Consider the following 254,589-nt stretch of genomic DNA (forward strand, 5'->3'; position numbering starts at 1 on the left):
AAGTAAGGACTCACTCGTACCACATGATGAGGTTTTATATCACAAGAATAGCTTTAATTTGACTTGGGTCACACCTTGATGCCTGCAAAAAGAATTATTTTTGTTTAGGGATCAAATTGGGGGAGGGTTTCTCGTTCGAGCCCTCCATCCGTTCATAATTGCTATTGGTGGCTGAGAATGCACCAGGATGTTTGTCACTAGCCCTGTGCAATGAAAGGTCCCAATGGACATGTCCCATTTGAATGATGCCCCTGTGAAATATTGAAGATTGATTTTGCACTTTCCTGACTTTCACTAAAGTGGACATGGACACTGTAAGGAACAGAGGTTTTTATTTTCTGTTGGACTGTTGTAAATAACATATCATTTATTTTCTTGGATTGTGGCTTTAAAACAACCAGGGCTGCAGGATGTAAAATATACAATGTTGCGATTCCCAGGAACAGAGTGCCAGGCTGGACGGCATGTGGTTGGAAAGAGGAACTGCCGAGCAACAATGTTTTAATTGGCTTCTGATCAGGTGATCAAAGTTTTGTGTGAAAACACAGTGAGCAGACAGAACAGCTCCTATCCTGCAAAGAGGACACACCTGAAACCTCTCCTGTATTTGAAAGATTTCAGTAATTCTGCCATAACAGAGAACTGGCTTTTCTTCATGTCTCTGTGACCCGATTTTTTTGAAAACCCCGAGCCAGAGGGAAAGGAGGAAAATCAGCAGTAGAGACATCGAAAAGCAAGTTTTCAACCACTGAACGAAACAGAAAGTGATGGAAGACCATCTCATGTCATTAACAATGAACTGCAAAAAACTGCAAAATCAACCCATCTAATCCCATAGTCCAGATTGGTGCCATTGAACTGTTTTTACCTCACCCTTAAAACTCATATCTTGTATGTGTATGTGCATGTTGTGTGTGCGTGTGTGTGTGTATAGGGGTTAAGAAGGGGTCGAGTTTAAATTATAGAGTTAAAAGTTAGCAGTTCATTTTTCTTCTGATTGCCATTGGTTACAGATAATTTGTTTAATAAACAGTTATTTACTTGTTAACTTTACAAACTTGGTGCTCGTATTCTGTTAATCTAAATTAAATTACAGTTAGGTAAAATTGGGGAAATTTGGTGGTCTAATCAAACTTCTCACATTTGTCTCAGCTCAGGGACCAGTGGGCCTTACTATTACAGTGTACTATCCCCAGTGAGTCATGACAATACCAGGTTGATCTTTTCTATTGAACCATACTCAGAGTGAGTCATTCCAATTCCCATTTGGTGTTGTGTTTTTTCTCTTTTATTCTAAGTGCAGCATCCCATTAATTACCGTTCTATCTCATATCTCCCGTTCTCAAACACTTTGTCTTGAGAAATACAAACGGAAATAAGGCAAAGTCTTTAGTTCAAATTGTCACAATGCTGTCAGTGGAAAGGGGTAACTTCTCTGATTGTTTGCAAACGGGTGGAGAAAACAGTCACAAATACACACAATTGTGTCAACTTTACGTAACTTCATTTTCAGATCAAAGACAAATCAAACACATTTTGAACTTTGCTTTTCCAATTAATTTGCTTTTCTATTCAGCTTTGTTTTTATTTTGCTCTTTCTTCAGGCACCTTTTCAAATGGTAATGAAACTAAAGAAAAATAAAACTAAAATGTTAGCTTTCACAGAAAAGGAGAAGCTTCAACCTTCTTAGATCTGTTATGATCCTACACACCAGATCCCCAAGTGGTTGGCAAGATCCAGTTAGGGGGAAATAATGTTTTGTTTAAAGTGGACAAGGTTTGACATTCAAGACAGTTGTCAGAGAATAAATCCATAAGATTCCATGGATTTTGAAAACACAAAAATACACTTTCAGAACAATATAACTTTAATATAACAATATAGCTTTAACATTCAGAGTTAATATGAGGTACATGTGAATTCACAGGCAAATGGTGGTCGAACACACCACCCTACATAATAAATGGAAAATGTGACCAAAACAGAGTCCACCAATTTCTCAATATGCATCCAGATGTCACTCTAAGTCAACCAATATCATTGAAATTCTGTCTCTCTCACTGTTGTCTTTGTCTTCAAAGGTCGAATCATGGAAATCTCTCTACAAGTCACTCCAACTCGGACAGCATCAATGGCAACCTCTCATGGTTTCAATCTCATCTCCCAAGATTCTGTTCCTTTGGATTCCAGAGTCCTCACTCAAGCACCAACTCACAAGCACTTCAGCTCTTTGGCTGTGACGAGAGAACACTACTGCTCCAAGGCCAGCAGCAAAGAGTCACCAACCTTCTACTGTCTTCTTGGATATTCAGGGCTTCTCCTGATCACACTTCATTAAAGTCTCCTAACTTCAGCCATTTTCCAAATTGGGGCCTCTTTCTCTGCTCTTCTCTTGGGTTGACATAGGTTTTCGCACCTTTTTCCTTTATGCACAGGTGCACTGGGCCGGTCCTCGGCCCAAAGAGCTCAAAATGCCAAACTGCGCATGTGCAGCGCACTCCCAGTCTGCACATGTGCGGACACTCTGAGGCCTGTTGGGACTTGGAGTTCCTGACCCCAGCTCCCAACTCCAAGGTAAGTCTGACTTTCATAACAGACCCAAAAGAGATAAAGAGGGTGGAGCTTCTCACAGCTTCTGAGATAGGATCATAAGCTCAAGACTGAAGCTGTTCTTCAGGGAATCAAACCTTCCAGTACTGTTTACAATTGTACAAATACCTTGTAATTCATAGTTAAAAGATTTATTTTCACTCAGTAGTTAAAATGTTTCACTTTTCACAGCACAGAAGCTGGCAGCATTTTAGATTAAATACTAATCATACGCTTCTCTTGAAGCTGACGAATGGAAAAAATCATAAAAATATAAAAACAAAAAACTGCGGACGCTGGAAATCCAAAATAAAAAATACCTGGAAAAACTCAGCAGGTCTGGCAGCATCGACGGAGAAGAGTACAGTTGACGTTTCGAGTCCTCATGACCCTTCAGCAGTGTCCACTGTAGATCTGCCAGCACAGAAACTGCACTGTGCTTCTGGACAAACTCAGTCTGCAAGTTTGTGAAGTCTTTTAAGCATGACCCTAGTGAAGGCCTTCGCAGTGACACTGGGAAGTGAGATGTCCCTGAATCCTTTGTCACCTTTGTTTGTGTTTATTTTGATGATTGTTGTGTCACGCATCTCCTGTGGAACAGATCCCACTTCCCAACAGAGAAGGGCATGAGGTTGTGGCAGTACATGGGACTTTCCATGTTTGAGCAGCACAGCTGGAATTCCATCCTTGCTGGGTGCCTTTCTGCTTGCTAAACAATCAATGGACTTTGAGCTGAAGTGATGAGGGTTTCTCATCAAACTCAGCGAAGCTGCAGGAGAGCATGAAACAAGACTGGGAGATTTCTGTCCCATGGGAGTACAGCAGTGGGACATCTGTTTACTTCTGTCGGAGAGTACTTTACTATCTGCAAACCTCAGGGGGGCAACATTGGTGATGGTCGGACCAAGCACCCTCTTAATCCCATCATACATAGCATGGAGACTTCTGTTATCATCGACAGTTTTGATTGCCTGAATTTGGCGGATCTAGTATTTATTTGCTCATCATCTCCCTGTCTTCTTCAGAATGTTAAACTCTAGCCAGTTTCGGGATCGTTAACAATAGCAGAAATAACCCAAATATTGTCAGATTATCAATCCTGGATTGATTAACAGCAGCAATAACATCAGAATCCAACCCCTGAAGTCACTTATAAATTTCCTGCTGTCTCAGCAGATATCATAACTGAGTGAATCCCTTCCCACACACTGAGTAGGTGATTGGTCTCTTCCAGTGTGAACTTGTTGGTGTGCACTGAAGATAGATAACTTCCTGCACCTCTTTCTGCTGGAAATGCAGCTGAATGGCTTCTCCTCAGTGCAACCTCGCTGGTGTCTCAGCAGGTTGGATGACTGGTTGAATCCCTTCCCACAGTCAGAGCAGGTGAATGGTCTCTCCTCAGTGTGAACCCACTGGTGTTCCTTGAGATTAGATGGAGACTCGAGCCTCTTTCCACAGGAATTGCAACTGAATGGTCTCTCCTCAGAGTGGATTCTCTGGTGTAACTTGAGGTTGGCTGACTGAGCGAATCCCTTCCCACACACATGTTTATCCAATTTTGTTACCTCTAATTTGTTTCTTCCTCCCAGCCCCTGAACTTCCCCTGAAAGCGGAGTCTTGGTGAACGATTGTCCTTGGAACCAACAGGAAATGGAGTTCAGAGGCTGGTGGATCAATGGGGAAGCAGCTTCTGTGTAAAATTACAGGGCTTTACAACTGGAACCTACGTTGACGACTTATTTGGTCTGTGTGAACACTGATAAACAAATTATCTTTTAAGAATTTACTCCAGGTTTCTTTCATTGAAAAAACAACTTAACTGTTATTGGAATTTTGTTTTTCTGGTGTCAGACTCTTCATCACCAGTTGGTTCAGGTGTTTAAAGGTAATTCCTTTAAAGGTGATCCCTCTTTCCATATTGCTGTTAATTAAAGATACGGGGATTCATTTGTCCCTCAATATGCATCCATATGTAATATTTAGAGGGATCATTTCTTATGTTTAGTCATTAAATAAACATCCTTTCCATAATTCATGATCCACATTCTGTACTGGGGGGAGATGCATGGTGTCTTCAGCTTTTAAAATTCTTGACCATTTGTTTAATTCTCTCCATGACCTATCTCACTCCTCCCTATCTCTGTGACCTCCTGGAGACTCCAACTCTATTAATAAGGAACATCTAGTTCCAGTGTCACAAGGATTGGTGAGGTTTACGTTAACGCTCAAAAGAGCATGACTGGATATGAGGCATTATTCTAGACATGATGTGGAATCCATTGCCTGAAATGGTGGCGAAAATAAATTCAATAGTAACGTTCATAAAGTGATAAATTCTTGAATTGGAACAAATTGCACATCAGCAGACAAAAGGCAGAAAAGTGGAGCCAGAATGGGCATGATGAGCTGAATGATCTCTGCCTGAATCGTATCATTCTCTGATTTTATGAACTCATTGTTCCTCCAGTTCTGGTTTCTTACTCATCAAAAACATGCTCATTGATTCTCAGTTTTAGTTGCACCAGGGCCACACAGCTCCAGATCTCATTACAGCCCTTGGTCCAAACATGGACAAAAGAGCTGAATTCCAGAGGTGAGGTGAGGGTGACTGCCCCTAACATTATAGCAGCATTTGACCGAGTGAGGCATCAAGAACCCCAGTAAAATTGAACTCAGTTGGAATCAGTGTGGAAAACTCTGCTTGAAAACATATCTAGTGCAAAGAAAGATTATTATGGTTGTTGGAGGCCAATCATCTCAGTCCCAGGACAATTATGCAGGAGTTCCTCAGGGTGGTGTCCTAGGTCCAACCATCTTCAGCTGCTACATCATAATCTTTCTCCTGCCAGAGGTCATTCATTTCCTGTCACTGCATGTACACCACATTGACTGCAGCAGTTCCAGAACCGGGTCACAATTACCTTCCAATGATAATTAGAGATGGGCAACAAATATTGTCCTTGCCAGTGATGCCCACATCCCGTGAATAAATTATAAAAACGAAATAAACTAGAATTGCCTGTTCTAAATTTCTACCCTGTTTTTGTAAGCACCTTTTAGAGGATATTTGAAAACCTGGATTTCCCCATCAAGGTTGGAAATTCATCAACACAGTTAAAGAGGGGTGAGGCCGTACACATGCTCCGTGTGTGGGAAGGGATTCCCTAATTCATCATCCCTGCTGATGCACCAACGCATTCACACAAGGGAGAGTCCATTTGTCTGTTCCTCATATGGGGAGTGATTTAATTGACTTATCAGGCTTTTGAAACACCTACACATTCACTTTGGGGAAAGTCTGTTCACCTTTGTATGTGGGAAGAGATTTAATTGGCCATCCAAACTACTGACACACCAGCGAGTTCACACTGGGTAGAGGCCGTTCACCTGCTCCATGCGAAGGGAAGGGATTCAGTAATTCATATGACCTGCTGACACACCAGCGAATTCATACTGGGGAAAGGCCATTCACCTGCACTGTGTGTGGAACGGGATTCATTTGGTCATCCCACCTTCTGACACTTCAGCTTGTTAACACTGATAAAAGACCTTTCAAATATACTGACTGCGAGGAGACCTTTAAAAGTAAAAAGGATCTCTTCACACAACAGCGCATTCACACTGTGGAGAGGCCGTTCACCTGCTCTGTGTGTGGGAAGGGATTCACTCAGTCAGGCTCCTGGTTGATACACCAGCGAGTTCACAAGTGACTGTAGGGGTTGGATTCTGCATGCTTTGCTGCTAATCATGTTCAGGGTTGAATTATTTTATTTTGACAGTTGGGTTTGTTTCTGCTGATGTTAATGAACCATATAATCTTACACATTGTTGTATATTTTTGTCTTTCCCACCTGAGTGTTTAGCCTCATCTGCCTGGAGATCAGAAAGGACAATCTGGGGGAGGATCATATGGCAGGAATAGAACTTCAGCCTGGACACAGTCCTTCAGAGTCGCACTGAGAGGGTCAAACGGCACTTTGATCTTTCTCATCTCGCTTTATGACAGCAAAACCCAGAGGTGGGTGAATACTGAGGTGTGTAATAAATGTGTCCCAGCCACTTCTGTGCAGTATGTACAGTCTAAAGATGACGAAGGATTCCAAGGCCACATAGAAAAATGGATGGAAAAATACAAACTCCCTGTAAATCTAACCCTCTTTTTTATATAAACATCATGTTTCAAAGCTCCAAGGCACCGAGTAGAAGCATCTTTTACAACTGTGGTTGTACAACCTGAATCAGGCAGTCTGGAAACATGTTGTTAAATCAGAGATTGATGTAAAACTGTGCCCTGTTCCTGTCTGAAACTGAAATGACAGGATAAAATCACCAGTTTAAAAATGACTGTGGTGATTATTCTGTGAAGCTTTTAAGGTGCTGTCCTGAGTCCACTACTTTAAGCCAATATTAACAACAATTTGTATTGCCATAGCAACTTTAAGTTAAATGCAATTAAAAATAAATAGTTTAAAGTCTGTATCAAAACAACACATGGAGGAATTCACGGGTTCCGTTTGACTGTTGGGACAATTACGTAACACTCATTTACCTCCAAATAGAGAAGGACTTGCAGCAGTTTCAAGAAATGTCTTATTTTAATGATGTTTCCTGGGAACTCTTATCTGTGATTTACTATAATTCTGCTCTCAAATTTTAAAATTGGAGTTCCGACCAGATCCAACCGTTTATTAGCCTCAGTAGCTCCTCTTAACATCTTTCGTCTGTTTTATGTTTTGTAACCAACTTGCTATCCATAACATTAAGTACAATTTACAAGGTGACCAAAATCAGCCTGTGTGGAGTGAAAGGCCAGGCAGCAGAATGAATGGAAAGATGGCAAATCAGAGGGATAGATTGACAGGGAGTTTGTAGCCATCTTTCCATCCGTTCTGCTCTGTTGTTCTACCTTCAACCAGACCATCAATATAAGGGGAATTAGCAACATCTCTAATACCAGGAGGAAAGTAGAATCTGTAATTATCCCGGAATGTTAACTGTGTTTTTCACTATCTCCCAGGGGGGGAGGGGGACGGGGATGGGGAGGGTGCTGATCATCCAGGGTGACAGCTCATTGTTAACGTTTTGTTATTGATTCAGTCCCAGATGTTGTTCACTACAGATTTAAAGTTCAGAGAAAGACGTGGAACTGGATGGTCAAAACTGCTTGCAGTCCCTGCAGGGTAATGCTTAGTTAAATTCGGGAACGTTGTGGCCCATACCCCAACATACTTTGGGTTGGTTGGTGTCAGGCAAAATGTTGTCCACCTGATCAGACAGGTAGTGTCCCATTGTAAGTTGCAATGAAGAAATAAGAAATTTACAAATGGATATGGACAGGTTAGGTGAATGGGCCAAAATTTGGCAGATGGAGTTTAACATGGATAAGTGTGAGGATATCCAATTTGGTCGGAAGAATAAAAAGGCAACTTATTAGTTAAATGGAGAGAAACTTCAGAATGCTTCAGTGCAGAGGGATCTGGGTGAACTCGTGCATAAATCGCTGAAAGCTAGTATGCAGGTACGGCAGGTAATAAGGAAGGCAAATGGAATTTTGGCATTTATTGCTAAAGGAATAGAGTATAAAAATAAGGAAGTGTTGTTGCAACTGTACAAGGCATTGGTGAGACCGCACCTGGAGTACTGTGCACAGTCCCCTTACTTGAGGAAGGATGTAGTTCCACTGGAGGCAGGTCAGAAGAGGTCCACTAGATTGATTCCAGAGATGCGGAGCTTGCCTTATGAGGAGAGATTGAGCAGTTTAGGCCTATACTCACGAGTTTAGAAGGGTGAGAGGAGATCTAATTGAGGTATATAAGATGCTAAAGGGGATAGATAAAGTAGACGCGGAGTGGATGTTTCCCCTTCTGGGGCATTCTGGAATGAGAGGCCATAGTTTTAGGCTAAGGGGTAGTAGATTTAAATCAGAGATGAGGAGGAATTACTTTTTTCAAAGGGTTGTGAATCTGTGGAATTCACTACCTCAGAGTGCAGTGGATGCAGGGACACTGAATAAATTTAAGGAGGAGATAGACAGATTTTTAATTAGTAATGGGTTGGAAGGTTATGGGGAGAGGGCGGGAAATTGGAGTTGAGGCCGAAATGAGATCAGCCATGATCGTAATGAGTGGCGAGGCAGGCTCAAGGGGCTGAATTGCCTACTCATGCTCCTAGTTCTGATGTTCTTATTATGTTTATTGCACCTACTGAGATACGAGTGAGTTCACATGTGACTACATGGTTTGATTATTTCTACTGTTTTGGTGACTCTTGATTCCTGACCAATTCCGATTCTCCTTCTCTGGAATTGGATAGTGGTCCGTAAATTTGGTTTTTATATAATCTGTTTCCTAAATTTTTTAATAGTCCTGTATTCCAAGTCTGCACCCGGTAACGGTAAAGAAGTCAGAAAAAAATTCTTATCTTCAATGGCGGAGCATTTACCCAGCACCACCCGCGGCGCAGAGTGTCCCCTATCCAGACGACAAGAGATTACTATGCAGGCACAGTACAGCCCAACTGTTTGGATCATGCGCAGTGAAGTGATGGCGAAAGGGAACTGCTTGTTTGTCGTCTCTGCAGCAATTCAGGTAGTGGCAGGTCGGAGGGACCGATGAGCGCAGTGGGTGAGCAGAAAGGCTTCATGAACACCCAGCGAAAACCCTACCAGCCTCCACGTTCAAAAGATCATCCTCTGCCAGTTCCACCAACTCCAGCATGATGCCACCACCTTCCCTTCACCACCACCCCCGGCGGCATTCCGCAGGGATCATTCCCTCTGGGACACCCTGGTCCACTCCTCCATCACCCCCTACACCTCAACCCCCTCCCACAGCACCTTCCCATGCAACCACAGAAGGTGCAACACCTGCCCCTTTACTTCCTCCCTCCTCACCATCCAAGGACCCAAACACTCCTTTCAAGTGAAGCAGCATTTCACTTGTACTTCCCTCAATTTAGTCTACTGCATTCGCTGCTCCCAATACGGTTTCCTCTACATTGGAGAGACCAAACGCAGACTGGGTGACCGCTTTGCGGAACACCTTCGGTCTGTCCACAAGCATGACCCAGATCTCCCTGTTGCTTGCTATTTCAACACACCACCCTGCTCTCATGCCTACATGTCCGTCCTTGGCCTGCTGCAATGTTCCAGTGAAGCTCAACGCAAACTGGAGAAACAGCGCCTCATCTTCTGACTAGGCACTTTACAGCCTTTCGGACTGAATATTGAGTTCAACAACTTTAGATCATGAACTCTCTCCTCCATCCCCACCCCCTTTCCAATCACCCTTTTTTCCAATAATTTATATATATTTTTCTTTTCCCACCTATTCCCATTATTTTTAAATGTATTTCCATCCATTGTTTTATCTCTACCTTTTAGCCTATTTCGATCCCTTCCCCCCACCCCACCCCCACTAGGGCTATCTGTACCTTGCTCGTCCTGCTTTCTACCCTTAATGTCACCTATTAGCACATTTCTTAGCTAATATCACCACCATCAACACCTCTTTGTCCTTTTGTCTATGACATCTTTTGGTAATCTCCACCTATCACTGGCCCTCTATTCAGCTTGACCTACCCCATCCCCCTTTAAACCAGCTTGTATTTCACCTCACTTCTATTTTTCCTTAGTTCTGTTGAAGAGTCATACGGACTCAAAACGTTAACTGCATTCCTCTCCGCAGATGCTGTCAGACCTGCTGAGTTTTTCCAGGTATATTTATTTTTGTTTTTGTGCTGAATTTTTAGAGCACTTTCTGTTTTTATTTCAGATATCCAGCAGCTGAAGTTCTTTGAAGAAGTAACATGCTGTGGATAAAGGGGAATGGTGGATGTGCTATACTTAGATTTCCAGAAGGCATTTGATAAAGGTTAGTGCAGAAAATAAAAACTCATGGTGTAGGGGGTAACACATTGGCACAGATAGAAGATTGGTTAGCTAACAGGAAGAAGAGTGTTGGCATAAATGGGTCTTTTTTTGGTCAGCAAGATGTGAAGAGTGGTGTGCCACAGGGATCAGTGCTGGGGCCTCAACTCTTTACAATTTGTATAAATGACTTGGATGAAGGGACTGAAGGAATGGTGGCTAAATTTGCATTTGACACAAAGATAGGTAGGAAAGTAAATTGTGAAGAGGGTGTAAGGAAGCTACGAAGTGACATAGATAGTTTAAGCGAGTGGGCAAAGATCTGGCAAATGGAGTATAGTGTGGGCAAAGATGAAATCGTTCATTTTGGCAGGAAGAATAGAATGGAACCTTATCATCTAAATGGTGAGAGATTTCAGAGCTCTGAGATTCAGAGGGATCTGGGTGTCATAGTGCAAGAATCACAAAAGGCTAGTATGCATGTTCAGCAAGTAATTAGGAAAGCTAATAGAATGTTATAATTTATTGTGAGGGAATTGATTGCAGAAGTAGGGAGGTTATGCTTCAGTTATACAGGGCACTGGTGAGACCACATTTAGAGTACTGTGTACAGTACTGGTCTCCTTATTTAAAGAAAGATGTAAATGCATTAGAACCAGTTCAGAGAAGGTTTATTAGACTAATACCAGTAATGGGCAGGTTGTCTTATGAGGAAAGGCTGGGCAGGTTAGGCTTGTATCCACTGGAGTTTCGAAGAGTAAGGGGTGACATAATTGAAACCTTTAAGATGCTGACGGATCTTGACAGGGTGGATGTGGAGAGGATGTTTCTTCTTTTGGGAGAATCTAGAACTGTTTAAAAATAAGGGGTTACTTATTTAAGACAGAGATGAGGATAGATGTTTTTCTTTCAGAGGGTTGAGTCTTTGGAACTCACCTCCTCAAAAGATGGTGGAAGCAGAGTCTTTGAATATTTTTAAGGCAGAGTTGGATAGATTCTTGATAAACCAAGGGGGTGAAAGGTTCCTGGGAGTAGGTGGGAATGTGGGGTTGAGGTTACATTTGGATCAGCCATAATCTTATTGAATGGCAGAGCAGGCTCGAGAGGTGAAGTGGCATACTCCTGCTCCTAATTTGTATGTTTGTACGGAAGTTCTCAGTATTTTGCTTTTATTTCACAGATTCATTAGGAGCTGGATATTATCGACCCATGAATTTAAGCATTGAATTCCAGGTAATTACCACTCACTGTGTAAAAAAAAATTCTTCCTCACATTCCTCCTGTCTCTCTTTCCAAAATCATAAATCTTGTGTCCAGTACTCCTTTTATGAGCAGCTAATGGGAACAGCCTTTCTTTATCTACCTTATCTAAATCTATCATAAACTTGTACATCTCTATCAAATCTTCCTTCAATCTACTTCACTCCAAGGAGATCAACCCATTTCTCCAACCTAACATTGCAACTAAAACCCTCATCCCTGGAACCATTCTGGTAAATCTCCTCTGCACCCTCTCAAGGACCCTCACATCCTTCATAATGTGTGGTGATCACTAGTTTGCACAGACCCAGATGTTCTGTGTTCATGTCTGTGATGTCATCACACACCGACAATTGCACGGTGACATCACCCCGATCCCCGGGTATTTCTTCAACTGGGAGATTTTTCTCTGCCTCCAGTGTTTCTCTGACTCCCCCTGCCCTTCCATTATCAAGACCAGCAGCACATCTTGCCAATTCGCGGTCACCCGTGGAGAAGATGATGTTTGACGTTCCTGAACTATTGCAGTCCCCGTGTGGTGCTCCCACAATGCTGTTAGATAAGGTGTTATAGATTATTCACCAGTGATGATGAAGGAACAGCAAAATACATCCAATCAACAACAGCAATTTGTATTTATATAACACCTTTCATGTAATGGAACATTCAAATGTGTGTTTTCAGGAGTGTTAGAAAGCAAAGATTTGATATTGAGCCCACATAAGGAGATGTTGGAGCAGGTGACCAAAAGTTTGATCAAGGAGGGAGGTTTTAAGGCATACCTTGAAGTAGGAATGCGAGGTAGAGAGGTGCAGAGATTTAGGGAGAAAATTCCACAACATATGGCCTTGACAACTGAAGGCATGACCACCCAAGGTTAAAATGAGGAATGGTCCGGAGGCAGGAATTAGAGGAGTGCAGATATCTCAGAGGGTTGTGAGGCTGGAGTAGATTAAAGAGGAAAGAGTGAGAGCATGGAGGAATTGGAAAATAGGGACACATTAAAATTTTGGTTCTTCTTAACCCAGAGTCTTTATAGGTCAGTGAGCACAGGGGTGATGGGTGATCAAGACTTGGTCTGAGTAAACACACGGACAGCAGAGTTTTGAATGACCGCAAGATTACAGGGAGGATGAATGTGGGAAGCTGTCCAGGAGTGCATTGATTGTTAAGCCTAGAGGTAACAATAGAATAGATGACGGTTTCAGCAGCGGATAAGCTGAGACTAAGGTGGAGTCAGGTGATGTTACTGAGATGGAAATAGGTGGCCTTGGTGATGATGTGGATTTGTGGTTGGAAGCTCATCTTGGGGTGAAATATTTCACCATGGTTGTGAACAGCCTGGTTCAGTCTCAGACAGTTGGCAGGGAGAGGGATGGAGTCAGTGGTTAGGGAATGGAGTTTCTGGTTGGGACCGAAGACAATGGCTTTGGTCTTCCCAATATTTAAATGAAGAGAATTTATGTTCATCCAGTAATGGATGTCAGTCATGTCAGGACAGTGTGTGACTTGGAGGGGAACTTGAAGGTGATGGTGTTCACATACTCCTGCTACCCTGGTCCTTCTAGGCGACTGAGGTTGAGGGTTTGGGAGATTCTGTCAAAGTTGTAAATATATAAAATCCTTCTCTATAACCTCCCTGCCAATTCCATTTCCTTCCTCTCTCTCTCTGTCACTCCTCCCTTAGAGGCCAGAATTCTGCATAGGCCTGGACAGGGTAACAGATTCCCTTCCCTGGAGGACATGAGTGAACCAGCTGGGTTCTTATAACAATCCAGCAGTTTTCATGGTCACTTTTTCCTAGTGTCGGCCCCACAAATTACCAGATTCATTCAGCTCCATTTCACAACCTGCCTTAGTGTTTTTGTGGGTTCTCTCTCACTCCGTTTTTCTGTTTCAAATCAATTTACAGGGTATTCAAAGGGGAGGATTTGCAGTTGGGAAACTCAAACTAAACATCAGGTCATAATTTGACTGGGTCACCCAGTTTATCATAACCAGAGTATCATCAGATTTTGAACATGGAAGGAAAAAGCACCGTTCACAGTAGGGAGAAACCGTACACGTGTTCTGTGTGTGGACGAGGCTTCAGCCGATCATCTTACCTGTCAGAACATAAATGCAGTCACAGCAAAGAGAAACTGTGGAAATGTGGGGACTGTGGGAAGGGATTCAGATCCCCATCAGACCTGGAAAAGCATCAGCGCAGTCACACTGGGGAGAGACCATTCACCTGCTCCCAGTATGGGAAAGGATTCACTCAGTCATCCAACCTGCTGAGACACCAGCGAGTTCACACTGGGGAGAGGCCATTCACCTGCTCTGAGTGTAGGACAGCATTCCTTCACTCATCCAACCTGCTGAGACACCAGCGAATTCATACTGGGAAGAGGCCGTTCACCTGCTCTGAGTGCGGGAAGGGATTCACTCAGCTATCCAATCTGCTGACACACCAGCGAGTTCACGCTGATGAGAGATCTTTTAAATGCTCAGACTGCAGGAACTGCTATAAAAGTTCTGGGAAATTAGTGTACCATCAACATGTTCATACTGATGAGACACTGTTCAGGTGCTCTCATTGTGGGACTGGATTCAAAACATCATCTGCCCTCACTAAACATCAGCGCACTCACACTGACGAGAGACCATTCAGGTGCTCTCACTGTGGGGCTAGGTTCAGGCAATCATGTGACCTCACTGTGCACCAGTGCACTCACACTGGGGAGAGACCACTTACCTGCTCACAATGTGGGAAGGGATTCACTTACTCATCTAGCCTGCTGAGACACCAGCAAGTTCACACTAACAAGAGACCTTTCATCTGCTCCAATTGTGGGAAGGGATTCAGTCAGTCATCCAGCCTGCTAAGATACCAGCGAGTTCACACTGATGAGAGATCATGTAAATGCCCAGACTGCGGGAAGTACTACAAAAGTTCTGGGGAACTGATGTTCCATCAGCGTATTCACACTGATGAGTGACTGTTCAGGTGCTGTCACTGTGGGAGTGGGTTCAAGACATTGTCTGCCCTCACTGCACACCAGCGCACTCACATTGACGAAAGACCTTTTAAATGCCCAAACTGCGGGAAGTCCTATAAAAGGTTCAGTGAACTGATGTGTCATCAACATGCTCACACTGACAAGAGACCTTTCAAATGTCCAGAGTGCGGGAAGTGCTGTAAAAGTTCCAGCAATCTGATGCGCCATCAATGAGTTCATAGTACGAGAGACCTTTTAAATGCCCAGACTGTGGGAAGTGTTATAAAAGTTCCCTTGACCTAATGCACCATGAACATGTTCACACTGATGAAAGACTGTGGGACTGGGTTTAGGCAATCATCTCAATTCACTGTACACCAGAGGATTCACACTGGGGAGAGACTGTTCACCTGCACTGAGTGTGGAAAGGGATTCACTCGATCATCCAACCTGCTGACAAACCAGCGAGTTCACAAATGACTACATTGATTGAATTTTGCCGTTAATTGTATTCGGGGCTGAATCATATTCATTGGGCTCTGTTTCTGCTGATGTTAATGAACTCCAGCCCAGTTAATATTCTGGATGAAAGTTAAATAAATCAGCTTTGTGTTAAATACAGTGTGTTGTCATTTTAATATCCTTAACACGTTAGTTCCTTTTGAAGGGCTTTCCCTCTCCCTCGTCTCCTCCATCCTCACCTTCAACAATAAGTGTGAGGAGTTCATGGAGCTTCTTTGTCACTAAGATTGAGACAATTTGATCAACTGCCTCTGCTGCTTCCCTCCCTTCCGCTGGCCTACAGGGCCATAATGCCTCTAATGTTCCTCCTTGTCCAAGCCCTGAATTCCAATGTTTCTCCATCCATCCTCCACACACACCCATTAGTTCATACTGGAGACAGAAGGTGTAAATGCTTGGACTGTGACAAAAGCTTTAAAAACCCACATTCACTGATGCAGCACCAGTGCATTCACTCCGGTTCCACTCCATTCATCTGCTCTCAGTACAAGAAGAGGTTCAGGCGCTTGTCCATCCTGCAGCAACACCAGTGAGTTCACACCAGGGAGAGGTCATTCACCTGCTCCATGTGTGGGGAGGGATTCACCAACTCATACAACCTGCTGACCCACCAGTGTGTTCAGAGGGACAGAAGATCTTTTAAATGCCTGGACAGCAGGAAATGTTATAAAAGTTCCAGGGAATTAGTGTACCATCAACATGTTCACACTGTTCAGGTGCTCTCACTGTGGAACTGGAATCATTCTTGTGAATCTCTCCTGTATTCTCTCCAATGCCTTCACATCCTTCCTCAAGAAGGCACCCAGAACTGGACGCTGACTCCAGATGAGCCCTAAATAGTGTCTTATACAAGTTCAACATGATCTCCTTACTCTTGTACTCAATGCCTCTATTAATAAATCCTAAGACGCTGTATGCTTTATTAACTGCTCTCTCAACATACCCTACCTTCTTCAATGACTTATGTACATATACACCAAGGTCCCTCTGTTCCTGCACCTCCTTTAGAGTTTCTCCCTTTGTTTTGTACTGTCTTGCCATATTCTTCCTGTCAAAATGAATGACTCACATTTCTCTGCATTGAACTTCATCTGCCACTTGTCTGCAAAATGTCTATGTCTCTCTGAAGCTCAAGACTATTCCCATCACAGTTGACAACGTTTCCAATCATTTTATCATCTGCAAATTTTGAAATCATCCCCTGAACAGCACAGTCTAGGTTATTAATACATATCAGGAACAGCAAGAGTCCCAACATTGACACCTGGGAGGCGGTTGCAGAGTGGTATTGTCACTGGACTAGTATTCCAGTGTAATGGGGACCTGGGTTCAAAACCCCCCATGGCAGATAGTGAAATTTGAATTCAACAAAAATCGGAATTAAAAGTCTGATGGTAGTGACCGTGAGACCATTGCTGATTGTTGTTAAAAATCCATCTGGTTCACTAATGCACTTTAGGGAAGGAAATCTGTTCTTCTTACCTGGTCTGGCCTACATGTGACTCCAGGCCCACAGCAATGTGGCTGACCCTTAAATACCCTCTTAACAAAGGTAATTAGGGATAGGCAATAAATGTTAGCCTAGCCAGTGATGTCCATGTCCCATGAACGAATAAATAAATAAAAAGCTCCACTACAAATCTTCCTCCAATCTGAAAAACAACCATTCATTAAACTCTGTTCCCTGTCAATCAGCCAATTTCTTATCCAATTGCCTATTTTTTTTTTAATTCCATGAGCTAGAAGTTTTCTCATGAGTCTGTTGTGCGGCATTGTATCAAATGCCTTTTGAAAATCCATATACACCACATTAACAACATTGCCCTTATCAACATTCTTTGTTACCTCCTCAAAAAACTCCAGCAAGTTAGTTAAACATGATTTCCCCTTAATGAATTCATGGTGGCTTTCCTTAATCATCCTGCACTTGTTTAAGTGGCTATTGATTTTGTCCTGAACTATAGTTTCCAGAAGTTTCCCTACCACTGATGATCTGTAGTTGCTGGCTATATCATTGCACTGCTTTTTGAACAAGGGCGTAACATTTGCAATTCTTCACTCCTCTGGCAACACCCCTGTGCCTGAGAAAGAATGAAAGACCATCACTAGTGCCTCTGCAATTTCCATTCTCACTTCCCTCAGTACTTTTGGATGCATCTCATCCAGTCCAGGTACCTTTTCAATTTTAAGTAAAGATAGCCTTTCTAATACAACCTCAATTATAAATTCTTCTGGTGTACCAGTTACCCTCTCTCTCACCTCGGCCTGGGTAGCATCTTCCTCCTTTCTAAAGAAAAATGCAAAGTATTAATTTAATACCACCACAATTTCTCCACCCTCCATGTACAAGTCCACTTTTTTATCCCTAATCGGCCCAAATCTTTCTTTTACCATCCTTTCATTATTTACATGCTTGTAGAAGACCTTGGGATTCCCTTTTATGTTCACTGCCAGCCTCCTTCATGCTCTGTCCCTGCCTTTTTTATTAGTTTTTTTCACTTCCCCTCTGGTCCTTCTATATTCAGCCTGATTCACCGTTGTATTCCTTACCTGGCATGTGTCGTCTGAGCACTTCTTCCTTTTTATCTTTACTTCTATCTGTCTCGTCATCCAGGGTGCTCTGGATTTATTTGTTCTACCTTTCCCCTTCAAAGGAATATACCTTAACATTGCCTGCAATGCTTTTTCTTTGAAGGTGGCCCATTGTTCAGCCACCATCCTTTCTGCCAACATTTGATTCCAACTCACTTGACTCAGGTGCATTCTCAACCCATCCAAGTTGGTTTTCCCCCAATTATCCACGCTCTGTATTGTTCCTTGTCCTATTCCATGGCCAACCTAAACCTTATGATGCAATGATCACTGTCCCCTAAATGCTCTCCCACTGAGATCATATCCACTTGGGTCAACGCATTCCCCAGAACCAGGTAAAACAGTGCCTGACATATTGTAGGAACAGGAACATACTGCTGCAGAAAGTCAACTTGAACACATTCCAGGAACTCATGTTCCTCTTGAACTTTTGCACTATCCCTATTCCAATCTATAGTTGCATAATTGAAGTGCCCCATTATAATTACTCTATAATTCTTGCACCTTGCTGTAATTTCTTTACAAACTTGCTTCTCTACATCCCTTCCACTAGCTGGCACTCTGTATACTACACCAATCAATGTTATTGCACCTTTTTCATTCCTTACCTCTAGCCAGAGAGATTTCTTCCTTGGCCCCTCAGGATCATGCTCCTTCTCCAGTACTGTAATGTCATCTTTAATCAACACTGCCACTCCACACGCTCACCACCCCACCACCCACCCCACTCACTTTCTTCCTTTCCTATCTCTCCTAAACACCTTGTACCCATGAATATTTAATGTCTTGCCTTTCTTTGAGCCAGGTCTCTGTTATAGCAATTGTTATCATAATTCCATTTAGTGACGTGCTTGTAGTTCACTAATCTTATTAACCATACTCTGTGCATTCACCTGTATTAGAGTTGTTTTACTTTGCCCCTCCTTTGATCCCATCTAATGACATACTATTGCCTACTCTAATTCTATCAAACTCTCTATTTACCTTGATGCTACTCTCCAATATACCCCCCTTATCAGTTAATGCTTCTCTACTTCCCACTGCTAGTTTTTCTGCTCTCCACTCTGATTTTCCCCTCAGGTTCCCATCCCCCTGTCAATCCAGTTTAAACCCTCCCGTACAGCACTCACAAACCTCCCGACAAAAACATTAATCCCAGTCCTGTTAAGGTGTAACCTGTCTTTCATGTCCAGGTCCCACCTGCCCCAAAACTGGTCCCAATGCCTCAGAAATCTAAAGCCCTCCCTCCTACTCCATTTCTCCAGCCGTATGTTGAACTGCTTAATCTTCCGATTCTTAAGCTCACAAGCACATGGCACTGGGAGTAATCCTGGGATTTCTACACTTGATTACTGGTCTTTAATTCCCTCCCTAGCTCCCTAAAATCTGCTTTCAGGACCTCAACCCTTTTCCTACCTATGTGATTGGTCCCAATGTGGACCACGACCTCTGGCTGTTCACCCTCCCCCAAAAGAATGTCCTGTAGCTGCTCTGTGAAATCCTTGACCCTGGCACCAGGGAGGCAACATACCATCCTGGAGTCACATCTAAAGCTGCAGAAATGCCTGTCTGCTCCCCTATGGAATCCCCTGCAACTATACCTCTTTCACACTTCCCCCTCCCCTCTTGTGTAACTGAGTCACGCATGGTGCCACAAACTTGGCTCTTGCTACTGTCCTCTGAGGATCCATCTCGCTCATCAGTATCCAAAATGGAAAAGCTGTTAGTGGGTGAAATAGCCTCAGGGGATTCCTGCATGACCTGTCTGTATCTTGTAGACACTCTGGTGGTCATCCATTCCCTCTCTGCCTATGTACTTCTTAGCTGTAGTGTGACCTCCTCTCTAAATGTGCTATCAACATAATCCTCAGCCTTCTGGGTGCACACAACAACTTTAGCTAGCCCTTGATTTCTGCAACCCAGAGCTCAGGTTTCTGCAGTTGATGACACTTCCTGCAAATGTAGTCATTGAGGGCACTTTGTGCCTGCACGATGTCCCACGCCCTGCAGAATGCACATTCCACATGGCCGAGCTGCACTGTCATACCTTAAACTTTATATAAAGTGTTTCCACAGTATGGTACAATATAATAATCCACCTGTCATTTACCTCTCCTGTGTGCCAAGTCTGGAAAGGCCTATGCTTACCAACCAATCAACTTATGGGACTCCTGTGACGTCACTTTTAGATTTTCTCTGTAAACTCCTGTCTCTCTCTCTCACTGCTTTTTTGGCTCCCTCTTCCTGAACCCCTGCTGCTTTATGGGCTTCCACATTGGCAAATTAAGATATTGCAGGCTGAGGAAAGGTAACAAATAAAAGGATCATCACCTTCCCTCTTTCTGAACTCCCTCACTCACCAAACTCCAACTTAAGCACTTTAATGCAGCCCAAAGCAGCACTCCAGTGCAACTGATGGCACCTCTTGAGAGACACTGTAACTGGAGTAATTTCATCAGCTTTGCTGGCCATCAGTGTAACTATTGTGACTTGGCTGTCTATTGTAACAGCTGTGATTGGACTTATGGAGTTAACAGACTACTCTCAAAAGAAGGTGAAAGGCTGAGAGTGAGTGCAATTCCAGGAGTTATGGAGGTTAAGATGCAGCAGGATAATGAGAGGAGAGAGAAAGGAATTGAGGAACTTGGAAATGACAAAATCCATTGTTTGCAAACTGTTGTCAATGCAAGTCAAGACCCCTGGATAAGAACTATTTCCACCATCTTTGTGTTCATATAACTGATAACCGCAGTTGTTGTTATTTTCATCGTTCGATACTTGAGGTCCTCACCAGGAGATTGCAAATTCGTACTTCTGATCTGAGCTGGAGATCAATTCTGATGCCAAATAGAAATTAGTGAGAAAAAGTGAATAGTGAGGGATCAATTTTCTGACAATATATTTCAACCCGTGGACTATTGGTAGTTTTAAAATCGATAATTTTAGTGTGGCTTGACTATTTTGTCGTCTGAATGAATACATTATTTAATATAGTAAGCTGACATGGTCAATCAGCCATTTTGAACTAATCCAGGAGACATTTTATAACTAACCAGTTACTGCATGATTGGAAACCAGCCAGGAATGATTGAACAAATTAGTGAGCCTCAGTTGTGGGACGGTTGGAGGATAAATAATTAATCAATAGATGTACTGATGCAGGCTGGACATATAACCTCTAACAGAAAATCTGTAATGTTTACACATAATTTTAAATATACCAATTGTACATCATGAGGCCGTGTATTGCAAAATTATGTTTCTCAAGCCAGTCTAGAAAGGTAAGGTGTGCTCAGTCGAAGCCTTCATGACCCTGCAGAGCCACATAAAGATGGGTAATGAATAAGGCATTATTCAAGAATTATATAAAAATCAGATACTGAAACATACTGAATAGCCCCATTGTATTACTGTATGGGAAAATGTTCACATACGTGAGAAACCAATTATAAATAAGCAGATAGTTAACCAATTCTTTTTTCATTCATTCACAGCATTTGAGCATCACTGGCTAAGCCAGCATTAACTGTCCATCCCTAATTGCCCTTGAGAAGGTGGTGGTGAGCTGCCTTCTTGAACTGTTGCAGTCCATGTGGTGCAGGTACATCCACAGTGCTGTTAGGAAGGGAGTTCCAGGATATTGACCCTGCAACAGTAAAGAAACGGCGACATATTTCCAGGTCAGGATGGTGAGTGGCTTGCAGGGAAACCTCCAGGCGGTGGTGTTCCAATGTGTCTGCTGCCCTTGTCCGTTTAGATGGTAGAAGTCGTGGGTTTGAAACATGCTGTCTCAGGAACCTTGGTGAGTTCATGCAGTGCATCTTGCAGATAGTACACACTGCTGCCACTGTGCATCGGCAGTGGAGGGAGTGAATGTTTGTGGACGGGGTGCCAATCAAGCGGGCTGCTTTGTCCTTGACGGTGTCAAGCTTCTTGAGTGTATGTGAGCTGCATTCATCCAGGCAAGTGGAGAATATTCCATCACAATCCTGGCTTGTGCCTTGCAGATGGTGGACAGGCTTTGGGGAGTCAGGATGTAAATTACACGCTGCAGGATTCCTAGCCTCTGGCCTGCCTGTGCAGTCACAGTATTTCCATGGCTAGCCCAGTTTATTGTTTGACAGTTAGACTAATTTGAGGTAAGGAAGTATGAGTTAAGGGGATAAAATGAAGGTCTGGAGAAGCCATTTTGCTGGCATGTTCTCCACGTACTGAGTGTCTGAGACGGGATTCTGAAAGACTGAGCAGAGGGTTTTCATCACTTCACACCTTCGGCTGAATCACCTGAGGAAGCTGTGAGAAGGCTGTTTAGTTGTTAAGCATTTTCCTTTTACTTTTAATTGAAACTTGGTTTTCTATCTTCTTAACTTGTTACCTTTCTACTTTTTCAATGTTAACAAATCTTCTAAATTTACCATCTCAAGTGTTCAGTCTTGCCCAATAATTGAGTCTAGTGCAAACCAAATGATTTATTAGATAATACACAATTGGGGACATCTGGTCATAAATTATCTGTAATGTCCCTTACACCATGAGCTCTGATTTTGTGCAGTAACCTTTGATGTGGCACTCGGTCAAATGCCTTCTGGAAATCTAAGTACAGCACATCCACAGGTCCCCCTTACCTTGTTGCTCATTACTTCCCCAAAGAACACTAATAAATCAGTCAAACATGATTTCTGTTTCACAAAACCATGTTGACTCTGCCTGATTACATTGAGATTTCCTAAGTGCCCTGCTAAACCTCCTGAATAATAGATTCTAGGATTTTCCCAATGACAGATGTTAAACTAACTGCCTTCTGTCTCCCTCCTTGAATCGAGGAGTCACATTCACTATTTTCCAATCTGATTAGATCTTTCCAGAATCTCGGGAATTTTGGAAAATTAAAACCAATGCATCTACTATTTCAGCAGCTATTTCTTTTATGCCCTTAGGATGAAGTCCATCAGGACCAGGGGACTTGTCAGTTTTTAGTTCTAATAATTTTCTCGGTACACTTTTCCTGGTGCCTGTTATCAGTTCCCTGTGATTGTTTTAAATTCCTCTCTCCCTTTCACCTCCTGATTCCCAATCATTTCTGGCAAGTTATTTATATTCTTTGTAGTGAAGACAGGCACAAAAATCTGTTATGTTTGTCCACCATTTCCTTATTTTCCATTATTAATTCCCCAGTCTCACTCTCTAGAGGACCATTGCTCACTTTACTGATTCTTTTCCTTTTTAAATACTTGTCGAAACTCCACCTGTTTTTATGTTTCTAGCTAGCTTTCTCTTGCAGTCTAATTTCTCCCTCTTTATTAATCTTTTAGTCATTCTTTGCTGTTCCTTATATTCTTTATATGGTATTATAAAAACTGCAGCATTCCAGTTGTTGTTGACGGTTCCTGTGTGTTCAGCTCTCAGCTGCAGGCAGCGCATGGTTCAGTTTTACCCAGCACATCTCTGTCTGTGATGTCACATTCATCTCACATTTATAAAGCTCCTTTCACGCAGTAAGAAACATCCCAAGGGACTTCACAGGAGCGATGACACTGAGCCACATAAGGAGATATGAGGATGTTAAACTGAGGGTCCTATCTGCTCTCTCAGGTGGATGTGAAAGATCCCATCCATGGCTGCTATTTTTAAGGAGAGCAGGGGCGCACTCCATGGTGAGGGCAATATTTCACCCTCAACCAATCTGACTAAAAACAGGTCATCCCTAGTCATGATCACATTGCTGTTGTGGAGGTTTACTGTGCACAGAGATGTCCTGAGATTGTGAAAGGCACTTTGCAATTCTGTCAACTCCAGCCCGGATACTGTGGTTAGCAACAACACTTACCCAATATAATAATTAACAAGGTTCACTCCTGAATCTGATTAACAGCAGCAGAATTTGAACAGTGCAGTCACGTGTGAATTCGCTGGTGCATCAGCAGGTTAGATGATCGATTAAATCTCTTCCCACACACGGAGCAGGTGAAGGGCCTCTCCCCAGTGTGAACTCGCTGGTGAGTTAGCAGGTTGGATGAATGAGTAAATCCCTTCCCACACACGGGACAGGTGAAGGGTCTCTCCCCAGTGTGAACTCGCTGGTGTCTCAGCAGGTTGGATGATCGATTAAATCCCTTCCCACACACGGAACAGGTGAATGGCCTCTCCCCGGTGTGAACTCGCTGGTGTGTGAGCAAGTGGGATGGTCGTGTGAATCCCTTTCCACATTCAGAGCAGGTGAAGGGCCTCTCCCCAGTGTGAACTAGCTGGTGTGTCAGCAGGTTGGATGACTGGGTGAATCCCTTCCCACATTTGGAGCAGGTGAATGGCCTTTCCCCAGTGTGAACTCGTTCATGTACAGTAAGTTCAGATGATCGTCTGAACCCAGTCGCACAGTGAGAGCACCTGAACGGTCTCTCATCAGTGTGAATACGTTGATGATATTGCAGATCCCCAGAACCTTTGAAGCACTTTCCACAGTCGGGACATTTAAAAGGTCTCTCATCAGTGTGAACCCGTTGATGTGTCAGAAGGTGGGGCGATGTCCTGAACCTCTTCCCACACTGTGAGCAGCTGAACGGTGCATACCCGGTGTGAATGCGCTGGTGCTCCCTCAGTCCATGTGGGTTTTTAAAGCTCTTTTCACAGTCAGGGCATTTAAACTCTCTCTTTTCAGCGTGGACTTGCTGGTGTTTCAGCAGGTGGGATGAAAGAGTGAATCCTTTTCCACACACGGAGCAGGTGAATGGCCTCTCCCCAGTGTGAAGTCGCTGGTGTCTCTGAAGGCAGACTAACTGAATGAATCCCTTCCCACAAACAGAGCAGATAAATGGCCTCTCCCCGGTGTGATTGCGTCGATGAGTTTCCAGATCAGACGGGGACCTGAATCCCTTCCCACAGTCCCCACATTTCCAGGGTTTCTCCCTGGTGTGAACGGTGCTTTTTGCTTCCATGTTCAAAGGATGCTAATATTCAGGTCCTGATGAATCAAGTGACTCTGGCTGATTTTGATGTGATATTGGTTTGACTTTCCAAACTGCAAATCCTTCTAATACTCTATAAAATGAATTTAAAACATAAACAAGGAACTGTGAAACAGAACCAGCAAAAACACAAGGACAGGCTGTGACACTGAGGTGAATGAATCTGGTAATTTGTGGGACCAGCACTAGGAAAATGTGACCATGGAAGCTACCAGATTGTCATAAAAACCCAACTGGTTCACTAATGTCCTTAAGGGAAGGGAACCTGCCTCCCAGTCTGGACCTACACAAGATTCTAGCCTCTATGGGAGAAGAGAGAGTGAGAGGTGGAGGAGGGGAAAAGGAGATGGATTTCATAGATCTGCAATTCAACCAAAATTTGGAAATTCCAAACCCTTGGCCCCCACCACCTGGAAAGACAAGAGCATGGAGAAAACCATCAGCTTCAAGACACACAGCATAGACTTCACACTGGGGAGAGGCCGGACACCTGCTCTACTTGTAATCCATCATCCAACCGGCTGACACACCAGCGAGTTCAGCATTGACTCCAGGGGTTGGATTCTGCTGTTCATCACATCCAGGACTGAACCATGTTCATTCTGATAGTGTGGGTTTGTCTCTGCTGATGTTAATAATCTCTGTAACTGGACTGGTGATTTAATATTCTGGAAATCACCTTGTTTTACTTTGTAACCCTTACTCTTCAAATGAAGCATCTTTCTTCGGCCTACAACAAACAGTGATTTACTTGTAATTTTTTCCATTTAGTTTCTTTATTCAGTGCTCACCATGTGGTCTGCTCTACATTGTGAAGATCAAACACAGATCACTTTGTGGAACAACCTCTGTTCAGTCTGTGAGCTTGACCCTGAGCTTCTGGTCACTTGTCATTTTAATTCTCTGCTCCACTCCCACTCTGACCTCTCTGTCCTTGGCCCCCTGAACTGTTCCAATGAAGCTCAATGGGAGCTTGAGGAACAGCAGCTCGTCTTTAGATTTGACACTTTACAACCTTCCACAACTCAACATCGAGTTCAGCAGTGTCTGCACCAACAGGGAGTTGTCAGGATCGGGAACTCTTGACCTCTGGAACCTGATTTTACAGGGAATTTTAAAAGGAAGTTGACAGGGATTTGAGAATGAGGAACTCACTGATCACAAACAGAATGCGGGTATGTGGGTCTAAACATGACTGCTCTTTCAAAGAGACAGCAGAAGCACAAAGGGTTGAATGGCCTCTTTCTGTGCTGTAAGTTTCTATGATTCTAGGGGATGGCTATTTAGTCCCTCGTGTCTGTTCCACCATGAAATGAGATCATGGCTGATCTGTGATCTAACTCTATACACTTGCCTTTGCTCCACATCCATTAATACCTTTGGTTAACAAAGATTGTTCAATGTCAGATTTAACATTAACATTGATCTTGCATCAACTGCTGTTTGTGGAACAGAGTTCCTCACTTCTACCTCCCTTTATGTGTAGAGGTGATTGCTAACTTCACTTCTGAAAGGTCTAGCTTTCATGTTTACATTATGCCCACTAGTGCATTGATATCCTCTTTAACCAGCAATGCAACTCCACCGCCTTTTCCTTTTTGTCTGTCCTTCCTAAATACTGAATACCCCTGGATGTTCAGTTCTCATCCCTGGTTGATGCAAGATCAATGTTAATATTAAATCTGACATCGAACAATCTTTGTTAACCAAAGGTATTAATGACATTGAACAGTCCCAGATTCCCCAACTGGTGGAAAATGTTTCTCTCCATCTATCCGCTCATTTCCAATTAATATTTTGACAACTTTAATCAAATCACCCCTTAATCTTCTAAATTCCAGGGAATACAACCCAACTTTGTGTCATCTCTCCTCATAATTTAACTCTTGGAGTCCAGGTATCATTCAGGTAAATCTGTGCTGCACTCCCTCCAAGGAAAATGTATATTTCCTGCCCAGAACTGAACACCGTTCTCCAGATGTGGTCTGACCAGGGCTTTGTGTATCCAGGTGCTTTTCCAGTCACAATGACATCTGAAATTAAATTATCAGGAGAGATGACTGAAACTTGGATTCCAGGAATTTATCCAAGATAGAGAGAAATTATTTCTGTTAATTGGGGAGTTGTGGACTAGGGACAGTCTAAAAATTGTAGCCAGGTCTTTCAAAGTGAAATGAGGTAGCAATTGTTGACACAAAAACAAAAGTTTGGAATTCTCTCCCACAAATGACAATTCCATCACCAATATGGCCACCCATTCACTCTCCACCCCCCACACATTCCCCTCCCAAGATGGTGACAGGCAGTTGCCTGCATAAGCCAGGCCTCTTACCAGGGTTTCCAGTCCCACAGCCACCATGTTTTTTTTAATTCTATGATGGGATGTGGGCATTGCCCATCCGGAATAGCCCTGGAACTGAGTGGCTTGCTGGACGGTTTCAGAGTGAACCACTTCACTGTGGGTCTGGAGTCACATGTCGGTTGGCAGATTTCCTTCCCTGAAGGGGCGCAGGTGAACCAGATAAGGATTTAAAACAACCCATGATAGTTTTATGGTCACTATTTCCGAGACGAGGTTTATGTTCCAGATTTATTCACTGAATTGAATCCATATCCTCAGAACAAGGTCTCTGGGTTTCTAGCCCAGTGACATTACCACTAGGCCACCGTCTCCCCGCCCCCCGAGCTCGCGCGCGGTTTCCAGGCTCCCCCCCGGTTCATAATCTCCACCCGCCCTCTGAGCTCGCGCGCCGTTTCCAGGCTCCCCCCCCCACCCCCGGTTCACAATCTCCAACTGTCGGCTTTATTTCTCACCCTTTGTGATCTTAACCGGTCCGCCTTCTTCCATCTCCGATTTCAGTACTGCGCATGCTTCAGTCGCAGTCTAGCCTCGCCCCTCAATCATTCCGATTGGCTCGAGAACCAGGCGCTGCCGCGGACACGCCCCCTGCTGCTATTGGTCCGTTGCTGCTGTCAATCAGCCGGGTATTGTGAGGTGTCAGGTGAGAGGTCACTGTCGGGAGCGGGTTAATAAACCCTGGGCGGGGTTTACCAAGCCCGAGGGCGGCCCCACAGCCGAATATTAAACAATGAACATTCTCTACTCTCACTATCCGCTGCTTCCGGCTTCTCTCTGAATCCTCCCAATACACTGAATACCAATGTGTTCAAAATAATAAAAACAAAAAACTGCGGATGCTGGAAATCCAAAACAAAAACAGAATTACCTGGAAAAACTCAGCAGGTCTGGCAGCATCGGCGGAGAAGAGTTGACGTTTCGAGTCCTCATGACCCTTCGACAGAACTAAGTAGAAATTGGAAAGGGGTGAAATATAAGCTGATTTAAGGTGTGGGGGGAGAGAAGTAGAGGGGGGTGGTGTGGTTGTAGGGACAAACAAGCAGTGATAGGAGCAGATCATCTAAAGATGTCACAGACAACAGAACAAAAGAACACAGGTGTCGAAGTTGGTGATATTATCTAAACGAATGTGCTAATTAAGAATGGATGGTAGGGCACTCAAGCTATAGCTGTAGTGGGGGGTGGGGGAAGCATAAAAGATTTAAAAATATTTTAAAATAATGGAAATAGGTGGGAAAAAGAAAAATCTATATAATTTATTGGAAAAAAAACAAAAGGAAGGGGGAAGAAACATAAAGGGGGTGGAGATGGAGGAGGGAGTTCAGAACCTAAAGTTGTTGAATTCAATATTCAGTCCGGAAGGCTGTAAGGTGCCTAGTCGGAAGATGAGGTGTTGTTCCTCCAGTTTACATTGGGCTTCACTGGAACAATGCAGCAAGCCAAGGACAGACATGTGGGCAAGAGAGCAGAGTGGAGTGTTGAAATGGAAAGCGACAGGGAGGTTTGGGTCATTCTTGCGGACAGACCGCAGGTGTTCTGCAAAGCGGTCGCCCAGTTTACGTTTGGTCTCTCCAATGTACAGGAGACCGCATTAGGAGCAACGAATGCAGTAGACTAAGTTGGGGGAAATGCAAGTGAAATGTTGCTTCACTTGAAAGGAGTGTTTGGGCCCTTGGACGGTGAGGAGAGAGGTAGTGAAGGGTCAAGTGTTACATCTTTTGCGTGGGCATGGGGTGGTGCCATAGGTGGGGGTTGAGGAGTAGGGGGTGATGGAGGAGTGGACCAGGGTGTCCCGGAGGGAACGATCCTTACGGAATGCCACCGGGGGGGGGTGGTGAAGGGAAGGTGTGTTTGGTAGTGGCATCATGCTGGAGTTGTCGGAAATGTCGGAGGATGATCCTTTGAATGCGGAGGCTGGTGGGGTGATAAGTGAGGACAAGGGACCCTATCATGTTTCTGGGAGGGAGGAGAAGGCGTGAGGGGCCATTTCCGCCAACTCCAGCATGATGCCACTACCAAACGCATCTTCCCTTCACCACCCCTGTCAGCATTCCGTAGGGATCGTTTCCTCCGGGACACCCTGGTCCACTCCTCCATCACCCCCTACTCCTCAACCCCCACCTATGGCACCACCCCATGCCCACGCAAAAGATGTAATACTTGCCCCTTCACTTCCTCTCTCCTCACGGTCCAAGGGCCCAAACACTCCTTTCAAGTGAAGCAACATTTCACTTGCATTTCCCCCAACTTAGTCTACTGCATTCGTTGCTCCTAATGTGGTCTCCTGTACATTGGAGAGACCAAACGTAAACTGGGCGACCGCTTTGCAGAACACCTGCGGTCTGTCCGCAAGAATGACCCAAACCTCCCTGTTGCTTTCCATTTCAACACTCCACCCTGCTCTCTTGCCCACATGTCTGTCCTTGGCTTGCTGCATTGTTCCAGTGAAGCCCAAAGCAAACTGGAGGAACAACACCTCATCTTCCATCTAGGCACTTTACAGCCTTCCGGACTGAATATTGAACTCAACAACTTTAGGTCCTGAACTCCCTCCTCCATCCCCACCCCCTTTCTGTTTCTTCCCCCTTCCTTTTGTTTTTTTTCCAATAAATTATATAGATATTTCTTTTACCCACCTATATCCATTATTTTAAAATATTTTTAAATCTTTTATGCTCCCCCCACCCCCACTAGAGCTATACCTTGAGTGCCCTACCATCCATTCTTAATTAGCACATTCGTTTAGATAGATATCACCAACTTCAACACCTATGTGTTCTTTTGTTCTGTTGTCTGTGACATCTTTTGATGATCTGCTTCTATCACTGCTTGCTTGTCCCTACAACAACACCCCCCTCCACTTCTCTCCCCTCCACCCAACCCCCCCCCCCCACACACACACACACACACACACACACACCTTAAACCAGCTTATATTTCACCCCTTTCCTATTTCTACTTAGTTCTGTCAAAGGGTCATGAGGACTTCAACTCTTTTCTTCTCCACTGATGCTGCCAGACCTGCTGAGTTTTTCCAGGTAATTCTACCAATGTGTTCACTCTGTTTCAATATTCTGAATGTGAGAATAACTTTACAAGAAGCAATGACCTGGTGAGACACCAGCGTATTCACACTGTACTCTCTCTAAGACCCACAGTGATGGAAAACTGTCTCACCCCTGTACAAAAACTGCCTTTGGACTGTGGCTGGGAACTCCTGTATTTTGGGTGTCAGATAGAAACTCGGCTTAAACTGTCACCCAACTGTCTCCAGGAGCAGCTGAGAAAACAAACTGTCGAATCCAATCAGACAGACAGACCCATCAGAGAATCAATGTACAGGTTAAACCTTCCTTCCTGCCTCTGATCAAATACTTCTCCCTTTAAAATCAGGGTTCAATGTTCAGTTACGCACCGAGACAGAGATTGCTGACACTCAAGAACACTTCCCAGTGTCAAATAATCAGTCTGTTGTGAGTCCTTCACACATGGGGCTGCTCCCTGTCTCCGTCTCCATGTGTGTCAGCTCACACGGGCGTGACTCAGCACCGTGTCAGCATCTGACCGCCCTTATGTCATGCTTCAGCAGCTGGGGCACAGGCATCCAGAGTGGGGGGAGTTCTGTATGAGAGTTTTACTGTTTCTGTCACTGTGAGCCTCAGGGAGCAGTAGTACTCTGCAGCGTCGGTCAGCTGCAGCCCCCATATAGTTAATGTGGTTAATTTAGTCCCGATTTCGAGCTCTGCAATTTGGCAAATTGGATCCAAAATTGGCTTAGTGGCAGAAGGCAGAGGGTGATGGTCCAAAGTTGCTTTTGTGATTGGAAGCCTGTGATGAGTGGTATACCTCAGGGATACTTGCCCTTATTAGTCGAGGTATAGAATATAAGAGCAGGGGGGTTATGTTGGAGCTGTATAAAACCCTAGTTGGGCCACATCTGAAGTAATCTGTGCAATTCTGGGCACCTCACTATAGGAAGGATGTGATTGCACTGGCAACGGTGCAGAGGAGATTCACCAGGATGTTGCCTGGGCTGGAGCGTTTCAGCTATAAAGGGAGACTGGATTGGCTAGGGTTGTTTTCCTTAGAGCAGAGAAGGCTGAGGGGGGATCCTGATAGACGTGTACAAAATTATGAGGGGCATAGATAGGGTAGATAAGAAGAAACTTTTTCCCCTCAGCGGAAGCGTCAATAACCAAGGGGTGGAGATTTAAGGTAAGGGGCAGGAGCTTAAGAGGGGATTTGAGGAAAAATATTTTCACACAGGGTATGGTTGGAATCTGGAACACACTGCCTGAGGGGGTGGTAGAGGCAGGAACCCTGACAACATTTAAGAAATATTTAGGTGAGCATTTGAAATGCCATTACATACAGGGCTGTGGGCCAAGTGCTGGGAAATGGGATTAGAATAGATAGGTGCTTGATGGCCAGCATGGACGCAATGGGCCAAAGGGCCTTTTTCTGTGCTGTATAACTCTATGACTCTCTGACCCCGAGCTAGGCTATAGTCAGCCTGTTCACAGGAGGGATGGTTCCACTGTTACAGACCGAGTGGGAATGACATTCTATTGTGACATTGTGGAGGTTTACTGACATTCTGACAATGCTGGTGCACATGAGGTCTACGATTTTAAGGTGCAAGATGGTATGGCATTACTTTCCTCATCAGCTGTCATAAGAGGATCCCCTCCACTATCCACTTTGTCTTGGTTCTATTGACATGAAATAATAGTAATGATCGTCATCATTGAAACCTCTGATGAGTCTCTGGAAAGGCAGCGAGCTCTCTGCAACAGAGAAGATTCCCCATATGTCAAACTTCAAAGTGGATGTTTGAATCTTGAAGCAAAATGTGATAAACAACATTAAATTCACAACCATCATGTTACCGGATATCTGTAATCACAGACAAGTGAAGGTACATTATAAACAGTCTGCGTCCATCATGTATTATTCTGTCTTTCTATCTGCTTTCATACACTCCACTCATTTCAGTTTCCCTCCCTTCTCTCTTCTTGTCTATGTAATATTGATACATATGTAGATACACAGATTCTCTTCACAGTCTCTTCCCCGCATCGTAAATATGTCAGGAGCACGTGTATCACCGAGCCCTCAGTGAACCACTGGGTGCATGGGCTGAAATCAAGTTCAAATAATCCCAAAGCATCTCTCTTACCATGTTCAGTTAATGCTGAGCAGATAGACACATTCTCAGTTATAATACCGAGAGGAACTTTTCAGTCATTTCAAATTGGAGACTGATGGAAATAGAATGAAGGAACAGTTGAGAAAAAGAAACTCATCATGACCATTGGAATGTGTCCTGTCTCGTTCACTGAAAGGCCCAATGAGTGGTCAGCAAAAGGTTCTAAAGCAGCAGGTTGGTCGAGTGATTATGGTGTTGGACTTTGGTTTAATCAATGAATGCTCAAGTGGAATTGAGCCCCCCACACCCAACCTCCTCTTGGGAATTTGTTTGCCAGGGTTGTTCCTGCTTTTGTTGAGCGAGGAAGATGGAAGTAAGGGAACGATGCTGATAGGCAGATCAGCAATTCTCTTAGTGAATTCAGAGTAGCGTCAAGGGGCTGAATGACACCCTCCTATTTCTATTGAAGGACAATATATTTTCCAAAAACTGTAAAGGGTGGTATTGATGGCGAATGATGCAGAGTGAGAAAGACAGATACATAGAAAGAGAGAAAGTTAGGCTGACAGAGAGAAGTAATGATCAATTTATTCCCTAAAAAAGGCAGGTTCGGCACAGAGAGAGTGACCATCACAGATGAGTTGAAGAGTTTAAAATAAGATCTTGGAAAGTTGAGTACTGATGACAAATAGGATTAAAAAGACTAAATCTTGGAGCGTTTAACAAAATAATGATGTAAAATGGGAGGGGGGGATGGAGTTGTAAGAACTCTAATTTCTGTGTTACACTTTCCTATTTTCTTACAATTAAATAAAAACAACCAATCAGACATAGAATGCCTGAGACTGCTTGCTGTCAACAATAGCACATTTTCCCCTCTCTAATTTCAGTGTTTGAGAGAAGTGCACCTGTTAACCATTTTCTGCTCAGTTTCTCATTTCCACACAGAATAGTTAAACAAATGGTTTCTGCAGTGCAGTCACTGAGAGCTCAATGTCTATTTATCAGTAAAAACATATTCAGTCACAGTGAAATCACTCAATGGGGCAAGATTAAAACACAAACAGCTGGGAATCAGAAATCGAATCAGTTTTACAAGTTAAAAGCATTTTCTGGATGTAAGTGCATAGTAAAAAGCAGCAGAATAGACCATAGGGCCCCTCGAGCCTGCTCCATCTTTGGAAGCGATCATAGCTGATCTTCAGCTTCAACTCCACTTTCCCACCTGTTCCCCATATCCATCAATTCGCTGAGAGACCAAAGATTTTTCTGTCTCAGCCTTAAATGAATCCAACAATAGGCCATGCACAATCCTCTGGCATAGAGAATTCCAAATATTCACAACAACATGAGTGAATACATTTTTCCTCATCTCAGTCCTAAATGATCGGCTCCTTATCCTGAGACTGTGCCCCAACTTTTTGATTCTTCAGCTGGAAAGATAACTTCTCTATGTCTGCCCTGTCAAGCTCCTTAGAATCTGAAATGTTTCAATGAGATCACCTCTTACCTTTTAAACTCCTGAGATTATAGACCCAATTTACTCAGCCACTGATCATAGGACAACCATTTCACCCCAGGGACCAGTGTTGTGAATCTTCACTGTACTACCTCCAATGCAAGTATATCCTTCTTTAAATGTGCAAACCAAAACTGCATGCAGGGTTGCAGTTGTGGTCTCAGAAAATCCCTATATAATTGTAACAAGACAACTTCATTCTTCAAGTCCAATCCGCTTACATTAAAGGCCAATTACGGATGATAAAAAGCAATAAAGGACAATGGACACATTCTTCCTGGAGAGAGAATGAATAAGAGTATAATACTGGAGAGAGTAAGAGGCTGTCAGATCTGCTGAGTTTTTGTTTCAGATTTCAAGCATCTGCAGTATTTTGCTTTTATAAGAATATTTTGTATCTGTCTTTACCAAGGGAGAAGATGCTATATGGCCACGGTGAAAGAGGAGGTAATTAAAACACTAGAAGTATTTAAAATTGATAAGAAGGAGATATTAGATAGACAGTCTATACTTAAAGTTAATAAAGCACCAGGACTGGATGAGTTGCATCCAAGGATAATGAGGGAAGTGAGAATGGAAATTGCTGAGGCACTGGCCATAATTTTCCAATTTCACTTAGGCTCAGAGGTGGTTCCAGAGGACTGGAGGATTGTAAGCTTTACAACTTCATTGAAAAAAAAATAAAGATAAGCCCAGTAATTACAGGCCAGTCAGTTTAACTTCCATGGTGGGGAAAATTCTAGAAGCAATGATTCGGGATAAAATTAATAAACACATTGATAAATGTGGGTTAATTAAGGAAAACCAGCATGAATTTAATCTTATTTATTGGCCATCCAACCCCAGTGTGAAAGCAAAAAAAAACCTGTTCATAATTGGGGTTCTCTATGGCAGCATTCCTACCCAGCATCCCCTGCGGTGGAGAATGTCCCCTGTCCATCACCACAGGGGAGCAGTGCACAGGCATAGTGCTGCCCAGTGTTGGGAGCATGCGCAGTGTCAGATGACCAGGGACAGACGTTTCTCTCCCAGATTCACAATGGGAAAAGGGGGGGATGGCGGGGCGGAGGGAGCGATGGATCCGGCGGGTGGACGGAGAGGCTCCGGAAACGTGCTGTGAAAACTGCAAACCCCAAATGAGAAGCTACTGGTTTTTCATTTGTACAGAGCCGAGTCGAGAGGAAATGTTCCGGTGACAAACCCAGAGCAGGAGGGGAGAATGTTGTGAATTTCTATCCTGGACTGACAGGGGTGGATTTTGGAAACTCCTTTTACAGGAGGTTAGAAGAGGAGGATTTACACACAGCAAACTCAAACCAAGAGAAATGTGTGTCTCTTCTCAATTTCTATCCTGGGCCAACTGATGAATTTTGTAAACCAAAAAAAAAATTACAGGTGTTGGGAAAGTTTGGGTTGGGGCATTTTTTCTTTAGATCGAGGTCTTTACAATGATCAATGGGTTGGACTGGGTAGATATGGAGAGAATGTTTCCACTTAAATGTCTTCACTCAGGGAGTGGTGAGAATATGGAACTCACAGGAAACCATTGAGGGAGAAAAATTGTGATAGTTTCAACAGGAGACGAGCTAAGTACATGGGAGAAAAGGGATTAGAAAGATAAGCTGAAAGGCTGAGATGATTTGCATGAAATGGGAGGAGAAGCATAAAACTAGCAGAACAGTTGGACAGAATGGCCTGTTTGTCTGTTGCATATTTTGAGTATTTCAATTTAAACTTCATTTACAGGGTATTCGGAGGGTTGGATTTGCAGATGGGAAATTCAAACCAAACATCACATCAAGATCTGACAGAGTCACTTGATTCATCAGGATCCGAATATCATTGGCCTTTGAATGTGCAAGGAGAAATGTTTGGTTGTTCTATCTGTGGGAAAATGTTTCAAACATCAGTATGACTGGAAAAGCATGAAGACAGACACACACACCCCGAGTGAGAGTTTTCCAGTGAACTGACTGTGGAAAGAGCTTTAACCAGTTACACAGCCTGAAAAAACTTCAACTGTTCACAGCAGGAAGGGACTGTACACATGTTGTGTGTGGGTGTGGGGCTGGGCTTCAACTGATCGTCCAACCTGGAGAGACACAAGGACACCCGCACTATGAGGAAACCATGGAAATGTGGGGATTGTGGGAAGGGATTCAATGCCCCATCTGAGGTGGAAACTCATCGACGCAGTCACACTAGGGAGAGACCGTTCACTTGCTCCGTGTGTGGGAAGGGATTCACTCAGTAATTCAATCTCTACACACACCAGTATGTTCGTACTGGCGAATGGCCATTCACCTGTCTTGAATTTGGGAAGGGATTTAATGCTTTGTCAAACCTCCGGACTCACCATCGTGTTTACTCTGATGAGAGACCATTTAAATGTTCTGACTGTGAGAAGAGCTTTAAAAGCAGAAAGGATCTACTGACACAACAACGCACTCACACTGGGGAGAGGCCATTCACCTGCACAGTATGTGGGAAGAGATTCACTCAGTCATCCCACCTCCTGACACACCAACTTGTTCACAATGATAAGAGGCCTTTTAAATGTTCTGACTGTGAGAAGAGCTTTAAAAGTAAAAAGGATTTACTGAACCATGAATGCACTCACCCTGGGGAGAGGCCATTCACCTGCCCTGTGTGTGGGAAGAGATTCACTTATTCATCCCACCTTCTGACACACCAATTTGTTCACACCGAGCAGAGACTTTTTAATTGTTCTGACTGTGAGAAAAAATTTAAAAGCAAAAAGGATCTTCTGAAACACCAACACACTCACACTGGGGAAAAGTCATTCACCTGCTCTATCTGTGGGAAGGGATTCACTCGGTTAGCCCATCTGGTGAGACACAATCGAGTTCACACTGGGGAGAGGCCATTCACCTGCAGTCAATGTGGGCAGGAATTCATTGATTCATCTGACCTTCTGATACACCAGCGAGTTCACACTGGGGAGAGACCGTATACTTGCCTTGTGTGTGGCAAAAGATTCACTCAGTCGTCTCAACTCACTACACATCAACTTGTTCACACTGATCAGAGAGCTTTTAAATATTCTGATTGTGAGAAGAGATTGGAAAGTAAACAGAATCTGCTGACATACCAGCGAGCTCGTACTGGGGAGAGGCCGTTCACCTGCTCCGTGTGTGGGAAGAGATTCGCTCAGTCAAACAACCTGCTGAGACACCAGCAAGTTCATATGTGACAGCGGGGGTTGGATTCTGATGTAATTGCTACTTTTATTCACATGCAGGACCGAATCATGTCTGGACGCTTGTTTTCAGTGGGGTTCCACAATTTGTAGTTTATATCAATGATTTAGACTTAAATGTAAGGGCAATGAGCAAGAAAATTGCAGATGATGTCAACATTGCTGGTGTGGTTGACAATGAGGAAGAAAGCTGTGGACTGCAGGAAAACATAAATGGACTGGTCAGATGAGCAGAAAATTGGTAAAGTAAATCAATCAGGAGCAGTGTGTGATAATGAAATTGGGGAGGGCAAACAAGAGAAGGGAATGAAAATAAAAGGGATGATGCTGAGAAGTATAGAGCAACAGGGAGACCTTGGAGTGCACATCCACAGATCCCTGAATATGGCTGGACAGGGGGATTAGGTGGTCAAGAAGGCATCTGGGGCACTTTCTTGTCTGAGGCCTAGAATATAAGAGCAGGAAGATTATGTTAGAATTGTGTAAAACACTAGTTAGAGCACAGCTGGAGTACTGAGTATGGCCCTGGTCACTGCATTAATTAACTATAAAGTAACCAATTAGCCTAAAACTAAAGACGAATTGATAATTTATCAAAGAAGTGCAGTCAGTATTCAATTAATCAAATCTAGGGGACAATGATAAAGCTAACTAACAATGGGTTGAAACAGTGAAGAAGTCTGACTTTTTCAGTAAATTAAACTCTGAGGTGTTTAGATAATAAGAGTTAAGAAAAACATTTTTGTTAATTCCCTGTAAAAAAAATAAGGTGACTTCAGCACAATGGAAGAAACTGATTGGTGGGTAGCTGATGAATCTTTATTTATTTTAATGATTAGCTTATTTTGTTTAAATGAGTTAATAATCAGCTAAATAAAGGCATGGCAAGGCATCTAATTCCTGTAGAGTGCACATCCAGTTCCATGTGGGAAAACCAGGATGCTTCTCTGTGCTGGACAATCACAAGTGCAGGAAGTGTCATCAGCTGGAGCAGCAGGAGGCAAAGGGGAATGGCCAAGAGGTGGTTTTGGGACCACAAGGCTGTTTCCAGTGGAGTTCTGGATGGCTCAGCACAGGATTCCATACTTCTGTGGTATATATCACTGATTTAGACTTTAACATGGGGACATGATTAAGACATTTTCAACCTTGTCATTAACAGTGAGGAAGAAAGCTGTAGACTGTAGGAAGGTGTCAATAGAATGGTCAGGTGGGCAGAAAAGTAGCAAATGGAGATCAGCCTGGAGAATACATTTGGGGAGGGCAAACATGGCAAAGGGAAAGAATATTACTGGTATGATGGTGATAAGTGTAGGAGAACAGAGGGACATTGGGATGCATGTCCACAGATCGCTGAAGGAACAGGTGAGGTAGATAAGGTGATTAAGAAGGCAGACAGGATACTTTCTGTTATTAACTGAGACATAGAATACAAGAACAGGGAATATTTCTAGCATTTTCGGTTGATGAAAGATCACAGACCAGAAACTCCTCTCTCTCCATAGATGCTGCCAGAGCCGCTGAGTATTTCCAGCATTTCCTATTTTTATTATATGATCAGGGAGGTTATAGTAGAGCTGAATAAACTACTAGTTAGACCACAGCTGGACTACTGAGTACAGTTCTGGTCAGTGCATTACAGGAAGGATGTGTTCACACCAGAGAGGGTACAGAGGAGATTTACGAGGATATTGACAGGAATGGCGAATTTTAACTAGAAGGAAAAATTGGACAGGCTGGGGTTGTTTTCTTTGGAACAGAGGAGGCTGAGGGGAGATTTAACTGAGGTGTATAAAATTAGGAGGGGCCCAGATAGAGTGCATAGGAAGGAGTTATTTCCATTAACAGGGATGTCAATGACCAGAGGGCTTAGATTTAAACTAATTAGCAGATGGTAACCCCCAGGATGTTGATAGTGGGGGATACACTGATGGGTGATGGTTGGATTCTCTATTTTTTGAGATGGTCATTGCCTGACACTTGTGTGGTGTGAATGTTACTTGCTACTTGTCAGCCAAAACCTGGATATTGTCCAGATCTTGCTGCATTTGGACGTGGACTGTTTCAGTATCTGAGGAGTCACGAATGGTGCTGAACATTGTGAATTGTCCTGATGAGTGCAAGACAAAAAGCTTAGTCATGTCTCTTTTTTCAGCAATCTCCGGTAATGTGGCTGGTGTTTACTATTTTAATACATCAAATAAATCAGCGTTGTTTCAAATATACAGCTGGTCGTGTGTTTGGTCTCTCTGAGATATCATGAGCATGTTCCCTTAAATCCACTCAGGAAATGTCTTTAACAGGAAACCAGCAATTAAACACATCACATCAAATAATTGGCAAAAATCCATGAGGAAGATGAGGAACCATTTTTTACTCAATAAGTTATGACCTGAGACGTTCTGCCTGAAAGGGGATAGGAGCAGATTCAATAACAACTTTCCAAAGTGAGTTGGATCTCCAGTTAAAAGGTAAAGTTTGCAGGGCTCTGGGGAAAGGGCAAGGGAGTGTGGGCTAATTGGCAGCTCTTTCAAAGGTGATCACAACCCTATAAGGCCGCTCTATGTCGACAGGAGAAAGGCTGGTGTTCAACTCCCCGAGAATAACAAGGAAGTTATGAGAAATCAGAATAAAACACTGGTTCAACCTCAACTGGAGTATTGTGTCCAATTCTGGATACCACACTTTAGGAAGGATGTGAAGGTATTGAAGAGGATGCATAACAGATTATTGAGAATGGTTCCAGGGATGAGAAACTGCGTTATGAGGATAGATTGGTAAAGATGGGGCTGATCTGTTTAGAGAAAAGAAGATTAAGAGGAGATTTGATAGAAATGCTCAAAATCATGAGGGATCTAGACAGAGTAGACAGGGAGAAACTATTCCTAGTGGCGGAAGAACAGAGGACCAGAGTTAAAGGTGAATTGAAAAAGAAGCAATGGTGACATGAGGAAAACCCTGTTTATGCAGTAAGTGGTTAGAATCTGGAGTGCACTGACTGAGAGTGTGGTGGAGGAAGGTTCAATCAAGACTTTCAAAACAGAATTGGATAATTATCTGAACAGAAAAAATGTGCAGGGCTACGATGAAATGGCTGGGGAGTGGGACTGGCTGAGTAGCTCTTTCAGAAAGCTGGTGTGGGTATGGACATGATGGGCCAATTGACCTCCTATGCTGTAACCATTCTATGATTCTAATGAAGGCTCTAGGGAAAGGGTAGGGGAGTGGGACTCATTGGCAGCTCCTTCAAAGATGGTCCCAGCCCTACAATGGAACTCCATATTGAAAGGAGGCAGTCTGATGTCCAACTCTCCAAGAACAAAGAAAGATCTCAACTCTTATAAAAACATAAGAACTAGGAGCAGGAATAGGCAATTCAGCCCCTGGAACCTGCCCCGTCATTCAACATGATCATGGCTGATCTCATTTCGGCCTCAGCTCCAATTTCCTGCCCGCCTCCCATAACCTTTCAACCCATTACTAATTAAAAATCTGTCTATCTCCTCCTTAAATGTATTCAGCGTCCCGGCATCCAATGCACTCCGAGGCAGTGAATTCCACAGATTCACGACCCTTTGAGAAAAGAAATTCCTCCTCATCTCTGATTTAGATCTACCACCCCTTAGCCTAAAACAATGGCCTCTCATTCTAGAATGCCTCACAAGGGGAAACATCTGCTCATGTCTACTTTGTAGATCCCCTTTAGCATCTAATATACCTCAATTAGATCTCCTCTCATCCTTCTACACTCTAGTGAGTATAGGCCTAAACTGCTCAATCTCTCCTCAAAAGACAAGCCCCACATCTCTGGAATCAATCTAGTGAACCTCCTCTGACCTGCCTCCAATGCAACAACATCCTTCCTCAAGTAAGGGGAACAAAACTATGCACAGTACACCAGGTGCGGTCTCACCAATGCCTTGTACAGTTGCAACAGCACTTCCCTATTTTTATACTCTATTCCTTTAGCAATAAATGCCAAAATTCCATTTGCCTTCCGAATTACCTGCTGTACCTGCATACTATCTTTCAGCGATTCATGCACGAGGTCAGCCAGATCCCTCTGCACTGAAGCATTCTGAAGTTTCTCTCCATTTAAATAATAAGTATCCTTTTTATTCTTCCACCTCACACTTATCCACATTAAACTCCATCTGCCAAATTTTGGTCCATAGCCATTTGTAAATTTCTTATTTCTTCATGGCAACTTACTTTCCCACCTCTTTTGGTGTCATCTGCAAAGTTAGCTATCGTACCTTCTATCCCTGAATCCAAGTCATTAATATAGATTGTAAATAGTTGGGGCCGAAGGACTGAACTCTGTGGCACCCTACTAGTTACAGTTTGCCATCCAAGGAGCCCTTCAATTCTCTATGAATATCTTTCAAATGCTGACATATTCCTTCCTTCTTTTGAAATTCCATTTCCTTGTGCCAGGGATGCAGATAGTGCTGGACACAGAGGGAGCAGCGAACCTGGTTCAGAGTGGACACGCTGGGTATATCCCTCCTTAAGTAAGGAGACCAAAACTGTACACAGTACTCTAGGTGTGGTTTCACCAAGGCTCTGTACAAATGTTGCAAAACTTTCCTACTTTTATACTCCAACCCTCTTGCAATAAAGGCCAAGATTCCAGTTACCTTCCTAATTTCTTGCTGTACCTGCATGCTAACTTTTTGAGATTTATGTGCCAGGACCCTGAGGTCCCTCTGTACTACAGCATTCTGCAGTCTCTCTCTACTTAAATCATTTCTGCTTTTCTATTCTTCTTGTCAAAGTGGAAACCCTCACATTTTCCCAAATCATGCACCATCTGCAAGTGTTTTCCCATTCACTCTTTGTCTCCTCACAACTTGATTTCCCACCCATCTTTGTATTGTCAGCAAATTTGGCTGCAATGCACTTGGCACATTCATCTAAGTCATTAACATAAGTTGTAAATGGTTGAGGTCCCAGCTTTGATCCTATAAGACCATAGGAGCAGAAATTAGGCCATTCGGCCCATCAAGTCTGCTCCGCCATTCAACCATGGCTGATAAGTTTCTCAACCCCATTCTCCCGCCTTCTCCCTGTAACCTTTGATCCTCTTACCAATCAAGAACCTATCTCAGTCTTAAATACAATCAATGACCTGGCCTCCACAGCCTTCTGTGGCAATCAATTCCATAGATTCACCACTCTCTGGCTAAAGAAGTTTCTCCTCATCTCTGTTCTAAAAGGTCTTCCCTTTACTCTGAGGCTGTGCCCTCGGGTCCTAGTTTCTCCTACTAATGGAAACATCTTCCCACGTCCATTCTATCCAGGCCTTTCAGTATTCTGTAAGTTTCAATCTGATCCCCCCTCATCCTTCTAAACTCCATCAAGTATAGACCCAGCGTCCTCAAACGTTGCTCACATGTTAAGCCATTCATTCCTGGGATCATTCTCATGAACCTCCTCTGGACCCTCTCCAGGGACAGCACATCTTTCCTGAGATACGGGGCCCAAAATTGCTCACAATATTCTAAATGTGGTCTGACCAGAGCCTTATAAAGCCTCAGCAGCACACCCCTGCTTTTATATTCTAGTCCTCTCGAAATAAATGCCAAAATTGCATTTGCCTTCCTAACTACCGACTCAACCTGCAATTTAATCTTAAGAGAATCCTGGACTAGGACTCCCAAGTTCCTTTGCACTCCAGATTTCTGCATTTAAAAAATAGTCTATGCCTCTATTCTTCCTACCAAAGTGCATGACCTCACACTTCCCCACCTTGTATTCCATCTGCCACTTCTTTTCCCATTCTCCTAACCTGTCTAAATCCTTCTGCAGTCTCCCCACCTCTTCAATACTACTTGTCCCTCCACCTATCTTTGTATCATCTGCAAACTTAGCCAGAATGCCCTCAGTTCCTTCATCTAGATCATTAATGTATAAAGTGAAAAGTTGTGGTCTCAATACTGACCCTTGCGGAACTCCACTAGTCACCAGTCACCATCCTGAGAAGGACCCCCTTATCCCCACTCTCTGCCTCCTGCCAGACAACCAATCTTCTATCCATGCTAGTACCTTGCCTCTAACACCATGGGCTCTTATCTTACTGAGCAGCCTCCTGTGTGGCGCCTTGTCAAAGGCCTTCTGGAAGTCCAAGTAGATAACATCCATTGGCTCTCCTTTGTCTAACCTACTCATTACCTCCTCAAAGAATTCTAACAGATTTGTCAGGCATGACCTCCCCTTGATGAAACCATGCTGACTTTGCCTGATTTTACCATGAACTTCCAAGTATTCTGAAATCTCATCCTTAATAATGGACTCTAAAATCTTACCAACGATCGAGGTCAGGCTAATCGGCCTGTAATTTCCCATCTTTTGCCTCACTCCCTTCTTAAACAGGGGGGTTACATTAGCGATTTTCCAGTCCTTTGGGACCCTCCCTGACTCCAGTGATCCCTGAAAGATCGCCACTAATGCCTTCCCTATCTCTTCAGCTATCTCCTTCAGAAATCTGAGGTGTAATCCATCTGGTCCAGGTGATTTATCCACCTTCAGACCTTTCAGTTTTCCTAGCACCTTCTCCTTGGTAATGGCCACCATTCTCACCTCTGCCCCCCCGACTCTCTTGAACTTTGGGGATGTCACTCGTGTCTTCCTCCGTGAAGACTGACACAAAGTACCTATTCAGTTCCTCCGCCATTTCTTTGTTCCCCATTATTACTTCTCCATCGTCATTTTCCAGCGGCCCAATGTCCACTTTTGCCTCTCTCTTACCCTTTATATATCTAAAAATACTCTCGCAATCTTCTTTTATATTACTGGCTAGTTTACCCTCATATTTAACCTTCTCCCTCATTATTTCTGTTTTAGTTGTCCTCTGTTGGTCTTTGTAGGCTTCCCAATCCCCTGGCTTCCCACTACTCTCCAACGCATTGTATGCTTTCTCTTTAGCTTTTATGCTGTCCTTGACTTGCCTTGTTAGCCATGGTTGCCTCGTCCTCCCTTTAGTATACTTCTTCTTCCCAGGGATGAATTTTTGCTGTGTCTCCCAAATTATTCCCAGAAACTCCTGCCATTGCTGTTCCACTGTCTTTCCTGCTAGGCTCATCTCCCAGTCAATTCTGGCCAGCTCCTCCCTCATGCCTCTGTAGTTGCCTTTATTCAACTGTAATACCGTTACATCTGATTCCAGCTTTCTCCTCTCAAATTGCAGGGTAAATTCTATCATATTATGGTCACTTCCTCCTAAGGTTTCCTTCACCTTAAGCTCCCTTATCAAATCTGCCTCATTACACATCACGAAATCTAGAATTGCCTGTTCCCTACTGGGCTCCACCACAAGCTGCTCCAAAAAGCCATTTCGTAGATATTCCACAAATTCCTTTTCTTGGGATCCACTACCAACCTGATTTCCCCAATCTACCTGCATATTGAAATCCCCCCATGATAAATGTAACCTTGCCTTTCTTACACATCTTTTCTATCTCCTGGTGTATCTTATGCCCCACATCCTGACTACTGTTCAGAGGCCTGTACATAACTCCCATTATGGTTTTTTTACCTTTGCGGTTCCTCAACTCTATCCACACAGATTCTACATCATCTGACCCTATGTCACTTCTTGCTATCAATTTAATTTCATTTCTTACTAACAAATCAACCCCACCCCCTCTGCCAACCTGCCTATCTTTCCGATAGGATGTATATCCTTGGATATTTAGCTCCTGTTCCTGATCCCCTTGCAGCCATATCTCCGTGATGGCCACCACATCATACCTGCCAATTTCAATCTGCGCCACAAGCTCATTTACCTTATTTCATATACTGCATGCAATCAGATACAATACCTTCAGTCCTGTATTTCCTGTCCCCTTTCCCATTGACATTCCTTTATCTGATGTGCTTGAAGTTAGATTCCTAGCCCTTTCCAAACACTCTGTCCTATTTTGTGTTCTGGAGAATTTAATAGCCTCTCCTGGGCTCTCGTTCCTTTTCAGTTTTTTCATAATTTTCCATGAAGTTGAATCCACCCCCCACATGCTAACCTGCTGCTTTGTTTCCCATTAGTCATACTTCTTGGAGTTTTGCCCTTCCCTTCCCCCCGACTTTCTAGTTTAAAGTCCTGTTGACCACGTTATTTACCCTTTTTGCTAGAACATTGGTCCCAGATCTGTTCAGGTGGAGACCGTCCCAATGGTACAGATCCCTTCTGTTCCAATACCGATGCCAGTGCCCCACAAAATAGAACCCCTCTTTCCCACACCACTCCTTTAGCCACGTGTTTACTTCCCTTATTCTCGCGCCCCTATGTCAATTTTCACATGGCTCGGGAAGTAATCCAGAGATTATAACCCTTGAGGACCTGTTCTTTAATTTAGTTCCTAGTTCCTGATAATCCCCAAACAGGTCCTCTTTCCTATCCTTACCTATGTTATGTGGACCACAACAACGGGATCCTCCTCCTCCCTCTCCAAAATCCTTTCAAACCGGTCAGAGATTTCCCTTACTCTGCACCAGGCAGGCAACAAACCATGCGGGACTCTCGATCCTGCTTACAAAGGATGCTATCAATTCCCCTAATTATAGAAACCCCTACGACTATCACTTGTCTTTTTGCTCCCCCCTCTTGAATGGCCTCCTGTGCCACGGTGCCATGGTCAGCTGGCTCACCCTCCCTACAGCCCTGTTCCTTATCCACACAGGGAGCAAGTACCTTGTACCTGTTGGACAAGGTCAAGAGCTGAGACTCCTCAGTTCCTGAACACAGGATCCCTCAACCTGCCTCACTTGCAGTCACACGCTGCTGACCCTGACAACTGACCAAATTTTAGGTACTTAATCTACCGGTTGTGACTGCCTCCTGAAACAAAGTGTCCAGGTAACTCTCCCCCTCCCGGATGTGCCGCAGTGTCCAGAGCTCGGACTCCAGCTCATCAATTCTGAGCCGGAGTTCCTCCAGCAATCAACACTTGCTACAGACATGGTCACTGCAGCTCACAATGGGATCTGCCAGCTCCCATATCATACAGCTACAGCACATCACCTGCCCAGCTATCTCGACTTAGCTTTACAGTGCTTTTTTTGAAATTTGGTGCAGATTTCCTACCAACCAATCAGGTCATAGCTTTCCTGTGACATCACTTTTTCAGTTTAATCCCACGTCTCCGCCTCTCTCCTCGTGCTCTTTTATCCTGCGTCTCCGCCGCTCTCCTCGCGCTCTTTTATCCTGTGTCTCCGCTCTCCTCGCGCTCTTTTATCCTGCGTCTCCACTCTCCTCGTGCTCTTTTATCCCGCGTCTCTGCTCTCCTTGCGCTCTTTTATCCTGAGTCTCCGCCGCTCTCCTTGCGCTCTTTTATCCTGTGTCTCCACTCTCCTCACGTTCTTTTATCCTGTGTCGCTGCACTCCTCACGTTCTTTTATCCTGTGTCTCCGCTCTTCTTGCGCTCTTTTATCCCGTGTCTCCTCCGCTCTCCTCGCGCATTTATCTCGCGTCTCCGCCGCTCTCCTCGCGCTCTTTTATCCTGTGTCTCTGCTCTCCTCGCGCTCTTTTATCCTGTGTCTCTGCTCTCCTCGCACTCTTTTATCCTGTGTCTCTGCTCTCCTCGCACTCTTTTATCCTGTGTCGCCGCACTCCTCGTGCTCTTTATTCCCGTGTCTCTGCTCTCCTTGCGCTCTATTATCCCACGTCTCTGCGGTTCTCCTCGCGCTCTTTTATCTCATGTCTCCGCCGCTCTCCTCGCGCTCTTTATTCCCATGTCTCTGCTTTCCTCGCGCTCTTTTATCCTGCGTCTCTGCTCTCCTCGCGTTCTTTTATCTCATGTCTCCGCCGCTCTCCTCGTGCTCTTTATTCCCATGTCTCTGCTTTCCTCGTGCTCTTTTATCCTGCGTCTCTGCTCTCCTCACGCTCTTTTATCCTGAGTTTCCGCCGCTCTCCTCGCGCTCTTTTATCTCGCGTCTCCGCTGCTCTCCTCGCGCTCTTTTATCCTGTGTCTACACTCTCCTCGCGTTCTTTTATCCCGCGGCTCCGCTCTCCTCACGCTCTTTTATCCCGCGTCGCCACTCTCCTCGTGCTCTTTTATCCTGTGTCTCTGCTCTCCTCGTGCTCTTTTATCCCACGTCTCTGCTCTCCTTGCGCTCTTTTATCCCACATCTCCGCCGCTCTCCTCACGCTATTTTATCCTGTGTCTCCACTCTCCTCGTGCTCTTTTATTCTGTGTCTCCGCTCTCCTCGCGCTCTTTTATCCTGTGTCTCTGCTCTTCTCGCGCTCTTTTATTCTGCATCTCTGCTCTCCTCACACTCTTTTATCCTGTTTCTCCACCGCTCTCCTCACGCTCTTTTATCCCGCATCTCCGCCACTCTCCTCGCGCTCTTTTATCCTCAGTCTCTGTCGCTCTCCTCGCGCTCTTTTATCCTGTGTCTCCGCTCTCCTTGCGCTCTTTTATCTCGCGTCTCCACCGCTCTCCTCGTGCTTTTATCCCGCGGCTCCACTCTCCTCATGCTCTTTTATCCTGTGTTGCCGCTCTCCTCGTGCTCTTTTATCCTGTGTCTCCGCCACTCTCCTCATGCTCGTTTATCCTGCGTCTCCACCGCTCTCCTCGCGCTCTTTTATCCTGCGTCTCCGCCGCTCTCCTCGCGCTCTTTTATCCCGCGTCTCCGCCGCTCTCCTCATGCTCTTTTATCCTGTATCTCCATTCTCCTCGCGCTCCTTTATCCTGTGTCTCCACTCTCCTCGCGCTCTTTTATCCCGCGTCGCCGCTCTCCTCGTGCTCTTTTATCCTGTGTCTCCACTCTCCTCGTGCTCTTTTATCCCGTGTCTCCGCTCTCCTCGCACTCTTTTATCCTGTGTCTCTGCTCTCCTCGCGCTCTTTTATTCTGCATCTCCGCTCTCCTCACACTCTTTTATCCTGTGTCTCCGCCGCTCTCCTCACGCTTTTTTATCCTGTGTCGCCGCTCTCCTCGCGCTCGTTTATCACGCGTCTCGGCCACTCTCCTTGCGCTCTTTTATCCTGTGTCTCTGCTCTCCTCGCACTCTTTTATCCCACGTCTCGGCCGCTCTCCTCGCGCTCTTTTATCCCGCATCTCCGCCGCTCTCCTTGCGCTCTTTATTCCCGCATCTCTGCTCTCCTCGCACTCTTTTATCCTGTGTCGCCGCTCTCCTCGCGCTCTTTTATCCCGCGCCTCCGCCACTCTCCTCGCGCTCTTTTATCCTGCATCGGGAGGGACCCCTCCCTTCCATTTCTTGATTTATAGCTGTTTCTTATAGGATGTTGCTTGTGTCCTTGACTGTGAGGACTAATGCAGGGTGCCTGTTCGATTCATCTGCTGTTTCATTGTTTCCCATTGTTGATTCTCTGGACTCACCTTCTGAAGGACCAATGCTCACTTTGTTGACTTATTTCTTTTTTAAACATTTATAGAGACACTTGCTATCTGTTTTTATGCTTCTGGCTGACTTTCTTTCGTGCTCTATTTTTTCCCTCCTTTTTGATCTTTTGGTCATCCTTTGCTGTTCCTTGTATTCTGTCCAGTCTTTTGGCCTTCCACCTGTCTTTGCACAGTTGTGTATCTTTTCTTTGGGTTTGATGCTGCCTTTGACCTTTCTGGTTGGCCACTGATGGTGTGTCCATCCCTTGGACATTTTCTTACTTGTTGGAATGTGTCTACTCTGTGTATTTTGAGGTGTCCCCTTGAATGTTTGCTGCTGTGGCTCTATTGACCTATCCCTTGGCTTTACTTTGGCCAGCTCTGCTTTGACACCCTCATTGTTGCCCTTATTTAGGTTTGAAAACAAAGTCTTGGACCCAGTCCACTGTCCCTTGGACTGGATGTAGGGTTCAGGCATATTGTGGTCGCTGCTGCTTAAGGGTGCCTTCACTGTGAGATTGTTGGTTGGTCCCATCTCGTTGCACAATGCCAGGTCTGGTATGGCCTGCTCTCTGTTGGATCCAGAATAACCTATTCTAGGAGACTGTCCTGGAAGCATTCTGTGAACCCCTCATCTGGGCTATCTTTGCCCATCTGACTTTTCCGGTCTATGTGTGGATTGGAATCTCCCGTGATTGTCGCCATGTCTTTCTGACAGGCTCCCCAAATAATTTTCATCATTTATGCTGCATCCTATCATGTGGTTACTATTCGTAGGCTTGTACACAACAAAAGCCAGGAAATCATTGTTAACCCAATACAAGGCTCTAGTTCAATCCTAGCTGGAATATTAGCTGGAATCTTTTGTTCTGGATTCTAGGTTTGGTGGCGGGTATGGAAATGGGAGTGATTTCTGCTATGGGGGGAGCAGGGTGGGTGCAGACAGATGGCTGACCACGCACAATCTTGCACCGTTCAGCTCATTAAATCTGCACTTGTGAGGTGCTCAGCAATTCTTGTGCCGGGTGCAGTCTGGAAGTCTCTGTTCCCACCATTACCTCATGGGGTCGAAGGTCCAGGCACCATATTTAAAGGGAAATGGGATTAGAATAGTTGGGTACTTGTTAGACCGGTGCAGACTCAATGGGCCGAAGGGCCTTTTTCTATGCTGTAGACCTCTATGACTCTACGACTCTATAAATGTGGGTGAATGAAGGAAATGCAGCAATGGATTTGTTAATGAGAAATCATCTTTAATTAACTTTACTGATCCTGGAGCAGGAAACAGGAGAGAATAGTGTGAATTTCTATTCTGGACTGACAGGGATGGATTTTGGAAACTCCTTTTACAGGGGGTTAGAAGAGGAGGATTTACAGATGGAAAAGCCAAACAGACCTGGAGCCTGAAACAAAAACAAAAGTAGCTGGAAAAACGCAGCAGATCTGACAGCATCTGCGGAGAGGAACACAGTTAATGTTTCGAGTCCGTATGACTCTTCATCAGAAGTAAGACCTGGAGCCTGATTCCCTTCCCTGAAGGATATTAGTGATGCAGTTGGGTTCACAAATTACCAGATTCATTCAGTTCAATGTCACAACCTCTGTTTGTCTTTTTGTGGCTTCTCTTTTACTCCCTCTTTTCTGTTTTAAATCGGTTTCTTAGGATATTGGAAGGAGAGGAATTGCAGTCAGGAAATTTAAATTAAACATCACATTAGGATCTGACAGAGTCTCTCAATTCATCAGGATCTGAATATCATCAGCCTTTGTACGTGGAAGTAAAAAGCACCATTCACACTGAGGAGAAACCAGGGAAATGTGGGGACTATGGGAAGGGACTCAATTAGCTAGAAATTCACTGAGCTAGAAATTCATCAGCGCTGTCACACTGGGGAGAGGACATTTCCTCACTCTGACTGTGGGAAAGAATTAATTGATTCAACCAACCTGCTGACACACCAGCGAGTTTACACTGAGGAGAGGCCATTCACCTGCTCTGAATGTGGGAAGGGATTCACAAAGTCAAACCACCTGCTGAAACATCAGCAAGATCACACTGGGGAGAGATCGTTCACCTGCTCCAAGTGTGGGAAGGGATTCATTCATTCATCCGACCTGCTGACACACCGAAGAGTTCATACTGGGGAGAGGCCGTTCGTCTGCACCAAGTGTGGTAAAGGATTCGCTCAGTCATCCACCCTGCTGATACACCAGCGAGGTCACACTGGGGAGAGACCATTCACCTGCATCGAGTGTGGGAATGGATTCACTTGTTCATCCAGCTTGATGAGACACCAGCGACTTCACACTGATAAGAGACCTTTTAAATGCCTGGACTGTGAGAAGTGCTATAAAACCTCAGGTCAACTTATATCCTATCAACATATTCACACTGACGAGAGATCGTTCAGGTGGTCTCACTGCGGGAGTGGGTTCAGGCGATCATCTGACCTCACTGTACACCAACGAATTTACACTGGGGAGAAATCATTCCTCTGCTCCGAGTGTGGGATGGGATTCACTCAGTCAGCCAATCTGCTGTCATACCAGCGAGTTCACACTGATGACAGACCTTTTAAATGCATAGACTGTGGGAAGTGCTTTAAAAGTTCTGGTGAACTGATGTCCCATCAACGTGTTCACACTGATGAGAGACCATTCAGTTGCTTGCACTGTGAGATTGGGTTCAGGCAATTGTCTCAGCTCACTGAACACCAGCGAATTCACACTGGGGAGAGGCCATTCACCTGCTCTGAGTGTGGGAAGGGATTTACTCAGTCATCCCATCTGCAGACACACCATTGGGTTCACAGTGTGGAGAGACCATTCACCTGTTTCGTATGTGGGAAGAGATTCACTCGGTCATCCACGCTGATGAGTCACCAGCGAGTTCACAAATAATTACAGTGATTGGATTTTGCTGTTAATCATGTCTCGGACTGAACCATGTTCATTGGGGTCTGTTTCTGCTGATGTTAATAAACTCCAGCCCAGTTATAATGGTTAATATTTCGGATAAAAGTCAAATCAGTCAATTTGGTTCTAAACTTACAGTGTGGTGAAATTTCTAATATCTCTAACAGGAGTTAGTTCCTTCTGAAGTGCTCTCCCTTTCCCCGTATCCTCCTCCTCACCTCGAACAACAAGTGTGAGGAGCTCATGGAACTTCTTTGTCACAAAGATTGAGACAATCTGATCAGCTGCCTCTGCTGCTTCCCTCCCTTCCACTAATCTGCCTGGAAAAGTTGTATCTCAAGCACCTTCTTGTCCAAGCTCTGCACTTGCATCTTTCTCCAGTTTCTCTCTTATTTTCTATCTCCCTCAGCTCACCTTGTCTCTGAGACCTGCCTTCGGCTTCCTTGACACTATTCTCACTAAACTGCTGACTATCCAACTTCACATTTTAGACAATAGTTAATAGTTCCTTAATAGTTCGTTCTCTTTTCATACTGTCCCTCTCACCTTTAAATCCACTGTTGTCTTTCATCATAAGAAAATCCTTTGACCCCCACCGTCCTCCCCCACTCTCTTTTCTCTGACTTTGTACTTACTGGTAAACTGTTCGATCTCTAATTTTTTTTCAGTTTGGATCAAAGGTTCCTGACCTGAAACATTCACTCTGTTTCCCTCTCTGCAGATGCTGTTTAACCTGCTCAGAGTTTCCAATATTTTCTGTTTTGAGGTCAAACAAATATACGAATTAGGAGGAGGAGTAGGCCACTCGGCTCCTTGAACCTGATCTAATTGAGCTGATCTAATTGTAACCTTAACTCCACATTCCTGCCCATCCCTGATAACCTTTCACCTCCTTGCTTATCAAGAATCTATCGAGCTCTGCCTTAAAAATATTCAAAGACTCTGTTTCCACCACCTTTTGAGGAAGACAATTGCAAGGACTCATGATCCTCTGAGAGAAAAAACTTCTCTTCATCTCTGTCTTAAATGGGCCACCTGGAGTATTACAGTATTTTGTTTTTGGGTCAGAGTGGATCAGTTTTCTCTGGAATGAGACAACAGTAGCTGTCACCCTGTTCAACGTGAAACTAAACTCACTGTTAATTCCTCATCAGTAACAATTTTAAACACAAAGTTTCCAGCCGGGATTGAACCGGGGACTTTCTCATGTAAACGTAATAATCACTGCATTGGGGAAATGAGTGTGAATCCCCCCCACCCCCCGGACAGAGAGGAACTGACCATCCATCTCTAGCTCTAATTCCCAACCAGAAAATGCTGCCAAGAATCAGCAAGTCAGGCTGAGTCTGTGGCCGCTCTCAGCATTTGAAACCATCACAATGCCCGGGTGATTGACGGCAGCTCCGGACCATTAGGAAGAGGGGTCACGGCTGAAGGTCCCAGCAGCTGGATCTGGTCCTCCAACCAATTGGAGTGAATGAGGGGGTGGGGCTGAGCTGTGACTGAAGCATGCGCAGTGCAGGTAATGACGATGGAGAAACGGGACCACAATGGGTAAAGGAGGGGGAGGACGCGGTGGAGGGAGCAATGGATCCGACGGGTGGATGGTGAAGCTCCAGAAATATGTTGTGTAAACCGCAAACCCCGGAAATAAACTGACCGGTCCCCCTCCCCCATTTGCACTGAGCAGGGCTGCAGCTCCCAGATCAATGAAGAGCCGGTTTGTATCAGGCTGGGCATTGGTTCCAGAGGCTGGTCCCTGGTCTCCGGTGTCAGTTCTTTATCATTGAATCATTGAACGGTTACAATACAGATGGAGGACATTCAGCCCGTCCTGTCCATGTTGTCTCTGCAAGAGCAAATCAGCTTGTCCCACTCCCCTGCCCTTTCACTAACAAGATCAGCAGCAGATATTACCCATCCCCAGTTACCTGTGGAGAAGATGATGTTTGACCTTCTTGAACTGCTGCAGTCCGTGTGGTGAAGGTGCTCCCACAACGATGAACAATACAGATGGGTGGCAGATTCCCTTCCCAAAAGGACATTAGTGAACCAGTTGGGTTTTTACAAAAAATGCAGCAGCTTTAATGGTCATTTCTTCCTAGTGCCAACCATACAAATTACCAGGTTCATTCAGCTTAATTTCACAACCTGTCTTTATGTTTTTGTGGGTTCTCTCACACTCGTTTATTTTCTGTTTTAAATCAACTTCACAGAGTATTAGAAGGGCAGGATTTGCAGTCGTGAAATTCAAACCAAACATCACATTGGGACCTGACAAGAGTTGCCAATTTACCATAAACTGAAAATCATCACATTTTGAACATGGAAGGAAAAAACACCATTCAGAGTGGGGAGAAATCGTGGAAATATGGAGACTGTGAGGAGGGATTCAGATCCCCATCTGAACTGGAAGCTCATCAGCGCAGTCACACTGGGGAGAGGCTGTTCACCTGCCCTGAGTGTGGGAAGGGATTCAGTCGGTCATCCAACCTGTTGCAACACCAGAGAGCTCACACTGGGGAAAGGCCATTCACCTGCTCCCAGTGTGGGAAGGGATTCACTCAGTCATCCCACTTAGTGAGACACCAGCGAGTTCATAGTGGGGAGAGGCTGTTTACCTGCCCCGAGTGTGGGAAGGGATTCACTCGATCATCAGGGCTGCTGACGCACCAGCGAGTTCACACTGGGGAGAGGCCGTTCACCTGCTCCCAGTGTGGAAAGGGATTTGCTCAGTCATCCAACCTGCTGACACACCAGCGAGCTCACACTGATGAGAGACCTTTTAAATGCCCAGACTGTGGAAAGTGCTATAAAAGTTCCCTGGATCTGATATGCCATCAACTTGTTCACACTGATGAGAGACCATTCAGGTGCTCTCACTGCGGGACTGGGTTCAGGCGATCAGAACTCACTGTAAATCAGCGAGTTCACACTGGGGAGAGGCCGTTCACCTGCTCCGAGTGTGGAAAGGGATTCACTCAGTCATCCGCACTGCTGACACACCAGCGAGTTCACACTGGGGAAAGACCGTTCACCTGCTCCAAGTGTGGGAAGGGATTCACAGATCCATCCACCCTGCTGAAGCACCAGAGTGTTCACACTGATGAGAGACCTTTTAAATGCCCAGACTGCGGGAAGTGCTTTAAAAGTTCCCGGGAACTGATGTCCCATCAACGTGTTCACACTGATGAGAAACCTTTTAAATGCCCAGACTGCGGGAAGTGCTATAAAAGTTCTGGGGACCTGATGCGCCATCAACATGTTCACACTGATGAGAGACCATTCAGGTGCTCTCACTATGGGACTGGGTTCAGGGGATTAGAACAACTCACTGCACTCCAGCGAATTCACATCGGGGAGAGACTGCTCACCTGCATTATGTGTGGGAAGGGATTCACTCAGTCATCCACCCTACGGACACACCAGCGCATTCACACTGGGGAGAGACCATTCACCCGCCCTGACTGTGGGAAGGGATTCACTACCTCATCCACCCTGCTGAAACACTAGCGAGTTCACAGGTAACTATGGTGATGGTATTTTGCTGTTAATCACATCCTGGACTGAACCATGTTCATTGGCGTCTGTCACTACTGATATTCATAAACTCCAGCCCAGTCATATGGATTAATTGTCTGGATAAAAGTCAAGTAAATCAGCTTTGTGTTAAACATAGCGTGTTGAATCTTTTTAATATCTCTAACATAAGTTAGTTCCTTTTGAAGGGCTCTCCCTCTCCCCTGTCTCCTCCATCCTCACCTCCAACAACAAGTGTGAGGAGCTCATGGAGTATCTTTGTCCCTATGATTGAGACAATCTGATCAGCTGCCTCTGCTACTTCCCTCCCTTCCACTAGCGCACTGGGCAAAACTGGTTCTGAAGTCCCCCCTTGTCCGAGCCCTGATCTCACATCTTTGTCCAGTTTTGCTCCTATCTTCTATTTCCCTCAGAGCTCACCTTATCCATGAGACCTGCCTTCTGCTCCCTTAATCCTATTCTCACTAAACTGCTGACCATCCAGCTTCCACATTTTAGCTGATCGTGTTGGGAGTTCTCTGTTTCTTCTGGTTCTGTCCTTCACCTTTAAATCCACTGTCATCACCCATCATTACAAAAACAACCTTTGAACTCAACAGCTTTGCAAACTAACGTCCTATCTCCAATTCTCCTTTCCTCTCCTTAGGAGTCTCCCCAAGGATCAATCCTTGGCCCTTCCTATTTCTCATCTACATGTTGCCACTAGGTGACATCATCCAAAAGCACCATGTTAGTTTTCACATGTACAGTGACAACGCCCAGCTCTACCTCACCACCGTCCCTCTTCATTCCTCCGCTGTTACTAAAATATCAAACTGCTTATCCCACATGCAGGACTGGATGAGCAAAAATTTCCTCCAATTAAAAATTGGGAAGACCAAAGCCATTGTCTCAGTCATCACTACAAATTCAGTTCCCTAACTACCAAGCCCATCCATCTCCCTGGGAACTCTCTGAGGCTGAACCACACTCTTTACAATCTTGGTGTCAGATTTAACTCCAAGATGAGTCTCTGACCACATATCTACACCATCACTAATACCAGATATTTCAACCTCCATAACGTCACCCATCTCCACGCCACCACACCTCATTTGCTGAAACCCTCATCAATGCCTGTGTTATCTTTAAACTTGATGATTCCAAAACATTCCTGACCAGACTCCCACTTTAATCCCACCCCCACACAGAAATGTGAGATCATCCAAACTCTGCTGCCCGTGTTGTTTCTCACACTGTTCACTCATCACCCCCTGTGCTTGCTGATCTACATCGGCTGCTGGTCAAGTAATGCCTCGATTTCAAAATTCACATCCTCATTTTCAAATCCCAACATGGCCTTGACCCTCCCTATCTCTGTGATCTCCAGTTTCACATCCTCTATTATATCTGTGCTTCTCATTCTGGCCTCTTCAACATCCCTGATTTTAATTACTCCACCAGTGGTGGCAGGGCCTAGGCATGAAACTCTGAAATTCCCTCCCTAAATTCTCCCTCTCTCTCCTGATTGAAGATTCTTGTTCAAATCTGTCTCTCCAATCAATGTTTTAGCCATGTACCTTAATGTTGCCCTATGTGTCAATATTTTCTTTTTGAAACTCCTCTGAAGTACTTGGGATGTTTTATTACATTAATTGTATTATATAAATACAAGTTGTTACTGTTTCAGAGCAACCAGTTTGCGCACAGTAAAATTCCATAAGCAGCAATCAGACGAGTACCAATTAATCCAGCTTTTTTGGTGGTGTTAGTTAAAACACGAATGTTGTTCTCACTGCACCAGGAGAAATTCCCAGTGGATGGCATGTGCAGCTGAAAGCTCTTGTATTCATTTAGAACCTTTCACATCCTCAGAACAGTGTCGGATGGGGGGAGGCAGTGTGTAGTGTCACTACATTGTCACTGGACTAGTAATCCAGGAACCCAGGGTAATGCTCGGGGGATCTGGGTTCAAATCCCACCAAGGCAGATAATGGAATTTGAATTCAATAAAAATCTAGAATTAAAAGTCCAATGACAACCATGAAACCATTTTCATTGTCGTAAAAACCTGTCTGGTTCATTGATGCCCATAAGGGAAGGAAATCTGCCGTCCTTCCCTGGTCTGGCCTATGTGTGACTCCAGACCCACAGCAAGGTGGTTGGCTTTTAAACACCCTCTAAAACGGCCCAGCAAACCACTTGGTTGTATAAAAAGCGCTAAAAACAAGTCAGCACTGTGGGTGTATCTATACTACATGGACTGCAGCAGTTCAAGAAAGCAGCTCACCACCACCTTCTCAAGGGCAATCAGGGATCACCAGTAAATGTGATGCCCACATCCCATGAATGAATAAAAACATGTATCAATAATCAGGGTACTGTTACATTAATCATCAGAATCCTATTGCATCAATAATGATGATCCTATTACAATAATGTTCAGGTTCCTATTACAATAATGATCAGAATCCAATTACTTTAATATTTAGGATCCCAACACATTAACAATCAGGATATTATTACATTAATAGTCTGGTACATTTTGCATCAACAAACAGGATGTTATTGTGTAAATAATCAGTGTCCTATTACATTAATAATCAGGATTCTATTACATTAATAATCAGGATCTAATTACATTACAGTTCCCACTGCATTAATAATCAGTTGCTTATTGCTGCAATAATCAGGAAATTATTGCAATTATCAGAATGCTAATACATTAATAATCAAAATTATTTCAATGATGATAGAAAGGTAGGTAGGAGAGTAAGTTGTGAAGAGGACATAAGGAGGCTACAAAGGGACACAGATAGGTTAAGTGAACGGGCAAAAATCTGGCAAATGGGGTGTAATCTGGACAGATGTGGCATTGCCCATTTTGGCAGAAAGAATAAAAAAGAAGCATATTGTCTAAATGGTGAGAGATTGCAGAGCTCTGAGATTTTATTTATTCATTCACAGGATGTGGGCTTCGCTGGCTGGGCCAGCATTTACTACCTATGCCTAGTTGCCCTTGAGAAGGTGGTGGTGAGCTGCCTTCTTGAACCGCTGCAGTCCATGTGGTGTAGGTACACCCACAGTGCTGTTAGGGAGGGAATTCCAGGATTTTGATTCAGCGACAGTGAAGGAAAAGCGATATATTTCCAAGTCAGGATGGTGAATGACTTGGAGGAGAACTTCCAGGTGGTGGTCTTCCCATCTATCTGCTGCCCTTGTCCTTCTAGATGATAGTGGTCGTGGATTTGGAAGGTGCTGTTGACGGAGCCTTGGTGAATTCCTGCAGTGCACCTTGTAGATGGTACACATTGCTGCTACTCTGTGTCAGCGGTGGAGGGAGTGAATGTTTGTGGATGTGGTGCCAGTCAAGCGGGCTGCTTTGTCCTGGATGGTGTCAAGCTTCTTGAGTGTTGTGGGAGCTGCACTCATCCAGGCAAGTGGGGAGTATTCCATCACACTCCTGAGCTGTGCCTTTTAAGTGATGGACAGACTTTGAGGAGTCAGGAGTTGGGTTACTCATCATGGAATTGCTAGCCTCCGACCTAATTTTGTAGCCACAGTATTTATATGGCTAGTCCAGTTCAGTTTCTTGTCAATGGTAACCCCCAGGATGTTGATAGTGGGGAATTCAGTGAAGTTAATGCCTTGGAACCTCAAGGGGCGATGGTGTGATTCTCTTTTGTTGGTGATGGTCATTGCCTGACACTTGTGTGGTGCAAATATTATTTTCCAATTGTCAACACAAACCTGGATATTGTCCAGGCCCTGCTGCATTTGGACATGGACTGATTCAGTATCTGAGGAGTCACAAATAGTGCTGAACATTGTGCGAACATCCCCACTTCTGACCTAATGATGGAAGGAAGTTCATTGATGAAGCAGCTGAAGATGGTAGGGCCGAGGACACTACCCTGGGGAACTCCTGCGGTGATGTCCTGGAGTTGAGATGACTGACCTTTAACACCGCAACCATCTTCCTTTCTGCCAGGTATGACTCTAACCAGTGCAGAGTTTTCCCCCTGATTCCCACTGACTCCAGTTCTACTACAGTTCTGCTTTTGCAGACCATTTCAGTGGAAATTTGCACTCCTAAACTCAAAGAGCATCAACCCACTGAAAGCAAAGTCAATCCAACAGAGCATGAGCCCACTGGAAGAAAAATCAGTCTAGCAGAAAGAAACCCTTCGACCCTCCCACTTCAGCAAGTGTCAGAATGAACATGGCTCAGTTCAGATGAGATTAACAGCAGCAATAATAGCAGAATCCAACCCCTACAATCAACCATGAACTTGCTGGTGTGTCTGCAAGTTTGATAACTGAGCAAATCTCTACCCGCACTCAGAGCTGGTGAAAGGCCTCTCCCCAATGTGAACTCGCTGGTGATTCTGCAGATTGGAGGACAGACTGAATCCCTTCCCACATTCAGAGCAGATGAATGGCCTTTCCCCAGTGTGAACACGCTGGTGTGTCAGCAAGTTGGATGATTGAGTGAATCCTTTCCCACATTCAGAACAGTTAAATGGCCTCTCCCCGGTGTGAACACGCTGGTGTGTCAGCAGATTGGATGACTGAGTGAATCCCTTCCCACACGCAGAGCAGGTGAAGGGCCTCTCCCCGGTGTGAACTCGCTGGTGTGTCCGCAGGCTGGATGATTGCGTGAATCCCTTCCCACAGTCAAAGCAGGTGAATGGCCTCTCCTTGGTGTGAACTCCCTGGTGTGCCACTAGGTGGGATGACTGAGTAAATCCCTTCCCACATTCAGAGCAGGTGAACGGCCTCTCCCCGGTGTGAATTCGTTGGTGATTCCACAGGTCAGATGACTGGAGAAAACGCTTCCCACACTCACAGCAGGTGAACGGCCTCTCCCCGGTATGACCACGTTGATGAATCTTCAGTGCAGACGGGGTGCAGAATCCTTTTCCACACACAGAACATGTGAATGGCCTCTCCCCGGTGTGAACACGTCGATGGGTTTCCAGTGCAGATGGGGTCCGGCATCCCTTTCCACAATCCCTACATTTCCACGGTTTCTCCATGGTGCAGGTTTCCTTCTTTCTTTCCAAGTCTGACAATCAGTTGAAGCCTCATCCACACACACAACACGTGTACTGTCTCTCCCTGTTATGAATGGTGTGATGCACTGGAATACACTCACTCAGGTCTCTCTGTCTCTGGGATTTTCCAGTCAAACTGTTGTTTAAGATCTTTTGGAGCAGACAAAACAGGCAAACATTTCTTCTTCTAGATTCAAAGGCCGATAATATTCAGGTCCCAATGAATCAGGTGCCTGTCAGATTCTTACATGACATTTGGTTTGATAATCTGTCCGCAAATCTGCCCATTCCAATATCCTGAAAAAGAGTTTACAAAGGTCACCATTGTCAGTACAGTATAGAAATTTGGACCAGGCAATTCTAGTTCCGATGGATGATTCTTTCCTCTCTTGGTCCTCAAAAGCTGTAAATCTTCATCCCACATACTTTCCCTCCATTCTCACTCTACTATACCTAATATACATCCTTCCGATTCTCCTGAAGGTGCAAATCCATGCTGATCTACTGATCCATGCTTACCAGTTCAAAATATCTATTGGACAAAAATTCATGTAACATAGTTACTGCATTACATGATACATGGAGGATGTAAGGAAGTACTTTATTTGGGAAGTGAGTGGTCATGACATGGAACTCTCCACTTAAGAGGGTGATGGAAGCAGAGACGAACAATATTTTTAAAATAAAATGGGATGGCATTTGAAGGAAATAAATTTGCAGGGGAATGGGGATATAGAGGGGGAATGGGACTGACTGACTGAATTGCCAAATGGATTTCTTCTGTGCTGTTACAACTATGACTGGAAATATACAAAGTAGCTACAGTACTATTGCAAGACTAGAAATAATGATAAATGTACTTTATTACAGAAACATTAAAAATATCTAATACACAGTATATGACAACACAACATATCTCTGTTTCATATTCATTTACTGTCCCCTTAAATGCCAGCCTTCTCCTGGGGAAACCGCCTTTTTAATTAGAAACATTAGGAAAGAGGCCATCCTTTTAGCCAGACAAATAAATATGTCGAGCTGAGGGAGGATGATGTCAATGTCTTTAAGAGTGACAGAGACCTGGGCCAGCCTTTCCAGAATCTGCACCCTTCCTGGATTCACTTCCTTTCCCTTCAGTTCCTGCAAGTCAACAATTTAAACCATAATTAGAAAAGAAATGGAAAGGGGGAGAAAATAAAGTGTTTTACTCACAGAAGTGGGACAGAGGAAGAAGTTTTGGTGCGTGTGAAGCTGAATCTTCATTCAGAGCTTGTTAATCTGCTCATTATAGCTTTGCTGGGCAGTAATGAACATGTCCAACACCCGCATTCAGACAATGGGGGAAACTCTGTGCAGCCATTGGCACAAAGCCCAATTTAGGTGCACCAGCTCTTCCCATTGGTCAACCCCGGATCGACCACAAAGAGGGAGCGTGATCCCTGCCCACGTGGGGGCGGGAGAGACTTTGACCTCTAGTCGCACTGAGCTATTGTCCAATCCGCAATATTTTGCTTCTGTAACCAGTGCTATTGCTCCCAATGGGACACTGTACTGAGTCATTGTGACGTCTCCGATAGAACACTACCTGAATCAGCCAACAGGAATCACTCTGCTCTGCGGTGACGTCCTCTGGTTCCAGTCTGCAGGCCGCGCGGACACGGGAGCCTCACCCCAACATCTCCTCGAGACAAGGTCTCCAGGCAACCGACTGACGGCTCGGGCCAATAGCGAGCGACGGAGGACCGGAAGGACTTTGGTCCTCCAGCCAATCAGAGGAAGGGTTCACACAGACCAAAACTTCCTCCTGTGTTCAGGAGTTTGTGTTGAAAAGAAAAAGAGGAACAGGAGGGGTTGAGAGGTTGAGGTTTTCAGGAGAAAAAGGAATAATTCAGTAACAGAACAGTTAAGCTGTGAGTTGGAGAAGGAGGAAGTCTAAAACAAAAACAGAATTACCTGGAAAAACTCAGCAGGTCTGGCAGCATCGGCGGAGAAGAAAAGAGTTGACGTTTCGAGTCCTCATGACCCTTCGACTGTTCTGTCGAAGGGTCATGAGGACTCGAAACGTCAACTCTTTTCTTCTCCGCCGATGCTGCCAGACCTGCTGAGTTTTTCCAGGTAATTCTGTTTTTGTTTTGGATTTCCAGCATTCGCAGTTTTTTTGTTTTTATCTAAGGAGGAAGTCTAAGCAGCTGGGAAAAGAAGCATGCATTAAAAAAGAGAAACTTTTTTAATAAGAGCTAAATTTCACTTTAAATAGCTCGTACAATAAAAGCATCTTCCACAAAATCACATAAGGACATCAGTGTATATGTACATAACTCATTCAAGGTGGCAGTGCAATTTGAGAGCAGTTAATAAAGCATATGGTATCCTAGGCATTATTAATAGGGGCATTGAGTACAAGAGTAAGGAGGTCATGTTAAACTTGTGTAAGATACTAGTTAGGCCTTATCTGGAGTACTGCATCCAGTTCTGGGCGCCATACTTGAGGAAGAGTGTGAAGGCATTGGAGAGACTACAGAGGAAATTCACAAGAATGATGCCAGGGATAAATAACTGTAGCTATGAGGTAAGATTGGAGAGGCTGGGACTGTTTTCCTTGGAGAAAAGAAGGCTGACAGGAGACTTGATAGAAATAATCAAGATCCTGAGGGGTATGGACAGGGTAATTAATGAGAAACTGTTCCAACTCAAGAGATCATCAAGGCCACGGATTCAAATTAATGGGCAAAAGGAGAAGTGACATGAGGAAAACATATTCACCCAGAGGGTGATTGGAGCCTGGAACGAACTTTCTGAAAGGGTGGCGGAGGCAGGTTCGATCGAGGTATTCAAAAGGGAATTGGATTGCTACCTGAAAAGAGAGAATGTGCAAGGTTACGGGGATAAGGCAGTGGAGTGGGATTAGATAGAATGCACTTTCAGCGAGCCAGTGCAGACTCGATGGGCCGAATGGCCTTCTTCTGCATTGTGAAGATTCTGTGACTAGACCTAGGGCACCAGCTAAATTTCTGACTGATAATTGAGGGGAATTTGCGAATGATGAGTTTAGAGACATATGTGAAAACATGAATATTATGGTCATGAACACCGCAGCTGAAAGTCCTTTCAGCAATGGACTCTGTGAAAGGAATCACTCAGTGATCCATGAAATGCTGCACAAAGTTTTAGCTGATCAGCCAAACTGCAAGTTGATAACTGCACTGGCATGGATGATTCATGTAAAGAATTCACTTCAGATGGTTGGAGGTATAGTCCCTATCAATTGGTCTGTGGGAGAAATCCCAAATCACCCTCTGTGCTGGATGACAGCCCTCCTGTTTTAGAAGGGGTGACCATTAGTCATCAATTATCAATTTATTTCACAAAAAGAAGTGCTCGAACTAAGAAACTATTGGGGATTCTGGTTGAGGGGTGTCTTATAATTTAATGCTCTGTACAAAATAAGGAAAATCATATTTTTTCCCTTTGATTTGTTTTGAAATATTGTTTGTATGCATTGTTACGATCCCGATCAGAACCATTAACGATTAAAGAGAAATCTGAACACCCAAGTGATAAACTGGAAGAATTACACCACAAGATTCCACATTTTCTAACAAAAACAAACTTTACTGTATACATCAAAGAAAATTAAAAATCAGCTCTCCAGAATACACTTTAATTCTCCTCAGTATTCCAGCTGTTCTCCAGGTTCCAAGATTTTATGGGGATCCTTCCATTAGCTTTTGGCTAAACAACCCTCCAACTTTCCTTTAAGATCTCAAAACTGTGGACTCCTCAGTCCAAGTGTGAGCTTCACTGCCTTTTTGCTGAGGGATTTAAACATTAGGAACACCCCAAGTTCCTAATGGTTCTCTAGGCCTCTAGTCCCAAAGCTGGTTCACGGCTCCTGGGCCCACAGCTGACTGTTTCCAAGTGAACTGCAGACTGCCTGCTTTGTGTGTGAAACACCCAGAATTCTAACCAAGGCTCCACCCTGAATCACTTATCTCCATGGTAACAGAGACCAGTTGGGATGTCCAATTGATATTTAAATTAATTAACTTTTAGCTTTAAAACCAAACCTCTTTCCCTGAGGTCTGCATGAAGAATTCACCTCTCTAACAAAGACAGGACAATAATTGTCAGACCCAATGTCTCCAGGTCTCCAGCTAAAAGAGCCCAACTGCCGTTTTGCAGTTCTTACCCTTAATCAACATGGGCCACATCTTGTGATTGTGAACTCCCTTCGGATGTTTCTGTCAGATTCTCATTCCAGGTTTTCCATTTCTCGTACATTTCATAAACGAATACAATTCCCAAACTAAAAGCAATATTTCTAAAATGTATGAATGATGGATCTAAATCTTCGCAACACCTTCCCCAGGAAGAAATGAAAATATCTCATCCTCGTAATATCTCATTTAGAATATTACAACTTACAACCTGCTGTCATCTTAACAAGAGCCATGATCCTATCGAATGGTGGAGCAGGCTTGAGGGGCCAAATGGCCAACTCCTGCTCCCAAGTCGTACGTTTTCCTTTGTTCAACTATCTTATAACCTGCAATACACGTAATAATCCCTGAAGGGTGACCTGATGGAAACATGAAAGATTCTGAAGGGTTTCAATAATCCAATAGGGATTTCATGAGATTCCCCAGTGAGTGGTGAGAATGATGAACTCACTACCACAATGAGTAGTTGAGGTGAATAGCATGAATACATTTAAGGTGAAGTTAGATACAAATGTGAGGGAGAAAGGAATAGAAGATCATTCTAGGATGGCGGGACTGACATATGAGGAGAGACTGAGTCAGGATTATATTCACTGGGGTTCAGAAGAATGAGGGGGGATCTCATAGAAACCCATAAAATTCTAACTGGACTAGACAGGGTACTTGCAGGAAGGATGTTCCCGATGGGGGAGTCCAAAACCAAGGCTCACAGTCTGAGGATACGGGTAGACTATTTAGGACTGAGATGAGGAGAAATTGCTTCACCTAGAGAGTGTTGAGCCTGTGGAATTCACTACCAAAGAAAGTAGTTGAGGCCAAAGCATTGTGTTTTCAAGGAGTTGGATATAGCTTCACTTCACATCCGTCTTCACTCAAGAGAATGAGGATGAAGGTATCAAACTCGGAGAGAGAGACTGCGAGGTTCTTGAGCAAATCGATATAGGGAATGACAAGTTATTGGAGGTGTTGGCAGGCTTAAAAGTGGACAAATCTCCAGGTCTAGATGATTTGTGTCCAGACTGCTGAGGGAGGCAAGGGAGGAGATCGCAGGGGCTCTGACCCAAATTTTTAATTCCTCTCTGGTCACGGGGGAAGTGCCAGAGGACTGGAGAAGAGCTAATGTCGTTCTGCTTTTTAAGAAGGGTTGTAGAGATAAGTAAGGGAACTACAGACCAGTGAGTCTCACATCAGTGGTAGGGAAACTATTGGAGAAAATTCTGAAGGAGAGAATTTATCTCCACTTGGAGAGGCAATGTTTGATCAGGGATAGTCAGCAAAGCTTCGTCAGAGGGAGGTCATGCCTAACAAATTTGATTGAATTTTTTGAGGAGGTGACCAGGTATGTAGATGAGGGTAGTGCAGTTGATGTAGTTTATATGAATTTCAGCAAAGCCTTTGACAAGGTCCCACGTGGGAGACTTATAAAAAAGTCAAATGCACATGGATACAGGGTAATTTGATAAGGTGATTCAAAATTGGCTTAGTTGTAGGAGACAGAGGGTGATGACAGAAGGATGCTTTAGTGACTGGAAGCCAGTGTCCAAAGGCATACCACAGAGATCTGTGCTCAGTCCCCTATTATTTGTCATTTATATAAACGACATAGATGACTATGTGGGGGGTAGGATTAGTAAGTTTGCGGATGATACAAAGATTGGCCGGGTGGTTAACAGTGAGGTTGAGTGTCTTGGGCTACAAGAAGATATAGACGGGATGGTCAAACAGGCAGATAAGTGGCAGATGGAATTTAACCCTGAAAAGTGTGGGGTGATACACTTTGGAAGGACTCATTTTAAAAAGAAATATTCAATGAACGGCATGACACTAGGAAGTTCTGAGGAACAAAGGGACCTTGGCGTGTGTGCCCATAGATCTCTGAAGGTGGAGGGGCATGTTAGTGGGATGGTGAAAAAGGCATATGGAACACTTGCCTTTATGAATCGAGGCATGGATTACAAAAGTAGGGAGACCATGTTGGACTTGTATTGAACCTTGGTGAGGCCACAGCTGGAGTACTGTGTGCAGTTCTGTTCGCCACATTGTAGGAAGGATGTGGTTGCACTGGAGGGGGTGCAGAGGAGATTCACCAGGATGTTGCCTGGGATGAAATATTTGGAACCATAGAACCATAGAAATGTTACAGCACAGGAGGAGGCCACTCAGCCCATTTTGTCCACGCCAGCCCGAGGATACCCAGGTACCCTTTCTAATCCTACCTTCCTGCACCTGGCCCATAACACTTAAGGTGCTGATCTCGGTACTTTTTAAAAGAGTTTAAAGTTTCTGCCTCTACCACCAACTTGGGCAGTGAATTCCAGACACCCACTACCCTCTGCATAAAAAAGTTCTTCCTCAAATCCCCCCCTGCACCTTCTGCCACTTATCTTGAATCTATGTCCCCTGGTTCTAGAATTCTCCATCAAGGGAAACAATTTTATTCTGTAAGTTTATGAAGAGAGGTTGGATAGACTTGGGTTGTTTTCATTGGAGCAGAGAAGACCGAGGGATGACCTGATCACTGTGTACAAGATTATGAGGGGCATGGACAGGGTGGATAGGGAGCAGCTGTTCCCCTTAGTTGAAGGGTCAGTCATGAGGGGACAAAAGTTCAAAGTGAGGGGCAGGACATTTAGGGGGGATGTGAGGAAAAGCTTTTTTACCCAGAGGGCGGTGACGGTCTGGAAAGCGCTGGCTGGGAGGGTGGTGGAGACAGGTTGCCTCACATCCTTTAAAAAGTACCTGGTTTAGCACTTGGCACATCATAACATTCAAGGCTATGGGCCAAGTGCTGGTAAATGGGATTAGATAGGTAGATCAAGTCAAAAACAGAATTACCTGGAAAAACTCAGCAGGTCTGGCAGCATCGGCGGAGAAGAAAAGAGTTCACGTTTCGAGTCCTCATGACCTTTCGACAGAACTGAGTGAATTTTAGGAAAGGGGTGAAATATAAGCTGGTTTAAGGTGGGGGTGGGGGAGAGAAGTGGGGCGGGGTGGTGTGAGTAGATCAAGTGTTTCTCACGTGCCGGTTCAGACTCGATGGGTTGAAGGGCCTCTTCTGCACAGTGTGATTCTGTGATAGCTCTTGGGGCGAAAGGGATCAAAGGATATGGGGAGAAACTGGGAACAGGCTATTGAGTTGGATGATCAGCCATGATCATGATGAATGGTGGAGCAGGCTCAAAGGGCCAAATGGCCTACTCCTGCTCCTATTTTCTATGTTTCCATGATATGCTGATGGGGGGAGATGAAGAGGGTAGGGTGGAGGCTCATGTGGAACATGAATACTAACATAGACCAATTGAGGCAACTGGTCTAGCTCTGTGCTGTAGACTCACTGGAACAGAGACAAATGTATTTATTTTAGATCTACCTGTCATGGTTAGAAAAACACCATTTACTATCCAGGATAAAATAAATGGCCTTCATCAGATTTTGCACATTATTTCAGTGCAAATGGGCACTCCCAGGCTCAAAGAGCATCAGTCCACTGGAAGCAAAGTCGTGAGGCTGTGCAGCTCATCAGAAAGAGACCCTCCCACTTCACCAACTGTCAGAATGAACATGGTTCAGTCCTGGATGTGATTAACAGCGGCAATAACAGCAGAATCCAACCCCTGCAGTCACTTGTGAACTCGCTGGTGTGCCTGCAGGTTGGATAATGTTCTAAATCTTTTCGCATAGCAAAAGCAGCTGAACGGTCTCTCCTCAGTGTGAATGCACTGGTGAACCATCAGGTCCCGAGAGCTTTTGAAACAACCCCCACAGTCAGAGCATTTAAAAGGTCTCTCATTGGTGTGGGTGACATGGTGTCTCAGCAGGCTGGACGATGTACTGAATCCCTTCCCACACACACAGCAAGTAAACGGCCTCTCCCCTGTATGAACTCGCTGGTGTGTCAGCAGGGTGAATGAGTCAGTGAATCCCTTTCCACACGTGGAGCAGCTGAATGGCCTTTCCTCGGTGTGAACTCACTGGTGCCTCAGCAAGGTGGGTGAATCTCTGAATCCATTCCCACACTTGGAGCAGGTGAACAGCCTCTCCTCAGTGTGAATTCGTCGATGTGTCAGCAGGGTGATGAGTCAGTGAATCCCTTTCCACACACAGAACAGATGAATGGCCTCTCACGAACTCGCTGGTGCCTCTGCAGGGCAGATGAATCTCTGAATCCCTTCCCACACTCAGAGCAGGTGAACGGCCTCTCCCTGGTATGAGCACGTCGGTGCATCTGCAGGCTGGATAACTGAGTAAAGCCCTTCCCACACTCAGAGCAGGTAAATGGTCTCTCCCCAGGGTGAACTCACTGGTGTCTCAGGAGGGCAGATGACTGACTGAATCCCTTACCACACATGGAGCAGGTGAATGGTGTCTCCCCAGTGCGAACTCGCTCGGCTTGCAGAGGGTGGATGAATCATTGAATCCTTTCCCACACTCAGAGCAGGTGAACCGCCTCTCCCTGCTGTGAATGGGTGAATGAGTTTCCAGCTGACATGGGAATCTGCATCCCTTCCCACAGTCCCCACATTTCCACACTTTCTCCATGGTGCCAATGGCCTTCTTTCTTTGCAGGTTCGGTGATCAGTTGAAGCCTTGTCCACACACACAAGTGTACAGTCTCTCCCCACTGTGAATGGTGTGATTTTTTTTCTGGCTGTGTAACTGGTTAAAGCTCTTTCCACAGTCAGTGCACTGGAACTCAGGTGAGTGTATCTTTCCAGTCAAAGTTATGTTTAAAACCTTTTGAAGCAGACGGAGCAGACAAACATTTCTTCTTCTAGATTGAAATGCTATTGGTATTCAGGTCCTGAAGAACCAAGTGACTCTGTCAGATCTTGATGTGAAGTTTGTTTTGAGATTTGTGTCTTCAAATCCTCACCTTCTAATATCCTGTAAAAGGAGTTTGTAAAAGTCATCACTTTCAGTCGGGAACAGAAATTCAGACCAGACAATTCTAGTTTCTATGGAACATTCTTTCTTCTCTCATTCCCCAAGTCTGTAAATTTCTGTTCTCCACAGCAACCACCCCCCGACCCTGCCCCCACCCCCACCCCCACCCGCCGGCTCTCCCTCCATTCTGACTCTGCTGTACCTCATATTAACCCTCCTATTTCTCCTGAAGGTATCAATTTATTCTCACTGCTTCCTTGGCTGGACAATGAGACCTGAAAATCTTCATGCAGGCTGCTCGTCATATACATATATATATATCTATATTACTGGACAAAAAATGTGTGTGATATACAGTACTATATCACTTGGTTAGAGATATAGTGGGGATGCGAGGAAGAGCTTAGGCAGCGAGTTGCCATGATTTGGAACTCGCAGCTTAAGAAGGTGATGGAAGCAGAGAATAATTTCACAATGAAATTGAATGGACACTTCAAGGAAATAAACTTGCAGGGAATGTGGATCTAGAAGGGGGAATGGGACTGACTGGATTGCTCTACAGAGAGTTGGCATGGACTCGAGCTGCCGAACGGACACATTCTGTACAGTAATGACTCCACAACTGTAAATATATAAGGTAGCTTATCGTGAAGATATTAATGTATATCATGTTATTGCAAATTATTTTTAAAATTGGACTTGTAGTAGGTCTGAGTCTGTGAGTGTGTATGTGTGGCTTAATTAGATTAAAGGTAGATAGTCTGGGTGCTTTGATCTACAGTAGTTTTGAGGTGGTAATTGGATGAACAGTAAATTAAAAGGCAAAGAGTTTATTTGCATTTATTGAATAAACCATTCAAAAGAAGGGAGTAAAATCTTTCACCTAGCTAGAAGACCAAGGAATGTGTTCATATTACTAATAAAATTGGCACTATGAAAGGGGTTTAATTGTTAGAAGAGGTGGAGTTCAAAGACGTAGTGATACAATGAGAATTTACGTTCAAAGGGAAAGTTAGGTGTAACCCAAGAGGAGTGTGTGTGTGCAGGTCAGAGGCATGTAACATCTAAAAGCCTTACAACTGTCTGCAAAGGAAACAAATTGAGAGGAACCTCATTTTGAATTCGTAAGATGATATGTGCTTTGCCTTGTGTCTGTTTAAAGTCTATGGGTTGTTCTTGCCTTGGTGAAAATTTACCTGGGAGTGATTAATTTGGGGATTTGTTTAAAAATTATGGTAGTAATTTGTAGATGTATATGTGTTTAATTTGTTGTTAAATTAATAAACATTTAAGTTAGTTTAGATTAAAAAAAACTTTTAAGACTGTGGTTTTATTTCTGAATTCAGAGCTGCATCTCAAAACATACCAATTGAAAATATAGGTTTTGACAGTTGTTCAAGTTTCCATCTGGGATTTAAACAACTCAGCCTTTACCAACTGCTGTGTCATAACATCGCTGCAGTACTATATTACAAGACTAGAAATAATAATAAATGTACTTTATTACAGAAGCATAAATAATATATCTAATTTGCACAATATTACACCACTAGACATATCTATGTTGTTACGATCCCCTTAAAATAAACAAATTCCCAGACAACCCTCAACGGAATAAATCAAAGGACAAGGTTAACTTTTAAAACTTATACTGTAACAATCAAACTAAAATCAACAAAAATGAAGCATGCGTTAAAAGTCAAATATTATTTGAATAGACAAGATAAATTTGATAAAAACAAAAAATAGCAGATGCTGGAAATCCAAAACAAAAACAGAATTACCTGGAAAAACTCAGCAGGTCTGGCAGCATCGGCGGAGAAGAAAAGAGTTGACGTTTCCAGTCCTCATGACCCTTCAACAGAATTGAGTGAATATTAGAAGAGGGGTGAAATATAAGCTGGTTTAAGGTGGGGGGAGGGTTGGGGCGAGAAGTGGGGGGGTGGTTGGTGTGGTTGTAGGGACAAGCAAGCAGTGATAGGAGCAGATAATCAAAAGATGTCACAGACAAAGGAACAAAGAAGTGTTGAAGGTGGTGATATTATCTAAATGAATGTGCTAATTAAGAATGGATGGCAGGGCACTCAAAGTACAGCTCTAGTGGGGGTGGGGTGGAAAGACTAGCAGGGCTTACAAGATTTAAAAATAATGGAAACAGGTAGGAAAAGAAAAATCTATATAAATTATTGGAAAAAACAAAAGAAAGGGGGAAGAAACGGAAAGGGGGTGGGGATGGAGGAGGGAGTTCAAGATCTAAAGTTGTTGAATTCAATATTCAGTCCGGAAGACTGTAAAGTGCCTAGTCGGAAGATGAGGTGTTGTTCCTCCAGTTTGCATTGGGCTTCACTGGAACAATGCAGCAAGCCAAGGACAGACATGTGGGCAAGAGAGCAGGGTGGAGTGTTAAAATGGCAAGCAATAGGGAGGTTTGGGTCATTCTTGCGGACAGACCACAGGTGTTCTGCAAAGTGGTCACCCAGTTTACGTTTGGTCTCTCCAATGTAGAGGAGACCGCATTGGGGGCACGTTGACTTTAAACAGTTTATACAATAAAAAACAGGTTCCACAAAATCACAAACATTTCCCCCCTCAGCATATTTGGCACTAATTCCAGTTACAGAGTTCCACAACTCTCTGTATTTCCCAGGGGGAGGGAAAGAAAGTGTTTAACTCACAGATGTTAGACAAAGGAGAAAGTTTTAGTGTCTGTGTGAAGTTAATAACAAATGCTGTGCTGTTTAAAATCAAACACTGGACAAAATGAGGGGAAGATAGAAAGTAAACTCCCCTCCCCCTACTCCTTCAGCTGGCAGCCCAGCGCGCAGGCGCAGAAAGCGCTGCTGACCGTGTTGTCCGGAGCAGGCGCAGTGCTCTCGATCTCCTTTTGGGCCGCCGTAGACAGCATCCATGGCCGTGAGGGTTCGCTCCGCGGCTTCTCGCTTTGGCCGGAGCCGCCAGCCGGTTACCTGGAAACCTTGGCTCGAGAAGGTGCAGGAGGAGGGGGAACATTGGGTGGGGCGTGGCTCTCGTGTCCGCGCGCCTGGCCTGCAGCTTGGAACCTGAGCACGTCACCGCGGAGCAGAGTGATTCCTATTGGCGGATTGGCTGTTCCATCGTGGACATCACAACGCGGAAGTTGGACAATGAGCTTCAGACTGAAACTTCCTTCTCCGGGCAACATCTGTGAGGAAATCAGTGTTTCCCCCTTTCTATTTCTTTTCTAATTCTGAGCTTAAATTGTCGACTTGCAGGAACTGAAAGAAATGAAACGAATCCAGGGAGGGTGCAGACTCTGGAAAGGTTGCCCCAGGCCTCAATGAAAGGTTGAAGAGTCTTACGGACTCGAAACGTTAACTATGTTCCTCTCCACAGAGGCTGTCAGACCTGCTGAGTTTTTCCAGGTATTTTTATTTTTGTTTTAGATTTCCAGCATCCGCAGTTTTTTGCTTCTCTCAATGAAAGGGGTGGTTTGTCCAGGAGTTGGCCGGTATTTAATGAGACACTACAGTAATATAGACATTGAGTATTGCTGTAAAAAGAGAGATTCTGTTGAAGCTTTTCATTTGCACGCATCAGAATAGATGCGAGAATGTCAAATTTCAAAGGGAACAATAATTCATATTGTAAAACATCTGATTGTTTTGCAAGTGTACTCAGGTCAAGTTGTTGCTTTGGGGTATGCACCAGGGAACAATCATGGCTAGCGTTTATTTAAATTCAGAAAATCCAAGTCAAATCTGGTTGGTTGAGAGATGCCACTGTGGGAAATGACAAGGAATAGTTGCCCATGTAGCTTCTGTTTAATTGAAAAGGCACAATGCCTAGACAAATTCATTTTCCCAGCTGAGGACCAGGCCCAATAAAAGATTATCAGTTGGGCTCACAATGAGGCTCATTTACACTTGCTAGAAGCTCCTTTTATCCCTATTCCAGGTCTGGTCCACTGCACACAAAGGAATTTTTTAGGAAGTCTTACTATAGCTGCACAGGGCATTGTTGAGGCCGCACGTTGAGTATTCTGTACAATTTTGGACTCCTTCCTTAAGGAGGGATATAATGGCTTGGAAGCCATTTGTAGAAGGTTAACTAGGCTGATTCCTGGGACGAAGGATTGTCATCTGAGAAATGCTGAGCAGGTTGAGCCTTAACTCATTGGAGTTTAGAAGAACGAGAGGTGATCTTATTGAAACAAATGGCATTCTGAGGGGGCTGGACAGAGTAGATACTGGGAGAATGTTCCCTCTCATGGGGAAATCTAGAACAAGGGAACACAGTTTTAAAAAAGGGGTCTCCTATTTAAGATGGAGATGAGGAGGAATTTATTCTCTCAGAGGAGCATTAGCCTTTGGAATTCTCTTCCACAGAGAGCAGTGGAGGCGGGTCATTCAAGGCCGAGTTAGACAGATTTTTGATCAACAATGGAGTCAATGGTTATGGTGGATAGGCAGGAAAGTACAGTTAAGGCCACATCAGATCAAACATGATCTTATTGAATGGCAGAACAGGCTTGATGGTATGAATGGCCTACCGTTGTTCCCATTTCTTATAACCTCCATGTCCAGGACAGGAAGCAGTGAACATGAATCTGTCGATCAGCTTGAATTGGCACCTTTAGGAAAATTGGGAGGGTGTATATTTGGTACAGCAGAATGAGGATGTAGGGAAAGTGTGCGGGATGGAGATTTAGAGATTTTGGGGAATGAAAGAGGAAAGAATGTTCCATCAAAATTACAATAGCCTGTTCTGAATTTCTCCCCTGTACTGACAGCAATGACTTTTGTAAACTCCTTTTACAGGACATTTGCAAACAGAAATCTCAAACCAAACGTCACATCAACAGTCACTCGGTTCATCACAATGTGAGTATCATCGGCCTTGGAATCTAGAAGGAGGACTGTTTGTCTGTTCTGTCTGCTTCGAAAGGTTATAAACATCAGTGTGACTGGAAAAGCATCGAGACACATAGACCCGATTGAGAGAGTTCCAGTGCACTGACTGTGGAGAAAGCTAAACATTTTGACAAAAACATGAGACCATTAACAGTGGGGAGAGACTGTACACGTGTTCTGTTTGTAGAAGTGTTTTCAACTGATTGTTGAAACTGGAAAGACACAAGGACGCCCGCACAATGGAGAAACCGTGGAAGTGTGGGGACTGTGGGAAGGGATTCCGGTCACCGTCTGCACTGGAAAATCATCGACGCAGTCACACTGGGGAGAGACCATTCACCTGCTCTGTTTGTGGGAAGGGATTTACTCTCTCAGCCAACCTGCTGACACATAAGCGAATTCACACTGGGGAGAGACCATTCATCTGCTCTGTTTGTGGGAAAGGATTCAGTGATTCATCCGCGCTGCAGGCACACCAGCGAATTCACACTGGGGAGAGGCCATTCACCTGCTCTGACTGTGGGAAAGGATTCACTCAGTTATCCAGCCTGCTGATACACCAGCGACTTCATAGCGGGGAGAGACCTTTCACTTGCTCTGAGTGTGGGAAGGGATTCAATCAGTCAGCTAACTTGCTGACACACCAACGGGTTCACACAGGGGAGAGGCCGTTCACCTGCTCCGAGTGTGGGAAAGGATTCACTCATTCATCCGCCTTGCGGAGACACCAGCGAATTCACACCGGGGAGAGACCGTTCACCTGCTCTGATTGTGGGAAGGCATTTACTCAGTTATCCAGCCTGCTGACCCACCAGCGAATTCACACCGGGGAGAGACCGTTCACTTGCCCTGACTGTGGGAAGGGATTCATTCATTCATCTGCCTTGCAGACACATCAGCGAGTTCACACCGGGGAGAGACCATTCACCTGCTCTGAGTGTGGGATGGGATTCACTCAGTTATCCAGCCTGCTGAGACACCAGCGAGTTCACACCGGGGAGAGGCCGTTCACTTGCTCTGACTGTGGGAAGCGATTCAGTGATTCATCCACCCTGCTGATGCACCAGCGAATTCACACTGGGGAGAGGCCATTCATCTGCTGTAACTGTGGAAAGAGATTCAGACATTCATCCACCCTGCTGAAGCACCAGCAAGTTCATGCTGAGGAGAGGCCATTCACCTGCTCCGCTTGTGGGAAGGGATTCACTCAGTTATCCAGCCTGATGAGACACCAGCGAGTTCACAGATGATTGCAGAGATTCTGCTGTTATTGCTGCTGTTAATCACATCCAGGACTGAACCATGATCATTCTGACTGTTGGTGAAGTGGGAGGGTCAGAGGGTTTCTTTCTGCTGGGCTGGCTGGTCTCACGGCTTTGCTTCCAGTGAGCTGATGCTTTTTGAGCCTGGGCGTGCACATTCCCACTGAAATGATCCACAAAGCTGATTAAGTACATTTATTGTATCCTAAATAGTAAATAGTGTTTTTCCTACCGCTACAGATAGATCACAAATAAATACATTTGTCTCTGTTCCATTGAGTCTACAGCATGGGGCCAGGCCAATTGGTCTATGTCAGTATTTATGCTCCACATGAGCCTCCGCTTCATCTCCCCCCATCAGCATATCTTCCTATTTCTATCTCCCTCGTGTATGTATCTAACCTCTGCTTAAATGCCTTCATGTTTTTCACCTGAACCACTCGCTGTGGTAGCAAGTTCCACATTCTCACCACTCGCTGGGTAAGGTTTGTCATGAAATCCCTATTGGATTATTGAATCCCTTCATAATCTTAAAGACGTCCATCAGGTCATCCTTCAGTCTTCTCTCTTTTTTCTGAAAAGTGTCAGTGAAGAAAATGCTTTCGGTTCTGGTATTGTTCTTTTTCTAAATGGTAATCACTAATGTTGACAGTACTCCCAGTTAATCTAACCATGGTTCGAAACAAGTTGAACATAAACTCCCTGCTTTTCAATTCTATCCCTCTATAATGGAACCCTATATATGGACCACACATTAAAGGAAAGATGTGAATTCTTTGAGAGGCTGGAGACAGGATTTATGAGAACAGCACCAGGGATGAGGGCCTTCAGTTAGTTGGAGAAACTGGAGTAGATTAAATTCCTCTCTTTAGATCATAGAGTTATGCATTCGGCCTATCAATTGCATGCCAGCTCTCCAGAGTGAACCAGTTAGTTCCATTGCTCCGTTCCATCCTCACATCCCATAGGTTTATTTGTCCACCCAATTATCTCCGCTTCTCTCACCCACATTGGAAGCAGATTCCTGACCACTCACTTTAATTGCCCACGAGGCTCACAGAGCAAAGAGGGAGGCCATTATGCCCATCACGTTCATGCTGGATCTTTGAAAAACAACTCAACTAATCCAGTTGCCCTGCAGTTTTCCTTTCAAGAATCTGTCCAGATCCCTTTTTAAAGATAGAAGTGAATCTGCTTCTTGCACCGTTTTCAGGCAGTGCATTCCAAATCACAACAACTTGCTGTGTTTTAAAACAAATAATTCAGGATATTGTATGTTTGAAGTTTCACATAGTATTCAAAATGGTGTCAAAGATGTGGTTATTACAAAAAATTAAGGTTCAATCTTTATCAATGATTTTGACGAGGGGATTGTGTGTAATATATTCAATTTTCTGGACAATTACGAAACAATACATTTCATAGTACCTTTCAGGATCACAGGACCTCTTAAAGTGTTCTGCAGCCAATAAAGTAGTTTTGAAGTTTCATCATTGTTGTAATATATGAAACTATAGATAGGGCGGGGTAGTCAAATTTCATTTTAAAAATCAATCACTTTCATCCTGTATTCACTGTTATAAGTAACAAGGTCTAGGAAGCCATTTTAAACTCTGAACATGTGGCTTGAAACTTTTGCACATTGTATAACTTTTCTTTATTAAATACATATTGGTTTTGTATTAATAGCCAGTCATGAACCAGATGATTATTCAGTAATGAACATTGAATAAGATATCACTTAGTGAATCAATGTAATAGATAATTATATTATAAAGGGTGCATCTGCATTTTAAAAATGAACACCATATAAAGCTATTTTTTCTAGAAACTGCAGAGCTAGCAGAAATTGTTTAAGCAAATAAATTATTTTCTAATTTTGATAAGCTATAGGACATCATATTCTGCCAAAATCCAGTTTAAGAATAAGGCTCGTTGTTTAATCTAATCATGATCAGTAAAAAAGAAAGCTATTGTTTTCCATAAACTGTTGTTTTGAACCACTGTATCTTGTATTAACCAAATGCATTGATTAAATATTACTGTATTAATTAACTATCAGTAACAGATGTTTAAGTAATGAGCCTTAATTGAGTTACAATTAATGAATCAATAATGAATCAGTAGTTATAGTAAAAGACTGAGTTTTATTTACTGTAAAGATGTGAAACCTTAATTGCTGTGTATGTAGAGAATGTGCAATGAAGATAAATGTACTGGTAAGAGAGACCTTCAAGCTCTGATTAGCCTCAAAATTTGAAACTGTCTGAAAACCTGGCTGATTGTATAGAATCAGATAAAGGGATAGTCTGAAACAGTTCCATTGTATTCCTGTCGATGATAATGAGAGGAGGTTGTGTAAGTAATTGTGAATACAATTAATCTAGTAACTAAATTGACCAATTGTCATGTTACAACAAGCCCCACTCTGATGTGAGGTAATGGTCACTTTGGGGATAAAAGGTCTTCCTTGCTAGCCAAGTACTGAAGATTCCGAAGGCTGAGTTCCAAGGAAATTACTGTCAAAGAAGGAGCCAGAGAGGGTGACGCTTCTACGGACTGATCACCCACACGAAGTTGTAAAAGTTAATGTCTTAAAATTGTTAAGTAAACCTTTATCTCATAATGAATGGGGGAGGCAATGGTGTAGTGGTATTGTCACTGGACTAGTAATCCAGAGACCCAAGATAACGCTTTGGGGACCAGGGTTCAAATCCCACCATGGCAGATGATAGAATTTGAATTCAATAAGAATCTGAGATTAAAAGGCTGATGATGACTCATGAAACCATTGTCAGGGAAGGAAATCTGCTGCCCTTTCCTGGTCTGGCCTACATGTGACTCCAGACTCTTAAATGCCCCTCTGAACAAGGGCAATTAGGGATGGGCAATCAATGCTGGCCTAGCTAGCAGTACCCACATCCTGTGAATGAATTAAAAAAAATACTTTTTAAGTTTACTATCCAGAGAAGTCTGCCCTTGCCTTAACTGGTTAAAATCACGTTCGGACCAAAGTGAATTTATTAAGTGGCAAACTGAAATCAGTTAAGTTACAGATCGCAAGATCAGATAATATAAATCTTAAATTTAAGATATTACATTTATATAGCGTCTTTCACAACCACAGTACATCACAAAGCGCTTTGCAGCCAATGAAGTACTTTTGAAGTGTAGTCACTGTCATAAAGTTGGAAACATGGCAGCCAGTTTACACACCGCAAGATCCCACAAACATCAATGTGATAATGAGCAGATGATCTGTTTTTAGTGATGTTGATTGATAAATATTGGCCGGGACACCTGGGGTAGCCCCTCTGCTCTTCTTCAAAATATTGGCCATGAGAACTTCCATCTCCGCCCAAAGGGGCAGACAGGGCCTTTGAGTTAGCAACTCATCCAAAGGGCAGCAGCTCCAACAGTGCAGCACTCCCTCAGTGCTCGCTCTTGGAATGTTGACTTTGATTTTTGTCCTCAGGTCCCTGGAGTGAGTCTTCAGCCCTCAGCCTTCTAACTCAGAGATATGAGTGTGATCCACTAAGCCATGGCTGACACTATAGACAATACAAAGTTAGAAAGGGAAAGTTATCCTTTGAAACCCCCACATTTTGCCTCTAGTGCCTAAATCTAACAATCAAAACTCCAGCATAAATAACATGTATTGACTGACAATGTTAGTGTTGGCTTACAGCCACAAGTTTTGAGCTCCCATTTGAGCCTCTGGCTCCTTTCTGTTTCTATTGCTCATGTCAATGATGGAGCTGAGAGCTGAATTTAGCTGAGAATAACAGGGTCTGCGCCGCAGTTAAGAAACTGCCATGGGTGTTGACTAATAGGAAGATGCTGGAAGGCTGACTGGAAAGTGGGCCTCCAACCAATTGAGGAAGGAGTTGGGGGGCAACCGGGACTGAAGGTGATGTGACCCCTGGGGTTCAGTTCCCCTGTGTCCAAAGCGGGGAGTCATGGGAACAGCGTACAGAGGAGCTGAAGTGAAACCATTTGGGTCCAGAACATTGTGCACCTCTTAATCTGGTTGTCTTTGATCCTGAAGTAATTTTCTTCTTTTTAACCATGTTCTGTTTCATTAATAAACTTATATCAGAAAAAAATTTGATTTTGCTGGGCTTTACATGATTAGATTTATGCACTTTAGGGAGAGTGACAGGCTCTTTAACAAAAAATGAGTCCCTCTAAGGTAAAGGAGCCATGGGGGAGATGAGATTTTATTTTTGACACAACAATGTTAGAAAATGGGGTTCAGGGAGTTAATTAACCTTTTGTCCCCCTTTCCCAAACTCTTGAATGATTCACAGTGATAACATTTATTGGTGATAGTAGCTCGATATTATTGAAATAAGAGCTGACACTTGCTCATGTCTGAGCAGTAGTATCAAAGTGCAGCAGCATTACCATTACCATCTGGATAGAAGTACCATCTCCACATAAATGCTCCCTGGTCTGTCCCAGACGCCATGGCACCAGTCAATGTAATTTGTAAAACCTCAACAAATCCCTGTGCTCGGGGAATCACTTCTTTTACTTTTATACATTGCAAAGTCTATGGAAACTGATTTAACCCAATCATTACCAAGCTAATATTTGAATGAACCAATTAAAAATCTATCATTGATCCATCTGTACCCGTCCAAACCACGTCAAACTCTGAAACAATTGATTTCCCCACACCCCATCCCCGGTACAGGGAGTCAGCATTCCCAGGCTTCACCCAGGTGTCGCCTAAGATTCAAGGAACTCTTGTTTTCCTGTCCTCTGGGAGCTTGTTTGTCTTGCTGTTCCCACATAGAACCATAGAAAAGTTACAGCACAGAAGGAAGCCATTTGGCCCATCTTGTCCATGCCAGCCTGAGGACACCCAGCAAGTGATTTCTTCTCAGCTCTGCTAGGTTTCAGCCAAAATTTGGCCCCTTTTACAAATTTCAGATCAATAAAACATTTGGTCAATGAAGACCCAAACCACAATATCCCATCCTGTCACCTATCAACCATCCTTACTCAGAGCATAATCACAACAGGAATAAAAACAGAAGTGTAAGAATAAAATTAAAAATAAATGCACAGCCAGTTATAGAATTTAATTTATTGTTTGCTAATTAGCAAGAAAACCCCAAGCAGGGATCCCCCAGGATTCTTATAGTCCACACCTTGAAGGGGAGCAGTACTGTCTCTCTCTGACTCCCTCGTTCAATTTCACTCCGTTATTTTCCAGTTCTGTTCTGGCCCCATCTGGAGTAACATCTACTCGATCTTTTCTTCTCAAGAAGGAACTCCATGAGCTCTGTGGTACTAGTACATAAGGAATATCAAAGAGCATCAAGAAGCAACTTATCAAGCATGAGAGTCAAAGATTCTCCAGCTCTCTCTTTATCCCTATCCAACTTGTGGACAGTTCTTACTGAATATTATTTCTCCCAAGCCCTTGGTTTACCCAATCCAAAATTTTTATCCCTTTAATTTAATTCATCTTGAGTGTGACCTGTGTGCTTAATTCTATCCTGATGGTTTTAAAGTCAGTTTCTCCATGGAATATGAGTCAGTGCCTTAATGATGTCAAAATGTTGTCTCATTTCCCTGGCCACATTAACCATTTCATGTCATGGTGTTTGTCAAGTAGCTCTCCATGTTTGGAACCCATTCTTCAGTGCCTTTCACCACGAATTTACATTAGTTGCTTCACACGTAACAAATTGCATCTGTACACACAAATCGGTATTCCAATATCATGCCGCATATTCTGAACTTTCAGGTGTTCTTATTAAAAGATGAAAGTGGGTGTTAGTCTCGAGATCTTTGCTTATCTCCCCTGATATGGTGCTGATAGTTTAGGGATTAGCCAGACTATCAAATGTGGTTTTCTTTGGAAAAGAACATAAGCAAAGGATACAAATATTTCCAAGATAAAGCTATCAACTTGTTCATCTCATCGACACTTCCTTAACTTTCACTAGAATGTATGTGGATACCAGATTGATATAATCCATTGAACTACACCCAAAATGAGTAATTCCAATTCCTTTACTGTCCGGTACAATATTTTCATAATAAGACAGGTTTACATAAGGTGGACAAAGAAATGCTGTTCGCATTAGCTGATGGTACAAAGATGAGGGGACACGGGTTTAAGCTTTTTGGGAGGAGATACAGGGGGATGTGAGGAAGAATATTTTTACACAGTGAGTGGGAATGACCTGGAACTCACTGCTTATAAGGGCAGTGGAAACAGAGACAATGAATGATTTCAAAAGGAAATTGGATGGACACTTGAGGGAAATAAACATTCAGAGTAACAGGGATAGAACAGGGTAATGGAAATGACTAGTTTTCTCTGCCGAGAGTCGACATGGACTCGATGGGCTAAATTTGCCTCCTTCTCTGCCCTAATGACTCCATTATCTAAAGACATCAATTTCAGCTGTTCCTGTCTCTCCAACTAACTGAAGACCCTCATCTCTGGTGCATTCTCACGATTCTCCTCTGTGCCCTCTCGCATAATTTCACATCTTGTCTAAAGTGCGGGGCTCAGATGTAGGGTTTCTTTCTAGAGGGATAGAATTGAAAAGCAGAGAGGTTGTGTTCAACTTGTTTCGAACCATGGTTAGACTAAACTGGGAGGACTGTTAATATTTTTGATGTCCATTTAGAAAAGGGAAATAGAGGCACTGGAGAAGTGGCAATAAATATTCACAAGAATAATACCAGAACTGAGAGCATTTCAACCCTTGGGAAAGTCTGGGGCTGCTTTTCTCTAGAAAAGAGAAGACCGAAGGGTAACCTGATGGGAGTCTTTAAGATTATGAAGAAGTTCAATAATCCAATCGGGATTTCATGAGAAACCTCTTTATCCAGTGAGTGGTGAGAATGTGGAACTCGCTATCACAGTGAGTGGTTGAGGTGAATAGCATGAATACATTTAAGGGGAAGCTAGATACAAACAAGAGGGAGAAAGGAATAGAAGGATATGCTGATGGGGAGGTGAAGAGGGATGGGTGGAGGCTCATGTAGAGCACAAATACTGACATAGACCAATGGAGCCGACTGGTCTAGCCCTGTGCTATAGACTCAATGGGAAAAAGCAAATTTTAGATCTACCTGTAGTGGTAGGAACACTATTTACTATCCAGGATAAAATAAATGTACTTCATCAGCTTTTATGGATCATTTCAGTGGAAATGTGGTCTCCCACATTCAAAGAGCATCAGCCCACAGGAAGCAAAGTCATGAGACTGACCAATCCAGTATAAAGAAACCCTCTGACCCTCTCAACTTTCATAATGAACATGGTTCAGTCTTGGATGTGATTAACAGCAGCAATAGCAGCAGGATCCAACCTCTGTAAGCACTGGTGAGCTCGCTGGTGTCTCAGCAGATGTTGTGACTGTGTGGATCCCTTCCCACACTCGGAGCAAATAATTGGCTTCTCCCCACTGTGAACACACTGGTGTGTCAACAGGTTGGATAACAGAGTGAATCCCTTCCCGCACTGAGAGCAGGGGAACGGCCTCTCCCCAGTGTGAACTCGCTGGTGTGAAAACAGGTTGGATGAATCACTGAATCCCCTCCCGCATACAGAGCAGGTGAATGGTCTCTCCCAGTGTGAATTCGCTGGTGTGTCTGCAGGCTGGATGACTGAGTAAATCCCTTCCTACACACAAAGCACATGAACGGTCTCTCCCCAGTGTGAACCCGCTGGTGTGAAAATAGGTTGGATGAAGCACTGAATCCCTTCCAACACTGAGAACAGGTGAAGCCCCCTCCCCACTGTGAACCTGCTGGTGTCTCAGCAGGTTGGATGAGTGAGGGAATCTCTTCCCACACACAGAGCAGGTGAATGGCCTCTCCGCAGTGTGAACTCGCTGATGTGAATACAAGTTGGATGACTGAGCGAATCCTTTCCCACACATAGAGCAAGTGAACGGTCTCTCCCCATTGTGAACTCGCTGGTGTGTCTGCAGGATAGATGAATCACTGAAACCCTTCTCACACAAGGAGCAGGTGAATGGCCTCTCCCTGGTGTGAACTCGTTGGTGTGTCAGCAGGTGGGATGACTGAGTGAATCCCTTCCCACACTCAGCGCAGGTGAATGGCCTCTCCCCAGTGTGAACTTGCTGGTGTGTCAGCAGTGTGGATAATCGTGTAAATCCCTTCCCATCCTCGGAGCAGGTGAACGGCCTCTCCCCAGTGTGACTGTGTCGATGAATTTCCAGCACAGACGGGGAACGGAATCCCTTCCCACAATCCCCACATTTCCACGGTTTCTCCATGGTGCTGGTGTCCTTGTGTTTCTTCAGGTTATTCCACAGTCAGTATACTGGAAAATTCTCACTTGGGTGTGTGTGTCTCGATGCTTTCCCAGTCACACTGATGTTAAAAACCTTTTGAAGCTGACAGAACAGACAAACATTTCTCCTTCTAGATTCAAAGGCTGATGATATTCAACTCCCATGAATTGAGTGACTGCCGGATCTTGACGTGACTTTTGTGTTGAAATTTCTGTCTGCAAATCCTCCCCTTCTAATATCCTGTCATCAGTACAGAATAAAAATTCAGAACAGACAATTCTAATTTCTATGGAACATTCTTCCCTCCTTTGCTCCAGAACGTGTAAATCTCCATCCCACACACCCTCCCTCCCATCTAGCTCTGCTGTACCTAATATGTATCCTCCCAATTCTCCTGAATGTGGCAATTCATGCTGATTGACAGTTCCACACTGACTGCTTCCTGTCCAGGACATTGAGACATGAAAATCTATCACTGGACTGAAAATGTGTGCAATATTCAGTACTCTGTTACCGAGTTAGAGATACAGTACTCTATTACTGAGCTAGAGATACCGAATGAGAGATACAGTACTGTATTACTGAGTGAAACAGTACTCTAATGCTGGTTTAGAGATATAGTACCCTGTCACTGAGTTAGAGATACAGTACTCTGATGCTGAACTAGTGATACAGTACTCTATTATTGAGTGATACAGTACTCTAATGCTGGCTTAGAGAGTATCCTATTACTGAGTTAGAGATACAGTACCCTATTACTGAGTTGGAGATACAGTACTCTGATGCTGAGCTAGAGATACAGTACTCTGATGCTGAGTTAGAGATACAGTACTCTAATACCGAGTGAGAGATACAGTACTCTATTACTGAGTGATACAGTACTCTAATGCTGGTTTAGAGATACAGTACCCTGTTACTGAGTAAGAGATCCAGTGCCCTATTCCTGAGCTAGAGATACAGTACTCTGATGCTGAGTTAGAGAAGTACTCTAATACCGAGTGAGAGATACAGTACTCTATTACTGAGTGATACAGTACTCTCATGCTGGTTTAGAGATACAGTACCCTGTTACTGAGCAAGAGATCCAGTACCCTATTCCTGAGTTAGGGATACAGTACTCTGGTGCTGAGCTAGAGATTCAGTACTCTATTACTGAGTTAGCGATACAGTACTCTGATGCTGAGTTACAGAGACAGTACTCTGATGCTGAGTTAGAGATACAGTGCTCTGATGCTGAGTTAGAGACACAGTACTCTTATGCTGAGTTAGAGACACAGTACTCTGATGCTGAGTTACAGAGAAAGTACTCTGATGCTGAATTAGAGACAGTACTCTGATGCTGAGTTAGACAGACAGTACTCTGATGCTGAGTTAGAGATACAATACTCTAATGCTGAGTTACAGAGACAGTACTCTGATGCTGAGTTAGAGATACAGTACTCTGATGCTGAGTTAGAGACACAGTACTCTGATGCTGAGTTACAGAGACAGTACTCTGATGCTGAGTTAGAGATACAGTACTCTGATGCTGAGTTAGAGACACAGTACTCTGATGCTGAATTACAGATACAGTACTCTGATGCTGAGTTAGAGATACAGTACTCTGATGCTGAGTTAGAGACACAGTACTCTGATGCTGAGTTAGAGACACAGTACTCTGATGCTGAGTTAGATTTACTTGGAACTTGCTGCCTATGATGCTGGTGGAAGCAGATATTAGCAATGATTTGAGGATAGAATTAGTGGGCATTTGAAGGAAATAAACTTGCAGGACTATGAGAATCTAGAGGGTGAATGGGACTAAATAGATTGCTTTACTGAGAGTGAGTGAAGACTGAGTTGCCAACTGTGATGAAATGTATTCCTGGAGGTTTCATCACCAGATTTACCTCAACGCTCCAGCAGTTAATCAACCAACACAGGCATCCTTGTGGCGCACTGCCTTCCTACACCAATTGGAAAGCAAAAAGACTCATTACCAACTTGGATGATGCTCAACTGTCAGCCAAACAGCCTTCCACACACACCGCCCCCTCCCCCCCACCCCACACACATTTTCAATATTTTTATATCTGGTAAAGTGAAATGTTCTAAGAAAATGACAAAAAAAAACTTTATTAATTTCCTGATGAATTTTCTCCAGGGTTTCACAAAGCAGTGAATTGGAAATAATAATAAATGTACCTTATTAAAGAACCAAAAATAATATATCTAATATGTAACACTAGACAGATCTCTGTCCTATATTAATTTACTGACCCTTAAATATCAGCCATCTCCTGGGGAAACCACCCCTTTAATTGTGAACATTAGGAAAGAGACCATCCTTTTAGCCAGACATTAAATGTGTCAAGCTGTGGGAGCAAAGGATGTCAATGTCTTTAAGAGAGAAGGAGAGATCTGGGCCAACCTTTCCAGAGTCTGCGCCCTCCCTGGATTCACTTCCTCTCCCTTCAGTTCCCGCAAGTCCATAATTTAACCACAGAATTAAAAATCAAATAGAAGTAAAAACACTGATTTCCTCACAGACGTGGCCTAGAGGAGGAAGTTTTGGTTTGAAGCTGATTGTTCACCTTTCGCATTGTGACGTCCACAATGGAACGTTGGCCGAATCAGCCAATAGGAATCACCCTCTTCCACGGTGACGTCCTCGGGTTCCAGTCTGCAGGCCAGGCACGCGGACACTGGAGCCCCGCCCCCACCCGTTTTTCCTCCTACCCCTGCACCTCCTCGAGACAAGGTTTCCAGGTAACCGGCTGACGGCTCCGGCCAGAGGGAGAAGTCGCTCGGCGAACTCCCCCCTCCCCCCTCCCCCCACTGTCTACGGCGTTTGGCTGGTTCAAAAAGAGATCGAGCGACCGCTGGCGGCAACTGCACTGCGCCTGCTCCGGACAGCAGCGCTTTCTGCGCCTGCGCTGCCAGCTGAGGGAGTGGGGGGAGGGGAGATTACAATATGTCTTCCCCTCATTTTTTTCCAAGTCCTGTAGTTTGATTTTAAACAACACAACATTTGTTTTAGCTTCACACGCTCTGAAAATTGTGGCCGAGTTTCCTCAATTTCTCCTCATAGGAAAATCCCACCCCGCAGGCATTAGTCTGGTGAACCTTCGCTGAACTCCCCCTGTGACAAGTATATTCTCCCTTAGGTAAGGAGACCAAAACTGTACTAAACACTCCAGCTAATGGAGGGAGTGTGTGTGGGGGCAGCTACTTACAGTGCTTGGGGAGTAAGAAAGGAAATAATGTTCCAGAGAAATTAAGAACAGGCAATTCTTGTTTCTATCCTGGACTGAGGGTGCTGACTTTTATAAACTCCTTTGAGAGGATATTAGAAGAGGAGGATTTACAGAGACGAAAATCAAACCAAACATCAAGTGAACAACTGGCAGTCACTCAATTATTGCGTGACCTGAACATCATCGAATTTTGAAGGAGAAAACTTTGTCTGTTCTGTGTGCTTCAGAAGATTTTAAAATCAGTGTGACTGAGAAAGGACACAGACACACACCCGAGTGAGAGTGTTCCAGTGCACTGACTGTGGCAAGAGCTTTAACCAGTTAAACAGCCTATAAGAACATCACTATTTACAGCTGGGAGAGACCGTACATGTGCTGTATGCGGACGCCTCAGCTGATCAATGAACCTGAAGAAAGACTAGGAGGCCCACACCATGGAAAAACCATGGAAGTGTGGAGACTGTGGGAATGGATTCAGATCCCCATCTCAGCTGGAAATTCATCAACGCAGTCACACTGGAGAGAGACCATTCATCTGCTGTGAGTGTGGGAAGGGGTTCACTCATTCATCCCATCTGCTCAGACACCAGCGAATTCACACCAGGGAGAGGCCGTTCACCTGCTCTGAGTGTGGAAAGGCATTCACTACTTCATCCGACCTGCTGACACACCAACGAATTCATACCGGGGAGAGGCCATTCACCTGTTCTGATTGTGGGAAGGGATTTAGTCGGTTATCTCACTTACAGGCACATCAGCGCGTTCATACTGGGGAGAAGCCGTTCACCTGCTCTGACTGTGGAAAGGGATTCTCTCACTCCTCCAACCTGCGGATACACCAGCGAGTTCATACTGGGGAGAGGCCGTTCACCTGCTCCGAGTGTGGTAAGGCATTCATTGATTCGTCAAGCCTGCGGATACACCTACGAGTTCACACCAGGGAGAGGCCATTCACCTGCTCTGAGTGTGGGAAGGGATTCAGTCGGTCATCGTTCCTGAAGGCACACCAGCGGATTCACACCGGGGAGTGGCCACCCACCTGCTCTGAGTGTGGGAAAGCATTCATTGATTCATCCAGCCTGCTGAGACACCAGCATCTTCACACTGGGGAGAGACCGTTCACCTGCTCTGAGTGTGGGAAGAAATTCAGTCGATCAACCTACCTTCGGAAGCACCAGCGAGTTCACAAGTGATAACAGGGGTTGGATTCTGCTGTTATTGCTGCCGTCAATCACATCCCGGAGAGAACCATGTTCATTCTGACGATTGATGAAGTGGGAGAGGCGGAGGGTTTCTTTCTGCTGGACTGGCCGGTCTCATGACTTTGCTTCCAGTGGGCTGATGCTCTTTTAGCCTGGGAGTGCATGTTTCCACTGAACTGACACACAAAAGCTGATGTAGAACGTCTATTTTATCCTGGATAGTTAATAGTGTTTTTTCTACCACTACAGATATGTCTCAAATAAATACATTTGTCTCTGTTCCATTGGGTCTACAGCACAGGGCTTGGCCAGCATTTATTGCCCATCCCTAATTGCCCTTGTTCAGAGGACATTTAAGAGTCAACCACATTGCTGTGGGTCTGGAGTCACACGTAGGCCTGGTAAGGACAGCAGATTTCCTTTCCTAAGGGACATTAGTGAACCAGATGTTGTCATCATCAGACTTTTAATTCCAGATTTTTGTTTGATTTAATTTTCACCATCTGCTGTGTTGGGATTCAAACCCAGGTCCCCAGAGCATTACCCTGAGTGTCTGGAATACTAGTCCAGTGACAATACCACTAATCTAAACCTGCAATAATCTTGTTCACCTCTATCAAAACTCCCCTCAGCCTCCTTTACTCCAAGAAGAATAATCCTAGCTTCTCCAACTTAAACTTGTAAAAATCCTTCATCCCTGGAACCGTTCTGGTAAATCTCCTCTACACCCTCTCAAGGACCCTCACATCCTCTTAAAGTGTAGTGACCAGAACCGGACTCAGGACTCTCATAGTGGCCTCACCAGAGCTTTATAAACTGTTGGCATAACTTCCCCACTTTTGTTCTCAATACCTCTGTTTCTGAAGCCCAAGATCCCATATACTCAAAACAGGAATATCAAACCTTTTTACTTGAACATTAAAAGCGTTTGAACAACATTCTTGAAATGGCTAAAGAAGATTTTGACCATGAAGGAACGAGTTGTTACCACAAAAAGAAGCCTTCCTGAATGTCTTATCTCAAAATGAGAATCCAAAATGTTTGAGTCTGGGAAATGAACTGAAAAATGAAGTTCCACCTCCAACTGAACAAGAAGAAGACACTTTAAATGTGGAATTGACTGTGATATTCCTTTTGGATTTAAACAATGCAGAAACTACAGACATGGAAGAAAATAAAGCTCCAAGGGTGAACTCTGAACAAACAGATTCTCAAACTGAAATTGAAAATACACATATGAACAGCAATGAGGGCTCTCCTCTTGCAGAAGGAACTTTGGACTATAATTATTGTAAGAAGAAAACTTTCAGAAAACAGTGCAAGCTGTAATATTTCACATCTTCAGTGGAATGTGATTCCTGGACATGGAATTCAGCAATGTGCTGTTATCAAGATAGACTTGTGAAGTTGAAGTGGACATTGGAGGGATTATTCTGTGTATTGCATGTTATAAGATAGTTAAACATAGGATTCAGGAACAGGAGTCAGCCACTTGGCCCCTTGAGCCTGCTCCGCCAATCGATGAGATCATGGCTGTTGTTAAGATGTACAGCAGGTTGTAAGTTGTAATATTCTAAATATTGTTGTAATATTATGAGGGTGAGACATTTTCATTTCTTCCTGAGGAAGGTGTTGTGAATATCTAGTTTCATAATTCATGTTTTAGAAATATAACTTTTAGTTTAGGAATTGGATCTTTTTTTAAATATACGATGAATGGAAAACCTGGGCTGAGAATCTGACAAAAATACCCTAAGGGAATTCACAATCACAAGGTGTGGCCCATGTTGATTTAAGAAGCCAAAGCTCGAAGGGTAAGAACTGTAAAACGGCAGGTGGGCTCTTTTAGCTGCAGACCTGGAGACATTGGGTCTGACAATTATTGTCCTGACAATTTCTGGTGATAGACTGTCCATCAATATTCATTACAAGCTAAAAACAAAAAAACTGCGGATGCTGGAAATCCAAAACAAAAACAGAATTACCTGGAAAAACTCAGCAGGTCTGGCAGCATCGGCGGAGAAGAAAAGAGTTGACGTTTCGAGTCCTCATGACCCTTCGACAGTTCTGTCGAAGGGTCATGAGGACTCGAAACGTCAACTCTTTTCTTCTCCGCCGATGCTGCCAGACCTGCTGAGTTTTTCCAGGTAATTCTGTTTTTGTTTTTTCATTACAAGCTTACCGACTCCCTCAGCTACCTTGGCTACAGCTCCCCACTCCCGCTTCCTGTAAGGACTCCATCCCATTCTCTCAGTTCCTTCGCCTCCGTTGCATTGGTTCTAATGATGCCACTTTCCAAAACAGTTCCTCTGACATGTCTTCCTTCTTCCTTAACTGAGGTTTTCCACCCATGGTGGTTGACAGGGCCCTCAACCGTGTCCGGCCCATCTTCCATGCATCCGCCCTCACACCTTCCTCTCCCTCCCAGAACCGTGATAGGGTCCCCCTTGTCCTCACTTATCACCCCACCAGCCTCCGTGTTCAAAGGATCATCCTCTGCCATTTCCGCCAACTCCAGCATGATGCCACCACCAAACACATCTTCCCTTCACTCCCCTGGTGGCTTTCCGCAGGGATTGTTCCCTCCTGGAACCCTCCGGTTCCATTCCTCCATCATCTCCTACACCTCAACCCCCTCCCACGGCACCTTCCCATGCAACCTTAGAAGGTGCAACACCTGCCCCTTTGCTTCCCCCCTCCTCACCGTCCAAGGGCCCAAACACTCCTTTCAAGTGAAGCAGTGCTTCACTTGCACTCCCCTCAATTTAGTCTACTGCATTAGCTGCTCCCAATGCGGTCCCCTCTACATTGGAGAGACCAAATGCAGACTGGGTGACCGCTTTGCAGAACACCCTCGGTCTGTCCGCAAGCATGACCCAGACCTCCCTGTCACTTGCCATTTCAACACACCACCCTGCTCTCATGCCCACATGTTCATCCTTGGCCTGCTGCAATGTTCCAGTGAAGCTTAATGCAAACTGGAGGAACAGCACCTCATCTTCCGACTAGGCACTTTACAGTCTTCTGGACTTAATATTGAGTTAAACAGTTTCAGATCATGAACTCTCTCCTCCATCCCCACCCGCCTTTCCGATCCCCCATTTCCAATAATTTATAATTTTTTTTACAAATATATTTTTCTTTTCCCACCTATTTTTAAATTTATTTCGATCTATTGTTTCATCTCCACCTTTTAGCCCATTTCGACCCCTTCCCCCCACCCCACCCCCACTAGGGCCATCTGCCGCTAGCTTGTCCTGCTTTCTACCCTTAATGTCTCCACTAGCACATTCCTTAGATAGTATCACCACCATCAACACCCCTTTGTCTATGACATCTTTGGCAGTCTCTTCTTGGCATCCACCTATCACTGGCCCCCTATCGAGCTCTACCTGTGCCATCCCCCTCTACCAGCTTATATTTCACCTCATTTCCATATTTCTTAGTTTGATGAAGGGTCATACAGACTTGAAACGTCAACTGTATCCCTCTCCGCAGATGCTGTCAGACCTGCTGAGCTTCTCCAGGTATTTTTGTTTTTGTTCTAGATTTACAGCATCCACAGTATTTTGCTTTTATCTTAATTATTGTCCTGTCTTTGTTAGAGAGATGAATTTTTTATGCAGACCTCAGGGAAAAAAGCTTTGGTTTTGAAGCTAAAAGTTAATTAATTTAAATATCAATTGGACATCCCAACTGGTCTCTGTTACTATGGGGATAAGTGATTCAGGGTGGAGCCTTGGTTGGAATTCTGCATGTTTCTCACAGAAAGCAAGCAGTCTGCAGTTTGCTTGGAAGCAGCCAGCTGTGGGACCAGGAGCTGTGAACCAGCTGGAAACCTATAGGGCCATTAGGAACTAGGGGTGTCCCTAATGTTTAAAGCCCTCAGCAAAAAGGCAGTGAAGCCCATGCTTGGACTGAGGAGTTTTGAGGTCTTAAAGGAAAGTTGGAGGGTTGTTTAGCCAAAAGCTAATGGAAGGACCACCATAAAATCTTGGAACTTGGAGAACAGCTGGAATACTGAGGAGAATTACAGAGAATTCTGGAGAGCTTTGACATATCTTTTGGATGGTCCCAGGAACAGAAGTGAATGAACCTTCAAAATATCGTTAAATATAAGTGAATTCATGTGTTGGGGTGGGGGGAAGTTAAAATGTAGAACTGGGTTAAAAGTATAAGTCTTTATTAACTATCATGTTAATTTTCTTTTCTCTTATATACATAATAAAGTTTGTTTTTGTTTAAAAACATGCAGTCATGTGGCATAATTCTTCCAGTTAATCACTGAGTATTTGAATTTCTCTTTAAAAGTTAATGGTCTCGACTGGGATCCTAATAATAGCCACAAACAATATTTCGAAATGGAAAGAATATGATTTTCCTTATTTTGTACAAAGCATTACATGATGAGACACCCACAACTAGGATTCCCAATAATTTCTGAGTTCAAGCACTTCTATTCATGAAATAATTTGATAATTGATGACTAAAATTGGAACTAATTGTCGTGCCTTCTAAAGCAGGAGGGCTATCGCCCAGCACAGAGGATAATTTGGGATTTCTCCCATAGACCAATTGATAGGGACTATACCCTCCAACCATCTGAAGTGAATTCTTTACATGAATCATCCATGCCAGTGTAGTGGTCAACTTGCAGTTTGGCTGATCAGCTAAGATTTTATACATTTCATTGATCACCGCGTGATTCCTTTTACAGAGTCCATTGCTGAAAGGACATTCAGCTGTGATGTTCATGAACATAATGTTCATGTTTTCACACACGTCTCTAAACTCATTAGCAAATTCCCCTCCATTATCAGTCAGAAACTTAGCTGGTGCCCCAGGTCTAGTCCCTATCCATTTCTCCATGACTTGGTCTATAATCACCCTTTTGTCCTTGCCACGTATTATGAGAGAAAGACTAAATCGAGTTACTATGTCCATAAAGTGTAGAATGAAAATATTTCTGACTTTGTCCCATACCTTTAGATCCATGGCAACTAACTTGTTCAAGTCACGTGCCAAGGGAAGGTTTACAAAAGAATGTGACGGTGTCCTCCGATACTTTTTACAGATTTCACACCTTGCAATAATCTCTTCTATGAGCCTCGTATAAGTTTTAATCTTTGACAAGAAGAGTGAGCAAACTGTCTTTGTAGCTTTAAGACAATTTGCTTTTCTTCTAGCTGATTCTTATCACTTGATTCCACTAATCCTTCTCAAACACTCTGATTAGAAACAGCAGGTATTGTTAAAGGGTTACAATAATGATTGAGTAAACTGCAGACTCACTGACTTTCCAAAAACAGTTGTCTTATCTTGATTCATGTCCAGTTGCAATTGTGCCTTTTATCTAAGGTTTACTCAATAGTGAGGGGATCTCACGAAAGACTACACCAGTCCGGAAAAAGTGGCAGAATCCAGATATTTTGCATGGAATCTCCACTCTTTTTAAAGGCTTCAGTGTGTGACATCACCCAAACCTAAACAAGTTGAACCCTCCTTAACCTTGTGTCTATCTTCACCATGAGGTGAATCTGGGTAACATCTTCACCAATCTGATCCACATAATGTCGAGGTGCAGCCACTATCTAACACAGCACAGTTGAAAGCATCTGTGAACAAAATACTCATCAATGGACCAAAACTCTTTGTGACGAGTACAATTCCTTCAGAGTGATAATTGTCATGATCTTCAGCCTCAGAATTCTCTGTGTCAGGAGTCACTTTGAAGACACGGATTTTCCACTTTGGGCTGTTTGACTCATAATCATATTTTGAGTTAGTCCTGAAACACTTGTTAATTGTTCCCATTCACCTATTACAGCTGTTCCACTCCAGATCTGTTAAAGGTGCTTTTGCCCTCATTCAAAACCGATCAATGTCCGATTATGCTCACAGGCTTTCTTGTAAATCTCACCAATGACCCTGAATAGAAGATCAAAACCTTCATCAATATCCAACTGACAGGCATCCAGCTCACAAAATACTTCTGTTCTGATTTTACTTTTGTTAGGAAGTGACAGTGCCAAGGCCAGACCTTGTTCCCTCCTTGGTTGGGACGTAACCCATGTCCACATATCCACTTCATTCATCCACTGGTCGTATGGCTCAGACTCCAAGAACAGGGGCTGGGTATCAGATCCTGACAATTGCTTTCAGCCATATCTCACAAAAATTACTGGGATTGGAGGCTTTTGTCCAAAATTTTATTTCCGTTTAGTTTCCATCCTTCGCCATTAGGCAAGCAATCTGTTACCATGACAGCCTTCTGGTGAGGAAAGAAACTGCAGCCAATCTTTACTTGGTATAGGCTTATTCACAGAGTGAAACTTTAGTTAGATAACTCCTGACTCCACTCCATGCCAGTAAGTTTCTCTTTATCTGTGCTTGAGTAACCATCCAATCAATTCCTTTCACCTATGTATATGTAACCACAGCTGATACAATTAACACCCACGGTCAGAGCATCGAAAGGGTCTGTAATCAGTGTGACTGCAATGGTGTCTCAGCAGGTTGGATGACTCCGTGAATCCTTTCACACACTCAGAGCAGGTGAACAGTCTCTCTCCTCTGTGTGAAGTCGGCGGTGCTTCCGCAGGCTGGATGTATCAGCAAATTCCTTCTCACACTCCGAACAGGTGAAAGGCCTCTCCCCAGTGTGAACTCGCTGGTGTCTCAGCAGGTTGGATGATTCAGTGAATCCTTTCCCACACAGAGAGCAAGAGAACGGCCTCTCCCCGGTGTGAACTCGCCGGTGCTTCCATAGGCTGGATGAATTTGGGAATCCCTGCCCACACTCAGAGCAGGAGAATGGCCTCTCTCCAGTATGAACACGTTGGTGAGCCTGTAGGCTGGTTGACCGAGTGAATCCCTTCCCACACACGGAGCAAGTGAATGGTCTCTCTCCGGTGTGCGCTATCTGGTGCCGCAGAAGGTTGGTTAACCGAGTGAATCCCTTCTCACACACGGGGCAAGTGAATGGCCTCTCCCCAGTGTGAACAACACTGTGGTTCTGCAGGGTGGATGACTCACTGAATCCCTTCCCACAGACAGAACAGATGAACGGCCTCTCCCCAGTGTGAACGCGCTGGTGCAACCGCAGGTGTGATGACTGAGTGAATCCCTTGCCACACACAGAGCAGGTGAATGGCCTCTCCCCAGTGTGAACTCGCTTGTGCGTAACCAGATGCGATGAGTGATTGAATCCCTTACCACACTGAGAGCAGGTGAATGGCCTCTCCCCCGTGTGAATGCGTCGATGAATTTCGAGTGCAGATGGGGAACGGAATCCCTTCCCACAGTCCCCACATTTCCACGGTTTCTCTATAGTGAAGTTGTCCTTGTGTCTCTGCATCTTTGCCAATCATGAAGCCTCACCTGTACACAGAACATGTGTACGGCCTCTCTCCTCTGTGAATGGTGCAATGTTTTTTCAGGCTGTGTAACTGGTTAGAGCTCTCTCCACAGTCAGTCTACTGAAACACTCGCACTCAGAGTGTGTGTCTCTGTGCTTTTCCATTCACATTGATGTTTAAAAATGTCAGAAAGAGACAGAGCGTCGATGAGTTTCTAGCTTTGATGGGGAAATCAATCCCTTCCCACAGTCCCCACATTTCCACGGTTTCTCAGAGGACCTGATGTGCTTGTGTCTCCCCAGGCTGGATAATCAGTTGAAGCCTTGTTCACAAGCAGAACACGTGAACGATTTTTCCCTGCTGTGAATGGTGTGATTTTTACTCAGTCTGTGTAACGGATTGAAACTCTTTCCACAGTCAGTGCACTGGAACAGTCTCATTTGGGTGCATGAACGTCTTGGTGCTTTATCATTCACACTGATGTTTGAAATCATTTTCCACAGACAGAATAGACAAACGTTTACCCTTCCTCATTCAAAGACCAGTGATATTCAGGTTCTGCTGAATCGAGTGACAGTGAGATCCTCCCCTTCTAACCTCCTGTAAAATGAGTTTACAGAAGTTATCACTGTAAATACGAGATATTTTCTTTTATTCATTCATGGGATGTGAGCTTCGCTGGCTGGGCCAGCATTTATTGCCCATCCCTAGTTGCTCTTGAGAAGGTGGTGGTGAGCTGCTTTCTTCAACCGCTGCAGTCCTTGTGGTAGAAAATATATAAATTCAGAACAGAGAATTCTAGTTTCTATGGATCATTTTATCCTCTCATTTCCCTAAATCTATAAATCTCTGTCACACACACTCCTCTCCCTCTCTGCCCATTGTTCCAGATTCAGTGTCCAGTCTCCTACTTATTCTTTTCTCCTCTCCAGATTCTCTCTCCTCCTGTCCTTAAACTGATGACTCAGGCTGTGGATCAATTCCACTCCTTCACTCTAAGTCTACCAAATACTTTGCCTTAAAACAACAAATTACCTTTATTGACTTTTATCAGTGTTGTTAAATGAAAGGAAATAGCCACATTTTCCCAATTGGGCCTCTGGTTCAGTTTGGTGCCACAGAGAAGCCGGAAGCAGCGTACGGTGATTCCGGACCAATAGGAAGAGAGGGGGAGAGGCTGGAGGACCCAGTTAGAGCTGCTGGTCCTCCAAGCAATCGGAGTGAATGAAGGGCGGGGCCCTAAAAGCACCAAAGGCGGCCCCGCGCAGGCGTGTTGTGGGGCAGAGATTGGAGCATGCGCAGTGCGGACGATGTGTTGAATCGGTAGGGGAGGGATGACTCGAGGCAGGAGAGGAATAGGGGCGGCGGGTGGACTTGGAGGCTTCAGAAACACCTCCTGTAGGCTCCCATATTCAGCGTTTTCACCAAGCGGAGCAGCAGTTGAGGGGTTTCTGATGACAGGCGCCAGGGTAACGGCCGCACCGCCATCTTGAGAAGGGAGGGTGTGTAGCGGGGCTCATGCGCAGCGACAAGGATGATGGGATTTGGAACCAGGAAACTCAAACCAAAGATCCCGTCAGGATCTGAGCAAGTCCCTCAATTCACCAGGACCTGGGTATCAACTGCATCTGATTGTGGAAGGACAGACAGGACTGCCTGCTCTGTATACTGGTAAGTGTGACCCTGGTGTGACTGCACCAATGAGTTTCTAGCTCTGATGGGTAACTGAAAACCTTTCCACAATCCCCACATTTCCAGCTTCTCTCCAGTATGACTGCGCTGGTTTTGTGTACAGGCAGAAGAGCTGAAGCCTCGTCCACACACACAAGACATGTATATGGTTTAAAAACAAAAAAACTGCGGATGCTGGAAATCCAAAACAAAAGCAAAAACAGAATTACCTGGAAAAACTCAGCAGGTCTGGCAGCATCGGCGGAGAAGAAAAGAGTTGACGTTTCGAGTCCTCATGACCCTTCGACAGAACTTGAGTTCGAGTCCAAGAAAGAGTTGAAACATAAGCTGGTTTAAGGTGTGTGTGTGGGGCGCGGAGAGAGAGAGAGAGAGAGAGGTGGAGTGGGGGTGTGGTTGTAGGGACAAACAAGCAGTGATAGAAGCAGATCATCAAAATCTCGGCTGGAAACGGGTACCTGTGCTTCCATGTTCAAAGGCCGATGATATTCAGGTCCTCATGACTGTCAGATCTTGATGTGATGTTCAGTTTGTGTTTCCCATCTGTAAATCCACCTCTTCCAACACGTTGAAAAATGAATTTAAAACAGGACAAGGGAGGGTGAGGGAATCACAAAAACAGAAAGGCAGGTTGTGATACTGAGCTGAATTAATCTGGTAATTTGGGGGCTAGAACAAAGTGGGCAGAGCTTCAGGGTCCCAGTGACCAGGAAAGAAAATCATTGATTCGTTGATTTTATTCTAACTCTCCACACAAGCACCAGAGAACTGAACTTAGCCAGAGTAGAGGGAGGGAGGGAGATAACTGGGAAATGGCAGAGATGGTGAGATGGTTTTAGATTTCAGCCCAGGGAGGAGGGAGAGTGTGTAGGATGGGGATTTACAGCTTTGGGGGAACAAGAGAGGGAAAAATGTTCAATAGTGACTTGAATTATCTATTCTGAATTTTCACCCTGTGCTTATTGTTGACTTTGCTAAACTCCTTTTACAGAGCATTAGAAGGGGAGGATGCACAAATGGAAAATTCAAACCAAACATCACATCAGGATCTGACATAGTCACTGGATTCATCAGGACCTGAATATCATTGGCCATTGCATATGGAAAGGAAAATGTTTGTCCGTTCTGTCTGAGGGAAAAGATTTCAAGCATCAATGTGATTGGAAAAGCACCGAGACACAGATACCTGAGGGGGAGTGTTGCAGTGAACTAACTGTGGAAAGAGCTTTAACCAGTTACACAGCCTGAAAAAAATCACACTATTCACAGCACGGAGAAATCGTGTACGTGTTGTGTGTGCGGACAAGGCTTCAGCTGGTCTTGCAACCTGGAGAGACTCAAGGACATCCACACCATGGAGAAATCATGGAAATGTGGGATGGGATTCAATTACCCATCCAAGATGGAAACTCATCAACGCACTCACACTGGGAAGAGGCCATTCACCTGCTCTGTGTGTGGGAAGGGATTCACTCAGTCATCTATCCTGCTGACACACCAGTGAGTTCACACTGGGGAGAGACCATTCATTTGTTCTGTATGTGGAAAGGGGTTTAGTTGTGCATCCCATCTTGTGACACACGAGCGAGTTCACACTGGGGAGAGGCTGTTCACCTGCTCTGTCTGTGGGAAGCGATTCACTGTTTCATCCCGTCTTCTGACACATGAGCGAGTTCACACCGGAGAAGCCATTCACCTGCTCCAAGTGTGGGAAAGGATTCATTTCCTCATCCCTCCTTCTGGCACACCAGCAGGTTCACACTGTGGAGAGGCCGTTCACCTGCTTGGTGTGTGGGAAGGGATTCACTGTTTCGTCCAGGCTGCTGACACACCAGGGCATTCACAATGGAGAGACACCATTCACCTGTTCCATCTGTGGAAAGGGTTTCGCTCATTCATCACATTTGCTGAGACACCAGCGTGTGCACATTTAGAGGAGGTTCTTACTGCTGCTGTTAATCTGCTCCGTGTGTGGGAAGGGATCTACTTATTCATGACACATCAACATGTTCACTCTGATAAAAGACGTTTCAAATGCTCTGACTGAGAAGAGCTTTACAATTACAAATAACCTGCTGAAACTTCAAGAGGACATCAACAGGCTGGTGGATTGGACAGACACAAAGCCTGACAAAATTCAACACAGAAAAATGTGAGGTGATATACTTCGTAGGAAGATTGAGGAGAGACTGATCATGTTAAACATTAATGAACAGTGAGAGCTGTGTAAGAATATGGGGCTGTTGATGATATTTTGAGAAATTAGGCATTGCAAGCGTTAAATGGTCAGAAACATTTCTCTGATTAGATTCTCTCTGCAACGAGATGCACTGCCTTGGACTTTCTACTGCCTCAAGGTTTTGAATGTGTGAGAAGTGGCTTTGGTGCTGCAAAAACTCCCTTATTATCCCGAGGAAAGAACAAGCGAAAGTTCTCCTTTGATTGTGGAAGTACATCGAGCTCTTGTAAACCTGGGGAATATTATCAATTAGAAATCCTTGTTACTAATTTCCAGCATTCAGCTTTGACACAGTTAGAACACTCGTCACCATGAAGGTCCTGGGTTACCTCAGCACCATGGAAACAAACACCCAGTTTGTGTTTGTTCTCAGGCCCAGGATGAAAAGCCAATAGGTGGAGGCCCAAGAACTCTCCCTGGAGACAGAACCTTCTAGGCTAATGATTGGCTAGAATGGGACTATAGGAGATCGATGATTGGATGGATTTTTCTGTGATTCCAGGTTTTGGGATTTATCCCAGTGGGTTTGAGACATTCTGAGTTTGGAAAGGTCAGGAGGGTCACTACTCCAAATTGGCTTAAATACAAATGTGAATCAGAGAAATGAGGCCCCTTCTACATCCCAATGGACAACAGTGCAGAATCAAATTCTTCTTTGTACCTTGTAAACTGCTGCTCAAAAACAGTGTATTAAGTTTCACCTGAATAACTGTTACCAACACGTAGCCATCTTACAACCATTGAGCAGATCATCATGGGAACAGAATGATGCAGGCACTATATAACTGCAAGCTGTTGTTGATATTGACTGTGGGCGGATTAAGTTGCCCATCTGAGCTGGAAACTTGGTCCAGTCCTGCCAGGGAGGGTGTTCCTATGACTATTCACAAACAGGGACCTCCAGTGGTGGGACATTTGCCCAGCATTCCCCACGATGGGGAATGTCCCCTATCTACACCACAGTAGACCAGTGCACAGGCACAGTTTCAAACAGGGTTTGGAGCATGCGCAGTGTGAGTGATGGCCATGGATGACACTTGTTTTTCGTAACTGCAGTCGATAGGCAGTCAAGGGGAGACAGAGGGAGTGATGGAGCCAGCGGGTGGGTGAGGAAGCTTCACAAACACTTTCAAGTAGGCCACAAACCCCAAATCCATGTTTGCACTGGTTGGGGTAGCAGCCCCAGGCATTCCCCCAGTGACAGGCCCAGGTTAGAGGGACAATGTGCAGCAGGGCGCACGCACGGTCATCCTGGGCCAGGGAACAGGAGGAGAGAATGTTGTGAATTTCACAGAATCACAGAATTGTTACAGCACAGAAGGAGGCCACTCAGCCCATCAAGTCTGTGCTGGCTCTCTGAACAAGCAATTCACCAAGTGCCATCCCCCTGTAACCCTGTTCATCCTTCCCCTTCAAATAATAATTCAGGGTTTGTATCCTGGGCTGACAGTGGTGGATTTTGGAAACTCAAAGCAAGAGAAATGTTTGTTCTGAATTTTATTCTGTCCTTACAGTGGTTGTTTTTGTAAATACTTTAAACAGGGGGATTTACAGACAGGAAACTCAAACCAAGCATCATATCAAGAGCTGACAGAGTCACTCGATTCATAAGGACCTGAATATCGCGGCCTTTGAATCTGGAAGGAGAAATGTTTGTGTGTTCTGGCTGCAGGAAAAGATTTGAAACATCAGTGTAACTAGAAAAGCACCAAGAAACACACACACTCGAGTGAGAATGTTCCAGTGCACTGACTGTCGCAAGAGCTTTAACCAGTTACACAGCCTGAAATAACATCACACCATTCAGTGGGGAGAGACTGTACACGTGTTCTGTGTGGTCGAAGTGTGAACTGATCATCCAACCTGGAGAGGCACAAGGACACCAACACCATGGAGAAACCATGGAAATGTGGGGACTGTGAGAAGGGATTCATTTCGCCATCCCACCTGGAAGCTCATGGCTGCACTCATACTGGGGAGAGGCCATTCACCTGCTCCATCTGTGGGAAGGGATACACTCGGTTATCTTGAGATGCACCAACTTGTTCATTCTGATAAGCCATTTACATGTTCTGACTGTGAGTCAGAAACATTTAAAAGAAAACCAGATTTGCTGACACACCAATGTATTCACAATGGGGAGAGGCCATTCACCTGCTCTGTGTGTGGAAAAGGATTCACTCAGTCATCTGGCCTTCTGACGCACCAACAAGTTCACAATGGGGAGAGGCCATTCAGCTGCTCCGAGTGTGGGAAGAGATTCACTCACTCGTCCATTCTGCTAAAACACCAGCGAATTGACACTCGGGACAGATCGTTCACCTGCTCCGACTGTGGGAAGGGATTCATTCAGTCATCTCATCTGCTGAGAGACCAGCGAGTTCATACTGGGGAGAGGCCATTCAACTGCTCCGCGTGTGGGAAGAGTTTCAATCATTTATCCAACCTCCGGAGACATCAGCGAGTTCACAAGTAACTGCAGGGGTTGGATCCTGATGTTATTGCTGCTTTTAGTCATACCCAGGACTGAACCATGTTCATTTTGATACTTGGCATTTGTTTCTGCTGACGTTAATGACCCCAATAACAAGGCTGGAGATTAATATTCTAGATAAGTGTCAAATAAATCAGCTTGGTGTCAAACACACCATGCGTGGAGTATTTGTTTTCTCCAGGATAAGAAGAGACTAATTGAAAACCTATTCTCGACTGTTCCATTTCTGGGCCTTTTCTTTGTTAAAAAAAATTACTATTTCTGCAGAGCCTTTCATTACATCAGGATGTCCCAAAGCATTTTACAGGCAATGAAATTCCTTTGAAGTGCAGTCAATGTTGGAATGTAGGAAATACAGCAGCTAATTTGTGCACAGCAAGATTCCATAGACAAGAAATTGATATTACCCAGATAATCTGTTTTAGTGATGTTGATTGAGGGACAAATATTGACCAAGAACCTGGGGAGAAATCTCCTGCTCTTTGAAATAGCCCCAGTGGATCTCTTACACCCACCCGTTCTGTCTCATCTGAAAGACAGGACCTCTGACAGTGCAGGGCTCTCTCAATACTGCAATGGAATGTCAGCCTAGATATTATGTTCAAATTCTAGAGGTGGATTTGAACCCACAGCCTCCTGACTCAGACATGAGAATGCAACCTCATCATTACTTTGGATTTTTCCAGTCCTCAGAACCTTGGTCACTTTCATGTACAAGTCCCAGCTCCCCATACCTTCCAGAGAGTGTCTCTCCTCGCTTGGATACCCCGGGGAGGTAACAGTAACACACCCGTGTACCTGCCCTCGGTGTGTTTGATGGGCCAATGTGGACAGAACCGGAGGGACAGTGAGTGTCCTGAACATTGTTGTACAGTCTCCTCCATATCCCATTCCTGGCTCTGAGTCTTTTGGTGATGATTTGAATTTGATGTCCTCTAGTTACTGACTCACCGACTGGTGGAAACAGTTTTTCCTCATTTACCTGATGAAATGTTGAACCTCTCCTTAAGATCTCCAATCAGCCTTTGTTCTAATGAAAAGAGCCCCAGTTTCTCTAATCTCTCCTGATAACTAAAGCCTCTCTTCCCTGGGATCATCTCAATGAATCTCTTCTGCACCCTCTCCATGGCCTTGACATCCTTCCTGGTGTAAGATCCCCAAAACCTGACTCAATATCCCAACTGCAGCCTAATCAATGATTTGCACAGGTTTGCATGACCTCTGTCCTTTTGAACTCTACACCCCGAATTATAAAACCCAGGATCCCATTTGCTTTTTAACCACTTTACCAACTTGTCCTCCCACTGTTAAAGGTTTGTGTCTCTGAATCCCTTGCAAGTTTTAGAGATATTAACACAACATGACTAAAATACATTGACATCCAATGTCTGATATAACGAGTATTATAGGATAGAGAAGTTTAGTCAGAGTTAGAAACTCAAACAGACTCTTCACTGCAGACATGTCACCATGGAAACACTGATAAGACATTCCATTCCACAGAATCGACTCATTGGAAACTCTGATCAGATCAGGGGAAAGGACAGAGTTTGTCTGTTATTAACCACAACAGAAACGTAAACAAAGTGAGGAATTGAATAGATTAGATTATCATCTGTGATGTTTATATCTGTAATGTAAAACTAAAAGAAATAACAGAATTAAGAGTAGGCAGGGGAGTTTAGGGAGAATGAGAAAATTACTGAAGAAAAGTAACTGCTGGGAACAAGGGAAGGTGTCCTTGTAAGTCACGGATTAGAGAAATTCCAGCTGTCTTCCTCACTTCCTGTCAAAACCCAACAGAGGAAACAAAGAGTCAGGGGCGAGAGCTGGATCACTACAGAATATAAAAGTGAAGGGGGCAATCAGGACTGAAGATACCAGAGATCAAGCTCAGGGTGCCCGAGGTTCCATCCAGCTGGCTGACCATGTAAGTGACTGTGGATTGGATAAAGAGAAAAAGGGAAACTTATGGCAGATACCCAAGGCTCAAAACAGCAGAAGGCCTAGAGGAATATATAATGTGTAGGGGGGGTAAGATAAGGAGATTAGGAGAGCAAAAAGGGGCCATGAAAAAACATTGGCAGGTAAAATAAAGGAAAATCCAAAGTTATTTTACAAGTACATTCAGAGTAAGAGGATAACTAGGGAAAGAGTCGGGCCCATTAAGGACCACAGTGGTAACTTGTGTGTGGAGCTGGAAGAAGTACGTAGGTTTCTAAATGAATGCTTTGTGTCAGTGTTCACAAGTGAGAGGAACGATGTGGGTATGGAAATCAGGCAGAAGGACTGTGATATAATTAAAGAAATTAGCATTGAAAGGGAGGAGGTTCTAAATGGTCTGGCAGGCTTAGAAGGAGATATATCTCCAGGCCCAGATGAAATATATCCCAGGCTGTTGAGTGAGGCAAGGGAGGAGATAGCAGGGGTGCTGGCAATAATTTTCAACACCTCTCTGGCCACCGGAGAGGTGCCAGAGGACTGGAGGACAGCCAAGGTGGTACCATTATTCAAGAAGGGAGGAAGGGATAAATCAGGGAACTATAGGCCAGTCAGTCTAACCACAGTGGTGGGGAAACTACTGGAAGAAATTCTGAGGGACAGAATTATTCAACACTTGGAGAGGCAGAGATTAATCAAGGACAGTCAGCATGGTTTTTTTAAGGGGAGGTCATGTCTGACCAATTTGAATTTTTCGAAGAGGTGACCAGGTGTGTAGATGAGGGCAATGCATTTGACGTAGTCTTATTGGACTTCAGCAAGGCTTTTGAGAAGGTCCCACATGGGAGACTGATAACGAGGATAAGAGCCCATGGGATCCAAGGCAATTTGGCAAATTGGATCCAGAATTGGCTGAGTGGCAGGAACCAGAGGGTGATGGTCGAGGGGTGTTTTTGTGACTGGATGCCTGTGTCCAGTGGGTCCCATGCTGTTTGTGGCATATATAAATGATTTAGACTTGAATGTAGGAGAGTTGATCAGTAAGTTTGCAGATGGCATGAAAATTGGTGGGGTGGTAAATCGTGACGAGGATAGCCTTCGATTACAGGAGGATATAGATGGGCTGGTCAGATGGGCTGATCAGTAGCAAATGGAATTTAATCCAGATAAGTATGAGGTGATGCACTTGGGTAGGACAAACAAGGCAGGGGAATAAACGATGAATGGTAGGACCCTGGGAAGTACTGAGGATCAGGGTGACCTTGGTGTGCATGTCCACCGGTCCCTTAAGGTAGCGTGACAAGTGGATAAGAAGGCATATGGGATACTTACCTTTATTAGCCAAAGCATAGAATATAAGAGCAGGGAGGTTATGCTGAAACTGTATAAAAAGCTGGTTAGGCCACAGCTAGAGTATTGTGTGTAGTTCTGGAATCCGCATTATAGGAAGGATGTGATTGCACTAGAGTGAGTGCAGAAGAGATTTACCAGAATGTTGTCTAGGCTGGAGAGTTTTAGTTGTGAGGAGATAGACTGGGGTTTTTTTCCCTGCAGCAGAGGAGATTGAGGGGGGACATGATTGAGGTGTATAAAATTATGAGGGGCATAGATAGGGTAGACAGGAAGGAACTTTTCCCTGTGGTGAAGGGATCAATAACCAGCGTGCATAGATTTAAGGTAAGGGGCAGGAGGTTTAGAGGAGATGTGAGGAAGAATTTTTTCACTCAGGGTGGTGGGAATCTGGAACTCACTGCCTGAAAGGGTGGTAGAGGAAATGTTGTGGAAAAACAGAGTGAACACTCAGACCCTGGAGGCTTGTCTAGGAAGTCTTTATTAAAATTGTGATATCACGGAGAGCCTAATCGCATACAACGGAGCGAACCAGTCTCTGACTAACACCTCTTTACACACGTAGCAACAGGTTTGTGACAAAAACTTGGGCAATTACAATAGTTTCAAATGGCTTCAAAGGAAAGCGATCAGTGTTAATTTAACGATTAGACAGGACAATGTGAATGGTTTAGCAAATAGACAGGACAATGTCGATGGTTCAGCAGATAGATAGTGTTAATGGCTACATATCTTAGGCAATGCACACACAATAGTTTTTTTCCTCTTGGATTTTGCAACCGTATCTGACATCCGGAACCCCTTAGTCTGGGAAGGTAGCTCTGGCCCTTTGATTTGCTAGTACAGAGGGCTCTGTACTTCTGACCTTATGATGGAAGGTCAGTCACTGATGAAGCAGCTAAAGATGATTGGGCCTAGGACACTACCCTGAGGAACTTGGCTAATCTTGACTAACAAGGGAGCCAAAGGTTATCGGGGATAGCTGGAATGTAGAGTTGAGGCCACAATCAGATCAGCCATGATCTTATTGAATGGCAGAATGGGCTCGAGGACCAGAGCCCTCTGTACCATTGAGTTCTGCTCTCCACTTGTATTGTAGACTGTTTTTCTATTCTTCCTGCCAGAATGAACAAGTTCACATTTCCCATGTTATCCTCCATCTGTCAATTTTTTGCCCACGCACTTAACCTGTCCATATCACTTTGCAGACTCTCTACCTTCTCTTGACAACTTCTTTTCCTATCTATATTGATATCATCAGCAAATTTAGCTACCATACATTTGGACCCTTCATCCAAGTCATTGATCTAGATTGTAAATTGTTGAGGACCCAGCAATGATCCCTGTAGCACTCCGCTAGTTACAGCTTGCCAATCCGAAAAATACAGATTTAGCCATACTTTCTGCTTCCTGTTAGCCAACTAATCATTTATCCATGCTAGTATATTACCTCTTACACCATGTGCCTTTATCTTGTGCAGCAATCTGTTATGTGGCACCTTATCAAATGCCTTCTGCAAATCCAAGTACACCATATCTGTTGGTTTCCCTGTATCTACCTTGAATGTTACTTCATCAAAAAAAACTCTAACAGATTAGTTAAACACAATTTCCCTTTCACAAAGCCATGTTGGCTCTACCTGATCAAATTTTGATTATCTAAGTATCCTGCTTTAACCTCAATAATGGATTCTAGCACTTTCCCTGTGACTGATGTTATGCTAACTGGCCTATAGTTTCCTACTTTCTGCCTCCCTTCTTTCTTGAATAACAATGTTGCATTTTCTATTTTCCAATACTTGGGAACCTTTCCAGAATCTAAGGAAATTTGGAAGACTATAACCAATGCATCTGCAATCTGTGCCGCCACTTCGTTTAAGATCTACCTATTTTGGTGTCATTGGCAAATGTAGCAACCATAAATTCAGTCCCTTTGTCCAAATCATTGATGTAGATTGTAAATAGTTGAGGCCCCAGCACTGATCCCTGTGGCACTCCAGTAGTTATATCTTGCCATTCTGAAAACAAGTCATTTATCCCTACTCTCTGCTTCCTGTTAGCTCACCAAGCCTTCACCCACGCTAATATTTTATCTCCTACACCATGTTCTCTAATCTTGTGCAGGAAGCTTTGATGTGACACCTTATTAAATGGCTTTTGGAAATCCAAGTACACCACATCTGCAGGCTCCCCGTTTTCCCACGTTGCTTGTTACTTCCTCAAAAAATCTAATAAATCAGTTAAGTATGCTTTCCATTCACAAAGCCATATTGACTCTGCCAGATCACGTTATGATTTTCCAAGTGCTATGAACTCTTTAATGATGGGCTCTAGCAATTTCCCTATAACAGCTAACGGCTCTGAAAATTCCTGCTTCTGTCCCCATATTTTCTTGAATAACGATATTACATTAGCTATTTTGCAAACCATTAGGACCTTTCCAGAATTTGAGGAATTTTGGAGGATTCTAAACGATGCATCGACTGTCTCTGCAGCCAATTCTTTTAAGTTTAGTATTCTATACTAATTGTTTTAATAATTTTATATCCTGGTCCTAAGGCCCCAGTCGTAATTGGATCACTAAACGGAATTTTCATTTCAACAATATCGCGTTTAAATGGCGGTGTTCTTACCCAGCATTCGCGGCGAAAGAGAATATGTCCTACACCCACTGCAGGAGGCCGTTAGCAGGCGTATTAGCGGGTTGTGGCCAGAGCATGCGTATTGTGGGAGCTGGAGGCGCAGGGAGGGAGCCATCTCGATTCTGCAACAGGTGAGTAGCAGTCGATTGTAGGAGGATAATGGAAGCAGCGGAATGGGTGGAAAGGCTTGATAAGCACCCAGTGGAGGCCTCAAGTACCAGAAAAGGAACCTACTTGTCCCGCGTTGGTCACACTTCGGGCGGCATTTCCGGTTGGGGGCCCGTGTTCACGGTCGCCATCTTGATACGGGGCAATACGCAGCCGCCATATTTATAAGGGGCAATACTGGGCCAGGCAGCCAGAGGGAGTTCACCGCTCAGCCCCGCCCACTTAATACTGCAAACCCCGCCCTTAGCAGGCACTCTGATTGATGGGAGAACTAGATGATTTCATCAGTCCTCCAGTCTCGCCTCTTAGAAACAACTTCGCCTGCTAACTGTCCACCTCTCTCTAGGCATTTGATACAGCGTCACACAACAGACTTGTGAGAGAAGTTATAACTCATGGAATAAAACGGACAGCAACAACATGGATACAGAATGAGCGGAATGACAGGAAACAAAGAGTAATGGTTAATGGATGTTTTCCGGGCTGGAGGAAGATTTGTAGTGGAGTTTCCGAGGGGTCGGTAATGGAACCCTTGTTTTTCCTGACAGATAAATGATTTAAACCTTGGTGTATAGTGAGCAATATTATGAATTTGCATACAATACAAAACTTGGAAGCATTGTAAACTGTGAGGAGGATAGCGTAGAACTTCAAAACGACATAGACAAGTTGATGGAAAGGGCAAAACAATGGCAGATGAAATTTAATGCAGCGAAGTCTTAGGTGATGCATTTCGTTTGGAAAATCTTGGAGAGACATTATAAAATAAAGGGTACAACTCCAAAGGGGGTGCAGGAGCATAAGGGGACCTGGGTGTCTGTGTGCATAAATCATTAGAGGTGGCAGGACGGTTTAAGAGATCAGTTGATAGCACATATGGTATCCTGGGCTTTATTAATAGAGGCACAGAATACTTGACAAAGGAGGTTACGTTGAGCTTGTGTAATACACTAGTTAGACCTCAGCAGGAGTATCCTGGACACTGCATTTCAGGAAGGATATGAAGGCACTGGAGGGAGTGCAGAGGAGGTTTACAAGAATGGTTCCAGGGATAAGAGATTTCGGTTATGAAGATAGATTGGAGAAGTTGGGATGGTTCTCCTTGGAGAAAAGAAGGCTGAGAGGAGATTTGATAGACGTATTGAAAAGCATGAATAGATAGAGAGCAACTGTTCCCATTGGCAGAAGGATCAAGAACCAGAGGACACAGATTTAAGCTGATTGGTAAAAGAAGCAAAAACTATATGAGAAAAAACTTTTTCACACAGCAAGTGGTTAGGGTCTGGAATGCACTGCCTGAGATTGTGTTGGAGGAAGGTTCAATAAAAGTATCCAAGAAGGAATTAGATGATTATTTGAAAAGAAACTATCTGCAGGGTTACGGGAGAAGGTAGGAGAAAGGCACTAGATCAAATGCTCATTTGGAGAGCCAGTGCACACATGATGGGCCAACTGGAATCCTTCTGCACCTTAACAATTCTGTGATTCTCTCTCTGTCTCTCTCTCTATCAATCTGCTCCTTTGGAGACCAGAGTCTTGTGTGGGCCCAGACCAGGCGTGGCAGGTTCCCTCCTGAAGGTTTTTATTACAATCCAGCACCTTTTATGGCCACTTTTTCCTAGTGCCACAAATTGCCAGATTCATTCAGCTCAATTTCACAACCTGTTTTTGTGGGTTCTCTCTCACACTTTTTTCTATTTTAAATCCATTTCACAGGGTATTAGAAGGGAAGGATTTTCAGTCAGTAAACTCAAATCAAACATCACATCAGGATCTGACAGTCACCCAATCTACCGTAACCTGAATATTATCAGATTTTGAAATGGAAGGAAAAAACACCCTTCACAGTGGAGAGAGACAGTGGAAATGTGGGGACTGTGGAAAGGGATTCATAACCCCGTCTTTGCTGGAAATTCATCGACGCATTCACACTGGGCAGAGGCCGTTCACCTGCTCCCAGTGTGGGAAGGGATTTACTCAGTCATCCAACCTGCTGACACACCAACGGGTTCACACTGGGGAGAGACCATTCACCTGCTCAGAGTGTGGGAAGGGATTTACTCGGTCATCTGACTTGCTGACGCACCAGCGGGTTCACACTGGGGAGAGGCCATTCACCTGCTCTGATTGTGGGAAGGGATTCTCAGTTAAATCCCACCTGCTGACACACCGACGCACTCACACTGGGGAGAGGCCATTCACCTGCTCTGAGTGCGGGAAGGGATTTACTCAGTCATCCAGCCTGCTGACACACCGGCGAATTCACACTGGGGAGAGACCATTCAGCTGCTCTCACTGTGGCACTAGATTCAGGCGATCAGATGAACTCACTGTACACCAGCGCACTCACACTGGGGAGAAACCGTTTACCTGCATGTGTTGTGGGAAGGGATTCACACGCTCATCTGTCCTGCTAATACACCAGCGACTTCACACTGCAGAGAGGCCGTTCACCTGCTCTGACTGTGGAAAGGGATTCACTCAGTCATCCAGCCTGCTGTCACACCAGGGAGTGCACACTGGAGGGCGACCTTTCATCTGCTCCAAGTGTGGGAAGGGATTCATTCGGTCACCTGACCTGCTGAAACATCAGCGAGTTCATGAATAACAACAGTGATTGAATTTTGATGTTAGCCACATACAGGACTATGTGACAATAAACTATGTTTATTGAGGTCTGTTTCTGCTGATGTTAATAAACTCCAGCCCAGTTATGGCACCTCCCCCTCCCCCAACAGGGCCATCTGTCACTTGTTTCTATGTTGTTCTTTCACAGAGTGCTGACTCTTATCCTGCTATTCACACATTCTGCTTTCTTACCTTTGTGCCACGATCAGCACGTACTTTAGTCTTCACCACTGCCATTAACACTTCCTTTGTCTTTTGTCCATGACATATTTGTCTATCTCTCCTTAGCCTCCAACTGTTACTGCCCTATCCTGCTTTACCTGCTCCACCACCACCCCCCCCCCACCCCCCCCCCCACCTTAGACAGTATAAATTCCATCACATTTCAACTTCTCTTTAGCTCTAAAGAAGACTCATGTGGACTTGAAACATTAAGTCTGTTTCTGTCTCCACAGATGCGGTCAGACCTGCTGATGATTTCCAGCATTTCCAGTTTTTATTATGGCAGTTAAGTTGCTGACATAAATTAAATAAATCATTTTGTGTTAATTACACAGTGTGTTGAGTCTCTTTTTAATATCTCTAACACAAGTTAGATCCTTTTGAAGGTCTTTCACTCTCCCCTGTCTCCCCATCCTCCCCTCCAACAACAAATGTGAGGAGCTCATGGAGCTTCTTTGTCACTAAGATGAGACAATCCGATCAGCTGCCTCTGCTGCTTCCACTAGCCCACCTGGTCCAGCTGTCTCTGAAGTTTTCCGTTGTCCTAGCCCTGACTTGCAACTTTCTCTTGTTTCTTTCTGATCTATCATACCTAATTTCTCCATGGTGCAAGTTTCTTTGTGTCTCTCCAGGTTGGATGATCCATTGGAACCTTGTCCACACAAAACTTGTGTGGTTTCTCCACACTTTGATTGTTGTGGTTTTATCAGGCTGTGAAACTGGTTAAAGCTTTTTCCACACACAGTTCACTGAAAGACTCTCACTTTGATACGCGTGTCTCGGTGCTTTTCCGATTTCAATGATAATTTAAATGCACAGGCAAAACAAACAATTATTTTTCTTTCAAAAACAAAAATAGCTGAAAAACTCAGCAGATCTGACACCATCTGTGGAGAAGAATACAGTTAACGTTTCAAGTCCGTATGACTCTTCATCAGAAAAGTCAAACGGACTCAAAACATTAACTGTATTCCTCTCCACAGATTCTGTCAGACCTGCTGAGTTTTTCCTGCTATTTTTGTTTTTGTTTCAGATTTCCAGCATCTGCAGTATTTTGCTTTTATCTAATTATTTTTCCTTCCCTAATTGGAAGCTGACCATATATGAATGAAGTGATTGCATAAGATCTTGTTGAGATTTTTAGTTTGAGTCTCCTGCCTGCAAATCCTCCCCTTCTAACCCTATGTAAATGGAGTTTACACAAGTTATCACTGTAAATACAGTATAGAAATTCAGAACAGACAATTCTAGTTTCTATGGAACATTCCCCCCCCCCCCACCCTTTCATTCTCACAATTCTATAAATCTCTGTCCCACACACTCCTCTCCCTCTCTGCTCATTGTTCCAGATTCAGTGTCCAGTCTCCAACTTATTCTTTTCTCCTCTCCAGATTATCTCTCCTCTTGACCTCAAACTCAGACTGTGGATTAATCCCACTCTTTCACTCAAATTCTACCAAATAATGCAGCTCACAACAACAAATCATCTTTAATATTTTACACAGGGCACTGGAATTTTAGACAAATCAGTTTTCAAAATGATGAGGAATTTCAGCCAATCAGGGAGGTCCAGGCTCAGCCCCGCCCCTCATTCACTCCGATTGGTTAGAGGATCAGCCGCCCCTTGTTTGATCCTCCACTCCTGCCTCCGCACCTATTGGGCCGGAGCTGCCTTCAATCAGCTGGGCATTGTGGCATGTCGGGAGCGGGTTAATAAACCCCGGGCGGAGGGGCGGGGTTTACAAATTCCGAGTGCGGCCCCAGAGCCGAATATTAAACAATGGACATTCTCCACTCTCACTATCCGCCGCTTCCGGCTTCTCTCAGGGAACAACCTCAAAGAGACCAGAACCCTCCGAGCATGAGCCTAACTGCCCGCCAACCCGTGGCAGATAGAGCGGTTTCTGAGATGCACGGGATTGTTGGTGACCCAACAGTCTTAGTTTTTCTTTGTCTGCATCTGGGGAAGTGAGGAGGAGATTCTGATCACATAAGGATTGCAAAATAAGAAAGGCCAAAATCCATCTCCCAATCCGCATTTTCCAACAATTGATCTGTTAGCCAATCTTGGCAATGCATCTGTTTCAATAAATTTGAAACAGAGCAATCCACAGCTGGTCAGTAATGCTTTGCATTTTAATGGGAAGTATCAGATTTTTTTTTCAACCACGAAGAGTTTGCGCCGTGGACCGTAAATTTTTACTCTTCTCTTTGGATTTGATCCAGATGAGCTGGTGTAATTAGAGAGGCTTGGTTTGCAAGATGCAGTCAATGTGAGTGTGATAACAGAACATTTTGTCAACATCAGTGACACCTGATCACTTACTAAGTAAGCGAGTGTGTAAAAATATAACTCAAACATCACAGTTTCTACAGGTTATCCTCTGACGACAATTAGATAGATAAGAAAGGAATCAGGAGTGTGCAGTCCCTTCCAGCAGGACAACAGTGCAGAGACATTGCAGGAGGATGGTTTGATCAATGATGTTAGAGACTGCAGGCAGGCCAGGAGGACAATGATGGGTAGTTTACATTTGTCACACTCAAATAAGATGTAATTTGTGACTTTAATTAGAGTTGTTTACTATGGCAGAGACAAATATTATTGGAGGGATTCAAAGATTGAGTTCTAGGAAAGAGAGGCATGGATTTGGGAGGTAAGAAAGACCTTGAAGAGGAAAGGGTGGTGCGAAGGGGTGGTAGTTTGGAACGACTGAGGTGAAGGATTGTTTTTATTCAGGAGGGGGTGATGATGGCAGATATGAAGGAAAGAGGGGCAGTATTTAAAGAGAGAACCATTAACAAAGTCAATATACATGGGGAAGTTGGGTGGTCAGGGGTTTTGAGGGAATAGGGTTGATGGAGCAGGAGTAGGTCTCATGGACAAGATGATCCCTGCGGGGGCATGAGAGGAAATGGGAGTGAAACTAGAGAAAGATGAAGGTTCAGGGCTCGGGAAAGGGAGAACTTTAGAGGCAGTATGGCCCAGTGGGATAGTGGGAGGGAGAGAAGCAGCAGAGGCAATTGATCAGACTGTCTCAATCTTAGTGACAAAGAAGCTCAATGAGCTCCTCATACTTGTTGTTGGAGTTGAGGATGGAGGAGACAGGGGAGAGGGACAAACCTTCAAAAGGAACTAACGTGAGTTAGAGATATTAAAAAGAATTGATACTCTATGTAATGCAGTGCTGATTTATTTGACATTTATCCTCGATATTAACACCCATAACAGGGCTGGTGTTGATGAACATCAACACCAACAGATCTCAATGAACATGGTTCAGTCCTGGATGTGATTAACAGCAAAATTCAATCACTGTAGTTACTTGTGAAGTCACTAGTGACTAGCAGGTGGGATAAGTGAGCAAATCCCTTCCCACAGCAGGTGAATGGCCTTTCCCCACTATGAACTCACTAGTTTATGGTGTACAGTGAGTTGAGATGAAATCCTGAACCCAGTTCTAAAGTGAGAGCACCTGAACAGTTCCTGGTGATGTGAACATTTTGATTGGATATCACTTCCAGGGAACCTTTGCAAGATTTCCCATGATATGGGCATTTAAATGTCCGTCCGCACTGTGAACTTGCTGTTGTTTCAGCGAACAGGATGGTTGAGTGAATCCCTTCTGTCACTCAGTGAGAACTCGATGAGGTGTTAGAAAGGTGGCTGTCTGAGTGAATCCCTTTCCACACAAGGACAAGGTGAATGGTCTCTTCCCATTGTGCACTTGCTGGTGTCTCAGCAGGTTGGATGACTGAGTAAATCCCTTCCCACACTTTGAGCAGATGAAAGGCCTCTCCCCAGTATGAATGCGCTGGTGTGCAATGAGGTCAGATGATCGCCTGAACCCAGTCCCACAGTGAGAACACCTGAATGGTCTCTCGTCAGTGTGAGCACGTCGATGGGACATCAGGTCCCCAGAACTTTTATAGCACTTGTCACAGTCCGAGCATTTAAAAGGTCTCTCATCAGTGTGCACTTGCTGGTGTCTCAGTAGATGGGTTGATCTTGTGAATCCCTTCCCACACATGCAGCAGGTGAATGGCCTCTCCCCGGTGTGAATTCGTTGGTGTGTCAGCAGGTCAGATGACAGAGTGAATCCCTTCCCACATTCAGAGCAGGTGAATGGCCTCTCCCCAGTGTGAACTCGCTGGTGTGTCAGCAGGTCAGCTGACCGAGTGAATCGCTTCTCACATTCAGAGCAGCTGAACAACCTCTCCCCAGTGTGAACTCGCTGGTGTGTCAGCAAGTTGGTTGAATTAATGAATCCCTTCCCACATTTGGAGCAGGTGAATGGTCTCTCCCCGGTGTGAACTCGCTGGTGTGTCAGCAGCGTGGACGACTGAGTGAATCCCTTCCCACATTCAGAGCAGGTGAACGGCCGCTCCCCAGTGTGAGTGCGTCGATGAGTTTCCAGCTTCGACTGGTAACTGAATCCCTTCCCACAGTCCTCACATTTCCATGGTTTCTCTCTATTGTGGATGGTACTTTTTCCTTCCATGTTTAAAATCCGATGATATTCAGGTTACAATAAATTGGACGACTCCGTCAGATCCTCTTCTGATGTTTGCTTTGAGTTTCCCAACTGCAAATCCTCCACTTCTAATATCCTGTGAAATTGATTAAAAACAGATAAAAAGGGAGTGAGAGTGAAACCAGTAAAACACAAAGACAGGTTGTGAAATTGAGCTGAATGAATCCGGTAATTTGTGGGGCTGACACCAGGGAAAAGTAACCATGAAAACTGCTGGAATGTCGTAAAAAACCAACTGATTCACTTATGTCCTTCAGGGAAGTGAACCTGCCACCCGGTCTGGGTCTACACAAGATTCCAGCCTCCACAGGAGGACAGAACGTGAGAGGGGCAAGAGAGGCAGGGGGTGAAGGAGAGGGACTTTATATGTCTACAACTTGGCCAGAACTTTGAGAAAAATTCCAAAAACCTCAACCTGCACCAACCAGAAAGACCAGGGTGGCAGGTGTATGTGAACATCATCAACTTCAAGATCCTCTCCAAGTCACACACCACCCTGATCGAATGAGCAGAAATTTTCTCCCATTTAAATATCGGGAAGACCAAAGCCATTGTCCTCAGTCCCTGCTACAAACTCCACTCCCTAACCACCAACTCCAAACCTCTCCCCGGCAACTGTCTGAGGCAGAACCGGACTGTTCACAACTTTGGTGTAATATTTGAGATGAGCTTCTGACCACATATCCACATCATCAAGACCACCAATTTCCACCTCAGCAACATTGCCCAACTCCACCCTCGTCTCAGATCATTTGCTTCTGAAACACTCATCCATTGTTTTACTTCCTCAAGGCTTAACTATCCTACCAGACCCCAGGCTGGCCCCCCACATTCACCCTCCCTGTAATCTTGAGGTGATACAACACTCTGCTGCCCGTGTGTTTACTTGCAGTAAGTTTTGTTCACCCTTAACCCCTGTGCTCGCTGACCTATAAAGGCTCCTGTTGAAGAAGCACCAAAATTTTAAAACTGTCGTCCTTGTTTTCAAATCCTTCTGTGGCTGTGATCATCCCTATCTCTGTTATTTCTGGACTTACTGCACTGTTGCCAGCCTCTCACATTCAACTTCTCAGTAATATTGAGGTTGTTCAAGCCTCTGCTGCCCGTGTGCCTAATAACACCAAGACGCCCAACCTCCCTGTGCTCACTGACCTGCAAAGGCTCCCGTTTAAGAAGCACCTAAACTTGAAAATTCTCATCCTTGTTTTCCTCCCTGGTCGTGCCCCTCCCTATCTCTGTAATCTCCTCCAAACACACAACCCTCCAAGATATCTGCTCTCTTCTAATTCTGGCCAATATGGATCGTTCTACCTTCAGTGGCTGTTCTTGCAGTTCCTTCTGGATATTCCTCATTATATCTCTCCTGCTCACTACTTCACTTTCCTATTTTAGGATAATCCTTAAAACCTACCTCTTTGACCAAGCTTTTGTTCACCTGCCCTTAAATCTCCTTGTGAGGCTCGGTGTCAAATGTTGCTTTATAACATTTCTGTGAAATGCCTTGGAACATTTAATACATTAAAGGTGCTATATAAATACAAATTATTGTTGCTGATTTGGACATATATTACCATTTCTTCACCATTGCTGGGTGAATAACTTGTAACTTCTTACCTAACATCATTGTGGGAGCATCTTCACCACACAGACTGCAGCGGTTCAAGAAGGTCAAACATCATCTTCCCAACAGGTAACTGGGGATTGGCAATATATGCTACAGGTCTTGTTAATGACACCCAAATCCCAAGAATAAATTTTTTAATATGCTTGTGTTAAATAGATTAAAAGCATCCACAGAAATATTTGCTCCTGAAACAATATCCTTTGACATTGTATGGACAGTGTCTGTTTAGCAGCCTGATCTCTCCTGGAATCTACCTCTCTCGACAATTTCACAATGGAAATTGCTGGGTCCTACTGGGTTCCAAAGTCCTTGGGGTTAAACCCAGCAAGTTCTCCTCCATCTCCACTCCAGCCCAAACTGATGCAACAAAGGCTTTGAGAACAGAATTGGATAAGGCCATGAAGAGAAAAAAATCCTCAGCTACAAGGAAAATGCAGCATACTGCAACTAGTTGATTTGCTCTTGCGTGTGCATGACAGGTTAAATAGCCTCCATCTGTACTGTCATCATTCAATGATTCTATGACTTGATGAAAAAGGACTAACACGGAGGCTAGAGGCCAACCAACACACACCTTGATAGAAACCAGGGCTTAATCAGTCCGTCTGTGTTCTGGACTCGGTTCTGTGAGCGATGCCTGAAATAACATAATAACAAAATACTGCAACTGCTAGAAATATGAAATATAAAGAGCAAATGCTCAAAATATTCAGCAGGTCAGGCAGTAACTGGAGAGAGAAAAGTGGTCAATATTTCACGGTGTAACGAATGAATTATAGGGAATACAAATTAAGCAGAATTTGATGGTCAATATAAGCTCAGAAGTGGGAGAGAAATGACCTCTAATGCAACAATTTCTGACCAAGGGAAAATAAAGCTAGTAAATCAGCGGTGTTTAGCCAGGAGTAAGAGCAGCAGTGGAAATTTCATTTAGACACAGTTGGCAGAAATAACAGTAAAATACCAAATATGGTTAAAATACACCATTAGAGGCAGAGGAAATTAGACAATGGCAGAGTGGCAGAGAGCTGATTGGCGAGGGCTGAGGTGAAACAGATCACAGTAAAGGATCCACATCAGCCCCAGAGCTATGGAATTAGAGTACAGCACTAAGAGCTCTAAATGGTAGATGAATGCTCAATAATACTCACCTCTGAAACTATTTCACTGTTTCCATATTTAAAATCTCCTGCTGGAATTTGCAGCTGGAAAGATATCAGAAACACAAGAATCAGAGAAAAATCTGGCAATCTTCATATTTTCTAACTCTCTGCACAAGAGATTATAAAAGTCATAATATTCAGTCAAGGTTTGAATTTCAGTGGAGATAAATCTTCTGTTGGTTTGTGTTTGCTGTGTATAAATCCTGTCCTTCTAATCCCCTGTATAAGAAGTTTCCAAAATCCATCCCTGTCAGTCCAGGATACAAGTTCACAACATTCTCTCCTCCTGCTTCCTGGTCCAGGATTAGTTCAGCAGGGACATGTTTGCATTATAAGCAGTTCAGAGAAGGTTCTCTCTGCTGATTCCTGGGATTAGAGGGTTTATTTTATGAGGAAACGTTGGGCCCGTACTCATTAGAGTTTTGAAGAACGAGATGTGATCTTATTCAAACATGTAAGATTCTGAGGGTGCTTGACAGGGTGGATGCTGAAGGATGTTTTCCCTGATGGGGAATCTAGAACTAGGTTTAAAAATAAGTGGGGGGGGGGGGTCCAATTTAAGACTGAAGTGAGGAGAAATCTTTTCTCTCAGGATTGTTACTCTGTGGAACTGTCTTTCCTGGGGAGGTGTGCAGGCTGGGGAGTATTTTGGAAAAAGTCGAGGCTGAGTTTTTGATGTACAAGGGAGTCAAGGGTTGGGGAGGGTGGGGGAGCAGGAAAGTGGAGTTAAAGGAACAATCAGATTAGCCAAGATCTTTTTGAATTGCCAAGCATGCTCGATTGGCAGAAGTGCCCACTCGTGTTTCTAATTCTGATATTCTTACTGTATTAAGATGGTCGCACATGCGCACTGCAGCACACTGCCCCTCTAAAGATGGTGCACGTTCATCCCAGCCTGTCACCAGCTCCTGTTTGCAGAGTGAGAATAAAATCAACGCGCCAACCTTTTTCTCTCCTGGTCACTGAGACCCTGAAGCCTCGCCCATTACGTTACATCACCGAAATGGCCGCGCATGCGCTCTGCTCCCCGCCGCCCTCTCCAATCACCTCTCTGCTATTGTGTAACTTCCTGAGCCTCTAATAATGGTTAACCTGGGCCTGTTCCCAGGATAAAAGCCCCAGGGCTGTAAACAGGGAACCTGCAGATCCTGATTCTGGCCTTGAGGTCTACATCGGGTGTTTATGAAGCCTCCCCTCACTCCCCACCCCTCCTCGGCTCCATTCCTCCCTCCGCCCCGCCCGCTCTCACCCATTTCCAAAAGCCTCTCCCTCACTCACAGGGCTCCGATCAAAGTGACACTGCGCATGCTCCGGATCGGTTAGCAAGGCACCTGCGCACTGGGCTCCTGTACAGTGTATAGAGCACATGCACATCCGCAGGGAATGTTGGGTAACAGCAGCGCCATTGACATTCGAAATACAGAATAGAAAATAATTTTGTTACCCAATTGAAATCAATTAATTTAAAAACACATATAAATTCTGTGCTATGTTCCATTTTTCAAATTGATTTAAATGTCTTCTCTATTGTGGGAATGGGCTGAACTTTTGAAGCTTTTCCACTGGTTCCACTCTCCCTCCTTCCCTCTAGGTGCTGACCCTGGCTGGGTTAAATCTCAAAGTCACTGGTTCCTCCCTCCTTGCGTTTCGATCCCTGATAATGAATGTTCACTCTTTTATAGAATGGTACATCACAGATAGAATTTAATTCAGCTCATCACACCTGTGCTCGCTTTTCTGAAGATCCATCCAATTAATTCCACAGCCCTGCTGGCAAGGTCAGAACAATGTATATCTGCTGTAGTAATGCAAGTGGTGAATGGAAAAGGCTTTTCAGGTGGATGCTTCTTAGACACACCCATCCCTGTGGAAAAATCAGTGTATTTAGCAGATATAAAGGATTCGCTGAAATAAAAACATAAAGTACTGGAAAAACTCAGCAGGCCTGGCTCCGTCATTGGAGAGAGAAACAGAGTTAACATATTGAGTCTAATACGACTCTCCTTCAGAACATCTCTCAGTCTAATTCACAAAAAGGAAATGCTGGGAATACTGAGTAGGTCAGACCGAGTCTGAGGAGAGAGAAATACTGTTAATGGTCCAAGACACTGAACTTCCATTAAGACAAGTTCACAGACACAGAAAGTGGCGGATGGGGAAATAATAAAAGAGAAGTTTGTTATTGGGAGAGATTAAATAACAAAGGGGATGAGGATGCAAGGCAAAAGTGATGGTAATGGAACTCGTGATGAAACTACAAGTGGAAGAATGTTATGTATCTGTCATCTATTTCTGCTCTGATTGGAAATGTGTTGCTTCTCTGTTGACCCATTTCACTTCACTAAAAACTCTCAATCTTTCTCCACCATTATCTTTTACAAACATTTAAGTGAATAAACATAGGCAGTTACATAGGAAAACAATCATCATTTTGAAGTGTTGAAACAATGAAACACATATTTTCATAACCATCTTGTTCATGGTTCATATTAATATTTTACAGATAATCTTTAGTTTGGGGATGATTAAGGTTGTGAGGATAAGGTTATTAACATTCTAGGCTTTTGAAATTGCCACAACATCTCAAGAAATGGCATTTCAAAGGCTGACACATGTTTGTTTAACTTGGTCTGCATAGAAGAGGGAGAGAGAGAGAGAAAGCTATAAAATGGCAGGTGAACTCATTTGGCTAGAAATCTGGAGACAGAATGTGTATGAGCTGTATTGTCCTGACTTTGTTAATAAGATCAATTTTTTAAGCAGGCTTCAGGTTAAGAAGTTTGGTTAATTAATGTAAATATATATTGGTACATAGGCTCTCTTTTGAAATGCCATCATGCATTGTATATTAGACCACACCTACAAACTTGTCCCTTGTACTTCCAGTGAAGTCGAGGGCAGTTTTCAGTGGCTGTTTCATTCGACTGAAAATCAGAGTGATGCACAGAAACAGTGTGGTTCTGATGAAAGGTCACAGACTGAAATACATGTAAACTTTGTTTCTTTCTCCACAGACACAATCAGATCTGCTGAAAATTCCAGCACTTTCTGTTTTTCATTCAAATTTCCAGCATCAGCAGTATTTTTCTTTTCCTGAACTGGAGAGTGCTGAGAAGGTGGAGCTCATTGCAAGAAGGGTTTGAGATCCCCATCTGAGCTGGAAACTGATGAGTAAAATCACAGCATGAAAAGATCATCACCATCTGGAAGTGAAAGGGGATTCAGTCGGTCATCCCATTTACTGACACAATAGCAGTCAGACTGCAGAGAGACTTTTCAGATATTTCACGAGTGAGAAAGGATTTGCTTAGTTTTCTCACCAATTTATAAAGTTCAAAGGATTTGATTCACAATCAGCGCTTTGTAACTAGAAAGAGACATCTTAAGAGTTCTGAGCCTTGGGGAAAAAAGTTATTTGTTTCCCCCACGTTCTGAGATTCCAGTGAGTTTGAATTTAATTGTTGAAGTGTTAATTGCTATTAATTACACCCAGGACAGAACTATGGTGGAGGACCCGTGCACTTTGGTTGCTGTTTCAATTAATGTGAAAATGTCATATCTTTATCTTATGACTCCAATCGATCACAAAACACGATTTTCTATTCAACAATATCGCTGCTCAATGGAATTTTTGTTTCAGATTTCCAACATTCGCAGCGGGGCAAAATGTGCCCGATCCTCGCTGCAGGAAGACCTTGCGCAGGCGCAATACTGAGTGTGAGACGAGCATTGTGGGTGCTTTTAGGGGAGCATGCGCAGTAGCTGCCTGCACCAAGAGCTGGTCGAAGGAGATGACAATTTCCGAGTGTAGGCAAGTAACTGAAGCCGGTAGATGGGGAGGATTGGAGGCGGTGGAGTGGGCAGTGAGATTTTATAACGATCCACGGGAGGCCTCGACTTCCGAATAAATTGCAGTGGCCCCGCGGTCGCAGCGAACGGTCGTAGGGGCAGCTGCGGACCGCGGTTCTCAATATAATGGCGGAGTTAACGGCCGCCATCTTTATTGGGATCAGTGTGCAGCGGTACGCATGCGCGGTCATCCCTGTCAACAGGAGGGGAGAATATTGTGCATTTCCTGGACTGATAGGGGTGGATTTTGGAAACTCCTTTTACAGGGGGTTAGAAGGGGAGATTTACACACAGCAAACTCAAACCAAGAGAAATGTTTGTCTCGTCTGACATAGCTCTTTAAAATAAAAACAAAAATTGCTGGAAAAGCTCAGCAGGTCTGACAGCATCCAAGGAGAGAAAGACAGAGTTAATGTTTCGAGTCCATATGACTTCTTCAGAACTTAAGAGTCATACGGACTCGAAACATTAACTCTGGCTTTCTCTCTACTGGTGCTGTCAGACCTGCTGAGTTTTTCCTGCAATTTTTGTTGTTTCAGATTTCCAGCATCCACAGTATTTTGCTTTTAACTAGGTCTTTAAAATCCTCATTAGGATGGGCAGGTCGATGCGGACAGAATGTTTCCACTTGTTGGTCCATCCAACGCTGGAGGTCATGTGTACTCAATAGTTACAAGTAAATCCAATAGGAAAACTGGAGATGCTTCTTTCCTGAAGCAGTAATTAAAATGTAGAACTCGCTGCTACAGTAAGCGGCTGAGAAAAATACCTGCGACTCTTTCAGAAAGAAACTGGATGAGAAAATGGATTAGGAAGATCAACTGAACAGCTGAGTTGAGGTTGGCAGAATGGGAGGAAATTCATGTGGAGTAGGAACTCCAGTACAGACTAACTAAAACGAATGGCCTGTTTGTGTAATGTATACTCTGTGTAATTCTTTGTACACTTATTTTACAGGGTAATAGAAGAGGAGGATTTGCAGACAGGAATATCAAACGAAACCTCACACCTGACAGTCAACTGGTTGATTGGGATCTGAAGATTTGTACATCTGAAGGGATTTAATTGACTGTCTCAGCTGGAAACCAGTGAGAGGCTGTTCACCTGCTCCTCCTGTGTGAAGGGACTGATACAGCTGGTAAACATGCTGACACGACAGCGAGCTCACAACAGTGAGAGGCTGTTCACTTGCTCTGTGTGTGGGAAGAAATTCATGTGTTCATCTAACCTGCTGGCACACCAGCTTGATCACTTTGATGAGAAGCCTCTTCAACGCTCTGACTCTAGGAAAAGCATTAAAATCTCGGAGGAACTGGCCCAACACCAGCAAGTTCACACTGATGAGAGACCGTTCAGCTGCTCCCACTGTGGGAAGAGGTTCAGGCTGTCCTCCCGCCTCGCGGAGCACCAGCTCCTTCACACACACGAGAGGCCGTTCAGTTGCTCTCACTGTGGGGAGTCATTCAGTGAGTCAGTGCATCTCACTGAGCATCAGCGAGTTCACACCAAGGACAGGCCGTTCAGCTGCTCCCAGTGTGGGAAGGCATTCACTCAGTTTTCAAGCTACACTAAGCACCAACTGGTTCACTCAGATGAGAGACCTTTTAAATGCTCTGAGTGTGAGAAAACCTTTAAAAGAAGCATTGATCTGCTGAGACACCAGTGCATTCACACTGGGGAGAGACCGTTCCCCTGCTTTGTGTGTGGAAAGAGATTCACTCATTCTTTCCACCTTCTGACACACAAGCGTGGTCACACTGGGGAGAGACCATTCATCTGCTCCGTGTGTGGAAAGAGTTTCATTCGGTCATCCAGCCTTCTGATACACCAACGAGTTCACACTGGGGAGAGACCGTTCACCTGCTCCATATGTGGCAAGGGATTCACTCGTTCAAACCAACTTCTGATACACAAACGAGTTCATACTGGAGAGAGACCCTTCACCTGCTCCGTGTGTGGGAAGAAATTCACTCAATCAGCCAATTTGCGGACACATCAGCGGGTTCACACTGGGGAGAGGCCGTTCATCTGCTCTGTGTGTGGCAAAAGTTTCTCTCGTTTGTCCTACCTTGAGGTACATGAGCGAGTTCACACCGGTGTGAGGCCATTCACCTGTTCCACGTGTGGTAAGAGATTCGCTCATTCATCCCATCTGGTGAGACACCAGCGCAGTCACACTGGAGAAAGGCCATTCATCTGCACTGTGTGTGGAAAGGGATTCACTTGTTCATCTTATCTGGTGAGACACCAGCGCATTCACACTAGGGAGAGGTTGTTCACCTGCTCCTTGTGTGGGAAGGGATTCACTGATTCAACCCACCTGCTGAGACACCACCGCATTCATATGGGGTTGAGGCCGTTCTCCTGTTCTGTGTGTGAGAAGGGATTCACTAAGTCATCCAACCTGCTGAGGCACCAACGCGTTCACACTGGGGAGAGGCCATTCACCTGCTCTGTGTGTGAAAAGAGATTTACTCGGTCATCCGACCTGCTGAAACATAAGCGAGTTCACACGTTACCAGAAAAGTTGGATTCAGTTGTTGATGCTGCTAATCACATCCAGAACTGAACCTTTTCTCCTTCCTAACTCTAGATTATTTCCGTTCTCATACCTTCAGTTACTCTCATGGACAGGTCCCAGCTCCCTGTACCTCCCAGAGTGTCTCAACTTTTTACGATTTACATCAATGACTTAGATGAGGGCAGCTAAATTTGCAGAGGACACAAAGATAGGTAGGAAAGTATGTTGTGAAGAGGACATGAGGAGGTTGCAGATGGATATAGGTAGGTTGAGTGAATGGACAAAGATCTGGCAAATGGAGTTTAATGTGGGAAAATGTGAAGTTCACTTTGGCAGGGAGAACAAAAAAGCAGAGTATTACTTAAATGGAGAACGGCTGCGTAATCCTGAGGTGCAGAGGGATCTAGGTATTCCAGTACATGAGTCACAAAAAGTTAGTAAGCAGGTACAGCAGGTAATTAAGAAGGCTAATGGAATGCTATCCTTTATTACGAGAGGAATTGAACATAAATGTAATGGTTTCACGCTTCGGTTATACAGGACATTGGTGAGATCGCACCTCGAATACTGTATACAGTTTTGGTCTCCTTATTTAAGGAAGGATACATATGCATTGGAGGCAGTTCAAAGGAGGTTTACTAGATTGATACCTGGAATGAGTGGGTTGTCTTATGAGGAAAGTTTGGACAGACTGGGCCTGTTTCCACTGGAATTTAGAAGAGTGAGGGGTGATTTGACTGAAGTTTACAAGATCTTGAACGTCCTTGACAAGGTGGACATTGAAAGGATGTTTCCTCTTGTGGGTGAGTCCAGAACTAGGAGGCACTGTTTTAAAATTAGGGTCGCCCTTTTAGGGCAGAAATGAAATTTTTTTTTCCTTCAGAGCGTTGTGCAACTTTGGAACTCTCTGCCTCAGAAGGCGGTGGAGGTGGGATCACTGAATATTTTTAAGGCAGAGGTAAATAGATTCTTGTTAGGCAAGGGAATCAAAGGTTATCAGGATTGAAACACAAGAAGATCAGCCATGACCTTATTGAATGGTGGAGTAGGCTCAAGGGGCCGAATGGTCTACTCCTGTTCCTATTTCTCATGTTCTTATGTCTCTCCTAACCTTAGCATCCAGTGAAGGTATCGATAACACACCCAGGATCACTATTGCTGAAATTTTGCTGAACATTTCTGAAAAAAGAGACATCCTGTTGAAGGTTTTCATTTTGCACTCATCAGGACAGGTTTGTAAGAATACCAATTGTAAATGGAACAATGATTTACACTTAATGAGAAGAGGGGCTGATTGGTTGGTAAGAGAACTCTGATTGGTGGAGGTGTTATCATGGAGAATGCACCAGGCAGTAGTTAACTGCCAAGCTTTTCTTAAAATTCAAACCAGGTTGATTCTGGTTGGTCATGGCATTGTCATGGGGAATGAACCATGAAATGGCTGTCCCCAAGCTTTTGTTTCGTTGAAACTGGTGCAATGTGTGGAAATGGCCTTTGCAAACAGAGAGAGCGGGACAGGTGTGTAAATACATGAGTTTCTAGCCTGTGTAAATAAGCTATACCGCAAGCCTGATTGATAATCTTAAATTGTTTGTCAGTGTCATTCTTAACCTAATCAGATTTGTTTAGCAAGTGTTGTCCAATTGCAGAATCACTTATCATGTTGGACACTTTGTTATGAGTTTTGCGAGCCTGGGCCGGTTGAGTATGGTCAGTACTTTGTCTGTTGTGAACAGCCGAAGGGACACGCTATTTGACATGAATGATACCAGAAATGTGTGTGTTTATATATGAGGAAAGGATTGACAGGCTGGGTCTCTTCTCTCTTGGATAAAGGAGACTGAGAGGTGGCCTAATAGAAGCCTTTAAAATGATGAAAGGTTTTGATAGAGAGGATACAGAGAGAATGTTTCCTCTTGTGGGGAAGAGAGACCATCAATATAACATAGTCACCAAGAATCCAATAGGGAATTCAGAAGAAACTTCTTCACCCAGGGAGTGGTGAGAATGTGGAACTCACTACTACCAGGATGAAGTGAATAGTGCAGATGTATTTAAGGGGAAACTGGACAAGTGCAAGAGGGAGAAGGGAGTAGAGGGTTACAGTGATAGAGTTAAATGAGGAAAGATGGGAGCATAAACACAGACTGAATGACATGTTTCTGTGCCGTATATCCTCTGTAATCTATGTAATCGAGCTCTGAATCCACTGTATTATTTCTGTTTGTGTCGGGAAGCAGCATGGCATTAACCTGAAGACTAAATTCAGACTCTCCCAGGCCATTGTCCTTACCACCCTGCTGTATGGAGCAGAATCCTGGGTCACATCAAAGCTCTGGAATGCTTCCACCAAAGACACCTGAGGTCCATCACGAGAATTCAATGGCAGGACAAAATTGCAAAACAATGAGATTCTCCATCATGCTGGGCTCAACAGCACAGAGACTACCCTCCAGAAAATTCCACTTAGATGGCCAGGCCATGTACCCCACATGGATGATGACAGAATCCCCAAGCAGATCGTCAATGGGGAACTGTCTCAGGGTAAACAACATCAAGGTGGTCAGTACAAATGATACAAGGACACTCTAAAAAAGAGCCTTACAAACTTATGCATTGCAGACCACCTCTCTGGGGAAACACTGCAGCCGACCGGCCCATGTGGAGGCAAACACTGAAATTTGGTTCAGCATGTTTCAAGGACCATCTACACCAGACTTGTAACATCCAATGTTGCCAGAGGAAGACCAGAGGTGGAGCAGCTGCAGAAGTTCCCCCGGCACCAACAACAACAGCATGAACTACCAGTTTTGTGGGCGTCCATGTCGATCCCACATCGGACTCTTCAGTCAAGAGAGGAGCCACAGAAAAAGATGCAATCATTTACAGCCTGGACTTCCTTGAACAACGAGGAGTCTACCCCAACATTATCCCTGTTCTCCGGATCGGGGAACTATATTCTGTCTGTATAATTGCAGTGCTGTTAATAAAGTCAGGAAAAGCTAATCTGTTATTGTGAGTTTGATTATCTGGTGTCTGAAACCACAAGATTCAACATTTAGATTCAACAAGATGAACAAGGAAACACATCACATGGGTACCCGCATGGGCCCCAGCTATGCCTGTCTCTTTATGGGGTATGTGGAACATTCCTTGTTGCAGTCCTACTCCGGCCCCCTTCCACAACTCTTTCTCCGGTACATCGATGATTACTTCGGTGCCGCTTCATGCTCTCGTCGGGACTTGGAAAAATTTCCAACCTGATAGTCGCCCAACCTCGGACGGCCCGCTTCTATCTCCTACCCAAAATCCACAAACAGAACTGCCCCAGTAGACCGATCGTCTCAGCTTGCTCCTGCCCCACAGAACTCATTTCTCGTTATCTTGACTCCCTTCTCTCTCCCCTTGTCCAGTCCCTTCCCACCTACATCCGTGATTCCTCTGACACCTTACGTCACATCAACAATTTCCAGTTCCCTGGCCCCAACCGCTTCCTCTTCACCATGGACGTCCAATCCCTCTACACCTCCATCCCCCACCAGGATGGTCTGAGGGCCCTTAGCTTCTTCCTCGAACAGAGGCCTGAACAATCCCCATCCACCACTACTCTCCTCTGTCTGGCTGAACTTGTTCTCACACTGAACAATTTCTCCTTCAACTCCTCTCACTTCCTCCAAATAAAAGGTGTGGCTATGGGTACCCGCATGGGCCCCAGCTATGCCTGTCTCTTTACGGGGTATGTGGAACATCCCTTGTTGCAGTCCTACTCCGGCCCCCTTCCACAACTCTTTCTCGGTACATCGATGATTACTTCGGTGCTGCTTCATGCACTCGTCGGGACTTGGAAAAATTTATTAATTTTGCTTCCAATCTCCACCCCTCCATCATTTTCACGTGGTCCATCTCTGACACTTCCCTTCCCTTCCTTGACCTCTCTGTCTCAATCTCTGGTGATAGACTGTCCACCAATATCCATTACAAACCCACCGACTCCCACAGCTATCTCGACTACAGCTCCTCACACCCCGCTTCCTGTAAGGACTCCATCCCATTCTCTCAGTTCCTTCGCCTCCGTCGCATCTGTTCCGATGATGCTACATTCAAAAACAGTTCCTCTGACATGTCCTCCTTCTTCCTTAACTGAGGTTTTCCACCCACGGTCGTTGACAGGGCCCTCAACCGTCTCCCGCGCATCCGCCCTCATGCCTTCTCCTCCCTCCCAGAAACATGATAGGGTCCCCCTTGTCCTCACTTATCACCCCACCAGCCTCCGCATTCAAAGGATCATCCTCCGCCATTTCCGCCAACTCCAGCATGATGCCACCATCAAACACATCTTCCCTTCACCCCCCTTATCGGCATTCCGTAGGGATCGCTCCCTCCGGGACACCCTGGTCCACTCCTCCATCACCCCCTACTCCTCAACCCCCTCCTATGGCACCACCCCATGCCCACGCAAAAGATGCAACACCTGCCCCTTCACTTCCTCTCTCCTCACCGTCCAAGGACCCAAACACTCCTTTCAAGTGAAGCAGTATTTCACTTGCATTTCCCCCAACTTAGTCTACTGCATTCGTTGCTCCCAATGTGGTCTCCTCTACATTGGAGAGACCAAACGTAAACTGGGCGACCGCTTTGCAGAACACCTGCGGTCTGTCCGCAAGAATGACCCAAACCTCCCTGTCGCTTGCCATTTTAACACTCCACCCTGCTCTCTTGCCCACATGTCTGTCCTTGGCTTGCTGCATTGTTCCAGTGAAGCCCAACATAAACTGGAGGAACAACACCTCATCTTCCGACTAGGGACTTTACAGCCTTCCGGACTGAATATTGAATTCAACAACTTTAGGTCGTGAGCTCCCTCCACCATCCCCACCCCCTTTCTGTTTTCCCCCTTCCCCTTTTTCTTCCCAATAAATTATTAAGATTTTCCTTTTCCCACCTATTTCCATTATATAAAAAAAAAACCCCACTAGAGCTATACCTTGAGTGCCCTACCATCCATTCTTAATTAGCACATTCGTTTAGATAATATCACCAACTTTAACTTTAACACCTATGTGTTCTATTGTACTATTGTCATTGACATCTTTTGATGATCTGCTTCTATCACTGCTTGTTTGTCCCTACAACCACACCCACCCCACCTCTCTCTCTCTCTCTATCTCTCCGCCCCCCACACACACACCTTAAACCAGCTTATATTTCAACTCTTTCTTGGACTCGAACTCAAGTTCTGTCGAAGGGTCATGAGGACTCGAAACGCCAACTCTTTTCTTCTCCGCTGATGCTGCCAGACCTGCTGAGTTTTTCCAGGTAATTCTGTTTTTGTTTTGGATTTCCAGCATCCGCAGTTTTTTTTGTTTTTATATTTGAAACACATCACAGCCCAATACTCCAGCTCAATATTCACAGGAGAAAGTCTGTTATCTAACACCTCGAGTTGACAGAACAGAGAAAGATCCCAACTGTAAGAAACCCTCGAATCATTTGTAAATATCTTTCAAGTGCTGACAGGTTCCAACTGTCAGTTTCCATTACATTGAAGTTAATGGAAGGTGAGAGAGCGGTTATTCTAGAATTATAAAGAACACGAGTTAGACCACAGCTAGTGTAGTGAGTACAGTTCAGGTCACCACATTACAGGAAGGATGTGATTGCACTGGAGAGGGTACAGAAGAGATTTATCTGGGTGTTGCCAGGACTGGAGAATTTTAACTGAGGAAAGATCGGATAGACTGGGATTGTTTTCTGTGGAACAGAGGAGGCTGAAGGGAGATTTAATTGAGATGTATAAAATCATGAGGGGCCCAGATAGAGTGGATAGAAAGGACCTGTTTCATTGACAGAGAAATCAATAACCAGGGGGAGAGATTTAGACTAATTGATGGAGGATTAGAGGGGAGTTGAATAATATTCTCACCCAGATGGGATCTGGAACTCACTGTCTGAAAGGGTGGTAGAGGCAGAAACTCTCATCACATCTAAAAAAACACTCAGATATGTGCTGGAGGCACTGTAACCTACAGGGCTAGGGACCAAGAGCTGGAAAGTGGGATTAGACTGGATAACTCATTTTCGGCCAGCACAGACATGATGGGCTGAATGGCCTCCTCTGTGCTGTAAATTTCTGTGATGACAAGTGGGCCTCGTGTTTTTATCTGAGACAGGCCTCAGCCCAGTCATTTCCTCCAAGTGTTGATGTGATGGTTCAAGCTAAGAGGTGCCAGGTATCAGAAGCAGCAGGACCAGTAAATAAATGGAAACGTCAGTAAATACTGATATATTTTTCCTGCATTTAGTCCTATTTTAATAGCTTCTGCTGAATGTGGCCCTCACCCAATGCCAGGATATCAGATCAGAGCCACCATGGAAAATGAGTTTGACATTCCAGAGATAGACAATGTCAACGGGATCCTCAGTGTCTCTGTAACCTCCTACAGCCCCACAACCCTCTGTGTAAATACAAGATGTTGTTGTTGGATTACACCCGGATATAGACAATGTCAACGGGATGCTCAGTATCTCTGTAACCTCCTTCAGCCCCACAACTCTCTGTGTAAATACAAGGCGTTGTTGTTGGATTACACCCGGATATAGACAATGTCAACCTGATTCCCCTCGTCCACAAACACAACAACTTCTCCACAAAACATAAAAAGGTTTGTAAGATGTGACCTTTTCCGGAAGTCGTGTTCAAGATCTCTCATGGCTCCTTCTCTTCCCCAGTGACCAGAAACAATCTCTTGGTATCCCTTCAAGCGTCTTCCCTGTGATTGACATCACACTGATGGGCCTGTTATTCCCTGGCTCTGATTTGTCTCCAATTCAGAAAGTGAGAACTATCTCAGGGAACAATCCCCGACTCTCTTGAGCTGTTGAAGATTCGGCCAAGGGGCTCAAACAGCTCCCGCCCTTTCTCTTTAAACACCCTTGGGTGGGTTTCATCTGGACCTGGAGCACCATCCAGTTTGAGATTTCCTATTTTATCCAGGATGACAATCATTGTCAATTTTAATATTGATGATGTTACTGTCGACAGCACATCCCACAGCTGGAATCTGAGCATCATCCACAGGAGTGCAGACTGATGTGAAATAGTCACTTAACAGCTCTGTCATAGCCTGGCAATCTGTTTCAATCTGTCCTGAACTGACTTTCAGTGGCTCAAAAACATCTATAACCATCTTCCCACTCCTACTGGAGCTGGAAAAGTTGTCACAATTATTGCTACAATTGTTCACCACATTCTTTTCCAAAGCTACCTTCACTTCTCTAACAGCTGCCTTTGTCTCCCTCAATTGTGGGTGATATTTGTCCCCATTCTCCTGGACACTGAATCCATTTTGTTCTAAACTGAGTTCAATGTCAGACAGTTCAGGGAGTCGAGGATCATTCACCCTTAGACCTACGCTGACAGGTAAAACCCCAGACAGTTCCTCAGTCAGGATTCCTCTGGTTTTTCACCATATATTAATCAGGATACTGAAACCATCTTTCTTACAGTCCACTCCTGGAGACCCCACTCCCTGAGCCCACAACCTTCAGCAGGTGGAGCTCCACAACAAAGTAAATGTCGGGATCACACTGCCATGGGTTTTCTGAGTTAGTATGTTTAGTTAACCTGGTGTCTCACACACACATCAATAAAACAGGGAATTCCTGGAAACACACTGCAGCTCCTTCTTTATCTGGAGATCAAGTGCCTGTAGTATAATTGTCCCAGCAGTTATCTTGTGAATTCCCCCATCTGCTATTTTAATTCAGACTTTAACAAATACATTTTAAACAGGTATATTTTAAATGAGTTAACACTATCCAGAAATGGTAGCTGTGTATAATTACCACAGTCATCTTCAGACTGGAAACTTAAACCTGCCATTTCACTTTCAATTAGAAACAGTCACAGTTTTACATCAATCTCTGATTTGACAGCACGTTTCCGGCATTAACTGTTGTTCTAAAAACAGAGATTGCTGCAAAACCTCAGCAGGTCTGGCAGCATCAGTGTTGAGAGAAACAGAATTAACGTTTTGAGTCCAAGATGACTCTTCTTCGGTTCTGAAACATTAACTTGGTTATTCTATCTCCAGAGATGCTGCCAGACCTGCTGAGTTTTTACAGCACTTTCTGTTTTTACTTTAGATTTGCTGCATCCACACCATTTCATTTTTATTTCACTGTTGTTCTTGATTCTAAACACAGTTGTAAAGGAGCCTTTTTTTCCATCGGAACCATGGAAGAGAACAGCTGGGACACAATCTTACATGCCTCAGGATTAATCCACATGTGGGTTTTGCTGTCAGTGAAGAGAGATGAGAAAGACCAAAGTGCCATTTGTCCCTCTCAGTGTGACCCTGAAGGACTGTGTCCAGGCTGAAGTTCTGTTCCTGGCATATGATGCTCCCCCAGATTGTCCTTTCTGAGCTCCAGCCAGGTGATGTTAAACACTCAGGTGGGAAAGACAAAAATCTACAACGAGTTTAAAACAAAGCTGATTTATTGGACATTTTTTCAGAATATTAAACTCCAGCCCAGTTGGAGGGTTTATTAAAAGCATCAGAAGCAAACTCGAACTGTCAGAATGAACATAGTTTATTCCTCGATGTGATTAACAGCTGCAAGAACAGCAGAATCCAACTCCTCCAGTGACTTGTAAATTCACTGGTGTGTCAGTAGGTGAGATGATGAGTGAATCTCTTCCCAAACTCAGAGCAGATGAACAGCTTCTCACCAATGTGAATGTGTTTGTGTGTCAGAAGATCCAATTTGCTTTTAAACATCTGTTCACAGAACATTGAAAGGGTTTCTTATCAGTGTGGACAAGGTGATGTGCAGTGAGGTGGGATGGCTGAGTGAATCTCTTCCCACACATGGAATAGGGAACAGTCTTGCCCCGGCGTGAATGCACTGGTGGACACTCAGTTCACCTGAACCCAGTCTTACAGTGAGAGCATCTGAACGATCTCGTCAGTGTGAACGTGCTGATGGCACATCAGTTCCACAGAACATTTATAACACTTCCTACAATCCAGATATTTAAAAGGTCTTCTGTCAGTATGAACTCAATCGTGTGTCAACAGGTTGAATGAAATGAGTGAATCCCTTTCCACATATGGAGCAGGTGAATGACCTCTCCCTGGTGTTGCTGCAGGATGGACACCTGAACCTCTTCCCACACTGAGATCAGACAAATGGAGTGGAACCGGAGTGAACACACTGGCGCATCATCAGTGAACCTGAGTTTAAGCATTTAAAACCTCTCTTTCCAGTATGAGCTTGCTGGTGTGTATGGAAGCTGGATGGAGAAAGAAGCCGACAAACAGGAAATCCCGGTGGGCTAGTGGAAGGGAGGGAAGCAGCAGAGGCAGCTGATCAGATTGTCTCAATATCAGTGACAAAGAAGCTCCATGAGCAAATCACACTTGGTTTTGGAGGTGAGGATGTAGGAAAGAGGGAGAGCACTTCAAAAGGAATAACTTGTGTTTGGGATATTGAAAAGGCTTAACACACTGTATTTAACACAAAGCTGATTTATTTGACTTTTATCCACAATGTTAACCACTAAATGTGGGCTGGAGTTTATTAACATCAGCAGAAACAGACTCCAATGACATGATTCAGTCCTAGATGTGATTAACAGCAAATTCCATCACCATAGTTATTCATGAACCCACTGGTGTCTCAGCAGGTGGGATGAGTGAGCAAATCTCTTATTAAACATAGAGCATATGAATGGCCTCTCCCCAGTGTGAACCCGCTTGTGTCTCAGCAGGGAGGATGAGTAAGCAAATCTCTTCTCACGCACAAAGCAGATGAATGGCCTCTCCCCAGTGTGAACTCACTGGTGTGTCAGCAGGTTGGATAAGGTGGTGACTCCCTTCCCACACTCGGAGCAGGTGAATGGCCTCTCCCCAGTATGAACTCGCTGGTGTATCAGCAAGGTGGATGACTGAATGAATCCTTTCCCACACTCAGTACAGATGAATGGCCTCTCCCCAGTGTGAGAGCGTTGATGTATCAGCAGGTTGGATAAGGTAGTAAAACTCTTCTCACACACAGGGCAGGTGAATGGTCTCTCCCCAGTGTGAACGCGCTGGTGTGTCAGGAGGTCAGTTAACCGAGTGAATCCCTTCCTACACTCAATGCAGGTAAATAGCCTCTCCCCAGTGTGAATCCGCTGGTGTACAGTGAGTTGAGATGATTGTCTAAACCCAGTCTCACAGTGAGAGCACCTGAACGGTCTCTCGTCAGTGTGAACACGTTGATGGGACATCAGTTCACTGGAACTTTTAAAGCACTTCCCGCAATCTGGGCATTTAAAAGGTCTCTCATCAGTGTGAACACATTGATGGGACATAAGCTCATCAGAACTTTTATAGCATGTCCCACAATCTGGACATTTAAAAGGTCTCTCCTCAGTGTGAACTCACTGATGTTTTAGCAGGTGGGATGACCGAATGAATCCTTTGTCACACACGGAGCAGGCGAATGGCTTCTCCCCAGTGTGACTGCGTCAATGAGCTTCCAGCTCAGATGGGAATCTGAATCCCTCATTACAGTCCCCACGTTTCCACTGTTTCTCCCCAGTGTGACTGCACTTGTGTCTCGCCAGGTCAGATGATTGGCTGAAGCCTCGTCCACACACTGAACATGTGTACGGTTTCTCCGCACTGTGAACGGTGCTTTTTGCCTCCATGTTAAAAATCTGATGATATTCAGGATACAATAAATTGGGCAACTGCAACAGATCCTGGCATGATGTTTGAGCTTCCTGACAGCAAATCCTCCCCTTTTAATACCCTGTGAAATTGGTTTAAAGCAGAAAAAATAAAAGTAGAAAGGCAGGTTGTGAAATTGAGCTGAATGAATCTGGTAATTTGTGGGGCCGGCACAAGGAAAAAATGACCATGAAAACTGCCAGATTGTTATAAACATTGAGCTGGTTCAATAATGTCCTTTGTAAAGTAACTATCATATTTTTCCTGATATTACTGTGGGATACTTTAAAGCAGGCTTATGTTTGTGTGTGTGTATATTTCTGAATGTGTGCACAATTTAAGTAAACTGCAGACTGTTAGACTGCAAGGTTTGAATCATCAAAGGGGTTAAGTGTAAAAAATAGGCATTAAAAATGCTAATGGACGAGTTAAGTAAAAGGGAATTTACATTTTTAGGTAAGTGGAGAGGTTGTTGGCTTTTCAAAGGGACATCGTAAGATGGTTACAACCGGCAAGGTAAATAAGGCTAAGTTATTATGCTTATTTTTCCCAGAAGTGCTGGCCATAATGACATCATAAAAGATTTTTATATTCTGGGAAATATAAATTCTAAAGATAGATGGAAACAATGGGATTTACAGATCAAAAAGGGAGAAAATATATTTAAAAGAATGATGGAAAGCTGGATGGATGTGGCTGTGTGTGATCTTGAATGGTGCACTGTGTGAAACAGAATTGTGGAAAAAGCCTCCTGCTACCCTGGAGAAGTTTGCTGTTCCAGTAACCAAGGGTATGTTAAAAGCCTTTTGAGTTTCACTGTCAAGCGAGAGGGAGAAAGAAAGTAGGGAGGAGAAAGAAGCTGAAGTTACCTCCCTTACAGCAACAGTGGGTGCTGGTGGTAATCTTGCTGAGTGTTTTATAGATTAAGAATCTATTTTGGACTGTTTCCTGAAAGGGGTGTGTAGTTGGGAGTCTAGTTATTTAGAAGTTTTGGGAACTGTTATCAGACTAAGTAACTAATCTTGTGTGCATTTAATTTTTTTTTCTTTTGTTTACAAATGTTTTAATATAACCTTTAAAATTTTTAAAGTTGGTAGTGAGCTCGTTACTTCTGACTTCAGTACACAAACCTTCTCATAATAAATACAAATTGCAAAATCATTGTGATAGCCTGGCCAAGTTTCCCTCTGGGATTTGGTTAACCTGGCAAATACCATCTGCCATATCATAACACCTTTAGGGAAGGGAGCCTGTCACCCAGTCTGGGCCTACGCAAAGCTCTGTCCTCTATGAGAGGGGACAGAGAGAGAGAGAGGGAAATGGGAGAAGTACGGGGTGGGGTGGGGGCTCAAAGGAGAGAGATTTTGTACATCTTCAACTCAACCAGAGCTTTGACAGAATCTCCCAAACCCTGATCTAGAAGGACCAGGGTAGCAGGTCTATGTGAAAATCATCACCTCTGAGTTTCCTCCCAAGTCACACACTGTCCTGAGTTGTCTGACATCCAGTACTGTATAAGCAGAAATTTCTTTTATTTAAACATTGGGAAGACTGAAGCCATTGTCTTCAGTCCCCGCTACAAACTCCACTCCCTAGCCACAGGCTCCATCCCGCTCCCTGGCAAATGGTGAGGTTGAAGCAGACACTTCACAACTTCAGAATAATATTTTACCCCAAGATGAGCTTACAACCAGATATCCATGTTACTACCAAGACCACCTATTTCCACCTCAGTAACATCACCCAACTCCATCCTAGTCTCAGCTCATCTGCTGCTGAAACCCTCACCAGAAGGGAATTGGATAAACACCTGAAGAGGAAAAGCTGGGCTGTGAAGAAAGGATAAGGGAGTGAGATGAACTGATTTGCTCTTGCAGAAAACCAGCATGGACATAATGGGTTAAATAGTCTCCTTCTGTATTGTCATCATTCAGTGATCCTATAACTCAATGAAAAAGACCTACACTAGAGGCCAGCAACCAAACTTTGCAGCCAATGTCCACCCTGATACAAAGCGGCTCTTAACTGGTCTGTCTGTGTTTCTAGGTTTGGTTCTGTGAGAAACGCCTGCAATAAAATAATAGCAAAAATTGCAGTTGCTGGAAATCTGAAATAAAAAGAGCATATTCTGGAAATACTCAGCACGTCAGACAGTAACTGAAAAGAGAAACAGAGTTAACGTTTCAGGGTGTGCAGAATTAATCTGGTGGAATATAAATGGGAAACGATTTGAAGGCCAACATAAGCTCAGAAGTGGAAGAGGAACGATCTTTAGTGCAGGAAAAACAATTCCTGGCCATGGGAAATTAAAGCAGATAAACCATCAGCACATAGCTGGGGAAGCAGTGGAAGCCTCATTTTTTAATATATTCACGGTATGTGTGCTTCGCTGGCTGGGCCAGCATTTATTGCCCATCCCTAGTTGCCCTTGAGAAGGTGGTGGTGAACTGCCTCCTTGAACTGCTGCAGTCCGTGTGGTGTAGGTATACCCACAAGTGCTGCTAGGAAGGGAGTTCCAGGATCTTGACCCAGCGACAGTGAAGGAACGGCAATATATTTCCAAGTCAGGATAGTAAGTTACTTGGAGGGGAACCTCCAGGTGATGGTGTTCCCATCTAACTGCTGCCCTTGTCCTTCTAGATCGTAGTGTTCGTGGGTTTGGAAGGTGTTGTCTAAGGAGCCTTGGTGTGTTCCTGCAGTGCACCTTGTAGATGGTACATACTGCTGCTACTGTGCATCGGTGGTGGAGGGAGTGAATGTTTATGGACGTGGTGCCAATCAAGTGGGCTGCTTTGTCCTGGATGGTGTCAAGCTTCTTCAGTGTTGTGGGAGCTGCACTCATCCAGGCAAGTGGGGAGTATTCCATCACACTCCTAACTTATGCCTTGTAGATGGTGGACATGCTTTGGGGAGTGAGGAGGTGAGTTACTCATCGCAGGATCCCTAGCCTCTGACCTCCTCTTGAAGCCACAGTATTTATATGGCTAGTCCGGTTCAGTTTCTGGTCAATGTTAACCCCCAGAACATTGATAGTGGGGATTCAGTGATCATAATGCCATTGAATATCGAGGAGCAATGGTTGTATTCTCTCTTGTTGGAGACGGTCATTGCCTGACACTTGTGTGGCACGAATGTTGCTTGTCACTTATCGGCCCAAGCCTGGATATTGTCCGGGTCTTGCTGCATTTCGTCATGGACTGCTTCAGTATCTGGCAGTCCATGTCCATTTAGATAGTTGTCAGAAATAACAGTAAAATACCAAACGTGGTCAGAAAACACCCATTATTAAAAAAAGTGGAAGTTAGACAATGGCAGAGAGGTGACTGGGGAGGATAGAGGTGAAACAGAGCAGTGGATAGACATGGATTCAAATCCACAGTAAAGCTGCAACACCAGTCCCAGAGCCATGGAACCAGAGCACGACACTAAAAGCTCTAAATTGCCGTGGACGCTCAATAATGCTCACCTCTGAAATTATTTTAAAATCTCCCGCTGGAACCTGCAGTTGGAAAGACATCAGAAACACCGGAGGCAGAGAAAAATCTGGCAGTCTTCAAATCTTCTAACTCTCTGGAAAAGGAGATTACAAAGGTCATAAGTGTCAGTTGAGGTTAGAAATTGAGAAGAGACAAACATTTCTCTTGATCTGAGTTTGCTGTGTGTAAATCCACCCCTGTAAAAGGAGGTACCGAAATTTATCTCTGTCAGTCCAAGATAAAAATTCTCACCATCATCTCCTCCTGCTGCCTGGCCCAGGATTGCTTAAGCAGCGACAAATTTCCATTGGAAGCAGGTAAGAGAAGGTTCACTAGGCTGGTTCCTGGGATGAGGGGGTTTGTCTTATGAGGAAAGGTTGAGCAGGTTGGAGCTGTACTCATTGGAGTTTAGAAGAAAAAGCGGTCTTATTGAAACATATGAGATTCTGAGGGGCTTTGACAGAGTAGCTGCGGACAGGATATTTTGTCTCATGGGGCATTCTTAAACTAGGAGACATGGTTGAAAAATAAAGGGTGTCCCCTTTAAAACTGAGATGAGGAGAAAATTCTTCTCACTGAGGGTCATCAGTCTTTGGAATTTTCTTCTCCAGTGAGCAGTGGAGACTGGCCCTTGAATATATTCAAGGCTGAGTTAAAGAGAATTTTGATCTACAAGGGAGTCAAAGGTTATTCCAAATCTTTGATAAGGCAGCAGGAAAATGCAGTGTAGGCCACAATCAGATCAGCCATGATCTTATTAAATGGGGGAGCAGACATGATGGCTCAAATGGTCTACTTTTATTTCATTCATGGGATGTGGGCTTCACTAGCTGGGCTAGCATTAATTGCCCATCCCTATGGTTGCTATTGAGAAGGTGGTGGTGAGCTTCCTTCTTGAATCACTGCAGTCTATGTGGTGTAGGTACACCCACAGTGCTGTTAGGGTGTTCCAGGATTTTGACCCAGAACCTCCTAATTCTGATGTCATTTTTATGTTTTTCAGACGGTTACACATGTGCCCTGCAGCACATTACCCATCCGTTAACCCAGGTCAGGCACCGGCTCCTCTGTGCAGATTGAGAGTAAAATCAATGAGGCAATGATTTTCTCCCCTGGTCGCTGCGACCCTGAAGCCCCGCCCATGCTCTGTTCCGTCACCAAGATGATCCCACATGCGCACTGCTCCCGCTGAAACAAGATGGCGGCCGTTTACCTGGGGACGCTCCCGGATAAAAGGCCCGGACCTGCAAACGCGATTCCATTCCTCTTATTCGGGCTTTGAGGCCAACACCTGGTGTTTATGAAGCCTCGGCTCTCTCTCGACTCTCAGCTCCCGGCTGCATTCCTCCATCCGCCTGCTCGCTCTCACCCGTTTCCTAAAACCTCTTCAGCACCCAGACGGCCCGAGCAAAGTGAGAATGCGCATGCTCCAGATAATTCAGCACTGCGCCTGCGCATTGGCCTCCCGTAGAATGTATAGAGCACATTCAGACCCGCAGGGAATGTTGGATAACAGCTCTTTTAAAACATCCAAACACAGAACAGAAAATAATTTTGTTACGTAATTGAGATAAATTAATTAAAAAATACACAGATAACCTTGTTAATCTACGAACTGCTATGTTCCATTTCTGAAAGTAGTTTAATGCTCTAAATGATTTAGACTTGAATATAGGAGGTATGATCAATAAATTCGCAGATGACACGAAAATTGGTGGTGTCATAAATAGTGGGGAGGAAAGCCTTAGATTACAGGACGATTTAGATGGGCTGGTAAAATGGGCAGAGCAATGGCAAATGGAATTTAATCCTGAGAAGTGTGAGGTGATGCATTTTAGAAGGACTAACACGGCAAGGGAAAACACAATGAATAGTAGGAAGCACATAGGGACCTGGGTGTACATGTCCATAGATCCCTGAAGGCAGCAGCACAGGTAGCTAAAGCGGTTAAGAAGGAATATGGGATACTTGCCTTTATTTGTCGAGGCATAGAACATAAGAGCAGGGAGGTTATGTTTGAGCTGTATGATACACTAGTTAGGCCACAGCTGGAGCACTGTGTGCAGCTCTAGTCACCACACTATAGGAAGGATGTGATTGCACTGGAGGAGGTGCAGAGGAGATTCACCAGGATGTTGTCTGGGCTGGAGCATTTCAGCTATGAAGAGAGATTGGATAGGCTGGGGTTGTTTTCCTTAGAACAGAGAAGACTGAGGGGGGACATGATAGAAGGACATAAAATCATGATGGGCATAGATAGGGTAGATAGGAAGAAACTTTTCCCCTTAGCCCAGGTGTCAGTAACCAGGGGGCATAGGTTTAAGGTAAGGGGCAGGAGGTTTAGAGGGGATTTGAGGGAAAAACTTTTCACTCAGAGGGGGTTGGAATCTGGAACACACTGCCTGAGGTGATGGTAGAGGCAGGAACCCTCACAACATTTAGGAAGTATTTAGATGAGAACTTGAAACGCCATAGCATATAGGGCTACTGACCAAGTGCTGGAAAATGGGATTGGAGTAGATAGGTGCTTGATGGCCAGCATGTACACGATGGGCCAAAGGGCCTGTTTATGTGCTGTATAACGCTATGACTGCTCTCCTGTGGGAATACACTAAGCTTTTAAAACTTTCCCACCGGTTTCCCTCTCTCTCACTCCTGCCCTGAAGGTGCTGACTCTGGCTGGGTTCAATCCCACAGTCACTAGTCCCTCTCTCTTTCTCTATCTCCTGAACAGAATATTCACTGTTTTATAGAACAATACTGCACAGATGGAAACCATTAGGCCCATCATATCTGTGCTGGCTCTTTGGAGGATTTGTCCATTACTTCCACAGCTCTGCTGACACTGTCAGGACAATGTAAAAGCTTATGGGATTTAGGATAATGTGGCAAACTGGATAAAAGGTTGGCTTTGTAACAGGAAACAAAGGGTAATGGTCGATGGATGCCCTTGCGAATGGAAAGTTGTCTCAAGTGGTGTTCCACAGGGCTCAGTGTTGGGACCCTTGCTGTTTGTGTTATATATTAATGATTTGGATGTGAACATGGGGGGCAGGATTGGGAAATTTGCAGATGACACAAAGATTGGCTGAGTAGTGGATAGTGCAAAGGATAGCCATAATCTCCAAAACGATATAGATGGGTTGATGGAGTGGGCGATAAAGTGGCAGATGGATTTAACATGGAGAAATGTAAGGTCATACATTTAGGGAGGTCAAACAGTTACAGGGATTACAAAATAAATGGGAATATGCTAAAATGGGTAGATGAAGTGAGATCTTGGTGTACAAGTACACAGGTCCCTGAAGGCAGCAGTTCAAGTAGACAAAGTTGTAAAGAAGTCATATAGAATGCTGTCCTTCATTGGCAGAGGTATAGAATATAAAAGTAAGGATATAATGTTGGAATTGTATAAAACACTGGTGAGGCCACAACTGGAGCATTGTGTGCAGTTCTGGTCACCACATTACAGGAAGGACATAATAGCTCTGGAGAGAGTGCAGAGGAGGTTTACAAGAATGTTGCCAGGGTTAGAAAAGTGTGGCTACGAGGAGAGATTGGATAGCTTGGGGTTGTTTTCCTTTGAACAAAGAAGGCTGAGAGGTGACTTGATTGAGGTGTACAAAATTATGAGGGGAACAACTAGAGTGGACAGGATAAAATAGCTTCCCTTGGTGGAGAATTCTAGAACCAGGGGACATAGATTCAAGATAAGTGGCAGAGGGTGTAGGGGGGACATGAGGAAGAACTTTTTTTACGCAGAGGGTAGTGGGTGTCTGGAATCCGCTGCCCAAGTTGGTGGTAGAGGCAGAAACTCTAAACTCTTTTAAAAAGTATCTGGATCTGCACCTTAAATGCTGCAAGCTGCAGGGCTATGGGCCGGGTGTAGGAAGGTGGGATTAGAAAGGGCACCTGGGTATCCTCGCTTTGGCATGGACACGATGGGCCGAATGGCTTCCTTCTGTGCTGTAAGTTTTCTATGGTTTTATGATTCTAATGTATATCTGCTGTAGTAATGTAAGAGGTGAATGGAAAAGGTTTTCCAGTTGGAAACTTCTCAGGCACACACACCCCTATGGAAAGATTGATTGACTAGTGTGCTGAGGAGATATTCCCCTCCTAGTGTTTGACAAGGTTTTTACCAAAACTCGCTTTCACAGCCATATTTCCTTCCTCAGTGACTGTCTCCGTCTCTGACTTATCTCGCGTGGATTCCAACTTAAGTTCCATCCCTCATGTTTTGAATCTATCCAGGATTATAGGTATTTCTGGGACAGACAATGTTCCTCGGAGTGGTGTTCTCACTGTATCCTGAGATCCACACTCAGTGCCATGCACTGCCATATGTGCACTCTCCCCCTCTCTCTCTCCAGCAGTAGCTACTCACACTATCTCAAGGCTGTCCTTGTCCCCAGTTTCACTTTATTCTTCGTCTCATCTGACACCTTAACATGAAACTTTTTCTCTTCCTTTCAAGTGTTAAGGGACGCAAGCTCCAACAACTCATTGATACCAACGCCCATCCAGGACCCTCCATCCCTTCCCGTCCCTCTGACCCCATCCTGTCTTCTGACCCCAGCCTGTGCCATTTTCTCAACATACGCTCTGACCTTCCCTTCTCTGATGCTGAATGTTCAGTATTCAGCAAAGGACTCGGTTTCAAACCCTTACACCCTCACCTCAATGAATTTCGGGCTCGGCATGATGCTGAACTCTTCTTCCACTGCCTTCATCTCCGTGCTCACTTCTTTGGGCAGGAGTCCTCCCCCCACCGTGAAAGAGTCCATTCAACGGATCCTTTCACCCCCTCCAGTATTATCCCCCCACTTGGACACCTCCCTCTGGCATCTTACCTGCTCTTGATCTTTTCATTGAGAACAGTTGGTATGACATCGGCTGTCTCAATTTCTCTACTCCTCTCACACACTCTAACCTGTCTCCTTCTGAACTTGCTGCACTCCATTCACTTAGGTCTAACCCTGACTTTGTTATCAAACCTGCCGACAAGGGTGGTCCTGTTGTTGTCTAGCGTACTGACCTCTACCTTGCAGAGGCTGAGTGCCAAGTCTCAGACACTTCCTCCTACCTCCCACTGGACCATGACACCACCACCGAACATCAAGCCATTGTTTCCAGGACTGTCACTGACTTCATCTCCTCTGAAGATCTTTCCTCCCAACACCGGACAGCCCGCTTCTACCTCCATCCCAAAACCCACAAACAGGTCTGTCCCGGTAGACCGATTGTGTCAGCCTGTTCCTGCCCCACGGAACTCATTTCTTCCAATCTTGGCTTCGTTTTCTCTCTCCTTGTCCAGACTCTTCCCACCTACATCCCTGATTTCTCTGATGCCCTACATCATATCAACAATTTCCAGTTTCCTGGCCCTAACTGCCTCCTCTTCACCATAGATATCCAATCTCTCTACACCTCCATCCCCCACCAGGATGTTCTGAGGGCTCTCTGCTTCTTTCTTGAACATAGGCCCGTACAATCCCCATCCACCATCACTCTCCTCTATCTGGCTGAACTTGTTTTCTCATTGAACAATTTCTCCTTAAACTTGTCTCACTTCCTCCAAATAAAAGATGTGGCTATGGGTACCCCGTGGGTCCCAGTTATGCCTGTCTCATTATGGGATATGTGGAACATTCCTAGTTCCAATCCTACTCAGGCCCTCTCCTACAACTGCTTTTCCAGTACATCGATGACTGTTTTGGTGCTGCTTCATGCTCTTATCTGGACCTGGAAAAATGTATTTATTTTGCTTTCAATTTCCACCCCTCTATCACCTTCACATGGTCCATCTCTGACACTTCCCTTCCCTTCCTTGACCTCTCTATCTCCATTTCTGGTGACAGACTGTCCACCAATATTCACTACAAGTCCACCGACTCCCACAGCTACCTCGACTACAACCCCTCACACCCTGCTTCCTGCAAGGATTCCATCCCATTCTCTTAGTTCCTTCGCCTCTGTTGCATCTGTTCCAATGACGTCACTTTCCAAAATGGTGCTTCTGATATATCTCCCTTCTTCATTAACCACAGTTTCCCTCCCTCTGTGATTGACAGGGCCTTCAACCTTTCTGACCCATCTCCAGCACCTCTGCCCTCGCACCTTCCCCTCCCTCCCAGAACCATGATAGGGTCCCCCTTGGTCCTCACTTTTCACCCCATCAGCCTCCACATTCAAAAGATCATCCTCCACCATTTCCATAACTCCAGCATGATGACACCACCAAACACATCTTCCCTTCACCCCACACCTCCCCACCCCCCTTATCGACATCGACATTCTGTTGGGACCATTCCCTCCAGGACACCCTGGTCCACTCCTCCATCACATCATCCCCACACCTCATCCCTCTCCCACAGCACCCTCCGATGCTATTGCAGAAGGTGCAACACCTGCCCATTTACCTCCTCCCTCTTCACTGTCTAAGGTCCCAAAGCACCTCCTTCAATTTGGTCTACTGCATTCACTGCTCCCAATGCCGTCTCCTCTACACTGGGGAGACCAAATGCAGACTGAGTGACCGCTTTGCGGAACACCTTCAGTCTGTCCGCAAGCATGACCCAGACCTTCCTGTCACTTCCCATTTCAACACATCATCCTGCTCTCATGCCCAAATGTCTGTCCTTGGCCTGCTGCAATGTTCCAGTGAAGCCCACTGCAAACTGGAGGAATAGCACCTCATCTTCCGATTAGGCACTTTACAGCCTTAACTTAACACTGAGTTCAACAACTTCAGACCATGAACTCTCTCCTCTATCTTCACCCCTTTTTAATCCCCTTTTTAAAAAATGTATATTTTTTATCCACTTATTTTCATTTTTATTCATTGTTTCATCCCCTTTTTAGCCCTTTTTCCATCCTTTATCCACAACCACCGTCCCCTCCCATCACCCTACCCCCAAAAGGGTCACCTGTTACTTGTTCCATGTTGTTCTTTTCAGAGTGCTTACCCTTGTTCTGCTATTATCACATTTTGCTTTGTTATCTGTATTCCACCATCAGCACCTTTTTAGGCCCTTACCACTACTGTTAACACTCCCTTTGTCTTTTTGTACATGACACCTTTGTCAATCTCTCCTTTGCCCTCACCTATCACTGGCCTTCTATCCAGCTTCACCTGCTCCACCACATCCCCATCCCCCAACTAAACAATATAAATGTCATCCATCACATTTCTACCTCTCTTTAGCTCTGAAGAAGAGTCATATGGACTCAAAATGTTAACTCTGCTTTTCTCTCCACAGGTGCTGCTAGGCCTGCTCAGTTTTTCCAGCATTTTCTGTTTGTATTTCAGATTCCAGTATCTGCAGTATTTTGCTTTTGCTGAGGAGATATTAATGGCTCATTGAACTAAAAACAGAAAGTGTGGAAAAACCCAGCAAGTCAGGGAGCCTCTGTGGAGCGAGAAACAGAGTTAATGTTTTGAGTCCAATATGACTCTTCAAAACAGAACCAGTCTTTTGTCCTGTATTCTGACAGTAAAACTTACAGTGCTTTGTTTCTTTATTACAACCATTCCCATTGCCTTTTGTTCCATGACATCTTTGTTATTTAATCTATCCAGCTCTCTAACTTATCACTGGTCTTCTCGTTTGTTCTACCCAACCCTCTCCGCTTTCTCACTGAAAGCATCTACAGAAATACTTGTTTCTGAAACAATATCCTGTAACGTTGAACAGACAGTGCCCATTTAACAATCTGATCTCACATGGAATCTCCTTTTGACAATTTCACATTGGAAATTGCCGGGCCTGAAATCTTTTTTATTCATTCATGGGATGTGGGCATCACTGAAACGCCAGCATTTATTGCCCATCCATAATTGCCCTTGAGAACGTGGCTGCCTTCTTGAACCACTGCAGCCCATATGGTGCAGGTACACCCACAGTGCTGTTCGAAAGGGAGTTCCAGGATTATGACCCAGCGACAGTGAAGTAACGGTGATATATTTCCAAGTCAGAATGGTGAGTGACTTGGAGGGGAACTTCCAGGTGGTGGTATTCCCATCTACCTTTGCCCTTGTCTTTCTAGATCATAATGGTCATGGGTTTGGAAGGTGCTGTCTGAGGAGCCTTGGTGAATTCCTAGATGGTACACACTGCTGCTACTTGCGTCGGTGGTGGAGGGAGTGAATGTTTGTGGATGTGGTGCCAATCAAGCAGACTGCTTTGTCCTGGATGGTGTCAAGCTTCTTGAGTGTTGTTGGAGCTGCAATCATCCAGGCAAGTGGGGAGTATTCCATCACACTCCTGACTTGTGCTTTATAGATGGACAGCCTCTGGGGAGTCAGGAGGTGAGTTACTTGTCACAAGATTCCTAGCCTCTGACCTGCTCTTGCAGTCACAGTATTTATATGACTAGTCCAGTTCAGTTTCTGCTCAATGGTAACCCCCAGGGTGTTGACAGTGGGGAATTCAGTGATGGTAATGCCATTGAATGTCAAGTGGCGATGGTTAGATTCTCTTTTGTTGGAGCCTGGCACTTGTGTTGTGCGAATGTTACTTGCCACTTGTCTGCCCAAGCCTGGATATTGTCCAGATTTTGCTGCATTTGGACATGGACTGCTTCAGTATCTGAGAAGTCGTGAATGGTGCTGAACATTGTGCAATTGTCAGCGAACATCCCCACTTCTGACGTTATGATGGAAGGAAGGTCATTGATGAAGCAGCTGAAGATGGTTGGGCCTAGGACAGTACCCTGAGGAGCTCCTGCAGAGATGTCCTTGAACTGAGATGATTGACCTTCAACAATCACAAGCACCTTCCTTTCTGCTAGGTATGACTTCAACCAGCAGAGAGTTTTCCCCGATTCCTATTGACTCCAGTTTTGCTAGGGCTCCTTGATGTCACACTGGGTCAAATGCGGCCTTGATGTCAAGGGCAGTCACTCTCACCTTACCTCGGGAGCTAACTCTTTTGTCCATGTTTGAACCAAGGCTGTAATGAGTTCAGGAACTGGGAGCCCCTGGTGGAAGCCAAACTGGGCGTCAGTGAGCAGGTTATTGCTAAAGCAATGCCGCTTTTTAGCACTGTTAATGACCCCTTCCATCACTTTACTGATGATTGAGAGTGGACTGATGGGACGGTAATTGGCTGGCTTGGATTTGTCCTGCTTTGTGTGCACAGGACAAACCTGGGAAATGTTCCACATAGCTAGGTAGATTCCAGTGTTGTAGCTGTACTGGAACAGCTTGGCTAGGGGCACGGCAAGTTCTGGAGCACAAGTCTTCTGTCCTATTGCCAGAATATTGTCAGGGCCCATAGCCTTTGCAGTATCCAGTGCCTTCAGCCATTTCCTAATATCAGGTGGAGTGAATTGAATCAGCTGAAGACTGGCATCTGTGGTGCTGGGGACCTCCGGGGGAGTGATGGAAGGGGTCATTAACAGTGCTAAAAAGCGGCATTGCTTTAGCAATAACCTGCTCACTGACGCCCAGTTTGGCTTCCACCAGGGGCTCCCAGTTCCTGAACTCATTACCTTGGTTCAAACATTGACAAAAGAGTTGAACTCCCGAGGTGAGGTGAGAGTGACTGCCCTTGACATCAAGGCCGCATTTGACCCAGTGTGACATCAAGGAGCCCTAGCAAAACTGGAGTCAATAGGAATCGGGGAAAACTCTCTGCTGATCATCCACTCGGCACTTCTGACTGAAAATGCTTCAGCCTTACCTTTTGCACTTATGTTCTGGGCCCCTCCAGCATTGAGGATGGGGATATTTGTGGAGCCTCTTCTCCAGGTGAATTGTTTAATTGTCCACCACCATTCATGATTGGATGTGGCAGGACTGCGGAGCTAAGATCTGATCCATTGGTTGTGGGATCGCTTAGTTCTATTACTTGCTGCTTATGCTATTTGGCACACAAGCAGTACTGTTGACACCTCATTTTAAGGTATACCTGGTGCTGCTCCTGGTATGCCCTCCTGCACTCTTCATTGAACCAGGGTTGATTCCCATTGCTTGATGGTAATGGTAGAGTGGGGATATGCCAGGCCATGAGGTTATGGATTGTGTTCGAGTACAATTCTGCTGCTGCTGATGGCCCACAGTGCCTCATGGATGCCCGGTCTTGAGTTGCTAGATCTGTTTGAAATCTATCCCATTTAGCACGGTGCTTTTGCCACACAACACCATACGGTCTGATACAACTGAATGGCTTGCTCGACCATTTAACAGTCAACCACATTGCTGTGGATCTTTAGTTACCTTTAGGCCAGACCAGGAAAGGGCAACAGATTTCCTTCCTGAAAGGACATTAGTGAACTAGATGGATTTTACAACAATAAACAATAGTTTCATGGTCACCATTAGACTTTTAGTTCCAGATTTTTATGAAATTCCAATTCCATCATCTGCCGTAGTCCCCAGAGTATTATCCTGGGTCTCTGTATTACTAGTCCAGCAACAATATCACTATGCCACCCCGAATATAAAAGAGTGAACATTATCCACCCCCCCCCCCCCCCCCCCCCCCCCCCCCCCCCCCCCCAGCCCCCAATATAGACTGATGGTCCTGAGCTGCCTCTAGAAAATAACCAGCGATCCAACTCATCAGTTACAATATTTAATCAAACAAAATTGATCAAAGATTCAGATAAAATATTCTCCAGAACTTTCTAACACGTGCTGCAGTTGTTTGTGACAATTTTATAGTGATCACATTACCTGGTGTAGTTTGGGTTTATTTTGTAGCCATTCCAACCCATCACTGTCCCTGAGGAACTTTACCCCCACCCTGATTCTCCAGCCCAGAGAAAACTCAGTCACTGACCTGAGATGACGGACTTTAATGGCGGCTGTGACAGTCCAGCATTCACCAAGAGTCAGAATCAACCCCATTTAATAAACCCCAAAGCTCAATATAAAACAGTGAACATTATCCCCAAGACCTGAATATAACACATTGAAAATTATCCCCAAGACCGGAATATAAAACAGTGAACATTATCCCCAAGACCTGCATATAAAACTGTGAGCATTTTCCCCCCAGACCTGAATATAAAATAGTGAATATTATCCCCCAGATCCAAGAGCTGTCCTGATGGATTCAGACTGTGACATTCCATTGTTCCAGATGCGTTTGTTCTAGGAACCAGATTTAAGGGCCCTATCATTGGAGCCTCGAGGGGATGAATGGCTAACTCTTAATTCTTATGTTCATGTAGTTACCACAGTCATTTTTAGAGTGGAAACTTAAACCTGCCGTTTCACTTTCAGTCAGGAACAGATCACAGTTTTACACCAATCTCTGATTTGACAGCATGTTTCCAGCATTCACTGTTGTTCTTCATGACTCTAAACACAGTTGTAAAGGAACCTTCTGTTCCATGTCTAGGAGCTCTGAACCAGGGAAACAGGCAGAATCTATCAGTGAATCTTTTCCCACACTTGAAGCTGGTGAATGCTCTCTCCCCTGTGTGAGCTCGCTGGTGTTGCAGCAGGGTGAATGCCTGACAGAATCCTTCCCCCACATGGAGCAGATGAATGGCCCCACTCCAGTGTGAGTGCACTGGTGTCTCAGAAGATTAATGCTGCTTTTAAAGATCTCCTCGCAATCAGAACATTTAAATCTTCTCAAGTCAGTGTGAACTTGCTGGTGTCTCAGGAGGTTGTTTGAATGAGTGAATCCCTTCCCACACTCGGAGCAGATGAACGGTCTCTCTCCAGTGTGAACTCGCTGGTGTACAGTGAGTTGAGGTGATCGCCTGAACCCAGCCCCACAGTGAGAGCACCTGAATGGTCTCTCATCAGTGTGAACTTGCTGATGGCACATCAGTGCCCTGGAACTTTTATACCATTTTTCACAATCTGGACATTTGAAAGGTGTGTGAACTCGCTGGTGTTTCAGCAGAGTGGATATATCAGAGAACCCCTTCCCACACTCGGAGCAGGTGAATGGCCTCTCTCCAGTGAACATTATCCCCAAGACCTGAATATAAAATAGTGAACATTATCCCCAATGCCTGAATATAAAACAGTGAACATTATCCCTCAGACCCGAATATAAAACAGTGAACATTATCCCCCAGACCTGAACATAAAACAATGAATATTATCCCCCAGACCCGAATATAAAACAGTGAACACTATCCCCCAGACTTGAATATAAGATAGTGAACATTATCACCAGACCCGAGTATAAAACGATGAACCTTATCCCCAGACCCGAATATAAAACAGTGAACATTATGCCCCAGATTTGAATATGAGAAAGTGAACATTATTCCCCAGACCTGAATATAAAACAGTGAACATTATCCCCCAGACCGAACATAAAACAGTGAACATTATCCCCCAGACCTGAATATAAAACAATGAATATTATCCCCCAGACCCGAATATAGAACAGTGAACACTATCCCCAGACTTGAATATAAAATAGTGAACATTATCACCAGACCCGAGTATAAAACAGTGAACCTGATCCCCAGACCTGAATATAAAACAGTGAACATTATCCCCCAGACCTGAATATAAGAAAGTGAACATTATTCCCAGACCTGAGTCTAAAACAGTGAACATTATCCCCCAGACCCGAATATAAAACAGTGAACATTATCCCCAGACCCGAGTATAAAACAGTGAACATTATCCCCAGAACTAAATATAAAACAGTGAACATTATCCCCCAGACCTGAATATAAAACGGTGAACATTATCCCCCGGACTTGAATATAAAACAGTGAGCATTATCCTCCAGACTCGAATATAAGACAGTGAACATTATCCCCCAGACCTGTATATAAGAAAGTGAACATTATTCCCAGACCTGAGTCTAAAACAGTGAACATTATCCCCCAGACCCGAATATAAAACAGTGAACATTATCCCCAGACCCGAGTATAAAACAGTGAACATTATCCCCCAGAACTAAATATAAAACAGTGAACATTATCCCCCAGACCTGAATATAAAACAGTGAACATTATCCCCCGGACTCGAATATAAAACAGTGAACATTATCCTCCAGACTCGAATATAAGACAGTGAACATTATCCCCCAGACCTGAATATAAAACTGTGAGCATTTTCTCCCCCCAAGATCTGAATATAAAATAGTGAATATTATCCCCCAGATCCAAGAGCTGTCCTGATGGATTCAGACTGTGACATTCCATTGTTCCAGATGCATTTGTTCTAGGAACCAAATTTAAGGGCCCTATCATTGGAGCTTCGAGGGGGTGAATGGCGAACTCTTAATTCTTATGTTCATGTAGTTACCACAGTCATTTTCAGACTGGAAACTTAAACCTGCCGTTTCACTTTCAGTCAGGAACAGATCACAGTTTTACACCAAGCTCTGATTTGACAGCATGTTTCCAGCATTCACTGTTGTTCTTCATGACTCTAAACACAGTTGTAAAGGAGCCTTCTGTTCCGTGTCTAGGAGCTCTGAACCAGGGAAACAGGTGGAATGAATCAGTGAATCTTTTCCCACACTTGAAGATGGTGAATGGTCTCTCCCCTGTGTGAGCTCGCTGGTGTTGCAGCAGGATGAATGCCTGAGAGAATCCTTCCCCCATGTGGAACAGATGAACGGCCCCAGTCCAGTGTGAGTGCACTGGTCTCTCAGAAGATTAATGCTGCTTTTAAAGATCTCCTCGCAATCAGAACGTTTAAATCTTCTCAAGTCAGTGTGAACTTGCTGGTGTCTCAGGAGGTTGGATGAATGAGTGAATCCCTTCCCACACTTGGAGCAGATGAACGGTCTCTCTCCAGTGTGAACTCGCTGGTGTACAGTGAGTTGAGGTGATCGCCTGAACCCAGCCCCACAGTGAGAGCACCTGAACGGTCTCTCGTCAGTGTGAACTTGCTGATGGCGCATCAGTGCCCTGGAACTTTTATACCATTTTTCACAATCTGGACATTTGAAAGGTTTTTCATCAGTGTGAACTCGCTGGTGTTTCAGCAGAGTGGATATATCAGAGAACCCCTTCCCACACTCGGAGCAGGTGAATGGCCTCTCTCCAGTGTGAACTCGCTGGTGTTTCAGTAGGTTGGAAGAACTAGTGAATCCCTTCCCACACTCTGAACATGTGAAAGGCTTCTCCCCAGTGTGAATGCGTCGATGAATATCTAATTCAGATGGGTAATTGAATCCCTTCCCACAATCCTGACATTTCCACGGTCTCTCTGTGGTGCCAACCCCAATGTGGCTACGTCGATGGTATTCCAGACGGGATGGATATGTGAATCCCTTCCCACAGTCCCCACATTTCCACGGTTTCTCCAAGGTGTTCATGTGTTTGTCTTTCCAGGTTGGACAATCTGTTGAAGCCTTGTGCACACACAGAACATGTGTATGGTTTCTCCTCACTGTGATTGGTACAATGTATTTCCAGGCTCTGTAACTGGTTAAAGCTCTTTCCACTGTCAGTTCACTGGAACACTCTCACTCGGATGTATGTGTCTCGGTGCTTTTCCAGTCACACTGATGTTTGAAATTTTTTCCCACAGACAGAATAGGCAAGCTTTTCTCTGTGCACATTCAAAAGCCTATTCAGGTCCAGGTGAATCAAGTGACTCTGTTAGATCTTGACGTGATGATTTTTATTTCTGTCTGCCAATCTTCAGCTAACAACATCCTGCAAAAAGAGTTAACAAAAGTCATCAGTCCAGGATAGAAATTCAGAACAGGCAATTCTACTTTCTATGGAACATGCTTTCCCTGAAAGCTGTTTGTACCCAACTCACACATGCCCCCATCCCCACCCTCTCTCCTGTGTAGATTCCAGTTCAGGTTCTGTCCTCCACTCCCAGTTTTCTCCCTCCCTCTCCTGTGGCTGGGTTCAGTTCTCCAGCTCCCAGGTGCAGACTGACAATAAAATTGATGAGTCAATCATGTTCTCTCCTGGTCACTGGGACCCTGAAGCCCTACCCACCCGATGACTAATCCCCCGCCCGCCCACCAAGATGGCCACACATGCGTCCTGCTGGCTGGGCTAGCCAAATAAATACTGTGGCTACAAGAGCAGGTCAGAGGCTAGGAGTCGTGCCATGAGTAACTCACCTCCTGACTCCCCAAAGCCTGTCCACCAGCTACAAGGCACAAGTTAAGAGGGTGATGGAATACTCCCCACTTGCCTGGATGAGCTCCCCACAACGCTCAAGAAGCTTGACACCATTCAGAGAAAGACAGCCCATTTGATTGGCACCACATCCACATTCACTCCCTCCACCACTGATGCACAGTAGCAGCAGTATGTACCATCTACAAGATGCACTGCAGGAATTCACCAAGGCTCCTTAGACAACACCTTCCAAACCCATGACCACTACCACCTAGAAGGGCAAGGGCAGCAGACACCACCACCTGGATCAGGTAACTAATCAACCTGACTTGGAAATATATCCGCCGTTCCTTCACTGTCGCTGGGTCAAAATCCTGGAACTCCCTCCCTAACAGCACTGTGGGTGTACCTACACACGTGGACTGCAGCGGTTCAAGAAGGCAGCTCACCACCACCTTTTCAACTAGGGATGGGCAATAAATGCTGGCGGAGCCAGCGAAGCCCACATCCAGTAAATGAATAAAAAAAAATGGCCCACCTTCCTCACTCAAATGGCAACTGGTAGTGTGCGTAACCTGGGCCTGTCACCGGAAAGGGAGCCTCCCTCCCTGATCTGCCCTGATTCCCTCTTCCTTTGGCAGTCCCTCTGGATCAAGGATGACATGTTTCCACTCTGGTCTGATGGGTTCTGAAGTGGGTGATAAGTTCAATGTGTGATCTGTAGACTCTGTCACATGCAGGGTTGAAGGATTTGGTAGATGGGTGGTTTGGAGGTTTGTGCGCTCCCTGAGACATCTCGACTTCACCTCTGCGTGTTCCCGGCCAAGTCTCGGTCATGTGCCTTCCTGAATGACCCGTCTCCATTTCGACTGGTGACAATCCAGGGTCTTCCATAAGTTGGCAGGGACAACTGATCTCATCAGGAGGTGCTTTGAGGAGATCTCTGCAGTGTTTCCACTGACCTCTTGAGTGTCTGTGATTGAGTTCCAAGTAGAGCAGTTGATTCGGGAGTCTGGTGTCAGACATATGAACGATATGTCCCACTCAGCAGAGCTGGTTTCGAGTGATCAGCCCCTCAATGCTGGGCAAGTTGCTGTTGGACCACTCTCATTGCCGCTGGATTTGGAGGATCTTGTGAATGCACCGCTGGTGGTATTTCCCCAGTGCTTTGAGGCACCTGCTCTAGGTTGACCAAGTTTCTGAAGACTTTAGGAGCACGGGGATCACTGCTGCCCAGTAAACCAGGACCTGAGTTTTGGGTTTGACATCCTGGTCCTCAAATAGTCTGTTCTTCATTCTGCTGAAGGCTGAACTGGCACATTGGAGGCAATGATGAATTTTGTTGTCTATGTCAGCCTTCAGCGAGAGGGAGCTCCCAAGATAAAGAAAATGGTCCATATTTTCCAGGATTTCACTGTTGCTCTTAATCAATGGGGTGGGGGCTGGGGAAATATGTGGTAAAACCCACAAGATAAATAACAAACAGTGGGTAGAAATTGTACAGAAGATCCAACAGCTCACAGACATCAACAACATACATGGTTTCTTCAGCACTGTCAAGGCAATCTTTGACTCAAGCATTCTGTGGCCCAAGATGGAGGGGAGCTGATCAAGGACAGGGATCACTGGACAGAACATTTTGAAGAACTCGTCAAACGAGACTCTGTCTTCCACTTGAATATCCTCATCTCCACTCTTCAATACACTGCCCGGCTCAATCTCGATGCTACCACGGCCGGGAGCGAGAATGATAAACCCATTCAACAGCTGAAAGACAACACGGCCTCTGGCGCAGATGGAATCCCTGCTGAAATTCTGAAACACCGCGGTGTTACGCTCCTGGCCTGGCTGCACAACCTCATATTCCTCATTGGGAAGTGGGATGCATGCTGGAGGATCTCTGGGACACTCTGATTGTGACTCTATTCCAAAGGGGAGGAAAGTCTGAATGCAGTAATTACAGAGGAGTCTTCCTGCTGCCTGCACAGGGAAAATCATTGCAATGCTCCTCCTCAATCACCTTCTCTCAGTGGCCAAAGAGCTCCTTCCAGACTCACGGTGCGGTTTTCTTCATCGAGAGGCACCACAGACACGATCTTCACTCTGCGGCAAACCCAAGAAAAATCCAAGGAACAGCACCAACCTCTGTGCTTGGCATTTTTCAATCTTACAAAAGCCCTTTACATGGTCAAACATGAAGTTTAATGCAGAACCCGCCTCAAATTTGCCTGCCCTCAGAAATTTGTCACTATCCTCTGCCTACTCCATGATGACATGAAAGCCGTGAACCGTCATCAACAAAATCACCACAGACCCTATCTCAGTGAAGACTGTGATCAGGCAAGGCTGTGTCATTACACCAACCCTCTTCTCCATCGTCTCTGCATCTCACCTCGAGAAAATTACCCATGGGTGTGGAGATAATCTACAGAACAGACAGGAAACCTACATCACCTTTGAAACAAAACCAGAATCAGTCCAACCTCAGACATTGAGCTCCAGTATGTAGATCCTTGATTTCTATGTTAAATCCATTTATTTGTCTTGATATCCTTGCTTCAGAAATGTCCAGTAATCTCAGTATTTTTTAAATTTCCAATTGATAAAATCGCAACAAAATTCCAGATTTCCACTACATTTTCTGCGAAGTGATTTCTGACATTGTTCCTGAACAGCCGAGTCTCAGTTACACAAATAAATATCACTGATTTGTACATTTAAATGGTAACAATTATTATGCTCGTAATTAAGTTGTGCAACAAAATTGCAAAGAAACATAATAATTTCAGTAAAATACAGTGAATGCTGGAAATCTGAAATAAAAACAGAAAGTTCTGGAAATCCTCAGCAGGTTTGGCAGCTTCTGTGAAGAGAAACAGATTTATCATTTCCAATCCAATATGATTCTTCTTCAGAACTGAGTATTTCCAGCATTCTGATTTCATTTTAAACACATAATTGATGTAAACTGTCTTGTCCTTACAGGTACCTGGATGTAAATCTAATTTCAGACTTTCCTCTGAACAGTTTTCAAACTGACTCCAGCTCATTGTCCATTACTTCACTAAAGACCCGGATGGAAAACACACTGCACAAGATGGCGGCGGCCGGTTGCCCGGGTAACCCGGGCCTGTCACCGGGGAGGAAGCACCACCCTCAACGTTCCTTCCCTCACCAAGATGGCCGTCCATGCGCCTGACTCCCTGAACAAGACCCGCCTTCCTCTCTCAGGATGGCTGCGGCTGGTGATTTTGCTACCAGTGCGCAGGTGCAGTGTGGGTGCGCTCTGAGCATGCTCAGTGTCAGTCATGGCGACAGAGTGAGGAGGAGCGGACGGTTCGGGAGGAGATTGTGAGCACAGGGTAGGAATGGAAACCGCGGCTGGAGTGCGAACTGGAGCAACTTCTGGGGCAGGCCCCAGGCCCCGTGTTTACCCCGCGGCGACAGGCCCGGGGATAGGGAGCGATGGAGCCGGTGGCCGGACGGGGAAGGTTTGGAAACACTTTGTGGAATAATTGTCGGGGGGGGGGGAGGCGGTGGGGGAGGGGGACAATAAATTGATTTGGGCTCAAATCAGTGAGGAATCTGATCTGTGGGAAGGAAGGAAACCCTGGGAGGTGGGCGGGGAGGATTCAGAAACACCCGCTGGAGGCCCCAAACCCCCAACAAGAACCTGCAGGTCCCGTGTTTGCAGCTCCGGGACTTTACGCGCGGCCATTTCGGTTTAGCAACAGAGAGTGGATGGGGCTTCAGTGTCCCAGTGACCAGGAGAGAAAATGATAGATTCATTGATTTTGTTCTCACTCTGCACACAAAGGCTTGAGAATTGAATCCGGTCATAGTAAAGGACAGGGAGAAAGTAAACGGGAGCGTAGGAAAGGAATGTTGGAGATGGTGCGATGGGTTTGGATTTCAGCACAGGGAGGAGTGAGATCTTGTGGGACAGGGATTTACAGTTCTGGAGGAACAAGAGAGGTAAATTATCTTCTATAGAAACTAGAATTGTCCGTTTTGAATTTCTGTTGTTATGTTCTTACAGTGATGGGGAAGGTCTTGTGGCGCACTGTGTACTGTCCCTGCCACTGAGCTGAAGCACCGGTTTCCACTTCAGGACTTGATGGCCACGGACATGCGTTCATACAGTGGATTCCAAACAGGTTGGTTATGAACCTGTAAATCCTTCCAAAACACCAATGACAGGCAGTAAGAGTGGGAATGTACCCTGGTCAGCTGTGCTTGATGTATAATAGCGCTCTCATGCAATTGCCTCTGGTGACAAGCTAGCAAACTGTTCCAGGACAAAGTAGCTATGGAAACAGATGTAAGCACATGATTTGTCTACATCATATGCCACTAGGCACGGGAAGAGAAAAGAAAAAGACCTACGGTGATGACTTTAGTGAACTCCTTTCACAGCCGCTTAGAAGTGAAGGATTGCAGAAGTGAAATTCAGATCAAACCTCATATCAAGTTTTGGTTGAGTCAGTCCATTCATCAGGACCTCAATATCATCCGCCTTTGAATGTGGAAGGAGAAATGTTTGTCTGTTCTGTCTGAGGGAAAAGATTTCAAACATCAGTGTGACTGGAACAGCACCAAGACACACACACCCGAGAGAGAGTGTTCCAGTGAACTGACTGTGGGAAGAGCTTTAACCAGATACACAGCCTGAGGAAAACATCACAGTATTCACAGCAGGGAGAGAATGTACATGTGTTCTGTGTGAGGATGAGGCTTCAAGTGATCTTCCAACCAATAGGAACACAAACGCACCCACACAATGGAAAAGCTGTGGAAATGTGAGGATTGTGGGAAAGGATTCAGTTACCCATCCCTGCTAGAAAACCATCAAAGCAGTCACACTGGGGAGAGGCTGTTCACCTTCTCTGAGTGTGGGAAGAGATTCACTCAGTCATCCAACCAAGCATGACACCAGTGAGCTCATACCAGGGAGAGGCTGTTTACCTGTTCAGTGTGTGGGGAGGAGTTTACTGGGACATCCCATTTGCTGTCACACCGGCGAATTCACATTGAAGAGAAGCCATTCAGCTGCATTTCCTGTGGAAAGAGTTTCAGACAGGCATACTCCCTCATTTTACACCAGCGAGTTCACACTGGGGAGAGACCATTCACCTGCTCCGCATGTGCGAAGGGATTCACGTTTTTGCCCACCCTGCTGAGACACCTGCGAATTCACACTGAGGAGAAGCCTTTCAGCTGCATTTTCTGTGAAGAGAGGTTCAGGCAGTCTTCCAACCTTATTTTACACCATCGAGTTCACACTGGGGAGAGACCGTTCATCTGCTCCGTGTGTAGGGAAGGTTTCAATTGGTCATCGAATCTCACTGCACGCCAGCGAGTTCACATTGGGGAGAGACCATTCACTTGCTCGCTGTGTGGGAAGGGATTTGCAAAGTCTTTCAACTTGCTGACCCACCAACGTACTCACACTGAGAAGAGACCATTCAACTCTGTGTATGGGAAGGGATTCACTCCGTCACGATGCCTCCTGAGACATCAGCAAGTTCATAAGTGACTGCAGGGATTGAATTCTGATGTTATTTCTGCTGTTAGTCATGTTTAGTATTGATAATCTGACAATATTTTGTTTCTTTATGCTGATGTTAACAGCCCAATAACTGGGCAGAGTTTAATATTTTGGGATGTCACTGACTTTTGAGGCTGCAGTGTCCCTTTTTAAAAGCGCCATCTGTGATCTTTCTCCTTAGTTCAAGAACTCTCAAGAGGAACCCACTTACAATAACATTATGAACTTTTTGAATCTTAAATTGATCTTTGATGCAAAATCTACCATTCAGTATCTCAAAGATACAACTGCAGGGATCAAAATATTTTTTTCTTCAAAGGCTCTTGAGATTTTCTTGAGGGCTATTCTTTGATTTTGGAGAACTACAAGTTGGGTTTCAGGGGCTCCTTTTTCATTCTCACTAACTCCTTTATTAGGTGCTACAGTCACACAGTAACATTATCTTGTGTATTTACGTTGATTTTTTTGGGGGGGGGTCCCTTCTTTCAAAAGATAACAGCACAAATACCCCACACTGTGTATGTATTAAATCTTTTAACTTCGAATCTATAAATAAGATGTTTTTGTTAACTTATTTTAAATTAATCTCCCATACTCCATTTCCTTCATGAAAATTCCAACCATTTGATACAAGGTTACTTATTGGGAATGAACAGCCCTGGACAGTGGGAAAAGAGGAGGTGAAAGTGCAGATGTTGAATTTCCTGCGCTTACTTGGGAAGATGCCTTGGGAAATTTATAAGTTCTGTATTTCTAAAAATAAACATATTATAGAAAGGATCTGCCTCGTGTGCGGTCTCACTGCATGACTGACTGACATTAGACCATAAGACATAGGAGCAGAAATTAGGCCAATCGGCCCATCGAGTCTGCTCCGCCATTCAATCATGGCTGATAAGTTTCTCAACCCCATTCTCCCGCCTTCTCCCCGTAACCTTTGATCCCCTTACCAATCAAGAACCTATCTACCTCGGTCTGAAATACACTCAATGACCTGGCCTCCAAAGCCTTCTGTGGCAATGAATTCCATAGATTCACCACTTGCTGGCTAAAGAAGTTTAGAAGTTTCTCCTCATCTCTGTTCTAAAAGGTCTTCCCTTTACTCTGAGGCTATCCAGGCCTTTCAGTATTCTGTAAGTTTCAATCAAATCCCCCCTCATCCTTCTAAACTCCATTGAGTATAGACCCAGAGTCCTCAAACGTTCCTCATTGTTTTCACTGTCTATGGATAAGCTGAAGTTGCTGCCGAATATCTGTTTGTGCTCCTTTTATCTTTGGAAAACTGGTTTGAAAAAGTAGCACTTGGCAGGGTTTATATCAAATCCCCTGACAGTTATATTCACCTATCATCAAATAAAGACACTTTCTAATATTCTGTCAAGTGAACTTCTTTCTGGATAGAAACAGGACCTGCTGCAATCACCAAAGTAGATTGAACAAATTCCACTTTGTTGAAATTAAGTTAACCAGATACTTTTGATCCTTGGTTTCAGGTTTTACTCATTTTATTGGATACTGTTCAAATCATAAAGCAGAATGATTTTGGATCAGATGGTAGAGCAGGCAAAACTCTTGTCTTTCTGATCTTCATTTTGTGCGTATTTACATTCAAAATTCATCAGTAACATCACTATACCAGCTGAGGTCAGCTTAGAATGGGGACCCTGAATGTTGTCTGTGAGCGTTAACCAGCATATAACTGTTTCAAAATGTAAACCTTGATGAATATATCTCAACTTCTAATTTGGCATATGTGATTAGCCAGGGAATTCACAATACTTGGTTACTCAAATATCTGTGCTGTACACTTGTAGGTGTTTCAAAGAAAACTAAAAATAATTGAGGCTCACTTGGCAGGATGGAGAGAGATCTGTGCTTTTCTGCAGGTTGATTCACTCCTTACAAGTCCCTCACTGCAAAGAAACCTTTTAGTTCTGTCCCAAGGAGACACAGCTCCTGCACACATCACTGACTCAGGCAGCCGACCAGCGAGCTTCCTTGCTCAAAATGGATGGCAAAGCTGCTCCTCCAATCACAGATTCTGTCTGGAGAAGCAGCAAAATTGTGAGGGACAGAATCTGTGATTTGAGGTGCTGATCCTTCCAGGTTCTGTCTCCCACATACGGGGGTAATTTTTCTTCCAGTGGCTGCTCCCATGATAGAATTTTCACAGGCATTTTGGGGGTGAATTCATCCCCTACCCCTATGTATTTTGAACCTAGGTTCTGAAATACTGACACTCTGATTTTAAGGCTTCCTGGAGTAGTACACAGATCCAGATCTTGCCACCTAACACCAATCCATATCCTCATCTGAATTCACATTTTCATGTGATTGTCCAATACGGACAACATATATCATTTAATTCCTTTAAACGTGGTCCAGCACACCCCCATCACAGACAAACGACAAGAGATTGGCTTTGAAATCAGTGGTTCCTTTATCATCTGTATTTTTCTGAATGATGACAGCATTAACCTTTTCTTGAGCCTGTCCTCACCCTTCTGCCAGTTCATTTATTGAAACCAGGGACTCTCCTTGTTCTGATGGTGACATTCCCTTTCCAACCAGTTATTCACAGTATATTTACAGTGCAAAAGGAGATCATTCAGCCCATTAAGTCTGTACTGGCTCTCTGAAAAGCGCGTTCCACCATGTCCCACTCCCCTGCATTATCCTCGTAACTTAGCACATTGTCTCTTTTCAGGTAGCAATCCAATTCCCTTTTGAATACCTCAATCATCCTGCCTCCCGCACCCTTTCAGGAAGTTTGTACTAGACTCCAACCACTCTCTGGGTGGAAAAAAAATTCCTCACATTACTTTTACTCCTTTTGCCAATTATTTTGAATGTGTGCACACTAGTTCTTGATGTTCTCTTGAGTGGGAACAGTTTCATTATTTATCCTGTTCATACCCCTCAGGATTTTGACTACCTCCATCAAGTCTTCTCTCAGCCTTCGTTTCTCCAGTGAAAACAGTCCCAACCTCTCCAATCTATCCTCATAGCTGCAGTTATTCATCCTGGCAAGCATTTTTGTGAATCTCCTCTGTACTCTCTCCAATACCTTCACATTCTCCCTTAAGTGTGGTGCCCAGAAATGGACGCAGACTCCAGATGAGGCCAAAATATTGTCTTATGCAAGTTCAACATGACCTCCTTACGATTGTACTCAATGCCCCTATTAATAAAGCCTAAGATACTAAATGCTTTATTAACTGCTCTCTCAACATGCCCTGTTACCATCAGTGACTTATGTACATATACACCGAGGTCCCTCTGTTCCTGCACCACCATTGGAGGCTCTCCCTTTATTATACACAGATAAAGTCAGTCAATTGTTTGTGCATTGTTTCATCATGTTGCCACATTTCACTAACAAATGTTGAAATGTTTGCTCCACACCCACAGGGTTTCATCTGTTTAAAGCCACAAACAGAAAGGTTCAGTTTTCTTCTGGAGTTGGAGACAACTCAGCTTTCAATATGATGCAGAGTTTCAGCCAATGAGGGGGATCCGGTCTCAGCCCCGCCCCTCATTTACTCCGATTGGTTGAAGGCCGAGCCGCTCCTTCTCCCTATTGGTCCGGAGCTGCCGTCAATCACTTCCCGAACATTGTGATCTGGAGCAAAAACAGAATCACCTGGAAAAACTCAGCAGGCCTGGCAGCATCGGCAGAGAAGAAAAGAGTCGACGTTTCGAGTCCTCATGACCCTTTGACAGAACTTGAGTGAGTGATGCATGCGCAGTGCGGGTAATGGCGATGGAAAGATGCTTGTTTGTCTCAGCTTCAGGCGGTAAGAGAATTTGCGGTAAAAACAAAAAACTGCGGATGCTGGAAATCCAAAACAAAAACAGAAATACCTGGAAAAACTCAGCAGGTCTGGCAGCATCGGCGGAGAGGAACACAGTTAACGTTTCAAGTCCTCATGACCCTTCAACAGAACTAAGTAAAAATAGGAGAGGGGTGAAATATAAGCTGGTTTAAGGTGGGGGGGTGGGGGTGGTTGTAGGGACAAGCAAGCAGTGATAGGAGCAGATAATCAAAAGATGTCACAGAAAAAAGAACAAAGAGGTGTTGAAGGTGGTGATATCTAAACGAATGTGCTAATTAAGAATGGATGGCAGGACACGCAAGGTATAGCTCTAGTGGGGGTGGGGTGAAATAAGACTAAAGGGGCATAAAAGGTAGAGATTTAAAAATAATGGAAATAGATGGGAAAAGAGAAATCTATATAAATTATTGGAAAAAACAAAAGGGTGGGGGAAGAAACGGAAAGGGGGTGGGGATGGAGGAGGGAGTTCAAGATCTAAAGTTGTTGAACTCAATATTCAATCTGGAAGGCTGTAAAGTGCTTAGTTGGAAGATGAGGTGCTGTTCCTCCAGTTTGCATTGACCTTCACTGGAACAATGCAGCAAGCCAAGGACAGACATTGGCAAGAGAGCAGGGTGGAGTGTTAAAATGGCAGGGGACATGGAGGTCTGGGTCATTCTTGCGGACAGACCGAAGGTGTTCTGCAAAGCGGTCGCCCGGTCTGCGTTTGGTCTCTCCAATATAGAGGAAACCGCATTGGGAGCAACGAATGCAGTAGACTAAGTTGGGGGAAATGCAATTGAAATGCTGCTTCACTTGAAAGGCGTGTTTGGGCCCTTGGACGGTGAGGAGAGAGGAAGTGAAGGGGCAGGTGTTGCATATTTTGTGTATGCATGGGGAGGTGCTGTAGATGGGGGTTGAGGAGTAGGGGGTGATGGAGGAGTGGACCAGGGTGTCACGGAGGGAATGATCCCTATGGAATGCCGCCGGGGGGAGGTGAAGGGAAGATGTGCTTGGTGGTGGCATCATGCTGGAGTTGGCAGAAATGGCGGAGGATGATCCTTTGAATGCGAAGGCTAGTGGGGTGATAAGTGAGGACAAGGGGGACCCTATCATGTTTCTGGGAGGGTGGAGAAGGCATGAGGGCAGATGTGCGGGAGATGGGCCGGACACTGTTGAGGGCCCTGTCAACGACCGTGGTTGGAAAACCTCGGTTAAGGAAGAAGGAGGACATGTCAGAGGAACTGTTTTTGAAGGTAGCATCATCAGAACAGATGCGACGGAGGTGAAGGAACTGAGAGAATGGGATGGAGTCCTTACAGGAAGTGGAGTGTGAGGAGCTGTAGTCAAGGTAGCTGTGGGAGTCGGTGGGCTTGTAATGGATATTGGTGGACAGTCTATCACCAGAAATTGAGACAGAGAGGTCAAGGAAGGGAAGTGTCAAAGATGGACCATGTGAAAATGATGGAGGGGTGGAGATTGGAAGCAAAATTAATAAATTTTTCCAAGTCCCGACGAGAGCATGAAGCAGCACCAAAGTAATCATCGGAGAAAGAGTTGTGGGAGGGGGCCGGAGTAGGACTAGAACAAGGAATGTTCCACATACCCCATGAAGAGACAGGCATAGCTGGGGCCCATGCGGGTACCCATAGCCACATCTTTTTTTGGGAGGAAGTGAGAGGAGTTAAAGGAGAAATTGTTCAGTGTGAGAACAAGTTCAGCCAGACGGAGGAGAGTAGTGGTGGATTGAGATTGTTCGGGACTCTGTTCGAGGAATTTTCATCCTGGACTGACAGGGATGGGTTTTGGAAACTCCTTTTACAGGGGATTAGAAGGGGAGGATTTACACACAGCAAACTCAATACAGAGATCACATTAAGATCTGACTCGACTCACTCCATTCATCAGAACCTGGATATTATCAGCCTTTTGAGTTTGATTATTGAGTTCCAGGTCATTAACACTCACCGCTTGAAATTTCTTCCTCACATCCCCCCTGTTGATCTTACTGAAAATCTTAAACCTGTGTCTGTGATACTTTTACCTCTGCTCTCCCCAATCACCTATCTGTCATTGTTTAACTTCCTTTGTCTCTAATAATGGGTGTCATTTAGCTTTGTTTAGTATTGCACTGTTATTTCTGTCGACTGTGTCGAAATGAGGTTTCCACAGCCACTCATCCCCTGACCATGTGCTGATGACTTACCAGCTTTATCTTCCCACAGTATCATTCATAGTCAGGAATTGTTTTTCCATTTCTCTTCCACTTCTGAGCTTATATCGAACATCAAGTCCTGCACCGTTTTTATTCCAGTAATTCATTCTGCACACCCTGAAATAGTGCCTGAACTGCTGAGAATTTCCAGTATTTCCTCTTTATGTTTCAGATTTCCAGCAGCTGCTGTCTGTTGCTATTATTTTATTGCAAGCATTGCTCACAAAACCAAATCTGGGAACACAGTCGGACCAGGTCAGAGATGGTTTGTTGCAGGGTCGGCATTGATGGCTGAAGTCAGTCCCTGGCCTCCAGTGTAGGTCCTGTTTCATTGAGTCATGGTATCATGGAATCGTTACAATACAGATGTCGGTTATTTAAGCCTGTCCTGCCAGTGCTGGCTCTTTGCAAGAGCAAATCAGCTAGTCCCACTCTGCTGCCCGTTCACTAACAAGACCAGCAGCAGATATTACCAATCCCCAGTTACTTGTGGAGAAAATGATGTTTGACCTTCTTGAACCGTTGCAGCCCATGTATTGAAGGTGATCCCACAATGATGTTAGACAAGGAGTTACAGGGTCTTCATCCAAGGATGATGAAGGAACGGTGATATATGTCTAAATCAACAACAACAATGTGTATTTATATTACACCTTTCTTGTAGTAGAACATTCCAATGTGTGTTCACAGGAGTTTTATACAACAACATTTGGCACTAAACCCGCATAAGGAGATGTTAGGGTGATGAATAGTTTGGTCAAACATAGTTTTTAAGGAGTATCTTAAAGGAGGAAAGTGAGGTAGAGAGACAGAGAGGTTTATGGAGGAAATTCCGCTGCTGAAGGCTCGACCACCAAAGGTGGAGCAATTAAAATTGGGAATGTTCAGGATGTCAGAATTAGTGGAGCGCAGATATCTCAGAGGGTTGTGAGGCTGGAGGAGATTACAGAAATAGGGAGGGGCCATGGAGGTAATTGAAAATAAGGATGAGAACTTTAAAATGTAGGTTCTTCTTAACCAGGAGCCTTTGTAGGTCAGCGAGTACTGGGGTGATGGGGGTACAAGACTTGGTGTCATGGACAGCAGCGTTTTGGATGACCTCATGTTTACAGGGAGGACGGCTGGGAGTTTTAAGTCTGGAGGTGACAAAAGAATGGATGAGAGTTTCAGCAAAAGATGAGCAGGGAGTTGGGCAGAGTTGGGCGATGTTACTGAGGTGGGATTGGGCGGTCTTGGTGATCATGCATATATGTGGTTTGAAGCTAATTTTTGGGTGAAATATGACCCAGTGGTTGTGAACAGTCTTGTTTGACCTCAGACAGTTACAGGGAGAGGGATGGAGTCAGTGGCCAGGAAGTGGAATTTGCAGTGGGGACTGAAGACGATGGTTTTGGTCTTCCCAATACTAAAATGGAGGAAATTTCTGTTCATCCAGTACTGGATGTCAGACAAATCAGGACGGTGTGTGAGTTGGAGGGGAACATGGAGGCGATGATGTTCGCATACACCTGCTATCCTGGCCCTTCTAGGTGGTGGAGGTTCAGAGTTTTGAGTTTCTGTCAAAATTCTGGTTGAGTTGTAATCCCTCTTTTTCAACCCTTGCCTCTCCCACCCGACCCTTCTCTCTCTTGTTATGTTCTCCAATCTAGGCCAGTGTCTTGTGTAGGCCCAGACTGGGTGGCAGAGTCTCTTCCCTGAAGGACATTAGTGAACCAGTTGGGTTTTTATGACAATCCAGCAGTTTTCATGGTCACCTTTTCCTGGTGCCAGCCCCACAAATTACCAGATTCATTCAGCTCAATTCCACAACCTGCCTTTGTGTTTTTGTGGGTTCTCTCTCACTCCCTTTTCTCTGTTTTCAGTCAATTTCACAGGGTATTATAAGGGGAGGATTTGCAGTCGGGAAACTGAAACAACCATCACATCAGAATCTGACAGAGTTGCCCAATTTATCGTAACCTGAATATCATTGGAATTTGAACATGGTCGGAGAAAGCACCGTTCACAGTGGAGAGAAACTGTACACGTGTTCTGTGTGTGGACGAGGTTTCAGTCAGTCACCTGGCCTGTCGAAACATAATTGCAGTCAGAATGGGGAGAAACCGTGGAAATGCAGGGACTGTGGGAAGGGATTTAATTACCCATCAGAGCTGGAAAATCATCAGTGACTTCACACTGGGGAGAGGCCGTTCACCTGCTCTGAGTGTGGGAAGGGATTCACGTGTTCATCCACGCTGCTGAAACACTGACGAGTTCACACTGACGACAGTCCTTTCAAATGTCCAGACTGTGGGAAGTGCGTTAAAAGTTCCCAGGAACTGATGTCCCATCAACGTGTCCACACTGACGAGAGACCGTTCAGGTGCTCTCATTGTGGGTCTGGGTTCAAGACATTATTTGTCCTCACTCTGCACCAGTGAATTCAGGAGAGTGGCCGTTCAGCTGCTCTGAGTGTGGGAAGAGTTCACTCATGCCATCTGCTGACACACCAGTGAGTTCACACTGGGGAGAGGCTTTTTAAATGTCCAGACTGCAGGAAATGCTTTAAAAATTCCGTGGACCTCATGCTCCATCAACGTGTTCACACTAATGAGAGACCATTCAGGTTGTGTCACTGTAATTTGTATGTTCATATGTAGGATCTGGATATGATCAGCATTTAAGTGTAAGCATTGAGTTCCAGGTTATTACAACGCATTGCAAAAAAATTCTTCCTCACATCCTCCCTGTAGATCTTGTGGAAAATCTGAAATCTGTGTCCCACAATCCTTTTACAGTCAAATAATGGGAACAGCTTTCCTTTACCTACCTTACCTAAATCTATTATAAACTTGTACATGTCTATCAAATCTTCCTTTGATCTACTTTGCTTCAAGGAAAGCAACCTCAGTTTTACCAACCAAACATTTTGACTATAAACCCTCATCCCTGGAACCCTTCTGGTAAATCTCCTCTGCACCCTCTCAAGGACCCTCACATCCTTCATAATGTGTGGTGATCACTGGTTTGCACAGACCCAGATGTTCTGTGTTCGTGTCTATGATGTTATCACGCACCAACAGTGCAGTGCCATCACCCCGTTCCCCGGGTATTTCCTCAACTGGGAGATTTTTTTCTGACTCCAGTGCTTCTGATATCTTTCCAGCTGCAGGCTCCAGCAGGAAATTTTAATCTTGAAAAGAGTGAAATTGTTTCAGAGCTGAGTATTTTGACCATTCATTTGTAATTCAAATCTTTTCATGCTCTGCTCTGTTATCTGTGAGAGGTTCCATGGCTCTGGGGCTGGTGTGGCTCCTTTGCTGTGGATCTGAATCCATGTCCATCCATTGCTCTGTTTCAGCTCTGCCTAATCTCCTTAATCACCTCTCTGCCATGGTCTAACTTCCTCTGTCTCCAATAATGGGTGTGTTTTAGACATGTTTAGTATTTTACTGTTACTTCTGCCAACCATGTCGAAATGAGGTTCCCATCGTTGCCCATCCCCTGACCATGTGCTGTTGGTTTACCAGCTTTATCTTCCCACAGTATCCTTCAGTGTCAGGAATTGTTTTTCCTGCACTTTCGTCCATTTCTCTTCTGCTTCTGAGCTTTTCCATCAAACTCTGCACCATGTTTATTCCCTGTAACTCATTCTGTACACTCTGAAATGATAACTTTTTTTTCTCCACAGTTATTGCCTGATCTGCTGAGTATTTTCAGTATTTGCTCTTTTTGTTTCAGATTTCCAGCAGCTGCAGTATTTTGCTATTATTTTGTTGCAGACGTCACTCACAGAACTGAGTCGAGAATCACTAACAGACTAATTTAAAGCTGGTTTGTTGCAGGGGAGGCAATGGTTGTAGAAGTTAGTTCCCTGGCCTCCAGTGTATTTCCTTTTTCATCGAGTCATTGAATCACTGATTAGTTACACTACAGACAGAGGTCATTCAGCCCATCCTGCCTGTGCTGGATCTCTGCAAGAGCAAATCAGCTAATCCCATCCCCTGCCCTTTCACTAACAAGACCAGCAGCAGATATTACCTATCCCCATTTACCTGTGGAGAAGGTGATATTTGACCTTCTTGAACCATGTGGTGTAGATGCTCCCACAATGATCTTAAATAAGGAGTTACAGGATTTTCACCAAGTAATGATGAAATGTTTAAAATCAACAACAGCAATTTGGATTTGTAAAACACTTCATGTTTTAGACCTTTCCAAGGTGTTGCACAGGAGTTTTATGAATCGGGAGCTTTGTAGGTCAGTGAGCATAGGGGTGATGGGTAAACAAGACTTGGTCTGAATAAGTACATGGGCAGCAGAGCTTTGGATGACCTCACGATTACAGGGAGGTTGAATTTGGGAGGCCGATGGGGAGTATGTTAGGATAGCTAAGTCTAGAGGTAACAAAGGAATGAATGACGGTTTCAGCAGCAAATGAGCTGAGACTGGGGTGGTGTTGGTCAAACTGAGGTGGAAACATACTCTAATCGTGATGATGCAGATATGTGGTTGGAAACTAAATTTGGGGTGAAATATTTCACCATTGTTGTGAATCACCTCCTCAGTCTGTTGTTGGGGAGGGAGATGGAGTTGGTGGTTAGGAAGTGGAATTTGTAGCGGGGACTGAAGACAATACATTTGGTCTTCCCAATATTTAAATAGAGGAAATTTCTGTTGATCCAGTCCTGGATGTCAGAGAAGTTAGGTGTTTGACTTGGAGGGGAGACTTGGAGATGGTGCTGTTTGCATACACCTGCTATCTTTGTCCATCTGGGTGATGGAGGTTTAGGGTTTGGGAGGTTCTGTGAAAGTTCTGGTTGAGTAGTAGATATGTATAATCCCTCTTCTTCTCCCCTTGCCTCTCCCCCACCTATCCTCTATCTCCTTCAGTACTCATTTTGTCCATGAGACCTGCCTTCTGCTCCTTTGACCCTATTCTCGCTAAACTGTTGGCCATCCATCCTCCCAATGTTAGTTAATATTGTTAACAGTTCTCCCTCTTTTTTGATACTGTCTGTCTCACCTATAAATTCATTCTCATCATCCATCTTTAAAAAAAAACCTCTTTAACCCACCGTTTTTGCAAACTACCGCCCCTTGTCCAACCTGCTCTTCCTCTCCAAAGTCCTTGTACTTGGTGTCCCCCAAGGATCTATCCTTGGTGCCTCCTATTTCTCATCTACAGGCTGTCACTAGTTGACGTCATCCAAAAGCATCGTGTTAGTTTGCACATGTACACTGACAATGCCCAGCTCTACCTCACCACCATCCCTCTCCATTCCTCCACTGTTACTAAATTATCAAACTGGTTATCCAACATTCAGTACTAGATGAGCAGAAATTTCCTCTAATTAATAATTGGGAAGACCAAAGCCCAATTTGAACCCAAAATAACATTCTGATCACATATCCACACCATCACTAATACCAGATATTTCAATCTCCATAACATCACCTGTGTCCACCCCACCCCAGCTCATCTGCTACTGAAACCTTCATCCATGCCCATGTTGCCTTTAGACTTGACGATTCCAATGCATTTCTGTCCAGCCTCTCATGTTCACCCCACCCCGACATGGAAACATGAGATCATCCAAAACTCTGCTGCCCATGTGCTTTCTCACACAAAATGCTGTTCACCCATCACCCCCTGTGTTCACTGACCTACATTGGCTTCTGGTCAAGCAATGCCTCAATTTTAAAATTTACATTATTGTTTTCAAATCCACCCATGACCTTAACCCTCCATAATCTCCAATTTCACACTCTCTGATATATCTGCGCTCCCCTCATTCTATCCTCTTAGAGCATCCCTGATTTTAATTACCCCAGCATTGGTGGCAGGGCATAGGCATGGAGCTCTGAAATTTAATTTTTAAAAAAAGTATATACTTTATTCATAAAACATCTGAAAGAACATTACAAAACATTTCAAAATGGCCATCACAAAAAGTGCAATTAGATTCAACTTTTACACATGGATCACGAGGTGCTTCAATACAATCAATTAATATTACAGTCATTTCAGTATGGTCATTACAGACAGTCAGACAGTGCAATGGTATTTGAGTTATCAACATACATCATGGTGAACTCTGTGGTACAATTATAATACATTTAGTATTCACTACATACAATCTTTGTGAGACGTACAGTCCGATACAATTCCCAGCGTCTCGGTGCACTATGGCAGAAAGGTCTTAGGCAGCGACCTTTTCCCATTGTGCCTTTGCGGTGGCTGCCTCAAGCTTTAGTGCGTCCCTCAGCACGTAGTTCTGGACCTTGGAACGTGCCAGTCTGTAACACTCGGTTGGGGACAACTCTTTGCGCTGGAAGACCAACAAGTTTCGGGCAGACCAAAGAGCATCTTTGCCTGAGTTGATGATCCTCCAGCTGCAGTTGATGTTTGTCACATTGCGTGTCCCCTGGGAACAGCCCATAGAGCACAGAGTCCTGTATCACAGCACTGCTCGCGATGAATTTGGACAAGAAACACTGCATTGTTCTCCAGACCTTCTTTGGAAAGGCACATTCCACAAGGAGTTGAACAATGGTCTCTTCACCCCCGTAGCCATCTCTAGGGCAACGTGATGAAGCTCTGAAACTCCCTCCCTAAACCTCTGGCCACTCTCCTGATTAAAGATGCTTGTTACAATCTGCCTCTCAAATCCAGCTTTTGGCCATTGACCTTAATATCGCCCTTCGTGACTCAGTCTCTAATTCTGCTTTATGAAGCTCCTCTGAAGCACCTTGCAAAGTTTTACAACAATAAACATGTTCTATAAATGCAAGCTGTTACTCTCACAACAGTCAGTTTGCACAAGGTAAGATCCAAAAACAGCAATTAGATGAATAACCAATTAGTCAAGTTGTTTTTTTGGTGATGTTAGTTAAAGCACAAATGTTGGTCCCACTGCATTAGGAAGAAGGGAGAATGAGGAGAGGCTGTATAAACTAAATGGTACAATTTTAAACAGAGTGCAGGAACAGAGTGACCTGGGAGTGTAAGTGAACAAATCCTAGAATACAACAGGAGAAATTGAACAAACTGTTTGACAAAAGCTAATGGGGAGCTTGGATTTATCAATAGAGGCATGGAGAACAAAAGAAAGTCAGTTATCCTGAATCCTTATAAATCTGGGGTTAATCCTAAACTGAAATATTGCATTTAGTTCTGAGTCCCACACTTCAGGAAAAACGTCAAAGCCTCTCACCACTCTCTGAGTGAAGAAGTTTCTTCTGACTTCCCTATTGGATTTCTTGGTGACAATCTTATATTGATGGTCTCTAGTTTTGCCCTTCCCCACAAGACAAAACATTCTCTCTGTATCCTCTCTATCAAAACCTCTCATTTTAAAGACCTCGATTAGGTCACCCCCTCAGCCTTCTTTTTTCAAGAGAAGAGACCCAGCCTGTCAATCATTTCCTGATATGTAAACCCACACATTTCTGGTATCATCATTATAAATCTTCTCTGCTCCCTCTCCAGTGTCTCATTATCCATTTTATAACATGGGGAGCAGAGAAATGGAAAGCTCAGTTTGCTGAGAAGAGGGTCCAGAGAAAACAGAGACCAGTGAACCCTGCACCTTCTCAGCCAACGGTCTTCCTCTGCAGCAATTACAGCAGATACTGTCCTGTCAGAGTGAGGCTCCTGAATGTTTCCTCTTGTGGGGAAGAGCAAGATTATTCCCAATATATTATCATTGTCTAATCACTGTTACATCCTCAAAACATTCAACAAGGTTGGTCAGACAAGATTTCCCCTTTTGAAATCCATGCTGACTGTTCATTGTTATATTTCACATTTCTAGATGTTCTTCTATTCTCACCTTTAGAAGAGATTCTGTTACTTTTCCTGCCACCGATGTTAAGCTGAATGGTCTATAATCCCCTGGACTTGTCCTGTCCCCCTTCTTAGATACAGGAATTACATTGACTATCCACCAGTCCTCTGGTGCTGCACCTTTTTAATGAATTATTAAGCATGAGCAGCACAGCCGCTGCCATTTCTTCTCTACATTCTTTGACAATATGTGAATTCAATCCATCTGGACCACTTTATCCCTTTCATTTACTCAGTACATCTTTTGTAGACTTTCGATGCACTTATCTCATTCCTCATCTCACCTTTCTATATCCTATTGACCTGTTTGTCTATCCCTGAGAAACAAAAAGGCAAAATAATTATTTAATACTTCTGCCATCTCTCTATTGTTCCCTGTGGTATTATCCTGTCTAATCCCTTAAAGCTTCAATTCCCATCACAACCATCATTTTTTTGTAGATGTTGTAAAATATTTTACTATTTTGTTTATATTTCTTGATAATTTAATTTCATAATGGAGGTGCCACTGTGAAGAACGTGCAAGTCAGTAAGAATTGTCAGCAAGGATTAATCAGCACTTTCTAATTGGAAATGTTAATCTGTGGAACCTTCCAGACACTGAATTGTAGAGTTTGCACCAACGGTCAATTTAGGACTGAAGTAAAAGTTCATAATTTTATTGTAAACTAGCTCCTGTCTAGAGTTCTTGAATTAAGGGGAAAGATCGCAGATGGTGCATTTAAAAGGGGACACTGCAGCCCCAAAAATCAGCGACAGATCCAAAATATTAAACGCCAGTCAGTTAACATTGGAAGGAACAAACAAAATATTGTCAGACTATCAGTCCTGGATGTGAGTAACAGCATCAATTACAGCAGAATCCAATCCCTGTAATCACTTATGAACTCGCTGTGTGTGAACAGGTGAGAGGACTGAGTAAATCCCTTCCCACACACAGAGCAGGTGTACGGTCTCTCCCCGCTGTGAATTCGCTGGTGTGTCAGCAGGTTACATGAGTGAGTGAACCCATTCCCACATACGGAGCATATGAATGGCCTTTCCCGAGTGTGACTTCGCTGATGTCTCAGCATGTTGTTTAACTGAGCGAATGCCTTCCCACACTCAGAGCAGGTGAATGGCCTCTCCCCAGTGTGAACTCTTTGATGTTTCAGCAACTGGGATGAATTAGTGAATCCCTTCTCACACACCGAGTAGGTGATTGGTCTCTCCCCAGTGTGAATTTGCTGGTGTATCAGCAAAGTAGTTGACTAAGTGAATCCCTTCCCACACATGGAGCAGGTGAGCCCGCTGGTGTGCAGTAAGGTTGGATGAACACCTGAACCTCTTCCCACAGTCAGTGCAGCTGAACGGTCTCTCCTCAGTGTGAGCCCGCTGGTGTGACTGGAGGCAGAAAGACTGAGGAAATCCCTTGCCACACACACAGCAGATGAACGGCCCTTCCCCAGTGTGATGGTGTTGATAGTTTTCCAGTTGGGATCGGTAATTGAATCCTTTCCCACTGTCCTCACATTTCCACGGTTTCTCCATGGCGCAGGTGTTCTTGTGTCTCTCCAGGTTGGATGATCAGTTGAATCCTTGCACACACATAGAAAACATGTACGGTCTCTCCCCCCTGTGAATGGTTAATGTTTTTTCAGGCTGTGTTCTGCAGTCAGTGCACTAGAACACTCTCACTTGGGTGTGCGTCTCTCTTTCGGTGATTTTCCAGTCACACTGATGTGTGAAATAATTTCCCTCAGACAGACAGACAAATATTTCTCCTTCCACATTCAAAGACCAATGATATTCAGGTCCTTATGAATTGGGTGACTCTGTTAGAACTTGATGTGATGTTTGGTTTTGTAAAATGGATCAGTGACAGACATTGAAGGAGATAATTCATAACTGAAAGAAAGACTCTACGAGGAGGATTTTTAAAAATATTCGTTCGTGGGATGTAGGCGTCGCTGGTTGGGCCAGCATTTATTGCCTGTCCCTAATTTCCCTTGTTCAGAGGGCATTTAAGAGTCAAAAACATTGGTCTGGTGAACCAGTTGGGTTTTTACGACAATTGGCAATGGTTTCACGGTCATTAGACTTTTAATTCCAGGTTTTTATTTAATTCAAATTCCACCATCTGCTGTGGTGGGATTCTCTGGGATGCTAGTCCAGTGACAATACCACTATTTCACCGCCTCACCAACGACAGAAGTTGAGGATTTTACCAAATCAGCAGAAATGATGCAAAATACGGCAAAGATTAATCGCCCTGAATCCCCGCCCATTCTCCCTTCCCTTACCAAGATGGCCGCCCATGCGCCCCGCATGCTGAACAAGCCCCGCCTTCTACCAAAATGGCGATCGGTTGCCAGGGAAACCCAGGTCTGTCACCAGGGACGAAGCCCCGCCTCCGCGATTCCTACTCGCAAGATGGCGGCCAGTGAGCCCGGTCCCTTGAGGTAAACACGGGGCCTGGGGCCTCTTATTCGGGGCCTCAGACCTACACCAGAAGTTGATCCAGTTCGCAGCCCGTCCGCGGTTTCTATTCCTACCCTGTGCTAACTATCTCCTCCCGCCTCCCGAACCGTCAGCTCCTCCTCTGTCACCGTGACTGACACTGAGCATGCTCAGAGCGCACACCCACACTGCACCTGCGCACTGGACTCCAATAGTCATTAATAGGGGACGTTCTGCACCGCTGAGTGCTCTGGGTAGATAATCCGCCATTGTCCGATTGAATTCGTGACAGAAAATTGTAATGTCTCGGCATCCTAATCGAGATCCATCACTAAGATCACCTGCTTCTAGCTTTGTCATATCAATTGTCTCCATCCCACTTCAGCCAATTTGCTGCTGAAATCTTCATCCATGCCTTTGTTACCTCCAGATTTGGCTATTCCAATGTTTTCTTGACAAGTTTCCCATCTTCCACCCTGCATAAATTTACGCTCATCCAAAACTCTTCTTGGTGGACAGCAGTTTAGTGGGAATGGAGACCACAGGGCAGAAAGTGTGTCTCATGGACAAGGTGAGCTCATGAAAGGATAAACGGAGTTAGGAGAGAAACTAAATAAAGATGCCTGTTCAGAGCTAGGGCTGGTCAGGTCTGGAGAGGCAGTTTGGCCCGGTGAACTAGTGAAAAGGAGGAAAGCGGCAGAGACAGATGATCAGATGGCCTCTATCATAGAAACTAGGAAGTGAATTAGCTCCTCGCATTTGTCATTGGAGGTGAGGATGAAGGAGACAGGGGAGAGGGAGAGCACTTCAAAAGGAACTAACTCGCATTGGAGATATTAAATGACTCATCGTTCTACCTGTTCAATACAAAATGTATTTATTTGGCTTTTATCCAGAATATTAACACATATAATTGAGAGATTATTAACTTTAGCAGAAGCAGATCCAAATACTATATTTACTATTAGATGAGGGATGGAGAGATATTGGGAAGGCCAATGCAACATGAAGATTGATCATTGTAGTTTACATTACTGGAAGAAAGCTTCTTAAAAAGTGAACGCTCCTGCTTTATTTTATTCAACATGTATATGAAACAGTTATATGGTTATTAACATCAGCAGCAACAACCCCAACTGTAAACATAGCTCAGTCCTCAGTTCAGTGATTAGCAGCAGAAATAAGGACAGAATCTAGGCCCTGAAGTTACTTGTGAATTCATCGATAATCTATCAACTCAGCAGATTAGATTAGATAGATTAAATGGCTTCCCAAATAACGAGCACGTAAAAAGCTTCTCCCGAGTGTGAGTGCACTGGTGCCTCAGCAGTTCCCTTTTGTATTTAAAGCTCTTGTCACAGTCAGAACATTTAAATGTTCTCTTATCAGTGTGAACAAGTTGGTGTGAAATGAGGGTGCTTGAATGAATGAATCCCATCCCACACTCGGAGCAGATGAATGGCTTCTCCCCAGTGTGAACAGATGGAGCAAAATAGAAGGTCAGGACAGATGGGAGCCAAGGATCAATTTGACAAGATGTCATGGACACAAGACAATGGGAGTGTTAATGGATATGTCTGAGTTTTGGTGAATACCTTGTCAAACACCAGGAGGGAAATGGAAAACAATGAAGGTAAACATGGTGAAAGAGCCAAAAGGAAATCCTGCCAGAGAGAAGAGCAGAACTTCATTAGCCCTCTCCGTAACATGTCTTAACTCCTCTATCAGTTCATTTATTGAAACCAGGGACTCTCCTCGTTCTAATGGTGACATTCCCTGTCTGCCCAATTATCCCTTTAAGTCAGCCCTTGAATTGTTTGTACATTGTTTCATCATGTTCCCAATTTTCACCAACAAATGTTGAAATGTTTGCTCCACACCCACAGGGTTTCATCTGTTTAAAGCCACAAACAGAAAGGTCCAGTTTTCTCCTGGTGTTTGAGACAAATCAGCTTCCAAAATGATGCCAAGTTTCAGCCAATGACAGAGATCTGTGATCAGCCCCGCCCCTCACTCACTCCGATTGATTGAAGAACCAGCCATCTCTTTCCTCCAGCCCCGCCCTATTGGTCCGGAGCTGCCGTCAATCAGGCGAGCACAGTGAAGTGAGGCATGCGCAGTGTGGCTGACGAAGCTGGACGCCAGGACGCAGGCACAGTGTCAAAGAGTTTGGAGCATGCGCAATGCGATTGATGGCTTTCCGGGAAGAGGCGCTTGTTTGTCCCAGAGAAGTGGAGTCAGAGCGAGGCGGTGGGTGGGAGGATTTGGAAACACCCGCTGGAGGCCCCAAACCCCCAATAAGACTCATTGATTTTATTGTCAGTCTGCAGACAGGAGCTGGAGAACTGAACCCAGGTAGAGGAGAGGGAGGGAGAAAACTGGGAGTGGAGGAAAGAGATGGCGAGATGGGTTTGGATTTCAGCCCAGGGAGGAGGGAGCGTGTGTGGGACAGAGATTTACAGCTTTGGGGGAACAGGAGAGGAAAAAATGGTCCATAAAAACTCAAATTGTTCTGAATTTCTAGGCTGTGCTAACAGCTAAGAGTTTTGTAAACTCCTTTTGCAGGATATTAGAAGGGGAAGATTTACAGAGGGAAGTGCAAATCAAACTTCACATCAAGATTTAAAACCGTCACTCGATTCATCAGCACCTGAATATCATCGGCAATTGAATGTGGAAGGAGAAATATTTGTCTGTTCTGTCTGTGGGAAAAGATTTCAAACATCAGTGTGGCTGGAAAAACACAGAGAGACACACACGAGTGAGAGTGTTCAATGCATTGACTGTGGAACGAATTTTAACCAGTCACACAGCCTGAAAAAACATCACACCATTCACAGTGGGGAGAGACCGTTCACGTGTTCTGTGTGTGGACAAGACTTTAACTGATTATCCAACCTGGAGAGACATAAGGACTCCGGCACCATGGAAAAACCATGGAAATGTAAGGATTGTGGTAAAGGATTCAATTATCCATCTCAGCTGGAAATCCATCAATGCATTCACACTGGGGAGAAGCCGTTCAGCTGTTCCGTGTGTGGGAAGGGATTCACTCAGACAACCAAACTCATGTCACGCCAGTGAATTCACACTGAGGAGAGGCCATTCACCTGCCCTGTAGGTGGGAAGGGATTTACTCAGACATCCTGTCTTATGTTACACCAGTGAATTCACACTGAGGAGAGGCCATTCAGCTGCACTCACTGTGAAAAGAGGTTCAGGTCTTCATCTGACCTCAATATACATCAGCGACTTCACACTGGGCAGAAGCCATTCACTTGCTCTGTGTGTGGGAAGGGATTCACTCATTCATCCGGCCTTAGGTCACACCAGCGAGTTCATTCTGAGGAGAAGCCATTCAACTGTACTTCCTGTATTAAGAGTTTCAGGCATTCATTGGCCCTTGTTGAACACCAGCGAGTTCACACTGGGGAGAGGCCATTCACCTGCTCTGTATGTGGGAAGGGATTCACTGTATCATCCGCCCTCGAGTCACACCAGCAAATTCACACTGAGGAGAAGTCATTCAGCTGCATGGACTGTGGAAAGAATTTCAGGTGTTCATCTGCTCTCCTGGCATATCAGAGAGTTCACACTGGAGAGACACCATTCACCTGCTCCGTGTGTGGGAAGAAATTCATTCGGTCCTTCAACCTAGTGATACATGAGCAAGTTCATAAGTGACTGAGGGGGTTGGATTCTGCTGTTATCACTGCTGTTAATCACATCTAGGATTGATAGCCTGACAATATCTGGTTTGTTTCTGCTGATGTTAACAACCTCTATAACTGGCTGGAGTTTAATATTCTGGAGATGTCACTGATACTCGGGGCTGCAGTGTCCCTTTTTAAAACCACCATCCTTGATCGTTCCCTTTAATTCATGAACTCTGCTGGAAGGTTGGATCCGTTCCACAGGACATGCATGACACAACAATAATCACAATTTACAAAAATAAGACCATAAGACATAGGAGCAGAAATTAGGCCAATCGGCCCATCGAGTCTGCTCCGCCATTCAATCATGGCTGATAAGTTTCTCAACCCCATTCTCCCGCCTTCTCCTCGTAACCTTTGATCCCCTTACCAATCAAGAACCTATCTATCTCGGTCTTAAATACACTCAATGACCTGGCCTCCACAGCCTTCTGTGGCAATGAATTCCATAGATTCACCACTCTCTGGCTAAAGAAGTTTCTCCTCATCTCTGTTCCCTTTACTCTGAGGCTGTGCCCTCAGGTCCTAGTCTCTCCTACTAATGGAAACATCTTCCCCACGTCCACTCTATCCAGGCCTTTCAGTATTCTCTAAGTTTCAATCAGATCCCCCCTCATCCTTCTAAACTCCATTGAGTATAGACCCAGAGTCCTCAAACGTTCCTCATATGTTAAGCCTTTCATTCCTGGGATCGTTCTTGTGAACCTTCTCTGGACCCTCTCCAGGGCCAGCACATCCTTCCTGAGATACGGGGCCCAAAATTGCTCACAATATTCTAAATGTGGGCTGATCAGAGCCTTATAAAGCCTCAGCAGCACATCCCTGCTTTTATATTCAAGTCCTCTCGAAATAAATGCTTACGTTGCATTTGCCTTCCTAACTACCGACTGAACCTGCAAATTAACCTTAAGAGAATCCTGGATTAGGACTCCCAAGTCCCTTTGCACTCCAGATTTATGAATTCTCTCCCCATTTAGAAAATAGTCTATGCCTCTATTCTTCCTACCAAAGTGCATGACCTCACACTTCCCCACGTTGTATTCCATCTGCCACTTCTTTGCCCATTCTCCTAATCTGTCCAATCCTTCTGCAGCCTCCCCGCCTCCTCAATACTACCTGTCCCTCCACCTCTCTTTGTATCATCTGCAAACTTAGCCAGGATGCCCTCAGTTCCTTCATCTAGATCATTAATATATAAAGTGAAAAGTCATGGTCCCAATACTGACCCCTGTGGAACTCCACTCGTCACCAGCCGCCACCCTGAGAAGGACCTCCTTATCCCCACTCTCTGCCTCCTGCCAGACAGCCAATCTTCTGTCCATGCTAGTACCTTGCCTCTAACACCATGGGCTGTTATCTTATTGAGCAGCTTCCTGTGCAGCACCTTGTCAAAGGCCTTCTGGAAGTCCAAATAGATAACATCCATTGGCTCTCCTTTATCAAACCTACTCATTACCTCCTCAAAGAATTCTAACAGATTTGTCAGGCATGACCTCCCCTTGATGAAACCATGCTGACTTTGCCCGATTTTACCATGCACTTCCAAGTGTTCTGAAATTTCATTCTTAATAATGGACTCTAAAACCTTACCAATGACCGAGGTCAGGCTAATCGGCCTGTAATTTCCCGTCTTTTGCCTCACTCCCTTCTTAAACAGGGGGGTTACATTAGCGATTTTCCAGTCCTCTTGGACCCTCCCTGACTCCAGTGATTCCTGAAAGATCGCCACTAACACCTCCACTATCTCTTCAGCTATCTCCTTAAGAACTGTGGGGTGTAATCCATCTGGTCCAGGTGATTTATCCACCTTCAGACCTTTCAGTTTTCCTAGCGCCTTCTCCTTGGTAATGGCCACCATACTCACCTCTGCCTCCCGACTCTCTTGAACTTTGGGGATGTCACTCGTGTCTTCCGCTGTGAAGACTGACGCAAAGTCCCTATTCAGTTCCTCCGCTATTTCTTTGTTCCCCACTACTACTTCTCCAGCGTCATTTTCCAGCGGCCCAATGTCCACTTTTGCCTCTCTCTTACCCTTTATATACCTAAAAAAACTCTTGCAATCTTCTTTTATATTATTGGCTAATTTATCATCATATTTAATCTTCTCCCTCCTTATTTCTTTTTTAGTTGTCCTCTGTTGGTCTTTGTAGGCTTCCCAATCCCCTGTTTTCCCACTGCTCTTCTCCGAATTGTATGCTTTCTCTTTAACTTTTATGCTGTCCCTGACTTCCCTTGTCAGCCATGGTTGCCTCGTCCTCCCTATAGTATGCTTCTTCTTCCTAGGGATGAATTTTTGCTGTGTCTCTCACATTACTCCCAGAAACTCCTGCCATTGTTGTTCCACTGTCTTCCCTGCTAGGCTCATCTCCCAGTCAATTCCAGCCAGCTCCTCCCTCATGCCTCTGTAGTTGCTTTTATTCAACAGTAATACCGTTACATCTGATTCCAGCTTTTTCCTCTCAAATTGCAGGGTAAATTCTATCATATTATGGTCACTTCTTCCTAAGGGTTCCTTCACCTGAAGCTCCCTTATTAAATCTGCCTCATTACACATCACTAAATCTAGAATTGCCTGTTCCCTAGTGGGCTCCACCACAAGCTGCTCCAAAAATCCATCTCGTAGACATTCCACAAATTCCTTTTCTTGGGCTCCACTACCAATCTGATTTTCCCAGTCTACCTGCATATTGAGATCCCCCATGATCACTGTAACCTTGCCTTTCTTACACTCCTTTTCTATCTCCTGGTGTATCTTGTGCCCCACATCCTGACTACTGTTCGGAGGCCTGTACATAACTCCCATTATGTTTTTTTTACCTTTGCGGTTCCTCAACTCTACCCACACGGATTCTACATCATCTGACCCTACATCATTTCTTGCTATCGATTTAATTTCATTTCTTACTAACAAAGCAACCCCACCCCCTCTGCCAACCTGCCTATCTTTTCGATAGGATGTATATCCTTGGATATTTAGCTCCCATTCCTGATCCCCTTGCAGCCACGTCTCCGTAATGCCCACCACATCATATCTGCCAATTTCAACCTGCGCCTCAAGCTCATTTACCTTATTTCGTATACTGCGTGCATTCAGATACAACACCTTCAGTCCTGTATTTCCCGTACCCTTTCTCATTGTCATCCCTTTATCTGATGTGCTTGAAGTTAGATTCCTAGCCCTTTCCAAACACTCTGTCCTATTTTGTGTTCTGGAGACTTTAATAGCCTCTCCTGGGCTCTCCTTTCTTTTCAGTTTTTTCATAATTTTCCATGAAGTTGAATCCACCCCCCACACGCTAACCTGCTGCTTTGTTTCCCATTAGTCATGCTTCTTGGAGTTTTATCCTTCCCTCCCCCCCACTTTAAATAAATCAAATTTAATCAAATAAAGGGGACAGAGGAGACTGCAACAAAAACTTTGTCCACCAAAGCTCTTCAGTCTCATCCACTCCTTTCATGACACAGTGCCCTGTACTGCTCAGTTTGACGGTTCCACTTCTGACAGTTTCAGTGTGAAGAACGGAGTGAAACAGGGCTGTGTCCGAGCCCCCACTTTGTTTGGTATTTTCTTCTCCATGTTCCTGATCTTGGCTTTCGCTGCAGAAATGGAAGGAGTTTCCCTGCATACTCAGTCAGATGGTAAACTCCACAATCTGTCCAGACTGAAAGTAAAGACAAAATACAGCCTGTCTCGATCAGAGACCTCTTGCACAGTGATGATGCCGTGCTTGTGACTCACGCAGAAACTCAGCTACAAAGACTCGTGGACTGCCTCTCCCATGTCTGTAACTTGTTCACCCTTACTGTAAACATCGAGAAAACTGTACTTTGGACACTGGTTGTCACATCTCTGCCCTTGATCACACTAAATAACACCCTGCTGGAAGTGGCCAGTGAATTCTGTGATCTTGGGTCCACAGTGACAGACAATCTGTTACTCAATGCAGAGCTCGATACACCTGTAGGAAAAGCAGCTCCACCTTTGGCCGACTCACGAGTCGTCCATAGACTCACATCAAGCTGCCTCTCAGCACCAAGATGCTGGTTTATGAGGCCTGTGTCCTCAGCACCTTGTTATCTGCCTGTGAAACGTGGACGATTTACAGTGATCAGGACAGGAAACTCAACAACTTTCACCTTCACTGTTTGAGGTACATTCTGGGTGTCTCAGGGACAGAATCAGGAATGTGGCAGTCCTCTCAAAGACAAATCTCTCAAGTATGTTGGCTCTCATCAAGCAGAGGTGACTTCACTGGCTCTGAAGAAGAGTCGTACGGACTCGAAACCTTAACTCTGTTTCTCTCTCCACAATTTCTGCTAGACTTGCTGAGTTTTTCCAGAATTTTCTGTTTCTACCCCATAAGAGGCTGTTGGCCTCTCTTCCATAGTCTTGTCCGTGTCTGGATGGCCCTGGAGAGGAAGCATGTGGTGTCCATCCGTACGAATGATACCTTCTACCACCGATGGGTACCTCAGGGTACAGAGTGTCTCAGAGATACTGGAAACAACATTCTGGTTTAGTTAGGAAGGTTCTCTTCACTCTAGTTGGGGCTTTGATGCTGATTTTGGACTCTTTTTGTTTAACTGGACAACATATTTGAGAGAACAAGAGAAGAAAGTATGTCTCATAGAAACTAGAATTGTCTGTTCTGAATTTCTATCCTGGACTGACTTTTGTAAACTCTTTTTACAGGATATTAGGAGATGATTCGAAGATGGGAAATTCAAACCAAACATCTCATCAGGATCTGACAGAGTCACTTGATTCATCAGGAACATGGAAGGAGAAATGTTTGTTCTGACTTTGGGAAAAAATTTCAAGCATCAGTGTGGCTGGAAAAGCATTGAGGCACACACACCTGAGTGAGAGTGTTCCAGTTAACTGACTGTGGAAAGAGCTTTACCAAGTTACACAGCCTGAAATAACATCACACCATTCACAGTGTGGAGAAACCGTACACGTGTTCCGTGTTTGAACGAGGCTTCAACTGATTGTCCAACCTGAAAAGACTTAAGGACACAGACACCATGGAGAAACCATGGAAATGTGGTGACTGCGGGAAGGGATTCAATTACCCATCCCAGCTGGAGATTCATCGACGCAGTCACACCGGGGAGAGGCCGTTCTCCTGCTCGGTGTGTGGGGAGGGATTCACATTATCATCCAGCTTACATATACACCAGAGAACTCACAGTGGGGAGAAGCCGTTAACCTGCTCCATGTGTGGGAAGAGATTCAATTTTCTGTCCCAGCTGCTGAGACACCAGCTAGTTCACATTGATGAGAGGCTGTTTAACTGCTCTGATTGTGAGAAGAGCTTTAAAAGATGAGAGGACCTGGTCAAGCACCAGTTTGTTCACACTGAAAGACGGTTCAGTTGCTCTCACTGTGGGAAAGTGTTTAGACAATCACTGAACCTCATAAAACACCAACAAGTTCACACTGAGGAGAGGGCACTCACCTGCTCCGTGTGTGGGAAGGGATTCACTCGACTATCTCACCTCAGCTCACATCAACTTGTTCACACTGATAACAGATCTTTCCTATGTTCTGAATGTGAGAAGACCTTTAAAACTGCAGGTGATTTTCTGAGACACCAGTGAATTCACACTGAGGAGAGGCTGTTCCCCTGCTCTGTGTGTGCAAAGGGATTTATTTGTTTGACCAACCTCAAGTTGCACCAGCGAGTTCACTCTGATCGGAAACCTTTCCAATGTTCTGACTGTGAGAAGAGCTTTAAAACTACAAGGGATCTGCTGATGCACCAGCGCATTCACACAGGGGAGAGGCCATTCACCTGTTCTGTATGTGGGAAGGGATTCATCCATTCATCCCACCTACTGACACATCAGCAGGTTCACACTGGGGAGAGGCCATTCACCTGCTCCGTGTGTGGGAAGGGATTCATTCGTCTAGCTCACCTCAATTCACATCAACTTGTTCACACTGATAACAGACCTTTCAAATGTTCTGAATGTGAGAAGACTTTTAAAACCACAGGTATTCTGCTGAGACACCAGCGAGTTCACACTGAGGAGAGGCCATTCACCCGCTCTGTGTGTGGGAAAGGATTCACTCATTCAACTCACTTAATGAGACACCAGCGAGTTCACAATTGAATGGAGGGGTTGTATTCTGCTGTTATTGTTGCTGTTAAGCACCTCCAGGACTAAACCAGATTCATTCTGACATTTGGGCTGATGTTAATAATGTTTCAGAGGGGACTCCTTAAGAAGGACTATCTCCTGCATGCATTCCTCTCAAGAATCAATACCCACCACCAGAAATAGTGTTATAGTGAATAGTGTTATATAGTATCTGTATGACACATCTTACGTCCTTACCAATGTTGGTAATAAAATCTGAATAGTTGGGTGGACGCAGATGGGAAAGGGATTATGAAAAAGGATATTGAAGAAAAGAACGAGGTAAACTAGAAGGGAGAAATAACAATGGGGTTGGCTGAATACTGTGGAAATAAAACTGGGAAACAAGAAAAACTGGTTAAGATTGGTGGAGTAAATCTGTCTGGGAGACAATCAGCATCAAGACATCTGATTCAATAGATGTGTGTCGTAACAAATAAGAAAAAATAGCAATTCCCATTCGCAGATCTACCAAGGTATAGATCAAACTGAGCCAGAGGATCTGCTATCATAACTGTAGAGATTTTATAATATTACATTACAATGTGATGAACCATTTAACAGAGCCACTGATCGATGTTGGTAAAATGTCTGCAATGGCTCAGTGCACAGTGAAAATGATGAAGGGAACATCGTCATTTGGTAAGAGGTGGAACAAGACCCACACTCTTTGCCAGCGAAGTGGGGCTAAAGCATTTCACCTGCAGAAATCGACCTGCGGCAAATGTGCCTGCCCTGCCAAGAGAAAGAAGAAGTATAACTGGAGTGCTGAGGCCAAAAGGAGAAACACAACTGGTACAGGCCGCATGAGGCACCTGAAAGTGGTGTATCACCGATTCAGGAATGGATTCCGCAAAGGGACAATCTGGAAGCCCAGATGTTCCACAATGGCTTCTTCCAACACTGCATAAACTATCAGTGTATCTACAATACAAATAAAGCAATGTTTCGGAAAGTTAAAAAAAAAATGTCTGCATTCCCATTTTTATTGTATGGAAATTATAACAGTGTGTTTGGAAACAATTTAGAGACACAAGCACAAACTTAAGATGGGTACTGTTAATGCTCATGTGAGGAAACTCAGGATGTTTTATTACAATAAATGTGTTATCGAAATGCACATTGTTGTTGTTGACTGTGAAGAATGAGTCGGTTGGCCGTTTGAGCTGGAAACTCATGGGTGCCATCACACCAGCAGTAGGATATTCTCCAGCTGATTTTGGAAATTGAGTCACTTGGTCATCCTATTTACTGACACAGGAGCACAGTCACTCTGGAGAGAGACCATTCAGATAATTCATGTCTGAGAAAGGATTTACTCAGCTTTCCCACCATCTTTGAAAGTTCAAACAGAATTTGATGCATGATCAGCACATTCATGCCAGAGAGAGTTGTGTGTGTGAGCAGTAATTCACTTCTTTTTTCCAGCAGCTGGGATACCAGTGAGTTCACGTGTGACAGTAGGAGTTGGATTCTGCCATTATTGCTTTGTTTTGGGGACTCTCAATTCTCCACCAATTCCCATTCCCCTTCTTTCTGGTGGATAATGAAGGGCCCATGCAGATGGGTTTAAGTACAACTTGTTTCACAACTTTAATATTGAGCTGTCCGGCCCCAGTTTCCACCCAATAACAGCAAAACAAATCAGACAAGAATAATTTGAACTGTCAATGGCGGGGCCTTTATCCAGCATTCCATGCGGTGGAGAATGTCCTTTATTCACATCACAAGAGACCAGTGCGCAGGCGCAGTGATTAGCGCATGCGCATTGGGAGTAATGGCAATGGAGAGCAGCTTCTTTCTTGGATCCGCAGTCGGTTAAGTGGGGGCATGGGGAACGGCCGAGCAAAGGAAGCGGTGGATCCGGTAGGTGGTCGGGGAGGCTTTGTAAATCTGTTGTGTAAGCGGCAAACGCCGAAAAAGTACCCGCCGTTCCTCCTTTTGCACAGAGGGACAAGAGCTGTAGGTGCGATTTCTCCCAGTTACAGGCCCCAGGTTACAGCCATCAGCTTCAGGGCGGGCAATGTGCAGCAGGGCGCATGCGTAGCTGCCATTTCTGTTTGGGGTAATGTGCAGTAGGGAGTATGCGCGGCCCCCATCTTTATTTGGGGCAATGTGCAGCAGGGAGCATGCGCGGCTCCAATTTTTATTGGGAAGATGTTTTTGAATGTTTGTAACGACAGAATTGAAACAACTTGTCCATCAAGCTCTGACCTTTACGCTTTGAATTTTATTGACGAATCAGAGCAGGAAAGAAAAGGATGCAAATCCTGCTCTCTGATTCCCACTTCTTCATGGACGTCCTGCCCCATGTGTCCAAAGATCTGTGGGTCTGTTCAGTCACATGAAGACTCACGGCAGAAACTCACAACCCTGAATAGACGTCATCCTCAAATCGAGGGAGCGTTGATGACGATAAGGGGCAATGTGCAGCAGGGTGCATGTGTGGTAGGGGGAGAGGATGTTGTGAATTTCTATCCTGGCCTGACAGTGATGGCTTTTGGAAACCTCTTTAGCAGGGGGTTAGAAAGGGAGGATTTACATGCAGCAAACTCAAATCAAGGGAAATTTTTGACTATTTTCAATTTCTATCCTTGACAGACACTGATGGTTTTTGTAAACATCTTTTACAGGGTACTAGAAGAGGATTTGCAGAAAGGAAACTCAAATCACATCACATCAAACTCTGACAGCCTCACTTGATTCATCAGGACCTGGATGTTATCAGCCTTTGAGTGTAAGCATTGAATTCCAGATCATTACCACTCGCTGTATAAACTTTCTTTGTCACATCTTTCTGTAGATCTTGCCCATGAATCTTAAATCTATTTCCTGTAATCCTTTTACCCCCATTCAAATAATGGGAACAGCTGTTCCTTATCTACCTTATCTAAACAATCATAAACTTGTACACCTCTATCAAATCTCCTTTGCTCCAAGGAGAACCCCAGTTTCTCCAACTCAATATTGCAACTAAAATCCCTCATCCCTGGAACCATTCTGGTAAATCTCCTCTGCATCCTCTCAAGGACCCTCACATCCTTCATGTGTGGTGATCACTGGTTTGCACAGACCCAGATGTTCTGTGTTCGTGTCTGTGATGTCATCACACACCGACAATTGCACAGTGACATCACCCCGCTCCCCGGGTATTTCCTCAACTGGGAGATTTTTCTCTGATTCCAGTGCTTCTGATATCTTTCCAGCTGCAGGCTCCAGCAGGAGACATTAACATTAAAAGCTGAAATTGTTTCAGAGGTGAGTATTTTTGAGCATTTATCTACAACTTAGAGCTTTTAGTTCTACGCTCTGTTATCTGTGAGAGGGTCCATGGCTCTGGGGCTGGTGTGGCTCCTTTGCTGTGGATCAGAACCCATGTCCATCCATTGCTCTGTTTCACCACTGTTCTCTCTGATAATCTCTCTATTGTCTAACTTGCTCTGCCTCTAATAATGGGTGTATTTTGGCCTTGTTTAACATTTTACTGGCACTTCTGCAGACTTTACTTTCACAACTTACCTTTGTGTTTTTGTGGATTCTCTCTCACTTTTTTTTCTGATTTAAATCAATTTCACAGGGTATTAGAAGGGGAGGATTTGCAGTTAGGAAACTCAAACCAAACACCAGATCAGAATCTGATGGAGTTGCCCAATTTATCGTAACCTGAATATCATCAGAATTTGGACATGGAAGGAAAAAGCACTGTTCACAGTGGAGAGAAACCATACACATGTTCTGTTTGTGGACGAGGCTTCGATCGATCATCTGACCTGTCAAAACATAAATGTAGTTACAATAGGGAGAAGCCGTGGAAATGTGGGGACTGTGGGAAGGGATTCAATTGCCCATCTGACCTGGAAACACATCGGCGTATTCACACTGGGGAGAGGCCATTCACCTGCTCTGAATGTGGGAAGGGATTCACCACCTCTTCCCACCTGCTGACTCACCAGCGAGTTCACACTGGAGAGAGGCCGTTCAGCTGCTCCGTGTGTGGGAAGGGATTCACTCAGTCAACCCATCTGCTGACACACAAGCGTACTCACACTGGGGAGAGGCCGTTCACCTGTTCAGTATGTGGGAAGGGATTCAGTGATTCATCCAACCTGTTGATACATCAGCGATTTCACACTGGGGAGAGACCTTTCAACTGCTCCAAGTGTGGGAAGGGATTTGCTCAGTCATCCCATGTGCTGAGACATGAGAGAGTTCACACCGAGGAGAGACCTTTTAAATGCCCAGACTGTGGGAAGTGCTATAAGGGTTCCGGGGAACTGATGTGCCATCAACGTGTTCACACTGGGGAGAGACCATTCAGGTGTTCTCACTGCGGGACTGGGTTCAGGGAATCATCTCATCTCATTGTACACCAGCGCACTCATACTGGAGAGAGGCGGTTCTCATGCTCTGAGTGTGGGAGGAGATTCAATCATGCATGCACCCTTCTGAGACACCAGCAAATTCACACTGGGGAGAGACCATTCACGTGCTCCATGTGTGGGAAGAGATTTGGTCGGTCATCCACTCTGCTGAGACACCAGCAAGTTCACAAGTAACCACAGTTATTGGATTTTGCTGTTAATCATATCCCAGACAGAGCCATGTTCATAGGGTCTGTTTTTGCTGATGTCAAACTCTAGCCCAGTTATGGTGGTGAATATTCAGGATAAAAGTCAAATAAATCAGCTTTGTGTTAAACATAGTGTTTTGGCTCTTTTTAATAACTAACATAAGTTGGTTCTTTTTGAAGTGCTCTCCCTCTCCCCTGTTTCCTTCATCCTCATCAACAATAAGTGGGTGGAGCTCATGGAGCTTCTTTATCACTAAGATTGAGACAATCCGATCAGCTCCCACCGCCGCTTCCCTCCCTTCCAGTCGCTCACCGGATCAAACTGCCTCTAAAGTCTCCCCTCATCCAGGGCCCTGAAATCACATCTTTCTCTATTTTTTCCCCTATGTCACCTCATGTTCTCAGAGCTCATCTTGTCCCTGAGACCTGCCTCCTCTCTCGATCCTATTCCCACTGAACTGCTGATCACCTAACTTGCCCATGTTCACTGATATTATTTGTGGTTCTCTGTCCTTGGATACCAGGATTAAAAGAACATAGGAGTAGGCCATTTGGCCCCACAGAGCCTGCTCTGCCAGTCAATAAGATCAGGGCTGATCTGACTGTTGCCTCAACTCCACTTTCCTGCCTATCCCTCCATAACCCTGGACTTCTTGGTAGATCAAACATCTGTCTAACACAGCCGTGAATATATTCATTGACCCAGCCTCCACTGCTCTCTGGGGAAGAGAATTCCAATGATTCATTATCCTGTGAGGGAAGAAATTCCACCTCATCTCAGCCTTCAATGTGAGACCACTTATTTTGAAACTGTGTCCACTAGTTTTAGATTCCCCCAAGATTCACCCTATCAAGTCCCCATCAGTATCTCCTATGTTTCATTAAGATCATCTCTCATTCTTCTCAACTCCAATGGATTCAGGTCCAACCTATTAATCCCTTCCTCAGAAGACAAACACCTTCATCCCAGGAATCAGCCTAGTCAACATTCTCTGAACTGCTTCCACTGCAAGTAAGTCCCTCCTTAAGTATTGAGACCAAAATTGTACAAAGTATGTCCGATCAAAATCTCCATCTGACTTTTACACAGGGAACTGAGTTTGGATTTCAGCCCAGGGAGGAGGGAGAGTTTGGGATGGGGATTTACAGCTTTGGGGGAACAAAAGAAAAAATGTTCCATAGAAACTAGAATTTCTATCCTATACATACAGTGATTAAGTTTCCAAACTCCTTTTACAGGGTATGAGAAAGGGAGGATTTGCAGATTCACAATGGGAGAAACCGTACATGTTTCATGTATGAACGAGGCTTCAAATGACCGTTGAACCTGGAGGGACAAAAAGATACCTATACCATGGAGAAACCATGGAAATATCTGGACTGTGGGAAGGATTCGATTACCCATCTGAGTCTTGAAAGTCATCAGTGCAGTCACAGCAGGGAGAGACTGTTTCCCCGCTCTATGTACTGGAAGGGATTCAGTCAGTCATCCTAATGCTGAGACACAGTGAGCTCACATGTGACTGCAGGAGTTGGATTCTGGTGTTATTACTGTTGTTAATCACATCCAACAACTTGCCTTCATTTAGCACATTTACCAGAGAATTTTCCCAAGGAGAATTATCAAATGAAATTTGGCAGAGCCACATGCAGAGAAATTAGGATAGGCGGCCAAAAGAATGATTAAAAAGTTAAATTTTAAGCAGCAGCTTAAGGAGGGAGGTTACAAAGGGAGGGACTGGCGAGGTGATGCACTGATTGAAAACAAGGATGATCATTTTAAAATCAATGTGTTGCTACACCAGGAGCTAATGCATGCAGTGAGAATGGGGGTAATAGGTGAATGGGATTTGGTCTGTTAGGACATAGGTAACAAAGTTTTGGATGACCTTGAGTTTTCTGATCCACTACCATCTAGAAGGACAAGAGCAGCAGATAGATGGGAATACCACCACCTAGAAGTTGCCCTCTAAGCTACTCACCAGTCTGACTTGGAAATATATCGGCCATTCTTTCATTGCTGCTGGGTCAAGATCCTGGAACTCCCAACCTAACAGCACTGTGGGTGTAGCTACACCACATGAGCTGCAGCGGTTCAGGATCACAGCTCACCAATAAATGCTGGCCTAACCAGCGACGTCACATCCTATTAAAGGATAAAAAAGTGTGGGGGGCCAGCCAGGAGCATGTTGGTATAGTTCAGTCTTGAGGTAGCAAAAGGATAGGGTGAGGTTTTAAATGAGCTGTGACAGGGGTGGAGCCGGGTGATGTTACAGAGGTGGAAGAAGGTGGTGTTAGTGATGGAGCAAATCAGTCAGTTGCTAATCTCAGGGTCAGATATGAATCAAGGCTGTGAAAAGTCTGGTTTAGTTTCAGGCAGTTGCCAGGGAGAAGGTTGGGAATGGAGGTTGGTCAGTAGGTTGGGAATGGAATTTGGAGCAGGGACCATAAACAATGTCATCAGCCTTTCCAACATTCAATTGTAGGAAATTTCTGGAAGTCCAGTACCGGATGATGGATAAGCAGTCTGATCGTTTGGTAACAGTGGAGGAGTTGAGAGAGGTGATGGTGTAATCTGCATAATGTGAAATGAAACACTTTTTTCAGATGACATCCTTGAGGGACAGCATGTAGATTGAAATAGGATCGGCCAAGGATAGATCCTCAGGAATACCAGAGGTAACTGTGTGGGAGAGAGAAGAGAAACATTGTGGGCAGTACTCTGGCTACCAATAGATAAGCAACGAACCAGGAGAGAGCAGTCCCACCAGCTGGACAACAGTGAAGCGGTGCTGTTTGACCAAGAGCCGATGTAGGTCAGTGAGACCAGAGGTGATAGGTGAAGGGGATTTGGTGAAAGAGGATTGTGTGGTAAACCATTTCAAAGGCTGCAAACAGACCAAGAAGGACAAGGAGGGATAGCTCATCTCTGTCAGTTACATGGGATGTGTTTTGTGACTTTGATAAGAGCTGTTTGGTTGCTGTGATCGAGGGGCAGGAATCTGCTGAGAGGGATTGAAACATGGAGTTCCAGAAAAGATGGGAATGGATTTGGGAGACAACAAAATGTTCTCAGCCTTTGGGGAGGAAAGGGAGGTTAGAGATGGGGCAGTAGTTTGCAAGGACAACGGAGTTAAGTGTTGCTTTTTGAGGATGGGGGGTGATGACAGCAGATTCAAAGGAAAGCAGGACATAACCTGATGAGAGAGAACCAGCAGCATATCAGGTAAGGTGGGGTGTTTGGGCAGTCCACAGTTCAGTGGGAATAAGGTTTGGGAAAGAGTAAATGGGTCTCATGGACAAGATGAGATCGGAGAGCGCATGAGGGGAGATTGGAGAGAAATTAAAGAAAGACGTGAGTTCAGGGATCAGACAAGGGGGAACTTTAGAGACAGTTTTGCCCGGTGTGTTATTGGAAGGGAGGGAAGCAGCAGAGGCAGCTTATCAGATTGTCTCAATTTTAGTGACAAAGAAGCTCCATGAGCTCCTCACACTTGTTGTTGGAGCTGAGGGTATTAGAAGCGGGGAGAGGGAGAGTAATTCAGAAGGAACTAACTTGTGTTGGAGATATTAAAAAGACTCAACACACTGTGTGTTTAACACAAAGCTGATTTATTTGACATTTATCCGCAATGTTAATGCCCATTACTGGGCTGGAATTTAATAACATCCACAGAAACCGATTCAAATTAACATAGTTCAGTCCTGAATGTGATTAACATAAAAATCCAATCATTGTAGTTACTCATGAACTCGCTGGTGTCTCAGCAGGCAGGTGAATCCCTTCCCACACTCGGAGCAGGTGAACAGCCTTTCCCCAGTGTGAACTCGCTGGTGATTCAGCAGGGGGTTGACTGAGCAAATCCCTTCCCACACTCAGAGCAGGTGAATGGTCTCTGTCCAGTGTGAATCCACTGGTGTACAGTGAGTTGAGATGAGTGCTTGAACCCAGTCCCACAGTAGGAGCACCTGAATGGTCTCTCACCAGTGTGAATTCGCTGGTGTGCGGTTAGTTCAGACGATCGAATGAACTCAGTCCCACAGTCAGAGCACCTGAACGGTCTCTCATCAGTGTGAATACGTTGATGGGACATCAGTTCCCCGGAGCTTTTATAGCACTTCTCACAGTCTGGACATTTAAAAGGTCTCTCCCCAGTATGAACTCTCTCATGTCTCAGCACATGAGACAATTGAGTAAATCCCTTCCCACACACATAGCAGGTGAACGGTCTCTCACCAGTGTGAATTTGCTGGTGTACAGTGAGTTGAAACGATCCCCTGAACCCAGTCCCACAGTGAGAGCGCCTGAACGGTCTCTCCCCAGTGTGAACCCGCTGGTGTGTCAGCAGGTTGGATGACTGAATGAATCCCTTCCCACACTCAGAGCAGTTGAATGGCCTCTCCCCAGTGTGAATTCGCTGGTGTGTTAACAGGTCAGATAGCCGAGTGAATCCCTTTCCACATTCAGACCAGGTGAACGGCCTCTCCCCAGTGTGAATGTGTCAATGAGCTTCCAGCTCAGACGGGTATCTGAACCTCTCCTCATATTCCCCACATTTCCACAGTTTCTCCCTACTGTAAATGGTGCTTTTTCCTTCCATGTTCAAAATCTGATGACATTCAGGTTATGATAAATTGAGCAACTCCTGATGTGATACTTGCTTTGAGTTTCCCAACTGCAAATCCTCCCCCCTCTAATACTCTGTGAAGTTGACTTAAAACAGAAAAATGGGAGTCAGAGAGAACCCACCAAAACACAAAGGCAGGTTGTGAAATTGAGCTGAATGAATCTGATAATTTGTGGGGCTGACACTATCAAAAGTGACCATGAAAGCTGCTGGATTGTCATAACAACCCAACTGGTTCACTGATTTCCTTCAGGGAAGGGAACCTGCCACCAAGACTGGGCCTACACAAGTCTCTGGCCTCTATGGGGGGAAGAGAGAGAAAGAGAAAAGGTGAGAGGGATTGAGAGAAATAGGGGAGGCAGAGGGTGAAAGAGGTGGATTTTATCTATCTACAGCTTGACTAGAACTTTAACAGAATCCCACAAATCCTTAACCTCCACCAACTAAAAGGATGAGGGGAGGATGTATGTGAACACCATTACCTCCAAGCTTCCTTCCAGAGACTGCAGCGATTCAAGAAGGTGGCTCACTCCCACTTTCTCAAGGGCAATTAGGGATGGGCAGTAAATGCTGGCCCAGCCTGCAATGCCCTTAAATGAATTTTAAAAAATCCAAGTCACATGCTATGCTGATTTGTCTGACATCCAGCACTGGATGAGCAGACATCTCCTCCATTTAAATATTCCTTCCCTGCCACTGGGTCAAAATCCTGGAACTCCCTTCCTAACAGCACTGTGGGTGTTCCTACAATACATCAACTGCAGTGGTTCAAGAAGGCAGCTCATCACCACCTTCTAAAGGGCAACTAGGGATGGGCAATAAATGCTGGCCTAGCCACCAACACTCACATTATCGCCTTCGGCGCCTACCACGAATTCCACTCCCTAACCACTGACTCTCTCCCTCTCCTCCCCCTCTCCTTCGCAACTGCCTGAGGCTGAATCACACTGTTCACAATCGCACGATGAGCTTACAGCCACATATTCACATCAACACCAAGACCGCCTATTTCTGCCTCAGTAACATCACCCGACTCCACCCTAGTCTCAGTTTATCTGCTGTGGAAAGCATCATCCATTCATTTGTTACCTGTAGTCTAAACTATCCTAATGCATACCCATCCGACCTCCAACATTCAACTCCATCCTCCCACCCCCAGAGTCTTGAGGTCATCCAAAACTCTGCTATCCGTGTGCTTACTCACACTCAGTCTTGTTCACACATCACCCCTGTGCTCACTGACCGACAAAAGCTCTCATTTTAAAAGCACCAAAACTTTAAAATTCTCATGTTTTCCTCCGTGGTTGTGATGATCTCGATCTCTGTATTCTCTTCCAGCCACAGCCCTCGCTGCCCCCTCGCCAGGATCTCTACAATGACCTAATTCCAGCCACTTGAGCATTCCCGATTTTAATCGCTCCACCATCGGTGACTGTTCTTTCAGTTGCCTCAGCCACAGCTCTATGCCTCACTCTTCTTCTTTAAAATACTCTTCTTTAAAATGGGCAGATAAGTGGCAGATGGAATTTAACCCTGAAAAATGTGAGTTGATACATTTTGGAAGGAGTAATTTGACAAGGAAGTATTCAATGAACGGCATGACACTAGAAAGTTCTGAGGAACAAAGGGACCTTAGCATGTATGTCCACAGATCTTTAAAGGTGGAGGGGCATGTTAGTGGGGTGGTGAAAAAGTCATATGGGACACTTCCCTTTATCAAGACTCTGACTCCAAAAGGGCTTTGTGGGGTCACTCCTATCAATACTATCATGGACAGATGCATCTGTGACAGGTAGAATGGTGATAATGAGTGTGATGTTTGGTTCGTTTCCTGTGCAAATCATCTCCTTCTAATATCCTGCAGAAAGAGTTGACAGTGTCAGTATTGCTATAAGTCCATGATAGAAATTCAAAACAGACAATTCTAGTTTCTATGCAATTTTTTTCTCTCTCTGTTCTTCCAAACGTGATCTAAATCAAACTAAAAGAAGTCCCAAAAGGCAAAAAAAGCAAATGGAATTTTCACAATTAAACCACAATGTTAATTCCAGTGACTATGAGACATTCTGCAATCTGAGATGCCCACTGTTTGTGGAAGGCATCAACCATACGGATGGACATTGCATCCTCACTGGCCCTGGCCACCACGGCACAGGCAAGACCATAGAAGACTGACGCGCTGCCCAGAACACAACAACTCCCGGGCACTGGGACCCAGTTGGGAACAGATCCCCCTGCAACCCCGCCCACTCCCTGTAGTGTCATCAGGAGGTCCGCGCATGCGCTCTGCTCCCCACTCAACCAAAATGGCGGCCGTTAACTTGATTTTGTTCGGAAAAAAAGAACCGGGCTGCAAACGGGAGTATCTCAGGGTCTTATTCAAAGTTTGGAGCCTGTACGAGATGGTTAGAAACCTTCCCCGTCCTCCCGCCATCGCTCCCTCGTGTTTTAATTTCCTTACCAGCTTGAATATAAGACAATAGACTCCGCATCGCCATTATGGCGCATGTTCCAAACAGTGAGCAGTACCGCGCCTGCGCACTACTCTCTTCTGGTGGGGGATAGGGAACAGTCACCACGGTGGGCGATGTTGGGTAAAGCGCTCACCATCGAATGGCCTAATTGGTGAATCGTGAGTCCTTTTTTTGCAACGATGTGGGGATTGGGGCGAGTGTTGGCCAGTCAATAAAATTAGCAACCAAATTATACAGAAGCTCAAGTGCACAGAACCTCCATTATCCACCAAAAAGAAAGGAATCGATGGTGAATTGCAAACCCCCCAAAGTTTTACCGAAACAGCAGCAATGACGCGGAATCCAATCCCTCCAGTCAAATGTGAACTCAGCTGATGGGGTGACTGAGTGAATCCTTTCAGTGAGTAACTGTCAGGATTGTTGTCTTGTGGATATGCCTGGTCGTGTATTTTTAGTTATGCTGTCACACACTAGTAACACAGAAATCTTGGAAACAGGCTGCAGCTCCTTTTTTCTCATTCATCACAGGATGTGGGTGTCACTGGCAATATGGGCATTTATTACCATCCCTAATTGCCCTTGAGAATGTGATGGTGACCTGCCTTCCCAAACCACTGCAGTCCAATTGAATTTTACTTTCTCTGAGCGGTTTTGATAGGAGCAAGTGGCTTATGCACCATTTCAAAGGGTTAAGCACATTGCTGTTGGTCTGGAATCATCTGAAGACCAGATGAGCCTGAGAAGGCAGATTTCCGCTCCTTGAGGATGTCAGGGGACCAGTTGGATGGACTTTTGTAACAATGCATTTGTTTCATAATCACTGATAACAAATTTTATAGTAGAATTTTATTCCAGATTTATTGAATTAACTGTGGAAGAATAAAATACATCCACAGGACAGCCAAGTGTTAAACAGTTAAAATCACAGTGGAATATTACAGCATAGTTCCCTATTTTGTTCTAGCAGGCACACCTGCAGCTCCCAGCTCATTGAGCAAGAAAGGAAAAAAGGAGTATCATAAACAAGCTGCCTGGAATCCTTGAGGCAAGGCTAGGATGTCTGCCTCAACACAAAGAGACAGGATCAAGCAATGGTCATTTGTTCTTTAGAATGTCCACCCCCTAGCACTACAGGGAAGGCCAAGCATGGTTATCTATTCTCTGTCTCACTTTTTATCACCAGATGGACTCCTCCTAAGATCCTGGGTAGTCATAAACTAGAATAGAACAATTGTGTATTGCATGCCATAGATAATGATTCTCAATGTAATTAATTATTGAAGGATAGGCAGTTTTATCACCTTCATGCTTTTTGATATATACAACTTTTACTATAACTGTGTGTGTACTCTGATGCTGGCTCAGAGTGTCAGCTAGCTCCACTGTAAGCTACTGGGTTCTCCATGATATTATGATTCAATAAAGGCTTCCGAGACAAACCTCCTGGGTCTGAGTGTTCACTCTGTTTTCCACAACGAGGATGGTATCCGACTGAAGTCCAGTAGCCTCTTAAGTTGGAGAGGTGCTTGAAATCCTGGGCCTTCGGATCTCTAAAAAAAAACCCTTGCGGATAAAAGGTTGGAATACCTCTCCCAAGTTAGGGAGAGTGCGAACTGCATCCTAGCTGAAAGGGGGATTGCAGTGAATCAGCGTCCCAGCTGAGAAGGGGACGATGAGTAAAAGGATAGCTGCCGACCAAAGAGACTTGAGTGACCCAAAGAATCGGAGGACTTGTTAAGGATCTCTTAAACACCGGTGAGCGCATAGGGTAGGAAACGCGCCGTGCTGCTAATTGTGTTTCCTTTTCAGATAACTGGGAGGTCTCAGCAGCAGAGTGTGCTCTGCCACTCCCCCTGCCTCTCAAAGTACTAAGAACAAACCGAAACCAGAATTGAAAGCGGGACCCTTAAAGATGGGTAGGAAAATGGAAAAACAAAGGATAATGGTAACCAAAGCTCGTCAGCAGGTAGGAGATCCGCTAGTCCCTCCGGGGTCGCCAGCCGACATTGTAACATGAGAAACGGGCGATGATCAGTATGCGGTGCCTTTTAGCAGTGACCTGTACTGGTGGACGCAGGGAGAATGGCCGTATGGGGGAAGGTTTAAAATACCCCTTATCCAGGCCTGGTGGGATGGGGTAGCTAATGGGGCTGGAGATCCTAACTGGGATTTCGGCTATATGATGGGTTGTTTTAGTAAATGGATGGAGGTGGCGAAATGCCACTAACCCCCCACTTTAAGGAATAAAAAGGAAAACCAGACCGAAGGTACTGAAAAGATGATAAATCAAAACGGGGCCCCTGAGACGGTTCATATAGATGCGCACCCCCCCCCCCCCCCCCCCCCCCCCCCCCCGTTGCTGCATCGTCTGCCCCTCCACCATATCCCCTCGGCACCGACCCAATGGGACCTTATACCTTGTATCCAAGACTCGTGGCATCTGGCAACCCTCACTGGCCTCCCCTTCCTGACCCTTTAACGGACGAACTTATAGAAATAGCCGCGGCCTGGAGACAATCCATTGGGCTGCCACGGCTGTCGCTGCCAGTTTAGGAGAGGGAGCAGGAGCGGGACCATCAAATGATGAACCAGATAGTATTCAATCCGGCCTCGAACCTCAAGTAAGGGAAGTCGACGTTGGTAGTCAGAGCAATGACGATTGTCCGGCAAAGTACACACAACTATCTGTTAAGAGGGTAGTGACAGCGGCTGACTCCACCTTTCCTGTAGTTCAGAATCCTAAAATTATGATTGGTGACACGGCTATACTCAAACCATGGACTCCAGCGGAAGCTCAAGCTATGATAGCCGAAGCGCCCAATCCTCTAAAACGCCCAGCTGCATTCCTAAATTGGCTAGAACACATGTGTGAAATTTACCGGCCTCTTCCGGGTGATTTGCAAGCTTTATTAAAATTTGCTTATGGTAGCTCCTGGGCCATCTTACAAAATACCATTCTGGTGCCGCCTGGGGAGAACGGAGACTGGCGGAAAGATGATGAGCTAGCAGAGGGGGGGAATGAAAGTTTAAAACATTGGCTGCAGGGCAGGGGCAAAACTGCTATTATGGCAGCAGCGCAAAGACACAGGGACATGGGGGAAGTAACTCGGTGCCTGCAAAGGAAAGAGGAAAGCACCCCTGATTTTTTGGCCCGATTCCGTAATACTTGGGAGGAGCATGCAGGCGTTCCCCTGAAAGACAACGGACCCTTAGCCATACAAACATGCTGCCCCAACATGCCCAGTCTTTCAAAATGCGAAACTTAAATTGGCAAACTTTAAATGGTCTGGAATAACCACTGCTTTGGTTAATGTGGACCGAGAGGGACTATTTGTTAGCAACAGAGAGCAGAAAACCCATTTTTTCGTCAAAGTCAGAATAAACGTAAGGGACAAGTAAGAAGCCAGAGAAGAGATAAATCCCTTGACACCTGTCACAAATGCAGAAAAAGGGGACACTGGGCTAGAGAATGTCGATCGGGTCCCCCTAGGGAACCTGTTGGGTCCCATGGCCAGCAGACTGTGGCGATTCCCTTCTTTACTTACAGTAACCCTTTTCCCCAAGAATAGGGGGGCCCAGGGGAGGCTATGGTACAGGGAGCAGTTATATCACTTTCCCAAATCTCTGAAGTGCACCCAATGGTAACCCTTAGAATAGGAGACACACATTTACGAGCCTTGGTGGACACCGGCCCTACCCTTTCTTCTGTACCTCCCTCCCTGGGATGACCCCTTAGCCAGAAAAGGGTAGTAACCGTAGGAGTGGCAGGCGCTCCCCTGTCGGAACCTCCATCTAAGCGAGTTGCCTTGTCACTGGAAGACAACCATGTGGAAGAGACTCTGATAGTTTCGAAAACCACTCCTTTACCCTCGCTGGGACGCCAACCTCTGTGTAAATTAGGGGCCACTATTTACTGCACGCTACAAGGCATGTACATGGAAGTGCCCACACCCTAATCTCACCAGTTAACATCCCTGCTCCTTGCCCCTGAGGATGCCCCTGAGACTAAGTCTGAACCAATTTTATACTGCTGGCAACTTGAAGATAATCCTTACATGGCAGGGATGGGCTGATTGTGGCAGGAACTTGATAGATTACCTAGCATGCCGCCTGTTAAAACCCTAAAAAGCTTGTTACAGGTAGTGCTGAATTACTCTCGTCTCCATTGTACCGCGTGGTATACAGTGAAAGATAATCCCAAATATCATCAAAGGGTCAGCTCTCTCATAGTAACCGTGACTCCCATCTGCCCTGATCACTACCTTTACTTTGGCAAGGCAGGCTTGGGCGTACCGGTACACTTGACCGCAGAGCAGCAGCCTCTGTTTCAAGTAAACTCTGAGTCTGTGCCCCATCTGACCCTAGCTATTCGGCCCCCCTTTCGGTCACACCTATGATAAAAAGACTTCAACAGAGCCCTACCTCTGAATGCATTGGATCAGTTGAATTGATTGGATCTGTTGAGGGTAGGATCCATCTCCCAGGGATTTTTGGGGTCTCCTGTAAAGTAATTGACCCCCCAGCCAAGTTTCAACGACAACAGCCCCCCGAGCAAACTGAATTTGTCGGTCCCTATGCGTTAGACGTGGTTGAGGGTGGTCTGTGGGCTTTACATAAAAATCATATCGGTCGAGTGCTCTCCGCCCCAGCTCATTGTGTTAAGCTGCGGAAAAATGCTGTCCTGCCCTGCATTCGACAGTATCGGTTAACCCCTGACGCTGAGGCAGGCATAGCTCCCGTCGTAAATGCTCTGCTTCAACAAGGGGTTCTTAAACCCACCGTTAGCCTCTGTAACACATCCATATTACCGATACCTAAAATTGGACGGCCAAACAAATGGCGTTTTGTACAGGACTTGCGAGCTGTAAATAGCATTGTGGTCCCCACAGCACCGGTAGTACCTGATGTAAATGTAATCCTGACTTCTATCCCGACTATCGCCGTGGCTTATACCGTGATAGACCTATGCTCCGCTTTCTTTTCTATCGCCCTCCATCCCGACAGTCGGTATTTGTTCGCTTTTACTTATAAGGGGCAACAATATACCTGGACGAGGCTTCCCTAGGGATACACTGAAAGTCCTGCTGTATACGCTGCTGCAGTAAAACGGGACTTGGACGAATGTCATTTAAATGGAAACTCCACACTTATACAGTATGCCGATGATCTTTTAGTGGCCTCACCTACACTGACAGACTGTGTGAAAGACTCAGTAACTTTACTTCGATTCCTAGCAACGAGAGGCCATTGAGTATCTAGAAGTAAACTGCAGTTCTGCCAGCCACGAGTACAGTACCTGGGATTCACTTTAAAAACAGGGACTCGGAAGATCAGACCCGAACGTGTACAAGCCATCCTGCGGATACCTGCCCCTAAAACAAAGAAAGAGATTCTTTCCTTCCTAGGTATAGTGGGCTATGGCAGACAGTGGATTCCCGATTACCGTCTATATGATGCTGTCCTCCGTGCAGCTATGATGAAGGAAGCGCCTGTGGTTGTCCAGTGGACCTCAAAACAGGAGGCAGCGTTTAAAGCTCTCAAGGCGGCTGTAACCATGGCCCCGGCTCTGGGGTTACCCAACTATGAACGTCCCTTTCAGCTACACGTTTGCGAAAAGAAGGGATTCACCACAGGAGTTCTTACTCAAGACCATAATGGAGGTAGGCGACCGACCGCTTATTATTCTACGGCTCTTCCCGCTGTGGTGATGGGGATGCCTGCTTGTCTCCGTGCTGTTGCCACCATGGCCACAATGGTTGAAAAGTCATTGCCGTTAGTCCTCGATCACCCTTGTGAGGTACGAGTGCCCCATGCCATCATGCTGCTACTAAATTCTGCTGCTACACAACATTTTACTGCCTCACGATGCATCCCAACTACGCCGATCGCCGGCTATTAACCCTGCCACTTTTGTTCCTGAGTCCCCTGAAGAGGTGGAGCATGACTATATTGCCATGGTTGAGCAATCCACTTCTCCTAGAATGGATTTGCAAATGGACCCCCTTCGGGATCCAGATGTTACTGTTTACACCAACGGCTCCTCTCAGCGACCTACAGACTATTTGCTCATTGCCGGTTACGCTGTCGTGAGTCAACACCACATCGTGGAAGCTTACGCACTACCCCCTGGCACTTCGGCACAGGCAGCGGAACTTTTTGCCCTAACCAGAGCTTGTATCCTGGTCAAAGATCTAGCGGCCAATATTTATACAGATTCCTGATACGCCTTCGGTGTTGTCCACGATTTTGGTCAAATATGGAAAAGTCAGGGTTTCATTACATCAGCAGGTCGGTCTATTAAACATTCTCAGCTCGTGCTGAACCTCCTAGAAGCGATTCAATTGCCTAAACATCTGGCAGTCTTTAAATGTGAAGCACACACTAAACCGACTGATGACGTCTCTGTAGGGAATGCTCGCGCTGACCAAGCAGCTAAAGAAGTCGCAGCTGCGCAAACCCCCCTTTTGCAAGCGTTCCGTGTCCTGAATCGCGCCCCCTTCCTGCTCTGGAGTCTGCCGAGTTGCAGGCAGCCCAACAAAACTGTACTAAGCAGGAAACACGGACATGGGAAAAGGCACAATGCTATTATAAAAACGGTTTTTGGTTCCATTCAGATGGTCGACTGGTTTGTCCTCGAAGTCTGTTTTTGCCCCTATGTTGCCTAGTGCATGCACAGGCACACATGGGCAAAGAGGGGATGCAGCAAGCAATAAACCAACAATAACAAAACAAAAACAGAATTACCTGGAAAAACTCAGCAGGTCTGGCAGCATCGGCGGAGAAGAAAAGAGTTGACGTTTCGAGTCCTCATGACCCTTCGACAGAACAGAAACCAACAATGGTTTGCACCTGGTATCACTCCAACTATATGAAAAATCATGTGTTCTTGCTTAATTTGCCAGCAGAATAATAAAGGGACTGCAGCAGCTAAGTACGATCACCTACCAATGCCTAAAATGCCTTTTGAAAACTTGCACATTGATTTCGTACATATGCCTCCGGCCTCAGGGTATAAGTACTTATTGGTAATAGTAGATATGTTCACCCGATGGATTGAAGCCTACCCTACACAAAGGGATGATGCGTGAACATTAGTGAGAATATTGTGGAAAGAACTAATACCTAGGTATGGAATACCTATGGGAATAAACAGTGACCGAGGAACTCACTTTATTGGGAAAATAGTAAAGGATTTAGTGCAGATCATAGGTTTTCAGTGGAAGTTGCATATTCCTTACTAGCCACAGTCCTCAGGAATAGTTGAAAGGGTAAATGGGGAACTAAAGAACACCTTATCTGAAGTTTGTCAGGATACTAATCTCTCGTGGCCCGAAGCGCTCCCAGTAGTGCTCTTCGCTATGTGAAACCGAAAGAATAAGAGTTCCTGGAATAGCACCCCATGAAGCCCTCATGGGACCCCATGATGACCGGAGCCCAACCTCCTGTATGTGCAGAGAAATTAGCCTTAATTTGGAATGATGAACAGTCCCTGGCTTACGCCCAGGCAACTTGCAAAACAGCAGCTGAACTACATGAGAGGGTAAGGCAGGCTCAGGCAACCGTAGGAGATAAACCTATACACACCTTTCAGCCAGGTGATCTAGTGTATGTAAAAAATTTAAACAAAGATTTTCTTTCTCCTAGGTGGAAAGGACCCTATCTGGTACTGCTGACAACTCAAACAGCCCTGAAGGTTAAAGGGAAGGAGGATTGGATTCACGCCACTCGTTGCAAGAAACATTGTCCAACAGTCCTATAACCATTGCTAATAGTGCATTAACTTGTATATTGAATCAGGTACTGCTTTTTGCTATATGTTATCCTTTTGCTGTTTGTTATGGAGTGTACCTAAAGGATTCTCAGCCCAACACTTTTTTGTCTTTATGCCGAACCTATGCTGGACAAGTAGGACAGGGCGCCTGTTGGATATGTGCCCAGACTCCCCAACATGGGGGTGAGGCAAGCACCTATCAGGCAAAACCCCTGACTGAGGACGAAATAAAGGATCTCACAAACTTCCATATCCAGTCAGAGGATGCAGAACCCAATATGTTTAGAGGGTGGTTCCGTCGCTTTCCCCCTGCTAAGGGGTGGAACTACACAAATCATGGGATAAGAATCAGGCCCCCTCCGGAACCGATAAACGCCACCTGTTCGGTGTTCGACCCTTGCAACCGGTACCTATAACCTGGGAAATAGTAGTTGTCAAAACACCATTTCTACTAGGCCTAGTAGTTATGATCCTCAAAATCCTTTAAATGGTACTTACTGGGTTTGTGGAGTAAAAGCATATCCCTGGCTGCCTGGAATGCCGCAATGATCTTCCTTTTTTAATCAAGATGCCGATAGTTTGGGCAAGGACACTACCACTCCCACCTGGAGTGGCTGCTGCTACCTAGCATATTTGAATCCGTACCTCCACTATATAAGTAAGTTAGATGTTAGCCTACATCTGCGTCTGCATCGCCGTGGCATTTCTGAGTCCGAGCGATTTTGGATGATTCTCATCCCGTCATACGGGACTGCGCGTAACTCCCAAGAGGTTATCAACCTGGCAGCTGCGCTTGAAAATTTTGCCAATTCAACAGCTGACGCTTTTATTGAGACACAGAAATAGAGTTCAGCTACCACTACTGAAATGATAGCCCTACTCTTGACAGCGTTGCAAAATAGAATGGCCCTTGATTTCCTCCTAGCTGAAAGGGGTGGCACTTGTGCCACGATAGGTTCAGAGTGCTTCACTTATGTACCTGATGTTTCTGAGAACATTACTAACCTGGGACGGCATGTTATGGATAAGGGGCAAAAAATAAAGAAAGTTGGGGAAAGATTGAGCAATTTTTATAACAAGGATTCCTGGTGGAGTGGTTCTCAGGTTGGGGAAGTTGGTTGCTGTATGTTTTAATTGGGTTAGTTTTAATAGGTGTTATAGGGTGTTGTGCATGTGCTACTTTGAGGATTTGCTGTGTCCAGTGTATTAATGGAGCTATGAATGGAGTCACGACTAGATTAGGAGGAGCTCCAATCGTTCCTCAATTGATGCGCACTGGCCCCAGTGAAACCCACTGGTGGGGAGAAAAAGTTTACCCTGCCAGGGATCGGCCTTTCCCTTATGGTTATGAGCCCCCTTATAATGATGAAGATACTATTCCTCATTGGTATTAATCTAAAAGATTAACAAGGAGGGATTGTGGAAGAATAAAATACATCCACAGGACAACTAAGGGTGAAACAGTTAAAATCATAGTGGATTACGACAGCACAGTTCCCTCTTTTATTCTAGCAGGCACACCTGCAGCTCCCAGCTCATTGAGCAGGAAAGGAAAAAAGGAGTATCATAAACAAGCTTCCTGGAATCCTTGAGGCAAGGGTGGGATGTCTGCCCCAACACAAAGAGACAGGATCAAGCAATGGTCATTTGTTCTTTAGAATGTCCACCCCCTCGCACTACAGATAAGGTCAAGCATGGTTATCTATTCTCTGTCTCACTTTTTATCACCAGATGGACTCCTCCTAAGATCCTGGGTAGTCATAAACTAGAATAGAACAATTGTGTATTGCATGCCATAGATAATGATTCTCAATGTAATTAATTATTGAAGGATAGGCAGTTTCATCACCTTCATGCTTTTTGATATATACAACTTTTACTATAACTGTGTGTGTACTCTGATGCTGGCTCAGAGTTTCAGCTAGCTCCACTGTATGCTACTGGGTTCTCCATGATATCACGATTCAATAAAGGCTTCCGAGACAAACCTCCTGGGTCTGAGTGTTCACTCCGATTTCCGCGACACTGTTGTGATGGGATTTGAACTCACATCTCCAGATCATTATTCCCTCTCGATTAATAATCTGGTAACGTAACCACTATGTCTGGGCATATCATCAGAATGCTTGAATTCAGATTGACAAACAGGTGCTGTACTCAGAGCTACACCAGGGAGGCCCTTCACATGGGGCCAAAGGAAACTTTTCAAAGACAATCTCAAGGCCTCCATGACATTCTGCTCTATCAATATAAACACTTGGGAAGCAGATTCCCAATCGCCTCCAAAATGGTGATTCATCATCCAAAAACATTTCAATCAACAAGAGCTGCCACTGAGAGAGACAAACAGAGAGGGCAGCTGCTCGTGTCAACAATCCAACACCAACTCCACTGGCTGACAATCCCCATGTCCTCACTGTTGGGAGAGCCTGCAAGGCTAAAATAGGGCTCATTAGTCATTTGTGAACCCACAGCTAACACTGACATGTCACTTCCATCAAATCATCGACAAGAAAGAATCATCCCTGACATGAAGGATTGTCAATGGATAACCACAATGTTATCTTCTTTATCTGCGGATTGGTTGTCGGTTACACAATTGCAGCAGCAGTTAACAGCCTCCTGTGAACTCCTCCATGTGATATCTTAGTGCAGATTTTCAACAATTTATTTTGAATGTGTTTATGTTAAATGACTTAGTACTGATTTTATAAACCAATTGTTAGGCCTCAGTTGGAGTGCTATATTCATTTCTGGGCATCACACTTTAAACAGGATTTCAAAGCCTTAGAGAAGGAGATTTACTAGAATGGTACCAAGGATAAAAGGCTTCAGTTATATGGAGAGACTGGAGAAACTGGGATTGTTTTCCTTGGAGCAAAGGGTCAAAAATGGAGGTGGTGGCATTGTGGTATTGTCACTGGACTAGTAATCCAAAGACCCAGGGAAATACTCTGGAGACTGGGTTCAAATCCCACCAAATCTTTTGATGACCATGAAGTCCTTATCAACTGTCATAGAAACCCATCTGATTCACTAATGGCCTTTAGAGAAGGAAATCTGCCATCCTCACCTGGTCTGGCCTGCATATGACTCCAGACCTACAGCAATATGGTTGACTCTTAAAATGCCCAGAACTGACACCACATGGATTACAGTAGTCTGATAGAAAAAAGATGCAACAGCAGTTTTCAAAATGATGAACGGCTTTGACAAACTAAAGAAAGATGAAAGGTCTCCAGTAGCAGAAAAATAGCTAATCAGAGGACACAGATTTCAGAACATCTTTTTTAAGCAGTGTGTTTTTGTGATCTGGAATGCACTGCCTGAAAGGGTGCTGCAAGTAGATTCAATAGCAACATTCTTGGGAGAATTGAATAAATAGTTGAAGAGAAGAAATATCCAAGTCTAGGAATAAAGAGCAGGGGAGTGGGACTAATTTGATAGCTACACTAATGAGCTGGTACAAACATGATGAGCTGAACACCTTCCTTTAGCCCCGTACCATATGAAGACAGTGGCAGATCATGCTACCCAGAATGCTTCAGGTGGTAGAACATGGCCCATCAACATCAACAGGGATGCAACATTCAGATTTTTCTCCCTTTCTTTTGTGAAGGAGCTGTGTGATGGTGGGGTTCAATCCCAGTCACTGTTTACCCACTTGTACCCTGCCAAGTGGTAATTCTGAGCTTATGATCCGACACTGTGAGCTATAATAACGGTATTTTATTCAAGAAACACGTTTTCAGACCAAAGGCTGAATTGCAGTGTGACTTACATGAGGAAATTCACATAGAGACTAAATAATAAAGTTAAAAACATGGAAATATGACAATCAAATAGCAGAAACAGGTTCCAGTTGAAAACTGGCAGGAAAAATGTTTGCAGTGATAATAATAAACACAGACACCGGAACTGGAATAATAGACAGGTTATTTTCTAATACTAACAGTGGCAGAGTATAAGTGTAACAATGACACACACGGTCTGATACAGTAAGAATATAGATGGGGCCCAAAGGAAGTACAGCAAAGGTTTGGCTCACTTTGAATATAACAAATACAGTGTTTGTTCCAAAAATAAGAATCAGGCTGCAGTGTGTTAGTGAATTCATCATTGGATCCAATGTGATGATAATACAGTCAGTATCTAGTGCACCAGAACCAAAGATTAGGTCTCATATAGCAGTGTGAACAAGTCATTGTCTATTGATATAATATGATATCAATGTTTTGCCTAATCCCTAATAACAGAGTCAAGGATCAATGCAATGTGAATGGGATAGGTTGAGTGTAATAAAACAGACACGGTATCGTGGAATATGAACTGACATCAACATTGACTAATTGGTGGCACACTCACCCCGAGTCAGAAGGATGTGGGTTCAAGCCCTCTACAGAGACCCAACCACATCATCTAAACTGATGCGCCTGGTGTCATTATAAATGGGAGTCTCTGTTCTTTTGCTGGCTATTTTCTTAGACTCAGAAGGAGTGAAGGGAATGACAGATGGGACAATTCTGGGCAGTTGCTCCATCCAGCAAGGCAAAGATTTCTGGTACATGATTGCAGGTTTGAGGTATCCACCCACTCATTAAAAAATAACCTCTTCCTTTTTGGGTTTATGAAGGGAGTTATGATTGCAGCACGCGAGGCCGACTAGAGTCTGGTGTAAAAATAACCACAAAGGCCAATTCCAGTTCTTCATAACAGAGGTGGCTTTAACTACAGGTAATCTTACATTAAGGGAGACAAGAGGCCGAATAAAGATTCGATTGTAATAGGACAAGGTGTAAGGAAGCAATGATATTTGGGTGTCTGTGTTATGGTGAGTGTCACAGGGAGGTGTGTGATAAAATAGGAGTGGAAATATCATGACAGAGACACGTGTGACTGACTCCCCTGACTGAGAGCTGTTATACCCAAGGGGAGGGCAATGACGACATGGGGAACTCCAGAGATTTCTGGTATCTGAGGTGACTATGGTGCATCTGTTAGCGGAACTGAAAAGAATCGGTTCCTTCTCACTCTTGCCTGCAGTTCCTGAGTTACACAGACACACAGGAAACAGATCTGACAGCTTGTAGAATCTAATGTTTTAAATCTTCTGTTTGAGACACATTATGATTGAAAAGATCAAATGTTAAAACCTCAAGAAAGGAAAATTCAGAATGTCACAAAGATGAGTGAACCGTCCAATTAGTCCCATTCACTATAACTCTGCCAATTATTCCCTCTTCAAGTACTGATCCAATTCCCTTTGAAAGTTGCGATTATATCTGCTTCCAACCCTCTGTCAGTGTGTGCATTCCAGGTCACGTCAAATCACTGCGTAAAAATGTTCTCCTTATCACTCCCTCCGGTTCTGTTGTCAAATATTTTAAATTTCTGAGTCCTCTGGTTACAAACCCTCCTGCTCCTGGAAACAGTTTCTCCCTATCGACACTATCACAAGTTCTTCCTCATTTTGAACACCTCCTTTAAATTTCCCCCTAACCTTTCCTGATCTAAGAAGGACAGCCCCTGTTTTTCCCACTCAAAAGAAGCGTCAGAGTGGACTCAAAACCTTAAACCTGTTTCTCTGTCCACAGATGCTGCCAGACCTCCTGAGTTTTTGCAGCATTTTCTGCCTTTAGCTGTTTTTCCTTCCTTAATCAATCAAAAACCCTTCATGATATTGAACATCTCAATTAAACAGGAACACAATGACATCGAGAGAGATATAGAGCAAAGGCAGAGAAAAACTGAGACACTTAAAAAAACAGAAAGATGAGGTGGTGAAAGATAAAGCTGAGAAATAGAGGAAGCAAGTAATACAGAATGATGTGAGAGAATGATATAAAATGGAAAGGAGCAGGCTATCAGTTCCAGGCTATGGAGAGCAAAGGGAACTCAGTGACTGACCAACAGACATGGCCACGTATGTCCGGGAATGGAGATTCTGAACAGAAACAACAGGCTCATTTGTGAATGTCACCGCAATGTGATCTGTGTGACTCTGCCCTGACTCTGTGGCCAGAAATAGGCTGCCTTGACAGATGTTCTCACCAGATTGTGGTCCCTGGATTTATTTTCTGCTCAGAAGTGAGATGTGCGGTTTGGAACCGGCAGCAGAGAAACAGGAAGTTGTGTTTCCTGAGAATGAAACAGCAGGTGTCAGTTTCATGTTATCACCGTGAACAGTCTTCCTGCCTGTGAGGGTGAACTCACTTTGACAGCATCAAGAACAACCACACAGATTGCTGCCGGTCTCTGCATTACATTCACCTCTATTACCATTTTAAAGATTTAAACACGAGCTTATTTGGGGTTTAATATATTCACTGAAGGGGGAAATGAGCTGATGGTTATCCTTGGGAGAAATAAGGGGAAATTTTTTAAAATAAATAATTTTGCCCAAAAACAGTTATCAGAAAATAGGAGTTAAAGTGAATCGAGGCCTGTCTGAGAGTGAGAGAGAGAAAGAGAGAGAGAGGAATGACTCTCTGTACATTGAGCGCTGCCTCAGACAGAGAAGAGAGGCTAAGTGAGGTGGAGTGTGTTAATTTTTTTCTCTCTCTCTGATAAAGAACCTAAGTGAGTTTAGGTGCTCTCTGAAACAGAGAGATTAAGTGACTTAGTGTCTGAGAGAGAGAGGAGAGAGGTTAAGTGAAATAAAAGCAAAATATTGTGGATGCTGAAAATCTGCAATAAAAACAGAAAACGTTGGAAAATCTCAGCAAGTCTGACAGCATCTGTGGAGAGAGAAACAGAGTTAACGTTTCGAGTCTGCATGACTGAAGACGACCATACACTCTGAAGAAGAGTCATACGGACTCAAGAGGTGAAGTGAGTTTGGGGACAGATGTGCTCATATTGGTAATTGAATGGTCAGTGTGAGATTGTTTTCTAAATAGCAGCATCCCAGAGAATGGGTTCCAGGTAATTGTCAGTGCTATTAAAAAATTTGCAAAGATATTACATTTGGAATAAATGGAAATAAAGGACTAAAATACTTGCTGGAGATAATTACTTCAGGAAATACATTGCAAATGTGAAGAATGATGTGTTCACAATCAGACACATAGACACAAGAACAAAGAAGAAAAGGACAGCACAGGAACAGGCCCTTCCGCCCTCCAAGCCTGTGCCGATCATATTGCCTGTCAAACTAAAACATTTTGCACTTCCGGGGTCCGTATCCCTCTATTCCCATCCTATTCATGTATTTGTCAAGTTGCCTCTTAAAAACCACTATCGTACCTGCTTCCACCACCTCCTGTGGCAGCAAATTCCAGGCACTCACTACCTTCTGTGTAAAAAATGTGCCCCGCACATCTCCTCTAAAGTTTTCTCCTCTCACCTTAAATCTACGTCCCCTAGTAAATGACTCTTCCACCCTGGGAAAAAGCTTCTGACTATCTACTCTCTCCATGCCACTCATAATTTTGTAAACTTCTAACAAGTCGCCCCTCAATCTCCGTCGCTCTAGTGAGAACAATCTGAGTTTCTCCAACCTCTCCTCATAGCTAATAACCTCCAGAACAAGCAGCATCCTGGTAAACCTCCTCTGCACCCTCTCCAATGTCTCCATATCCTTCTGGTAATGTGGCGACCAGAAGTGCACACAATATTTCAAGTGTGGCCTAACCAAGGTTCTATACAGCTGCAGCATAACTTCCCAGCTTTTATACTCAATACCCCTGCCGATGAAGGCAAGCATGCCATATGCCTTCCTACCTTATCCACCTGCGTTGCCACTTTCAGTGATCTGTGGACCTGTACATCCAGGTCCCTCTGCCCGTTGATGCACTTAAGGGTTCTGCCATTTACTGTATAATTCCTATCTGTATTAGACCTTCCAAAATGCATTACCTCGCATTTGTCCAGATTAAACTCCATCTGCCATTTCTCCGCCCAAGTCTCCAACCAATCTATATCCCGTTGTATCCTTTGACAATCCTATTCACTATCTGCAACTCCTCCAACCTTAGTGTCATCTGTAAACTTACTAATTAGCCCAGTTACATTTTCCTCCAAATCATTTACGTATACTACAAACAGCAAAGGTCTCAGCACTGATCCCTACAGAACACCACTAGTCACAGCTCTCCATTCAGAAAAGCACCCTTCCACTGCTACCCTTGAGTGTGTGCACGCACAGAGTCATACACACCATTTTGTGTTGAGCTGGTTTCAGTTGTGCCTGTTAACCAGAAGGTAGATTTTTAATTGGATACCATTAGGATCCTGCAGCAGTCCATTCGACTGAGGAGACAGTTCTAGATTCTGTCTGACACCATCAGTGGGTCAGGTGGAAGCTAAATAGAAAATCCTGCAGGAAAAATAATCCTTAACATTAAAAATCAATCTGAGCAATTGACTCAGTACAACACCAGTGTGAATTAGTGACAAACCCTGTTGTGTTAAAGTTTACTTAGTGTAAAGTACAGTGCACTAATGCTCACCTTTAGTCTTGTCCCTCAATCCCAGTTAATCTCTGGGAGATTGTTACAAGATTCACCCCATCTTTTCGACACAAATATTACCCACATAACACTAGAGTCATTAGAAATTGATGTGTGCTTCCCACACACTGTCCTTTTAAATATACCTCACTCCTACCAGCCTTTAATGATCAAAAACATAACGGTTAATAGCTGCTGATAGCTATGAATGAGATTAAATTTATACTTGAAATGATTGAATCTTCACATGCAAAATATATTTTGTTTTATTCTTTGATGGGATGTGGGTGTCACTGGCAAGGCCAACATTTGTTGCCCAACTTTAAATGCCCTTGAACAGAGTGGCTTCCTCGGTTATTCCAAAGGGTAGTTAAGAGTTAACCACGTTGCTGTGGGTCTGGCCTACATGTAGGCCAGACCAGGTGCGGATAGCAGATTTCTTTCAATAAAGAACATTAGTGAAGCAGATGGTTTTTTACAACTTTCATGGACACTATCACTGGGACCAGATTTCAATTGCAGATTTTGAATATCATCATGAGGTTAGAAGCCTGGCCAATATGCTCAGGGTCTGAAAGTGAAATCCACAATCTAGAGATTTGGAAATCAGTGTCGTCACTGTAACCAAGCTGCTACTAAAATGTTTAAGGAGCTAAGGTGACATTTTACATCTACAGTTTGACCATAACATTGGTTAATACCGTCACTGTTAAACTTCCAGATAATAAAATCACAAACAGCAACTTCAAACAGAAGGAGCAGAATAAACGAGACGGAGAGAAACACGAGAGCCCACAGGTGAGTACCACATAGAGCAGGTTCACACATCCGGGGACAGGGTGGGTTCATAAACCCAAGGCTCACCGCGAATGATCAGAATAAGGAGATAACCCAGAAAACTACCAAAAGGAATCTTCAGCTGAACACATCACTCATTCTTAAAGGGACAGAAGGGGTCCTGACACTGTGAAGTTAAAGGGGCAGACACAGCTTCAGCCTTCTCTCTGTTACCTTTCTGATAGTTAAAGGCTGGTAGGAGTATGGTATATTTAAAAGGACAGTGTGTGGGAAGCACACATCAATAAAACTGGGAATTCTTGGACATACGCTGCAGGTCGTTCTTTATCTGGGAATCAAACTGTTGTATTATTGTCCTAGCAATTAACAGCCTCCCGTGAACTTCTCCAGCTTCTAGTTTAATGCAGATTTTAACCCAATAAATTTCAGCATGTTTCGATTCAGTGACTCGGGACTGACACACAAACAAGTTGAACCATTTTAGACTTATGAAGAACCATTTTCCGTCTGGAAACTTAAACCCGCTGTTTCACTTTCAGTCAGGAACACATCACAATTTTACACCAACATTTGATTTGGCAGCACGGTTCCAGCATTCACCATTGTTCTTCCTGACTCTAAACCCAGTAGTAAAAGAGCCTTCTGTTGTGTCTAGGAGCTCTGAACCATGGAAGAGAGCAGCTGAGACACATTTCTTACACACCTCAGGATTCACCCACATTGGGATTGTGCCGCCAGTGAAGCAAATTGATAAAGACCGAAGTGTTATTTGGGGGTCCCTCAGTGTGACCCTGATGGACTGTGTTCAGGCTGAAGTTCTGTTCCTACCATAAGATCCTCCCCCAGATTGTCCTTTCTGTCTCCAGCCAGACGATGTTAAACACTCAGGTGGGGAAAAACAAAAATCTACAAACAAAGCTGATTTATTTCACATTTATTCAGAATATTGAACCTCATCAACAGGTCAGGACAGTCAGAATGAACATGGTTCAGTCTTGATATGATTAACAGCATCAACAGGAGTAGAATCCAAACCTTGCTGTCGCTTGTGAACCCACTGGTGTGTTCGCAGGTGTGATGACTGAGTGAATGCCTTTCCGCAGGCATTACAGGTGAATGGCCTCTCCCCACTGTGAACTCGCTGGTGTTTCAGCAGATAGGATGAATGAGAAAATCCCTTCCCACATACAGAGCAGGTAAATGGCCTCTCCCCACTGTGAATGCTCTGGTGTGTCAGCAGGTTGGATAACTGAGTGAATCCCTTCCCACACACGGAGCAGGTGAACGGCCTCTCTCCAGTGTGTACTCTCTGGTGATTCAATAGGTTGGATGACCGGGTGAATCCCTTCCCACACACGGAACAAATGAATGGTCTCTCCTCAGTGTGAACCTGCTGATGTGTCAGAAGGTTAGATGAACGGGTGAATCCCTTTCCACAGTCAGAGCAGGTGAACGGTCTATCCCCCGTGTGAAGTTGCTGGTGTATCAGAAGGTTGGATGAATTAATGAAGCCCTTCCCACAGTCAGAGCAGGTGAATGGCCTCTCCCCAGTGTGAATTCGCTGGTGATTCAGTAGGGCAGACGGACGGCTGAATCCCTTCCCACAGTTGGTACAGGTGAATGGCCTCTCTCCAGTGTGAGTATATTGATGTGTTAGCAGATCCTTTTTGCTTTTAAAGCTCTTGTCACAATCAGAACAATTAAAAAATTTGTTATCAGAGTGAACAAGTTGATGTGTCAGCAGGTGGGATGACTGAATGAATCCCTTCCCACACACAGAACAGGTGAAAGACCTCTCCCCAGTGTGAATACGTTGATGTATCAGCAGATCTTTTCTGCATTTAAAACTCTTCTCACAGTCAGAACATGTAAATGGTCTCTTATCAGTGTGAACAAGTTGGTGTGTCACAATGTGGGATGACCGAGTGAAGTCCTTTCCACACACAGGGCAGGTGAATGGCCTCTCCTCAGTGTGAACTCGCTGGTGTGTGCGAAGGTTGTACAAATGGGTGAATCCTTTCCCACAGATGGAGCAGGTGAACGGTCTCTCCCCAGTATGACTGCGTCGATGAACTTCCAGTTGGGATGGGAAATTGAATCCCTTCCCACAGTCCACACATTTCCATGGTTTCTCCATGGTGTGGGGGTCCTTGTCTCTCTCCAGGTTGGACGCTTAGTTGAAGCCTTGTCCACACACAACACGTGAACAGTTTCTCCCCACTGTGAATGGTGCGATACTTTTGCAGACTGTAACTGCTTAAAGTTTTTTTGAAAGTCAATTCACTGGACCACTCTCACTCGGTTGTGTGTGTGTGTTGGTGCTTTTGCAGTCACACCGATGTTTGAAATCCTTTCCCAAAGACAGAATAGACAAACATTTCTCTTTCCTCATTCAAAAGCTGATGAATTCAGTGCCTCTGACAGATCTTGATGTGATGTTTGCTTTGCGTTTTCTATCTGCCAGTCACCTCCTGTAAAAACGAGTTCACAAAAGTCATCACTTTAAGTCCAGGACAGAAATTCTGAACAGACAATTCTACTTTCTATGGAACATTTTTTTTCTCTTGTTCCTCCAAAGCTGTAAATCCCCATCCCACACACTCTCCCTCCTCCCTGGGCTGAAATCCAAACCCATCTCACCATCTCCACCATTTCTTTCCTCCACTCCCAGTTTTCTCCCTCCCTCTCCTGGGTTCAGTTCTCCAGCTCCTGTGTCTCTGATTCGGAGTCTCAGGCGGGACCCCAGCTACCGTCGGGCGGGACACAGGAGGGGGGGGACCCTCCCGGGTGGGTCTTTCCCGGACCCTGAGTCCGCCCCCCCAGTTTCTGAGCCCCCGGGCGGCCCGCGTCTCCCCGCAGTTTCTGAATCTCCCGCTCCGGAGCCTCTTCCCATGAACCCGGCTCTGTCACCGGGAAGAAGCCCCGGAGCTGCAAACACGGGACATGGAGGCCGTGATCCGGGATTGCGGCCTATACCAGGTGTTTCTGGATCCTCCCCTCCCCACCCCGGCTCCAGGCTCCAGGCTCCAGGCTCCAGGCTCCGCTCCTCCCTCCGCCTCAGTGACTCTCACCTGCTTCTCCCGCACTCCCAGGGCTCTTGAGTAAACTGACACTGCGCATGCTCCAGGTACTGTCAGCACTGCGCCTGCGCGTTAGGCTCCTGTGCAGTGAATAGGACAGTTTGTTGGGACAAGAAGCCAAAAATAGGTGGAGATAACCAAAAGATGTCACAGACATCACTGCGTGATCCGGAGCATGCGCAGTATGGGTAATGGCGGTGGACAGAGGCTTGTTTGTCGGATCCACAGGAGGTAAGATAAAGGGCGGAGTGGAGGGAGAAATAGAGCCAGTGGGTGGACGGGGAGGGTTCGTAAGCACTCGATGCGGCTCTGAACCCAAAATAAGAAACTATCTGTGGGGCGAAGGCTGCGGGATCGCGTCTCCAGCAAAAGGCCCGGGTTAACAGCCGCCATCTTGAGCGGGGTTAATGTGCAGCAGGGCGCATGCGCGGTCATCCCCTGTCATCAGGAGGAGAGAATGTTGTGAATTTCTATCCTAGACTGACGAGGATGGGTTTTGGTAACGCCTTTTCCAGGGGATTGGAATGGGAGGATTTACACACAGCAAACTCCAAGCAAAGATCACAGTCACTCGATTCATCAGGACCTGGATATTATCGGTCTTTGAGTTTAAGCATTGAGTTCCAGGTCATTAACACTCAACGTGTGAAATTTCTTCCTCACGTTCCCCCTGTAGATCTTACCCTAAATCTTAAAATCTGTGTCTGTGATGCCTTTATGATTAGCTAATACCTTATGTTTTTTCATTCATTCACATGATGTGGGCTTTGCTGGATGGGCCAGCATTTATTGACCATCCCTAGTTGCCTTTGAGAAGGTGGTGGTGAGCTGCCTTCTTGAATCACTGCAGTCCATGTGCTGTCGGTACACCCACAGTGCTGTTAGGAAGGGAGTTCCAGGATTTTGACCCAGTGACAGTGAAGGAATGGTGATATTGTTCCAAGTCAGGATGGTGAGTGACTTGGAAAGGAAATTCCAGGTGGTGGTGTTCACATTTACCTGCTGCCCTTGTCCTTCCAGATGGTACCAGCCACGTTTGGAAGGTGCTTTCTAAGGAACCCTGGTGAATTCCTGCAGTGCATCTTGGAGATGGAGTACACACTGCTGCTACTGTGCATTGGTGGTGAAGGGAGTGAATGTTTATGAATGTGGTGCCACTCAAGTGGACTACTTTGTCCTGGACCGTGTCAGGCTTCTTGAGTGTTGTGGGAGCTGCACTCATCCAGGCAAGTGGGGAACATTCCATCACACTCCTGACTTGTTCCTTATAGATGGTGGACAGATTATGGGGAGTCAGGAGGTGACTTACTCGCTACAGGATTCCTAGCCTCTGACCTGCTGTTGTAGCCACTATATTTCTATGGCTAGTCCAGTTCAGTTTCTGGTCAAGAGCAATCCCTAGGATGTTGATAGCAGGGGATTCAGTGATGGTAATGCCATTGAATGTCAGGGGGTGATGGTTAGATTCTCTCTTGTTGGAGGTGGTCATTGCCTGATACTTGTGTGGCTCGAATGTTACTTGCCACTTTTCAGCCCAAGCTTGGATATTGTCCAAGTCTTGCTGCATTTGGACATAGACTGCTTTAGTATCTGAGGAGTCGCGAATGGTGCTGAACATTGTGCAATCATCAGCAAACATCCCCACTTCTGACCTTATGATGGAAGGAAGGTCATTGATGAAGCATCTGAAGATGGTTGGACCAAAGACACTACCCTGCGGAACTCTTGCAGTGATGTCCTGGAGCTGAGATGATTGATCTCCAACAACCACAATCACATTCCTTTGTGCTTGGTATGACTCCGACCAGTGGAGAGTTTTCCCCCTGATTCCCATTGACTCCAGTTTTGCTAGGGCTTCTTGATACCACATTTGGTTAAATGCTGCCATGATGCAGTCACTCTCATCTCACCTTCAGAGTTCAGCTCTTTTGTCCATATTTGCACCAAGGCTGTAATGGGGTCAGGAGCTGAGTGGCCCTGGTGAAACCCAAACTTGGTGTCAGTGCCGCTTGATAACACTGTTGATGATCCCTTCCATCACTTTACTGATGATCGAGAATAGTCTGATGGGGTGGTAATTGGCCAGATTGGATTTGTCCTGCTTTTTGTGTACAGGACATACCTGGGCAGTTTTTCACATTGGCGGGTCAATGCCAGTGTTGTAGCTGTACTGGAACAGCCTGGCTAAGGGCGAGGCAAGTTCTGGAGCCCAAGTCTTCAGTCAATTGCTGGAATATTGTCAAGCCCCATAGCTTTTTCATGATCCAGTGCCTTCAGCACTTGCTGAACACAGGCATCTGTGATGCTGGGGACCTCCGGAGGGGGCCGAGATGGATCATCCACTTGGCACTTCTGGCTGAAGATTGTAGCAAATGCTTCAACTTTATCTTCTATAAACTTTTGCATCTCTATCAGATTTCCCCTCAACCTCCTTTGCTCCAAGGAGAACAAACCCAGTTTCTCCAACCTAACATTGTTACTAAAATCCCTCATCCCTGGAACCATTCTGGTAAATCTCCTCTGCACCTTCTCAAGGACCCTCACATCCTTCATAATGTGTGGTGATCACTGGTTTGCACAGACCCAGATGTTCTGTGTTCATGTCTGTGATGTCATCACGCACCGACAATTACACGGTGACATCACCCCGCTTCCTGGGTATTTCCTCAACTGGGAGATTTTTCTCTGACTCCAGTGTTTCTGATATATTTCCAGCTCCTGGCTCCAGCAGGAGATTTTAATATTGAAAACTGAAATTGGTTCAGAGGTGAATATTTTTGACCATCCTCTACAATTTAGAGCTTTTAGTGCTATTCCCTGTTATTTGTGAGAGGTTCCATGGCTCTGAGGCTGATGTGGCTCCTTTACTGTGGATCTGAATCCATGTCCATTCATTGCTCTGTTTCACCTCTGCCCTCCCTGATCATCTCTCTGACATTGTCTAACTTCCTCTGTCTCGAATAATGGGTGTGTTTTAGTTATGTTCAGTATTTTACTGTTACTTCTACCAACTGCATCTAAATGAGGTTTCCACCACTGCCCATCGCCCGACCATGTGCTGCTGGCTTTCCAGCTTTATCTTCCCACAGTATCTTTCATGGTCAGGAATTGTTTGTCCTGCGCTTTAGTCCATTTCTCTTGTGTTTCCATCATTTTCTTTTTGTTTCAGATTTCCGGTAGCTGCAGTATTTTGCTATTATTTTATTGCAGGCGTTGTTCACAGAACTGATCTGGAAACACAGACGGACCAGTTAAGAGCCGGTTTGTTGCAGGGTAGACATTGATTACTGAAGTTGGTCCCTGGCCTCCAGTGTTGGTCCTTTTTCATTGAGTCATAGAATCATTGAATGGTTACAATACAGCCAGAGGCCATTTAGCCTATCATGCCTGTGCTGGCTCTCTGCAAGAGCAAGAGTTAGTCCCACTCCCTGACCTTTCACTCACAAGACTAGCAGCAGATATTACCCATCCCCACTTACACTGCAGCCTGTGTGGTGAAGGTGCTCCCACAATGTTACAGGCTATTCACCCAGTGATGATGAAGGAACAGTGATATATGCTGAAATCAACAACAACAATGTGTATTTATATAATGCCTTTCATGTAATAGAACATTCCAATGTGTGTTCACAGGAGTGTTATACAGCAACATTTGACACAAAACCCACATAATGAGGTGTTAGGGCAGGTGACCAATAGTTTGGTCAAACAGATAGTTTTTAAGGAGTATCTTAAAAGAGGAAAGTGAGGTAGAGAGACAGAGAGGCTTAGGGAGGAATTTCCACAGCTTTTGGCTTTGGCAGCTCGACCACCAAAGGTGGAGCAATTAAAATCGGGAATGTTCAGGATGTCAGAATTAGTGGAGCGCAGGTATCTCAGAGGGTTGTGAGGCTGGAGGAGATTACAGAGATAGGGAGGAGCCATGGAGGTAATTGAAAATAAGGATGAGGAATTTAAAATTTAGGTGCTTCTTAACCCAGGGCCTTTGTAGGTCAGTGAGCACAATGGGTGAACAAGACTTGGTGCGAGTAAGCACACGGACAGCAGAGTTTTGGGTGACCTCAAGATTACAGGGAGATTGAATGTAGGAGGCCGGTCAGGATTGTTAAGTCTAGAGGTGACAAAAGAATGGATGAGAGTTTCAGGAAAGGATGAGCAGTGAGTCGGGCAGTGTCAGGCAATGTTACTGAGGTGGGAATGGGCGGCCTTGGTGATGATACATATATGTGGTTTGAAGCTAATTTTTGGGTGAACTATGACCCAGTGGTTGAGAACAGACTGGTTTGGCCTCAGACAGTCACCAGGGAGAGGAATGGAGTCGGTGACCAGGAAGTAGAGTTTGTAGTAGGAACTGAAGACAAAGGCTTTGGTCTTCCCAATACTTAAATGGAGGAAATTTCTGTTCATCCATTGCTGGATGTCAGACAAGTCAGGTTGATGTGTGAGTCGAAAGGGAACTTGGAGGTGATGGTGTTCACACACACCTCCCAGCCTGTCCCTTCTAGGTGATGGAGGTTCAGGATTTTGAGCTTCTCTCAAAATTCTGGTTGAGTTGTAATCCCTCTTTTTCAACCCTTCCCTCTCCCACTTCGACCCTGTCTTCTCCCATCTAGGCCGGCGCCTTGTATAGGCCCAGACTGGGTGGCAGATTCCCTTCCCTGAAGGACATTAGTGAACCAGTTGGGTTTTTATGACAATCCAGCAGTTTTCATGGTCACTTTTTCCTGGTGTTGGCCCCACAAATTAGCAGATTCATTCAGCTCAATTTCACAACCTGTTTTTGTGGGTTCTCTCTCACTGCCTTTTCTCTGTTTTAAATCAATTTCACAGGGTATTATAAGGGGAGGATTTGCAGTTGGGAAACTGAAACCAAACATCACATCAGGATCTGACAGATTTGCCCAGCTTATTGTCACCCAAGTATCATCGGAAGTTGAACATGGAAGGAAAAAGCACTGTTCACAGTGGGGAGAAACCGTACATATGCTCTGTGTGTGGACGAGGCTTCAACCAATCATCTAATCTGTTGAAACATAAATGCAGTCGCAACAGGGAGAAACCATGGAAATGTGGGGACTGTGGGAAGGGATTTAATTACCCATCAGAGCTGGAAAATCATCAACGAATTCACACTGGGGAGAGGCCGTTCACCTGCCCTGAGTGTAGGAAGGGATTCACTTGTTCGTCCAGCCTGCTGAAACATCGGCGAGTTCACACTGGGGAGAGGCCGTTTACCTGCTCTGAGTGTGGGAAGAGATTTGCTCGCTCATCCACCCTGCTGACACACCAGCGAGTTCACATTGACGAGAGACCTTTCAAATGCCCGGACTGCGGGAAGTGCTTTAAAAGTCCCCGGGAACTGACTGCCCATCAACGTGTTCACACTGACGAGAGGCCATTCAGGTGCTCGCACTGTGGGACTGGGTTCAAGACATTATTTAACCTCACTGTACACCAGCGAATTCACACTGGGGAGAGCCCATTCACCTGCACCAAGTGTGGGAAGGGATTTGCTAACACATCCACCCTGCTGAATCACCAGAGTGTTCACACTGATGAGAGACCTTTCAAATGTCCAGACTGTGGGAAGTGCTTTAAAAGTTCCGGGGACCTGATGATCCATCAACGTGTTCACACCGATGAGAGACCATTCAGGTGCTCTCACTGCTGGACTGGGTTCAGACAATCATCTCAACTCATTGTACACCAGCGAATTCACACTGGAGAGAGACCATTCACCTGCTCAGAGTGTGGGATGGGATTCACAACCACATCCTCCCTGCTGAGACACCGGAGAGTTCACACTGGGGAGAGGCCATTCACCTGTCCCGAGTGTGGGAAGGGATTCACAACCACATCCTCCCTGCTGAGACACCGGCGAATTCACACTGGGGAGAGGCCATTCAGCTGCCCCGAGTGTGGGAGGGGATTCACAACCACATCCTCCCTGCTGAGACACCGGCGAGTTCACACTGGGGAGAGACCATTCACCTGCCCCGAGTGTGGGAGGGGATTCATAACCTCATCCAAACTGCTGAAACATCAGCGAGTTCACAAGTGATTGGCTTTTTCTGTTAGTCACATCCAGGACTGAACTGTGTCCATTTGGTCTGTTTCTGCTGATGTTAATAAACTCCAGCACAACTGTAGGGGTTAATATTCTGGATAAAGTCAAATAAATCAGCTTTGTGTTAATTATGCACCGTGTTGAGTCTTTTTAATAACTATAACACAAATTTGTTCCTTTTGAAGTGCTCTCCCTCTCTTCTGTCTCCTTCATCCACACCTCCAACAACAAGTGTGAGGAGTTCATGGAGCTTCTTTGTCACTAAGATTGAGATAATCCGATCAGCTGTTTCCCTCCTTCCACTGGCCCACCGGGCCAAACTCTTTCTAAAGCTCCCCCCTGCCACTTGCCCTGAATCTGTGTTTTTCTCCAGTTTTGCCCCTCTCTCCCCTCTTGCCCTTTCAGAGCTCATCTTGTCAATGAGACCTGCCTTCTGCTGCCTTGACCCGATTCTCACAAAGCTGCTGACCATCCATTTTCTCCATGTTAGCTAATATTGTTAATGGTTCTTTCTCTTATCTGCCCCTCCTACCTTAAAATCCACCACCATCACCCTCCTGAGAAGAAACAAACCTTTATCCCACCATCTTTACAAACTACCACCCTATCTCCAAACTCCCTTCTCTCTATAAAGTCCTTGAACTTGGTGTCCCCCAAGGATCTATCCTTGGCCCCTCCTATTTCTCATCTACATGCTGCCACTAGGCAACATCACCCAAAAGCACCGTGTTAGTTTTCCCATGTACACTGACAACGCCCAGCTCTCCCTCACCACCATCCCTCTTTGTTCCTCCACTGTTACTAAAGTATCAAACTGCTTATCCGACACCAAGTACTGAAGGACCAGGAATTTTCTCCAATCAAAATTTGGGAAGACCAAAGCCATTGTCTTCAGTCACCGCTTCGAATTGTCAAGGAACTATCAGGTTTTTTCTGATATTATTGTGGGATATTGTAAAGCAAGCTTATGGTTCTGTGTGTGTGGCTAATTTAATTAAACTAAAGACAATTAGACTACAAGGTTTAAATTATCAAAGGAGTGAGTTGCAAAAGAAGCATTTGAAATGGGGATGAGTGAGCTGGAATGAGGTCTCAGTGGATAAGGTGTGAAGGCAATTTACATATTTAGGTAAATGAAGAAGTTGTTTGATTTTCAAAAGGATGATGTAATGTTTACAACTGACAAGATAAGTCAGGCAAAGTGATTGCATTTGTTTTTCCCAAAAGTGCTGGCCATAATAACAACATGAAAGATTTTTGTATTCTGGGAAAAGTAACTTCTAAAGACAAAGAGAAACAATGAGATCTACAAATCAAAAGGTATAAAATATATTTAAAGAAGGATGGAAGGTTGTGTGTGGTATGGCCATGTGAGACCTTGAAAGGTGCAACGTGTGAAACAGACAAGGGGGAAAAAGGCCTGAGCCACCCTGAATAAGCTTGCTGTTCCAGTAACCAAGGTTGTGTTAAAAGCCTTTGGAATTCCACTGTCGAGTGGGTACTTGTGTTAATAGTACTGAATGTCTTTATAAATTCAGAATCTATTTGGGCTTTTGCCTTAAAGGAAGTGTGTAGATGATAGTATGGTTAAGTATGAATTTTGAGAAATGCTTATAAGATTAAGTAACCGTGTAACTGTGATTTTGTGTGTGTGTGTGTGTGTGTGTGTGTGTTAAAGTTTTTTTCTTCTTTTGTTAATAAATACTTTAATTTAACCTTTAAAATCTCTGAAGGTGGTCGTGGACTCATTACTTCTGACTTCAGTGCACAAGCCTTCTTGATATAAATGCAAACAGCAAAATCATTGTGATAGCGAGGCCAAGTCTCCCTTGTGGATTTGATCAGCCTGGAAAATTCTGTTCCATAATAGCCGTGTGCATCCCTCTCCCTGGGAACTGTTGGAGGCTCAACCACACTGTTCACAATCTTGGTGTCAGATTTAACCCCAAGATAAGTTTCTGACCACATATCCACACCATCACTAACACCAGATATTTCAATCTCCATAATGCTGCCTGTCTCCACCCCACCCCAGCTCATATGGGACACTTGCCTTTATTAACCGAGGCATAGAATATAAAAGCAGGGAGGTTATGTTGGAGCTGTATAAAATGCGAGTTAGGCCACAGCTGGAGTACTGTGTGCAGTTCTGGTCACCAAACTATAGAAAGGATTTGATTGCACTGGAGAGGGTGCAGAGGAGATTCACCAGCATGTTGCCTGGGCTGGAGCATTTCAGCTACTAAGCGAGGCTGAATAGGCTAGGGTTGTTTTCCTGAGAGCAGAGATGGCTGATGGGGGGACCTGATAGAGGTGTACAAAATTATGAAGGGCATAGATAGGGTAGATAAGAAGAAACATTTCCCCTTAGTGGTGGTGTCAATAACCAGGGGGCATAAATTGAAAATAAAGGGCAGGGGGTTTAGAGGGGATTTGAGGCATCAGCAAGATCCCACAAGCAATCTGATAATGAGCAGATAATCTGTATTTGTGATGTTAATTTGAGTGTGGAAGGGGATGTGTAAAGAGCTGGTCTTTGTATGGAGATGTGAACCAAGGAAATGGTACCTGTGTGTAATAGTGATACAGCCTTGTGTTCACATTCAGAACAATACACAGATACCCTTGTGGTTATGGTGTGAGCAGGGCCAGATGACAAATGTGGTGAACAAGTTAAATATAAATATCTCCAGTGTAGCTGCAGCTTCTTAGATCAGAGCTGGGGAGAAGGGAGTTCCAAATCCACTGTATTATCTTCCCAATATTTAATTGGAGGAAATTTCTTCTCATCCAGTACTAGATGTCAGATAAACAGTCTGAGGAATGACCAACAGGGGAGGAGTCCACAGAGGTGGCGGTGAGGTAGATGTGGAAATTAACGTGGTGTTTTCAGATGATGTTACCTGGTGGCAGCGTGTGGAGGAGAAATAGGTGGGGCCAAGGATAGATCTTAGGATTCACCAGAGGTAACGGCCCGGGAAAGGGAAGAGAAGCAGTTGCAAATGGTTCTCTGGCTACGATTAGATAAGGATGGAACCCGGTGAGTATAATCCCACCCAGCTGGATGACAGTGGAGAGGTGATGGAGGAGGATGGTGTGATCAACTGTGTCAAAGGCTGCAGACAGGGCGAGAAGGACGAGGAGGGAAAGTTTACCCTGATCAGTGACAGAGGATGTCATTTGTGACTTTGCTAAGAGTTGTTTCTATACCATAGCCAGGGCTGAAACCTGATTGGAGGAATTCAAACATGGAGTTCTGGGAAAGATTGGCAGAGATTTAGGTGGCAACGAAATGTTCAAGGACTTTGGAGAGGAAAGGGAGATGGGACGGTAGCTTACAAGGACGTGTGGTCAAGGGATGGTTTATTGAGGAGAGGGGGATGGCAACAGATTTGAAGGAGAGGGGAAACTATTAACAATATCAGTGAACATGGCGAGGTTGTGCAGTCAGTAGTTTAGTGGGAATAGTGTCAATGGAGCAGGAGGTGGGTATCATGGACAAGATGAGCTCTGAGAGGGCATGAGGGGAGGTGGGAGAGAAACTAGAGGAAGATGTGAGTTCAGGGCTCGGAAGAAGGGGAACTTTAGAGGAGGTTTGGCCCAGTGGGTTAGGGGAAGGGAGGGAAACAACAGAGGCAGCTGGTTGGATTGTCTCAATCTTTGTGACAAAGAAGACCATGAGCTGCTCCTCCATGAGCACTTGTTGGGGGTTTGGTTGGAGGAGACAGGGGAGAGGGAGAGCAATTCAAAAGGAGCTAATGTGTTAGAGATATTAAAATGACTCAACATATTGTGTATTTAAAACAAAGCTGATTTATTTAACTTTTATCCAGAATATTAATCCCTATAACTGGGCTGGAGTTCATTTACATCAGCAGAAATAAACTAGGAACATAGGTCAGTTCTAAGTGTGATTAACAGCAAAATTCAATCACTATAATTTTTCATTTTTGGTTATTTGTTCATGGGATGTGGGTGTTGCTGGTGTTACTGGCTCAGCCAACATTTATTGCCCATCCCTAATTTCCCTTGAGAAGGTGCTGGTGAGCCGCTTTCTTGAATCACTGCAGTCCATGTGGGGTAGGTACACACTGTGCTGTTAGGAAGGGGGTTCCAGGATTTTCTTCCAGTGACAGTGATGGAACGGCGATGTAGTCCCAAGTCAGGATGGTGTGTAGCTTGGTGGGGAACTTGAAGATGATGGCATTCTCATGCATCTTTGTGAACTCGCTGGTGTCTCAGCAGGGTGGATGAGTGAGCAAATCCCTTCTGACATATGGTGCAGGTGAATGGCCTCTCCCCAGTGTGAACTCGCTGGTGCTCCAGCTGGTTGGATAACATAGTGAATCCCTTTCCACACAAGGAACAGGTGAATGGCCTCTCTCCAGTGTGAACTCGCTGGGGTACAGTGAGGTCAGATAATTGCCTGAACACAGTATGGCACCAAGAGCATCTGAATGGCCTCTCATCAGTGTGAATACGTTGATGGCACATCAGTTCACCAGAACTTTTATAGCACTTCCCACAGTCTGGGCATTTAAAAGGTTTCTCGTCAGAGTGAACTCATTCGTGAGCCAACAGGTTGCATGACAGAGTGAATCCCTTCCCACACTCGGAGCAGGTGAACAGCTTCTCCCCAGTGTGACTGCGGCGATGAGATTCCAGCTAAACTGGAAAATTGAATCCTTTCCCATGGTCCCCACATTTACACGGTTTCTCCTCAGTGTGACTGCACATGTGTCTCAACAGGTCAAATGATCGGTTGAAGCCTCGTCCACACACAGAATAAGTGTACGGTTTCTCCCAACTGTGAACAGTGTTTTTTCCTTCCATGTTCAAAATCCACCAATATTCAGGTTTATGATAAATTGCGCAACTCTGTTAGATCCTGATGTGATGTTGGGTTTGAATTTCCCGACTGCCTCCCTTCCCTTCTAATACCCTGTGAAATTGATTTAAAACTGAAAAATAGGAGTTTGTGAGAAGCCACAAAAACACAAAGGCAGGTTGTGAAATTGAGCTGAATGAATCTGGTAATTTGTGGGGCCAGCACTAGGGAAGAGTGACCATGAAAACTGCTGGATTGTCATAAAAACCCAACTGGTTCACTGATGCATTCGGTTTGGACCTGGGCTCTGGCTTCTAAGAGAGAAGATAAAGAAAGTGAGATGTGGGAGCATTAGAGGGTGAGGGAGAGAGATTTTATATATCCACAACTTGACCTAAACTTTGACAAAACCTTCCAAACCCTCAACCTGCACTATGTGGAAGGACCAGAGAAGTAGGTGTATGTGAACAATATCAGCTGCATAAAAGCAAAATACTGCACATGCTGGAAATCTGAAATAAAAACAGAAAATGTGGGGAAAAACTCAGCAGGTCTGTTAGCATCTGTGGAGAGAGAAACAGAGTTAATATTTTGAGTCCAATATGACTCTTCCTCAGAGCTAGAAGAATCATTCGGATTTGAAACGTTAACACTTTCTCTCTCCACAGATACTGCCAGACCTGCTGAATTTTTCCAGCATTTTCTGTTTTTATACTATCAACTGCATGTTCCCCTCCAAGTTGAAACCGTCCCAACTTGTCAGTCACCCAGTCCTGGATGAACAGAAATTTCCTCTAGTTAAATATGGGAAGACCGAAACCATTCTCATCAGTCCCCACGACAAACTCTATTCCATAGCCACTGACTCCCTGACAAATGTCTGAGGCTGGACGTGACTGGTGACTATCTTGGTGTCATATTCACCCCAGCTCTGACCACAAAGGCAGGCTGTGAAATTGAACTAAATGAATCTGGTAATTTTTGGGGTCAGCACTTGGAAAAAATGACCATGAAAATTGCTGGATTATCAAAAAAACCCAACTGGTTCATTCATGTCCTTCAGGGAAGGGATCCTGCAATCCGGTCTGGACCTGGACTCTGGCTTCTAAGGGAGAACAGACAGAGTGAGAAGTGGGAGTATCAGGGGGTGAAGGAGAGGGATTTTATACATCTGCCGCTTGACAGAACATTCCAAACCTGCCACCTGTACCATCTCAAAAGCCCAGAGAAGTTGGTGTTTGTGAACACCATCACCTGTAAGTTTCCCTCCAAGTTGCAAACTCTCCTAACTTGTCTGACACCCAGTATTGGATGAAAAGAAATTTCTTCCAATTAAACATGAGAAAAACTGACACCATTGTCTTCAGTCTCCAATACAAACTCTAATCCGTAGCCACTGACTCCATCTCTCTCCCTCACGACTATCTGAGGGTGGACAAGTCTGGTCACAATCATGGTGTCATATTTCACCCCCAGCTGATCTTCTGATCACAGAAGACTTCTAAATTCCACCTCAGTAACCTCACCTGCTTTTCCCCAGTCTCAGATCATCTGCTTCTGAAACTCTCATCCATTCCTTTGTCATCTCCCACGTTGACTATTCTAATGCACAGATGCTGCCAGAATTGCTGAATATTTCCTGCAATTTCTGTTTTCATTTCTAGTCTAACACACCCTGGGCAGCCCCCCATATCCAACCTCCTGTAAATTGAGATCATCCAGAATTCTGCTGCCCATGGCCTTCTTCATATCAAGTCTTGTTTACCTAGTCATTGAACTTACAGTTACAACGGTGATATGTGTCCAAGTCTGTAACATTGACTTACATTTATAACGGTGATGTTTGTCCCAGTCTGTAACATTGACTTACATTTATATAATATCTTTGATGTATGTTGTTTTATGGGAGTTTTACAAATAACATCTGACACCGAGACATATAAGGAGATATTAGGGCAGATAATCAGGAGTTCGTTCAGAGGTAGGTTTGAAGGAGTGTCTTAAAGGAGAAAAGAAAGGCTCAAGAGACCAGAATTAGATGAGCGCAGAGATCTCAAGAGTGTCCTTCTGCTCACTGACTTACACAGCCCCCAGATTCAGCAGCACCTCAATTTTAAAGTTCTCACCCTTGTTTTCAAATTCCTCGACTCCTCACCCTTCCCTATTTCTGTCATCTCCTCCAGCCCCACAGCTTTCTGAGATCACCGCGCTCATCTAATTCTGACCTCTTCAGCATCCCCATTTTCAATTGCTTCAGCATTAGTGGGTGTGCCAAGCCATGAGCTCTGGAATTCCCTTCAGAAATCTCTCCATCTCTGTGCCTTTCTTTCCTACTTTAAGACCTACCTCTTTGACCAAACTCCAGATCATCTGCCCCAATATCTCCTTATATGTCTCAGTATCAAATGTTACTTGTAAAACTCCCATAAAACAACATACATCAAGGGTGTTATATAAATGTAAGTCAATGTTACAGACTTGGACACATATCACCATTATAAATGTAAGTCAATGTTACAGACTGGGACACACATCACTGTTATAAATGTAAGTCAATGTTACAGACTGGGACACACATCACCGTTATAAATGTAAGTCAATGTTACAGACTTGGACACACATCACTGTTATAAATGTAATTCAATGTTACAGACTTGGATACACATCATTGTTGCTTCATTACTGGATGAAGATCCTCTCAGTCACAGAATCACACAGAGCAGAAGAGGCCCTTAACCCCTCGATTCTGCACCGACACGTGAGAAACACCTGACCTACCTACTGAATCCCATTTACCAACACTTGGCCCATAGCCTTGAATGTTATGATGTGCCAAGTGCTCATCCAGGTACTTTTTAAAGGATGTGAGGCATCCTGCCTCCACCACCCTTCCAGGCAGCGCATTCCAGGCTGTCACCACACTCTGGGTAAAAAGGATTTTCCTCACATCCCCCCAAACCTCCTGCCCCTCACCTTGAACTTGTGTCCCCTCGTGACTGACCCTTTAACTAAGGGGAACAGCTGCTCCCGATCCACCCTGTCCATTCCCCTCATAATCTTGTACACCTCGATCACATCGCCCCTCAAGCTTCTCTGCTCCAACGAAAACAACCTAAGTCTATCCAATCTCTCTTCATAACTCAAATGCTTCATCCCATCCTAACCTAACAATTTTGTGGAAGCCCCTTCACCACACGGGCTGCAGCGGTTCAAGAACAAAACCTACCATCAGTTTCTCAACAGGCAACAGGGGATTGGCAATATGATCTGGCCTTGCTACTGACTCCTATAAGCTCATCATAAATTAAAAGTATCTGCCTGTGTGAAATGGATTAACAGCTCCTACAAGAATTCAAGTTCCCCACATTCCCGGCCGCTCTCACTGAGGCTGCGCTCAGCCTGGAGCCACATCGCTCCAGCAGGGGGCTTCCGGGGCGGGGCCTTCCCGCGCCTGCGCGTTGCTGCCCTTCTGATGGAGATAGGGCGTATTCACCCGCGCGGAGAGTCCTGGGTTGCCTCATCCGCCATTATTCATAAACTGTCCGTAGGGTAAGACGTCTGTTACAGTACTTTTGATGCAGTCCGGTGTTTAATCCGAGCGGCCCGATACCTTTGATGTTTCTGCCAGTGGCAGGTCCGGGTGAACGGCTGCCATCTGTATAGGAGCATGCGCGGCCGCTATCTCTATAGGGACAGGGCGCATGCACGGCCATCCTCGGACCGGATGCACGAAGAAAAGATGTTGTGAATTTCTGCCCTGGATTCACAGTGAAATTCCTCTGGAAACTCCTTTTACAGGTGGTTAAAACAGGAGGTTTCCCAAGCGGGAACCTCAAACCAAGTATCAGGTCATGACCTGACAGTCACTCGATCATCAGGACCTGAATATCATCGGCCTCTGAATGTGGAAGGTAAAATGTCTGTGGGCAAAGATTTCAGATATCAGAGAGACTGGGAAACTTTTAATGATCTTTTCAGGTTAAATGTGAGACCAATTACATCGATCTCATTGGGTATGTTGAAGAATTTGTTCTATGCAGACAAATTAACTCGTGCTTAAGTAAACATACTCAGCAGCTAAAAGAGCAAACCGTTGAGCTGTTATTCGTGAGAATTATTATCCCAGTTTTGGGTAAGTTTTTTTGTCCATGTTGCAGTTCATTCAGCCTGTCATGTCCAAAATGGCCAATAAGTAGCCATCCAGCCTGATTCCAATTTCCAGATCTTGGTCTGCAGCCTCGTAGGTTAGGTCACTTCAAGTGTATATCCGAGTGCCTTATAAATGTTATGAGGGGTCCTGTGTCTACCATCTTTTCAAGCAGTGGATTACAGGTTCTCACCACCCTCTGGGTGAAAAAAAATCCCTCATATCTGCTCTAAACCTCCTACTTCTTTCCCTTCATTATTCCTTATGGACCCCTCCAACAAAGGGAATACTGCCTTCCTATCCAATCTATGGACCCCTCATAATTTTATACATTTTATTTAGGTCTCTCCTCAGCCTCATCTGTTCCAAAGAAAACAATTCCAGCCTATCCATCCTTTCCTCATTACTAAAATTCTCCATTCTTGACACATCTTTTTATATCCCCCCTCTGTACCTCTCTCTAGAGTGATCACATCCTTCCTGTACTCTACACAGTACTCTAGCTCTGGCAGAACTAGTGTGTTATACAGTTCGAGCAGAACCTCCCTATTCTTATAATCCATGCCTCATTAGGGGTAATTATCCTGTATCCTTAATCACCTTATCTACCTGCCCTGCTACCTTCAGGGATCTGTGGACATAAACTCCAAGATCTCTGTTCCTCTACAATTCTCAGTATCCTACCACTTATCATTTGATCCTTTGCCTTCTTGTCCCTACAACTTTCTTCCTCACCATTAAGCACACAGCCATTTTTTGTATCATCATCAAACTTCTTATTTGTATGCCTACAGTTAAGTGTGAATCCAGTAAATAAACCAGGAATGAAGGAACCAATACTGAGCCCTGTGAAACCCCACTGTAACCAGCCTTCCAGTCACAAAAAAACACCCATCAACCGTCATTCATCACTTCCTGCCATTGAGCCAAATTTGGACTCAACTTGTAACTTGCTCCGGGGTCCCATCAGCTTCTATTTTTCTGTCCAGTTGGTCATGTGGGGCCTTGTCAATGTGGAGAGAATGTTTCCATTTGTGGGAGAATCCAAAATTAGGGGCCAGAAATACAAGATAGTTGCTGATAAATCCAATAGGGAAATATGGAGAAATGTGTTTACTCAGAGAATGGTTAGAGTGTGGAAATCACTACCACAGGAAGTGGTTGTGGCAAAAAACTGAGATACTTTCAGAAGGAAACTAGACGAGTGCATGAGAGAAAAAGGAATAGAAAGATAAAGTGAAAGACTCAGCTGAGCTAATTAATCCAGTAATGTTTAATTAATAGACTTGGTTAATACAAGATAGATTGGTTCAAAAAGACAGTTTGTGGAAGACAATAGTTTTCTTACCAATCTTAACTGGATTGAACAATGGGCCTTATTCTTGAGAATTGAAGAAGAGTGTGGAGTATAAAGGGCAGCACACACTAGTTGGGCCAATGGCCTCTTTCTATTCTGTATTTTCTGTGTAATCCTATGTAAACTCTTTTTACAGGGTATTAGGAATCAAAGGAAAAGGAAAACCAATTATCGAGATCTGTCAGAGTCACTCGATTCATCAGGGACTGAATATCATCAGTCCCTGAATGTGGAAGGAGAAATATTTGTCCGTTCTGTCTGAGGGAAAAAAATTTCAAATATCAGTGTGACTGGAAAAGATACACACACATACGTGAGTGAGGGTGTTCCAGTGAACGGATTGTGGAAAGAGCTTTGACTAGTTACACAGCCTGAGAAAGCATCACACCATTTACAGCAGGGAGATCCTGTACACGTGTTGTGTGTGTGGACGAGGCTTCAACTGGTTATCAAATCCAGAGAGACACATGGACACCCACATTCGAGAGAAACCGTGGAAATGTGGAGACTGTGGGAAGGGTTTTTGTTGCCCGTCTTGAGTTGGAAACCCATCGATACGTTCACACTGGGGAGAAGCCGTTCACATGCTCCGAGTGTGGGAAGGGGTTCATTAAATCATTCAACCTGCAGACACATCAGTGAGTTCACAGCGGGGAGAGGCTGTTCACCTGCCCTGAGTGTGGAAAGGGATTCACTTGTTCGACCCACCTGCAGACATACCAGCGAGTTCACAGTGGGGAGAGGCCGTTCACCTGCTCCGATTGTGGGAAGCGATTCATTAAGTCACCTAACCTGCTGACACACCAGAGAGTTCGCACTGATGAGAGGCCATTTGCCTGCTCTGAGTGGGGCTTGTTGTAACATGACAATTGGTTAACTTAACTGGATCTCAAATTACTTACACCACCTTCTCTCATTATCTTAGACAGCAATACAATAGAACTGTCTCATACTATCCCTTTATCCGATTCCATACAATCCCTTATACAGTTTCAAATGTTGAGGCTAATCAGGGTTTGAAGGTCTCTCTTGCCAGTACATTTATCTTCATTGCACGTTCTTCACATACAGAGCAATTAAGGTTTTACATTTTTACAGCAAATAAAACTCAAGTCTTTTACTATAACGATTGATTCATTATTGATTTATTAATTGTAATTCAATTAAGGCCCACTATTTATTCAATCATCTGTTACTGACTGGTACCTAATTAATCCAGTAATGTTTAATTAATAGACTTGGTAAATACAAGATAGACTGGTTCAAAAAGCCAGTTTGTAGAAGACAATAGTTTTCTTACCAATCTTGACTGGATTGAACAATGGGCCTTATTCTTGAGCTGGACTTTGGCAGAATCTAATGTCCTGTAGCTTATCAAAATTAGAAAAGCATTTATTTGTTTAAACAATTTCCATTGGGCCTGCAGTTTCTGGGAACATTTATGTTAATGAATGTGTTTATGATAATAAATATGTTAGAGTTTAAAATGGTTTCCTTGACCTTTTTATTTATAACAGTGAATACGGTATGAAAGTGATTGATTTTTAAAACTAAATTTGACTACCAAGGCCTACCTACAGTTTCATACATTACAACAGTGACTACACTTCAAAAATACTTCATTGGCTGTAAAACGCTTTAGGAGGTCCTGTGGTCCTGAGAGACGCTACAGAAATGCAGTTTTTTTCTAATTATCCACAAATTTGGATATGTTACACTTGGTCCCATCATCAACATCATTGATCAGGATTGAATCTTAATTTTGTGTAATAGCCATGTCTTTGACACCATTTTAAATGCTCTATAAAAATCCAAACACATTATATCCTGAATTAGGTGTTTTAAAGCACAGGGAGTTACTGTGATTTGGAATGCACTGCCTGAAAAGGGTGCAGAAAGCAGATTGGACTCTATCTTTCAAAAAGGAATTCGACAGATTCTTGAAAGTTAAAGAAAATTGCAGGGCTCTGCGATTAACTGGCTAGTTTCTCAAATATCTGGCATGAACAGGATGAACCAAATGGCCTCCTTCTGTGCTCTATGGGCCTTGTGTACATTTAACCTGAGTGGTGATGACCTGGACCCCACTTGCCATGAGTGTGCTAGAAGCTGAGATGATGGAATAATTTCAAAAGGAAACAGGATGGGCACTTGAGGCAAATGAACCTACAAGGATCTGAGAATGGAACAAGCAATGTGACTGACTGGTTTTTCTCTACAGATTGCTGGCATGGACTCAGTGGGCTGAATGGCCCTATTCCCTATACTGAAGACTCAATGATCTAAAGAGAGGGATTTCAGCTGCTGGAGTCTCTCCAACTAACTCAAATCGCTCATCCCTGGTGCCATTCACATCAACCCTCTGTCCAGCCTTTCAAAGAACTTCACAAATTTCCTTTAATGTAGAATCATGTGTAGGATTCCGTTCTAGAGGGATAGAATTGAAAAGCAGGGAGGTTATGTTCAACTTGTTTAGAACAGTGGTTAGATTACACTGGGAGGACTGTCAACATTTGTGATCTCCATTTAGAAAAAATAAACAGAGGCACTGGAGAAGGTGCAACAAATATTCACAAGAGCAATACCAGAACTGAGAGCATTTAACCCTCAGGAAAGGCTGTGGCTGCTTTTCTCTGGAAAAGAGAAGACTGAAGGATGACCTGATGGAAGTCCTTAAGATTCTGAAGAAGTTCAATAATCCAATAGAGATTTCTTGTGAAACCTTTTTACCCAGTGAGTGGTGAGAATGTGGAACTCAATTCCACAGCCATTGGTTGAGGGGAACAGCATAAATACATCTAATGGGAAGCTAGATACAAACACGAGGGAGAAAGGAATTGAAGGGTATACTGATGGGGAGATGAAGAGGGGTGGGTGGAGGCTCATGTGGAACATAAATGCTGACATAGACCAATTGAGCCAACTGGCCTGGCCTGTGCTGCAGACTCAAAGGAACAGAGACAAATGTATTTATTTTAGATTTACCTGTAGTGATAGGAAAAACACTATTTACTATCCAGGATAAATGTAATTCATCAGCTTTCAGTAGAAACATTCACTCCCAGGCTAAAAGAGCATCCACCCATGAGACTGGCCAGCCCAGTAGAAAGAAACCCACTGACCAGCCCCCACCCCACTTCACCAGCTGTCAGAATGAACATGGTTCAGTCCTGGATGTGATTAACAGCAGCAATAACAGCAGAATCCCTGTAATCACTTGTGAACTCGCTGGTGTGTCTGTAAGTGAAATGACTGAGTGAATCCCTTCCCACACACGGTGCAGGTGAATGGCCTCTCTCCAGAGTGAACTCGCAGGTGTGTTCGCAAGTTGAATGAATTAGTGAATCCCTTCCCACACTCAGGGCAGATGAACGGCCTCTCTCCAGTGTGAACTTGCTGGTGTGTATGCAGGGTGGATGAATCACTGAATCCCTTCCCACACTCGGAGCAGGTGAACGGCCTCTCCCCGGTGTGAACTTGCTGGTGTATCCGAAAGCTGGATGACGTTCTAAACCTCTTTATGCAGTGAGAGCAGCTGAATGGCCTCTCCTCAGTGTGAATGCGCTGGTGCACTCTCAGATCTGCAGCAATTTTGAAGCCACTTCCACAGTCAGAGCATTTAAAGGGTCTCTCATTGGTGTGAGTGACATGGTGTGCCAGCAGGCTGGATGACTGAGTGAATCGCTTCCCACACATGGTGCAGCTGAATGGCCTCTTCCCGGTGTGAACTCGCAGGTGGGTCTGTAGGGCGGATGAATGAGTGAACAGCTGAATGGTCTCTCCTCATTGTGAACCCGCTGGTGTGTCTGCAAGTTGAATTAATTACTGAATCCCTTCCCACACTCAGAGCAGATGAATAGACGTTGATGCATCAGCAGGTTGGATGACCGAGTGAATCCTTTCCTACATTCAGAGCAGGTGAATGGTCTCTCCCCAGTGTGAACTCGCTGATGCTTCCGCAAGGTGGATGAATCACTGAATCCCTTCCCACACTCAGAGCAGGAGAATGGCCTTTCCCCGGTGTGAACTCGCTTGTGCGTCAGGAGGTTGGATGAATGAGTGAATCCCTTCCCACACTCACAGCAGGTGAACGGCCTCTCCCCAGTGTGACTGCGTTGATGAATCTCCACCTTAGATAGGGATCTGAATCCCTTCCCACAGTCAGGGCAGGTGAATGGTCTCTCGTCGGTGTGAATGCCTTCGTGTTTCAATAAGTTGGATGAATTACTGAATCCCTTCCCACACTCAGAGCAGGTGAACGGCCTCTCCCCAGTGTGACTGCGTCGATGAATCTCTAGCTCTGATGGGGATCTGAATCCCTTCTCACAGTCCCCACATTTCCACAGTTTCTCCATGGTGCCAGTCTCCTTGTATCTTTCCAGGTTTGACAATCAGTTGAAACCCCGTCCTCACACAGAACATGTGTATAGTCTCTCCCCACTGTGAAGGGTGTGATGTTTTTCAGGCCCCAATAAATCAAGCGACTCGGTCAGATCTTGATGAGATGTTTGGTTTGAGATTTCTGTCTGCAAAATCTCCCCTTCTAAAACCCTGTAAAGGGAGTTTACAAAATTCATCAACGTAAAATAAAAACAAAATGTTGGAAAAACTCAATGTCTGAGAGCATCTGTGGAGAGAGAAGCAGAGTTAATCTTTCAAGTCCATATGATTCATACAGACTTGAAACATTAACTCTGATCTCTCAGGTGCTGTCAAACCTGCTGAGTTTTTCCAGAATTTTCCATTTTTATTTCAGATTTCCAGCATCCACAGTATTTTGCTTTTATAAGATTCATCACTGTCAGTACAGGATAGAAGTTCAAAAAAGACAACTCTAGTTTCTATGGATCATTCTTTCCTCTCTCATTCCCCAAAAGTAACTCTATTCTTTCTTTGTTGTACATATTAGTCACCCTAACCACTCTTCCGAAGCAGCGACTCATGCTGATCGACAGGTCCATGGTCATAGCTTCATGTTCTGGACACAGAGACCTGAAAATCTTTATGTGTATATATGTGATAGACATGCATGAAACTAGATGAAAAATGTGTGATATGCAGTACTTCTTAATTAGAGATACAGTGGAAGGGGGATGTGAGGAAGAACTTTATGTTGGCAGTGAGAGGTCTTAATCTGCATCGCTGCCTATAAGGATGGTCAAAGCAGAGATGAATTATTGCAAAATGAAACTGGATGGGCACTTGAAGGAAATAAACTTACACAGGAACAGGGATATAGAGGGGGAATGGGATTGCCTGGATTGCTCTACAGAGAGTTAACATGGACTCAAGTTGCTGTGTCATGATGAGTCTATGATTGTAAATAATTACAATAATATATTAAAACAAGTAGAAATAACTATAAATATACTTTATTGCAGAACCATAAATAATATTTCTAATATGTACCTTATAACAGCACTAGACTTATCTCTGGCCTATATTAATTTACCGTCCCCTTAAATGTCAACCATCCCCTTGAAATGTGAACATTAGGAAGGAGGCCGTCCTCTTAGGCAGGCAAATAAACGTGTCAAGCTGAGAGAGCAAAAGATGTCAACGTCTTTAAGAGAGACACAGAGAAAGATAACCTGGGCCAACCTTTCCAGACTCTGGACCCTCCCTGGATTCACTTTCTTTCCTTTCAGCTCCTGCAAATCAACAATTTAAACCCAGAATTGGAAAAGAAATGGAAAGCGGGTGGAAAGAAAGTGTTTTACTCAGATGTGGAACAAAGGAGGAAATTTAAGAGGGTGTGAAACTCATTGTCCAACTTCCGCTTCAGACAATGGGGGAAGCTCCGTGTGGCCTTTGGCACAAAGCCCGCGCTCTGATTGGTTGGAACATCTGTGTCTTTCCATTCCTCCAGTTATTCCTATTGGTCAATCTCTCGTATGTAGCCAATGAGGAAGCGGAAACAAAAACAATTACCTGGAAAAACTCAGCAGGTCTGGCAGCATCGGCGGAGAAGAAAAGGGTTGACGTTTCGAGTCCTCGTGACCCTTCAACAGAACTGAGATTTTTTTGTTTTTATCTCTGTGTTTAATTGAGGAAGCGGAACCCGAGCCCACATGGGGGCGGGAGAAACTTTGGCCTCCAGACGCGGTGAGCTATTGTCCAATCCACAGCATCTTGCTTCTGTCACCAGTGTTAGTCCTCCCAATGGGAGACTGTGCGCTGGGAACGCCCCTTGAGTCATTGTTAAATCCACATGAAATGCTGCCTGAATCAGCCAATAGGAATCATCCTGCTCCGCGGTGACGTCCTCGGTTTCCAATCTGCGCCAGACTCGCGGACACGGGAGCCCCGCCCCCACCAAGTGTTCTCCCTCTCTCGAGCCAAGGTTGACGGCTTCGGTCATTGGGGAGCTCTGGAGGACCTGAAGGACATTAATCCTCCAGCCAGGCAGAAGGTGGGCTCTGTGGCAATGAAGATGGAGATTCACAGGGACTAAATCTGTGTCCGAGATCTGTGAGTAAAAGAGTTTGTGTTGAAGAGAAAGAGAAGAGAAACCGGCAGGATTTGGGAGGCTGAGGTTTTCAGGAGAAAAGGGAATATTTCAGTAATAGAGCAGTGAAGCTGTGAGTGAAGCGCAGAATTGTCGAGGAGGCCATTCGGCCCATCGAGTCTACACCGGCTCCCTGAGCATTTTAATTTCGTGCCGATCTCCTGCCTTTCCCCCGTAACCCTGCAGATTGTTTCTGTTTAGATAATCATCCAATGCCTCAATTAAACCTGCCTCCACCACAATTTCCGGCAGTGCACTCCAAAGCCTAACCACTCGCTGTGTGAAAAAGTTTTTTCTCACCTCGCATTTGCTTCTTTTGCAAAACACTTTAAAACTATGCATTCTGGTTCTGGACCCCTTTACGAGCGGGAACAGTTTCTCCCTATCTACTCTGTCCAGACCCCTCATGATTTTGAAAACTTCTATCAAGTCTCCTCTGACCCTTCTCCTCGAAGGAAAACAGTCCCAACTTCTCCAATCTTTCCTCATAACTGAAGCGTCTCATCCCTGGAATCATTCTTGTAAACATCTTCTGCACTCTCTGCAATGCATTCACATTCTTCCTATAGTGTGGCACCCAGAACTGCACACAGTACTCCAGTTGAGTCTAACCAATACCTTATATAAGCTCAACATAACCTCCCTGCCCTTGCACTCTATGCCCCTTTTAATGATGCCTAGAATACTGTATGCTTTAGAAACAGTTCTCTCTACCTGTCCTACTACCTTTAATGATTTATGTTCTTATACACCCAGGTCTCTCTGCTCCTGCACACTCTTTAGAATGGTATCCTTTATTTTATACTGTCTCTCAATGTTCTTTGTACCAAAGAACCTCATGGTTCTCCGCATTGAACGTCATCTGCCAGATATGTCCAGTGTTGTTATCTGCTACACAGGTATATTATTTATGGTTCTGTAGTCAAGTACATTTATTATTATTTCTAGTCTCGTAATATAGTACTGTAGCTACGCTATGTATTTCCAGTCATAGAGTCATTACAGCATAGTAGGAGTCCATTCGGCAACTTGAGTCCATGCCGACTATCTGTAGAGCAACCCAGTCAGTCCCATTCCCCCCTTTATATGCCCATAACCCTGCAAGTTTATTTTCTTCAAGCGCCTATCCAATTTCATTTTGAAATCATCAATGATTTCCTCTTCCACCATCCTCATATGCTGTGTGTTCCAGTTTATGATCACTTGCTGTCCAAATTAAGTTCTTCCTCACATCCCCCATTTATCTCTAATCAAGTAATATAGTACTATACATAGGTGAACTGCCCGCATGAAGATTTTCAGGGTTCTGTGTCCTGGGTAGGAAGCACTGAGCATGGATCTGTCATTCAGCATGAACTGGCACCTTCAGGAGAACTGGGAGGTGTATATTAGGGACAGCAGAATGAGATTTACAACCTTTCAGGAATGAGAGAAGAAAATATGTTTCATAGAAATTAGAATTGTCTGTTTTGAAATTCTATCCTGTAATAACTGTGTTGACTCTTGTAAACTCCTTTTTCAGGATATTGGAAAGGGAAAATCTAAGGACAGAAATCTCAAAACAAACATCACGTTATGATCTGACAGAGTCACTCGATTAGTCACAGTGTAAATATCATTGGCCTTTGATCTGGACAGAAAAATGTGCTGTCTGGTTCAAAAAATTTAAACGTCAGTGTGACTGGAAAAGCACCGAGACACACACACCCGAGTGAGAGAGTTCAGGTTACGCAGCCTGAAAAAGCATTACACCATTCACAGTGATGAGAGTCTGTTCACATGTTCTGTGTGAGAACAAGGCTTTAACTGATCTTCAAAACTGGAGGGACAAAAGGCAACCTACACCAGGGAGAAACCATGGAAGTGTGGGGACTGTGGGAAGGGTTTCAAAGCCCCATCAGAGCTGGAGATTCATCGACGCAGCCACACTGGGGAGAGGCTGTTCATCTGCTCTGAATGTGGGAAGGGATTCACTCAGTTATCCAACCTGTTGACACACCAGAGAATTCACACTGGGGAGAGGCTGTTCACCTGCTCCGAGTGCGGAAAAGGATTCACTTATTCATCCCATCTTTTAACACACAGAAGGATTCACACTGGGGAGAGACCGTTCACCTGCTCTAAGTTTGGGAAGGGATTTGGGGATTCATCCAGCCTCCGGAGACACCAGCGAGTTTACACTGGGAGAGGCCATTCACCTGCTCCGTGTATGGGAAGGGATTCAATCGGTCATCCCACCTGCTGATGCATCAACGAGTTCACACTGGGGAGAGGTCATTCACCTGCTCCATGTGTGGGAAGGGATTCACTCAGTTATCAACCCTGCTGAGACACCAGGCAGTTCACACTGGAGAGAGGCCATTTCCCTGTTCTGAGTATGGGAAGAGATTTGCTCGGTCATCCAGACTGCTGACACACCAGTGAGTTCACACTGGAGAGAGGCCGTTCACCTGCACTGAGTGTGGAAAGGGATTCACTGATTCCTCGAGCCTGTGGAAGCACTGGCGGGTTCACACTGGAGAGAGGCCGTTCACCTGCTCTGTATGTGGGAAGGATTCACTGAGCCACCCAGCCTGCAGACACACCGACACATTCACAGTGGGGAGAGGCTGTTTATCTGCACTGAGTGTGGGAAGGGATTCACTGATGCTTCCAGCCTGGGGAAGCATCAGTGAGTTCACACAGAGGAAAGAGGCCATTCACCTGCTCCGTGTGTGGGAAGGCATTCACTGAATCATCCAACCTGCTGAAACACCATGGCAGTCACAGTTTCAGTTTATGATCACTTGCTGTCCAAATTAAATTCTTCCTCACATCCCCCATTTATCTCTAATCAAGTAATATAGTACTATACATAGGTGAACAGCCCGACTGTGGCTGTTCATTGTATCGTTTGGGGTTAAGTGTATGCAGGATTTGGGCTTTGACTGTTTGGTTACATGAGCACATATGAGCACTTACTGACATAGAGCGGAGTGGAGTTACAAGGTATATACCTGTAATGTTTCACTCTGTGAATAAATCTGTACCAAGCAAAGATTAGGTCCAGTTTCTTCCTTCACCATCAGGCTGTCAGGACTATAACATGATAACTGAGAATGATTGTCTGATGGTGAAGTTTGGAAACCAAAGGAAAATAAAATTTCAGACAGAAGTTACAATCCTAGTAGCTTTTATGAGAAATGGCTGAAAGCAAGTGGGAATTGTCAAGGTCTGATAACTCAGAGTCTGGGCCATACAACCAGTGGAAGAATGAAGTGGATATGTGGACACGGGTTATGCCCCTACCAAGGAGAAAACAAGATTTGGACTTGGCATTGTCACTTCTTAACAAAAGTAAAATGAGAAGCAAAGTATTTTGTGAGCTGGATGCCTGTCAGTTGGAGACTGATGAAGGTTTGGATCTCCTATTCGGGCTCATTGAAGAGATTTACAAGAAAGATGATCTATTGGATGACTATAAAGCATAGTTGGACATTGACAGGTTTCAAAAGAGTGTGAAAGCATCTTTAGCAGAGATGGATTGGAACAGCACTAACAGGTGAATGAACCCCAGAATGACCAGGGAACAATTAACAGGTGTTTCAGGTCTGACTCAAAACTCCATGATGTGATAAACTGCCCAAAACAGAAAATCAGGGTCCTTGAAATGATGTATGACACAGACAATTCTGAGGCTGAAGATGATGATAATGAGCACTCTGAAGGAATTGTTCTGGTCACAAAAAGCTTTGGTTCAGTCCAATAATGAATATGTTATTCACAGACTCAATCAACTGTTCTGTGTTAGATAGTGGCTGCACCTCGACAGTATGTGGATCAGATTGGTGCAAATATTATCCAGGCTCACCTCATGGTGAAGATAGACACAAGGTTAAGGAGTATAAAAGTTCTTCTTGTTTTGATTTGACATTACACATTGTCCCGAATCTTAAAGTAATTGATCATTAATATAACAGAATCTCATTATTGATGCAGTGGGATTCTGATTATTAATCTAACAGTATCCTGATTAGTAATACATTATGATCCTGATTATTGAAGAAATCGGCTTTCCAGAAAAAAGAACATCAACCCTTTCGCAAGGTTTTTTTGCAGCAGCAATTCCGGCCTCAGAGAGTCGTTCACTAGGCTGCGCCCAACAACAAAAAACCGTAAAGATTTAAAGGGGCCTCACAGCTGCCAGGAAGCAGTTGGAGCTACATGGCAGCCATTGCTGTCACAGAGCTCGCGAGCCCAAAATCTAATTTCTGATCCCACCAGGGGTCACGACCCTCAGTTTGGGAAGCCTGACTTAGACTGAGACTATAAAATGGGAATGGGCTTTTAAAGCTCTTGTCACAGTCTAAGCATTTAAACCTCTCTCCAGTATGAACTCGCTGGTGTGTTTGGAGGCTGGATGACGGAGTGAATCCCATCCCACACATAGAGCAGGTGAACAGTGTCTCCCCAGTGTGCATGCGCTGATAAATTTCTAGCTCAAATGATTAATTGAATCCCTTTCCACTGTCCCCATGTTAACTCGGTTTCTCCCCAGTGTACTGCGCTTGTGTCTTGACAGGCCAGATGATCAGCTGAAACCTCATCCAAGGAAAGGGGGAAAGAGTGGGGGAGCGGTGTTAACCGGATTGCTCTTTGAAAGAACCAGTGCAGATTTGATGAGCCAAGTGGCTGCCTTCTGTGCTGTACTACGATGAGATCCTGTGATTCTACAATAGTGTAATGATTCACAATAAACACCATATGATCAAATCATAAAGTTCAGAAGGTGGCCATTCAGCCCCTCATGTCTGGACTGTCTCTCTGAAAGTGTTACCATTCTGTCCCAGCCCACTGATCTTTCTCCCGATCCCTGAAAATCTTTCGTTGTGAATTAAAAGTCCAAATCCCTTTTGAAAGTTACTGTTGGATCTGCTTCCACCAGTCATTCAGACAATGTGTCTGATCATCAGAATTCCCTGAGTAAAATAATCTCTCCTTATCTCCATCCTGGATTTTTTGCCAATTATTTTAAATCTGTTTTCTGCAGTTACCAACCATCCTGCCAGTGGAAACAGTTTCTCCCTATTTTGTGAAAACTCCTTAAAAAATGGCAAAAATGTCCACATCTTTATTAAATCACTCCTTAACCTTTCCTGCTCTAAAGAGAACCATCCCAGCTTCTCCAATCTCTCCACAGAACAGAAATCTCTAATCCCTGATACTATTCTGGTCAATTTTCTGTGTACTCTCTCCAAGGCCTTCATATCTTTCCTGAAGTGTGGTGCTCAGAACTGAACACAATATTTGAGCTGAGGAATAAAAAGTGATTGATAAAGATTCAGTGTGACTTCCTTGCTTTTGTTTTTCATGTCTCCATTAATAAACAGAGGACCCCATCAATTTATTTTTTAAACAGTTTGATCAACTTTTCCTGCTATCTTCAAAGATTTGTGTCCATACACTCCCAGGTCACTCCATTCCTGCACACTGTTTAAATTTGTACTATTTATTTGGCATATTTCCTCCCCTAAAGGACATTAGTGAACCAGAGGGGATTTTACAACAATCAGCAATAGTTTCATGGCACCATTATTGATACTAAGTTCCACACAAAGACGGAAACATTTTCTGTCTGATTCAGGTCACTGTGTTTATGTATAAACACTATTTGGAAACTTATTGCTAAAAATGTCTGCAGAAGGTTTGTGGGAATTGAACCCACAGCCCCAGATTATAAGCCTTATGAATACAAGTTCAGTGACGTTATCCCTGTGCCACCATCTCCCCTCCATTTAGAGCAAGAAGGTACATGGGCAGCAGAGTTTTGAATGATTTTGTTTCCAGGTTGTTGGGGGGTGGGGGCAGGATGAATGTGAGAGGCTGGCCAGGAATGTATGGGTATGAGGAGAATTTCAGCAGCAGATGAGCTGGGGTGGGGTGGAGATGGGTGACATTACGGAGGTGGAAATATCTGGTATTAATGATGGTGTGGATATGTGGCTGGAAACATCTTGGGATCAAATATGACACCAAGATTGTGAAGAGTGTGGTTCAGTCTCGGCCAGTTCCCAGGGACAGGGACATACTCAGTAGTTAGGGAATGGAATTTGTAGTGGTGACCGAAGGCAACAGCTTTGGTCTTCCCAGTTTTTAATTCAACCAAATTTCTGCTCATCCATTACTGGATGTCAGATAAGCAGTTTGATAATTTAGTAACAGTGGAGGAATGGTGGGGAGGTAGAGCTGGGCATTGTCAGTGTAAATGTCCAAACTAACACGGTGCTTTTGGATGATGTCACCTAGTGGCAGCATGTAGATGAGAAATAGGAGGATCCAAGAACAGATCCTTGGGGAAAACCAATTCAAGGACTTTGGAGAGGAAAGGGAGGTTGCAGATGGTGTGGTAGTTTGCAAGAAAAGTGGGGTGAAGTGTTTTTTTTCAGGAAGGGTGAGGGTGGTGTATTTAAAAGTGAGAGGAGCAAAACCAGGAGAGAGAGAGAGCACTGTTAACAATATCAGCAACACGGGGAAGATGGATGGTCAGCAGTTTGGTAGGAATAGAATTGAAGGACTTGGAGGTGGGTCTCCTACAAAAGATGAGCTCTGACCGGGTATGATGGGATATAGGAGAGAAACTGGAGAAAGATGTGAGCTCAGGGCTCAGACAAGGGGGAACTTTAGAGACAGTTTGGAAGCAGCAGAGGCAGCTGACTGAATTGTCTCAATCTTACTGACAAAGAAGCTCCATGATCTCACACTTCTCGTTGGTAAGGATGGAGGAGACAGGAGAGTGAGAGCCCTTCAAAAGGAATTAACTTATTTTTAAAGTGGGAGGTGGTGATGTTGTGGTATTGCCATTGGATGAATAATCCTGAGAACCCTGGTAACGTTCTGGGGACCTGGGTTCAAATCCCACCACGTCGTATGGTGAAATTTAAATTCAATAAAGATCTGGAATGAAAAGTTTAATGATGACTATAAAACCATTGTTGATGGTTGTAAAAACCCATCCAGTTCACTAATTCCCTTTAGGGAAGGAAATCTGCCGTCCCGACCTGGTCTGGCCTATTAGTAACTCCAGACTCAAAGCACCATGGTTTACTTTTAAATGGCCTAGCAAGGCATTCAGTTGTATCAAAACATTGTAACTAGGAATGAAACTTGACCTACACCACATGGACTGCAGCAGTTCAAGAAGGCAGCTCACCACCACCTTCTCAAGGGCAATTAGGGATGGGCAATAAATGCAAGGCCCACATCCCATGAATGAACAAAAAAGATTCAACACACTGCATGTTTAGTACAAAGGTGATTTATTTTTCTCCTATCAACACTATTTTCCCCTATAAATGGTCTGGGGTTTAGTTACCATTAATAGGAACAGACACCACTGAACATGGCTCAGTCCTGGATGTGATCAACAGCAAAATCTAATCACTATAGTTACTCGTGAACTCGCTGATGTTTCAGCAGGTGGGATGATTGAGTGAATCCTTTCCCACATTCGGAGCAGGTGAATGGCCTCTCCCCGGTGTGAATTCGCTGGTGTACAGTGAGTTGAAATGATTTCCTGAACCTAGCCCCACAGTGAGAGCAAATGAATGGCCTCTTGTCAGTGTGAACATGTTGATGGGACATCAATTCCCAGGAAGTTTTACAGCACATCCCGCAGTCTGGGCATTTAAAAGGTCTCTCGTCAGTGTGAACTCGCTGGTGCTTCAGCAGGATGGATGTTTGAGTGAATCGTTTCCCACATTTACAGCAGGTGAACGGCCTCTCCACAGTGTGAAGTTGCTGGTGTACAGTGAATTGAGATGATCACTTGAACCCAGTCCTGCAGTAAAAGCACCCGAATGGTCTCTGGTTAGTATGAACACGTTGATGGGACATCAGTCCCTCAGAACTTTTAAAGCACTTCCCACAGTCCAGACAGTGTGAACTCGCTGGTGGGTCAGCAAGTTCGATGATCGAATAAATCCTTCCCACATATGGAGCAGATGAATGGTTTCTCTCCAGTGTGAATGCGTCGATAAGTTTCCAGTTCAGATGGGTAACTAAATGCCTCCTCACAGCCCCCACATTTCCACTGTTTCTCCATCCCCCCGCACCGCCACCCCCCCACCCCCCGCCCCCGCTGTGTGATTGCGCTTGTGTCTTGACAGGCCAGATGATTGGCTGAAGCCTGGTCCACGCACAGAATAAATGTAAAGTTTCTTCCCACTGTGAACGGTTCTTTTTACTCCCATGTTCAAAATCCAATGATACCCAAGTTACTTAAAATTGGGCGACTCCGTCAGATCCTGATGTGATGTTTGGTCTCAGTTTCCCTAATACAAATCTTCTCCTTCTAACACCTCCTCATGCACCCCTCAACTCCCAGCTCCTCACGCGCTCCTTCTCAATTCCCGACTCCTCTCGCGCATCTCAACTGCCGGCTCCTCCCGCGCCCCTTTTTAACTCCCGGCTCCTCTCGCGCTTCTCTTCAACTCTCGGCTCTTCTCGCGTTTCTCTTCAACTCCCGTCTCTTCTCGCGTTTCTCTTTAACTCCCATCTCTTCTCGCGCTTCTCTTCAACTCCCGACTCCTCCAGCGCCCCTTTTCAACTCCCAGCTCCTCTCGCGCTTCTCTTCATCTGCCGACTCCCCTCGCGCCCCTTTTCAACTCCCGTCTCTTCTCGCGTTTCTCTTCAACTCCCGTCTCTTCTCGCGTTTCTCTTCAACTCCCATCTCTTCTCGCGCTTCTCTTCAACTGCCGGCTCCTCTCGCGCTTCTCTTCAACTCCCGACTCCTCCCGCGCCCCGTTTTAACTCCCAGCTCCTCTCGCGCTTTTCTTCAATCGCCGGCTCCTCTCGCGCTTCTCTTCAACTCCCGACTCCCCTCGCGCTTCTCTTCCTTACTATTCAGAACGCGCTTACTATTGAGAAATATTGAAGAAAGTTACTAAAATGATTTGTTTCTTCCCCATCCACCTCCATTCCTCACATCCGGGCCCAACTTCCTTTTGTAGCTTCAAAGCTTATTTCTTGGTCAGTGTAAACGTTTCCATTCCATTCTTTCTCCTTATAAACTGTCTTAGAATTCTCCTCATCAACCAGGTCATCAATATAAAGGGAATTAGAATCATCTGTGACATCAGGAGGAAAGTAGAGGCTGCAATTATACCAGGATTGTATGTCCCAGTACAAGGCCTGAATTGTGTACTATCCCCCACCAGGGCTGATTATCCAGAGTGACAGTAGACCACTCTGGTTTAGTTGTAGGAGACAGAGGGTGATGACAGAAAGATGCTTTAGTGACTGGAAGCCAGTGTCCATTGGCTTACCACAGGGATCTGTGCTGAGTCCCCTATTATTTGTCATTTATATAAACGACATAGATGACTATGTGGGGGGTAGGATTAGTAAGTTTGCGGATGACACAAAGATTGGCCGGGTGGTTAACAGTGAAGTTGAGTGTCTTGGGCTACAGGAAGATATAGACGGGATGGTCAAATGGGCAGATAAGTGGCAGGTGGAATTTAACCCTGAAAAGTGTGAGATGATACACTTTGGAAGGAGTAATTTGACAAGGAAGTTTTCAATGAATGGTATAACATCAGCAAGTTCTGAGGGACAAAGGGACCTTGGTGTGGGTGTGCATGGATCCCTGAAAGCAGAGGGGCATGTTGGTGGGGTGGTGAAAAATATGGGACAATTGCCTCTATCAATCGAGGCATAGATTACAAAAGTAGGGAGGTCATGTTGGAATTGTATAGAACCTTGGTGAGGCAACAGTGTGCAGCTCTGGTCGCCATATTATAGGAAGCATGTGATTGCACTGGAGGGGGTGCAGAGGAGATTCACCAGGATGTTGTCTGGGATGAAATATTTAAGTTATGAAGAGAGGATGGATAGACTTGGGTTGTTTGCGTTGGAGCAGAGAAGACTGAGGGGTGACCTGATCGCTGTGTACAAGACTTTGAGGGGCATGGACAGGGTGGATAGGGAGCAGTTGTTCCACTTAGTTGAAGGGTCAGTCACGAGGGGACACAAGTTTTAGGTGAGGGGCAGGAGGTTTAGGGGGGATATGAGGAAAACTTTTTTACCCAGACGGTCTGGAATGCGCTGCCTGGGAGGGTGGTGGAGGCGGGTTGCCTCACATCCTTTAAAATGTACCTGGATAAGCACTTGGCATGTCATAACATTCAAGGCTATAGGCCAAGTGCTGGTAAATGGGATTAGGTAGATAGGTCAGGTGTTTCTCACGTGTCGGTGCAGACTCAATGGACCAAAGGGCCTCTTCTGCACTGTGATTCTGTGATTCACTCAGTAACACTGGTTTGTTGTTGCTTCTCTGCCAGATGTTGTTCAATGTGGATTTAAGGTTCAGAGAAAGGTTGGAATTGATGGTCCAAACAGCTTGATCGGACAGCAAGTGTCCCAATGAGTGTCTGTGAGTGTCTGTGTGCTGTGCACAACCTGACATCTACACAATCAGGCCCCACTTTTCCTGGAACAACATGAAGAATCTGTACTTTCTAGATCTGCTCCTTTACCCTCACTATTATCCTTTGACAGTTCATGAATTCCTAGTGTGCATCATCTGCCAATGGTCTCAGGCCAATATGCCTGTGGTCTATCCTTTAAATACTTCCATCAGTCTTATCAATCAATAGCTGCTATCACAGGGGTCAGTTCTGAAATACAGTCAGTCTGATTTTAAGGCTTCCTGGAGTAATTCACTGATCCAGATCTTCCCACCTAACACCAATCTATATCCACATCTGAATTCTAGGTTTTAATATGAGTATGCTAGGTAGAGATTAATAGATTCCTGATTAACAATGACAATAAGTGTTATGGGATAATGTGGGCAAAAGGCACTGAAGTGTTCAATCAGCCATGATCATACTGAATGGTGGAGCAGCCTCGATGGGCTGAATGGCCTTCTCCTGTTCTGATGTGATTGTCCAATATAGAAAGCATTTATCATTTGATCCCTTTAAACCTGATTCAACACAACCCCTTTACAAATACAAGAGATTGCCTCTGAGGTCAGTTGTTCCTTTACAGTTTGTGTTGTTCTGAATGATGACAGCATTTACCTTCTCCCTGACCAGTCCTAACCCTTCTGCCCGTTCATTTATTGAAACCAGGGACTCTCCTTGTTGTAATGGTGACATTCCCTGTTTGCCTAGTTATTCCTTTAAGTCAGCCCTTTAATTGTTTGTACATTGTTTCAATGGATCTGCAGACCAGCCACATCCAGTCTTCCGAATGGTAGTGGGCAATTAAACAGCTAAGTGGAGGAGGGGGCTCCACAAATACCCCCATCCTCAATAAAGGGAGAGCCCAGCACATCAGGGCAAAAGATCAGGCTGAAGCATTTGCAACAACCATCATCCAACTTGGCCTCCTCTGGAGGTCCCCAGCATCACAGATGCCAGTCTTCGTACAATTAAATTCACTCCACGTGATGTCAAGAAACAGCTCAAGGCACTGGATGGTGCATAGGCTATGGGCCCTGAAAACACTCTGGCGATAGTACTGAAGACTTATGCTCTAGAACTTGCCACGCCCCTAGCCAAGCTGTTCCAGTACAGCTACAATACTGGCGTCTACCCAGCTATGTGGAAAATTGCCCAGGCATGTCCTGTGCACAAAAAGCAGGACAAATCCAACCTGGCTAATTACCACCCTATCAGTCTACTCTCGATCATCAGTAAAGTAATGGAAGGGGCCAGCAACAGTGCTAACAAGCAGCACTTGCTTAGCAGTAACCGGCTCACTGACACCCAGTTTTGGTTCTGCCAGGGCTGCTCAGCTTCTGGCCTCATTACAGCCTTTATTCAAACATCAACAATAGAGCTGAACTCCTGAGGTGAGGTGAGAGTGACTGCCCTTGACATCAAGGCTGCATTTGACCTAGTGAGGCATTGAGGAGCTCTAACAAAACTGGAGTCAATGGAAATCAGGGGGAAAACTCTCTGTAGATTGGAGTCATACCTAGGACAAAGGAATATTGTTGTGGTTCTTGGATGTCAGTCACCTCAGGAGTTCCTTGGGATAGTGTCCTAGGCCCAACCATCTTCAGCTGCTTCACCAATGACCTCCCTTCCATCATAAGGTCATAAGTGGGGATATTCGCTGATGATTGCACAGTGGTCAGCACCATTCACGACTCCTCAGATAATGAAGCAGCTCATGTCCAAATATAGCAAGGCTTGGACAATATTCGGACTTGGGCTGACAAGTGGCAAGTAACATTAGTGCCACACAAGCGCCAGGCAATAACCATTTCCAACAAAGAGGACTTAACCATTGCTCCTTGACGTTCAATAGCATTTCCATCACTGAATCCCCCACCATCAACATCCTGGGGGGTTACCAGACACCAGAAACTGAACCGGATGAGCCACTGCAGCTACAAGAGCAGGTCAGAAGCTACAAATCCTGCAATGGGCAACTCACCTCCTGTCTACCATCTACAAGGCACAAGTCAAGACTGTGATGGAATACTCCCCATTTACCTGGGTGAGTGTAGCTCCATACACTCTGAATAAGCTGGACACCATCCAGGGCAAAGCAGTCAGCTTGATTGGCACCACATCCACAAACGTTCACTCCCTCCACTACCGATGCGCAGTAGCAGCAGTGTGTACCATCTACAAGATGCACTGCAGGAATTCACCAAGGCTCCTTAGACAACACCTTCCAAACCCACAACCGCTACCATCTAGAAGGGCAAGGGCAGCAGATAGATGGGAACACCACCACCTGCGGAAAGCAATGATGGCTTCCTCCCTGGAATTCTGGAACAAAGATGAAAGGCATGGAATTGAAGATGAGCTTTGTTTGCCTGTGCACAGATACTGTCTGATGTGCTGAGTTTTTCCAGCAAGTTCAGCTTTTGCTGGAGATGCCTGAGCTACTTTGGATGGCAATTAAGTTATGTTTTGGTTGAGCTTTCTTACTTCTGCCAGTTCGTTGATTTAGGAATGTGATTCTCACTTTGAGTGATTCTCACAAAGAGTATGTGAGCAGTCCTGGCTTCAAATCCAGAGCGAGCCCTCTGGTGTTGCCTCCTATAGGTCCTGTTACAGATTGTGCTTTATTCGTATGTATGTGGTGCATGTGGGGTTGGTTTCCTGGGGTTTGGTTTTGTGAACCTGAGCACACACTGCAGGAATCTATCAGCACAACCCGCAGGCAAGAAAATGAAGGTACATTTTTTAAAGGTCTGACCATGTAAATAGACGTTCACTTTATTCCTATTCACCAATTCAGGCGAGCCCAGGCTGGCGGGTTCAGACAGCTGGCTGCATGTCTCCAATTGTAATCCTGTCTGAGACAAAAGGAGGACTGACAGAGCTGAAAACCCACAGCTTCCTTCTCCTTTGACCACAGTTGATTTGTATTCTAGGAATTACACTCAGCAGAGTGTGAGTCATTTCACCCTCTTCAGCATTCCACTTAATAGGGGGTTAAGGCTCAGGAAAGTCAGACATGCCTGAAACCAATTGCTAGGCAGCAAGTATCAAAGTGCTAGTGTCATTGGTGAGTGTATGTTGGGTGGAAATTTGTTAAGAGAGGTAGTGTTTGAGTAGATATTTGTTTGGATTGAAATGTTTGATGTTAAGCATCTATGTTCACTTCACAGGGATGTGAACCAACTAATCTACAATGCCAAAGTGGAGAATTGTAATGACCTGTGATCCAGATCTTAACACTGACTTCCTGGTCCCCGGCCTCCTGCAGTGTTCAAAAGCAGCTCATGATACACTCGATGAACAGTACCTCATCTTTCGACTGGGCTCTTTACAGCATTCACAATCAGATTGAGTTCAACAATTTTCACTGCAAATGCGGCCCCCATTTTGTTTTCCTTTGTATTTGTTTTTTTTTCTCATTTACTGTTTCTTTTTTGTTTTCAGATGGCACTTGTTCATCATTCTGCCATTGACATGTCCTCCAGGCGCATCTTCTGTTTCTTCGTTTCACCCAATGCTATTACAGAGAGCCGAATGGCCTCATTCTGTGGTGTAATAATTCATGAATATATCTTTACCTCACCCTGAGGCCATGCACCACAAACTGTTTTGTCATGTAGGCACTTAGGCAGTAAGATGCATGCAAAGAGACAGGCAACTGTGCCGGAGTGAGATGGAGACTGAGTGAGTGGTGAATTTGGCTCATGTAGTAAGTTCTGGTAAGTCCTTTTCAGGTTAAACTATAGATTAAGAATCAAGACCTGACATAAGTAAGTTAGGTTAGCTTGTTAAGTAGGGAAATGCCTGCAGTAACAGCTATCTGTCAATCACCTGAAAGTATTTGGTTCAAATGGTGTTGATTACTGTTGCAGGAAACTAAACTAGATAGTGATTCATCAGAGGTCGAAAAAAGAGAGGTTTTTCAAACCACAAAGTCAGTAAGAAGTGTGCTAGGAGATAGGTGACTGTGTCAGAGTGAGATGGAGATCAAGTGAGCAGTGAATTAGGGCCACATGGGAATTCTGTGTATGGGGAAAGAGGTGTGGTTTACATAGGAATTATTCTAAATTGGGAACAGGAGCAGCTGAGCAGAAATATGCCTGGGTGTAAACCTCATCTTCAGAGCTGAGTTTGAAAAAATAAATTGAACAGTGACATTGTAGGAAAACAGTAAGTTCATTGGTTCGTAAGAAATTGCATGTTAGGCAGTGTCTTTAAACAGCCATAAATTAGAGAAACCTATTACTTTTGAAGAAGTAGCTACTTG

At 44.7% G+C, this 254,589-nt stretch overlaps 12 protein-coding genes and 2 long non-coding RNA genes across 23 annotated transcripts; 8 read left to right on the top strand and 6 right to left on the bottom strand.

Moving 5' to 3' along the window:
- Positions 1-23,075: 23,075 nt before the first annotated feature.
- LOC121270368 (gastrula zinc finger protein xLCGF3.1-like) lies at positions 23,076-27,657 on the bottom strand. The gene is made up of 2 exons (XM_041175666.1): positions 27,589-27,657; positions 23,076-24,847 (listed from the first exon to the last, which is right to left on the bottom strand). The coding sequence occupies exon 2, from the start codon at positions 24,742-24,744 to the stop codon at positions 23,707-23,709; it is 1,038 nt and encodes a 345-aa protein (XP_041031600.1). The 5' UTR covers positions 24,745-24,847; positions 27,589-27,657; the 3' UTR covers positions 23,076-23,706.
- A 23,216-nt stretch (positions 27,658-50,873) lies between these two features.
- On the top strand, positions 50,874-54,413 carry LOC121270288 (zinc finger protein 239-like; the record flags this gene model as incomplete). Its single annotated transcript, XM_041175601.1, has 3 exons — positions 50,874-51,240; positions 53,695-54,094; positions 54,176-54,413. Coding segments are annotated over exons 1-3 (1,005 nt in total), but the record flags the coding sequence as incomplete, so codon positions are not given.
- Positions 54,414-58,721: 4,308 nt separating this feature from the next.
- On the bottom strand, positions 58,722-175,161 carry LOC121270289. Its single transcript, XM_041175602.1, has 23 exons — positions 175,102-175,161; positions 173,917-174,120; positions 167,876-167,935; positions 165,554-165,683; positions 162,580-162,658; positions 155,509-155,591; positions 155,027-155,410; positions 121,773-121,936; positions 117,883-117,936; positions 116,145-116,259; positions 114,206-115,067; positions 107,546-107,676; positions 103,503-103,559; positions 101,574-101,719; positions 94,386-95,198; positions 92,462-92,965; positions 85,977-86,325; positions 82,696-83,423; positions 71,757-71,924; positions 61,525-61,658; positions 60,374-60,386; positions 60,103-60,151; positions 58,722-59,865 (listed from the first exon to the last, which is right to left on the bottom strand). Exons 1-23 carry the CDS (start codon positions 175,159-175,161, stop codon positions 59,129-59,131), a joined length of 6,024 nt encoding a protein of 2,007 aa, XP_041031536.1. The 3' UTR covers positions 58,722-59,128.
- LOC121270369 (zinc finger protein 135-like) lies at positions 71,940-77,768 on the top strand. Of its 2 annotated transcripts, none has more exons than XM_041175667.1 (2): positions 71,940-72,359; positions 73,755-77,768. In XM_041175667.1, the coding sequence occupies exon 2, from the start codon at positions 74,087-74,089 to the stop codon at positions 75,095-75,097; it is 1,011 nt and encodes a 336-aa protein (XP_041031601.1). In that variant the 5' UTR covers positions 71,940-72,359; positions 73,755-74,086; the 3' UTR covers positions 75,098-77,768. The 2 variants fall into 2 exon arrangements, with proteins under 2 accessions (XP_041031601.1, XP_041031602.1); XM_041175668.1 differs by having other exon boundaries at positions 71,940-72,141.
- LOC121270373 (zinc finger protein 239-like) lies at positions 86,112-88,215 on the top strand. Its single transcript, XM_041175676.1, has one exon. The coding sequence runs from the start codon at positions 87,074-87,076 to the stop codon at positions 87,830-87,832; it is 759 nt and encodes a 252-aa protein (XP_041031610.1). The 5' UTR covers positions 86,112-87,073; the 3' UTR covers positions 87,833-88,215.
- On the top strand, positions 96,513-101,772 carry LOC121270378. Of its 2 annotated transcripts, none has more exons than XR_005941515.1 (2): positions 96,513-96,870; positions 97,880-101,772. It is a non-coding gene; the product is annotated as an uncharacterized LOC121270378 (long non-coding RNA). The 2 variants fall into 2 exon arrangements; XR_005941516.1 differs by lacking the exon at positions 96,513-96,870 and adding an exon at positions 97,185-97,228.
- On the top strand, positions 109,478-110,469 carry LOC121270372 (gastrula zinc finger protein XlCGF8.2DB-like). Its single transcript, XM_041175675.1, has one exon. It carries the CDS (start codon positions 109,545-109,547, stop codon positions 110,328-110,330), a length of 786 nt encoding a protein of 261 aa, XP_041031609.1. The 5' UTR covers positions 109,478-109,544; the 3' UTR covers positions 110,331-110,469.
- LOC121270377 lies at positions 132,814-139,872 on the bottom strand. The gene is made up of 3 exons (XR_005941514.1): positions 139,675-139,872; positions 138,452-138,555; positions 132,814-135,067 (listed from the first exon to the last, which is right to left on the bottom strand). It is a non-coding gene; the product is annotated as an uncharacterized LOC121270377 (long non-coding RNA).
- LOC121270370 (zinc finger protein 239-like) lies at positions 151,365-156,566 on the bottom strand. 2 transcript variants are annotated; one of them, XM_041175669.1, is made up of 2 exons: positions 156,478-156,566; positions 151,365-153,062 (listed from the first exon to the last, which is right to left on the bottom strand). In XM_041175669.1, the coding sequence occupies exon 2, from the start codon at positions 152,717-152,719 to the stop codon at positions 151,817-151,819; it is 903 nt and encodes a 300-aa protein (XP_041031603.1). In that variant the 5' UTR covers positions 152,720-153,062; positions 156,478-156,566; the 3' UTR covers positions 151,365-151,816. The 2 variants fall into 2 exon arrangements, with proteins under 2 accessions (XP_041031603.1, XP_041031604.1); XM_041175670.1 differs by having other exon boundaries at positions 156,472-156,540.
- LOC121270375 (60S ribosomal protein L37-like) lies at positions 156,804-186,221 on the top strand. 5 transcript variants are annotated; one of them, XM_041175677.1, is made up of 4 exons: positions 156,804-156,979; positions 157,528-157,645; positions 162,448-162,833; positions 183,743-186,221. In XM_041175677.1, exon 4 carries the CDS (start codon positions 185,745-185,747, stop codon positions 186,105-186,107), a length of 363 nt encoding a protein of 120 aa, XP_041031611.1. In that variant the 5' UTR covers positions 156,804-156,979; positions 157,528-157,645; positions 162,448-162,833; positions 183,743-185,744; the 3' UTR covers positions 186,108-186,221. The 5 variants fall into 5 exon arrangements, with proteins under 5 accessions (XP_041031611.1, XP_041031612.1, XP_041031613.1 ...); XM_041175678.1 differs by having other exon boundaries at positions 162,448-162,766; XM_041175679.1 differs by lacking the exons at positions 156,804-156,979; positions 157,528-157,645; positions 162,448-162,833 and adding an exon at positions 175,285-175,335.
- Positions 186,222-186,495: 274 nt separating this feature from the next.
- LOC121270371 (zinc finger protein 239-like) lies at positions 186,496-189,894 on the top strand. Of its 2 annotated transcripts, XM_041175674.1 has the most exons (4): positions 186,496-187,062; positions 187,830-187,933; positions 188,403-188,454; positions 188,774-189,894. In XM_041175674.1, exon 4 carries the CDS (start codon positions 188,883-188,885, stop codon positions 189,750-189,752), a length of 870 nt encoding a protein of 289 aa, XP_041031608.1. In that variant the 5' UTR covers positions 186,496-187,062; positions 187,830-187,933; positions 188,403-188,454; positions 188,774-188,882; the 3' UTR covers positions 189,753-189,894. The 2 variants fall into 2 exon arrangements, with proteins under 2 accessions (XP_041031608.1, XP_041031605.1); XM_041175671.1 differs by lacking the exon at positions 188,403-188,454 and having other exon boundaries at positions 186,497-187,062.
- Positions 189,895-214,805: 24,911 nt separating this feature from the next.
- On the bottom strand, positions 214,806-217,116 carry LOC121270366 (zinc finger protein 239-like). 2 transcript variants are annotated; one of them, XM_041175662.1, is made up of 2 exons: positions 216,959-217,116; positions 214,806-216,358 (listed from the first exon to the last, which is right to left on the bottom strand). In XM_041175662.1, the coding sequence occupies exon 2, from the start codon at positions 216,022-216,024 to the stop codon at positions 214,861-214,863; it is 1,164 nt and encodes a 387-aa protein (XP_041031596.1). In that variant the 5' UTR covers positions 216,025-216,358; positions 216,959-217,116; the 3' UTR covers positions 214,806-214,860. The 2 variants fall into 2 exon arrangements, with proteins under 2 accessions (XP_041031596.1, XP_041031598.1); XM_041175664.1 differs by lacking the exon at positions 216,959-217,116 and adding an exon at positions 216,528-216,871.
- Positions 217,080-223,124, top strand: LOC121270367 (zinc finger protein 345-like). Its single transcript, XM_041175665.1, has 2 exons — positions 217,080-217,198; positions 221,798-223,124. The coding sequence occupies exon 2, from the start codon at positions 221,907-221,909 to the stop codon at positions 223,026-223,028; it is 1,122 nt and encodes a 373-aa protein (XP_041031599.1). The 5' UTR covers positions 217,080-217,198; positions 221,798-221,906; the 3' UTR covers positions 223,029-223,124.
- A 5,015-nt stretch (positions 223,125-228,139) lies between these two features.
- Positions 228,140-237,721, bottom strand: LOC121270290 (gastrula zinc finger protein XlCGF49.1-like). Its single transcript, XM_041175603.1, has 4 exons — positions 237,694-237,721; positions 237,229-237,564; positions 236,659-236,938; positions 228,140-228,176 (listed from the first exon to the last, which is right to left on the bottom strand). Exons 1-4 carry the CDS (start codon positions 237,719-237,721, stop codon positions 228,140-228,142), a joined length of 681 nt encoding a protein of 226 aa, XP_041031537.1.
- Positions 237,722-254,589: the final 16,868 nt, after the last annotated feature.

Source organism: Carcharodon carcharias, chromosome 27 (genome assembly GCF_017639515.1).
Source record: "Carcharodon carcharias isolate sCarCar2 chromosome 27, sCarCar2.pri, whole genome shotgun sequence".
Taxonomy (NCBI): domain Eukaryota; kingdom Metazoa; phylum Chordata; class Chondrichthyes; order Lamniformes; family Lamnidae; genus Carcharodon; species Carcharodon carcharias.

What these genes read in the sequence shown, in the direction of transcription:
- LOC121270368 (XM_041175666.1), bottom strand. Translation starts at nt 24,744, where the DNA reads ATGGAAGCAAAAAGCACCGTTCACACCAGGGAGAAACCCTGGAAATGT.
- LOC121270369 (XM_041175667.1), top strand. Translation starts at nt 74,087, where the DNA reads ATGGAGAAACCGTGGAAGTGTGGGGACTGTGGGAAGGGATTCCGGTCA.
- LOC121270373 (XM_041175676.1), top strand. Translation starts at nt 87,074, where the DNA reads ATGGAAAAACCATGGAAGTGTGGAGACTGTGGGAATGGATTCAGATCC.
- LOC121270372 (XM_041175675.1), top strand. Translation starts at nt 109,545, where the DNA reads ATGGAAGGAAAAAACACCCTTCACAGTGGAGAGAGACAGTGGAAATGT.
- LOC121270370 (XM_041175669.1), bottom strand. Translation starts at nt 152,719, where the DNA reads ATGAACACCTTGGAGAAACCGTGGAAATGTGGGGACTGTGGGAAGGGA.
- LOC121270289 (XM_041175602.1), bottom strand. Translation starts at nt 175,161, where the DNA reads ATGGGCGGGGATTCAGGGCGATTAATCTTTGCCGTATTTTGCATCATT. An exon ending in AAAGGCCATTCATATGCTCC is followed by an intron (nt 167,936 to 173,916) that starts GTATGTGGGAAT and finishes CTTTCCTTGAAG; the next exon opens with CAAAGTAGATCAAAGGAAGA. An exon ending in GTCGAGGCCTCCCGTGGATC is followed by an intron (nt 117,937 to 121,772) that starts GTTATAAAATCT and finishes ATATCTTTCCAG; the next exon opens with CTGCAAATTCCAGCAGGAGA.
- LOC121270375 (XM_041175677.1), top strand. Translation starts at nt 185,745, where the DNA reads ATGAACCATTTAACAGAGCCACTGATCGATGTTGGTAAAATGTCTGCA.
- LOC121270371 (XM_041175674.1), top strand. Translation starts at nt 188,883, where the DNA reads ATGGAAGGAAAAAGCACTGTTCACAGTGGAGAGAAACCATACACATGT.
- LOC121270366 (XM_041175662.1), bottom strand. Translation starts at nt 216,024, where the DNA reads ATGGAGAAACCATGGAAATGTGTGGACTGTGGGAAGGGATTCAATTTC.
- LOC121270367 (XM_041175665.1), top strand. Translation starts at nt 221,907, where the DNA reads ATGGAAGGAAAAAGCACTGTTCACAGTGGGGAGAAACCGTACATATGC.
- LOC121270290 (XM_041175603.1), bottom strand. Translation starts at nt 237,721, where the DNA reads ATGGAGAAACTGTGGAAATGTGGGGACT. An exon ending in CAACCTGCTGATGCATCAAC is followed by an intron (nt 236,939 to 237,228) that starts GTCTATTCATCT and finishes CAGATCTGAGAG; the next exon opens with TGCACCAGCGCATTCACACT. An exon ending in CGAGTTCACTCTGGAGAGAG is followed by an intron (nt 228,177 to 236,658) that starts GCCATTCACCTG and finishes CTTCTCTCTTAG; the next exon opens with AAGCCAGAGCCCAGGTCCAA.